Here is a 288,358-nt window from a genome sequence, read left to right as displayed (position 1 = left end):
GCAGGCACCTAGGTGGGTGGACACCTATAGTTGAAATGTATGTCAATGACCAGCATGCTGAATTTCGGGAAATGCAAGCGACACACTGACTGATAGAGACCGGCAACAAAAGATGAAGTGGATATTGGGGTTTCCGTTTTTAAGACAAATAAATAAAACCTGAAAAATAATGAGAGGTGAGAGATTGTATAAAAGTGTCCATAAGTGGCCAAAACAGCCCTGAGGTAGATGCCCCGACACGAAATGCCCCAGAGACTGCAACATTACTAAGCTGAGAGTTGAAGGTATTTAGTGAAGTATGACATAAGTTACATACCACTCACAAAAGGCATGAGACTGAATTAAGGGTAACTCCAAACAGGTCTTGCAAAATGACTTTCTATAGTATAGAGTTGTCAGGGGTTACAAAGATTTTCTATTGAACTGAGAATAATAATTGCACACCTTTCACACTTACAACTAAAAAATAGTAAAGGTCAGACCACCAGGGAGTGCTGAAGAAGATGGCTGCGTGAGAGTGGAGCTCCACGCTTGGCCTTGACAAATGGTTAAAAGAAACACCCAGATGAGCAAGTGAGGAAGCCTGGAGGGTCAGCAGAGCACGGGGGGAGACAGACACTTGGCTCCAGGACCCTGAGCGGAGCGCTGGTTGTGAGGGACAGTTTGTGACCCAGACTGCACGAGAAGGACCACACAGCGCTCAGCCGACATAGTTGATGTGAAGGTTGGGATGAGGCTAAAGGAACTTGAACATAGGGACAGGGAGGTGAGGTGCAAGGTGGATGACATTGAGATCAGGGAAAGAAGGAACAATTTGCTCATTTGGGTGTTCCCTGGCAGAGACACGGAAACGCAGCTGATCTAGAGAAGTCCCTTGTGCGGCTGTTGACCCAAGATTTTGGAGGCCTCATCAGAGAGGTAAATCAAATTTGACAGAATGCATAGGGGTGCATGGTCTGGTGAGGGACCGCGCTCAGTGATGGCAAAGTTCCACTACTACGGAGACAAGGAAGAGATCCTCCAACGGGCACGAGAATTGGGCATGGAGAATGGGAAGGAGCCCAGGTGAGGATTTTCCAAGACCTCTTGGTTTACACTCTGGACCAACGCACGCTGTAAATGTAGATCGCTAAAGGGATGGCTGAAATGGGGGTGAGGTATTGTTGGCGCTTTCCTTTCACCCTAGCATTTGAGCTCAAAGGGAGAACTATGTTCTACATCAGGGCGAAGATGCGCACAACCTCCTAAAGTAACTGCAGAGTGAGGAAGTGCAGCCAGAGAGGGAAAGCCAGCACCAACTGCGAGAATGTTTAAAATGTGCATTTGCCAAACCTAAGGGCCACAGGAGAGAGTGGAGCTCAAGACGTGCTAGAAAATCAAGAGTGCGACAGTCACTGCCCACAAAGTGAAGTGACAGGAATAAAGATGGTAACAAAATAACTTGGAGGTTTTGCATCGAGTAAGACTCTTGGCCCTCATGTTGGTTTTTCTCGTCTGAGAAGAGGAGGCAAGGCTGATCGCAAGCCTCCACATGCCCTGGTGACCTGGGGAAACCCAGCTGTCTCTACTTAGTTGGGCTATATGCCCAAAGTGTTTCTGGTTTGGTTATGGGGTTGTTGTTGTGGCTTAGGGTGGTGTCACAACCCTTACCCCAGACCCCCACTGGCAAGTCCACTTGCCAGGTAAGGTCAGGGTTCGGGGCTCCATTAAGGCCTTGGAGGCCTTGCATCCACTCCAAGACTCTCTTGGAGTCAGTCCTGGCGCCTGTGGCGCCAGGCTCATATCATTGTGGAGATCATGTTTGAAGGGGGACTACTTTTCATTGGGCCTGCAGTTAACATGGAGGCATTTGCATAGCTTGGTTCCTAAGAACTAAGCTATGCGGTATAGTGTTTTAGGTGTGGTGGCCTTGGACTACTTTACCTGGACTACTTTGCTGGGAGGCTATTTAAACCACACCCAAGCAACAGAGCACGCTTTGCATTACTTTGCAGATTGCAACGTAACGCTCACTGTGTCCTGTGATACCCGTGAGCATCAGAGCAACAAGCCTGCAGAGGAGACAAAAGGAACATCATTAATAGAATCTTACCTGCAATCTCCATCCTGTCATCCGCTCTCCAGTGAACAGCTTCTTCTGGGCACCGCATACCTGCCGGAACGAAGCGACCTGAAAAGGAAAAGGAGAAAGACGACATTAGAAAAGGCATACTCCGGCATTGCTTAAGCCACGAACATCATAAGAAGCTTACTTGGCTTGTCACCTCCCGGCTGGCATCGTTCTGGAGTTCCACACCCACTGGAGAAGTACAGCGCGACCTGTAAGGAAGAGAGGAGACACAGGTCAGCAAAGGCAAGACAAAGCAGCGCATATTGCATTACTTACCGTATTGCAGTGCATATCTCGCACCATCATTTGCCGGCGGTGCTCAAACCAACCAGCATGCCACGCCGAATCTCCTGCACGCCTAGGGAGAAAGAAAGGACATTATTAATCACAAAAGAAAGGCAGGCAAGAACAAACAGCGCTATACAAAAACTGCTGCAATAAGACCTACCTTAAAGACACTTGAACGGGCACGCGCCGGTGAAGTAGCTTGGTCGCCCACGCCCACTGAAGACTACGCACCCCTGCTAAGAAAGCAGGACGGAGAGCACACCTAATACCACAACAAGGTGAGAAGACGGCCTAAGGGCTGAAGCCAAAGTGGTGGTGGGAGGATACTTTACCTCAGTCGGCCAGTCTTGAACCCAGCCCTCCTGTGTTTTCAGGCTAGACTTCCTCCGAAGACACCATCCGGAAATCGGGGAGAAGGTTCCGGCAACCAACCAGGCTGAGTGGTGAGCGTAACAGGTGGGCAATCAGGGGGGAGATAGGGGAGTGGAGGGGGGACAGTGGGAGGGGATCCTGCACACACAGGGGGAGGCAACGGGGGGCATAAGTACTTGATATAAGGACATTTCCCAGGAAAGGAAATGGGTGAGTTGAAGGCTGCAACACCTCAAGGGACTCAACGCCCCAAACAAAAGGTCATTGACATATAATATGTTCCGATCCCTTCAACTATCCATTTTGTTTTTACAAGAAACACATTTTAAACAGGGGATGGAACGACTGTTATGGAAGGAGATGGTAGGGAAAATGTTCTAGGCCTCTAACAAGGACCAGAAAAAGGAAGGGGTGGGAATTGTGTTGGCAAGATCCTTCCATATGAAAGAGCTTCCGGTCAAGAGGGGATTTGGGGGGAGATTCCTGTCACTTAAGGGTCAGCTGGATGGAGTCATGTTTACCTAAGCTACTGTGTACACACCCAGCGTTGGCCAGCTCCCATTTCTGAGTAGGATATTTGTGGTACTAGAGGAATGGGGGGGGGGACACATGTTAGTAGGGAGGAATTTTAACCTGGTGGTCGTCCCAGGGTTGGACTGGTGGTCAGTGAGAGGAGGTGCGAACCAGCAAATAGGGAAGGAGAATAGAGATTTTGCTAGCCTCCTGGAGGATCAGTTTTGAGTCAACGTTTGGAGGGCATCACACCCTCAAGCAGGTGGTTATACCTTCTTCTCGCCCCCCCACTTAACTTATACTACTAGGATAGACCTTCTATTGATCCCGAGGGAGCAGGCAGATGAGATCACCTCCCCCAAGATAGAGACGGTCACGTGGTCGGATCACAAATTGGTCATAGCTTCTTCGCAATTTATGGCAAAAGGAACGGTTCCCACGGGATGGTGTTGCAATGATGTCTTGCTCAGGGACCCAGTTTTTAGAGACCTCTTGGGAAGGAGATTCGTTCATTTTATTAGGTCAATTATATGGAGGAAGTTCACCCTAAAATTGTATGGGACACAACGAAGGCCGCGATACGGGGCCCACTGACAGCAGAAGGGGCATGGAAAAAGCGTGAGAGAGGGCTAATTGAGAACAGGCTATGAGAGGAAATAAGAGGACTTAGGGCAAAGTTCAACAGGGGAACTGGGGATAGGGTGGGTCTATTACACAACATCCAGGACAAGAGACATGCTCTACATGGCACACTAATAGGTGAGGTAGTAAAAAAAAAAATGGTACAGTAAAAAACATTATTATGAGAAAGGGGATTGAGTGGGGTCGCTGCTTGCTAACAGGATCCGGAGTACTAGAGATTATATGCTCACCCCAGAGGAAATTGCAGTCTTAGAAGCCAATGTTATGGCGGGAGAGATGGTATTGGCCATAGGGAAATTAAACTCGAGGAAAGCCCCAAGGGACGATGGGTACGGTGCCAATTTTTATAAACAGTTCCAACAAAAGCTGGCAGGTCAATTGGCGAGGGTCTTTAATACCATCAGTGACACAGGCGAAGCGCCCCCTTCCTTCCTGGAGGTGAGAATAGTAGTGATACCAAAGCCAGGGAAATACCCCACACAGTGTCAGGCATATAGGCCTATCTCGCTCCTCCTTATTGTTGATGCCAAGCCCTTTGCACGGGTATTAGCAAACAGATTGGAAAGATATCTTCCAAAACTTATCCAACCTGATCAGACGGGTTTCATTAGGAATAGGCAGGGGGCAGACAACCTCCGAAAAAAACCCATGTGCTACACTCCCCACGGCCAAAGAACAAGGGGCTCTGATCCTATCACTCAATGCCGAAAAGGCCTTTGACTGTGTCAGTTGGTTGTTTCTGCAGGAAGTTCTGGCGTTGGTGGGAATGGGAGAGAAATGGCTGAGCTGGGTATCAGCCCTGTACTCGAGACCCAGGGCAAAAGTGGTAGTAAATGGGGAGGAGTCACAACCGTTTGGGCTAGAAAGGGGAAACAGGCAGGGCCACTCCTTCTCACCACTCCTGTACGCACTGGTGATGGAGTGTCTATCGTTAGGAAACAAAGCCACTGAAACACTTTTTCTGTATTATTGAGTGTATTGATGACACTCAACTGACCTAAAATTAGAAACACAAGTGGGAGCAAAAACATTTTTTATGTCAACTTAGTAGTGTTGAGTACTTCTTAGTAGCCGTAAATCTACGAAGAAGTACTCAACACTACTTTTCTTGCATATTAGACTATCTCAGCTTTGATAAAAAAGATTATTTGCTTTAGTGATATTGTGTGTTTTTCTCCTTCTTAACGGAATTTTTAGATTGGTTTTAGTATGATGAAAAATAAAATTAGTTTTGTTATTATTTAGTGGTTGTTCTTCTAGTTTGTTTTTTCAAATGGTTTTCAAAAAATGTTTTTGCTCCAATTTGTGTTTCTAATTTTAGATCAGTTGAGTGTCATCAATACACTCAATAATACAGAAAAAGTGTTTCAGTGGCTTTGTTTCCTAACGATAGACACACCATTCACCTAACTGTGGCTTTAAGAAACAGGGTCACCACCCCCTCTTTTGTTGCTCTCTTTACTTCTCTGTGATCCCTGAGGGCGGTGCTCTGTGATCCATAAATTGGATCTCTCCTAATGTTAAAATACGCACTGGTGATGGAGCCATGGGCGATACACATTAGGGCAGACGACCAAATCCAGGGGGTCTGGGTAGGTGAAGGGAAGTACAAATTGAGCCCGTTTGCGGGTGATGCCGTTTTATACATAAGACAACCTCAGGTATCCTTCCTGTGACTACTGGATAGATTGGAAAGGTACGGACAACTATCAGGATTTAAGGTGAACTTAGGTAAAACATTGGCTTACCCGGTGGGACCAGATAGAGGTCAGATTGAAGATTATTTGAAGGTGCTAGGTTTTAGCGTCCGTAATGACGGGATCCGCTACCTAAGGGGTAGACATCCCGATAGATCTTAGTAATCTGTTTAGCAAACCCCCCCCAATATGGGAAAAAGTTAAGGTGGACCTAGACCATTGGACCAGACTTAACCTGTCCTGAATGGCCCGACTCAACTGTGTTAAAATGGTGATCCTCCCTAAATCTTTATTTTTATTCCAGATGCACCCGGTGATAGTGCCCTCTGCCTTCTTAGAGATGGTCAAATGTAAGTTTCTGAACTTTCTGTGGGCTGGGAAGAGGCCCAGAATAGCATACAGGGCTCTCACACTGTCAAGAGATTGATGGGGGGAAGGGGTTAGGGCTCCCAGGCCTAGAGACCTATTACAAGGCGGCCCAGCTATGCGTGTTAATAGCTCACTCAGAGCCGCAATCTGAAAACCAATGGGAGGCAATGGACAACTCAATCCTACACCCGGTCCCTCTGGATGAATAGCTATGGGTGCCCCAGAAGGAGATCCCCGCAGGGCTTTACAACACCCGCTGCTAGAAGGGTTATGGAGGATCTAGAGAGAAGGGGGTAGTATGCGGTGGATAACAACCTGGCCCTCACCCCTGAGCTGTATCTGGGCCCCTAGTTGAGGAACCTAATTGCAGAACCCCTTCGGTTTCAGGAATGGTATGAGGCGGGTCTGAGTAGAGCAGGGCAGATGTGGGACAAGGGGGAATTTCTACCCATTGAAGCTTTGGAGGAATGCCTCCATATTGGTCAGCTCTCCCTACTTCCATATCTGCATCTGAAGGAGCTCTCAACGATTTGCAATGGAGAAACAATCTATGAAGAGACCTTACGCCTTTTTGAATCCTTGCTTTTGCAGTGTAGAGTCATGAAGGGCCGAATAGTGAGTCTTTATAAGGCACTCTTGAGGTCAGAGCCCCCCAGGGTCCAAAGGCTAGGGAGCGATGCGCTAAGGACCTGCAGTGGAAAATATTGGATGACTTATGGTTCACAGTGTGTAAAAGGGTCACACACTCCACGGCCTCCCTTTAATATAGAATGCAGGCGATCAAGCTCCTACATTGCTGGCATCATGCCCCTTCCCCCCGCCGTTCTAGCCAAAATTTACCCAGAGGTTGACTCAAGATGCTGTAGATTAATACCACAAGTGGTGGGGATATACCCATATACAGTTTATTGGGGAGATGTCCTTTCGTGGATTAAGGGGATTGATGGAATTTCACGTGGTCAATCTCCCTTGGGCCTGTTGTTTCGAGGTATGGGAGGAGGATGAGGGGGAAGACCAGGGAAATCACATGGCCCGCACCCTGTTGGTCGTGGCAAGGTGTTGCGTGGCACCATTTTGGAAAAGGGGCAAAACCCCTACACGGAGAGGGAATGGTTACAGAAAGTCAGCGGGTTATATGAAATGGAATATATGACACATATACTTAATAAGTCCAAGGTGAGGCTGGGTACCTCACCCTGTGGGTACCTTCTTTCACCAAGTATGGCACTTAACTGGGGTTCTGGGAAGAGCCTGAAGAGGGAGGGGAAGGGACATGTAGCTGCCTCTGAGTTAACTGTTATATATTGTATTAAATGCTGCGTGCTGGAGAGGGAGGGGTAGGAGTTGGGGGGTTGGTAGAAGGAAGGCATTTGTGGTCAAGGCAACTGGCCTGCTGTGAAATGTGTTTATTCTCGATGATGCTCTTCTCAGTGTTATACATAAAATGCTAATAAAATTTGATTTTCAAAATAAAATAGTAAAGGTTATTCACTGTGTAGTGACTACTGTACTCATAGCACTTTTCCTTGAGACATGTGGAACATTGTATTTTACAGGGACAGGACTGGGGCGTTTTTACAGCCAATGCAAATCCATGCAATTGCACAGCCACAACTCACCTCCCCACACACTGCCCTCAAGTCCTTTTCCAACTGCCCAGTTAATTACAAGACTATGGCTACAGTATTTCTGAAGAGAAGCTGGAAGGCATATGGAGGAAATGAGTATGAGCTAGACGTATAGTAGTCACTATGGGGAAGTCATTTTCTTCTACATTTTGTCTCCCTTCCACTTGTGGGAGATTCCCAAGTACCATCATAGCAAGGAAATGGCCCTGGTAGTAATTGAGCAGAATAAGTTTGTGTTAGGACAGACTGTCCAAACTGAGCATGTGCCCTGGTGATCCTATCTAGACAGTAATGCCTAGAGAAGGCGAGAAGGAGTCACCCAGGTTACTGCCTTGGCAATACAGTACAATGGAACATGTTGCTTAAACATAACCAAAGCTTTTCTAGCTCTTACCAGATTGGCGTGAAACACCTTAGGAAGAGAGAAGCCTTGAATAGAATAACTCTCTGCTTTACTGGAGACTGTCCATCTAACGATGGAAGCCTAAAAAGCCTGCATACCTATGTTAGAACCTTACATGATAACAGTCTTCCCAAGGACCTTAACTGCTTGGTCTTGTCTATATCAGATTTGAGCACCCTTTTCACATCTAGACAATGAAGGTCCCTTTCCATATCCGTAGAAGGGTTTGTGAAAAACAGCAAGACAGATCGCCTGATTACTTTTGGAACAAAGGAGGGGTGAGTTATAAGAATGACCTTATAGTTCTGGAACACAGTGAAGGGTCCCCCGGCCAAGACCATCTAGATCTACACCAATATGCCTTGCGAAGGTGATGACCACAAAAAAGTTTTTCGGGAATTCAATGAAATATCAGCGGTCACCACTGGCTCAAATGTAGGCAAGTAGCGGTCAATACTATGTTGAGGTCCCATTGGGGATAGACAGAAGGACTAAGGTTTTGGATCTTGTTGCCACTTGTTTACTTAAAACATTGGCAGCAAATTGTCAGCCTGGATTCAAATAGTTTTGTTTCCAATGCTGGGCAAAAGAGCCTGAAGAGCGAAAAGATAGCCCTCTGTTTCAGAACATTAATGTGATTCTTGCAGTCCTGGTAGACCCAAAAAACTGCACCAGGTGGCTCCCCGCCACCGCAAGGAGTCTGGTGTAAATGTCACCTGAGGTAGTGGATCAGCCTAGACCACTAGATTCAATGCGACCACGTTTATTCTCGAATTGTAAGAGTCATTGAGATTGAAAAGAGATGCATCATCCTCATTTTCTCTTGAGGGACCAACCACAAGGACATAATAAGCCATGAGGGCCAACAGCCACCAAGATCCAGAGAGGTTGAACTGTGGGAGACAGCATCTGGAGAGACTGCCACTTACTCTCTCCTCTATGAGGAAGATCCAGGCACAGTGTTCCAGTGGAAGCCTCTAATGCTCTGATCCTGAGAAAAAAGATTTTCCAAAACTCACTGAGGGGCCAAGGTCCAAAAAAAGCTCATGCACTGTTTGGAGATGTTTCTTGGCTGCTTGATGAGGCTAAGCTCTCAGCAGCCCTGGAGACAAAGGAACCACTGCCATGGTCTTGGTAAACATGGACAGTGCTAAATGTAGGCCCAAGGAAAGAACCCTGTACTGGAAATGGAAGTTCCCCACCTACATGCAGGTGTCCTTAACATCCACCGTGTAGATTCAATCTTAGGACAGAACAAATCTGCACAGGGGTAATCTCAATCTTTTCTGTGAGAAGGTGCATGCTACAAAACAGAAATGGGTTCTATAACCCCCAGCCCCACAATCTGGAGAATCTTCTCGATGTTAGGGGACCATAAGCGAATCTACAGCAAGGGAAGGAGCTAGGGGGCATAGAGGGAGAACATGGGATTAGAAAGTCCCGAACTGCAACTGTTCGGACCCAAGGTTCTGATGTTATGGTCCTCAAAGCTCCAATATGTAGACACCACCCCATCAGAGTGTTGTGGGACCTGACACAACGATAACTTGGTCGGTCTTTCCGTTCCGCTGCTCCATAACTGGTGCTGGCTACTGAAGCGCGAGAAAAGTCCTCTAGTTCCCAAACACTGTTGCTTCCTCCTGTGAAGACCAGGTGACTCATCAAACAGACCTATGATCCTCCAGATCATCCCACAGGGCGGGTGGGATTGGAGGCATTGCCTCGGGCAAAGATGGGAGGGGTTAATACCTAAAGGAGCCCTTTCCTAGCATACTCTGAGGAGGCAGGAAGATGAGGTGGCATGTATGGTGGGCAAGGGCTGCCAGCACCTCCATAGTGGAACCAGGGAGTTTGTTGGGGTTCAGTCAGTAGGAGCACTTTAATGAGGTCCTAAAAGTAGGTTTTCATAGGGGCGGTGCATTAACATATGCTTTCTTTTCTTTTTTTCTTTTTTTTTTTATAAAGGGTGTTCAACCCTGCCTTGTTTCAACATGGAGTCTGTGGACAGAGGTGGAGCCTGGGTGGCAGGCTGTGGCTGCACATGTACCTGGCTTTGTGAAAAAACGACATTACATTTATTTTTGGTGCTGGAAAAAAGCTAGTAATGTACTGTAGGACAGTGTCCCACAGGTATGGAGATAAGATGACAGGACAGAAGAGTATGTAAAGTAACCATATAATCGGTTACTGTTCTCTGTTCATTTCAATGCCCAAATTGAGGGTGGAAAATAAAAAAATGAAAAATGTATGTGGCATTTCAGAAATCCCTTAAAATGTGCATCCTTTGCCATCACCACTGCAGATTTCTCGTAATCTGCCCAATTTCAAAAATGGTAATTACTGCATGCAGGAACAGTAATTACCACAAGCATTAACCTAATTGAAAAAGTTCAAAGGCACAATGAAGGCCTTAGATAGTGTAATATCAGAGTTCTCTCCTTTAATGTGCTAGGTCTGGGTCTAGCCACATATTAAAATGTGTTTCATATTTTTTGGGGAACCGTCTGAGAAGGATTACTGAAGTGTGTGTTCCTTTATCATGCCTGATTTCATAGTTTCTATTCAAAGTATGGCCTAAACAAGTTCTTAACAGTGACTAGAGAGTCGTTTTTTATATAACCAAGTAGCTCGAAGAACTTAGACATATGGATGGACCAAGTCACGCAGGCAATCTTAAACATGGTGGTAGTTTCATTGTGGGAGCCAGTGGAGAATAATTGTGATGGAAGCAAACACTGGCGATCAGGTGGGCTGGTGGTACCTTTTTTTGATATCCAACATTTTTCATTGTTTTCATCAAAAAAGACAGCAAAAAAGAAAAAAAAAACACAACAAACATAAGCCATCATTGCTTGGCACAACAGCATAGACAAACTGACAAAATGAAATTGCTGGGCATTTTGCGTAAATCCAGCAAGATTCTCAGTCACAATAATTCCGGCATCAAAACCTGACCACAGAACGTCCCTTATCCCCAGCACACAAGCAACCCTTCTCCCATTTACCCCAAACCTTTGTGAACTTTGTAGGACACCTCCTAGCATTCTATGCACGTCTTTCCAGGGACAAGCACAGGTGCATCTTGGCCAACCAGCGAGTCATCTGAGGGTGGTCCGTGGACCCTCACAACACGCAATAACTTTCTTTATTAGCCCTAAGGCGACCGCCCGAAATATCTTCTCGTACTTAGAGTCCTTCCTCCCCCCATATTCCCAGTATAACACATTTCGGTTACCTAGGGATCTCTACATTCAGAACACTTGACAACTTGCGTATACATTCCCCCTCCCCAACAATTGAACCTGCGGACAGTCCCAAATGGTTGATAAAATGAGCTTCCTAGCGTCCCCAATCGTAAGCAACAATCTCTTTCGGCCCACCCCGACATCTGTGTGCTGGAATACTAAACTTGATGCTGAATTTTATACTGTATGAGGCCGAGTCTGGCAGACATGCTTATCTCTCGAACAAACATCAACGCCTCCACCCATTCCTGTGGTTCTAAGTGGTCTATATCCCTTCCCCACTTATCCTTGAGGCGGTACAATTCGTGGGCCCCGTATGCAGATATTACTTGACACAACGTTGACGTAACCTTCGTCTCGATTCGTACTGGGAATAGGTTCACCTAGGGGAATAGGGGAGCACTGAGGGATCTCACTCTGGACAGGAAACTGGACTCTCAGAGCATGCAATAACTGCGTATACATAATTCATTCACCGCCTCCAAGGACAAACCTCTCCTGCAACGACTCAAAGGGAAGGAGCCTGTCCCCAGCATCACATCCGCTAGGTTCGAAATCCCCTAACTCCCAGTGTCTAAAGTGACCCATCTTAAGGAGCTCAGGGAGATGTGCATTACCCCACAAGGGTTGACTTAAGGTTGGCTTCCCCTTCTAACCAAGGTGCACGTGCGCCGCATCCCATACCTGCTGCACATGTTTCGACATAACTGGGAGCGCGCCCCTCCTCTCTTTCTCTTTCCATACAAGACCTGCACCAGGGTTTTCCCCCACCCACCCATCCAGCCCTGCTCAGAGGCAATATGAGGCAACCCAGGGTCCCCATGCAGCCAGGCGTTCATGACTCCCAACTGCGCCGCCCATTCTTAGTGCTGCAAACAGAGTAGTCTGATCCCCACTCCGAAACCTACTGTTGGAGAGTCCTGAGAGAGATGCAAGCCCGCTTACCCCCTCCGCCCCCAAAATCTCCCCAACAATCCCCTCAATCCCTCTGAAGACCCCCTTGTATATAGGAAGTGGGGCGTTCTGTAGTGCATACAGAAACTTGTGTAGAGATATCATTTTGTAAAGGGCCGCCTTGCCCATTAGGCCCAGTGGAAGGTACTGCCACATCCAGCTTGAATTTGTCGATGATCGGGTTGAGATTTAAGTCAAGAAACTTCGATAGATGTTTGCCCATTTGAATACTGAGATACCAGAAGCCTGTAGGAGATACCTGATACGGGCAATCCTGTGGGAGCGCTGCATCCCCACCCTGTATAGGGAAGAGGACTGATTTCTGCCAGTTGACCTTGAGGCCATTGGCACCCTGATATTCGTCTAATATCTTCATCACCGCTTGACAGGAGACAGACAGATTCCCCATATAAATCAGTAGATCATCCGCATACAAGGATATCCTCTCACCTCCCAGGGCCACTTAAAACCCACCCACTCGAAGCTGGACCTCAGCCATATAGCCAGTGGGTCCACAGCTAAGGTGAAGAGCAAGTGTGAGATGGGGCAACCCAGGCTCATTCCCCAGGGGAAAGTATTAGAGCAAAACCCATTGACCCGTACTTCAGCTACTGCTGATTTATATAATAGGCTTCCCCCAGTCTCTTCCAGACTTCCACTGGGAAGCCATTCATACCCGGGGAATTCCCAGACTGCAATTGCGAGATGGCCGCCGTCATTTCTTCTTCTGATATGTCCGCTACTAGCCCCTCCCTTTGCTGCACTGACAACTGAGGGAGAGCCACCGGATCCACTGCGCCTAACCCTCCACTCCTCAGTCAGCCTGGCTGAGCACTATATATGGACTCATGCACAATGTCAGTATCCCTCATCAACATTTCACCAGTCTCACGCTGCAGGGCTCCTATGTACCCATTTTCCCGTTCCCTTCTCTCCAACCACGCAAGCATCTTTCCTGCCGTATTCCCAACTTTGTGAATCTGACTGCATTTGAGCCAGTGCGTCTGTTCCACGCTGTCTAATGCTGCATTCTGAAGGGTCTCCTGGGCTGCCCTTAACTTATGCTGTGCCTCTGGAGACCCAGAGACAAGCAAGTCCACCTCACTCTCTCCGAGGCCGCCTCCTCCACCAGCAGCACATGTTGCTTCTGCCGTGCCACAACCAGAGAGATTGTCTCCCCCCTGAGAGCCGTTTTGTATCTCCCCAGACTGTGACCAAACTATCCACAGAACCCTCATTCACCGAGAAGTATTCCTTTGTGGTGCATTCTAATGCCTCAGTAAACTCAGGAAGCCGAGGTAGTACAAATTCAACCTCCATGTAGGTGAAGGTGACTCATGCCCACTCTTGAGCAAGACAAAAAGTGTAGAATGGTCAGGAATCCCCCAGACACAAAATGGTGCCAAGAGCAGCCTATGGCTATCACCCAACAGGATGAAAAGGTAGTCCAATCTGGAGAAGGAGGAGTGCGCCCCAGAGAAAAAAAAGAGTACCCCCCTGGCATGCAAGCATCTACAAGTATCTGTGGGATATATTGATCCACTCAACAGTATTTCTTCATATCACCAAGCTGCATTTGCAAATTTACAGCAAAATGGCTGCAATGGCTCCTGTGAGCACCATGGCCTCAAAACTGCTTTTGGGTCACGGGCAGGAGAGACCGATTGCCATTGACATCAAGGACCTGCAGATTGTGCAAAATTAATAAGGTACCTGAGACTGCAAGACATGTCCTGACCCAATGTAGAAGTATGACTAATACAATACATTATCATATGGGAAAATATATACACGATTTTGCTACAATCCCTAAGGCATTATTTTGGCATCACTGCATAAATGCTGAAAATATTCACATTTTTACTGCTTTATATAATACCTGGCTGGTCATAGAGGGAAAGCTGGGTATTAGGATTTGAATTAGCGGTATTTCCGTCTTAGTACGGAGATTGGATCCATATCTCCGGTTCATTGTTAATATTGCCAATTATGGTGAAGCTATGATGCGATTCCCAATAGGGTTGTTGCAGGATGACCTTGGTCGTTTTATAGATCCTTTAGGATATTGGGTTTTTGGGTATGTGTGTCTGGATTAACTATGAGGTATTAGAATGATTGACTGTGCTTAGTCTAGATAGATAGATAGACTTAATAATTCATCATCTATGTATTTATTTATTCACTTATAGATATTTATATTTATAGATATTTTATTTTATTAAGAATGTTAAATTTTAGCTGTGTAACGTTAATCTTATTAATGAATTCTATTGCTATTCATGTGTAAAGTTTATTAGTTAAACTGTAACGCATTAAATAAATAAATAAATAAAACTGCTTTTTGCAGCAACAACAAAAAATGGCTGCATCGTCCTGCCAAGCACACATTAGGCAGGATGGAACCAGGGAACACACAGAGAGCGTGCCCTTGTGTTCTGACATTTACAAAAGGAAGAAAGTGAAAAATCAGCGTTGCTTGGCTGCAAACCCCAAAATCCCCATTGAAAAGGAAGCTTGTTCACCTTTAGAAAATTCTGGTTTGACACTAATTCCATCTGTTCATTCTTAAACCACCATGACTAATAAGGCCCTGCCATGCACATTCATATCCCCATTGTGCTTAGGCAAAACCAACATGACCCCTGAATGACGGGCTCTGATAAGCCAAACCTGAAAAAAAGGCCTAAGAAACTTCACTTTCTGCCGTGCACAGGAAACGCTTTATTTTGTGCTACTAAGTGTCAAAGGAACGAACCCTGCAAAAGAAATCATAGCTCTGTGCACATGTCCATTCCAGGAGACATTTGCTTTGTACAGACTGTTGTGTACAAGAAACTATGGCTGCAAGACAATATTGGGAATTCAGATGGCAAAATCGAATTTGAAAGGAAATGCTAGCAGTTTTCACCACATGTGTAAAATGGGCCTTGCAAACCAAAGAAAAATAAATGCTTGTTTTAAAGGAAAAGTAATTTGTGGAATGAAAGCTTGTCTGTGCCTAGCAATGTGAAGGTGTTGGCTGCTGGGAAACACATATGGGCTATTTTAACAAATATAAGAAAATAAAGGTTTTAACCGCCTGGGCTGAATTTTCAAGCTCTCAAAAACAAGTTATTCCAGTTGACAGAGCTAAGGCTTCCCCCAAGGAAGGGAGCCACCATAAACTTCCAGGACACGAAAGTGATAATTGCTAGGTTGGAAAACTGTGACTGACCAGGACAAAGAAACTTCACATACTAATCAGACTTCAATCTGGGCATGGACCTCTTTCAATAGACATTCTGGGACACCAAAGTGTGAATTGGATAAGGGGCAATACACCTTCAATCAAGCTGGAAAAACCCATCCTCCCTTTGGGGGAAGTGACAGTTGGTGGTAGCTGAAAAAGAAAAAAAATGGTCCAGTGCAGGACAAAGGACTGCTGTAGAGGAGGTCCCAAATATGGCCTGCACTCCAGTCACTCATGTCGAAATGACTGAAGCATACTTGCCAAGATATGTAACATATAAGGAGCAAATAAATCAACAGAGAGCCACGGTGGGGCTCTGTCCGGTACCCATGAGAGGGACATGTATACCATTGAAGCACCAATAACCAGACAACTGTGGGCTGCAAGGTATCCTCTGAGACAACCATACCAGCCGATGACACGACACGATACGAAGACTACTTACAGACTGTCCCCGAAGAGGCCCACAGAACATTAATGGAAGGCAATTGGTGACGATATAAGAGCCTAGACGTGATGTACAGACAACCATAAAACGACAAGCAAAAGAAAGTACACAAGGACGAACTGTAAAAGAATAATGATGTGACAAACGTATAAGAAGATACAACGTTGCAGCACAAAGAACGTACCCAGGATCGAATCGTGCAACGGACTGAATGCATGTAAATAGGCTTAGAACGCAAAAAGCTAGGTAAACGACACTGCTTGCAATGCTTAGTAGAAGAATAGAGCGGCATGCGCCAATTATATCTCTACCTCAAAGAAGGACGCTATATGAGTGCGACTCCATTTTGTAAAGCAGAACTAAGCCCAGGCTGCAAGGGGGCCACCAAGGCCGAGATGCATATTCCAGCTAAAGCCAGAAGGGAAGAACGGAATCGAAACTCAGCAAGAAGTAGCTCATTTTTGGGAATTCGAGGTCAACTCCAGGAAGGGAGGAGAGCGGCTACTCTGAAGACTCAAAACGTCAGAGCATGACTGCCAGCCAGTGAAGGTCGAGATAAGAGGCCCCAGGCAGGTGGCTGGGCTGAACAAAGAATCAAATATACGAAAAGAAGGAAAAAATAAGCAGATTCACGGTGAACAGACATGTGACCAGCCAAAGGCAAAGAGGTACCAACGTCTGATGTCACCCAGAACCTGAGGATGCCATAACTTTTCCTGATAAGAACTACAGTTTCGAGGCCATCCTCAGCCAACTAATTGACACAGCCCTAAAGGTACTGATTGATGGAAGGGAGGCAGGGTGAATCTTGGGGCACTCCGCATCTGGGTGTCTATTCTGCATGCTGGTAATTAAAGTGGAGATTTATGTCTAGGGGTGTAACCCACCCAATCACAATGTACCTAATAATCTAGGGTCCTATAGCTTGTAGAACCAATAAGACGTCATAGTTGTAGTGACGTCTATCACGAGTGATGTAGTGGGATGGGCGTAAACGCCCACTCGATAAGAATTATCCAATCCGCATGCTCTGTTACCATATACAGATATAGCACCTATACTTAAGTTACCTTTCCGACTAATAGAAATTGCATGACAAACTTATGAGTTTTGCATGTCAAATGATGACGAATTTTGCCCATAAAAGTTGCTGTCTGAATGAAGAAGTTGGGAGTTGAAGCAAGACAGGCGATCGCACCATTGATGATTACCATTTGTTTCCCCATTTTTTGTACTTGTCATTAAACGGACTTCCCTTTGCCAAACCTTTGAGTTGGCCTTATTGAAGTGTGTTGGAGTACATTAATACTGCACCCTAACCTCCAAAAGGTGCAGCTATCTTGTCTTACAGGTACTAGAGGGTGAGTTCTGACCTATGGGCCCGTCAGAGGATGCGCTGCCCTCCTGTACACTGCCATTTGCTTCCAAAGACTATTTTATAAATAAACGTTAAAGACTTTGTAAAAAAGGTAAAAATGTTGCAGTTTAAAAAATGTTGCAGTTTAAAAGTGATTTTATTGTTTTATAATTTGAGACATTTTAGAAGTCACTGACACCGTGTGAATAGAAATGGCAAAGTATTGGGGATTATAAGAAAAGTATCAATGATACCAATGCAAATGTTTATGCTTACATCTCTTATGATAAACCACACGTGTATAAAGTTATGGAATTTTAGGCTGAATCTTTCATACTCAAAATTACCAAAATGTATCAGAGGGGCGAAACAATGTCTCACAGAGTTCAGAGCTGGAGTGTAATGATCTGCATAAAATATGTAACCTGCTCATGTCATTTGGTAATATGCCACAACTGTACAAATGTGTAAATTCTGTTATGACTGATTTTTGGCAAAAAGGTCTGTGGGAAGTCTTTTCACCTTATAAAAGTACAACCCCTAAACTGAGTCACATCCTAGGGGAGGCAGCCAACATTGATTGCCCAATGCAATTGGTAGTGGTGTGTTTATCAGACCCTGCTCAGCCATATACTTCGATGATGTCACTATTCATTATAAATAAGAGTCCCTGACAAGACTCTGGACAGACACGCTTCCTGAAGTTCCTGTGCTGCGTTCCTGTTCCATTCATCATCCAGACACCAGACCCCACTACAAGGCCAAAGCATTGCTGACCCTACTCCAGGGCCCACTATAAAACTCAAGCAGTGCTGATCCAATTCCCAGCAAGGCCTCAATTCTGAAAACCCAGTAATCTCCCATGAAAAAGGGGAGAGCTGTGGTCCTTTTGCATTCTGAACCAGCCTGGCTTGCTGCCCACTAACTGCATGCCCGCTGCCATCCTGCTATCCTGCAATCCAGCTGACCTTTAGCATCCAATGACCAGAATTGGCAGTCCAGAAGTGCCATCCGGTGACCAGAACTGCCCAGCTGTTTGCCAGGCGCGCCGCCGTGTAGTGACCAGACCCTATTGACGGTCCAAAAATCCCAAAACTAAAAGTGGACTGTGAGTATAAATCACCACCCAATAGAAATCCATAGTATATCTTGTCTTGCCTTTGTTCTTATCCCACTCTCTAAGCCATCTTATCCTTATCCTAATAACTTGTTAAAAACTGTTAGAATTATCTGTGCACCCTGCCCGTGACTTTCTAAAGTGCTAGCTCCATTTCTTTTCAATTTTGTCTTGTGTAATCCTTAGCCATTAGTCCTATTTCGAGTGATCGGACTGGTTTCCACCAGGGTTGGGCGCTGGGTGACAGGGTTGAAGTCGCAAACCAACCTTGGATCTTACTGTGTCCATCTTTGGTGGTCTAGCCTGAATACTCTAGTTTAAAGTAAAACTGTTCTTGTCACAACTGATTTCCTTTCCTAGTTCACGGCTTTATTGTACTCAAAGCGCAACCTTTTATATCTTGTATAACCCCTCCAATTTACCAGCTAGAGACTTACTTTCACTTCCATATTGTCCCTGTGAGATACCTCTATCCCCCACTCCAAATCAGTGTATTTCACCCATTTTTATAAAAAACCGTTTGGGTAATTTAAGGCGGGAATTGAAAAAATTCAACTTTTACACATGCCATTTTGCTGCAATCTGTTTTTAACTTTCCACTCATTTTCGAACTGTATGCTTTGGTAATCCATTCTTTGTGATTGTTAGTGTCTTTGCATTGTTGCTTTAGTGGGGAATTAGATTTGCTTCAAGGTTTTTAACACACATTCATTATTTATTTGTCCATTTCCAAGTGTCATTTCATAACATTGCAAGGGGTTTAAAATCCGTTTTTCTCTCTTATTTGGGGACGGAAGGTTTCCGTTTCCTGTTTCTCATTCCTGATTACCTGCTGCTTCTGTTTATCAGAATTGATTATTTGTTGGTTGAGGGAAGATTGCAGAAGGAAATCCTAACTTGGGTGCTATCTTTCCTAAACCAAAACGTGCTCCTATTCCGCTGTGCTGCATATATGTTCCGCTAGAAGGTTAAACGCGGTGCATCCTCACATTCTCATTGTAATTATCACCCCATTGGTGATTGCTGCCCCATATTAAAAATTGTACGATTTCTTTTGAATTTTAAAATAAATAAATAAATAAATATTGCATTTTACCAACCAGCCTGGTTCATGGTCCATTGTGACCCGGGGTATTTGAAAAGGGGGTGTGATATGAGTGGTGTACCATCTTAAAATTGAATCTGCATAAAATAAGGAGAAAAGCATCTCAATTGTGAGCTACATACTATGCCGAGACCAAGGTGTGTGTGTCACTTGATTGAAATCCTTAACATATGCATAGCCAACCAGCCCATCGAATTTGCAAAGGCACCCAGTTCAGTGGGCAGCTCTGGCTTCCTGCTGTCCTTGTGAGACCTATCTAGGCCCGTGCCACATCAAGTCATTAAAAGCCCCTTCCAGGATTCGTGTTTCCGCCTCACACAGCACTATAAGCTTCTGGAGATCATTAAGCAGGGCCTGTGGGGGGGGGGAGGCACATACACCATTACAATACCCCATGCGGCACCCCATAATCCCCCCCAGATCAAACCTTCCCATAGGGTCGGTGTGCGCCTCTATGAGCAAGAACGGTACCCTTTTGTGTATAAGGATCATGGTACCTCTAGTCCCACTGGCAAAACCGTCATGAAAGGCCACTCTGTAATTATGGTGCATTAAAAACCTACAGTACGACCCCACCAGGTGGGTTTCGGTGAGGAGGGCAAAATCTGGCGAGTGTCTATTAAGAAACTGCAGTATTAGTCTACGTTTGATGCCAGAGCACATCCCATTTACATTCCGTTCCCCTCATCATCAGCCATCTCCCACTAGGTGCCATTTACCGGGCCGGTGCCCTCTGGGGTTCCACTGCTCTCCCCTATTCCCACGTGAGGGGCAACACAAGGGCTACTGCGTGAACATCCACCAGCCCCCGCCACGCAATGTGAAACCAACTACATTGTAAAACATCCCCAACTCCCCCCACCCTGCACTTCTACCCAACCAAAGCACTTGTCACCCAAGGCCCATGCGAACTGTGCATGAACCAATAACTCACCCATGAGCGGGGCAGCTGTTAGCACAGCAAAACCCAATCGGCCGTGCCTATCCCCTCGCCTCCAGCGATGCAGAGGCACTACTGTAAGGTTGCTTGAATATGAGAATGAAACTTGTCCAGCTAGGCTGGTGTCCGGCACCACCCCTCGCCCCAAGTTCATCCATCCTCCCCTCGGTCCAGGGCCCCACCAATATCTTCTGGGGACATCTGATCCTGCGAGTAGAGTGGAGCTGACGAAGGCACCAGCTCTGATTCTATGCCAGCTGCTGCATCCCCCTCTGCATCGTGCAGGGCACTGTATGCTGGATGTTAGTTTCATACCATTCCCACGCATCTCGCAGTGTGTTAAAGAGGAGTGCCTTCGACCCATGGAACATTTTTAGTTGTGAAGGGAAAAAGAGGGCATACTTAATGCTGCTGGAGAGAAGCTTTCCTTTGATGGTATCAAAGGATTGTCGCGCCCGCTGCAACTCCCTTGTATAATTGGGGAAGAGTCTGATGCGGGCGCCATTATTATTTTTTAAACGTTTTATTTACCGCGCATGGCAACAGTACATCTTAACAGTATTGAGCACCAAGAGTTTGTTAACATGGCATGACACTTTACATGTGGACAGGCTGGACCTTGCACAGCTCACACAGAGCTATCTCCCACACTCTTGCGAGCAAGAAACGATCGAAAGTACACCCACGTATCTTTAGGATGACTCGTGGGCACCTGAAGGTTTATGTATATTTCTTCCATGTCATTGGCCCATATCATGTCCTGGATCCAGTTTTGCAATGAAGGCGCCTCTTTCCATGTCCATCGCATTAGGACAGCTCATTTAGCTAGTACAGGACCCAAAGTGACAAATTTACGCTACAGCAGGTTGCATTTTTTAGTATAGCCCAATACGTAGTCTGTCCATGTTAGAGGTTGACCTATTAATCGTCAAGCGCATAACATATTGCTTCTCAATATTCAATCAATGCAGGGCAGTTCCACAACATATGCAATATATCAGCACCCAGACCATCACATCTGGGGCGACGCCCCTCTGAGGTGGGTAAGAGCTTCTTAAGACCTGCAGACGTATAGTACGTTCTATTAAGGACTTTGAAAAGTATGAATCTGTACCTTGAATTGAGGGATGCCTGTTTCGTAAGTCTTCATATGTGTCCAGTTTGCCCCTGATATCAACAGCCTGCAGTGTATGGGATGTTTGTGCAATTTTATATAGCAACAATATGGATTTCTTCCCCGTGTTCTGTGACATTATGTAATTAAGACATGGGTCTGATGTGGGTTCTGACGGGAATGACGGCCATGCCACAGCTATAGCAGAGCGGACCCGGTGATAGTGAAACCGCTGGAAAGGCGTATCACCTATATATATGCCTTAATCATGTCCCATGTAATAAAGTCGCCTTCTTTAAACAGATCCCCCAGTATTTGAATACCTCCCTCACACCAATGTGTTGCTAATGACTTATCTTGTGTGGAGTTCAAGGCTGATAGGCCCCAGATAGGCACTGCTTTATTATACAACACTGTTTTCTGAGGGCAATGTGTTAGCTTTGTCTATGCTTCATGCATGGCGCCTACCTGGTCAAGCTGGTGTGTTCTTTGATATCTGTTGCCTACAATATACCTCTCCAATTTTACGTGCGGTGGCCCTGGGTCTTGTTCCAACCAGTATGTTGCAAAGTGTGCTTGTGCTGTCAAGTAATATAATTCAAAGTCAGGATCTGAGAGTCCAGCAGTGTCATACGGTTGAGTGAGGCATTGCCATTTTGCTCTAACCTGTCCGTTCCACACAAAAGAGGAGCACAGTCTGGCTATTGCATTAAAAACAATATCCCAGGCCACAATGATGTTGCTGAAGAGGTACAAAAATGTGGGCAAAATAATAATTTTTACTAGCGCAAATCGGCCCGCAAGTGATATGGGAAGGTGCTTCCACCTTTCCAATTTTGTGGCAATTTTTTCGTTTGGGTGTCGTAGTTGAGAGTTCTGTTCAGGGCAGGGGTACGTGCTATTTCAATCCCTAGGTATCTACTGCTCATGGGTGACCAGTGTAAACCAAAGGTGTTCCTGGATGCCCGGGTGTCTCCCGTTAATGGAAATATTTCCGACTTACTACTATTTAGGTGCAGGCCTGAGTATTTACCAAAGTCCTGCACCACTTTTAGTATTTTTTGAAAATAGTGTTCTTGATCCCCTGCATGCATATAACTTTATATCATCTGCATATAGCGTGATGAGTTCAGACCGGCACTTTATATGAATGCCAGTGTGACTGAATCGGGCACGCATCAGGTCTTCTAGTGGCTCTATGACTAACGCAAATAACAGTGGTGAAAGTGGGCACCCCTGTCTAGTGCCCCCCTCCAGCATTACCGTGGAGGAGAGTACGCTGTTGGTGTATACTCTAGCATAGGGTTGGGAATACAACACTTTCACACACTTTATAAAGTTAGGTCCAAAACCGTAGTTCAATATCCTGAATAGGAAGGGTCAGGATACTGTGTCGAATGCCTTCTGCATATCTAGTGACACCGCAACGCCCTGGCTGTCTTGTGGTATCTGTGAGATAATGTTATACATCTGGTGCAAGTTCAAAGCTGTTGACCTCCCTGGTATAAAGCCAGCCTGATCCTCATGTATCATGTGTGGCATCAGAGGGGTCAACCGGGATGCTAGGATTTTCATAAATATTTTGGCATCAATGTTTACCAATGACAGTTCCGGGTATGACCCTCAATCGTTTAGAGCTTTGGCAGGCTTGAGTAATAGGATAATTATGGCTTCGCGCATCGACTCCAGTAGGATCCCAGTGTTCTGGGCTTCAGACCAAACCAGTATTAGGCGGGGGCTAGCTCATCAGCAAACTCTTTGTAAAATTCTGCTCCCAGCCCATTGGACCCCAGTGTTTTCCCTTTCGAGAAATCTTTAATGGCTTTTTTAACCTCTGTTATACTAATGGGCGCTTAAAGTGAATTTCGCGCCTCAGCTGATAGAAGTGTTGTCGGAATCCCTGCCAGGGACTCATCGATTTCTGTGGCTGTAGCTTCCCCTTTCAGGGTGTATAGTGCAGCATAAAAATCATGAAAAAACGTATTTACATCAGTTTCTAGGTTATCCATGGAGCCGTCAGGTTGAATTATACAAGGGATATTTGGGCAACCCTTATCAGATCGAACTGTGTGCTAGTAACTTCCCCGGTCTATCCGCTTCACCATAGCACTGTGCCGCTGCTGGCCTATCAAAATAACACAGTTCCCGGTTTACTATATCACGGTACTTGTCCAGAGTTATTTTAATGTCAAGTCTGGTTGCTGGGGATGGGCCTTTTGTGTATTTTTGCTGTAATAGTAGTAATGCGGCCTCACAGCTCTTCAATTCACCTCTAATTTCCTGTAAAACCCCATGTTCTGTGCAAATAGCTATGGTTTATAGTCATAATGTCGACAGTCAAAATGTCGACAGTCAAAATGTCGAAAATAAAATGTCGAAAAATAAAATGTCGACTTTTTTTTTCAATGCATTTTTTTTATAGGGGGGGTTCCCCCCCCCCCCCATCTCCCCTTTTTTAATTTTTTTTTTTAATTTTTCCCTTTTTTTTTAGCTCCCAAACCCCTAAAATAAATATATAATTAAAAAAGGAGCAAGTCGCCATTTTTTTTTTCGACATTTTTTTGTCGACATTTTTGTCTGTCGACATTTTTTTTTCGACATTATGACTGCACACCAATAGCTATGACTCTAATATAAGGCTTGAATGCCTGCCAATGTATAGCCTGTGTAGTGACTGATCCTTCATTATTTGCAAAGTAGCTAGCAATATGCTCTTTTAAATTTAATCTAAATACCAAGTCCTCCAGGGCCGCAGGTGTAAAACACCATTGCGTACTTATTTGACCGTGTCCATGAATATGTAAAGATAGTAAAATCGGGGAGTGGTTTGACAGCGTTCTGGGAATTATCTGGCCATCCAGTACCCAATTTAGTACCTATGAGTAACTAGCCACAAGTAAAGGCGTGAGTGCATAAAATGTGTATTCACGTGGAGTCGTATTCAACGCTCGCCATACATCTTTAAGCACCAGATCTTCAGTTTGAACCCAAATAATGCAGGCTGCATGAGTCGGAGATCTAGCCGATGTAGAAGTGTGGTCTAGTTGCTGATCCAAAATGGTGTTAAAGTCCTCCCCACAAATAACAAGTGCTGTGGGGTATTTGGCACATTCCTGAAACATTAGGGCTGTATACATTGAACAAAAGAACCTTGTGATTCCCCTAAGTACCATGTACAAAAACGAGCCTTCCTTGTTCGTCACTTACAGTTGTGTGATGAAAAAACAGAAGGGATCAATCTATTAGTATCATAATCCCGCATGCCCTAGTAAAGTATGATGTGTAATATTTTTGGTCGCCCCAACCTGGAGCCAACCTGTGGACCTGATGACCTAACATCTGGGTTTCTCGGAGGTATAAAATCTTAACACCTAGCATATTAGCATATGAGATAACTTTCTGTGTCTTTATTTGTGACCCCAGGCCCGCACGTTCCAGCTTAGCATCTCTACATTGGTGGCCCCTTTCCCAGTCATTCTCATCCTGTGCACAATATCATAAACATTCTTGACAGTGTGTCCTTCCATATAATCACAAAGTTTGACCTTTTCACCATTTGTATTTTGTAACATTTACTCTGCAACTCTTCCCTTGTCCCCTCACCCCAGCCCTCATAGTACCCCGAACTTCGACTATGTTTCTTCCCTACTCACAACTCAACCTAACCTAACCCAACAATAATATGCACTCACATGGGAGGCAACAGTCATAACTACGCGTCAAAGACCTTATAGGTGCCCGGGTCCGGGCATTACACATATAGCATGTGGACAGTGCTGGATCATTGCCATTAACACATCCTTACTGAATCAAAGCGGGTGGATGTTACAGAACAGTGTATCAGGTCTCCTCAGGCCCACGCCCCAATGGTAGTGGGATATGAGTTCCTATGAAGGCTGTGACCTCTTCAGGGAGCATTAAAAAGTTGATTTTATTTTTGTACTGAATGCGCAGCCTAGCAGGGTAAAGCATGGCGTATAAAATCTTGCATTCCCTAAGACGCTTTTTAACTCCAGTAAATGTGCATCTTTCCTGTTGCACAGCCACAGTGTAGTCCGTGAAAATGCAGACAATGTTAGATCCCAGCTTTAGTTCCTGTTTCCCGCGAGCAGCACGCAGTGCCAGGACCCTGTCACGAGAGTTCATCAGGCAGGCTATTATTGGTCTTGGGTAGCCTCCAGGCCTAGGTTTAGCCATCAGTGCCCTGTGCGCACGTTCTATTACAAAGAGTGGGGACCACACAGGATCGCCAAGAAGTTCTCTTAGCAGCTCTTCTACTGCTTTCTCCATTGTGTATGTGAGTATATCCTCCGGCACCCCTATAATGTGCATGTTATTCCGCTGAGATCTCGCTTCTAGGTCCTCACACCTAGCCTTCACAATGCTCATATCTTTAGCTAAGGTCGTCACGTTGCCCTGTAGTGCTGTAACAGCATCTTCGGTGGAACGTCCAATGTTACATTAATCTGCAGTCAATTGGAAAAAGCGACCCAACACATGACAGAAGCGTTGTTATGCGTTGGGTTGCTTTTTCCAATTGAGTGTGTATTAACATAACATTGGACGTTATACCACCCAGTTTATCATTTATTGCTGCATTGAGGCCATAATGAGAACGTCCTGTAGATCAATGGGTGGTGAGGCCTGGACCTGCTCTCTTAGTGCCAGGCCACTCAGACCCTCTCCCGCAATTTCTGTAGGTTAAGGGGGGGTTTTGTAAATATGACAATTGTGCCAATTTTCTTGTGTCCACCCCCTTTTGTCATGGCGCCTACAGCACCTGCTTATGGTGTCTTATGCCACAAACCTATAGGCTGCGCTGATCTTGTAGGTTCTGCTTGAGGTTGGAGAATGTACATCTTCTCCGACCTGGTGTGGGCCCGTATTTAATCGTATGAGCAGAATAGTCTGTTGTAAAAGGTGAGGTAACCCGGGCTACGTTGGGTCAGTGTCACTGTAGAGTTCTTTAGCTAGCAAGACCAATCAATGGTCAATACCCAGAATGCACTATTGAACTGCGGGTCCACATACCACACCGCAAGCAGTTTAAGGTGGTGACCGCATAGTGAGGTCCATATCACCGAAGTTACATCATGCGGAGGAGCCGAGGTAGGAGCTTTCCTCCTATTAATGTAGTGAGTGGTCCATGCATACTGGGTTCCCAGGATGGTGTCTGTGGGGAAGGAGAGGAGGCCCGGCGTCCAAGTAATGCCTGGCGCCAGCACATGCATCCGCCCCCTTGCACTCTTATGTCAAGAACCTCCTCGTTATGCCGCACTTACTTCTGCTATCTGCTCCATTGCCGGAGAAAGTGGGTCGGGTGAGCATCTATCCGTGTCTGATATGTTGTGACTCTCAAGGAACTACAGCTACGGTTTCCTGCTGCAGGCCTATGATTGCTCCCTTCCCCGTCGTCTCGGGTTGTAGTTGGGCAGGCCTTCGGCATAGGGCCGACTTCAAGCTCGCATATACAGGCAGCTCAACTGGACGGTGTAAATCTCAGCTCTCAGAGTGCCGATTCATTCAAAGCTTGCACCGAGTGTGCACCCACTGAGGATCTGTCAAATCCAAATTTTTCAGCTCTTTTTGTCCACGCTGACAGCACAGTAAATAACACAAGTCCTCCACACGATGCAGAGCTTAAGCATGGTGCACCATCTTGGCTCGCCATGCAACAGCACCCCCTGTGGTGCCATAAGTGATTGGGCCGGTCACCATAGCCATCGGTAACAGGCCGTCCCTGTCTCTGAAATTCAGAAGCCTTGCAATGACAGTGTGTGGGTGAGCCCCTGGGACTGGCCTGCCCGTGGGCAATTTATGGGCCTGCTCCACTGAAAAGACGTCAGAGAGTTTCTTTGGCGCCATTAGATCTGCGAGCCACTGTTCGAGGAAATGTTCCGTGCTGCTTCCCTCTGCTCTTTCCGGCAGGCCCAGGATACAGAGGTTTGTATTTATTTGTATTTATTAGGCTTATATAGCGCTTTAGACCAAAGCGCTGCACATATAACAACAACAGGATACAATTAACGTAATAACAGTAACAATAGAAGCATTACTAACATGAATCAGTCAACAAAACAGTATGTAGAGCAATTAGATGGAGGGAAGGGTAGAGAAGTGGAGTAGATCTATGTGAAGGAGGGAGGTTATTACGTCGTGACCTCCCTTCAATGTCCTACACCGTGCTCTCCAGGACTTTGAGCTTCTGGAAAACCACTGTTAATCATCGTTCCATCCTATTCACAGTGTCTTCGATGTCTGATATCCACTGCTCTGCCTCTCCTACCCTGGAAGACCGCTTACAGATGTCCTGCCGCAGTAAGGAAACCTCTGAAGCCAGCCTATCAATATGGTCCTCCACCGAGGATCGAGACTCAGCAATGGCCCCCATGATGTCACTAGGCACGATGGGCGATTTCTGAGATGGATTTTCCATGCTAGAAGTGCTCTTTGTGGCAAGTTGCACTGTGGTAGGATTGTTGAGCGCAAATTGGTCAATCTTGCTCTGCTGCATAGCCTTCTTGTGTTTCTCTTTTGCCATCTTGAAACGGGGGGGGCCTTCCCCACCCTCCTGCAGCAGTCCTCCTGGCACCCGGTTACCTGTGTGGGTCCCTGTGTGCCACTCGACCCACACTGCGATCCCCACCGCCTCTGGGAGGCCACAGTCGACTTGTCAGCACCTCTCTCCCCTGCCATCAAGGCTCCATTTCCAGGTCTCCCTTCCTTGCCCGCAGTCTGGACCAAATGAACACTCCCCACGGGTGCCTTCCACGGCCCCCTTGTTGACTTCCAGGGGGTCCTTTCTAGTGTTGCCTCTGCCTTCTGCACCAGGGCCCACTGCCCCACACCTCCACTCAGCAGCTCACGGGCAACTTCCCAGGGGTCCTCGGTCTACAAGGAAGTTGCCTCTACGCAGTGTGATGCACCTGTAAGCGGGCCACCTCAGCTGTCAAGCCTACCAAACATGCAGTGGGCCAGTCTCATTTGTTGGTCCCCAGTGGCCGAGTGTCTGTTCCACCAAACCCTGTTATCACAGGGGAGCCCCCTCCCCTGCCTCGGCACACCCCACTGTCTGTAGTCAGCCTCTCGCACAGTCACTCTGGACACTGAGCACCGGACTCACACTCCCTCCTCCTCTGTGCCACCTGTGAATTTTTGCTTCCTGCAGGCGAGTCTACTCTAGCCTGGGCACCCCACCCGCTTTTTACTGGGGAGGAACTCATTGTTGCAACGCCGCTCTCCAAGCAGCTGGCACGGCCGGCTTGCCGTTCACTGTATGCCACAGTTGTCAGGTCTCCCTTGGCATGGGAGCCTGACTTGTACATGAATTGGAGGGAGGAATCCTCCCCCAGGCTCGGCGCTGCTCTTCACGCGACTGACTTGCCACTCGCTTGGAGCCCAAAGGGCTCCTCCCCGCATTCGAGGCACTCTGCAATGTCAATGCCGCCTGTGACGCAGTAACTTTCCACCAGGCTCCGGGCACATCTCCCTGCTGCCTGCAGCTCCTGTCTCTGCTGGCACTCCCAGCTGCCTTGCAGCCACCGGCCCACCTCCTCACCAGTGTATGCTCTGAGAAGGGCTCTCTCCTGCAGAGCTCCCAGTCATACGGCAGCATGGTGGTATGGCGGCCACAGCCCCAGGGCCGCTGCCGACCGCAGCCTCTGTCACCTTGTGCCCCCACTTTGCCCCGGGAGTGATCCAGGCGGTTGCCGACACCTTCCGCTGTTTTATTTTGAAGTTTGAAACTTCTGCAAGCAACTTTAACACGGCTATATTCCAGGATAAATTCAGACTCACAGAGCGCCGAAGCCCTACGTCTTTTCAGCTACCAGCACCCCCCCCCCTATCCCTCCAACCCCCCCCCCCCCACCCCCGCCTCCTCCTGGCTGGTGGTACCTTTAAAATGGTTTAAGAATGTCTAATGGTGCTGCATTTCAATAGATGATTTTGGACAGCAGTAGCGTTTGAACCATTACGTGGCAGTGCCTTAACTGGGTCCTTTTATTTCTGTTACAGTGAAGATTGTGGCTTGGATTGTGCTTCTATCACAATATTGTTAATAAGGAGATATACTTTAATTTAATGTACAGCAGTAAACCTCAGACTTTGCATTAATTACCAGGATATGGGTCGGGGGATCAAGGATAATCTAGATTGCTTGCTTGGGTTGCTGTTAAAACTACTGTATTTGGGCCAGAACATTTGTACTTTGGCAGCTAGATATTAGGTTACTTCAATATCTATAATAATTTGTAGTTTTTAAGACTTTTTGTCATCATCTGGTACTGCAGTGGGTCTTTGGCAGCTTACTGCGCTCGGGTGCCCAATAAATAAAGCATAGTTTAAATAGTTTGGTGGAGAATAAAAACATTGGCGCGCTACAAGGCATTAAGCCATTGGTGGACCTGAATTCTACTTTGACTAAGCAGTTGATCACAGATTGAGGAGTTTTTTTTCTATGTGCATTTTTGGATTACAGATCTTGCCAATATTTACTCCAGGAAGCATAAGATCAGACTTCTGGAAAATGATCCCTGTTGCTCAAGCTGTCTTTGACTTTACTTTAGGAAAGAAATTAAGCTATTCAGAAAAAGCCTTCCTCCTCCAATTGAACCCTACTTGTAAAGAGCCTTACTTCAAACACCTACATTGGTCTTTGTATTTCTTTTCCCAATTCAATTTATAAAGTTTTTTTCTTTAAACCATGAACATCACAACATAAAAGGAAAAAACATCACTGAAACAGTACAAATTTCGAGAAATACTTTTTATCCTTCTTTGTATTTTTTTATAATTGGTGCATATCTTGTTCTATGTATTTCATAATTATGCCATGCCTTGCACTATATCAACCTTATTCTCAACTCTCCTCCTCTAATATCTCCACTGCACCTTCTCCCACTGATCACTATTGTCTTTGCCTCAATCTCCACTCCGGCTTCTTCCTCACGCTATTCCTTTGCTATAACTATTACTAAGAACACATTTCCCTCCTCCAAACTCACAGTTCTGTTTATGCTCCCTTCTCCCCTCACTATCCTCTTAATACACTCACTCCTAAATCCTCCCATCCATGGCCATGGATTATACCTCTCATCCACATCCCGAAAACCACAATGTAGAAAAAGCTGCACACTTGGCAAAGGTCAAGACGCGTCTCTGATCTTCAACTCTCTCACTGCTCTACAAACCTATTCCTCTACTCTTGACTCTGCCAAACGTAACTTTTTTTTATTGTGTGAATTCATTTATGTATAAAACTTAACACACATATACATCAAACAATATAGAACCATGCAGTTAGCAAAGCACAGGAAGGAACAGCAGTTTCGAGACGGCAGCTGAACGAGGGAAGAAAGACGGCAAACCAAGAAGGGTTTGCAAGGAAGGAGATACCCGACAGCAAGCTGTTACTTTCTAGAAACCTTCAGATTAAAAAGCATGAGGCCAGGGACCCAGGCTGGAAAATCCTGCATTGTGTGTCAGGGGTACCCCGGGGCCATCCTGCACAGCTGAACGAGTCTGGGAGAAGCAGCAGCCGCTGTGGTACTGTCCTTGGATCCAAGATCAAAGAAAGAACACCACAGCCAGTGAGTTGGGGACACCGATGCAAGACCGGTCTGTGTTGAAGTCAAGGTTGCAAGACCGGTCTGTGTTGAAGTCAAGGTTGAAAGTGCCAACATTGTATAAAGAACGAAAAGATAGAGATTGATAATGCGTGTGATGAAAGATGCGAGGAAAGCCTAATGGCTGATGGATGTTTGAACTGTAGCAAAGAAGATACAATATTTGTGACAGAGTGGTCCGGCACAGTGAGTGTGCTCAATCGAAAGTCTCTGTGAGGTATTCAACTGTTAGGGAGAATTCTCAGAAGTGTGCGGATTCCCTCCACCTTAGAGACCCTCAGAAACTTTGCTGGATTTTGAGAACTTGATTTTTTAACCTGGAGAGAGTGAGACCCTTTTTCCCCACTCTCTCATGTATTTTAATATGAATTTTACCTCTGTGTTTCTTTTGGTTATGGAGTCTGACAAACTCCATAGGCATCATCTTTTACACTGTGTCACACAGCACCTTCAGTACAGCGGCACAGGGAAGTCTTCCAGATTTCCCCACGGTTTAAATACCTTTCTCTGGGATAAACTACTGTTTCCCAGGGCAGTAAAGTGAAATTGACTTTACTTACCATTGTAACTTTCTAGACCCAGCACACCCTATCTTCCAATAGAGTGCTGGAGGAGTTACTTAGCATCCTCTTTATCTAGCTTCTTATGTAACATGTTTTATGTTACCCTTTCCTCAGGAGTGAAGCCTGCCTCTAGCTCAAGAGTGTCTGGAGTAGGCAGGAAGTGAGGGAGGTGCCCGAAACTCCCTGTGCTTAGTCTCCTAGGAGACCCGTATGCACTCTGTGGTGATTGGCTGACTGACTGTCCGGCAAAGACAGCCACCCTGCTGGGTGATTTACAGCTAGGCTGGAATGAATGGGAGAGAACTGAATAAAAGGCAAGTCTTTTGGCTTGGAAGGCAGTGTCGACCACCGGACGAAGGAACCGAAGAAGAGCTTGAAGAGGATGCCTGCTGCAACTACTGGACCGTTGATGTGCCCAGTGAAGCCCTGCTGCAATGCCGAAATGCCAAGTTCGCATCGACAGAGAAGCCCCTGCAAGGACGACTTCTCCCTTTGAGTTGGTGGGACCAATCAACTCCAAGGTTAGCCACCTGGACATCCATTTCGGAGCTGGTTGAATTTCCACAGAGTTGCTGCTGGAAACCGAAGAGCCAGGGAGAACACCACCAGATTGTGTGCATTGCTTTTAAGCTGGCTTAAAGCTTTTGGAAGATCCTCTTGACTCCCAAGAAGCAGAACTGACCAAGCCTGAGCGCCCCCCCCGCCCCGCCCCACCTCCCCATCCCCATCCCCAGCCCCACCTCCCCATCCCCATCCCCAGCCCCACCCCACCCCCCCCACCAACCCCAAACCCCCCACCCCCGCCATCCCCCTGCCCCCCCGCAGACCCCCCCCACCCCGGCCTACCCACCCCCAACACCCCACCCCCCTCCAGCCCCACCTGGCTGCTCAACCCGCTACCAAAACTGTGTAATACAAGCTTATACCAAAAGTTGCGCTGCCTATACCTGTAGTCAGAGTTGCTTGTGTTCCCAGAGGATACTGCATTCAAACTTTGCCTAAGATCAGCCAACAAGTGGCAGAAGTGAAAGTAAAACACAAAGAATGTGAAATGGAATGAATCAAAGTGGTCCTGCGACGATTTAAGCAAAACCCATTGCACAATCGAAAGTCTTCGTTTTTTTTATACAAAGGGGTCCGAGCCCAAATGAGGGAGACCCATTGTGATACAAAGAGGTCTGAGCTCAAACGAAGGAGAGCCGTGGTCTGAGCACAAACAGAGACCAATTGCGAACCTGTGAATGTGAGAATCCAGATGAGAAAGGAACTTTGGTGTTCGATACGTCGGGCCCTCTGCAATAAGAGAATGTCATTGGGAGAGAGACTTTGGCTGATACCTGTGTTTTGAACAGTTTCCTCATGGCCAAGAAGCTAGAGTGTATGAGAAGCTCAAACGTGCCACCTTGTCCTGTGCTGAAAACATGGGTAAGGGAAGCCGACTGCTCAACTATCCTGACATATTATTTCTTGAACACTTATCTTTTGCCTACATTGCTGTCCCACACCATTTGTATTTAGAAGTAAGGATTGGCAATAGGTTTATTAGTATAGTCCCTTTAACGTTGACAGACTCCACTAGGAATGCGTTATTATAATTTGATAGTCACAGCTTGCTCCTATCTTTAGATTTAGGATTAGATAGGCTATCAATCAATCCATTGAAGTTCAATAAACACCCTTGAACTGTGATCATTTGTGTTTGTCTTCACTGTTTGATACCATGCCTTCCACAGCAGTCAGGGATGATACAGGAGGAAGAGGTGGGAGCTTGAAGAGAGTTGTGTGTCATCTGCGTAACATTGAAAATGAGTAGAGAAGTGATCAGGTGAGCAAGAGGTGCAAGGTAGATGTTAAAAAGCAAGTTGAGACGATAGAGCCCCGGGAAACACCACATGTGGGTGGAGGAGCCCAGGATAGTGACCTTTTGAAGGATGACCGTATAGTGCAAACTCTAACACTAGTTCCCTGTGACACCAGAGAAGCTCCACAGGTACATTTCAAAATCAATGATTATTAAAATGTTCAACTACCCAACTATAAACAGTGGTGTTTGGATAAGTTGTTGAAATTCAACAATCATACAAGGTAACTTATCAAGATGTAGTCTTTGTTATCAAATAAGTTAACAGTACATTGTCTAATTAGACACCCGTGTTTATTGCATGTTCAAGGAGTCAAATACTGAAGTGGTGGAGATGGAAGAGACACATGAGCCAAAGGTATACAAATAATACTGATAGTAATAATTTATCATTCATTGCACTCTTAAAGTTCCGTTCATTGTGTGTAAAGTGTTTTTCAAAGTGAAATAGTATACTTGTAAATGTATTTATGTTTCTTGCCACAAAAGATAGTTACGATTTTGTAAACCTTTTTGTGAATGTTCTGTTAAAGTTGGTGGTTGAACTAGGCCCATCAAGATTGACCGTATCAAAAAGATCTCTGAAAACCTGGGTAAATACGATCCAGGCTTTTACGTTTTTTGCCAAGTGGTGATTTGAAATTTCTTTCATTTGTTTTAGATTGTAAGATTGAAATTCATATGTTCTCTATGTGTGAAAGAAATAATGCTTGCTGTTTTAATGTATTAGAGGCCTAGGAAGACAACAAGCAGGAAATCTCAGACCACACCACTAACAAAGGATGTTGCTTGCCAAACCAATGTCACTTGGAAGCAACTAAAGTTTAAGGTTGCGAATTCTCGTCCCAAGGTTCAGAATCAGGATGTTGATGTGCAGTTGCCAGGATTTGAACTGAATTTTACCAGCGAGCCATGGAAAGTACCGATGGATCACCTCCACTGACCAAAAACACAGAAGATTCTTCATCATTACTTGCCAATCCTCAGACCCAATACACACCTTCGAAGCAATTTCTGTCAAAGAAGGAGTGTTCCCCGTTTCCCTAATACATTTTGAAAATCTTGAAATATCAGATTGAAATATGGTTTCATTAAATCCATTGAACTTTGCAATCTCCTTGATTGCAGAATAGAATTAATTGCTATGCCAACGTGCCCGTCAGTGGCTCAGGTTATACAAGAGCAGTTCCTGCACATAATGCATCAATTTGATGTATGGCACATCCCAAAATCAATATCCCAATTAAATTACAGCTGCTGGTTAAATAAATAAAAAAAATAAGAGGGGGAGGGTTCAGAAGAAAATTGAAAATTGTCACAGTACAGCAGCAACCATCTTTGTTGGTGTTCAAAGACTTGAGGGTTACGTCCAGATTCTGGTTGAAAGTGGCGTTCAATGCACCATCATAGTTCCAACATATGCTCATGGGAGGTTAACAAGCATTTTCATGAGTGTATATATGGACCTTTCAGTGAAGAGCACGAACTTAAGAAAAAGTGGTTGGTGCAAGGCTCCCCCCTCACATAGCTCTACAAAAGACTGTGTACGACAAAAAGCTTACCAACAATTTCAAGGGCCTAACATAATTTTGCCACACTGGTGATTTGGAAGTTTTCCATAATATTTGCCTAAAGTACAGGCCTAAAAGGTTGTTTTTCAGCATAGACAGTATGGAGGCCAGAACAAGGTTGGCTGTACTTGCTCACAATGAGAACATTGGTGGGGAACAAGAAAGGACAGGGGGGTGCTTTTGGCATGTTTCGCTACACCATGGCCTTTGTAAAAAGAAAAAGCAATGGTGGCTAAACCAATATTACAGTAGATGAAATGGGACTTTGGTGAAACATCTGACTGCGCTGGCCATGCAAATGCACAGACTGACAACAGATTATGTTTCCTGGGGTCAGTCAATGCCACAGAACAATGCTAATGTTTTTCGTCCTCCAAAAGTTGAAATTGTTGGAAAGTTGACTTCAAGATTCAAATGAAGTGGTGTTGTCTAAGTACTCTTCCTATACAATATTTTTTATTTTTGTCGAATGCAATCAAATAAAATATATATTTTTTAAATGTTTAACAGTACATATGTTGTTGTGGGGTGTGGCTAGCAGCCGGTGAATGCAGACGTGAAAATCTGCTGCTCCGCCAGGGCTGCTGAAATCCTGGAAAATATCCTGTTTTTCGTGCTACATAATTGCTGCAAAGGCAGTTGGGTGAAGAGACAATCACCCCTGCATTCCGCCGCTGAAATATGGACAAAAATATGGGCCTTTTCAGCCCCACCGCAGTGTTTCACGCTGCGCAGGAAAAGCTGAGAGGTGGCGGCCAGTGGGACGCGAGCCGCAGCCCAAGGAGCGGCCCAGCACAAGCGGGGCACTTTAGGGATCCAACCCACTCAAAGAGCCGCACCCGAGCTGAGAGGAGCACATCCACGGGTGATCTTGCAGCGAGCAACGGAAGCGGAACAGGGGACGCATAGACCTTAGGCGCACCTGGACCAGATAGAGAGGGTGATGGAGGCCCAGCTCACAGACGGCTGTCCCAGACCGCCGGAATGGAATTCTGCCCGAGAGGTACATCAGAATGAGCACAACTACCTGCATCAAGCGGCGAAGACCAGAGGAGGACTTGCCAGCAACTGTTGCTCAGGTGGGTGTCACCCGCTCCACCCCCAGGAGCCCCTGAGTGTATATAAGATGGGAGGGGGGAGCCCTGGAGACCTCAGGACAAGCACAACACAATGGCCACACTCACAACGGTCACACTGAAATAAGGGCCCACCGAGCCCCCGGGGGTGTGGACGGCCCCACGGGGGAGTTAGGGGTGAACTCCCCTCACCCCCCGAGTCAGCTTGTGGAACCTGCTTGTTACCTGGTGACCACGCCTCCTCACACAGAGCAGATTGCGGCCGCAATGCGGAGCCCCAACACAGCTCCAAAATCCCAAGGGACAGAAGTACTTACGGGCACTGCTTTTGCACAGAAGGCTCTGCCTGACAATGCCGGGGGGGGGGGTGACCCCCCCCCCCCCACTGAACTGTGGAGGTGGCAAAAGGGGTCAAGCCAGCTCAGGACAGAGCATGATACTGGACAGTTCAGGGACTAATCTGTGTGCGCCGCATAAGAGCAGCGAATACTAGAACCTTGCAGGCAAGAAAGACACTACCCCATAGGGACTCCTGACGTGGGGGGAGAGAGACAATCACTCCCTGGCCTCTAATTAACGTTGCTGGTGCACCCCGGGACGTTACCAAGACCCCCAGGGCTTGGGTGGATTCCTCCCCCCGCCTCACTCTAGAGGGAGAGGAGCTGGTCGACAGCCTGCCTTGAAGACCTATGCATACTCCAGTTACCTGCCTGGGCTCCATCACTGCCCCAGGGGCAGGTGCACTTTGGGAATATATTGACCCACTGAACAGTATCTCATCACATCACCAAGCTGCCTGTCTGCAGAAAACAGCAAATGGCTGCGCTGGCTCCGGTGCACACCATGACCGCAAAACTGCGTTTTTGAGCAACAAAAAAGATGGCTGCACCATCCTGCCAAGCACACTTCAGGTAGGATGGAACAAGGGGAGACACTGAAGGAGCGTGCCGGTGTTCTGAAACATAAATGGAATAAAGTGAAAAGGCAGCATTGCTGTGCTGAAAACCCAAAATTCCCCTGCAAAATGAAACTTTTTCACCCTTTAGAAAATTCTGCTTTGACACCAGTTCCATCCGTTGTGTCTTAAACTACTGTGATCAATAAGGCCCTGCCATGCCCAATACATTTCATTGTGCCTCAGCAAAACCAGGCATAATTCCTGAATGACAGGCCCTGTAAAACCAACTCAGAAATTAACAAGGAACTCCACTTTTACTCGCACAGGAACACCAAAGCTCAACAATTCAAAGAGACCAACTCTCTGAGCCAGTCAGTTTCAATGTATCTGTGCTTCAGACAAAACTCCTGCTTTCAAGAAAATGACGGACTATGGCTGCAAAGACAGTGTGGAATCTGATGGAGCTGCCAAACCGAATTTAAAGAAAGAAATGCTAGCTTTTCACCACACATGTAAAAATGGGCTTTTGCAAACTAAAGGAAAAAAATGGCCATTTAAAAAAGGAAATTGTTGAATGAAAGCTTGCCTTATTTAGCAATGTAAAGGGGTTGTGTTGTTGTTGGTGATGATACACACAGGGGCTATTTTAATTCCACAGGTTTGTTTTAATTCAGGAACCAAAATAAGAAAATAAAGATTTTAAAACACGTGGGCTGAATTTGCAAGCTCTCAAAAACCAGTTATTCCAGATGGCAGAGCCCTGAAACTTCCCCCTAAGGAAGGGAGCCACACCATAAACTCTCAGCAGAAACTAACACCTAAATGATAATTACTAGGTTGGAAAGAATCTAGGCTAACCCATTGACAATGGAACTCCCAGGACAAGGAAGTTTGAAGTGTGAAGGGGCAATAAAACCTTCAATTAAACTGAGAAACCCCAACCTTGCTTTGAACGAAATTACAGTTGGTAGCAATTTAAGGAAGAAAAAAAATTATCCAGTGACAAAGGACTGCCATTAGTTTCCAAACCCTATTTCATAAATAAACTTTAAAGAATCATCTCTGCAGCAAGACTTTGTAAAAATGTAGAATTTTCGCAGTGTAAAAGTGAATTTTTGGGCTTTCTTTTAAGACTTGGTAGAATTAATTGACGCCTTGGGGACAGAAATGGCAAAGTCCGGCGGATTCTAAGAAAAGCATCCATGTTGCAAATGTGAATTTGAACATGCATCCCTTATGATCATCCATACCCATGTATAAAGTTGTGGAATTTTGAGTAGTATAAATCCCATTAAAAAGCGCTAAAAACTGGTAGAAGGGCGTAACAAGTTCTCACGGACTGCATGATTGGACTGCAATGTGCTGCACAAAATATGTAACCTGTGTATATAATTTGCTAAGAGCTTGCAATTGTATAAATGTAGGTTTGTGGCAAAATCGGATTTTAGTTAAAGTAACTGTGGGAGGTTTTTGGACATTGTAAAACTCGTATCATAAATCTGACATTTTCCTGAAATCCAACCAGCTGAGCGCAAGGCGGAGACTATCACCCTTGTCCAATCCCGTGGTTAGAAGCGTGTTTAGTTAAGCCTGCCCCAGTCATATTCTTTGATGACATCACTAGGCATTATAAATAAGAGTCACTGGCAAGAGTCTAGACAAAGTCCTCCTGATAGTCCTGCGCTGCGTTCCTGTTCCATCCATCCAGACTCCAGATCCCAACTACAAGGCCAAAGCATTGCTGACCCTACTCCAGGGCCCACTGCAAAAGCCAAGCACTGCTGATCCTATTCCCAGCAAGGCCTCAATTCTGACAACCCACCAAAATCCCCAAATAATCAAAGGGGAAATCTGTGGTGTTTTTGGGAAGCATCCTGATACCCTAAACTGCATGCATCCTGAAAACCTGCCATCCAGCTGACCTTTAGTATCCAGTGACCAGAATTGCTACTCCAGTCCAGTGCCATCCGGTGACCAGAACCGCTGTTTGCCAGGCGCTGCCGTGTAGTGACCAGAACTGTTGACTGTCCAAAATCCCAAACTAAAAGTGGACTGAGTATTTCGCCACCTACTCTAAACCCATAGCTAACTTGTCTTTGTCCTTTTCCCACTCTCCAAGTCATCCTATCCTTATCCTGATAACTTGTTCAAACTATAAAGAATCAATCTTGCAATCCTGCCCATGATTTCTAGTGCTAGCGCCATCTCTTTAGTAATTTTGTCTTGTGTAATCCTAAGCCATTAGTCCTATTTCAAGTGATCGGACTGGTTCCGCCAAGGTTGGGCGCTGGGGTGAGAGGGTTGAACTCACAAATCAACCCTGGAGCTTACTGTCTCTCTTTGGTGGCCTAACCTGAATACTCCAGTGTAAAGTAAAGCTGTTTTTGTCACAACTGATTTCCTTTCCTATTTAAATCACTCCATTTTACTCAAAGCGCTCCTTTTTATATCTTGCATAACTTACCCAATTTACCAGCTAGAGACTTAATTTCACTTCCACATTGTACCTGTGATATATGGCTATCCCCAAACCAAAGTGCAAAAGTGCAAAGTTTCCAACGTGTCCTTTTGCTGCAACCTGTTTTAAACATTCCAATCATTTTCGAACTGTATGCTTTTGGTAATCCATTCTTTGTGATTATTAGTGTCTTTGCATTGTTGCTTTAATGAGGAATTATATTTGCTTCACGGTTTTTAACACACATTCATTATTTATTTGTCCGTTTCCGAGTGCCATTTCATCACAGTGCAAGGGGATTCAAATCCGGTTTACTCTCTTATTTGGGGAGGGAAGGTCAGATTTGGATTCTTGCCCATTAGTCCTGATTACCTGATGTGTCTTTCTGTCCCTTCAGAATTCATTTTGTGCGTTGAGGGAACATTGCCGAGGGAAATTCTAACTTGGGTGCTATCTTTCCTAAATCAAAAAGTGCTCCTATTCCACTGTGCTGTGTATATGTTCCACTAGAAGGTTAAACCCAGTGTATTGCTCACATGTGCAAATGTTGCAAATGTGAATTTGAACATGCATCCCTTATGATCATCCATACCCATGTATAAAGTTGTGGAATTTTGAGTAGTATAAATCCCATTAAAAAGCGCTAAAAACTGGTAGAAGGGCGTAACAAGTTCTCACGGACTGCATGATTGGACTGCAATGTGCTGCACAAAATATGTAACCTGTGTATATAATTTGCTAAGAGCTTGCAATTGTATAAATGTAGGTTTGTGGCAAAATCGGATTTTAGTTAAACTGTGGGAGGTTTTTGGACATTGTAAAACTCGTATCATAAATCTGACATTTTCCTGAAATCCAACCATCACCACCCCATTGGTGATTGCTGCCCCATATTAAAAGTGTGTGCTTTTTCAAACTTTTAAAATAAATATTGTATTTTACCAACCAGTCTGGTTCATGGTCCATTGTGACCCGGGGTATTTGAAAAGGGGGTGTGGTGTATCATCTCAATATTGAATCAATATAAAAAGCTAAGCATTTCAGTCATGCGCTGCATACTAGGCCGAGACCAAGGTGTGTGTCGCCTGATTGAAATCCTGAACAGCACGAAGGACTGCAACTCCTGAAGAACCACAGCAAATCTAAACTATGGTCAAAGACATGCCCCGCAAAAGGTCTGGCTCAGCCCAAAATGGACCGATAGACAACATGTACCCCAGCGAAGGCCCCTGGGAATGCAGACAACCCAGGAGAGGAAGTAGAGAATGGGGGAGTGGGTCAGTTACCATCACTCACAGACATTATGGTGGCCATTGGAGAATCCAGGACATCAGCTGAGACAAAAATAGACGGTCTGGCCTCTGAAGTCTCCTTTCTGAGGCAGGACCTGCGAAATCGGACAACCCGGGTGGGGGGAACCGAACAAAGCATATCAAATAGCAAAGACACTATCAAGAAAATGGAATAACGCCTCAGACAGATGGCACAGAAGCTCACCACCCTAGAGACCTGCGCAGAACATGGCGAAGGTAAATTCCGCCGGAACAACTTGTGTAGAATAGGCCTCCCAGAAAAGGAAGGAGGACCCTCAATGGAGCTTTTCTTGTAGAGTTGGTTCTTGGACCTTATGGCACCCAAAACGCTCTAGAACATTTTCTCTATAGAACAGGTACACAGAGTCCCTACCGGCAGGCCAATACCTGGTGCCCCTCCACGTATGGTGGTTGCCGACTCTTGAATGACAGACTGGGATACACTCCTCCATATGGCAAGAGCAATGGCCCTGATCACGTAGAACAGCAACTGCATTGGTTTCTTCCCAAACTACACGAGGGAAGTGCAAAAGTCCTGCCAATCTCCCGACTCAGTGAAGAAGAAAAAAAAACTCATCCCTCGATATCAAGTATGCGCTGTTTTTCCCAGCTATCCTCAAGCTCTACCACAACAGTTCGTCAACGTGTTCCACTATCCAAGAGAGGTCTGGGACTTGCTGGAAACGCAGGTCCTCTCTGGTATGCGAACACCGTCAGACCGTACACCTAGGAGGGACTCCAGCAAAGGGAGCCAGACTCAAGCAGAAACTGTCGCCACACCAAGACAAGAGGGGAGGTTCCCCAAGACAAGCGGAAAACAACTGAGGGGCACCGACGCATGATGATCTCATAGGGGGGTCTTGATGTCCACAATGGATGACTCCCACCTTCTCCAAAGCTCCAAACGCTCAGCTTTTCGAATCCTAAGACTGGCAACCCCGGCCAGGGGTGCAGGGAGTGAGTCGGACTTGCTCCCGGGGACTGCCCTGAATTTGTTTTTACAAGTTCAGAGTTTCATGTGTTTGGGCGACATGTACTTCTAGTTGGGAGAAGTGCAGGGTGGGGGTGTTTATGGGGTATTGTTTGTAGGACCAGGGAGGAAGATGTATGGTGGTCATACAGCTTTTGTCACTACAGCCTTTTGTAGTAACAAAAGGCTGTAGAAAGCCTGTACTCTGCACCTGGCCCGGCAGCGGGGGGAAGTTCTGTGGTCCTGGCATGTTTATTGTTCACGATTTAAGTTACAAAACAGCAGCAAGGTCGGAAATGTGCTACCATGACAGGCAGTGGGAGAGCAAGGAGACAGGTCTCAGACAGCCCAGACATCAGGATGGGGAGTTTTTGCTTCATGACACCCCCTGCAGACCCAGCAGGACACCATATAACTATAGATGGAACGTGATTGGCATGTATCCCTAATGATGTGAAACGTCAATGGCTAGGCTCTAGCATTAAAAGAAAGCTAGTGCTTCAATTTCTCATGGAAACCCACTTACTGGGCACAGAATGTGGCTTTAAGAGGACCAATAACTCACAGGCGTACCACGCTGGATTCTCAAGAAGGGCCAGGAGCACCATGGCTCTCATTCACAAGCAAGTGCCCTTCCAACTGAGAAAAGTATGTGCTGACCCTTGAGCCCGGTTTGTGGTCTTGCTGGGCGACATATGGAGGTGAATGGGGCCGAATTGCAGCCTATGCCCCTCCTCCACATACAATGGAGCTCCTGAATGAGCTGAAGTCAGTGTTGCTGGTGGAACAGGCAGACTCGTGGGTCCTGGGAGGGGACTTTAATGAAGTCATGGAGGTTGGCAGAGATCAGTCACACTGTGCTAGTAGGAACTGGAATACTCTGATGAAACTATACACCTTTGTGGAGGCCTTGGGGATGGTGGACACCTGGATGGCACTACATCCCAGTCATGCTGGGATTTCATTTTACTCCACATTCACAAGTCACTCTCGAGGATAGATGTCCTGGTCCCCCGAAGCATGTCCCACCAGCTACTATCCATGGTAGTCCATGCAAGAGGGGGTCTCCGACCACTCCCCCTTACTGATAACACTTAAAAGCAGACAAGATAAGCCAGATCCGGCCTTGCGTTTTAACACATTACCTGAGCATACCTGAAATCGCAGGGGCTCTCACTCAGAATACTTTGAGTTGAATGCAGAGCCAGCGACCTGTCCAATCACGTTGTGGGAAGCCTATAAGATAGTCCTGCGCGGGGAGGCCATCTCCTTGGCGTCAGCTCACCGCAAGCAACACACTCAGGAGATCGCAGAGGCAGAAAAAGTGCAGGTAGTTAGAAAGGAAGAACAGCTTCTAGAGTCAGGGACCCAGGCTGCACAAGAGGCCCTGGTGACGGCTTAGGAGCTCTTCAGAAATATTCCCTTAGATAATGCTCGAGCCGCCCACTGGTCGATCCAGAGTCAAAGATACAAGACAGGGGACAAGACGTGTAGAACTCTAGCTTGGCTGGAAAGGCGCAAAAGCAGCAAGGGGCAAGTACGGACCATTCTCTCGAGGGAAAGGGAAATGCTAACTGCGGGCCGACATAGCGGAATGTTTCACTGCTTTTTATGAATTATACTTTCGCTCCCCCCCAATCAAGAGACCAAGATAGGCCGCCCACAATTCCTAGATTCCATCACACTCCCTCAGCTATCTGAACAACAGACTGGGAATCTCGAATCCGAGATCAAGGAGGAGGAAGTTCAGATTGCTCTATCGCAGCTCCAATCAGGGAAAGCTCCCAGTCCCAGCGGCTTCCCGGTAGAAACCTGGCAACGACAAGGCAGTAACATAACAGGGCATATACACTGCATGTTCCTGCGAAGTAAGGAATGGGGATGGCTCCCATTGGACCTCAGGAGGACATGTATAGTGGTGATTCCCAAACCAGGGAAGTCCCCCAGAACAGTGCGCCTCCTACAGACCAATATCACTGATAAAACAGAGAAGCTGAAATTCTTGCGTGAACCCTATAATAGACCGATACCGGTGATAGAATCCCTTATCCACCCAGACCAATGTGGATTCATGCCAGGCAAATCCACCCGTATGAACCTAAGGAGGGTCCAGCTAGCTATTGACTATGCCACTGCAATCTCAGATCCACTAGCACTCCTGGAAGTGGCTTTTGAGAAAGTATGTGATTCGGTGGGGTGGGAGGCCCTGTGGGAAGTTATGGGGCAGATGGGATTTGGGCACGGATTCACGTCCTGGGTTAAGCTGCTCTATGATTCCCCAAAAGCAGTTGCGAAGGTGAACGGCGGGTCCTCCAGGGCATTCCATGGCAAAAAAATGTCTTCAACAGGTTGGGTCAACAAAGAACCATTATACTGTCCCGAGGCATCTTCAAGGCTGATGCTATTATATGTGGAGTACTCAAAATGTGATACAAAGCTGTCCAGGCTAGCCGATAAATTATAGTGCTGTAAACCGGGTCAGTAGGGCAACAAGAATTTCACAGCAAATTCAAGCACAATTTGAGCAGGTAACCATTGTCAATCACTGGGGATCCAGAGAAGAGGCTCTTTTCACATTGCCTGTTACCCACCATGGGGCCTGGAATCAAACCCGCATTGTCCACGATAATGTCCCCTGGAGGTGGCGGGGGGACAACCCAGTTGTCAAAGAAGCTCACACCTTTGAGATGCGTAGTGGCCACCTGCCCTTTTTTCTCTTTTTTTTAGTTTTTGGCTTGCTGTTCGAGCCCGTTGGACCATGAGATGGGCTCCGGGTGAGTTTAATCGAGGCAGCAGACATACTCATTAGCCCATATTTCGAGTTCGTATTTGATTTCATTTTGAAAGTCAGTCAAAAAAAGCACACTGTGGCACAGGGCTGCAAAACAGTGCTTAGTCCTATGAAAAATTCCTCTACCGTGAGAAGGAATGCTGCACAGGCCCTAGTAAGTAAACTGCTTCCCCCAGCAGGCAGTACAAGGACTCAGTCCGTTCTGCGTATCTTGCAGAATCCATACCACCTAAGATAACAGCCACAGCACGTGGCACTGCAGAAAACCAGAGTTTACAGTCAGTGTCCCATAAGCTTACCCTCACCAAGTCTGCCAGGCTGTGTGCTCACTCCTGCATCTAACTCTGCAGCGAACTCCGCTGCGCTCCGTATCTCGTGTTTCTGTATGCCGCCGCTCCTCCTCTGTCAATAGGCACCAAGGAAAACCAGTTTCTCCCCAAGACTGCATTGGATTTTATTTTTTGCATTTGTTACACGCCCAAACCCAAGGGCGTCACGGTGTAGGTTACTTAGAAATCTTCACTTGGTACAATCAAAAAGATATGGTTACATACATAGGTTTCAAGAAACATAGTAGAGGTAAAGAAATGGCAAATACTTAAATAATTACAGTCCAAGGTCCCGGTTACAGACCTACCTAAGAAAATAAGAAGTCTTACAGTTAGGCTACTTGCAGTACTTTCAAAGTCCGTAAATTACAGAGTTCGACACGCTTTATTAGTCGAATGTGTTGAAGAACCAAGTCTTGAGCGCTTTCTTAAAGCCCTGGTGGGACTGCTCATTTCTGATGTGGGCCGGTAGCGTGTTCCACATTGATCGTGCAGCTACTGTGAAGCTAAAGCCTCCCACCCTTTTGCTCTTGTAGCAAGGGACATTCAAGGTGGTGCTAGTGCATGATCTAAGGGCGTGGGTGGACACCTTTTCGGTTACACTATTATTCAGGTAGATGGGAGCCTCATTGAGGATACATTTATGGGCAGTAGTCTGGGCCTTAAAAAGGATTCTTGCTTTGATGGGAAGCCAGTGAGCTTCTTTTCTGATGTGGTCATTCCATTTTAGGCCAAATGATGCATGCAGGGCTTTATTTTGAATTAGCTGTAGTTTGGCAATGTTCGTAGTCGTGGTGCCCAATAGCAGAACGTTAAAGTAGTATTGTTGCGAGAGGATGAGGGCTTGCGCTAGGGTGAGGCAGTTCTGAGGAGTGAGAAATTGTCGACTGAGTGAAATGAGTTTTGTGATATAGGCGGTGGATGAGGATTGGTCAGGTTAGCATCTAGGTAGAAGCCTAATGTTTTAACTTTTTTCAAGATAGGGATGGTGGTGCCTCCAATGTTTATGGCTGAATAGCCATCGTCCAGAGATTTTAGGCAAACGGTAGAACCTACAATGAGGATCTCCGTTTTCTCATCATTTGAGCACAGGCTATGTATGGCCATCCAATTTTGGATGATTGCATAGATGTGGATTGTGGTTGTGTCTTGTTTATGTCATATACAATATACTCAATGCCTTAAATACAAAGTTCCATCATATAAAACAACAATTCAATAATACAGCTGTGTAAAAAGGAGAAAAAAAGAGACATTACTGCATCAACATCAATGTACCGATATTCATTTAGTCACATAAGTTAAAATTGGGTTTCAGCTGCACAAGTCCACATATGTCTGACAAAAATCTAACTACAATAATCTTGAGCCCGACAGAAGTACCATTTCCCACCACGCAGAATCCAGGTAAACTCACCCCTGGTTCCAGAACAAATTTCACAAAGCTTGCTATGAGGAGAGCCGATTCAAATACATTCTAATAGAGGTTTGAGAGTTTTTCACTTTATCACTCTTGCAAAACCTACACAGATAACATCCACCGTTTGCCAGCTCTGACCTCCATTATTACCCCAGTTAATGAAACATTAAAACGGAAATTCATATGCGTTCTGCCATATTAGGTCCGGAAAATTTACTAAATAGGATTCCTGAGAATGAAACACAAAATGGCTATAATTTTGGTCTTGGCTACAAGTTCCATGGTTTCTGCCCAATCTGAATATTGCATTAGTTATTTCACACACATTGGATTTTGTACAAGGAGTAGCCTTGTTCATACTCCCAAAGACATTGACATTTTCCACTCAAATCAGATTTTCCACTCAAATCAGAAATAAAGTCTGCCTCTTGATTGCCAGATCTTAGCCTAGTGCCCAATTTAGTATACATGATGTTCTCAGTTTCCAATGTGAGTTTCCTATATAGAGACATTATTTTCCAGTTCACCAAACTGGCTAAAGATTGCAAACCCAACTCATATCTTAAGGCTGCTAACAGAACATACTTTGCATACCAGAACAGCTTGCCAAATGTTTGCCTCAATCATGTTCATTTCAATCTGCGTACTGACAGGATATAACCTCTAGGCCATGAAGTTTCAGGATCACCTTTAACTTGTAGAAATGTATAAGTGGAGTCAAACAATACTTCCAATATTTCCCAGCAACTTTCCTCATTTGTGATATGAGACTACCAGCCTTCTCCAATATATAACCGATAATTGCATTTCCTGGGGTTCTCAAAGACTGGGAAACCCAGGTATCGCATTGAGGAGTGAATTGCAAGTTTAACTTTGTTCAAGAACCAGCTTTTAGATGTGTGTTTTTTTTCTGGTAATAAAGCATAATCACAGACTTCCCCATATTCATCACAAGGCCGATTGAACTCATGTAATTGGAGAAGGCCGTTAAGAGATGCTGGAGGCATAGCAGTCTACAGTCCATTAACAGAAAGTCATCGGCATAGGCACACCAACATATTTTCATACCCTCTGTTTTTGGAGAGATAAACGCAGTGTTATCTAGGGTTACACCAACATCTGAGATGTAAAGAATGAACAGGGCCAGGGCAAATATACATCCTTGACGCAATCCATTTAAGGCTTCAATCGGACAGGATCGGAGTCCCTCTCTATTGAGGTGAACTTATATTTGGGAACCTTTTTTGTAACTATCAAAATAGAAGGCATTTCACTCAGTAATCCCCAAGATGATAGTTTGGACCATAACAATGAGTCTTCGACCAAGGTCCATTGCTGCAATGTAAATCGGAGTGGCATTTTTAGTCCATGAAGGGATTGTGTCCTCCGACGTATTCCACATCTAAGACATGTAATGTCTACATTTGTGCACTTCGGAACCTTTTCGGCAGAGGGCGCTAATGTCGATGGCGTCGAGTCGATGTCCTGAGGGCCTCCGTTTGGGGTCGAGATATATAAATAATGCACAGCCCCCGTTACCTCAGTTCTGTTTTTTCCGACAGCGATTGTGTATAGCTTTGTGAAACTCGGCATGCCTCGTGTACATCATCCTTCATGATGTCCATTTCTTCATCCTCCTCCGACTCTAAGGTCCAGGTTTAAGACTTGCCGGGACTGCATGTCCAAGATGTCATTGACCGACCTGCACCATATTTGTTTATGGTGTCTGGGTGAGTCGCACGACACAGAAGACTGCTCGAAATGCCAGTCTCTAACCGCCATGGCCTTGCATGCAAGGAAGGGGAAGCTCAAGATAGGTAGGGGGCCCTCGAAGTCCGGATCAAAGTTTAGGGTTTCCACCAACGACTCAAGGGGCAACTCTCCGCGTCGGGAGGAGGCTCTCGATCCCGGTGTGGTTTCTGACATTCCTCGTCCTCGCGGCACTCTCGGAAGCGCCGGCACTGGTCGCCTTCCCTGTCCTCAGAGGATGGGGCCGTGCGTAAGGTAGCCTGTCCCACAAACTCCTCGACTCGGAGGAGAGGGCTGCTTTTAAAGAACAAATGATGGTGATTTTCCAGTCGCAAGGCACGGTTCCTGTTGCGCCTTCTCACGAAGCTGGCAGAGAACAATCTCGAACCACGGCTCGCACGCCTTCGGGCTCAGGCTGCGACTTGCATAGGGAGCCCTCCAGGTCCCGTGCGGACAAGAGCAGTCGCAAAAGACGTGCATCGAGGTCTCAGTCCTCATCCCCAGCGAGACCATTGCTGCCTGTGGAGGTATTGACACCAGCATCGACCCATTCGGGCCAGTCGGACTCAGACAACACTTTGCCGTCCTATCAGCCTACGCCTGTAGTGGCGTTGACAGCGAAGGTCTCGGCGTCGAGGACCTTGCAATTTTTTGGGTGTGATGTGTCTGGGGAGTTACCTGAAGCGGTGGGTCGGCCCAGGAAGGCTACCTCTAAGTCTGGGAGGCCTGTATTGGGCCCCAGGCCCTCTTCTGTCCCTTTGGCTGGGTTTTCCAGACCTTTGGCTGACATTTGTGAAGAGGAGGAAAGGTCAGACCTTGAAGAGCCCGTTTCTCATGATGAGGCTCCGGGATTGTTGGCAGACCCTCCATGATGCCACTGGCCTGGATACTTCTCCAGAGGTAGTGTTTGGTAGGTCTGAGCCGGGGGCTCATGCAGACTCTTCCTACAGGCAGCTCATGTCTAGGGTCTCCGAATACCTGGGTTGGTCCAGTCCTCCTGAGGATTTTATTCAGGATGACCTTACTGACATCTTGGACCAAGGTCCAACCTCTGACCCGGTATTGCCATTTCATCTTACGTTTCAAAAAAGGGTGTCATCGGCTTGGCAGAGCCCAGAATCTCTTCCGGCGGTCAATAAGAATGTCAAAAAAGTACCACCCATCTATTAGCGACCCCAGCTATTTGTCTACTCACCCCACTCCTGAGAGTTTGGTGGTTCAGGCAGCTACGGCCACCTCGAGGCAGCAGGCATACCCTACCATCCCTCTGGATAGGGAAAAACGTTTCGACGGATGGGCTCGGAAGGTCTTTGCCTCAGGGAGCATGGCACTGAAAGCTGTCAACTCCACATGTGCCTTGGCAAGGTTTACACACTCTGTGGAACTGTGCATCCTTGGCGGCTGAGCCTATTCCCGAGGGGGGAGGAAAGGGATGGCTTCCAAGCCCTCGTGCAAGACGGCAAGGATGCTATGTGTGAAACCCTTCAGTCGGGTTTGGACACGGCAGACTGTCAGCCGGTCCATGGCTGCGAGCACCGTACTACGCAGGTTTGCGTGGTTGCGGAAGTCAGGGTTTGCCCCTGATGTGCAAGCTGTCTTCTGAACATGCCCTTTGATGGTTTTGGCAGCAAGGCTGACGAGAGACTTGAGAGGTTGCAGACCTCCAAAGCTGCAGCGAAGTCTGAGTGCTGCAGTAGGTCAACCTCTACCTTTTCATCCTAGGGGACAGCAATGGAGGGAAGGTTCCTTTTGTTTCTACTCCTTTGGTAGATGGAGGGGCTGCCAGTCAAAGGGGCCAACAAAAGGAGTACCCGTGGTCGAGGAACTCGAGATGCCAAAGCCACTCGGGCTGTTGCCTCTGCCTTGAAGCACTGCCGCAGCCACTCCACATCAATCATGAGGCCATGTCCCATGGTTCGTCGGTTGGGGGCAGACTTGCGCAGCATCTTGGAGAATGGCGTGCCATTACTTCAGATGCGTGGATTCTGGATATCAGCCCACGGCTCCTGCCTTTCCGTCCTTCAGTGGACGCACGACAAACCACCGCGGAAGCTCTTTGCAGTCCACATTCTCACTATAAATCGTTCGGATCCACTCCTCGCGCAGGAAATACTGTCCCTGCTTGAGAAAGGCACCATAGAACTGGTGTCTGTAGCCGAGAGGGACAAGGGATGGTATTCCCCTTAATTTTGATCCCAAAGAAAGGCGGGTGTTTGGGACCCATCATGGACTTGCGTTGGTTGAACAAGCTCCTCAGGAAAGACAAGTTCAAGATGGTCACTCTTTCTCAAGTGCTCCAGGCCCTTCAACTACAGGATTGGTTGGTGTCTCTGGACCTCAATGATGCTTACTTTTATGTGCAGATTCATCCCAAGCACAGGAAGTACCCGAGGTTCGCGGCTGGCGACTCGCACTTTGTTTCGGGTGCCGTCATTCAGATTGATCTCCGCCCAAGGGTCTTCACCAAGCTGATGGTGGTTGTGGCAGCTTACCTGGACGATCTCCCGAGCAAGCCCTGGATCATCTCAACATCACCTGCCATTCCCTTCACAAGCTGGGCTTCTCCCTGAATTTAAAGAAGTCGCATTTGACACTTTTCCAGCGGCTCCAATACATCGGAGCAGTGCTCGACACGTCCCTGGAGCAGTGTTCGCCTCCCCAGGTGAGGGCTCATCACATTCTGCAGATGGTGGAAAAGTTTCAACGTGCCCAGAGACTCCCGGCTTTCGAATTCTTAAGGTTGCTCTGCCTCATGGCATCCTGCATTCTTCTGGTGCCAGAGGCCAGACTGCGGATGAGATCCCTGCAGTGGGCTCAAGATGCAGTGGTCGCAGTTCTCCGGCAAGATGTCCGATACAGTTTTGATTCCGCTCTCGGTCGCCCAGGATCTTCTATGGTGGGCTGATGAAGGAAATCTGATGGGGGAACCCTTTTGGCATCCATGGCCAGAGGTAACGATCGTGACGGATGCTTCCCACACAGGATGGGTTGCTCATGCCAACGAGTTCACAGGCAGCGGCTGTTGGTCTCCGTCAGAGTCCAGACTCCACATCAATCTGGTCCTGATCAGGCTGGCCATGAAGGCTTTTCTGCCGTCGGTGCGGGGGAAGACTCTCCAGATTATGATGGAGAACATAGTGGCCATGCATTACCTCAACAAAACAGGGGGGGCAGGGTCACTCCCGTTGTGCAGAGAGGCGATGCAGCTCTGGTTCTGGGCCATCCAACAGGAAATCTCAATCTCGGCAATTCATCTGGCCGGAGACAAACACGCGGCGGACGCTCTGAGCAGGCAGAGCACGGTCTCACGAGAGGGAGTTAGCTTAAGCAGTCCTTTTGGAGATCTTCGCCCTTTGGGGAACCCCTCAAGTAGATCTCTTTGCCACCAGTGTCACAGGAAGTGCGAGAGATTGTGCGCATGGGAATTTCTCTCACCCCCCCCTCCGTGGTACCTGGACCTTCGACATGTCCATCTGACCTCCACGCAGTCTTCCCTACCGAGATGATCTGCTCTCAGAGGGGAGGGGGGCGGGGAGGCTCAGGTTCTCCATCCAGAGGTCAGGTCTCTCAACCTTCATGCTTGGTATCTGAAAGGTTGAGATGAACAAGTTACTTTACCTGGTAACGTTCTTTCGATGGGATGGTCCGACAACGTATTCCATATCTATGACATGTAAGCAGCACAGCTGTGGTGATTACATGTCATAGATATGGAATACGTCAGAGAACCCAATCCCCTCGAAACAAGGATTGGGACCTTCCGAATGACATGGAGGTGTTGCTTTTGGCCAGGTGGCCCGCAACAAAATCCCTGTACCGTTGCCAGAAGTTCTGCAACTGGTGCAGGGTACAGAATGTGGATCCTTTCCAATGTTCCATTCCCCTGGTGTCTTTTCTGCTTTCTTTAGCCCACAAGGGCCTTCAAGTGGATACCATGAAGTGTTACCTGGCGGCGCTGTCCATATTTATGCGCTCATCTGAAGAGTGTTTAAGATTCCTTTGATGTCACAATTTCTGAAAGGACCAACTAATTGCGTTTCCACCGTCCCCTTTCCAGGTGCTGGGTTCGGATTTGAATTTGGTTTTAAAGTTTCTGATAGGAGCTCCGTTGAGCCCTTACACTCTGGTCCTTTGAGACTGTTGTCATTCAAGACTGTTTTAGGTGCGGTTACTTCCCGCACGCAGAGTGAGTGAATTTTAGGCACTTTCTGCCAAGCCACCCTTTACTGTTTTCCATAAGGACTGGATTGTCCTGCGGGTGTGACCTTTTCTTCCGAAGGTTGTGCCTGAATTTAATTTGAGAAGGTAATTCTTCCGGCATTTTATCCTCCTCCGCATCCTGGTAAGGGCGAGGAGAGTCTCCATAGGTTGGATCCTAGGAGAGCTTGGTGCTTTCATTTTTCACGGATGCCCCAGGTCAGAGTGGATGCCCATCTCTTTGTAGATTATGCTGGACACCGCTTAAGGTCAGGCTGTTTCCAAACAGACCTTGTCCAGATGGATTATCCCAACTATCACAAAGTGCTATAGTTTGGCGGGGAAGGACACTACGGTAGGCTTACGGGCTCACTCCACTGAGGGTGCGTCTACCTCCAGTGCTCTGCAAAGGGGAGTTCCTATTCAAAATATTTGTGAAGCAGCCACATGGGCTTCTGTCCATACTTTTGTTAAACACTATTTCCTGGATTCCATCCATGGGCAGGATTTGGCCTTTGGTAAGGCAGTCCTCTATTCAGCCATTTGATTGGGTACTCTAAATTTCACATTATAAATTCTTTCCCTCCATAGTCTGGTACTGCTTTGGGAGTCTGTCCTAGATGTGGACCATGTCGGAGGACACAATCCCTTTGAAGAAAAAGGGACTTACCAAACTTTTAACGTTGTTTTGGTGGGATGTTCCTCCGACGTATTCCACATCGCCTTCTGAGCCTGCGCCGCTGGAGAGTTCTCCGATTGCAGCTTCCATTTCTGCAAGGCTGTAGGCGGTTATACTGGCAGGAGACTGATGCCACACATTCCGAGGGAAAACAACTAAACTGAGGCAACCGGTGCCGTGCATCCTATATATAATATCCAGTGACGTCGATCCTCGACGGAGGGCCTCGAGGGACATTGGCTCAACACCATCGACGCAAGACACCCTTTGCCGAAAAGTTTCCGAAGTGCACAGCTGTGGACATTACATGTCATAGATGTAGAATATGTCAGAGGAACATCCCATCGAAAGAAAGTTACCAGTTTGGTAACTAACATGTTCTCTTGCATTAGAGAAATAATCAGACCTCCTGCCTCTGTCCCTACAGCTTTACGAAATCCCAGATTGCTTAATATGTAGTTTGCTTCTGCCTACTCGTTGAGTTTGGCCAACACAAGCCAAGCAAACATTTTAGAATCTACATCTAATAATGCAATGGCCCAATAGTTTAGTGAAGACCCATCTCCCTTTTTGTATACAGGGACAATGTACGAAAGATGCCATGTGTGCGGGATACATCTAGAGCTTATAATATACAAGAATAACAGCCAATGATTTTGGCCAGATTTCAGGGTTCTCCTTTAATGTTACATTTGCCAGAGTATTAAGTTGATCATGGTTGTGTCTTGTTTATAATCTCCAGTGATATGGGGGGAGGGGGATCAGAATCTGGGTGTCAGCAAAGGTTAGTATAGAGGACTACGATGGCAGGTACCTTGTTGGGTGGGGGGGGGGGGGGGGGTGGGGGAGAAACACCTAAGGTATTGATGGTTGCCACCTCAGGGACTGTCTTGCTCCCTTTTGATCTCTGTGCTTATGGTAGTCAGTGAGAAGTATTTATTAATGTTCACTCTATCCGGTAAGACACTGGCAATTTGTTAAAATGATCTTTATCCGCATTAGATTGTATTCTTTTGCCAACCCTTTATCGCATGCAAAGCTGATCATTTTTATTCTTAGAGGGCATGGTTCTACTAGGCAGAGGGGGCAATAGACGGTCACCAATTCAATGAGAAATGCAACAATGTAGACAGATGAATAATCATGACAGACTTACCAACTCTAGTAAATAGCGTCTCAGTCAGCAGCCAGACTACTGGACTGCACTTCCGGATGCACGCAACTTCTGTTTTTGTAGGATTCCTCAGAAGATGGATGGGGCCAGCCACAAAGTTCAATTCACTGATCATTAGGCAAGAACTGTTGCAGCACCTTCCCTCTGCTCGACTGCACTTAAAATGCACTTCCCAAATGCAAAATGAGTACAGCCATTTAATTCAGCTATTTTCAATAAGGAGGCATCTTTTTTTTATACTGTACCAACGTGTCTTGGTTAATATGTTAGGAATTACAGGTTAGGCTACTTAATACCCTTAAGATCAAATCTTTACGAGACTAGGCCTGGCTAACGTTGGAGGTGGTCCTTTGTTATAAAGTAGGCTTTTTGAATTGAGGTAAAAATCAGATTTCATCGATTTCTGCCCCTGGAAATGGAGTTCCCTTCTAGGGGGTTATCCAAATAGGACAAAAAAATGTCCACTAGTTAGCAGTCCTGATCTCGCTACATATGAATGCCTCTAGAAAATTAAAAGCACTGCCATCTAGTGAACATTTTCATACCAGAATGTGATGCAAAACGAAATGGATTTATTAAATGTCCTTGCCACCAAACTCTGGAACGCTTTGCCCCCTGACATTTGCTCCTCCCATTCACTCCATATCTTCTGCTCCCATTGAAAGTCCTACCTTTTGCATGAAAGCACTCGATACCTTTGAAAATACAAATATATTGCCCTTCATAATTTTTATGCAACCTGCATTTTAAAAAGTAGCACTTTTGAGTTAATCATTGGAGTCCCAAAGCTACAGGGCTGAAAAACTACCGCTTGTCAGCAAATATCTGTCTAAATTTTTTTTTAATTTTATTTGTGTGTTTGACTCTCTTAGCAAGTAAGAGAGACTTTACAAAGAAGATATAATAAAAAAGGGCATTACAGCAAATGCCTACAAACGTGAAGACTTACAATGCATAGACCTAAAAAGACATCATACAAGTAAAAGTTTAAAAGGCATTAATTCCTATAACATAATGAAAAACACATAAAAAACAAAAGAATACACCATGGGGTTATCTATACGCTCAAATGTACATACATCCTCAAATTCATACTAATTTACAAGGGGGAAGAGAGTTAAAATAAGTGATTCAAGAGATATTCATGTAACAGTCTTTTTCCAATTCTCTTGCAATCACTTTACATAATTTCGTTACAGCATATATCAACGGCTTATGGTTACCTCGCATCATTCTGTCCCAAAGAAAAGGTAGGCAGTCAATAAAATTAATGTTTACAAATTCCATCAATAATAACGATCTTTGATTCCTAAAATGGGGACAATTTAAAACCAGATGTTTTAATGTTTCAGTGGGTTCGGTACACATGGGAAATCTGCAGTGCGGACTGGAGGCATACAGCTTGTGACCGATCCATTTTACAACTCTTTCTTTAGTATGAAACAAATTGAGTTTGAACCAGAGATACGTCCTCCGCGTGGAGTTACAAGGAAAAAGCACAATGTAGTCGTGTCTAGGGATACGTTTACGTGCAAATAATTGGTATTCCTTGTAAAGATAGTACGATCCCATTTTATCAAGGGTTGTGCACCAATCAAGTTCAAAAAGTTTTTTTTTTTAGCATAGCCCGGTCTATGATAGACATCGCCCACGGTAATGTTAGCCGTCTTGAGTATACCAGCCATTTTTGACACAGAGAGCCATGGAAGACGTAGGTGACCGCGTAATGGTAGGATTCAACTCGGCATATAGGGAGTTCGCTGTGGGATGCCTGATCTTAGCAAAATTGGTTAGGAGTCACCATTTCCAACGGGTAGACAGTGCTACTAGACCCAATTCATGCCTCAAGATCGCATTGGGGAGGGACATCGGAAGCGACATGGCACGTTTCAGGGCAGTACCCTGCAGTTGGTCCAAAATTGGGCCCATTTCACCCATACATATGTCAAGAGAATACAGGATTACGCTTTCAATTTTCAAAGTAAAGAACTCGATAAGGGGAATTAATGAAAATTTGCAGTATTTTGCATAGATTACTTTGGATTGTGATATCAAGGGTCTGATCTTTTTACTGAGAACATCATGCCACATTGAGATGGAATTTTTCTCTGTTAAGTAGTATCCCAAGTAGATCGTTTCTCTAATGACTGAGATGGGGATCTGCATGAGATGCCACTGTGATTTGCCAGTTCGTTTCTGTACACCAAATTGCATTACTGCTGTTTTAGCAGGATTAGGCATCAGGTTGTGTGCTAGTGCAAATTCTTCAAATAGACGTAGTTTAAGTTGGAGGCCTGACGGGGTGGGATCAAATAAGATGATATCGTCTGCAAAGGCGAGCCACTTAAGGTGGATCAAGCCGATTTTAGCAGAGAAGAGATTTTTTTCATCCCAACCTTTATCAAGATCAGAGAGGTATAGGTTAAAGAAGGTAGCAGCAAGATTGCAACCTTGCTTCAAACCCACCTCTGTACTGATATCTTTAGAAACGTGTCCCTCTGAAGTAAGCTTGATTCTGTAAGAAGTGTTAGTGTGTAAGGCTTTAAACTAATAAATGAGAATAGACGGAATTCCCATGTTGGTCAACTTAGTCCATAATATGTTACGGATCACTGTGTCGAAAGCTGAGGACATGTCGATAAGAGCGATGTAGACCGGGTTAGATGTTGGTTTTTTGGCTTCTGCGATCGTGAATGCCATTACCATAGCATTTAACGCAGTGGGCATGCCTTTTCTAAATCCAGTTTGGTATTTGGAATATAGTCCTAGTGCCCCAATGTACTTTTCCAAGTCATGAAGAAAGAGGCGAATAGTTTCGCCGCAGTGTCAATTAAGGCAATGGGACGGTAATTCTGTGGCAGCGCAGCATCTCCTTTCTTAAAAATCGGAATGATGTTGGCAGTTAGCCATGAAGCTGGAATAATTCCTGTGTTAAAAATGGACTGAAACTTGGTATTGAGAATACAGGCCCACAGGTCCGGATCTTCTTTATAGAGGCATGGAGGTAGGCCGTCGGGACCGGATGATTTAGAGTAACTGAGTTTGGAAATCGCCCATTTAATGTCAGCGATGGACCAGCCCAACCGCGGCAGATCTTGGTATCTTATTAGCGGTGTCGAGATATTCGCAAATTGCACCGGAATCCGGAATTTGTGCCAGATATACTTATACCAGGTAGGTTCCGATATGACATTCGGCATAGAAAGTGATACTTGCGAAGAATTGCTCTTAATCGTTCGCCATATAATACGGGTATCATGAACAGAGATGGCTCTGATGAGTTTACAATTTATTTCGTTATGCCTTATGAGCCTTAACTGCTTCAAGCTATGTTTGTAATTCGACAGAATGGATTTGCGCCGCGAAAGATATTGTTCCTGCGACAGATCTGGAAGTTTTTTCAGGGCCCTAAGAGCCTTGTTTTTTTCCCGCTTCTGTACTTTACACAGCGGATCAAAAGAATGACAGTCTTTGATATCTGTATTTTTCTTTTTGTTGAAGTATGTTAGTGCTATGTGCGTTATTTCAACATATCGCTGCTCAAGGGCATCCATAGGCATACAATCCAAGTTATGCCAAGGCGCAATGGCTGACTTTATAAATTGGATAAATTGCTTGCAGAGAGCCGTAGACCATCTGATAGAGGTCATAGGCCGATCTACTTCACATAATGCAGTAGCATGGTCAACTCCGGTAATAGAAAAATCAAGTTTCAAATTACCTAGTAACGCAGCATGGTCACTAAAAGGCAACATGGAGATTCTTAGAGGAGAAGATCGTAGAAGCAAGTTATGACTAACAAATATAAAGTCAAGAGTTGACATTTTACCATCTCTTGACCATGTGGTCCAGTTCAACAGGTCGGCGGGTGGAATAAGATCTAGGTCCCAGTCTTTCAGAAAGGACCTCCATATATTGCCTCTATTTTTAGAGAGAAGGTTTCTAGGGGGATCTCCGGTTTCATTGATGGTTCTGCAATCACAATTAAAGTCACCGCCTAGAATGATTTCAGTCTTTTCATATTCATGAGTGACATATTCCAGACAGTTCTCAACTATCTCAATCATCTCATCAATCTCAAGGGTGGACGGATTCCAATACATAGTCATAATAATTAAATGGGGATAGTTCTGGATGTTCGTTTCCAGTAGAACTGCTAGTAAGTTATTAGCGTGCCACACGATTTTTGAATTGAACATAAGAGCATTGTCTATGGCTATCATAATTCCGCCCGAAGGACGACCAACCGGAGCACGTGTGGCAGGAATGTGATGCGTTACATAATCAGGCAAAAGAAAGGAGGAGGTTTTCATGGTCTCCTGGAACATTAATATTGATGGACGACTCAGACGGTCGAGAGTTGAGTGCCATTTCATAAGATTAAGGTATCCACATGAGTTCCACGATTGGAAAGAAAGGCGGTCTTTGAAAGATGGCTATGAAGAGGAGAAACCGTCCGTAGTTTTTGAGAGGGAATTAAGCATAGGGGCAAGCCAAGGCAAGTTGTAAGAAATGCCTATTTTGAGCAAAAGTTCAGAGATTGCATCATTAGCGGCCGGATGGTTGATAGCTTGTAGTGGAACAAGCAATTCGGGGCTCATAGCCTGGGGACACTTAAATTGGATAAATTTGTTGGCCTCTTGTTCATTTTCCAATGAAGTTAGGATGAGGCCTTCTTCATAAATGCCATCCCTGTTAGACCATAAGTATTTCTTTACGGTCTCTGACGCTAAGTAAATTGCGGCACGGTAGTTATTATCCGTAGCTAATGACACTCTTAGAATGTCGGCCGATTTGAACATCCGTAGTTGGGGGATGCGACCAAATAGTGCCAAAAGAAAGGCGCGATTAATTCGATGTCTGCCGAGTAGATCACTTTTCCCCTCAAATCCTATTAAATGGTGTTTTTCCGGAATAATTGGTGCATTCGTAACAGATAGTTGGTCGAATGCTTTTGAGTGGGGATCAGGGGCAATTTCGCAGAACGGAACCTGGTGGGAGATCGTGGAAGCCGCATGATGGGAGATTACATTAGGAAGGTTCGATTTCGATGATCTTTCATCAAGTTCCTTCCTCAGGATGTCCAGAATTGCATGATGGGATAGCATGGTAGTAGCTTGGGGATCAAGGGTGCAGCCACCCGTTGGAAGGCTCTGGTCAGAGGTGCAATACGGAGCAAGAGGGGGGGATATGATGTTAGGAGGAGGAATGGAGGGTACCATGGTGGATTCAGGGGCCCATAGTGCTACCTTTCCTAGTCCGTTACCAGACCTCACAGAGCTAATACAATTAGTAAAGTCGGCATTGCTGTGCAAGGCAGTACAACAATTGGGATCATTGATCAGATGAGGAAGAGCACATGATGAGCCCATAATGTTACTGGATTGCACGTCAGTCGAACGTGGAAGTGCTAAAAGCACAGAGGGCAAGCAAGGTGGTATCAGTGCATTGGCTTGGTCCCAGGCAGCGTTCATTGTATTGCTAGTATTAGCATTTAGATTGTTTCCAGGGGGTGGGGTACATATTTCAGTACCGGTTCTGGGGAGGGAATTGGCTGGGGGATCGGGCCCTACCATTTCGGCAAGCCGGGTGGTACGGTTTCTCCCACAGACCGGAAAATAGGTAATCAGATTTGATTTGGTTCCTGTCAAAAGTGATGGTGCTTGTCCGTTTGAGGATGGGTTGGTTGGAGTTGCATTAGTGTTTTTTGTTTTTCGTTTTAAGGTGTGTGTTTCAGTGAGGTCAGCTTGTTGTTTCTCGACTCGAGTGATATCCAAAATGGTCAAACTAGAGTCAATAGTTGGAAGTATAGCTGCGTGGGGCCCAGTAATTTTACAGGGGCGAACTGCTGCATCACTTTCAGGCAGATCTAGTATTATGGATGGAGTTAAGACATCTTGGCTTTCTTTCGAGAGTTGATTAAGGTCAATATGATCCTCATCTATTGGTGTGTTGTCGTTGATCCTAATAATCGAGCCAGGTGAGGTATTGAAGTCTTTTGGGACGATATTCTTCTTTCTTTTAGCATTTCTTTTTACAGCTCTTTGGTGGAGTTTCTTAGCCTTCCGCGACATGAAGCCAGTATAATTACCACCGGAATCAGGAACCGGAGGTGCAGATTGCATATGTTCAAGAGCTGTAAGAAGAACAGTAGGGCTATCGGGGCCAATCATAGGGGGCGGAATTGCCGGGGGGTATAAAGCTAGTAATGTGTTCATTTTTTCAATGGCGGATTTCAAATCGCAAGCGGGATGGTAATATTTGCACGGGGTAGAGTCTATAGGCTTTACTGAATGAATGGCAGGCAATTCTGGGGTCAGGTCCAAGCAGCACTGTATACTTTTATTTTTCATGGGCTGGATGGGGGCAGATTGATGAACCGTAGGGCCTACATTTTTGGAATTTTTTAGCATTTCAGCTGCTATAATGAAACCCTCGATCCGATCCATCTTAGCAGTGATCAGTGACTGCGTTGACTTGATCTCCCTCAGTGCAAGATGGGTCAGATCATGACCTTTATCCAGGAGGTCCAGGATACGGATGATCACTGGAAACGAATTTGGGGAGTATTGGGATTGAGACCCCTCACAAGGGTGCTGGATTTGACATTCATGAGAAGGTGGTACCAAATGTTCCACATTAATAGCTTTGGAAATGGGTTCAGGAGATAACAGTAAATGCGGAAAGGAGAGTTTTTTATTGATGGCATTGGTTGAACTGTCGCTCTTATCCAGAAGAGTTTTGGGATCGTGCAACGCGTGGGCTTGGGTAACCATACGGTTTGATACAGAATTAAAAACTATGGGTGTCAAAGTGCCTATTGAGCGGCAGACCGCCTTGTCCAATGCCTCCATTTTCGCCATGGTTAAATCAAATTGGCATTGATCAGAATCAGTGACCAACGGAGATTCAGAGCAACTTTTGAAGTCATCAATAGCCTTGCGTACTTCAGGACTGATGGAAGGGGAAGAGATTGAAGGCACCGGAGAGGTCGGAGGTGAGGAAAGAAGGGGAAGTAGAGGGTTTTTTGGTGTTTTTATTTGCACAATATGTACTACAGGGCAAGGTGTACACGGCAGGTCCAGGATTGGTAAAGACGCTCGAACATCCGGGGCAGATAATTCAGTGTAAGATGGAGTGCCCGGACATACCAGTGAGTCAATGCTTGTTACTGAGAGCGGGGGAGGGGCGATGAATTTGCCCTTGGCGCTTCTCAAGCCATTTGCCATTTTCACAGAAGCAACCTCGAAAAGGGAGGGAGTGAGAAGAATGTACAGGAAAGGGATGATTTTCTCTTTTATTTTGGGCGAGAGCAGTCGTGAAATCGACTAGGTCCGCTCGAAATAATTTAGCACTTGAGAGTCAGAGGGTATTGAACTGTGTAAATGAGCCGTGAGGCTGATAGAAAACCTATAATCTAAGGAGGAGACCGCACCCCGCAGCCGAGCAGCGAACAGCAAACAGCGCTACTTAGAGCGCGTACTTGATGCGTGCGCGCAGATGCGCGCCGGAAGAGGATCATAAGCACTTCCGGTAGCGGGGGGCGGGGCCAGCTAGAATAATAGAAAAGTAGACATATATAAGTAACATGTACTGATGTTAAGCAATATAGTATCAATGATAGTGCAGGAGAGAGATATACCAAAGTCCAGGCAAAGTCAGGCAGTCCAAGCAGGTCCAAACGGGTCTCGAGCTCGTGTGACAGCGTGGATGGCCAGCAAACAGCGCTACTTAGAGCGCGTACTTGATGCGCGCGCGCAGATGCGCGCCGGAAGAGGATTATAAGCACTTCCGGTAGCGGGGGGCGGGGCCAGCAAAGTCCAGGCAAAGTCAGGCAGTCCAAGCAGGTCCAAACGGGTCTCGAGCTCGTGTGACAGCGTGGATGGCCAGCAAACAGCGCTACTTAGAGCGCGTACTTGATGCGCGCGCGCAGATGCGCGCCGGAAGAGGATTATAAGCACTTCCGGTAGCGGGGGGCGGGGCCAGCAAAGTCCAGGCAAAGTCAGGCAGTCCAAGCAGGTCCAAACGGGTCTCGAGCTCGTGTGAATTACTTGATCAAATAGTAGCCTGAATGCATTGTATTGGAGGATCATCAGAATATACGGTCAATTTGTGAACTGGACCAACAAAATGTCACTTCTATTTCTGTAATGTAAAATTTAAAACAAAATATGGATTATACACTTCAGTTAAAAGAATAGCAATCATGGATGCGATTTGGAATCCTGAACTGCCATGGAATTAAACATCCAGCTCATCTGATGGTTCCAGAAAGTGGCCTATGGCGGATAACTGCAGTGCATAGTATTGTAGTAGATCTGTAGACAGAGACTGGATGGCACTATTGATCACTACTTTGCGTAAACATCAAGTTCACTTTGTGTATTTATTATGCAAGAGGAAGAAAATAAGACTAAGCAGAGTGGATTGTGTAGCAGACAGAACTTGTCAAACTAGGCGTAATGATGTAGTTTGCGGACAACTCACCTTCAGGTTAGCTGGTATAAAGAAACAGGGCGATAATATAGACTGTAAAGCAGTATGGGAGCAGCTCGTGGGTCATGCACCAGTTGCACACATTAATCTGCAGGTCACAGAATTAAGTTTATCAAAAGCATTTGGCTGTGGGATCATGTACATTTTCAAATGTGTTCACTCGTCAATATGATGCATCTTCCAAATAATAAAATATGACACTGAGATCGATAACACTAACCTAAACTTTACTGTAAAGCAGGAACAGCGTGTTTTACACTTGCAATACTGCAATTTTCCATTATGTAATAGCTTACATTTTTAGGAATGGAATAGCATGAAGTTAGAATATTAGTCTTTACCAGACAGGGTATCATGAGTATCATCCCTATTACTTCTGGTTCGCAATTATTTGAAGAAAACGGAAAATCTTGCCCAACAGGCTTTTGGCACTAAGAGTGGACAAGATGATTACAGCTGCACACTCTGGATTAGCTACTTTGAACCTGCAGTGAACAGAGAAAAGAGGGGTGGAGACAGCCATGGCGGGAGGGTGGTTGGGGGGAGGAATGTAAGGCCAACTGTGCTTTCATTGAACAGGGTAACTTCAATAGCTAGCTTTGTGACATAAGTGTCAATTTAATTAGCAAACCTACAGAATTACATAGCAAATTGCTATGAGACACTGCTTATTTTATGCCTGGTTTTCCTTTTACATTATAAATTCAGGCCTTCAAGTTCAAGGACGCAGAGATCACTGCATTACTATAATCGCTTCAAAAGAATTAATGCATGCAGAAGATACATTGTTGTCTACACTGGAAAAAACAGAATGGTCTGCAATTATTTGAGTGTGACAATTGGTATGCATGGTTTGCACTGATGAATACAGAATGAGAAGAAAAATAAAGTTACAAAACCAAGATAAAACTCCTCCAGTTTTGGAACATTGAAAATAGGACACTGTAGTTCTAGGTTTTGCACTGTACCCTTATTAGTCAATGGATGATCCACCAGACGTATGGGACACTGCAGATTCCTGCTTCTACATGTTGTCCCAATATAATTGCCATCTTCCAAGAGAGGGGGTAAACATACCAAGATGTATAGCTAGGAGGAAGGAGGATATGGCAAACGCAACCCAGGCAAATCCAGACGTAGCATTTGGGATAGAGCTACTAAACGCCCTTGCATGCAGCACAGAGCAAACCTAGTCGAAATATAATCAGGGTTTACTGAAGCCCAATCGCCACCTACTCCTACAGTGCCAAAGGTCGCAGCTGTTTGTGGGGTTTGTAACAGTCATTGCTACATTCCATTTGTTGTCATGTCCGAAGGAGCAGGAATTTCGGAAACAAGGGTTACCACTCATCTTTAATGCTTGAAGCTGCAATGCTGGGCGAGTTAATGAATGGGCGAAAGCCATGAATGGTCAGGCCCTTCCCATTCAACAGAAAAGGCTAAGCACATGGAGATTTACATCCTCACACTTAAGGGGTTAAAATATATCATTGCGATTTACCTACCAGTGTCTTAGCTGTACCACTGCAACACTGAACGCTGCACTACTGAAGGCCTCCACCCCCCGCCCGGGTAGGCTTCATTGGGACTATTCAAAGGTTTTGAGACCAGTAGGAGGTTGGTTTCATATACAATTAGACACATCTTGGTTAACCAATGAGGAGAGCAGTCGCCACCCTGCAGTCAGAAATAAGCCAATGCCCAGCTCTTCGGTCCTTGCAGTTGATCCCAAACCAACCGATTCCTAAACTATTTACAGAAACAATGAGCCCACGCATTTGATTACAAAATGTAGCAAATCTTTATTGCCAATTAAAAACAGTGAGAACAGATCCATTTACCAAAATGTCATTTTCATAAAAGCTTAACACAGGAATTCTGGTTTCAGGGCATCGATTTAGCCCAACCTGGTTGCTGGCATGTTCTTTTACTGCATACCTTGCATCTTCAGGTCTTTGGCAGTGAACAGCTTAAGTGACATTAGTACGGACGTCTAACAACTGGCAGTATTTCAGACCTATGTCAACAGAGCAGTTACTCGCCAAATCAACACGCGATTAGATGAGTTTATGACACCATCTGGTCTTGTAGCCACGTGAAACTAGCTTTTTTTAAAAAAAAAAAAAAAAAAAGATTGTGGGTAAAACATAGCATAAGTACTACAGAACCCGAAGAAGCAATTTCAAGTTGGATGAAACTACATACTAAAAGAAAAACGAAAATGGAGTACATTTTGGGTGTGCAATACTTCAATAAAGGCTTTGAAGAAAAAAAAAAAAAAGACAGTATTAGGAGATACTGCAATCGATTAAAAAGTCATGGGCAAAGTAAAAGACATTTAAAAAAAAAAAAAAGAAAGACATGCTTAGTATAAACATACATAGTGAACCATTGGTCCGACTATGCCAAATGCAGTTGGAACGTTTAATGAAGAAACATTCTTCAAAATAAAATATAAATAGGCAGGCAGTCAAGCATCCCATATTACTTGGCAGGTGAAGACACGACTAGCTTTCTATTAAAAATAACCAGATTATAGCCTAGGCCATCGTAGTTCTTTAGTCGACAGCGGCCAAAAGGTGGCTAAAATAACCAAAGTTAAAAGCCCTCCTTCAAAACCAATTTTGTTTAATTGGGAGAAGGGTGGCAACCTTAAAAATGTGTGCTCAAATGACTATCCAGACTAAGTAATTGAAGTTCTTGTAGCAGGATTCACAATGTACTCCCTTACACCTAAATGTCCAGCAAGAGACCATGCATTGTACTTGGTTTTTTTTAGATAGTTGACGGGGATGTCGAAAAAAAAAATCACAAACAATTAAAACATCAAAAAAAAGTATCGGATAACGGAAGTGTTTGAGGCACAAACCGAACGCCGCTTCCTTGGCCAGTGCATTTGAGACAATAAGTCTCTATAGTTTAGAAATGTTTTAAAAAGTTCTCAGGAGGTAATATGGGATTGGTATTCGGTTCGTACACAAGTACTCTAAATTGATGCTTCTAGTATAACAAAGGGTAGAGGTACGAGTGTCCTCAAAACAGAGTGGGTCTCAAGACTTCCAGGTGCATTTGTAATTGCTGACTTCCAGGTGCCGTAAGGCAGACTTGCCAAGTGCAGGTTCCTGGATCATCTGATCCAATGTTTTAGGATGCAATCCACAGGCTGCGAGATCTTTGCCAGAAGACACCTTTGGGATGAAAAACAAGATCCATTATATTAAAGCATCATGCAGTGCAATTCCAGCAAAGCAACTTACAGAAGATCCCTGCATCAACATGTCAGTTCACAGCTCCACAAGAAGCTAATTCACCCCCACATCCGCTGTACATCACATACAGAAACATTTGTAATTACTGTCAGGTAAGCACAGAGTGAATTTATTTATGTTAAGAACAGCAACTAATTCAACCATAAAGATTATTTATGCGCCAACTCATCAACTTGAAGGCAATGTGGCAGGAAAGTAAGTCTATTGTAAAATTAGAGAAGGAAAGAGTAGAAATAGATGCCTTCTTTTATGAGCGACACTTCTGGGTTGGTGGTGAGGGAAACCATGTTACACCTAGTTTTTACTGAGGGAAAAAAACAGGGGCCCTGCCTAAAAGGAGATGAATTAAAGTCAGAGAATACAACAGTGAATACATGTTAGCTTTGGGTGAGGGAGCATTACAAAAAACACAATGAGGAAATAGAATGAACAAGTTTCGGACCAGGCTATGGAACTCACCACTTCACTGCAAAACGAGTCTATGGAAACACATCAATTGAAACCCTAGTGAAAAAAGTCAAAAACCAATGGAAGGCTGATTGAAGCAGAGTGTTCAGGGAGCAAGTAAGTATTCCTTCAGCTGGTGGAATTTGTTTTAAATAAAAAAGGACCCTGCATGAATATGCTTTGGTTTTAATTTTGCATTGCAACCAGCATGCCCTCTTTTAGATGTTTTTCTGACCACCAGCCCAACTGGGCATTACAGAGACATGTGAGGTGTCCTATAACGTGTATTTTTTGTAGCTAGACAAAATTAGTTCTGGGGCAGGGGAGCAAAGGAACAAGTTACTTACCCTGTAACTGTTCTCCAGCATGGGTCTTGCATGGATTCACATGCTCATGAATATTCCCCGTCAGGCTGGGAATCCTTGGTAAAGGGAAAAAAAAAAAGTTTCGTTTCTGAATTGTCTTTCTACTAATAACCAATCACTGGTATCTGGGTCATACTGGCCCCAGCCAATGACTGCCCTCTACGGATTTTTACCGCACAATCAAGTGTTGGAGTCCTTGTGCTTAGCACTCGAGCTTTTACTGCGGGTTGCTTTTTTCCAAAGAGTTTACTCTCATTTTTCGGTCAATTCGAGCCTCAAGCTCCACCTAGTCATCTTCCGATTAACGGGGACCCGTTTTTGGAAATTTCTACACCAGACCCCTGCCCCCACCCATCCCCTCCCAGGGCGATTTTTCGTCTAATTCCACTCCTTGGAGGATTCCGGAAGGTCTTTGAGGCCTACCCAGAGTGGTCATGGCTCAAGACAAAGACTCGATGCCCGTTGGATCCAAGCTGTTTAGGATCTGCCCAGGATGTGGACTACAGAAGGTCTTCAAGGAAGATGAGCCCTCTCGGTGTCTCTACTGCCTGCACTCCTACAAGTCGCATGTGGAGAGGCCTGTGCGTTCTGCAAGAACATGTCCATCCAGACCATGAAGGACAGTCGTAAACGACTCGCTGACTGGCTGGAGGCAGAGCCCGGCAGCAGGTGAGAAGAAGTCTGAGCGGTCTAAGACCTTTGAAGGCGCTCCGGCAACCAGGGGGGGGGGGGGAGGGGGGGGGCAACAAAAGGCAAAGCACCGCAAATCTGCAGGCACCTGGAGCGCCATTGGTTCGGATCCTCGGCTGCCAGGCTGGGCGCAATGTCACCGATTGTCAACCACAAGCCAACGCTCCGACAGATCTCCCATCACCCTCTCCACGGACTTTCCCTCCGGACGAAACTGGCTCATTTCACGCCATGATCACCAGGGCCTCTGAGCTTTTCCAGCTATGCCCCGAACAGCAGAAGGAGGGATTCCTTTATCAACGACGGGAGGCCAAGAGGAAGACTGTACTCAGTCCCCCTGTTGGATAACATTTGGGATGAAGGACTGTCCCTTCTGAAGAACCTGTCCACGGCCCCTGTGAAGAGACCGGCACGAGAAGAAGTAGCGGGTGCCAGACTCCGCTCCTATGTGCCTCAGGGCGCAGCCGTCCCCGGACTCAGTGGTCTCCGCTGAGGTTAAGACAGCAGCTGGGGCGACGGCATAAACTTCCACTTCCCTGCCGGACAGCCAGGGGAAGAGGTTGACGCCATGGGGCGTCGGGTCATCTCGTCGGCAGCAACGACTATCAAGGCAGCCAACGCCCTCGCTATGGCCCGCTATGCTAGGGAGCTGTGGGTTAAAAATCACCCCCCTCCTAAACTTCCTGCCGGACGACAAGAGGGCACAAGCCCTTGAAATCCTACAAGAGGGCGAGGTGGCTTCAGAACACCGCCATCACGGTAGCCAAGGACATCGCAGACACCAGGTTTCGCCACATGGGCAACAGCGCTTGCCTTCGCCGGCGTGATGGGCTCAGGGCCACCGACTTCCATCAGGACATACAGACCAGGGTACTGGACATGCCCTTCGATGGGAACAACCTGTTCCATAAGGCGATGGACGAGTCACTGCAGGCCATCAAGGCGGACACTGAGACAGCCTGTGCCTTGGGCATGCTTCATCAGCGACGGCCGTCCTTTCGGACCTCCGGAGGCACATCTCAGGGTGCCTCCAAAGGATTAGACTGCAGCTCTTAATCGTACCGGCAAGTGGCCCACTCTTCGTCGCAGGAAGCCTACAGAGGCCGCAGCAAGGCCGGTGAACGTAGTCGTTGCCAAGGGGCCCAAAGTGGCAAAGCCTCGGCGAAGCAGGATTGAACCGTTCCGTGATGTCGGGGCCCCCACCCAAGCAGCCCGGTGGGAGGCCGGCTGGCGATCTTAGTCAGCGTGTGGAAATCAATCTCCACTGACCATTGGGTGCCTGATGGGGAATATTCCTGATCATGTGAATCCATGCCAGACACCATGCTGGAGAAACAAGTTTTAAAAGAATAAATATGGGATGTGGCAGCCAATGAAGGAGCCAGCTGGCATCCTTCTTGGTGGTTTGCAGTCAGACACAAATCACTGAATTGATGCATAACGATAGCTCTTCTGGGCACCCTTGATTACACTCAAAACAATGGCAGATCCAGTAATGTCTGAAGATCCGATGCTAGCCACTGCTGAAAATTTTCCAGCGAGAATCCCAAACCCCTCTTCATGCACTTTGCATTGTGCCTTAAAGATGGACCCCGATACATCCTTAGGAAGCCTCATTGACTTGTAGATGAGATGACACAGCACTCGGACTGTCTCTGGGAGCGGGACTTGGGCTCCCGGAGCACTTGCCATATGCGGACATTGTGTAGCAGTGACAACCTGCCGCCGTTTACTTTTGTTGTGTTTTGTTACTTTTATTTTGGTTTGGTTCCTTGTATCCCAACTTGGTTGGGTGAAGGGCACCTGGCCGCCTGTGACAATCTGGGTCTCTCCCGAACGCTGGATTTCCTTTAATTTCATCCACACGCTGGTCTCTTCTCGCTGCCTGACAGAACTACTTGGATTGGCTCATTGCAATACCATGTGTCCTTATAGTCAGCACCTGTTTGAAACGCAGCAGACGGCGATCTCTGCCCGATGAAGTTGCACCAAAGTCAAGCAAGTATGCTTGTCAGTGTATGGAATGGGCCATGGGGCCAGTTCATCCTTCCCCAACCACCAAGGTTTTAAAGGTATCCTGTGATGCCCAAGTCAGCTTTGCGCAGATACAATGCTGTCCACTGCCTTTAGTCCCTGTTCCCTATTGAAGACTCCCATTTAGATGGCCTATTTAAATGCCTTTTGGAAACTGCAGTGTCCCCCGTGCGCACACAGCATCTTGCTATGACAATTTCGGCGTTCAATCTCGATATTCTTTGTGTAACTGAAATTTGGCGCAGGGACTCTTCCGGTCCTGCGTTAGTACAGACCCCTCTGGACGAGTATGACATTATCCATCTGGATCGTACTTCAGTTCATCGTGGTGGTGGTGGGGTGGGATTTGCAGTAATTTACACATCGCACTTTTGATGTCACCAATACCTCAGCCTCAGGATATCAAAATGGAGGCTCTTGTGGTATGCCTTTCCAAGTCAGTTGCCTTCTCTATACATAAGCTAATTGCATATGGCCCACCCCTCCAGCATGGATTCACGGTTGTGCAAGCCGTTTAGAGCTTGCAGCAACTCAAAATATTCTTAAACTTGTTAATTGTGTGAGATTTTAAAGGGACCGATTTATCCTGCAGGCACTCCGTTTGAAGGCATGACTGATCTAGGCACCTCAAACATGTTGGAGCCTACTCATCTTTTGGATAATATTTTAGATCATATTTTTCAGCAGATTCGTTTATCTCAGTTTTCCTAGTCTGATCATTTGGTTGTGCCATTACTAATAGTCCCGGGTGTCTTCCCCCCCCCCCAAACACAGTATTTTTTCGAATGCAGCTGGCACTCAGTAACTACGGACGATACTGCATCTTATATTAGAGACAAATGAATCCGTGCCCAATCTGTTGATCTGCCCGATTTATAACAGACATTAATTTCCCTAGCTGACCATTTTGCTCCTCTGGAGGCGGTTGGGCCTCGTGGGTGGCCCTCTGAACCCTGGTTTACAGTTGACTGGCAAGATCAGCTGCTATTAGGTCAAATCACTAGGCAATACCATCATGTCATACACGCGGTCAAATGTGTCTTCAATAATGCGGAGACTGCTTTTCATTAACTTAAGGAATTATCGCTGGTTCGGTTACTCATCTAATGCTACTACACCAGACACCTGACCGCCCTCCCTCAGTCCCCCCCCCCACACACAGCAGGGAAGGTTCCTTCCTAAAAAAAAAAATGTTGGTACTTCCCAGTCAGATTTTTTGTTTCAAGGATCGCAATAGAATTCAATCATCTGGTGCGAGTACCTCTGCTGTACAGGAGATAAGCCCCCTCATTCCTAGTCTTCTTTTTGTAGGTTTACACCCAAGGCAATATTAGTAGCCACCAGGGGTCTTAAATCTGCTTCTCCTCTTGACCCCCATTCCTCTAGGTGTTCTCAACAGCATTATGCTGGATATTGCCAAATAGGTGAATCAGGCAGTGAATTTTTCATGCTTGTCCAGCTCCATCCCTGTGGTTTTGAAGCAGGTTCTCGTCACCCCCCTCCTTAAAAAAAAAAAAAACAAATTTAAAAAAAAGTATTTTCCCTTGACCCTACTATTCCGGCTAATTTCCACCTGATCTCACTTTCTTATGAAGCTCTTAGAATCTCCAATTTCTCCTCTTCTCAGCTCCTTCTTGGAAACCTCCAACTTTGACCCCTTTCAGTCAGGATTTCTCCCTGGTCGGGGCATGAAAGCGTCCTGGTTTCGGCTGTGGACGATCCCTCTGAAAAGCGCTCCATTATGGATCTGTATTGTTTTATACCTCTGCAAAGCACTCCATTGCTTCTCGAAGCTAGGACCATGCTCAATGAATTCTATAATCTTGCCTGGCTGACCAAGGGGGAGTGGGAGCACTAATTGTATTAGATCTTTCTGATGGTTTGGACATGGTGGCCCCACTCATGTTGGATCGCCTGGCTTTGGCGGGACTCTGGACTGGCGCCATCCTGGTTTACCCCCTTCCTAACTGAGAGGCCAATCACTTTCTCTCCCTCCTTTCCATTCTTATTCCCTTTTTTGTGGGGGGCCCATGGGCTCTGCATTGTCTGCCATGTTATTAAAGGTCTATGTGCAGCCTCTTGTTCAACTCATCCACTCCTATGACCTCTCTGGTTACTCCTATGCAGATAATTGTACAGCTTAATCTCATCCAGCCTGATGCGGGAGTGTAGTTTAGGGACTGCTTGGCAGCTGTAGTTTGTTGTATGAGCATCAATTGGCTTAAATTGAATGGAGATAAGCAGGTACTGGTGGGTTGCCCCCCCGCCCCCTTCTGCTACTCGAATTAGTTTTGGCCTACTGCTCTGGGTTATTTTCCTTTTAAAGATTTAGGCTTTAAGATTTCTGCTTCTCACGCCACGGAGGGACAGATTGTGCCGTTTGTTAAGCTGGCCATTTCCATTTGAAGGTTCTCTGTAAAGGTTTCTCTTTTCTTACTGCAAATCTTCGTGCTCTGGTCTGGCTCAACCGCCATCTTATTTGCCAGCTGCAGCCTCTTCAAAATCCGGCGGCTTGTGTCACATTTCCCCGGTGCTCTGCTCTCTTCATTGGCTTCCAGTTGTGAAACTGATTTAACTCAAGTCCATATGCATAGTTCACCATGCATTTTATGGCCAACGGGCTGAATATTTGCAGGACAAGTTCGTTCCCTAAGTTCCTGGGACCTCCCTTTGCCCTCAGGTTCACACCTTTTTCCTCTCCCCCACTTTCAGCTAACTAGGACTGTGAGGGCCCTTCTGTTGCTGCAGCACAAGTTATAGAACTCTTTGCCACTCTTCGGCAATCGAGAATCACTTTCAAAGAGGGTTGAACCTCGCAATGAGTTCTTCCATTTGAGAGACCAGGTTGACCGAACCAGTTCTCTGAAGTCTGCATCCATATATAAAATGTGGTAGTGCTCTAGAATAGTGAGCAATTATTTCTCAGCTCCTCCCTCCACATACCATATGGCTTTTGGGATCAGCACTTTAGCCCCATATCCATTGACCGCAAAACATTTTGGGGCTCAGTTACTCAAACACCAAAAACATTAAGTGGAGCAGCAGTGCAAGCACGCCCTGTGAAGTGTGACTGGCACGTAGAGTGCCCATGGTAAGCCCTTAATGGCTGGCTTAGGTCAGGCAGCTGAGTAGCTTAGTCTTGAACAGTGGGGAAGCACTAATGCGTACTGAGCTCCAATGTAGCAAGCAAAAAATGCCAGCAAAATCTCACTCAAACCTGAATGCCCTGCGGCATTCTAAGAAGATCCGGAAAAAAAAAGACCTCAACCCAGAGGTAGCACCAATCAATTCTTGCCCAATAGTGCAAACTGAGACACCCTGCAACAAGAATTTTTGCTTGGAGGACCAAACAATTAGCTGATCCATAGAAAAGTTAATTCACGCACAAAAACAGATTTGATTAAGTGCATTGTCAGGCCTTACTCAGCAAATGGAAAGATGCAGACAGTCGGTGTCAGAATAATTTCTGCCGTCACCGCATCCAGCCTCTCAGTGCAGATCTGGATAGGTTTTTGAAGACAGCAAATGACACCCTCCATTAACTAGCAACAGTCCGGAATTTCACCCACATAGCCAATTAAAGAATACCTTCCTCCTGATGTTCTTGCTCATTTCCTCCATTTCAAAACGGAGCAACCCATTTTTTTGCGAAGAAAGCAGTTTTCATAGACCCCCAAAATATAGCTTTCAGGAGGTGTTGGAAAAGATCTGTCTTGTCTGGTGTTTCACTAACTTTTGTAGGGTGCAGGGAGGGACAACACTTTGTAATAATGCAGACATGTAAAAAGGCTGATGGCAGAAGTGTGTAATGGAGGCTTACTGGAGGGTGGGGCAAACAAGCAAGGTTTGGGATGGCTAAAAACAGCCCTGGGTGCATTCCCCTCACACAGTTCAATTGGTTCAGCCTGCTCCAAAGCTTAATGTACTGTTGGGTGGTTTAATTGGTCATTGCGGCTGTGTGACAATATGGGTTTTGTACATGCGCAACACAAGCTTGCTCCAGCTCACTTTTCCAATTAGGCAATTCCTGTAGGAGTGCCAAGACCACAGACTGGAAAGCATACATTTGCAAATGCAGACCCACTATGCGCCTCAGTTTTCTAGTAGGATTACTCCACACCAGCCGTCATGCTACAAATTAAATTGCTCGCCCTTAATGTTCCGGGCTGTTCAGTACGAAAATGTTAGAAAACAGAAAATTGATCCACTGGATTTTAAGATGGCAGGAGTTTCCCCACTTTGCCTTTAAACACAGGAAAATTAAGTATGGCAGACCTCGACTTGAAAAAAGGTAGGGTGGGGAGTCTGGCATTTGACAGAGGTAAATAATAGCTTTCATATCATTTCAGTAGCAGACTTGGCCGAGTCAGTTTGAAAATGTGTCACAATTTGTGGATGAGGCGTTGATCACTTGAGGGCTTGGATTTATTCATGGCAATCCACAAGTGTGGTCTAGGACTAGATACTATCAAACAACGCTGGGTGAGAATGTTTGAGATTATATATACAGACAACCCCACACACACCCACACCATTAAGAAAAAGTCCAATTCCCATCATTGACTTAAAGAAAATATTTTATTTTCTTACGCAAAGGGGCGGGGGGGGGGAAATCACCACTTTATAAAAATATGTTTCTCTGAGAGCAGAGGTGATCATTTTCCTACAGTGCCCAGCATGGACCAGTAAAATTCAGCCATCAATGGAGACTTAAAAAGCTAAGGGAAATTACCTTGTGTGAAAACTCTGTTGCTGTGAAAACTCTGTTGCTGTAGGATTAACATGATTGTTTCTTCCAGAGTACCACAGGTCAAGAGCCACACCAACCAACAGGGTTGAGGCCAAAGTGGCTAGCAGAGATACAGTAAGGAAGTTTAAGCCCAAGTATTTTTCTAAGATAAAGTGACAGGATAGAATCCCGGGTCACGGGACTCATCGGGAAAGCACACAGTGGCGTTTGAGAGCCCCCAAAGCACACAAATCTATTGAAGAACTAGAAAACATACCTACACAGGAGTGTCTCCTAGGGCATATAACACAAGCCCAGAAGACGACCACCAAGTTAATTCTCAAGACTAAATACTTTGATCCACATAGTTGTAAAGAGTATTGAAGCATGGAAAGCGAAATAGGTAGTTTGAAGTACAAGGTATTGTAAGGACGATTGATTCACATAAGAATTTGATTTATTCAGAACACCCAACAGTAAAGGTGGACATGTTACAGGATTCAAACGATAGTCCGTCTACCAAGCCCACAAGAAATAAAGCTTCTGTACTCCACCCGCAACGAAACAGCCACCATCCTTAGTTTTTGAATGCATAAAGCAAGGTCACTGGCAAGTATGAAAAAGCAAGGGGAGCAATTCTGGGCTCCCATTGCAGGGCCTCTCCGTGTCAGATTTAGAAACCACTTTCGAGTGCTTAGAACTCAAGATTTTAAAAAAATAAAGCACATACCACATTTAATGTATCCTCACTTTTGGCACATATGTTGAAAACTGCAGTTGGTTCATGGGTGTATGCCCCAGCAGAAAAAGCTCCTTTTTGTGCAGATTTCAGAAGCATAGTGAAGGAATGCAGTGTATGAGGCATGATGGGGCCGGTGATCTCCAGGCTGAACTGGTCTTTGTACCCAGAATTAACCTGTGTCCTCACATTGACACTTCGAGCCTGGATAAAATAAAAAAATAAATGGTTAGAGTGGTTGTGGAAATAGACGAATACCATTTTTTTCACATAAAAATAAGATTTTAGAAGTACAAACTAGAGATTACAGCAAAATAGCTAAACCATTGGAAAGGCACTGAAATGGCCAAATTGGAGGCTAAAACGTGCAACATAACAATGGCTTCTCATGTGGCCAGCTAGCCGAGGCCTTAAGTTACGGTAAATGTGGAGTAGGAACTAAAATGTATCCTCTGTGGAGCCTGCCTATTGGGAAGGCTGCCTATTGGGAAGGCTGCATTTTGATAGCGAGATCTGTTTAGTAGAAAAGTGCTTGGTTATTGTTACTTGGCTTTTATATAACGCCATGTGTATCATTGGTATGATCTCAAAGCGCTTGTGGGTTGAACACCCATGGGGACCGCAGTCCAGGTCAATCAATGGAGCAGGTTAGAAAACAGTGCTCGAGTGCACTCAATGTGTGCAGCCAGTGTGGAACCATAGACACAACAACCTGCCTGGTGGAAGTCTGCATTAAATTGGAGCTTGTTCCCTTAGGGGAAAACTATGCCGAACCAATGAGTCACCTCATGACCGAAACTTCTAGGTATTTACACAATCAATGAGACAAGAAGCATAGTGAAGCTCCATACCTTAAGTGTCTGCATTGTGGCTCCTCGGAAGGCATTAGGGCACAGCAATGTTGGTGGAAGTCCAGCTTGGGAACCCGAAGCAGCCACTAAACTCTTACAGTTTATCAAGAAGTTCAATAGGGTAAACGTATTGGTCCCTTTCACCATTACAACAGACTCTGGCTTATGATCCAGCTTCACTTCATTCTTTTCTTTAGAACTAAACAAATAATTAAGGAAATAAAAAGTGTACAAACGGGACCAAGAATTTTTGAAGACGTTCAAAGCATGTGCAGGACCCGAAACCAAACAACTACGGCAAAGGGTGATGCACCGACTTCAACCAGTTCAATAAAATAATCAAGAAAATTTGGCAACAATTTTAAAGGATACAGTTTGATAGACATGCAATCTGGCTTCTTGATCTTATCCTGAACTCCCATTTCTTCAAGCCAAGAAAATCCTTCGTCGTCATCACTTTCTTCTCGGCTATGGAAAAAGAAAAACTTCAGTAAGTAAAACATTCCTAAGGCCAGCCATTGCTGCACTGGCGGCTAACTTAAACTAGCAATACTTGCTCCAAGAGCCTAGGGGTGCTTGTAGGAGAAATGGACAAGCAAATGCAATTAAACCAATTAGCCCAGGAAGGTGGTGGGGAAGCACATTGGAATCCTGATAACCCATCAGGATCCAAGGTGTCTGGACAATGTTCGTTAGGGTAGCCATGATTACATTGTTAATTTTGGCATGCTTTGCTCACCCACACTTAGATTCCGACGGCGTTGCCAACCATCCTCTTGCTGTTTAGTCCACTTTCTCCATGGCGCCCCCTGCAGCTCTTCCTCCATGCCCTAGAAATGAAGAACAGGCTTTACTTCCTCCAAGGAAGTTAAGGCTGATCATTTCTAGGTCATGAAGCAGAGCCACACGGGGAGCCAGGTTTATGGTGGACACGTTGGCTCAGATGTCTGTTGCACACCCCACCACAGGTGCAAACAGCATCATGGCTTCCAGCTACTGGGCAATATCCAGATGTCTTTCTTACGGCGAGTCGCATCACTCTGGCCCAGAAGCACATATTTCCTGCAATTGCTGCAAGAACACTTAAATAATTCTTAACACCAAACAGCATTAGGTGATTGAAATAGCAGCAGGCTCCCAGTTTATTTGGTGTGAAAATCATTACCATAGAGAAAGCATTTATCCATCACTAGTTTCTGCAAACAAATGGTGACTCTTCTCACAAGTGGGCTGCAATCGGTATGCAAGGTTCTGTTTGAGGAGGTAATCTGGCACTTACTGCGTCACCCACAAATAGAACAATGAAACCACCCCAACATCCAAGCAATATAGACAAGACTTCATAATTTCAACTCGCTACTAGCCATTGGCAATGGAAAATGTCTTGTCATCTGGGCAAGTACAAACTTGTGTACATGTGGAGAAAATGGCAACTGGCCAGTGCCGTGTACCCCAGTGTGCCTCGTAGCCTGCAGTACAGTCAGTTGCTATTTTTCATGCAAGTCTCATCAGTCCAGACTTGGGCAGGGTTTGAGACGTAAAATGTACTGTAGGATGATAAACTGTTTGAGCCATTGTCTGACAGATGACCAATAAGCACTATCCAGAGTAACCTTGCACCAGACATGTGCCCTACACGGCAGCACGATTCCACAAATTACACCACCTCACCCAGACACGCCTGGAGCTACACTGGCTCCCACCCTTTTCAGAGAGATAGCCTTGTAGATGGTGCAGCAAGATTTGAAGTCCCACAAACAGTTTCTCAGTGAGGCCATCTCCAGAGGCATACGATCCACCAAAGGACATGTGCAGACTAACTCTGCCAGTGCAGGAAGGAAAGAACCATAAGGCAGGCCTTCTCGTCAATGCCACTCCCCCCTTCGCTTCTACATTGTAGAAAGGTGCTCAAGAGTCTCTTCACGAAAGGTCTCCCCCCCAACACGTATGCCCACACTTCCTTCCCAGCATTAGACTAGGTGATCTACAGCCTCCTTTTGTGCCCCTTGTTACTTGTGGATCCCTTGCTGCCAAGTAGTCTGCCCTCCGAGTTAACTCCCTGCTTTACTGACTGACAGTGTATTCGTCAGGCATGCGTTGTCCTACTTTAGTTCTGGTACAGATATCTTACTTTCAAGTTAGGAACAGGGAGGGGTGCATGGTTGAACATACGGGGAGGTAGAGAGAAGGAAGCGTGGCGGTTACTTCGGAAAAGAAAAAGCAACCCTATAACCCCCCCTGCCGGGCTGAATTCAAGTATGCCCACTTTCTAAAGCAAATTCACAGCTGTACTGATTGCACAACTCAACCACAATCTAGGAGACTAAGTTCTAAATGCATGCTATTGAGGTAGCCAATCTGCTAGGTTTATTGTTCAAACACTAGGGTTGGTACACTGATGAAATCTGCACATGACAGTGCCAGCCACCGAAACAAGCAGAAGGAAGTACAGAAATCCAAAGCCCTGAAGAAGCGTACAAATGAAGTGAAACATCGGTGGACTCCGAAGCACAGGATGAAAAAGTCCACAATATTATATGTTGTAAATCTAGGAATGCATTTTATAATGTGCAACAAGACTTGCATTGGTATTATTGCACTACATATTAGTGCCCAAAGGCCGAAAAAAAAAAAAAAACTACCTTGCTTAAAATCTTAAAGTGGCAAGCTGCAGCCCAGTTTTGTCCTTCCAACCTCGAAGAAACAGGAACAATAAATAAACATTTGGCGGCTGTTACTAGGACCATCAGGGCCAGGGATGAGAACAGACAACTTCTGAAAACACTATATAGGATGGTCTGCCAACAAATAAACAAAAGACCATGCAACTGTCCCTGAAGTGCCTCTATAAGAATATATAATTTAACACAAGAAAGCAAAATATGATTTTAAATGCTATGGGGGTAAGGGGTGGGGCAGTAATATGTTTTTAAACCTACTCCTCTTCTGCACAGACTTTTTCCATTTTAGAATCCTTCAAATCTGCGTTGGCAATTTCTGAAACTTTTAATTTCTTGCTGCTGTCCACACTCCCTTCTACCAAAGGCAAAGAAAATTCAATTCCTATGTGATGGAAAAAAAAAAAAAAAAAAAGTTACATGTTGACTACAGAGGGAAAGTCCCCATGTTAAATTTGACATGGTTTTGATGTGCTCCATTAACAAAAATCTCAAAATTGCAGTACCTTCATTACGCATGGCCTCCCTCAATCCTCGGGTTGTAGGAGACAGAATGGCTGTAATCGCATTGCTTCCTGCAAGGCCAGCAGCACGGAAGAGCACAGTAAACTGATAAGTGCAGACATAGAAATACGGACACAGCTTTGCCTTCAGCAGGTTATACAGGGAAGTAAAACTGAGCGCCCTGCAATATAACAGATCATGGTTGGTATCATTTGCACCATTAAGGAGAAATCAAGGCACAAACTGGGAGTCGACACAGTCGATGTACACATTGTGGACAACAAAATGTAAACCTTGTGTTAAAAAAATAAAAATATGGTTTTCAAATGGTTTTGAAAATACACTTAAAAAGTAATGAGTAATAGTAATGTAACATGAGAAGATTCTGTGCCAAAAGCCTAGCTTGCAGAGATGTTCAGAGTGACAGAATTTAAGACTGAAAATTAAAACATGTCTAAGAAAAAGAAAGTCATTTGGCATGACGATTTGTCAAACCACTCTAAACAGAGGCCAAAAATAAGCACAAAGGTTTGCACTATCGGTGGCACGCAATGACCACACTTGCCTTCTCCGATGAAAGCAGACCCAGCATTCCCCAGGTCATGAGGTCACCAATGAAAGAAGAAATGCATCCTTAGTGATTAGGATTTAAAGACGTGGCTACATGAGGGCGCTTGAACAGTTAAGAGCTTTACTTTTGAATAATGTTAGTGAAAATTGTAAATTCAAGGCATTTCCTACCATTCGCTCATGAGCACCTGATGTAGTGCTTCATCCTGTGACCAGGGCGTCGCCTTTCCAGCCATTTTCCGGTCTGCACCAATGCGAGGGAACAGCTCCAGCCACGGGAGAGATGGGTGGAGCCAGTACACGAGGCTCTGCTGAAATGCACACCGCAGATCTGTCGACAACTTTGGTTCCTGCAAAAAAAAAAAAAAAAAAGTAGTTTTCCAGATAGAAATTCAGTTTCAAACTTGGTTTGCTGACCCAACCAGACACTTCCGAAACTAGCTCAGTCTCTAAGTCTTAATTGTGTTAAAGACGAACAAAAACAGTTGACTTTGAATGCCAGAAATCCCTCCAATCAATTTCAAAAGGTTTCCATTTTATCGTGCATAATTATCAAGTATACCATTGGATTTGATCAGTTATCTTCACAAATCTTTGGGTGTGCTCTAGGAGTTGATATTTTTCCCTTTAATTGCCTTAATATTTTGATGGCTCACATTGTCTTTTGCATAAAGAATTTAAAACGTGTATATCTTGAAGGTATATTAAAACCTGCATCCGTTTCTTGCCAAATGGGTTGAAACCGCAGTTAAGCTGGCTGTACTGCTACTCTAACATTCTTCAACCCATGGGATATATTGAAAGAAGATTTATGAATCCATATTTAACAGGAAGTTACTCTATGGGATATAGAGTACACATGAGCACCCTGTAGTGCAATCCCTAGAAGTCAACTGGATCTTCTAACACTGAGATTTCTCTTTTGGGTGCATTTAACAAGTCTACCAAGCAGGAGGTTATGAGCTTATGAGTTGAACCAAAAAAGGGTTCTAGTCCTTAAGTTGGACACTCTCACCCTTTGCTTTCCTAGCATTGCATGCTAGTTCTAGAGGAGGCTTCAACATTCTACTCACTCAATGTTTCTGCTCCCTAAAGTGCATTTGAGACATGGATACTGAACAAGCAATTTCAGCCACAGCAGTTCATTCGCCTGCAATCTTGTCAAAGCATGGGCTGATGTAATAGGAAAGGAGAACAGATACATGCATACCGAGAGGCCATACTGTTCAGCTCACTGTCAAAGACACTCATGCCGAAAGCAGAGTTATATTTCTATTCAGTCACATGCTTTACATAAACCACCATTTACTTGTTGGCCCTGAGTATTACTAGTGGTTCTCTTACAAAGTAAAAGGGCGCCGACAGGGGAGTTCTAGTCAAACTATTGCGTTCAGGTATGATTCTCCACGAGTCAACATTGCCAGATGAGTTTTCTGCTATGGTGCAAGCGGCATAAGCCTGGAAAGCAAGTGCCTGTACTTCGGCTCTACATGTAGGGCGGCAGGATCTGCATACGGACTCTAAACAGGCAATTACTCAGTGACAGTCTGTGGCATGTAACCTTTGCCAGAGTCTTGTGAAACGGTTTAGTCACATGCGTTGCAAAGACTAGCGAGCAGAACCAGAGGATTGTGGCTGAGCTGGTTGAACAGAGCCAAATTAAGGTCTCCGTAAGACATGGTCCACCTGTGAGTCAGCCTGTGCTTTTGCATCCATGCAGTAGTGAGGAGTAAAACTGCACTGAGCTCCAAGTAGCAGCATTGCAAATGGCATCCAAAGGGATATTTGCAATGAGACATGTTGGTCCCTTGTGGAGCGAGATTTAGGAGCAAATGGAAGGTGTTAATGTGCTCATTTATAACATTTCTGAACGCTGCTCCCAATCCACCTTGCAATGCGGTTACCTGGGCACCCCTCCCGCCCTGCTGCTAAAGACAAAAAGAACAGTTGCCAAGGGACGGTTCGGTCCATACAAAACAGGACTGCCCTTCACGTGTATGTAGTGTGCGGTCACCTAGAGCATGAGGGCCCTGAAAAAAAGCAGGCAGCAATAGTTTGTAGGCAATGACATTTTGAAATACATGTCTGACAAACATGGAGGTGTTGCAAGTACCACTTGACATTTATGGATTACAACACAATGCTCATCTACTTGGATGGCTCGACGTTTGCCGATTTGCTGCGTGTGGATTCAAAGGGGACTCGCAGCTTGTGGATTCAGACGAGTTAGCTGCTATTGGGGTTTAACAGATTGTGAATTGGGTGCAATTATATTGGTGGTTGCAGCAACATTTGCCTCCCGAATGGTTTCTCCTAATTAACTGGTGCACTGCCTTGCAAAGGAGGTGGCGGCATTGGCAAATACACCTTAGCAAATATTCCAAAGAGCGCCCGACCTCCCATCAACAAAGTTTCTGCATCGGCCTTCTCCATCCGACTAACACCCTACCCCGTTTTCTTGCAGAGCCATGGACTTCGAGACCAACATTATTTGGCAGAAACTTATTATATAAAATCCCATTTTTCGTTTTAGTTACATTCCCTTTAGTTCTTGATGTGGGAGCCAAATGTTACTCACCGGTCGCAGACTGCCATCTAGTGGATAATATGAGTAACAAGACCGAACAATACATATTCTGCTTCCGAACGAATTTGTTTTACCAGTTAGGTTGGTAACCATACTACATTTGAAATCAATTCTTTGGGGAAAGGGGGGGGTGGGTTTATTATCCACCAACTCTCCCCGCTACCCTCCTTTATAAAAAGTTATTTCTCTAAACATTCAACAGGCCGTTTTTTACAAAAGCTCTGCACTATTCAGAAGGAATCGTTTGCCCTTTTCACTGATAGGACGATATTGCACGGGAGACGGCCATTTTAGGGCCATTACTACCTTTTGGTAACGGACCATTAGAAAGTCCAGTCGCCTGTAGCTTGTGACCACTGCACTGCGAGCTATTCTTGGAGGGGGTTTAAGTCAAGGTGTGCCAATCGAGAAATGCAGGACACCATAATCACTAGGAGTTTCATTACTTTATATTCTAGCATCATGCCAACCTGCCGTTTGTGCAGTATCCAGGGCATTTTTTTTACTTGGGCACTTGTGGAGAGAGTTTAACTTCTTGAACCATTGTGCCAGATTAGAACGGCCCATTGTAGCTGTGGTATTGGCAACATATACAATATAACCTGCTGATGCAGCTAACTTGCGCTCTATGGATGCTCCGAGGCAGAAAGTGAAGTAGCACATCCTTACCAAGCTGCAGACAACCATAGAGTTGGGATACTGCGCAATATAAGCAATGTTTGACGGCGCAGGCTTCTATATCTTTCTAGATCTACAACCACCACCCGTGGAAAGGCTATCTTCTAAAGGGAGGAGGCAACTTCCCTTTTTAGTGAATTCAAGAACCAACTAGAGTGCTTGAAAGGAGGCTGTGTTGTAAAGCCTTTCACTAGACATCAGGATGCATCACTGAAGCACAGACCTGCTGTGGAGTCTAGATTTAGTTCCAGGCAAGGCTTTATTTTACATATGTACATTACTCCAGTGTGTCTCGTATACATGTACAGTCACATATAGACAGTAACATGGATGGGTATAAACATAAAGGAGGGGACCCACCGGCCATCCAGCCATCCAGCCATCCCCAGCTCAGGCTCAGGCTCCCAACTGACTCTCAGAACACAGATCCACCCAACATTCTCCTCAGCTGCATTCAAGCACCAACATTCTTACAGCAAGCACCCAGGCCAGTGACAAGACTACACTACATCTCACTTTCATACCAGAATCACCACATCTCCCTTTCACCAAAACCCTCTGACCACAACACGTTCCATCTGGACCCGCCACATCCAGACACAGAGCCTGCCACTCTGGCACCAACCATACACAATCAAGGGAAATCAATCATACATCCAGGTGGGGAAGGGGGAAAAAGGGGGGACCTCGGATTTGCCCCACCCTGGACCCAGTATCACCATATCCATGACACCCACGGAACTATATAGTCCATACAAGTCCAGCCATCTCACAAACAGAGGTGTTGCCAACCCAAAACATTTGCAGAAGGGGTAACTTTGACCGCACTTCTTCCTCTTTACCACACATCTCATCCAAAAACAAACCACTCCCACTTAACACCCAACAGACATCCCACATATTCAAAGCCTATATGGGGATACATTACTCACTGTAATCATATTTCTGATGCTTGTATCTGCTTAGATTCACATGCTGTGCATAGGCCGACATCTAGGAGGAAGCTGCAGAGTATTTGTTTTTCGAAACTCGAAAATGGGCGTCAACATAGGGCGTGCCAGTAATACTATCCCTAGTGTGACGTCCACTGTACCCATGATCCCTCACAAGCGTAGGACCCTCAGATTGTATTTTTTCTGACATGAGGTAACGTGAGTACAGATTATCCAAGCAGATGGATGAGACTACTAGCATCCATGCACCTTCTCTCAGAGGGGAGGAAGGGTGCGCACATGTGAATCTAAGCAGATACAAGCATCAGAAATACAATTACGGCGAGTAATGTATCCCTTCTGAGGCTTGTGGAATCTGCTTAGATCACATGCTGTGCATAAGTTTGCGAGCAGTGTTAGGAGGTGGGATGTGAGTAGTGTCATGAGCAAACAGATTTCTTAGAACCGCTTTCCCACGTGAGTACCTGTCTTGGAATGTGTGTCAATGCAGTAGTGCTGAGTAAAAGTGTGAATAGAGCTGTGTAGCTGCTTTGCAAATGGTGTCAATGGGTACATTTGCAATGAAAGCCAGAGTGGCCCCAGTGTCTCTTTTGGAGTGGGCTCTTGGCGTAAAAGGCAGAGTCTTTTCAGAAAGGGAGTAAAACAGCTGGATACATTTGACTATCCATTTTGAGATGGCACCTTTAGAGACGCAATCTCCCTCTCTGCCTGTAGCTACGGAGACAAACAGTTGGTCTGTCTTTCTTAGCAGTCTGGTCTTGTCGCACACCTAGAGTGTGAAGTTTCCCCCCAGCAGAGCTTTTGGGTTCTTGGAAGGCGGCCGGTAGCTCAATGGACTGGTTAATGTGGAATTTAAAAATGAACTAGATGAGAACCTAGGATAAGTTCGTAGAACCAGTTTATCCTTATGAACATTAAATAAAGGATCCTGCACAGAGAGCCTGAATTTCACTGACCCTTTTTATGGATGTAATGGCAACTAAGAAGGCAGTTTTATGGGTCAGGTGTTTAAGACTAGCTTTATGCATGGGTTCAAAAGGGGAGGGGGGGGGGCGCCCCATGAGTTTAGCAAGCGCCACATTAAGGTCCCATCCTGGTGGTGGGTTAGAAATTGTAGAGTGGAGTCTCTTAACCCCTTCCATGAATGCTTTAACCACTGGTACTTTCCACCACAACACCTTGTTATGGGAGGTGGTGTATGCAGATAGCGCCGCCATGTGTAAATTGAGTGAATTAAATACTGTGATGCTGGCAATGCATCGGAGGGACAGGGCCTCCGTATCCTTGTCCTTTACGGTTTTTATCATGTGTTCTGTCGTGTTTTCCGCGCAGGAGTTATTGTGGGACTCCTGGCAGTCCAGCTCTTGGTTTGGTGAACAGACCCGTGGGATACCCTTATGGCACCCATGGGTAAGGTGCCAACCTGGTGCCCCTAGTGCATGTTTTTGGGCACCTGTGTGTGACCCCAGAGAGCAGGTTATGGGCTGGTGGCAGCTCCGTGCTGAAATGACTGGTGCCCCCAGCGTCCTCCATTTGGGGTGCCCAGGCCCTGTCACTAGAATTGGTAAATTCCTGACGGAGACAAAATGGCCCCCATGGCCTCTTGTCTTCCATCATCTGTTACCTTGATCTTCCCGAAGTCCTGGGAGGCCCTGCCTCTGTCCCTTCCCCCTGACTGGCTGTTAGGTGGAAGTTCCGTATATGGTAGTGTGGGGAAGTGCCGACCAGACTGGCTGGAGCCTTCTCAACGACCGTATGTTGTGGGTGGGACCTGGGTGAATGGAGTGTGTGACAAATATGCATTCTATGTTGTGGCTGTCTGGTGTTTGTCACAATGGTTGAGACAGCCCTGCCCGAAACCGGTTTGACTGCAGCTTGGAGTGTTGAATGGCTTGGTACTTGTCCCAATACACAACTTGTTGCGAGTGTCTGGAGAGAAGTGAATGGCCTGAATACCTCGTGCGCCTGATTGGCTGCCTGCATGAATGAATGAATGCCCGTAGTCGGGATTGGATGCTAGAGTGTGACCCAGCGGAATGAATGGGAGATCAACAGTATATCTGGGGACCTCTCACTGCTAGGAATTGTGTTTGGAAGCTGAAGTCCACTACGAGTAACTGAAGCTTAACCTTGAGCCCTGTTAGACGAGAAGAATTGCTGTTGCTCTCCTTCACAATCTGAAAGCTGCTGTGCCTCAAGAACTGACCCAGAGAGGACCTGGTAAGGCGCCCTCTTCCCGAGCTACGAAGGACCATCGTGCACAGCTGATCTTTGCCCAAGTTCCCTGGTAGACAGACCTTTGACAGGCTGCCGACCAGATACAGGGATTGCTGCGGAACTCTAAGGAGAAGCGCCCGGACTGTTGTCCGCCACGGTCGCCGACTGGAGCCGCCATGCTCCCGTTGCCTAAGAACTTCATTGATCCAAGGACGCTCTTGTCCGCATCGTAGTCGCTGTATCCTGCCGGAGAAGGCCTGACCGTCGATGCGCCGAGGAGCATCCACCAGTGGGTTTCCCGCCACCCAAAAACCACAGACTCCGACGACTCAACGCCCTTGCTGGGCCACAGTTCCAACTCTTTGCGGTCCAGAACTATTGACATCGAGGTGCCCCGCACGCCTCTTCCTTGCAGGACGTTTACGCTTCCCCCGCCAACGAGCTCCGCTAGGAACGACGCAGCCACTTCACCGTCGTAGCTCGACCTGTTCTCCGTCGGGCATTCGACGACCGGTGACTCCTGCCTTAAAGGGAGGGCACTCAAGGGTTGTCGATTTCCCCCGACGAGGAACACTACAACGCCAGGTACTTAAGGGTTTCAGGACTATTGGACTGTCTAGTGTGGACAATATATGGACTGGGCTTGTATCTTTCTCCTACAGGTGGCCCAGGTGGGGGGGGGGGGGAATCTACACACAACTGTCTAGTGGTAGGGGACAGTATTCTGCCAATTGTTCCACCATCTTGCTTTCCATCCTCTCTCTACTGCTGGTTTCCTCTTTATTTTGATCTGTTTGTCATTCTGACCGTATGTAATGAGATCTAATAGCGTTAGTGGTACCACTTTAGAATTGTACATATTTACCATTGTTGATTTTCGGAGTACAAAGTGAGTTATCATGATATTGTATATACCTTTGAACATTAATTATATAAAGACTGGTGTAACTGATACAGTGTGTGGACATTCCTTTGTGGGCGTTTGGGGACTACACTGTCCTTAAGAACCAGCTCGCATCACCTCCTGAGAAGCTAGGCCTTGATTGCTGGACCACGTACCAATAATAGAAAATCTTGGCAGGGGTCTCTGTGCCTCCCCTCTACCATATAGAGAGCGGAAGTGCAGACCCCCCCCCCTCTGGTCTTTGCAAATACCAACCCTTCGTCTAGCAGGAGGAGCATGTAGGTGACAATATTGGAAGGAGTACAATCAACTGGGCTGATGTGTTTATTCTGGCACAAAATAACATCTTTTCCATTTATCAAAGTAACAGTGTCTTGTGTTTGGTTTCCTAGATTCTCTTAGGATATCCATGCATCTCTGTGGTAGATTGAGATGGCCAAACTGACTTCAGGAGCCATGCTGCCAAGTTAAATCGAGCTTTGAGGATGCGCGGTTTGTCCTCCGTGCTGGGATAGGTTAGGCCCGCACGGGAGTTTGATGGGTTTGCACACTGCCAGTCTGCACAGGTGTGGGAACCACGGTTGTCTCGCCCACATGGGAGCAACTAGGATGAGCATCGATTCCCTGTGCATCTTGTTGACCAACTTCATCAGAGGAGTGGTGGAAAAGCGTAGGCAAACATCCCGGACCAGTTCATCCACAGGGCGTTCCCCTTGGAGCCTGGCTGGGGGAACCCGGATGCGAATACTGGGCATTGTCCGTTTACGCTTGTGGCGATTCGGTCTATAGTGGGGAAACCCCACTGTGAGAAGAGGTCTCCTACAACTTCTTCATGTAGACACCACTCATGTTCTTCTGGGAGGGGATCTCTGCTCAAGGCGTCCGTGAATTGAGATCCCCTGGAACATGTTGAGATGACAGGTAAATGTTCCGTCAGAGTGCTCATTTCCAAATTTTCTGGGCAAGCTTGGACAGATTTAGCGAACAAGTCTGTTGTGCTGTCGGTTAAGATCTGCACTGACAGGTTCAACAGGTGGGGTTCGAACATTTGAAGCGCTCTGAAGACTGCCAGAAGCTCTAGCAGGTTTATGTGATTCTTGGACACTGAGAGACCAGAGACCCTGAGCTGTGTGGTGAAGGAAGTATGCTCCCCACCCCGACAGGGACGCGTCTGTACTGACTACGGCCTGTATCTCTGGGTCGTAAAAGGGTTTCCCCTTTGACAGGTTCTCTCGTCCACCAGTGAAGACTTTGTATTAGTGTTGGCGAAACGACCACTAGATCGTCCCACTTGCCTGAGACCACTGTTTCACCAGCCACTCCTGCAAGGGTCGCAAGGCACGCGTGGGGAACCAGGTAATACATGATGCCATCATGCCTAGCAAACATCGCTTTGCGCACCCTTATCTGGCGACCGGGCTGATAGAGGAATTTGCAGTAGTAGATTCCAAATTCTTTCCTCTAATGGAAAGGCCAATCCTTGAGTGTTTAGGACAGCTCCTAGGAACTGTTTGGAGGTGCTTGGCACCAGGCTTGACTTTCTCGTTGATTGAGGAACCCAATTTGAAGAGGCTGATCGTTCTTTGGATGTTGGAACTGCAAATTACTGGGGTCTCCGTGATGAGCCAGTCGTCCAGGTAAGCGTACACTGGGATTGCCTCCCTGCGTAGGTGTGCCGCCACCACTGCCAGTACCTTGGCGAATACCCTTGGAGCTGAGGCTATACCGAAGGGCAGCACCTTGAACTGGTAGTGCTGACTGTCCACCTTGAAGCGCAAGAATCTCTTGTGTGCTGGGAACATGGAAATATGAAAATGGGCATCTTTCATGTCCAATGTTGCCATGTAATCTCCCTTTTTTAGGAGGGGGGGGGGATTACCTCTTGGAGCATAGTCATGCAAAATTTTTGGGGCTTGATATACTTGTTTGCAGGGCGCAAGTCTAATACTGGGCGCATTGTCAAATTTATTTTTGGCACAAGGAAGTAAGTTCAATACCCTTGTTTACCTGGTTGCCAGGGACGAGTTCTACCGTGTCCTTTGCGAGAGGATTGACTATTTTCTCGAGGAGGATCTTTTGGTGGTCCAGGGAGTGCATTTTGTGTCTTGGAGGGTGGTTGCGGGGCCGCTCCAGCAGTTCGACGCAGTATCCTGTGGACACCGTGGATAGCACCCATCTGTCCGAGGTGATCCCTTCCCATGCTTGGGTGAAGTTGGAAATGCGCCCCCCTACTGGGGATCCATGGGAAGGGACCCTGAGCGGAGTGTCACTGTTTGAAGGGAGGTGTACCACCTCTGCCTGGGCTGACTCTCCCTCTACCCCGGCCCCTTTAGTTAGCTCTCCCACAACTTAGGGTACTTTGTTGGTTGCCACCCGACAATGTACCCTGACCCTGTGAGTAATTGGAACCCCTCTGGGAATTTTGTCTGCGTGAGCGACGAAAATTATTATTCCCTCTTTGGTTCGTGGGTTTGTTCGTCAATTGTCCCAGGGTATCGTATTCATCCTTGGCAGTTTTGAGTGCCTCCTCTACCGCTTTGCCAAACAAGACATTCGGTTCCACCGGCATGTCGATGAGAGAAGCCTGGGTCTCGGGTTTAAACCCCGACTGTCTGAGCCAAGCGTTGTCTTGATGACAGTGCTCTCTGCGATGAGCCGGCCTGCATCATCTGTGGCATCAAAGGTCGCCTTTAGAATGCACCTAGACACCGGTCTACCCTCAGACGCAATCTGGACTGAACCTTTAGTGGTTCAGGTGCGGAGGTGATGAGGGCAGCTACCTGCTCCCACTGGTGGCAATTATAGCTTGCCAGCAGAGTGGTGGTATTGGCAATTCTTGGCTGGTAAGCGGAAGTGGAGGCCACTTTCCTTCCTAACCCATAAATCCTCTTGCTCTCCTTGTCTGGGGGAGCTTTAGATCAAGGTGTCCCCGCTCTTTTCCTGGTGTTAGTGACTACCAAAGAGTCGGGCTTAAGTTGACCCCTTAAATAAAGTGGGTCTGACTGGGCGGCCCTGAACAATTTTTCCATTCTGGGTTGACAGCCCTAGTGAGATTAGGAGTGAGGAGGGAAGGGTCAATTCTGCGTTGATGGACATCAGAATTGGTATGGCTTGGGAGATGGGTTTCTTATCCCCCGCATGATCTCTTCTGCAAAGTCCCTCTCTTCTTGAGCCCCTTGAGTGTTTATGTGAAAGTGCTCTGCGGCTCCAACTAAGACCTCATTCAGTAGAGGCTGATTATCCACAGGTGAGTCAGTGACCGGTGGTTCTTTGTTAACAGGAGAGTCTAGATTATAGCCCTCTGCCTCATCTTCCTCCTCCTGGTCCTCGTTGTCTCCGTAATAATCTACTCCCGTTTGGTCGTCCAGCATTTGTATGTCTGGGTCTTCAGCATACTGGTGGTAAAGTTGTACAGAGAATGGGTCTGAAATCAGTCCCCGAGCTGGAGTTTCATCACATGGTCTTTTACTGGGAGGCTGAGGGTCCTTGGATCCTGAAGGAGTAGAGTTGTCAGGGGTACTCTGATAGCTCAGCAAATCAGGGGTTTTTTTTTCATAGAAATTAGCCAAAGACTACATTCTTCTCATCACCCTGTCGATGTCATCAGAGCTCCATTCCCTGGAACTGAGGCTGACCACCTCCTGCTGAGGTTCCTCTCCTATTCCCATATCCTGTAGAGTAGGAGTTAGCACTTTAGGCTTGGTGACTGGGGTCCTAGATTTAACTTTATCTGAAGACCCATGTTTCTCCTTGTGGACTTGGGGTGCAGAAGTTGTGTGCAACAACTTCCTTCCGTTTGTCCCCTTTACCATTAGTAGAGGAGTGTTTCCCTGATGGTCTGGCCTTCTCTGAATCTTTCGACGCCGAAATTCGGGGGTGTGTAGGCTAGCTTCTATATCCTAGAGAGTGAACGTCTACTCGGGGGCAGACGTGGAACGAGCTGCCGGAGTCGACCCCAAGTGTGCTGCTTGGGGTGGAGGTTGGATTTGTCTTCCGACGACCATACCTCTAACTTTGGGGAGCGAGGCACTCTTGGCAACTGTGGATGGTTGCTGTGTGTCGTGAGGCGATCTCGATCTGGAACGCCCAGAGGACACGGACTCTGGACCACTCTCTATGTGCCTCCTTCCGAGCCCTCAACAAGCATGTCGAATATCGGCTGGGGTTAGTGTGTTTAGGTGTAGTATGGGTAGCGCTCATGTCGGCGGGTGTGTTCCCCATAATTGCCCTGCCGGACAATCCTCTGAGGTCGGGGACTAGCGCTTGGGTGTCTTTCGATGCCCCTGTGCCCTCGCCGTCCGAAACGGCGGCATTGCTGCCATCACTGAAGGATCTCACCGCTTCCATGGCCTCGAGCTGCCTGGCGTGATGGGCGCAACGTTTAGTGGAGCGGTCCTTTAGTGTTTTAGCCTTAAAGAGCTTACATGCTCTGCAGTTAGCCTCGGGGTGGTCCCTTGGCAAACAGATTACAGGTGGTATGTTTGCCAACCCAAGGGAATTTGCGGTTGCACTTGGGGCAAAATTTAAATGGAGTACTCCATATGTCACCTAATGGCAGCGGGCGAGTGTATGTAGGAAATAAAGCGAGTGATTATGTCCACCCGCACCCTCCCTACTTGCAGGGCCGAGGCCTTCAAGGCCAAAAGTCTGTTGTGCAGTCTAGACGGTTGTTCGTTCTTCACACTGGCGTCCATCTCTCGACGTGGGATTGTAAGAACAGGCATTTTTAGATAAATTATGAATAAATGGCTGAAAGCCAGGGAACTCGCAACAATGCTTCTGACAAGTATGGCGGGAAAAAACAATCTGAGGGTCCTACACGCGTGAGGGATCATGGGTACAGTGGACGTCACAAGGAATAGTATTACTAGCACACCCTATGTCAACGCCCATTTTCAAGTTTCGAAAAACAAACTAATACTCTCCAGCTTCCACTAGATGTCGGCCTATGCACAGCATGTGAATCTAAGCAGATTCCACAAGCCTCAGATATATATATCTACCACACAACTTCAAGCAAACTCCAACCAGCCTACAGTGAACACATGCACCACACTTACCACAAGCATCATCTAAACACTACCCGACCCATGGCAAAACACCATAAAACAAATTAAATGCTACGGGTAGCATTAAAAAAATGTACTTTTGAAAAGCATAACTATCATAACTAATAACTATAACAACTCAAAACAATGGGGTACCCTATACAATATAAATATCATGTTAACACTCGGAATACTCCATTTACATTTCCAAAACCATGGTAAATGGCATTAAATCCTCACACCATTTCACTTTACAAGTGCGCAACTCAACGATTGCAGTACCATGCAACCTAAAAATGTTGGATGTCCCCATTAACTTAAAATTTTGCGCAACTCGTAACAATTGCTGCCCCATCCAACCTGAGCAGATGAGGGTTTTACCCCGTTGCTGCGTAGTACCCTTTTCACTTCCGCCCTCAGCAGTACCACATGGCGAGTCTGGCAATTGCACCCCTGTGATCGCCTTCATGTGCCCTAGATCTGTTCCCTAATATATTGGAGCTTTAGGGCATGTCCACCACATGTGGCACAGATCCCCCCCCCCCTCTCTCCAAAACCAGGAGGCAATTTGCATTTATTCTGAGTAGTCTGTGGGAGATAGGTACCATCTATAAATAATTAAATGCAGTCTGAGCCGTACTTTTAGATGTTTGGTGCGCCCTCCAAATCTGCCCCATTCCTCTTCCGTAATTGGTTCCCCAAAATCCTTTTCCCAGCTATCATTGTACAAGAGTTTGTCTCCCATTTGTGATTTATCCAACAATCTATACAATTGTGCTACCCCCTCTAGTTGACGAACCTTCTTGTATAGTCAGTTCTAGTCCTACCGGAGCCCTTGTGCCCACCTCCCTAACCTTCTGCGAGATCCTATGGCGATCCTCCTCACCTATGCCAAATTTCAGTTTGCATTCTTCAAACAGGAGTGCCGACACCCCCCCCCCCCCCCCCAACCCCAAACAATTCCCTTAGGTCGATGAGTCTGTTCCCGTCCAAGCATCCCATATTTTTCTTTTTTGGCCTGGGGTTAAAGCCACATTATGGGCCATCGGGGAGAATGGGTCTAATCCGCGTTGTATTTTCTTAATTGCGAGTGCTTGATCCCACCCCCATAGTGACCTTAGTAGCTTCCAGCAGTTGTCACTCTGCCCCACGGCCCCCTGTCTGAGCATGTAGTGGAATGGATGTGACCACCTGTTCTATCCCCCACCCACCCACCCACCTTTTGGTTTGTCTTGCCCTGCCCATTTCAGCATCGGCGTTATATGTGCCGCTAAACCATCTCTCCATGTCTGGGACCCCCCCCCCACCAGAAGTGCACGGCGCATCAGGATTTTCCTTTGTATCCTCGGTTTCTTTCCGTGCCATATGAAGAATATTGCTGCCTGTAGTTCCTTAATCATTCAGGTTGCCCTCTACTGGGAGGGAGCCCAGCATATAAAGCAATCAGGGAAGCAGGGTCATTTTGACCGCCGCAATTCGAGAGTTCCTGGGCATTGCATCTATGCAGATCGTCCTGCAATTGCTGCCAGAGCTGCATTAGATTCGCTCCATACAGGCCTCTAAATTCCCTAGTCAGTTTTACCCCCCCCCCCTGTCCAAACCCCCTCCCAAAAGGGTTTTTTGCCTATGTTCCATATCTTATATTCTTGGATGATGTATCTGTTTGTTCTGCACCCATATGCCTCCGGGCAAAGTGGTGCACAATACAAGTAAAGTCAACAGTGAACCTAGCTGCAGCCTAAGGGCTGTGTAACCGTGCTGATCTCGTGGGCAGGTTTGTAATTGGGGATTCGTTATTCTCTGGAGGATTCAGTGAAAGACCTCAGGATGATGAGCTGGAGGATCCACCAGTTACTGAGTGAGGTTATCTGGATGTATACAATTGTCTGGGTTCATCCATTGAAGGTGGTTTCCGCTCAAATTTCTACTGTCTTCATGCAGGACTGTAGAATTCCCATAAACACCACATTTTTCCAAGGTGATGCACGTGGCTTGAAATTGAGGCATCCCAATTATCCTCTGGCGTCTCCTCCTCTGAATTCTCAATATGTTCTACCGAGGAGCAACACCGTACCCACTGCTTGTAACGCAATGCAAAGGGACTTCTGGGCCCTTGGAAAAGTGTTGTGGGGGATCCCATTTTCAGCATTACTGTGTGGCATGAATAACCAGAAACCCTTGATAAACATTCAATGTGTGCCCATCATCAGATTTGTGTTCATGCCAGAAATAGGGTTCTATGCAAAATCGTTTTCTACGTCCAGCTCTTGGCACACAATCTTTTTCCATGATTCCTGGTCAGTTTATGGTGAGGTATGCATAGCTTTCCCTTTATTTTACACGCGTTCTACCTGCAGATTATTCTATTCTGACTGATTAGATGGCCACATAAGGGGTCAATCCATCATTATGAGATATTATGTTGCTTCCAGATATGCCCCGAAGGACCAGTGTGCCTGAAATGCATTGCCCACAAACAATATTTAATAAAGTACTAAGACATGATGAGATGTGTGGTTTAATGTATTAACATGCAGTATTTGGTACTACTAAGGTGTACCCAGTACTGGTGCCCCCTCCCCCCACCCCAGTTCTTTAAAGAAATTAGCCAAGCCATTCCACTTGCTGTCTGACAATGCAAGCAAGGAGGAGAACTTGGGAGCCATGCATGGGTTGCTCCCACTGCCTAGCAATGGGTTAACATTTAACAAATCATGCATACTCAGAAGTTGAGCACACCACATTAAGGAAAGATTAACATGCAAGATGTTCCTTCATTTCTGTGTGTGGGGGACGGGGTGCAAGGTTAAAAGAAATTACAGACGCAGAAATTCCATAGCCCCTGCCTGCAGGAAAAGAGTCGTAAAATATTCATGTCAGTTCTACCTCCATGAGCCCCAAAAGGTATGTGCATTTACCGCTCCTCCAGAAACTTCGCAATAGAGAATGGTTCTAGCTTACACAAAAGAGAAATATATCAAAAATGTTGGCAGGACTGAGCTGTGACAGAACAGCAACTTAGCTGTTAAACACAGCTAAAACAAAACTATGCACGTCAACCACTCCAGTGATCTATAAAGGATGCATTTTAGATTTAAAAAGCAAAATGCAACAAACAACTGTTCACCTGTACACAGGGAGGCAAATTGACGGTTGTGGCTCGACAATGCATAACGAGTCCTTGTGATTCTTCCTGCGCCTTCAGGTGATCCGACCAGGTGAACGGCAAAGAAGAGGTGAACAGTAGGCGCGTTTTAACACTCCAGTCCACTGGAAACTCGGCAGCTCCACTGGAAGCTCTAGGAGGGGCCTTCTGGGGGCTCTAGAGAAAGAGTGAACCGTCAGAGAACATAGGCATTTCGCATAGTCTGATCTAGATCCCAATTTCGCTCTCATAAGTTCACCTTTTCTACCCACCTTCCCACTGTGCAACCCTGCATCCCCTTCCTGTGCCTACATGCAACACTTGTGCATCGTGCTTCAGCCAACACGCAAAGTGCTCAAGAGTAAGCACTTAATTCACCGCCTCACAAAAAAGTAAACTTATTGTACAAGAACAGAGTACAAACATAATATTTCAATGATAATTTTGCAACAGTGGCATGACTTAACCTGACTATCGGACACAGGATTAGGCTGCAGGTGATGTGCCCAAAACAAATTTAAGAAAATAAATTTAAGAAAACCAGAAATCCATAATAACCGGATTACAGGTTAAAGGCGTAATGGCACATGTAAAAGCAGCCCCCAGACGCCCCAGATTATGCATGCATAACTAGCAACTAGAAAAAGGTATTCTCAGTTTTGACTGTGGACATGGTTACCATTTGGTTTCGCCATGTTCCAATTCTATTGTGGTGGCGCCCATACTATTATTGCTACAATGTTCATCCCTGATGTTGCATCTCAAATTTATGTTTTAGCAAAGAAATACATAAAGGCTTGGTGAGAGTTTGACCTGGCTTTGCTATTTAGCAACTATAGTGGTTGAGGAGAGGCCAGTTTAGGTGTTGGGGCATGGAGAAAAGAATGGGATTACAAGGAAGCCATTTTAAGGCATGCAGCCTGCCAGTAATGATGCCTGGAAAAAGATGAACAGTTGATGGCAGAGGAAAACAAATAAGGGAGGAGGGCATGGTTTGGCGAATTAAAAGTCAGTCTGTCTTCAACTCACATTACTGGTAGCAGATATACTTCAGGTTTTTGGAAGGCCAGAGGGCAAAAGTTGCAAGAGGCTAGCAAGCCATAAAAAAAGTCACTTGCCACCTCAATTCAACACACTTTCGTACTAGCCATGGGCCAAATATGTCAAGCTAATGGGAGAGTGCATATTTTGCACCCCGACACAGGGGAGTCCACCATTCCTCTTTGCTGTACGTTGCAAAAATCTTAGATCTAACTGGTCATCTAGGTGAGGTGCAGGTCCTTACTCTTACTACAGAAGGAGGAGATTAATTGCCCAAAATGTGGATGTTCTTCGAGCACTTATTTAATTAAGATAAATAAGAGTCCAGGCCCAGATGTCTTCAATTCGGTTTTGCAAGACAGGAATCCCTACTGTTTCCGCACCAGACCATGCCTTTTCACCATTTGCCAATGTGGTCAAACAATCCAGACAATGTAGGCAGGAAGCAAACATTCAAGTTGCAAGCTACTAGCCCACCATAAAGTCACTTGCCTCCTCAATTCTATACATACACACAGCACAGCATTTCTTACACGGCAAGCGTTACCCATCACTAGCCAACGACGAGTGGGTAGTGCACATTTTTTGCACCATAATTGGAGGAATCCCATATTACCAGAACACCCAAGCCAGGCAGAAACAGGCTAGGTTTGTTACAGGCCTATCGCTCTAAAATCTAGGGACAAACATTATTGTGTAACCCTTTTGGACAGCTTCAGACAATTCTTATCGAACGCAAGAAGTCCAAGTTAATTTCTAATAGAAGTGTGGCAGACATAAAGTGAGTATTCCAGAATATAAATAACAGATGCAAAGAGAGGTCAGTCCTTGTGCTCGATGCCGAGAAGCTATTTCACTGGGCAGATTGGGGGTTCCTAATCAGGGCCTTGTCAAATTCTGGTATGGGATTAACTCGATTAAGATTATTCAAGTAAATTAGCTCTTTTAGTGCGAAGGTGGGTTTTAGGTTATTTTCCAAGCCCCGCAATCTTGAGTCAAGCCGTGTCCATTATCGCTGCTTTTAGTTGCGCTTGTCAAGGAGCCTTTCACTATGCACGTTAGGAAACAATCTGAAAACCACGGGGAGAGTTGGGGAACAAAAAAAGCAGTTACTGGTGCTGAAATTGCACTTCCTGTAACTACCGAAGAAATTAGAGGCTTTTAGGTTTCAGAACAGGAACGCTTTAACAGAACAGCATTAAAAGGGTAGATTCAACATATTTCTAGTCAAAACCGGTACATAGGAAACCGCTTCATTAAACAGCAGTCTGTTCAAAGGGGGTGGGAGGGAGTAGGGCAGAGGGGTGTTTATCAGGATAGAGACTGGGCTTGTCCTGAGCAGAAGGTTGTATACGAATTGTTCGTTTTACAACTGCTCGAATGACAATGGATTATATATACACGGTCAATTGTGAAAGGTCAATTGTGACCCTTTAAATTCAGTCAATTGTTCATTCGAACAATTGTAAACGAACAATTTGGGTAATACCGAGCAAGAATACCGGCTACCAGTGCTTTAAGTCAGATACAAAAATCGAGGAGGGCTCTGGAAAGGGGGAGTGGCCAAATTGTGCTGAGAGTGGCCTAAAGGAAGGCCAAGATACTTATGCAAGGGCCACATGCCTCAAAAGTATATTAGGACGCCCTGGAAACATGCACTTTGGCCCACCAAGCATAGTCTCTGTTGGTCCTCTTTGCAACCAGTCTGCATACTGTAAATATAACTTGTTCAGTTTCTAAATAATCTGCTGACTAAACAAACCCCTTTCTGACTCTGGCCCAGGATCTAAGCAATTCAATTGTGGAGTAAATCTCCCTTCTGTAAATGAATGGCCCCAGCCTATTGTGCTTAATAGCTCATTTAGGGTTTCATCTCTTCTGCCTGTTCCATTATAATTTTTAGTTATTAACACCTTAAAAGGAAAAGCTAATAGTATGCACATATTCCCTAGGGAGGTAAAGGTCTTCTCAAACAGTTCAAAACTAACCAAAAGTGGAAATTTGTCCAATGAAAGGCAGGTTCTCCGCTCTCCCCAGTCCCAAGGTTAGTACAGGAGTAGGATACTTCACATAGTTACGACTACCAAAAGTTAATAACCTGTAACTATTGTTCCCCAGAACGCGTTTGGCATGGATTCACATGCTCATCAATATTCCCTGGTAGGCTGGGAATCCTTGGTAAAAGAAAAACAGTTGACTTTCACTTAAAAACTAGTTTTCTCCTCTAAACCAATCACATGCTCATGAATAACGAATACACAGCAGTACAACATTAAAACAACCACGGGTGGTGGCAAGGCTCAGAGGCAAAAATCCTTACCTCTGGGTCTGACTCACCTCAAGCAAACAGGTCACGTAGCACTGCCTGGCCGACTTTGGACACAATAGAACTTTGAATGTGTGCGTGGACCTCCACGTAGCAGTCCTACAGATGTCCAGCAGTGGCACACCAGAAAGGAACGCCGTTGTTGCAGAGATTGCTCTGCTGGGGTGGGTTCTCGGACGGCCAGGCATCAGTCGGTTAGCCAACTGATGAGTGTGTGATGCAGCCGGAGAGCCACCTTGAAATGGAAGCCTTGGACTAGGCCTTACCATGGTTCATAGGACCAAAGTTCAAACAGCTGTCAAGTCTTCCGAAAACGCTTTGTGCCTGCCACATAGAACTCCAGGGCACGAGCAACGTCCAGCTAGTGCAAGGCCCTTTATGCCGGCGATGAAGGTGTCGGGAAATAAAACGGGTAACACCAAAGGCTTGTTGAGGTGGCACTCTGAACTTCAACATGAAAGATGGGTGCATACGCAGCACCACCCTCGATTCGTGGAAAGTCCGGTATGGTTGCTTGCAGGATAGGGTCTAGATCTCATCCACCCTTCTCGCAGAGGAAAAGGCCACAAGGAAAGCAGTTTTCCACGAGAGAAACTTGAGGGGAGCCAGATGCATAGGCTCGAAGGACCCCCGCCCCCCCCCCCCCCCAATGAGCACTGGGGCAAGAACATTCAGCAAGGGGGCGGGGTGGAATTAAAGGAAAAAACCAATTTAAAAAAAACAGAAAAGTCCTTTGAGAAACTCCTTGACGAGTCGGTAGGACCTGGTGTAGCGGGAGATAGCCGCTAGATGCACCTCGATGGAGGCGTACGCCAGTCTGCCCTTGGCCAAAGAGAGCAGGTATGGAAGGATCTGTGGGGCCGTGACCCTCAGAGGGCTAATCTTCTGTGACCAGCACCACACTGCAAAACGCTTCTACTTGTGACAGTAGCACTAAAAGTTAGACGCCTTGGCAAGGACCTCTCTGCGATGGAGTTCTCTACCCCCGCCAGGAGAAGAGGGACGAGGAACATCCCCTGTCCATCGGCCCCGAGCTTGCTTGGAGTGCGCAGGAATGAAGCGCCCCCTGCTTCTAGATGTAAACATTGCAGTGATGTCTGAAGATACTCTCCACCATGCTGTTCAGAGACGGTAGGAATTACTCGAGGGCCCAGAACCCTGCCCGTAGCTCCAGGATGTTGATATGAAGATCCTTCGCCTCCGGCAGCCACAGGCCACTGGCGTGCAGACTTCTGGTGTGCACTCCTCAACCTTCCTGGGAGGGTGCCTTAGGCGATGTTGGAGCGGACGTCCCACGATCCTATCGCCCAACGAACCTCTTCATTGAGAGAATCTGGTCCAAGAAGCTTCCGGACACCTGTATCCACCAGGAGCCCAGGAATTCCGGTAGGGGGGAGGTCGCGTCTGCAACCTGAAGAGACAGACGAGGTAGATGCAGGACGTCGTCATGCCCAGTACGGACTTGATGGCAGTCTTCATCAACAGATGTTGCACCTTACCTTGAATGGATGCTATCCTCTTCTCAGAGGGTGACGCCAGGCATGCCACTGTTGAGATTGGCGGCAAGTAACAGCGCTTTCTGCAATGGTGTTAATCAGGGCTTCAGATAGTTGACGGCGAATCCCAGATCAGTCAATAGTCTGCCGGTTGTCTCCATGTGTTCGCCAGCCAGCTCCTGTGAGCGGGCACGTTATCAGCCAGCCATCCAGATAAGGGTATACGTGTACGCAGACGTAGATGGGCCACCACTGGTGCCAGGGATTTTGTGAACACTCTTGGGGCCGACTTCAAGCTGAATGGTAGGGTCTTTAACTGGTAGTGCTGGGCCATGCACCACGACACGTAGACCTTTCCGACGTTTGTTGTGAATGGGGACATGGAAATAGGAGTCCTCCAGTTCCAACGACTTTTTCCAGTTGCCCGAGCACCTGCTGCAACGTGACCATCCTGAACTTTTGGGACTTAATTTATTCAGACATCGCAGGTCTAGGATTGGACTTCAGCCCACTGTCCAAGTATCTGTAATAGACTCCAAACCTGTTTGAGGGCGTTTGGGGGGAGACTAGTTCCATTGCCCCTTTTCATAGCACAACTCGTTCCAGAAGCTGAGGGGGGGGGGGGGGGTGCTGCTACTTACGGGGAACCGGAGAGATCCGCAGACACCTGTGTTGAAACTCCAGAGAGTTTCCTTGCGCGAGTGATTCCAGCACCCATCCGTCAGTGATCTTCCTCCATTTGCTGATGAGGCACGCGTTCACCCCCACCAGGGGGGAAGCGTGCCTCACCCCCCCCCCAAAATCCGAGTCAGTTCAGGCATGCTTCAGCACCGGCGTTCTGCACTGTGGGCGACGCGGTGCTCCGCTACCATAGGTCTGGGAACGGCCTCTGTAGGCTTCTGGAGAGTGCCCAGGCAGTCTCTGTATCCATCTTGATGGCCTGGAGGGACTGCCTTCCCAAACAGATTCTCCCCGAAGGGAATGTCCAGCACCTTTGCTTGGACCACCTCACGGAAATTAGTGACCTTCATCCATCCCCGTGGACGAAGTCAGAAAGTTCCCCATTTGCCGGAACCCCGCGTTGGCGACAAATGCCACCAATGGCGTGGGCCGACCGATTGCCTCCTTCTCATCAGGGTGGAGCTCCAGGATCAGTCCCAGCTTGTACCACAATTCCCCATCGTACCTGGCCAGGATCGGCAGTGCGTTGGGCCACCTTGATAGTGGAAGCTGAGGTGTAAATCACTTTCTTTTGCATGGTATCCACAGTGCCATCACTGTCCGGGACAGAAAACAGGTTAGCCAGCCGCTGCAGACTCCACCAAATCGGGCGACGACTGTGACCTCAGGCACTTTGGGTGCGGAGTCCGGTACCGTACATTTCTTCAACAGCCTAACCCGTTTGACTGGAGCCATGCAAGGCTCTCCACGAGGGCCAGGCCTTATTCCCAAACATTGTCCAGAAAAGGTACTGCCATGATAGTCCCTCTCCCTTCCTCCCTCCCTCCCTGAACCAGGGACTGGAACGGTTTCACCCCTCTGGTGTGCCTGCAGACTTGGCCAAAGCCACTGGGCAGTGTTACGCCTTGGGGGCAGAGATACTGAGCCATGGGAGCTACCCTCGTAGGATCAGCTGCCGTGGTAGTCGGAGCCACCACTGATGCCTTTGCCAGTTGAGCCTGCACAGCTTTCTTCTCCTCCATCCACAGCTTCTCGATTTCTTACATAGTTTAGCCGGGGTAGATGACTTCTTTGAAGAGGCGCTTGATGGTAGGCTGGCAATGGAGGCAGAATGGGTTAGGAAAGATTACCATTTCAAGTGTAATTTTCCCTCCAGGTGTGTACCCCCCAACTTTTTGCTAATGTTAAACACCATAGTCTGACTTTACCAGAGGAGCCCCAGCCTACTGCTGCACTCCTCTGGGCTTTTCGCTTACTTTTTTATGGGGAAACTGACATGCCCTTACTACAGTCTGTACTGGGCGACTGTTTCCCTTAGTCCTTTCCAATGTTTCAAGTTTTCTGCAACACGTAACAAGTTTACAATGTACCTTCCAGTACAGTACACTTGGGTCTATTAGTCATTTCCAAAGGCCCTAGATTCTCGAAGGATTTTTTTGTTTTTTGGGAGAAGTGCAGCTGTGCCTTGGACAGGGCTGGTGGCAGCTTATCCTCGTACATTTTTAACCCTTTCCTGCCAGGTAAGCCGCGATTTCCGCATTTGGAACAAATAGGTGCATGCATGCATTCTCCCGCGAAACTCCAAGCCGTTGCCGGCTTCCAAATGGATGAGGCGAAAGACAAAAAGGTAAATTAGCTATCCTACTCCTTGACTTATCTGCGGCCTTCGACTTTGTAGACCACCAAATTCTCACCAAGCACCTTAACACAGCCGCAGCATTTTCCACTAATGCGTCTGACTTGGTTAAATCCTTTCTCTCTAATAACAGGACCACCAGAGTCTACTCCCCCTAAACAGACCCCACACCCATACTCTGTGGTGTCCCTCAGGGATCCTGTGTGTCACCCACACTATACAATATATTTAGGAAGCTACTATTCGACTGTCTGGACAACGTGGGTGTCATCTACACCAACTATGCAGATAACACTCAAGTGCTCATCCCCCTCACTGGCTGTTACGACCATGATTCCAAACTACTGAACGATATCCATCTTGAAATCCAAACCTGGATGGCCACTACACAATCTATGCTTCAATGACAACAAGACTGAGTTGATCATGGGTACGATTGAATAAACTTGACACCAGGTATTCATCGTTCGTCATTGACGGTAACATAATCAATGTATCTAAAGAGATAAAAACATTGGGGGGGGGTCTACCTTGACGCAACACTTTCTCTCAATAAACAAGTTAGTAGTGTGGCTTCTTCCACGGCCTACACTAATAAAATTGATTTACGGCTGTAAATCGTACTTATCTACAAGCAGCTGCCCAACGCCAGCTAGAGCACATGCACCATCTAAAATGGACTACTGCAACACTTTTCCTAGGCTCCTGGGAACATAATCTAAACAGACTCCAGGTACTCCAGAAAAACTTAGAGCACCACTTAGTCTTCCCAGATCCTGCCGTATATCCATTCACAGACAACGCCAACTGGTTGCCCATCAGTGACAGAATCACTCTACGCACCTTGGCCATCACGCACAAATGCCTCACAAACTCAGCCCTGAAATATCTGACAAAATTTGCAAACACCAACCCACACACACCACCAGATCTCACTCCCACAACTTGGTGGTACCAAGATTCAACCTAAAAACAGCCAGAGGAGCCAGCTTCCCAGTCCAAGCTGCCAAACAATTGAACTCCACCCCCCCCTTCCCCATCCCACTTAAATAGAAAGCCTCCTTCCTCATCTTCAAAGCCAAAATATAAAAAAAAAAAAAAAAAATTGGTTGAGCAATAAGCCTCCTTACTAAGATGTCACCATTATGTTTAGCTGGCCAATGCCTATTTATGCATTTGTTCACGGTCTCTGGGTTATTTATACTACTGTACACCCATTCACTCTCTACACACGTGATTGTAATGTGCTTTTCATCACCATGTATGTAACCTCTAAGTTTTCCAAGCACACAGTTACCTCAGGGCTTGGCGCGCGATATAAATAACCACCAAATACAAAAAATGCCTTGTGTGTGCGTCACCAGGATGTGGGCTGGAACGTCTGGTTCCAATACACATCCTGGGTGCCAGAGAGTATGGAGTGCTGTGAATGCCTAGGACCACCATGGTCCATGATTAGTTCATGTATGATATGTCTGTATGTGAGCAGATCTCCCATTGGGTCCTCTTCGTTTTGGCGCGAAGGAGATTCTGGATAAGAGAAGGCCCCAAACACCCATACCATGTTGATCTCTGGAGTACTCACTGAACGAAGGATAGGATCCAAGTATTCTGACACTAAGAAGCCGAATCGTGGAACCGCTGGAAGGTTTGGCACCCTGAGGCCGCTGTCCCGTGGGACAGCTCTGCATCTGGTTGTCCTAGAAGGTCTGCGAAGACGCTTCAACACATTGGAATAGCATGACTGACGATTCTCGGTACCTTCATCAAAACCTGCAAGTAAGCCTTCTCAGAAGTCTCCCTGGGCCAACCAGCTTACAGACTCTTTGCACCGATACCGCCACAGTTTCGAGGAGGCCCTCGAAACGTGGTATACCACTAGTTCTGTGTTCACAGTGCCCTCACACCGAATTTCGTACACTTGGCCTTCCCAGGTCTGAATTGAGATGAGTGCGCCAGAACCGCGGAGCAAACGCGGTTACTGTGTCGCCCAGCGTGGTGCAGGTGCACTGCATGTGTGCCCTTCTTGCCCCTGAAGCCTGCTGCAGAGAAACTGGCCTGATCCATCCACCAGGAGCGGAGAAATCGCCACTGTATCTTTGCCGCTGAAAGCCGCAGAGCCATCAAATTGCTGCACTTGAACCTGCAACAGAAGTGGACTTGACTACCGAAGTTTAATCTGGAGTGCGCTAGAGTAATCGCAACCCTAAACGGTGGCACCTAGTGCCTCCATCCATTTTTACCTCCTTTCCACTGCTAGTGCAAACTAGCAAACTATTCCAACTCTTGGAATCGACTCTGCCCTCAAGTGGAGACCCTCCTCCAATAGTGGGAACCTATTCTTCATCACCTCACCCACCTTCCCGAGTTGCCACAGACCCAAAGAGACCCCTGTTTTGCCCATTTGAACTATTGCATGTACATTTGAGCATTAGGCTCCACTCATAGGGATTGGACTGCCTCTTGGTAGTGCGTTTGATGCAGAAGGGACTAAAGACTATTTGCACTGCCCATTTCCTCCCCCTTTTAGGTTGTGGACCCATTTTGTGCATTAACCCTTTAGACCCCAATGGTCTTGTATATATGTATTTCGATAGGATTGTGTTGGCTTAATAAGTATTACTGTGATTTGAGTGTTGAAACTCGAAGGCCTTGAAATACATGTATATGTATTTTTAATATATCTACACATGACTGGGAGTTATTTGCAAGTGTCCTTTACTTTGTGTGCTCATTGAAGTCTTTCAGTCACCCTCGCCCCTACTGAGACCTGGATTGGTCTGGCTTGTTTGAGAAGGTTAGCCTGTTCAAAGAAACTAGGCTGGCCTCCTGAACCTCTGCCCACCAGGTCAGAGTTCAACAGGTAGTAATGTTGATTGCACCCTATCCACTTTTGGAACCCCGGTGGACTCCTGACCTCATCTTGGGCCCACATGGATGAGGCACCCTCAAAGGACTTAGAAGATCGCTCCTCAGAAAGGCTGGTCCTGGGTGAGGAATGACCCTGCCGCCAGCCTACTATTCCTGTGTCGTTTTCTTGCAGAAACTAAAGCTCAAACACATTCGATAGCCCGCATTTGGTGCAGGGCCTGAAGAGGGACCTTCCCTCCTCCTGTCATGGTCAGAGGGCACGTAGTAGGCCCAATGCCTTGTAGAATCTATGGATCTTTGCCCCTTGAGAGGCGCAGAACATCACAGAATGGGTCCCAGCTGTCAGCAGATGGAGCACACCGGCTTCTTTGAAACAAAAAATAGAACTTTTTCCATTGAAAACAAAAAACGTACAACTAGCTCAGAGAGCAAACTCAAGGACTCCCAACACTGAAGCATGCGCTAAAAATCAAAAGATGGCTGCCAAAGGAGGGGCTTAGGGAGAGGACCGTCATTGGATGGGGCATTATGACCCAGAGGGCAGTGATTGGTTTAGAGGAGACATACAGTTCTTAAGTGAGACTTTTTTCTTAAACCAAGGATTCCCAGCCTGACAACAGGGAATATTCATGCACATGTGAATCCATGCCAGACCCCATGATGGAGAAAGACGGAGTTTAGAGACAAAGGGCTTTGCACACAACTATATCTTAGGGGGGAAGGTGGGCAACATAGGAACAGTTTAGTTTGCTTACCATGCCCCATAGCTTTGAATTGCCCCAGGTCACACAATGGACCAATTGTCTGAGGGGCTAGGTAGCATGGTCTTTGAGAACATGTTCTTCTTTGAGTAAGTGGTGCCATGGGGTTGCAGGTTAAAGTGCTTCTTCCGGTCGCGTCAAGATGCAACACCCGATGAAGGACGACTTCCGTGGTGCAGACCCTTCAGGACACTCCACAGGAAGGATGAAGATTCGTTCCAGCGACAGTCACCACTTGCCGGCGGCGACAGGCTATCCTTTCAGGGACATTCACAGAAGCAGCTCCAACTCAGCCTCATTTGATGTTAGGATGGAGACTTACGGCACAAGCTGGTGACCACCAAAGTTCTGGGGCTTGGAGTAGGCATCCAGATTATTTGGTCCCACTAGCCCAATGGCTGCAGCACAGACAATAGTCTTCCGAGATCTTGCAAAGGAGCAGGACTTCCCCAAGCCAGTCACTGGAAAGGATTCTGGTGCCCTACAGAAGTCGCCCTTGGGCTGCTCTTGTCATACGATTCTTTGTTCCAACAGAGCTGAACAACTGCTGCAGAAGTCCTACTCTTGGATAGGTCCAAGCGCACCAATGGAAAGAATCTGCCACATTCAAACAGCCAGTAGTTGTCCAATCAGACAGTCCCAGTTCCCTCCCTGGGACGCACACAGCAGCTTTCTCGGGCAAGTGCATTACCTATGGATTTCCTGATCTGAGAGGAGAGGGCAGGAAGACGACAAAACAATAAGGCAAAAAAACAAACATATATATATATATAAATCAAAGGAAAAGGGAACCGCACTCACAGGCTAGATGGAAAACCAATATCAGTAAAATTAGCACAGCTCACAACAAAGTATTTGGTCAAAAATGTAATGCATCACAAAGAAATATAGGTAAAAAACACGGCCAGGAAGGCAGCAGCAACAGAGCCAGGACGCCCGTAAGCACGACCCACACACAACGTGTTTCACGCTCAACTGAGCGCTTGGTCACGTGAAGAAACAAAGGACCGGAGCACATTAATAGTTGACAAAACGTAGTCCTTTTGCTATTTCAGTGGAACTGGGTAGGTGCCTGGGGAGGTAGATTAGGCGGCAGCCATGATGGAATGGCAAGACACAAGTGGCCAACAATGTGAGCCAGATGACAAATCGGTGCATAGTGCAATTAAATAGTCATAAGAGGTCCAGGCATGTATGGTCGGAACCGGACATTCCATACCAGGCAAGCCCACAGTTACACCAGTATGATTTACAGTTATTAAAAAAACCGATCATAGTACACATACAGTTGAATGAGTGGAGTATTCCACATACAATTGTAAGACTAAGAAAAACCCATCAATGACAGTAAATTAAAACATAAATCCGCCATATCCCGGATCCATGTTAGGATAAAAACATCTCAGATATATGAATCATAACTAGACAGTAATATGGCATTCTGACACCAATGACAGATGGAATAAAGTGCAAGCAATAATAGCAGCATGGTGTGCAACTATGCAAGACCAAGGTGGCGATATCTACACGTGCAAAAATGCAAGAAACAGTAATCGGACACAAATCACAGATGAAGTAAAGTGCAAATGCAAGCAAAAATAACAGTTATGTGCAAATATGCTGGGCCAAAATGGCAGCCTCTACATGTGCCCAAATACATCTACATGAATCTATATGTACAAAAATGTAAAGTACCATTCTCGCTAGAAAAGTACAAAACAGGAGCACAGTGTGCAAACTTGCAGCGTCAAAATAGCAGCATGGACATGTGTACAATGGCAAAGTCCATCATTTTATGCTAAAAGGTATTAAAAAAATACCAATAGTCATGATTCTAACATAGGCTGGGGAAAAATAGACGACAAATATAAGGGGGAAATGGCAGCGACTGTTGATACAAATATACAGAGCAGAGAGGGCAACTGGATGACAGCGTAAAGAAGGGGGTGGAACCAAAAGGATAAAAGCAAAAGGACTACAAAAAATAAGAACCACCAACAAAGACCTAGATCCCAAAAAATCGTGCTACAACAGCTCAAACATTAGACGGAAATAATTCTAAAACAAAAAAACAAACACCAATGAATAAGGTGAAAAATGATAAAAAACAAAACCAGGATAAAATAGAAATAAATGCCAACGAAAAACACGTAAAAGAAAGCAAGAAGCATCAAAGAAAGAAAGCACAGCAAGAAGAACAAGTTACTTTACCTAGTTACGTTCTTTCGATGGGATGGTCCGACGTATTCCATATCTATGACATGTAATCACCACAGCTGTGCTGCTTCGGAAACTTTTTTCTGCGTCCTGCGTCGATGTGCCGTCGTCGAGGACCTCCTCCGACGTCCAACGTCATCCGATGTGATAAGTAGGACGCACGACGCCCGTAGCCTCAGTTGTAGTTTTTTCCACCAGAACGTGTGACATTAGTCAACTGCCAGTCAGACACAAAGCCTTGCGGAACGTAAGCTGCAATCGCAAAAGAAATTCTGCAGCGGGGAAGGCAGGGAGGGAGCGATATGGAATACGTCGTCGGACCATCCCATCGAAAGAACGTTACCAGGTAAGAAAGTAACTTGTTCTTCGAGGGGATTGGGTCCTCCGACGTATTCCATATCTATGACAGACTCCCAAAGCAGTACCAGAGCAAGGAGGAGGGAAAGAATTTAGAATCAAAATTTAGAATTGCCAATCAAATAGCAGAGCAAAGGACTGCCTTGCCAAAGGCCAGATCCTGTCCTCGGATGGAATCGAGGGAATAGTGACATACAAATGTATGTACTGAAGCCCAGGTGGCTACATCACAGATGTTGCGAATAGGAACACCCCTCTCCAGGGCAGTAGATGCAGCTATACCCCTGGTAGAATGGGCCCGCAAGCCAGCGGGTCCTTACCCGCCAAGCGGTAACACTTCGAGATGGCCAAAATAATCCAGCGAGACAAAGTCTGTTTCGTCACAGCTTGCCCCAAACGCTTTCCAGCGTAACCAATAAAGAGTTGATGGTCCACTCTGACCCGGGACATGCGTGAAACATAAAAGCTTAAAGTTCTCCTAGGATCAAGCCTATGGAGCCTCTCCTCTTCCTTACCAGGATGCGGAGGAGGATAGAATGCCAGAAGAACAATCTTCTGGGACAAATGAAATTCCGTCACTACCTTCGGGAGAATAGAAGGACAAACTCTAAGGACAACCCTGTCCTTGTGAAATACAGTAAAGGGTGGCTTAACTGAAAGTGCCTGTAACTCACTCTGCGAGCAGAAGTAACCGCAACTAAAAACACAGTTTTCAGAGTTAACAGCCTCAAAGGGCAAGAATGTAAAGGCTCAAACGGAGCACCCATAAGAAACTTAAGAACAAGGTTTAAATCCCAACCGGGCACCAGGAAAGGTGACGGAGGGAACACATTAGTGAGCCCTTTTAGAAACTGTGAAATTAAAGGGATTTTAAAGTAAGAACACTCGAGCGCTTAAAGATGGACAGCGCCGCCAGGTAACCTTTAATGGTACCCACTTGCAAGCCCCTGTGGGCCAAAGAAAGTAAAAAAAGACAGAACCATGGGGATGTCACATGCAAAAGGATCCACATTCTGAACTCTGCACCAGTCGCAGAATTTACGCCAACGGTACAGAGACTTTGTTGCCGGCCTTTGGGCTGAAAGCAACACCACCATCACGTCTTCAGGGAGGTCCCAATCCTTATACCTCAACCTTTCAGAAGCCAAGCGTGAAGGTTGAGGGATCTGACCTCTGGATGGAGAACCTGACCCCCCTCCCGTGAGAGCAGATCGTCTCGGTGGGGAAGACGACGTGGAGGGCAGATGGACAAGTCGAGAAGGTCCGGGTACCACGTCCTCCGAGCCCACGCCGGAGCAATGAGGATCATCCGGGAACCGAACTTCCATAACCTCCGCAGCACTTGCGGGATGACGGGGACTGGAGGAAACGCGTACAGCAGCGGGAATGACCACTCCACCACGAACGCGTCTCCTAAGGCTCCTTTTGGAGGAAACTCCCGCGAGCAAAACCTTTTGCACTTCCGGTTGACACTGGAGGCGAAGAGATCCATTTGAGGGGGGTCCCCCAAAGGGCGAAGATCTCCAGGAGAATCTCCTGAGCCAACTCCCACTCGTGAGAGATCGTGCTCTGCCTGCTCAGAGCGTCCGCCGTCACGTTTTCGTCTCCGGCCAGATGAACTGCCGAGATCTAAACTTCCAGCTGCATGGCCCAGAACTCGAGCTGCATCGCCTCCCTGCACAGAGGAAGTGACCCTGCCACCCCCTTTTTGTTGAGGTAGTGCATGGCCACTGTGTTGGCCGTCATGATCAGGACACTCTTTCCTCGCACAGTGGGCAGAAAAGCCTTCAGGGCTAGCCTGACGGCCCTCAGGTCCAACAGATTGATAAGGAGTCTGGACTCCGACGGAGACCAACGACCGCTGACTGCCAGCCCGTTGGCATGAGCTCCCCATCCCGTGAGGGATGCATCCGTCACGATCGTCACCTCCGGCCAGGGAAGCCAAAATGGAGCCCCCTTCATCAAGTTGCCTTCGACGGCCCACCACAGAAGGTCCCGGGCGACCGAGGGCGGCACCTGAACCGGGTCCGACATCCTGCCGGAGGACTGCGACCATCGCATCCTGAGTGCCCACTGCAAAGATCTCATCCGCAGGAGAGCCTCTGGCACCAGAAGAATGCAGGATGCCATGAGGCCGAGCAACCTCAAGAACTCGAATGCTGGGAGCGTCTGGGCAAGTTGAAACTTGTGCACCATCTGCTGAATGTGAAGAGCCCTCACCTGGGGAGGAAAACACTGCCCCAGGAAAGTGTCGAGCACTGCTCCGATGTACTGGAGCCACTGTGTTGGCGTCAAATGGGACTTCTTTAAATTGAGGGAGAAGCCCAGCCTGTGAAGGGAGTGGCAGGTGACGGACAGATGATCCAGGACTTGCTCGGGAGAGCTCTCCCTGATCAACCAATCGTCCAGGTAGGGGTAGACGTGAATCCCCTTTCCTGAGATGCGCTACCACCACCATGAGCTTGGTGAAAACCCTCGGGGCGGAAGTCAAACCGAACGGCAGGACCCGAAACTGAAAGTGCGAGTCGCCAACCGCGAACCATAGGTACTTCTTGTGCTTGGGATGGATCGGCACATGGAAGTAAGCATCCTTGAGGTCGAGAGACACCAACCAGTCCTGAAGCTGAAGGGCCTGGAGGACTGGAGAGAGAAACCATCTTGAACTTGTCCTTCCTTAGGAGTTTGGTCAAACCGTGCAAGTCCATGATGGGTCTCAATCCCCCGTCTTTCTTTGAAATCAAAAATTAAGAGGAATACCATCCCTGGTTCCTCTCCGCTACAGGCACCAGCTCTATGGCGCCTTTCTCCAGCAGGGCTTGAATTTCCTGCGCAAGGAGCGGATCCGGACTCTGCAAAGAGAGGTTCCCCGGTGGATTGTCGCGAGGCCTGTGCCGAAAGGAAAGCCTTCCCCCAACCGGCGAACCAGGGGGCATGGCCTCATGACTGAGTAGTAGCGGCTGCGGCGTTACCTGAGGGCAAAGAGGCAACTGCCCGAGCGGCCTTGGCACCACGGGTACCCTGTCGTCCACCTCTGGTACCCCTGCATTGGCCTCTTTGACTGCCAGCTCCTCTCGCTTTACTGAAGGACGAGTAATAGCTAAAAGGAACCACCCCTCCATTGCTGTCCCCTAGGACGAAAAGGCAGAGGTTGGCGAACTGCAGCGCCCAACGACTTCGCTGCAGCTTTTGAGATCTGCAACCTCTCAAGGCTCTCGTCAGCCTTGCTGCCAAAAAGGTGTTCACAGTCAAAGGGCATGTTGAGGAGCCGGGACTGCACATCAGGAGCAAACCCCGAGTTCCGCAACCACGCAAACCTGCGTATCATGTTGCTCGCCGCCATGGACCTGCTGACGCATTCAGCCAAGTCCAAACCCGACTGAACGGACACACATGGCATCCTTACCATCCTGGACCATAGCAAGGAAACCATCCCGTTCGTCCCCTTCGGGAATATGTTCAGCCGCTAACGCAACACAGTTCCACAGAGTGTGTGTGAAACGAGACAAGGCACAAATGGAGTTGGCCGCCTGAAGCGCCATACCACCAGAAGAAAACACTTTCTTCGCCCAGCCATCAAAACGTTTGTCGTCCCTATCAGGAGGGATGGTAGGGTACGACGCCTGCTTTGCCGGGGCCGTGGCCGCCTGCACCACCAAACTCTCCGGAATGGGGTGCCTGGTCAAGTAGCAGGGGTCGTTACTGGCTGGACGGTATTTTCGCGACAAGGACCTGCCCACCGCCGGGAGACTCTCTGCCGCCACCCTTCTCTGTAAAGCCATATGGAACGGCAGTACCGGGTCAGTTGGGGGACCAACATCAAGGATGTCCGTCAGATCATCCTGCACAAACTCCCCTGGGGGAGCAGACCATCCCAAGTACTCAGAAACCCTAGCCATAAGGCATCGGTATGAGGAATCGGCATGAGAGCCAGGCTCAGGCCGACAAAACTCCACCTCCGGAGAGGTGTCCAGTCCACTGGCATCATGCAGTGACTGCCTCAAATCGTCAAACTGACTATGGCCCGAGACAATTTCATCTGGAACCTGACTAGGAACCAGGCCATCAGAATCCTCATCCGCCTCTGAAATATATTCCAGGTGGCGAAAAGAAGGCACCCGAGAGTGCTTGCTCTTAACCAGAGCCTTCCTAGGGGGTTCCCCCGTGCCACGGGGTACCTCCGACACCCCGGCCTCGAAAGGCGTCGAGCGAATCGGCGCCGGGAGAACAGGCGTCGACGTCAGAAGCAGCGCCGCCAGCATCGGCGGCGTCGACGCAGTCCTCGAAGCTGGAGCTCCGAGCGTGTCCTTCGACGACCTGAGCGCCGACGGCTTCGACTTCCTCGGAGCCGGAGCCTTGAGAAAGCCTGTCGACGCCTCAGACGTCGACGTCTTCTTCAAAGACATCACAGGTGCACACGGTCCCGAATGCGTCGAGGACCGGGACCTGGAACGGGTACGTCGAGAACGAGTTCCCTTGTCCGAACGGGACCTCTCCCGTGACTCGTGCCGACCACTCTTGCGAGCGGTGTCTCCCGACCTCTCACGACCAACCCCACTCGGGGGCGCGGACGGCTTACTACCCTGTGACTCAAGAATCGCCAGCATTTTCTTCCCGAAGGAAGCCCATTCCTCCGGAGTCGCAAGGCTGGTGGGGTAAGCGACGTGCCGAGCAGAGTCCTCCGAAGAGGACCTGGAAGACGACCTGTGTCTGCGCTTCCGAGAATGCCTCGAAGAGGCTGAGGAGTGGCGAGACGACTACTAGGAGACCCACGAGACTTCCGACGATGACGCGGAGAGTCTCCTCTCGAATCATCCGGCGAAAGCCCCGCAGACTTCGACTTCCGGGGCTTGGACACCCGACCTACCGACAACTTCTTCTTACGTTCCCGTAAGGCTTTGGACGTGAGTGACTGGCAGACGATAGTCATCCGTGTCTTGGGCCTCCCCGAGGCACCAGAGGCAGGCGCCTTGCGAGTCCGTCACAGACATCTTAGACTCTCACTCCCCGCACTTCTTGAAGCCGGACGCGGGGTCGAAGACGAAGTAGAAGACATCTTCACACGAAGGATTTTCAGAAAAACGAACAGGTTCGAAGAACAGAACTCCAAAGAGTCGAGGCGTTAACCGAGATTCACGAAGCAACATGTTCGCGGAAAAAACAGAACTGAGGCCACGGGCGTCGTGCGTCCTACTTATCACATCGGATGACGTCGGAGGAGGTCCTCGACATCGGCGCAGGAAAAAAGTTTCCGAAGCAGCACAGCTGTGGTGATTACATGTCAGATATGGAATACGTCAGAGCACCCAATCCCCTCGAATTATGCATATGGATAAATTTTAGTTGCCCAAGAACATGTAAAGCTCCTCATCCAATTTATGTCCATTGGGAAACAGTGTCAAAGTCCAAGATAAATCTAGTTTCCAAACGCCTTAGCTTTAAAACACGGTCTCCACCCCTGGGATGAATAGAGATGTGTGCCACTGCAATAAACGTAAGGAAATTCAGATTATTCTCATGTTCTTGCCAAAAGTGCTAAGCCATGGGGTACGCGGGATCTGAATTTTTAATCGCCCTAAGATGCTGCAGAATCCTTAGTTTGAGCTTGCATGTGGTGCTCCCGACGTACCACTTCATGCAGGGACACGAGAGGACATAGACAACAAAGGCAGTGTCACAGTTGAGAGTGCTTAATGGTTTGGTTACATTTAGTGACCGGATGTATGAAAGATTTGCAAGAAGTGGAATGAGTACACGCTTTATTTACATTTAGTACATTTGGTAAAGCCAATGGGGGAGATCGCTAACCAATTAGAAAGAGAGGGACTTTTATGAATGGGTGGCAAAAAGCTAGAGACTAGCTTGTCTGAGAGATGGTACTCTTTTGTACGTAATAGTGGGACGTTTGGAAAGTAAGGGGCATAGATCTTTATCCAAGGTCAAGACACGCCAATGTCGTTCAATGATCCTACGAACATTGTTGGAAGCATTATCAAAAGAGACAATGAGTCTAGGTTCATCATTTGTGGTTGTTTTGTCGGACTTGACACCATATATTACTCGATCCCAAAGGAGTCCACGGGCTTTAATGTAGGCCGTTGTAGTTCTTTTGGTATAGCCTTGTTGCAAAAAGTCAATGGCCACTAGGGCACAGTGATGATCAAACGATGTGAGGTCAGTGCAATTCCTACGGTAACGGATGAATTTGCCGTAAGGAATGCTTCTTTTGCATGACACAGGATGACAACGGGTGGCATGCAGAGGTAGACCGGTATTGGAGGTTTTTTTTACGCAATACTGTGAAAACCATATCTTTCTAGAGTTACCACCACATCAAGATAAATAACCTCAGTGGTACTGTGGCATTCTGTAAAGCGTAAATTGGCCACATTGGTATTAATGCTTTTCACAAACAGTTGCCAGTCAATTTCAGTACCCTTCCAGATAAACACATCGATGTATCGCCACCAAGCGACAATTTGAGTGGGAAAACTAGATGCTAGCAAGTCACGTAAAAATGTAGCCTCCCACCATCCCATCGTCAGATTTGCGTATGAAGGGGCAAAGGTACTGCCCATAGCGGTGCCCCTCACTTGCCGATAAAACGCACCTTCGAACAGAAAAACATTCTTCGTGAGGCAGAAAAACAACATCTCGAGAATCACAGGTTCCCATTGCCACTTGATGATCAATGGATGTGTAGAGGGATACAACATCAAGGGTGGCCAAAATAAGCCCCCCCCCCACCAAGGTGTATTGGTGATGTGTTGCAAAAAGTCCTTAGTGTCCCGTAAATAAGAAGGCAGAACTGAAACAAAAGGAAACAAGGTTTCGTCAATGAATTTTGCTAAATGCTCAAGAAGGTAACCACATAGCATGACAATCGGTCTCCCAGGTCGGTGAGTAAGAGATTTATGTGTCTTAGGTAAAAAAAATGGTAGGTACGGTATAGCAGGAGGGAACAAGGAATTTAACTAGATCCTCTTCAATGAGTCCAGTATCAGCCCACTTGGTACAGAGGCTATTAAGTTCCAACTGTATATCAAGAAAAGGATATAGATTAAAAAAGTGGCACACCTCGAGACATGGCCATTTTAGGGTGCTAGTCGCCATTCGCGGTAAACGTGCAAATGCATGAATAAGTTAAAATAAACTGGTTTTAAAATCTGTAAAAATGTTACTGCCGACACAAGCTTGTCTTTGCAACAAAAGTGACCAACAATCCAAAAGATTAAATGATATAGGGATACCAAGTAGCCCCATTGCACTGCAATGTAAGGTACAGTGTGCAATTACCAAAAAACATTCCAGAGAGCAACAACTTTTCTCAGGACAGTCTGAGGGACCTATCAGTTTCCCCATAACAATGGGCAAAAGGCAAGGGGCATGAAGCTGAAGGCTTTACTTCCCCCCCTTCCAAAGTCAGCAAAAAGAAGAGAATGATATCTCATTGACATCAATGGAGGGAAAGGAGCAAAATAAACACCCCCCCCTTGCTGGACAAAGGAAAACCTCACGGTATTATCCAGAATACGCCATCTTCAGCAAGCCCAGTTTGGTTGTGGATGCAGGGTTCTCATTCCCTCAAAGCACACAGTTACTATTTATTCCAAGATAAATGCAAGCTCTTGGTTTTACTATAATGCGTTGCTATGTCTGCACCTTCTATTACATACAAATTAAAACTACTTTGGTCCCTCCGTCAGCCACAAGGTCTTGGACAGCAGACCAGTGATGATCCTTGCACTAGCAATACTGCCAATAGAGAAGCAGTTCAGCACCCAGAGGTACGCAAGAGCAAATATGAAAAATATGTGCAGCGAAGCAGTCTGCCTTCTCAAGTAGGGCAGCCAGCAGGTGACTCCTCAAAGGACAACTGATGTGTACACATGACTTGTCGTTGGTCCTCACTTTACTAAATGAAACTGGGAGAAAGGCCATTGTGCATAGTGTGCTCAAATGTTGCAGGGTTGAATCATTGTCACAGAGGTCTCACATATAAACATTGGGTTTGTTCAGGATCCCCAAAATACTCAATTTCATGCAATGTGCGAAGTAGTTTACATCAGTCATGACCTTTTTTGTGGTCGTAGTCTCCAAATTACCCAATTAAATACAACACAGGAGCGGAAAGTAGACCTGGAAATGTTATCAGATAACCAGACTAGACCCTCGTTTTGACTGCCATAAAAGCCCAGCCTAAGAACTCCTGCCTCACATACCGTTCTAACCATCCTCATATTGGGCCTAGCAGGACAAAGAACCTCCCAAAGACCTGGTTAAAAACCTACCCTCATTTAAATGTGTCAATATTCCTTCCAGCTTTCCAGTCTATAGAACCTGGCAGACCATAGCCAAGGGGAGTAAAGAGAAGGCCTTTGCCTAATGGGTTTAGTTGGGCATGGTTTCAATATGCCCAGGATCTGCTATGCTGGCCCTGTGCAAGGCTTAGAGGTAGGGCTGCTGCAGAGGCATAAATAGCCCTCAAAAGCTTTGCACAAAACGACACCTGGACTGCTGAGACTATTGTGGTGGCGATTTGGAATTTTATTCATTTTTCATAAGTTGCGAACATGGCAAATTTACATGCCTGGCCTACAACTCTTCTGAAAATTATTAAGAATAAGCTGCCCAGATAACCGTTTCTCTTTCCAATGAGTTGGTTTTGGGACATCTACAATGTTTCAAGCATATTGTCTCCAATTCGGCAGGCAGGCTTAGAGGTCAAGTCATTTGGCTTGCACCCAGAAATCTTCCCCTTCCTGCTCCTCAGTCTTTGGAGGTAACCCAACTGACACAATGTGCTGTAAACAGTCACAACATTTAACATAAAATGAGAGAAGGGAGTCAGTCCTTAACTGGATACAAGACGGACATCTGCAGAATCTCTCACCACCTCCTGTGTGGTCACACATACAAATTCTAGTGTACCAATTTAACCACTGCATTTCAAGGTGAGCATTCTTCAACCCTAAATTTAACTTCCATCACGCTCTCAACAAATGAATGAATTCTCACCTTAATAAGAGATCATCTGCACTTCTTTTTGATGGATTTCTATTCCTAGAGGTTTCATACAGTGAGCCCAGAAAGAATGCTGGCTCCCCCTGGAAACTTCGCCTTACATGTTATATGGAAAGAATCACCCCCCTCCCCCCATGTAGGAGTGCGGTTGATTTAATACAGATCGGTTTGTGGATCTTTACAACTGACCACAGAAGCACCAATTAAGCATAGGTTCTCTGATCCACAGAATTATTGAACATATGTCCTAAGATTTTCAGAATGGGTGCAGTTTCCACGGGGAGCCCAGCATACTTTTCTAAACTAGGTCAGTGTAGTAACACAGATGTCTTTACCACCATAGAAAGGATGAAGTTGCATAAGTGAATTAGATTTCTCTGTTCACACAGATAAATGCATAGAACATTTGATTGATAGGAATAGAAATCCAACAAAAAGAAGTGCGGATGATCTTACATGAAGGTGATAATTCATTCAGTTGTTTAGAGCGTATTAGATGTTAAATTTAGGATTGAATAATGCTCACCTTGATTTGGTTTATCATGGAAATCCAATATAACAATCCATATACGAGATGAAATTGGCCATGTTAGATTTTTTTAAACACATTTTAGATACGCTGATTAATGTGTTTAGGATTTGTAATCACTTTTAACAAGATACATAGCTATGCAGATCAGGCAGTATTATTTATGAATTGATGCATAGTATTGTATAATTTGTATTTAATGATTCTGATCACGATGGGAAAGCAATATTGAATGAATTTCTAAAATTATATTATGTATATTCTCTTGTAGAATTGATTCGAAAATGTAACCCCTGATGAAGAGAAAGATTCTCAAACAGGACTCCTGAATACATGTTATTCTATATGTTAAGTCAATTGCCACAAGACACATTTGTGATATTGAACAAGTAGTTCAATATCACAAATAGTTTTGATTACACGATCCAGACTTATCAGAAATAAGCAACCAGACTTCGTATTTGTTAAATGCTTGGCTCAGTTAACAGAGCCTGTTGTGTGCAGGGGACGGATTTCCCTAACTGGGAGCCTCTTTTTTGTTCCCATCTTACAGGCTGGACCAACTGATCTAATCGCTTCTTACAAATGGCAACCATGCTACCCTGATCTCTGCCTCTCTGCGGCCAGCCTTTCAGGTCAAGTTATACATTAGTTTAAGGCCTTTCTGGGCGATCGATCTCAATCCGTATCCTTGCCCCCCTTCCGTTCTGATGCAGTTCCTTTGTTCTGTGGGGTTCCACAGGGCTCTGCACTCTACTACTTCAGTGTCTCCTGCGTCTTATTCAATCGTACGGGTTCTGTTATTATTCTTACATGGATGATACCCAAATTCTTGTCCGCCTTGACCTCACTCAGACTGAAACAGCTAGTCGTCTCAAAAGATGCCTTGAGGACCTGGGAGCTTGGATGGGAAGTAACCGGTTAAAAATGGACGCCAGTAAGACTGAGGTCTTGGTTGCGAGTACTGCATCCCCCCCCCCCACCTGTTCTGGACCACTCAGTTCTGGCCTTCGTCACTTGGCCCTCTCCTGACCCCTGTTACATCAGTTAAAAAAAAGAAATGGGGGTTAGATTCTCTGCATCCCTTTCTATGATGAGCAAGTGGCAGCGGTATGTAAATCCGGCCATTAAGCTCTGCATTCTTCGTAAGGTTCTTCCTTTTATCCTGCCAGGCACCAGTGGTTGCCGCTTTAGTTTTAATCATGCTGGTCTACAGCAATTCCCTTTATCTGGCCCAGCTATTTCATCAAGCGACTTCCGCTATTGCAGAACACGGTAGCCAGAGCAATCCTACATCCTCCCTTTGGAACACATATGTCTCCTTTACTTAGGAAATTGCTCTGGCTTCTTTCAAGTCTTTGTGTATTGTACACCGGGCTGTCTACGGGAGTGCTGCGGAATATTTGCAAAAGTTCTCGTGCTATGTACCTACTCAAGCCTTGCGCTCTGAATCAACTCTTCTGGTAGCAGTACCCAGTTACCGGCATGCTCGTACCGGACGACGGGCCTTCTCCGTGGCTGCCGCGAAAGCCTGGAATGACCTTCCTTTTGCTCCCCGCAGCACTGATGATCACCTCCTGTTCCGTTGTCTACTGAAAACAACTGTTTAAATAAATCTTTGCCTCTGTTAGAAAATCCTATTTAGCGCCAAAATGTCTTAGGGTGTATGTGCACTCTCCAAGTTCGGTTAACATAACATTACTTTTTGTGGTAAGTTAGGCGGGTCAGGTCAGAGGAACTGGTGGGATGGTCTCTGTATGCCCAGTTAGCATGGAAGAAAAGGCAGTACCATAGAGCTTTAATTTCTAACACTGGCCTGGGGGCTAAGAGGGAGAACGGCAGGGGAGGGGGCCTTAAGTGAGCCTTCTTTAAGCACTGCTATAGCGCCTTGATGCCTGTGGGTTGTAGTGCGCTCTACAATTACAAAAATAAATACAGCCTGCACACAAAGCGTAACTGGCTACCTTTTTAATGCAAAGTGTTCTAAAATGCACATTTGAGTTTAGGCTGTTTGTAATCAGTTATCTAGTCAAGAAACAGACCAGAAGCTTACACCGAAGGGATCCATTTTATCACATTGGTACCGGGATAGCAATGCATACAATCATATAATCGAACAAGACAACACGCAGGTTAATCTACATTTTATCTGCTAAAACAGAATACATTGATATTACTTGCAGGATTGGTGCTGCAGCCAATACCCTGGAAAGGTTATCTTCCAAAACAGCACCATTTCCAACACAATCAAACAACTGCAAAAAAAATTAAAAGAAAATTATTCAACAGGTGCAATCGTAATACTAAGTTAAAGATAACAATAGTAAGGACAATTTAAAAACGACATGGACAGTGGCAGTACAAAAAGACATGTATCCGGTCTCTATATACGTCGTAGCAATGACTGATGAAGTGTAGTAGCACCAACTAATGAGATTAATTTTGCACGTTGGGCCGTTTTTGGTTGGCATCAAGGCAAGCTGTCATTACAGGTCATGGTAAAGGAGGACTGGTGAAAAAGTTTTCCTTTTACTTGGCAGTGACCACATACACCTCTTCATTAGGTCCGAGCGGTATTACTGCACAAGACGCAGGGTAGGTTTTACTGTGACAGAGGGTTATTCAGCCATGAAATGGTTAAATGGGGGTGGTTCCCCAACTCTGAAAACGGTACATTCACTGTGGCCTCAGATCACCAGTACGGAACATGAAAAGGAGCCTCATTGCTGCACTGCTAAGGCATCTATTGGACAAGAGCAAACAAAAATAATTCTGCATTACTTCAAGACGGTTAGCAGGTTTAACCAAAGGTCAGTCCACAAGAAATAAAAAAAAATTAAACTTATTCCGTATACAAACACATAGATATGAATACATATCCATTTCCACAAAAAATTACTGCCAGAAGTGAATATCAAATAGATTAAGACTAAAATATAATCTTCAATTTCACCATCGCTAATGTAGAAAATGAGTTTTAGATAGACGGTATCCCAATAAAAAAAACAAATCATTATGGACAGTGAAAATTACATATTTGTAGATGTGCAATAAGTGAAAAATGCAAAGAGCATGCTCGCAGCCTTGCGAAATGAATATAGACTGGGTTAATTATCTGGCATCATGGGACTAGTAGTACCTTCCAACATCCCACTCGTGAGCCCACCTGTTTCAGGGCCTTCATAATTTGCATCCAGACCCTGTGTATATATAAACGCCAAAGAAACACTTGTCCCCACCACACTCGAATCTAACCAAGCCTCCGGTTCATGAAACTATCAGGTATGGACAGTTGACTGAGCAACACAATCGGGCGTCTATGGCCATTCAGATACTTTAGAAGAGTAAACATCTGAAAAGAGAATGGGTGTAAAATAAAAAAATATAATGTCTACATTTAAAAAAAGAAAAAAAAAAGCACATATCTATCTGCATGAGACGGGAATCAAAATATAATCTATGCATGCCAATCAGCAAGATACTGGAAATTCTATAGGGAGGCAAGTATCAAAACAAATGCAAGAAAAAACGCCTATTACAATTCAAATGAGGTAGTGCAAATAATTAAAAGGAAAAGGACAAGAGGGGGGAAATGGGGAGAAGCGAGATAGCAACAAGTACAACCTTTAAGGCTGAGATCTCAAACAGAAAATCAGAACCAGGAGATTGCAAGTGAAGAGCAGTTAGTGCAAGATCATACAATACAAAAATAAACTACGCCACCCATCCCCCCACAGGGCTCGAAATTGCTGCAAGCTTTTTAGCACCCGCTTGCAGAACATCCTGGTTCTGCAAGGAGCTACTCTTGACTGGCCAGGCCAAATGGTGCTACAAACATACGCATTTCCAAACAGTTTCTCACATGGGTATGAATACATTCAAAGCATGATGGGACACGGGAAAAGTAAGTTTTCACCTCATGACGTGATAAGATTTGCAGCACCCCATGTAACAAAGTGCCTCATTCCTCAAGTTAGTTCATTATGCCTCATCTCATATCGTTATTTAGATACAAATAATACATCTCGAATTTACTATCCCTGTGCACGCACGTATTTGAGAAGGTACAAATGCTGGCCAATGGTCTAATGATTTAGAAATGTCAACTTGCATAACAGAGGAACGAAGCCTAACAATTACTATAATCCACCTCAAACACTGACATTTTAGACTTACTTTACTCACTATGCCCCTCCTCATTAGACCTCCAGAGATTCCAAATACAGCCAAGCCATTTGATACAGAGATGCCGGTTAAAAGTCTGCCATTTCCTGCACAACCCAAAATGGAGCTCAGACAGGGACAACGATAGTCCCTTTAATCCCACTCCTAAAGATTCAGACGATAGTACGGTTGTTACAAAGATGCCATATTCCAGTTACCACAGTTACAGACCTGAAACACACAACCCTAGGATCAGCAAATACACCTTTCTAACTTCCCCCTTCATATGCCCTTGACCAGCACATGATGCTGGTCAACAGGAGAAATTGTAGACGTTCCTAAAAGTATAGACAAGCCCCAGCGTTTGACTATGGATGTTCTGCAACAGCTGTTCTGATCTCTCTAGACTTGAAGAGGCGTTTGTTATACAACCACACAGCGTACCAGAAAATATATATTTTTTTTAAGAATGCATGCATTAGGCCCAATCAGAGCAGATTTTAGAAATATGTAAACAAGGCACGAAGAAGTTGGTCGGAATAGGTTGGAAGCTTAATAGAATGTTTTCTTCATCCCTCAGGCTTGGAACAACCCCTTGAGACAACATGACAGGTGGTCAGCCTTATTTTGGGGTCGGGGGGAGCGGGAGGAGTCTTCACAAGTATGCTGCCGGGTTAAGAACACAGCATAGTAAAACCAAGCCATTGGCTGAGAGATTACCTAAGCCACAGCATTATGAAACAAGGATCAGAAGAGTGCTGTTAAAGGTTAAAGTTCTGTTGATGGTATGGCAAGGTGGTCACTTGTCACAGTGCAAGGGGAGTGGACGACGCTGGGCATGGGAGGGTTATACAATCGGACCACTGCTTGTTGGCCAATGGGTGATTAACCCATTACAGGGGGTGAAGTACCCCGCCCCCCCACCACCAAACAACCAGCACCATCAGGAGTAAACAACTGTTTTGTGACTCAATTTACAAGAGAACATAGGCTAACTAGAAGAAAGAAAAAAAAGAAATGCACGTCTGATGGGGCATATTGGTATACACCAATCCTGGAGGGAAACTACATGTGGAATTTGGCGGTCACCCAATAACCGTTCAGCTGAGACTTGTTGGGGACGTGCAAGGAATAGGAAAGTAGGTCTTCTGAAGTGTGGACTCTATGCCACAGTATCCCTCCCAAGAACCATATAGAATGTTCTTGAACCATCATATTAACATAGGTACACTTCTGGTCAACTGGAATCAATGGACACTTCTGCAACTTACTAATCTTGCTTTCATTTATTTGAACCACAGGATCTTTTGAGCCAAATAGCTCGACCAAAGCTCCTTTACAAGAGTGTGCAAAAGTGACTTGTGTGACGACTATAGATTCCTCAACAAATCCTTGCCTAAAGTCTTCCTTCAGGTGGCCAAGGAAAGCGTTTCCTGATCTGGACCTTGGGAATGGTGCTCTGCGTGAGGATCACTTGGGAGGAAAAAAGGATCAAAGGGGTGAGACAGTAGTTTTTTCCTTTTAAGGAAGAGATGTTACAAATGCCAAAATACCTAATCACTTCCACAATAATATTACTGTTCCACTTGTTTAGCACCCAAGTGCAGAAAAAAGCTAAAGCTCCTGTTTAAAAATAAATGCGTCCAACTCAAAATGGGGGTAATGGAAAGAAGTCTTAAAAAAATAATTGCCAAAAACCTTATTACTCTTTTCAAAACAAAACTGGTGACTGACTATAGAATATTCCTTTAATTAATGTTATAGAAAGCAGACAACCGAACAGAAAACAACCGAACAGAACGTTAGAAAAACGAACTTATGTCAAGGACTATAAGTGCCATAAATCCCTCAGTACTGGGACAAGGAAGAGGGAGCAAGATGAAGATGAAGGGGTGGTCAGCAAATTAGGCAATATGACCCACACCTGAGGGAGATTGAGGAGCTTAAAAGGCTCCCTCAGGTGCAGGTCAGGAGGCAGCGAAAGAAGCAGGACCGGAGAAAGCAGTGCAGACAGTGGGAAGCAAGAGTAGAGGAGTCAAGAGGACGCCGGAACCAGTGCTGGTCCCGAGATGGTCTGTGACTCCAATACGGCAACCTGCAGAGACTGCGCAGTGGGAAGCATGGAAGGGAAATGCATATGCATTCAAGTCGTGTTGTATAGATATTGCGCAGCAGGAAGCAGAAGTAGTGGAAGCAACCAAGAGGTACCAGGTGGCAGGGTTGTACCAGGAACTCTTGGGAGCCAAGACGGCTCCAATTCAATGTGACGGACACAAAGGCACTCTGCGTCCTTTTCTTCCCCTCCCGCTTGTGCTTCTTCTCGTTTCCGCTCCTTTCAAGTTCTTGCCCCCCTATATTGGAACTCCCTACCTCTCATCTGCTCCATCCCCACCTATTCTTCCTTCCGCACCTCCTTGAAATCGCTCCATTCCCCTCCCTGATAACTCCCCCCCCCACCTTTCGCTCCCTCTTTACCGTAGTTCTCTTTACCTTCCCCCTTCACTCCAAGTGCTTCTCTCCCCCTACTGTCACTTTCTCCTTACTCTCTCCCCCTCTTCCTTCCCCAATTCCCTCCTCTCCTCTTCATCTTAGTATGTAAATTGTCCTACTTACTGTTTTAGTGGTTTGATTCATACATATTGTTATTTGCTTCTCCTGTTTCATGTATTCTGTTACACTGTAAAGCGCTTTGGATTAAAACGGTATATAAATAATATACAAAGGCAATCCAAGGAAAGTTTGCCTGAACAGGAGAAGCCACAGGTACAAGGGTCCTGCGAACACCGAAGGGAGCAAAAGAGAACATACCCAATGAGTCTGCAGCACATGAATGACTCCAGGGTGCTGTGATGCAGGCCGCAAGTGTCATGCAGACAGTTCACTTGCAAGCGAGGACCGGGCAGATTCATGTCTAGAGTATCAAAGCCAACACAAATGCCATTTGGTGAAACCAAAAGACTCAAACCGAGAATGCCATCGAAAACCTCCTACAACCTGGTGGAGCAGCCTTATTGAAATCCCAGGTGTGCAACCCATACCCAAGCCAAAAGAGGTTAAAAATCAGGCAAAATAATTCCAAACATTGCCATAGACAAGAGGGGGATTTGGAAAAGACCACGGGTTGTAAAGGATACGGCTAAGATTCTGGGAGGCCAATACCTGTAGTTGATACAAACATACATTGCCAAAGCCAAGACAAAAGAAGTTAGACTGTCTTAAATACTCCTTGGTTGTTGGTGAAAAGGGGAAAGAAAGGTGGCAAACAAGCTGCCCTTCTGGACAAGGTTATGCAGCGGGAGAGTAATTGCCAAGGTGTTTGGAAGAGCACCAACGCGGTTCCTCGTTTCCCCATAGGTTTAAGAAGGCTAACAAGTGGTTTTCTAAAATTGGAAATTACCACTGAAGTCCTTTCCTGTTTGTGCTGTAGAAGTAGATAGGCAGGCGTATATACCCACAGGGTAAGAGGTTATTGCCTCACCAAGTCTGGCAAAGGAAGAAGCCAAATAGTAGTTGGTACAAGTACTAAACTGTGGTTGGTAGAACTCATGTTGATGCCTAAAATTCAAAGATCTGTTAAAGTTTGAAGAAAAATTAGTTCTTCAAGAAGATTTTAGTAAACCATATTGACAGACATTTGTTGTGTCCACAAAGGTGAAACCTGTTCTTACTGCTGGAAGAGTGGAAATTGTTCCGTTTTTCCCTTTCAGAAACCAGAACATTGTGACAATTATCCCAACAAACCTTAGTGTTGTTGCTTGCTTAGAGAAGACAAACGTGAGCCAGTTCTTACTAAAGGAGGAGTGGGAACTTGAGATGATTTTATGAAGCAACAGAACTTTGTGTGGCTGAATATCAAAAGCTTAAGAACTGTTGGAATTGTGCTAAACTGCATTTCCTCGTTTTCTATGACACGTGGGGAAAACCCCTTGGTTTAGATCTGGGAAGGCAAACTGACCCAGGTTATGAGAAGAGACATTGATCCTATTGTCAATCAGATCATACTTTATAGATTGAATTTCGTACAAGTGAGTGTCAGATATCCACTTGTTAGAGTGTTTCCTTTACTTTAGGCAGGGAAATACTTGTAGGGGTAGTGAGGAGTGCAACCTCTTTATTTAATAAAATGCCTAAAGTTGTAGACTCTTTACCAAGTTGTCCGCCTCGCATTTCTGACCAGTCACACTTGCTGTAGACCAGATTTTCACCAACTGTTTAGAATATTCTGCATTATCCAATTGATGTAAAGGTTTGATTTGAAGTGCACCATCAAGTTAATTGATTCACTAACTTCAATTAGGTGTTCAGAGTTTGATCGTTTCAATGCCAGACGGTGCTTGCGATACTAATGTAAAATACAGGAGGGCTGACTTAGTTTAAAAGTAGCAAGGACTTTAGTAAAAAGCAGAAAATAGTACTGATGTTTGTTGCATTCACGCACCAAAACCTTTTTTTGCTGCCCATTTATTAGTCCGAGAATCTGATTCTTTTAATACTATTGTTTAATTGGAAATTCAGGTTTAGTTCTTAACATGCCCACTAGCACGATTTTAGATTGACAGTTTAATCTAAATTATTAACAGAGTTGGACGATTGCCTATTTTAGGAACACAGTGTTGCCTGGGTGAGGGTTGTGTCCAGTGTTTTGATTTGTCAAAGCAAATCGTGCCACGACAATCCTGCCTGCCGTTTCTAGGGATCTTGAAGCGCTACTTCTCGGACCACCTGGCCCAAATCTACATATGCCTTGCCTCAGTGTTACTATCAAATGATGGGTGTTCAGAGCTTGTTCTGACTGACCAGGTCAAAAGGTGTGCTAAAATCTAAGAAAAGGCTGATACTGCTGCTCTTTTCTTATGGCTTTGCTGTTGGAGATCAGATGAAAGTTCAGAAATTGGTTGCCAGTACTTTTTCTTGGAAGGCCAGTTACACGAGCAGATACTCTTATTATTTTCCTTGAATCCTTGCAATAATCAATAGCAGATTATGGGATGGTTAGCAATCAATGAAATCAGTTTATAGCACGGTGGTGAAGCCTTTAAGAATGTAGAGCATTTCTGCTGATTTCCAATAAGGAGGAACATCAAGAGCATACAAAAAAAACCTATCGCCCAAGATGGCTGCATCCATAAGTAGTACCCATTGTGTTTGTAGAAATTTCTTTATATTAACTTTGTCCTTCTACTATTTCTTCGCAGTTTTTATTTGCGTTTCCTTGCCCGGATCCCCAGCGATGAGAACTTCATGAAGTTCCTTATTTAAAATCCCTCTGATAACGTTTGTTTTGGACTGAGTTTCTAGTAAAAGGGATTTGCGAGTATCCCTAGAGCCTGCATCAATGCTTTATTAAGGAAGTATATGCTCCACTATAGCCAATAACGCTCTGAATGTTCTCAATGCCAAACCGGTCTTCATAATTTCATGATGGAGATCGTCCAAGAGGGCTGAATTTCAAAATATGCTGCATTTTAGCCCCTAGTTCCAAGGGGTCTACTCTATCAAAATTAGTTTACAGATGACTGGATTAAGGGGTATCCTCGAGTAGTTTCAGCAGGGCTTTGAGGGTGCGGTGGTCACTTTCAGTACGCTCTGCAGCTTGTACATTGTTTTTACCCAACAATTGTTAATTTAGTAAAGATATAATCTATTAAGAGAGTCGCTGATCGACAACAAAAGTTGAAGCCGCAGGAGTAGTAGCCATATCAGTTCCACAGTGATCGTAAAACATACATAAAAACCCAACTCCATCAACTGCATGTCCTTATCTGGTTTCAACACATTTGTTACCATTCTGAGGACACCACATGTGCCTTACGCCAGTAAGTATTCTTCAGTCATCTTTCAATTTAATTTTTGTGATTTAGTTCATTATGACAATAAGAATATACAGATCAGCAAAGCAAGACATTAACAAACATTGCTGTTAAGCAATTCAAATTAGACAAAACAATTATAAACTAGACGATTAAATGAAATTAAAGAAAGAGCAGTGTAAAAACAAAAGTGACCTAGTTTATTCAGTATTATAATTAGACCACAGGGTCCATAAGATCTATAAAACCAAAACATGCAACAACATTTAGTGTGGGTTTTCTTTTCATAGTGTCATAACGTTCCTGTGTCTCATTCGTTCAAGACCTGTTCCCATTTTGAGAGTGTGGGTATATCTCAAGCCGATGCGAGCCACAAGAACATCGGTCTGCCGTCCCAACCCTCAGTCCTGTCAAACACAGATGCCCATGTGTTTCAGTGCATCAGGGAAATTAATACAGCATCCGCTTGTGTACTCTCGTCAAGGAGTCTGTGTACAGCGATGCCGCAAATCATACAACCCCGACATTGCGATCACTACTTTCAATAAAGGCTTGGCACTCCTTGATGACATTTGCAAAATATAATGACCATGTCAGATAACCAGTAAAGCGTTAACGTTCAGCCAAACCCGGTACAAGGAATTTTGTGAAGAGACGGTGTGCACATTTCAACAGTCCCAGAAGGAGTGATAAAATTGCTTTGTAACTATGACATGGCATTTATAAAACGCCTATACACAAGTGTTTTCAAGGCGCGCCAAGGCAAGGGAGGGGAACAGAGGGAAGACAGACAGCAATCTAACTAGGCCAGGTGACATTGAGATCGCGCAAGTGCAGAGGAGGGGGAAAGTGCGAGGGAAAAGGGAAGTGCAGTGAATAGGATAACAGAAATAAATAAGAATAAGAAGTGCAGCCAGCTGGTGGCAGGTGAAAAGCCAAGTGCAGACATCAGGTGTCGAGTGCTGGTAGGGATACAGAAACAGCCCCAGAGTGCAAGGGTTGCCAGGAGGGCAGTGCAGGTGTGCAACTGGCAGGGAGGGCACCTGGGCCCGAGAACAGGGTAGCCAGGTGACCAGTGCAGTTTCAGTTTGGAGTTCAGCAGGGGAGAAGAGGAGAGGAAGCAGAAGAAAAGAGGAAGGTCTTGAGGTGCTTCCGGAGCCGGAGATGGTTCTCCTCAGTTTTCAGAGAGACTGTTCCAGTGGGAGGCCCCAGCCGAAGAAAGATCTACCACCAACTCGTTGCTTGAAGAAGCAACTGACCCAGGGGGAGTTGAGGCAGATGAGCGAAGAGCTCGAGAAGGAAAATATTTAGGAAGAGTTGAAGGTATTGAGGCCCCAGAAGGCCGTGTGGACAATGCAGAGGGGTTTAACTTAATCCTCGACGGCACTGGGAGCCAGTGCAGAGATTTCAGTCCTGGAGAGATACGATCCTTGGGCTTGAGGCCAAGGAAAAGTCTTGTAGTGCTGTTTTGGAGTTGGAGGGCGGAGAGTAGAGGCAGGCAGATTTAGAAAGAGGCTGTTGCAGTAGTCCAGCCTAAATAGACCAGAGCTCTGGAGACAGTGAGCTTCTGGGGGAAAGAGGAAAGTAAAAATACCACTGAGGGGGGTGCAGCTGGTAGTGACTTCTTAGAGACGTCAGAGTTGTGAGGAGAGAAGGAGTGTGGAGTCGAAGATGACCCTGAGGTTTTTAACCTCACAGGTGGGAGTAGGAATAGGGCCAAGAGAGTCCGGCCAGAGTGACAGGAAAGGAGGGAGCGGGTGTGCCGATGAGCAGAATCTCAGTCTTACTGGCATTAAGGCAGAGATCATTGGCGGCACACACCACTCCTGGATAGCAGACAGTCAGAGAGGAGAGAAGGAGAAGAGGTGGCTGAAGGGAGTCTGAAAATGAGGCGAGTCATCCGCATAGCACTGAAAGTTAGGACAGAGGCAATGTGGTGGGCAAGAAGTGCCAGGTATTGGTTGAAAAGCCAGGGAGAGAGGTTAGACCCCTGGGGAACACCACAAGTTGAGAGAAAGATAGGAGACGAGAGGAAGGACCTAAGTTGGACCTGCGAGTGTTGTTCAGAGAGGAAAGAAGTCAGCCTGGCCAGGGCCTGATCGGTGATACACTGGTTATCATGGAGACCGTTGAGCAGTATGGCATGGTTGACCGTGTCAAAGGCAGAAGAGAGATCAAGTAAGATGAGGATACAAAGGCAGAAGAGAGATCAAGTAAGATGAGGATACAAAGGCAGAAGAGAGATCAAGTAAGATGAGGATACAGGGTGTTGGAATCAAGGTTGGAGAGCAGGTCTTCACAGACGTTCAGGAGAGCAGTTTCCGTGCTTCTGGCAGCTCTGAATCCAGACTGATGCTCATGAAGACAACCAACAGATTCAGTGTGGAGATTAAGCTGGGAGATGGATAGCTTTTCCAGGAGTTTGCCAAGGAAAGGGGTGATGAGGTTTTGCGATAGCAGGACGGGTCGGCAGATGGCTTTTTAAAAAGAGGGTGCACAAGTTGAGTGCTTCAGGGGTTTGGGGGGGGGTGGACTCCAGTGGTGATGGAGTAGTTGCAGAAGTCGGCTAGAGAAGGAGCCAGGGTGTTGTGGTCCTTGATGGTTTGAGGAACACGGGTGAACCTGTTTTGTCAAGACTTTCACAGATCGGACGGGTCTAAAAACCTTGTCTGGGGAGAAAGAGGAAAGGCAGAGAAGGTGGGAGGAGAGGTGGCTGAAGAAGGGCCAGAAGAAGAGCAGGGAGTGTGGGGGGGGGGGGGAGAAGAGAGGAAAGGATGTCCTGAATTTTAGAGATGAAATGAGAAGCCAGAACTGTGCAGAGGGCTTGGGAGGGGACTTGGAGTTAGAGACTGCAACAGGATTGGCGAGTTCCTTGCAGACTTTAAAGAGCTTGGCTGAGTTGTTAGATACCGCAGAGACGTGGGCTTGGATGCAAGCTCTCTTCTTGGTGCAGACAGAGAGCCGGTATTGCCATAGAGCAGGCGGCAGGCCAGTTTGTCAGAGGATGTACCAGAAGCATGCCATTTCCTCTTGCGTTTGAGGGTGACATGGTCAGAGTCGTACCAGGAGTTGCACTTGGCTTTGGGCTTCAGGCGGATCCTCATGACGGGGGCAAGATCATCAAGAGTATCAGAGTGAAGCATGCAAAGTGCTGTGTCAGGGTGTGTCAGCCATAAGTGGAGGGGGGGGGGGTGATAACGTAGCAGCGAAAGGCTCAGCTGACACGCACTTACTGGGTTGGATAACCGAGAAGGTGGGTGGCAGTGCTGGCGGTGGCTTGACCTGAGGGGTGGAGAGGGTGAGCTGAGAGGAAAGGAGAAAGTGATCACTCGAAAGTGTCCAGAGGAAGGACAGAAGCATCCAGGTGGATGTTAAAGTCTCCAAGAAGGAGTTCAGTGGTCGAGGGAAGAGGCGAGGTCAGCCCACAGAGAGGAAGGAGGAGATCTGACCGGGTGGCCGATAGTTGGTAGCCACAGTAAGGGAATGGCCAGGAGAGAGAGCCTGCTGACGAGGCATTCGAAAGGCGAGTAGGCCTGCATAGGAATGACAGAGGCAGGGATCCACTCAGGGAAGATGCAAAGCTGTCAAGGCTGCACATGTAGAGGGCACAATTTAACGCACTGTGTAATCACATGCCTAGCAGTTTGTTTTATCTGTGTCCTCGGCAGTTTGGCCCAGCCGAGATCCTAAAACAGACAATAGATTTGTATGGAGCCTCAACAGAATGGTCTTACTGCAGGGTCTGGGTATAATAGCAGGTAAGGCAGAGTCCTCCTATAGCGATGTACCATATGGAGCACTGCTTTGTATCCCTTTAGCTTTGAGAGGTGGGCAACGTTGTTGCACCAATTCCACTTGTTGAATTGCCCATTGACAGACTCATGTGGATATAAGGAGAATTTGTTCTGAAATCTGGGGTCCAGTTTATCTTTGCAAAGAGTGCTTCATTTAATGCCTTCTAACTGGAAACCCAAGTACATCTTCTGCTCGGACCCAATGCTGCCATTAGTTTGCAGACAGCACCAGATCAGGATTTTAAGTATAGGCACCCTCTAGCCTGTATTGCCATTCCCCCACAGTGAGGTTAGTCCCAATTCTAGGTGCAGATATTCCAAAGAACACGATGGGCCCAAGCCAAAAGCAATACGCCAGAAGAAACCCTCAAGTTTGTTTGGCCAAGAATAATCCTGCAAGAACCTCAAGACCATACAGTATAGAGGGGACAAAGCATTACCTTTAAAACATGATGCCAATTATAGAACATGCGCGGTCTTTAGCAAAAAGAGGCCTGAAGAACCTGTTTTGCTCCCCTGCTTTTGTTATTTATTATGCGACTATAATCGGCCATGTCATTTGTCTAAGCCCAAATAGGGGTAGGACTGTACATATGGTGCCAAACAGTGTCCATCCTTGTCCTATTGACCCTTTTCCTAGTGACCAGTATTATGCTGGTTTTCTCTAGGTTTATAGCCAGGCCATGTTAGCTTTGCTGGGCGTATGCCGATAATTTAGCATGTTCTTTATGCCAGTATTGGGACATTTTCATGTTATACTCAGTAGCAAGATACAAAACAGGCTTTCCCAGATCACTACAGGTTAATTCCTCCATATTTTTCAGAAAGGCATTTAAACATGACAATACGTTTGCTCATTTATTTTTGCTTGTCTTTACTGGCGTATTGTAAACATTAATTACTATTAAATCAGCTACTTTATATTGTATACCATGTATAGATAAAATCACAGTTGGCAATGATATCCCTGAATAACCATTTCAGTTCCATCTATGTGCATAAAGGTGCGACCTGTAATGTTTTGGTTAGCTTTGATGCCCGTTACATGTACAGGATCTAGGTGCCACGACTCTCGAAATGCTACAAAGTTTTGGATTTTTGCACCCATGGTAGCCAATCTTTGCAGCCCTGCAACAGTCTAAGACCTAGTATCCCTCACTTTGATGTTCTATTGGCAAAAATATTTCTTCTAGGAGAATTGGTACAACAAGCCAACATAAGATTTACTCCCCTCCAACTCTTGCCACATCACGCACAATTGTATCATCTGATGTCACATTGGCTATGTTGCTTGTTAATTTAATTAGCACAGATACGAATATTGGTCTTCTCACTTCGAAAAGTGTCCCGTGTTATTTTCGGATTAACATGCCATCTAAAAAGGACAACACATCTAAGCATGTTTTGGAATGTACTGGTACAAATCAATGACCTTTTTTCCCATAGGGACTTGCGTACCAAGAAAGGGCAGTAGGTTATTGGATGGTTCTCCTTGGGCATCGTTTGTTTGTTTATTTTAATGTATATAGCGCACCTGACCCAGGAGTATCTGGGCACTCGTTTTTCACTCTTAAAACCACCAGATATTTCACTAAATTCTGTAAAAAGTATATATACACATTGATTAAATACAGCCGACATTGCTAACCTAAACCTTCCCACCCCATAACGGGCCCCTAGGAGAATTGTGTTCGTATGAGATCTAGTTTGTTCAAAAGTGCTTGAACAAAAGGAAGGAACTCCTTTTAAGAATGCAACAAGAAGCACAGCTGCTGGCAGGAGATATTGTTTGACATATGCCAGTTTTACGCTATAAGGTACTAAATAGGACTTCTGGTTGGGTTAACACTAATTGGCAACTGCCATTTGAGACATTGAAGAGACAACTTACTTTGTAACTAATTAATTAAGCTATAAGCAGTACATCGGTTTCTTCCGGACACCATGGTTATGACTTGATTAGGGTGCGCCAAGTTTCTTTTCCCTTGGTGTGTGAGCCTTCAGCATGTTTGCCAGCAACAAGTGTTCATTAGTTTCTGGCCCAGCATTGGTGTGGGAACAGCTTTGGGCATTGGCTTTCACGTCATCTCCACATTTGTGGAAAAATGTGTCTGCAACTGAATTCCCACCAGTTTCCATTATGTTTTTAGATTGAGAGGGAACATTTGTATTCCTGCCTATTCTCCTAAAATAACCAAGGCAAAAACGAAACCACTGAAACAGAATTCGTTTTATTCTCAGAGACAGGTATTATATAGCTGCTGCTATGTCCACTGTTCCATGTCATTTCATCATCAGGCATTTCAATGACTGCAGTTTAAACGTGTTTTGACAGTTCACTTTTTTTTGTGGGTTTCCCCCCTCCAATACCTATACCCCACCCTCCCAAACCACTTTTCTGCCCTCCCCACCAACACCCACCCCCCCCAAAAATGCAATGAACTGTAAAACACGTTTAAACTTCAGGCTTTGAAATGCCCGACGATGAAAGAAACGTTGTACCATGTCCATATAAATCTGCCATGGGAACCACCTGCCCTTGTGTCTGCTCTCCCCCATTCAAAAATCTGTGTCTGCTCTCCCCCATGCAAAAGAGAGCCTTTATACATTTCACAGCTAGTGTAGTCTTACAAAAGGTCTTTAACACTGGCTAAATTTTCACTCCGGACAGGGCATCAACTGACTCTCACAGCTATTCCTAGGCCATGCAACATACTACAACTTGATCTGCAGGCAAAAGTGGACAACTGAATCCATGCATAGGCATTCACTTGCAAACTAAGGAGTTCTAAAGCAAGATAAGTTTCTCTGAAACAGGAAACTGAACATAGTGTCAAAAACCGGCTTCCAAAGCCTACTACATAGCTCACAATTTGGACCCATCAATATTCAAACCCATAGAGATGGGACCATTAAAGCAAATTGTATTTGGGCATTTATAATGCACCTATACAGCAAATGGTGTTTCAAGGCACAACCTTTCATTCTGGGTGGACTGGATATCATAAGTTGTGGAGGCTTTATGAGAATCGCTGTGCCGATATATCCATGTCCCTACTACTAATCGACGTGATTCATTGATTGAAGTTTAGGCCACATTGACTCGTGCAGATAATTCACCCGTAGAAGGGTTCAATTCTACCAATGTTCGCTATCTTGTTGCTCTTTGTATTCTTTCCATTATTTGCAGCCAGAGGGAGTTTCATTTTTGGTTATAATAGCCACCGCTCTAGATAACAAGTTTGTCAAAGTAAAGGAGAGAAAAGGAGGAGAGAAATATTGTAAGGCTGGGACCCTTCCACGTAGGACAGAACAAGGAGTAACAAGCCTATAGCAATGTGATCACATAGGGCTGGGTGCAAAATGTGCACTTGTCGCTAGCCACTGGCTAGCGATATGGTACTCTTGCCGAGTAACAACTGGTGTGCTGTGTGCTTGTGAATAATTGGTGGCAAGTGACTTTCATGGCTGGATAGTAGCACCTGCAACAAGTAGGTTTGCCCCCCGACGTATGGAAACCAGAACCATATAGTTCAGGACTGGGCTTACACCACCAAGTCTTTAACACTCTACAAGCCCATCTGAAGGAGGTGGGAGTGTTCACCCCAGGTTGCATGCACTGGTTCGAGCGCAGCCCTAAAAAGCCACGCCTACAGCCCCAATGTTGATATTTGACAAAGTTACTCTTTGCCGTTTACGAGTTTTGTACTGTTCGTGATATGGTTGCACACCCCCCTGGCCCTGGTTACTTCTGCAGAGGTGCCTTAACAGGTTGCACTTCCCAGAACATGCATTTTGGCAACCAGATGTTCCATCAATGGCTACTCCTTTGGTCTGGATAACAATTGGACAGTTATGCTACATTAGGAGACTTCGCACATATGCAGGCACGCATGTTCGAAAAAATGCTCTTACATTACTGCCCTTTTGCCATATTGTTGCCCCAGACAATAGCAATCAAGTGCAAAGCCCATTGTTTGCACTGCTCTGATATTTAAGGGCAATGAACGGGTTTACCCAGCAGCAAAAATAGCTGCAGTTTGCGTCTCACATTTCCTACCGCCCCAATTTTCCTCGACCACACCAAACTTTGTTCAAGACCCTATTTCTCTACAGCAGCAGGATTATTAAAATGCACATCAGAATAAACAGGGATGCAGACCAGAACCCATATGATTGAGAAACGAAGCTTGCCATTTGCCCTTGATGACCATGGGGCCGACTAACCTGTGGATCAAGGACCAAGGAGGGGGACTGACCAGAGGGGGAGTGGTTCACTTTTCAAATTAAAAGGCAGGTAAAAAATGAAGTACACTTTAGTCGGTGAAATTCCCATTGCCACCCATGGATGGGCAAGTGAATTGGCACCCACCAAATGCGGTTGAGTTGACAAGTATGAGTCAATACCTTGCTGGTATTACCCCATTTTGGCGCAATACATTTTTTTTTTTTTACCCACCATCTCTTCCAGGTTTTTGCTGTAATGCGATAGTCATAAAAAGATTTAGCTGGGCTGGATTTTACTGGAAAGCCTAAATACTCAACCACCTTCAATGGATGCTGATCCATTTTCCACACAAACCTGCAGGTCTGATTACACTTGTCCCCAATTGGTTTTGGCTTTGTTTATGGTTGGGTGGTTTAGCCCCAAGTAAGATGAGGGCAGTAATTGATCTCTGAAGGCCAAACACAGTGCGATTGATAAGTACCGTATCATGAGCGTGTAGCAGTCACGGCACAGCTTCATTGCCTAAATGGGTCTTGGAAGCATAGCTCAGAGGCAACACAGGTTCGATCCCCAGGTCTAAAACTCTGGGTATTAAAGCGCGTTATAAATAATCAATTATAACCATTATATGCAGAGAAAAATTTTGCACCAAGCCAAGGGAGCTGTCCATGTCAGAAATATAGAGGTTGAATAGCAGATGTGCCAAGACGCACCCTTGCGTCAATCCCCGGTTGGTACTAATCTGTCGGGAGAGAACACCCTCCTGATGCAGGCGGACACTTTAGTCACTATACAAAGACTGTATTAAGTACGGGATTGTAGGATCCAAATCCCAGTTTTCTTTAGCTTGTGCCACAATAATAGACGAGACACTGAATCAAAAGCCTTTGAGTAGTCTATAAAGTATAGATACAGTTTCCCCAGGCAGGTTCCCTGTAGGTTTCAAACAGGTAATGAAGGGCACATAAGCCTCGTCAAACCGGTTCATCCCTGTTCCTCAAACTCTCAAGGACCACATTGATATCCTCGCTCCGGCCCTTGCCGACTTTGCAACCACTCCTTTGCCTCAGGATCCTTCCCCTCCCCTCTTAAGCACTCCCTTCTGCATCCTCTCCTCAAGAAACCCACAGCGGATCCCTCTTGTCCAGCCAACTATCACCCGATTTCCATTACCCCCTTCTTAGGCAAACTCCTTGAAAAGCTGGCCATCTCTCAGCTAATCCTTCATTCTGATTCTGTTGGCTGTCTCCATGACCATCAGTCTGGCTTCAGATCTGGCAGAAGCATGGAAACTGCTCTCCTGGACATCCGTGAAGCTTTCCAACCTTGACTCTAGCATTCCTTCCCTCTGTTCTCATCCTACTTGATCTCTCCTCTGCCTGCAACACGGTCAACCATACCATCCTGCTCAACCGTCTCCGGGATAACTTGGGCATCACCGATCAGGCTCTGGCCTGGCTTACCTTTTTCCTCTCTGATCGACCCTCCCAGGTCCTTCCTATCAACCGTCTTCCTCTCCACCTGTGGTGTTCCCCAGGGGTCCAACCTCTCGCCCTGGCTTTTCAACCAATACCTGGCAACTCTCGCCCGCTGTATTGCCATTTTCTGCTCAAACTTCCAGTGCAACGCAGCCGACAACTCATTTTCAGGCTGCCCTTGGCCACCTCCTCCACCTCTCTCATTACTGATTGCCTTCCAAGATTGGTGTGCCGCCAACGATCTTTGTCTTAATGCCAGCAAAACAGAGATCCTCCTCATTGGCACACCATCACCTTCCTTTCCCCTCACTCTGCCCGGCCTCCCTTGGCCCTCCTCCTAACCCCACCTGCGAGGCCAAGAACCTTGGTGTCACCTTTGATTCCACACTCTCCTTCTCCGCCCACATCGCTGATGTATCAAAAAAGTCAAACCTCCTACTGCACCTCCTCAGAGGTATTCTTCCTTTCCTCTCATTACGCCAGAATTTCACTGTCTCCCAAACTCTGGTTCTCTCCAAGTTGGACTATTGCAACAGCATCTTTCTTAATCTACCTGCCTCTACTCTACGCCCTTTACAACTTATCCAGAAGTGGACTGCAAGGCTTGTCCTTGGCCTCAAGCCCTGGGATCGTATCTCTCCAGCTCTGAAATCTCTCCATTGGCTCCCAGTGGATGCAAGGATTAAATTCAAAACAGTCTGCATTATCCACAAGGCTTCCTGGGGCCTGGGTCCAACATACCTTCAGCTATCCCTCCGCAAATACCTCCCATCTCGAGCACTCCGCTCCTCTACCTCCCTCAGGGTCAGTCGTTTCTCAAAGAAACGAGCTGGAGGTAGATCTCCATCTTCGGCTGGGGCCTCCCTCTGGAACAGCCTCCCTGCCACTCTAAAACTTGAGGAGAACCATCTCCGGTTCTGGAAGCACCTAAAAACCTTCCCCTTTGCTTCTGCCTTCTCCTCCCCTCTCCCCGGTTGATTCTACTCTCCCTCGACACCATGCACCTGGCCACCCTCTGTCCTCTGGGCCCTGGTACCTGCTCATCTTGCCACCCTCACGCACTGCCTGCGGGCCACCCCCTGAACTGGGGTCTGTATCTGTACCCATACAGCCCTCCCTTTTTCTTCCTGCACTTTCAGACCTACATGGCCTGCTGCCATAAACCCAGCACTTGCCACTTGCTGGCTGCACTTCCATTGTTTGCCTTTTTATTTATTTTAGTTTTTTCCTTCTCGCTCCGCACTCTCCTTTTGTTCCCCCTTCCATGCACTTCACCCCCTTCTCCCTCTACACTGCACTTGCACGTTCTCAATGTCACCGGGCCTAGTAAGATCGTTGTTTTTGTTCTCCCTTGTTCCCTTGTCACGCTCTGAAAAACTTGTGTATGAGAGCGATAGAAATAAAAGATCAATCAAGTTGTTTATCGTACTATGGCCCTTCCGGAACTTACTCAGAAGCTGTGTTTTATTCCACCCATTGTGATAGACATGTTGACATTAATATTGATCACATCAATAGAGTTTCTTTTTCATTGGGAATATTCCACAAAACCATGGAACATACCACACAAACCTTGGTTGTACATCAGGGATTACAGCTGAACCAGAGAATTATTTTTAAAACATGATAAATCTCCCAGGGTCTTTTGTAGCTAAGTAACAAACCCCTACTACAAGTGCCAGCATGCAATATGCAAAACCAGGATCATTTGAAAGGGGGGTGCAAATAGGTAGCCATTACCTCTTATGGTGTAAACCTCCATTTGTGTGGCCTGAAAAACATGAAAACATGACCTTACTCAGGCACACCCTGGGACAAGGGTTTAGGTTTTACAAACCTTAGACAAAATCTCCCTCGTTCAAGAGGCACTAGTGGTTTGTTTTCTAGGTGTAGCAAATGCAGCATGAACAATTCCGCTCCAACACTCACTCTCTTCAACATTCTCCCCTCAATGGGACTATTAGCAGCATGAATACATTTTACAGTGGCAAAGCCTTTGTGACGGGAACTATTTTTTACTGTTGCAAGGTACCCAGTTCCAATTAGAGCAGGGGTCTGCAACCTGTGGCTCTGCAACATGTGGCTCTGTAGATGTTTTGGAGTACAACTCCCTTAACCCCAGGATTGACCAAGTCGTCTATAGATGATGGGAGTTGTAGTCCAAAACAACTGAAGCCACAGGTTGCAGATCCTCAACTAGAGTTAACTTTATACCAGAAGTGGCAATTTGACGTAACAATTTTCTAAATATACCAGTCAAAGATATTTCACTTCACACTCCGTTCCCGTCGAGGACATTTGGAAACTGTAGGTCCCCGTTTATGCAACATTCCTTGTTAACTAAACATATATAAAAGTGGCAAATAAAAATAGCCCTAAACATGATTTCATATTTAAAATAGGATGGTACGGGTTTATTTCGTATTTAAAATATGATGGTACTGGTTAATTGATTCTAAAGAAGGATGGGAGCCATGGAACACCACTCCCATAAGAAAAAAACTAGAGTTCAGTTTGTCTTATGATTTTGCACAAATGTATTTCAGACAGCTTCGTAGAAACAGGTAACTGACAAAAGTATTTATCACATTATGCAGTCAGCGTTAATGCACACACATTGTTAAATATTGTTTTCTTTGTGACTATCTCATAGGGAAAACATTTTCCAGTGTGTGAACAATTACTGTCATGATTTTTTCCATTGTATTTGGTTTCTGTGCACGTCCCAATACATTTGAGTTTCACTTGGTTGTGTTCATCATTTAGCTATTTGAACATTAATTCTAGTTTTATATATCAAAATTAGCTATTTAAGAGTATGTGCAGAAAAAAAGATTTTAATTCAGCATATATCCTTTGGACAAGAGTAAGAATTTTCTTTGGGCACAACAAGAGACAGCATTGGCATACATTGTTGAGGTAACTTCCCACAAGTTGCAACTTTCTCAGACATGGGGTCTACTTGATACATGCTGTTCAAACAACCAGAACTAAATGCACTAAGTGTAAATAAAGACTATTACGAACCGCTACCGTGTTCTCTCATATCATGTACAAATGTGTTTTTTGAAATATTATATATAAGCCTTTAAAATGACTAATAAGCTCACCTGCTGCCTCAGGTTCTTGCAAGCGGCTGGTGGAGCCGTTCGTTCCCATGCACGCAGTTCCGGCTTCTCCTCCCTGGGGGGAGTCTTAAGCCCATCCAGGCGCGCCAGCCCACATCCCCTGGCAGGTGAGGAAATGCGTTCACCACACTCCCCTTGGCCGGACAGAGTCCTCCTCTTACCCGGGCTACAAACTGTGTTCTCGAGACTGGCAAAAGGGTTTCTGCGCTTCAGGCTACGGGGAGAGCGCGCTGGGCCCGGGCTGTATGGACGCACGCCGGGAATTGGTGGGTTGTCTACGCTGTTCTGTCCCTGCCGGCTTCGCCGCCTAAGCTTCAAGATATCTGATGGCTTCTTAAAACTTGGGGAATAACCAGGCAGTGTGTCCGACATTGCAAAGGTGGCGGGAAACCGGCTGTTTTGAAACAACGCGCTTGCGCCGAGTTGGCTTTGTGTACTGAAATCATCAACCAATAGAGAGCGCGTGGACTTGTTTTCCGATAGAAACAAAAAGAGGGCCTGAAGGATATCCCGTTTGCATACATCGCGGCCATTTGTAAAATGTTACGTTGGCCCTGTAAAACAGGTTAAAGATAGGGGAGCTTCCCCAATCTGAAAATACTAAGAAGTAATGCAGATTCTATGTCAAAACTCAGAGGCTCTAATTATGCTCTGATCTTCTCTTTACTTCTCGAGCAGCAAATACTAACAAACAATTATGAAAAACTAATAACTAATAAAAACTACAATTCCCAAGAACTGCGGCAAATCTGTAGTCCGTTTTTCATAAATCCATAAAACGATGTGCCTTTCTCAGTCCAATCACATTATATTTCTCCTCATAAACCCACCCCACCCCAAAGTCCTTCCTCTTTCTTTGCTAAGTACCTTTTATTTTTACAGACTATATATACTTACTGTGTGAATGTTTTATGGATGTAAGTTTACTCGTGCAGGAAGAATAGTGTTTTGAAACGCTTAGCGTGTCTAGCGAGACACAGTGGAGCATATCCGCATCAGTGACAGGGGCCCAACGGGACTTTAAGCTCCAGCGTTTCGCATGCCTCGTTAGGAGGCACTTTTCCACAGAAGTTTGTAACAGCACGGCACCAGTACGGTACATAGCTCTCAACTCACCCGCTTTTGGCGGGTGTCACCCGCCTTGAAAGCAGATGAATCACCCGCCAAGTCCTTCATACGCCCATTCACTTTGTACGAACATAGACATGCCAATATGCGGGAGCCCCCGAGAGGGAGATTTCTATCTCAGCAATCGGGAAAATGTATTTTTACCAAAGGATTGCATTGAGGTTCTCATTATTACCGGGAGGGTTGGCATGTATGCGAACATCCATGGGAGAGAGAGTAGGAGGTGAAATGTACGAGCGCCTTCCCAACATTATTTCAACACCAAAGCTCATATAATTATCAGATCCACATTACACATGTTATTATGGTGAAATTCAGATTTTCCACACATTCTACAGAAAGTCATAATTCTATTAAAGACACAGAGGCAAGGATTAGGCTTTCTCTTCATCTTTACTCCCAGCAGCAACGAAAAAACAAATATGTAAATACCATACAAAAACCAAGAAAAAACTACAATAACCATGAGATTTTTCGGATTTTGTAGTCCATCGCTACAGGTCCTCAAACTGACCAGTGTCCAAACAATAACCAATAGAAACTAAGTCCTCCAATAAAAACTCTTGTCCTTTCTCTATTCTCCCTCTTTCTTTGATCCTGCAAGGGTGTGTTCAGTACTCCTTCGAAATTTGTCTTGTCTCAGACCCCGGTTTGCTTGTTATCCGATGTTCCTCCTACAGAAAAATACATTTACCAAAGGTGACTATAGGCTGATATAAGGGTGGGCAATCGTATACATAAACACTATGAACCATATCTTCAAGAAATATTATCAATAGTGCAAATATCTCTTCATAAGCAGAACATAGATCAACATAACATGATAAATATCAATTACACATTTATACGATTGATAGGGCGGGATAATCCTTCGCCTCCGTGTCTTTAATAGAATTATGACTTTCTGTAACGAATGTGTGTAAAATCTGAATTCTATGTCAAGACCGGAGGCTCGGATTATGCTTGTTCAAAGCTTACTTACCACCAACGATGACGCACTTTCCATGGGTTTAAAATAGAAAGTTTTAAATGTCGATTCATTCGACCAATCTGCAGCTCTCATAATATCCTCTACCCTAGCTCCTATGTTATAAGCTTTAGTAGCCATCGCTCCACTCGCTGAATGGGCGCCATACCTCTCAACATCTATGCCCGCTTGAACCATCACCCATCTAAGCCATCTAGCAATAGTGGCCGGTACAATCGCTTCATACGGTTTGCAAATCCCTATCAACAATTGAGACACTCCCGGGGGTCTAACCTCCCTCGTCATCTCCTCGTAAGCCTCTATACACCTGACTGGACACAATTTTCGGTTGGGCCGGAAAAGACTCAGGAAATAGATCTCAAACCAGTTTTGGTCCTTTTTGTTATAAGAAAAGTCACCCCATTCGGAGATACACTCTTCCTATCAACCTCCAACACTCTAACATCAGATGATCTCTTGAATTCTAAGAGACATAAAAGCATAGCTAATTTGCCCGAAATCGCTTTCCGGGACAAATCCTGATTATCCGGCCACGATAAAAACAGTTTCAAAACTTTATCTACATCCCACGACTGATTATATTTAACACTAGGTGGTCTCAACATCTTTATTCCCCTTAACAATCTACAGATCAAAGGGTGTTCTCCAATCGCTAAACCCTCTACTCTAGGGTGTCCCGCAGATATCGCAGACCTGGCTGTGTTGATCGTCCTATATGCTTTTCCCTGCGCTGCCATTTGAGCTAAAAAATTGGCTACATGCACTACATCTGCTCTATTGGGATGAAAACCCCTTTCCATACACCAGCTATACCATTTATCCCATGCTGATCTATAAGCTTTGTGAGTCCCTTGGGCCAATGATTAATTAATGATGTTCTCAGCCTCATTCGATAATCCTGGCCTAGCCCAAGATCTCCTGAAATCGCCCAAGCCACTAACTTGAGTCCTCCTGATCTCACCATTGGATGACTGCCCTCTCTGGGATCTCGAATGATAAATTATGTGTCTGGTAGAAGTACTGAGTTGTGATATGTCATTTCCAATCGACTGGGGAACCATGCCTGTCCCTTCCAGTCCGGCGTGATTAGAATTATGGATGCTTTTTGACGTCTCACCTGCGCTAGCGTCCTCGCTATCATCGAGAAAGGGGAAACACGTAATATTTCTGGTGTTCCCAGGATTGGAGGAAGTCATCTGTCGCCTCCGCCTCAGGATCCGGTCTCCAGCTGAAGAACCGAGGAAGCTGTCTGGTTAGCCTTGAAGCAAACAGATCGACCTGGCAAGGACCCCAACGTGTCATAATTTCCTGGAATACTACCTCGTCCAGCTTCCAATCACTGGCGTCTCTGAGGTATCTCGAGTTCCAATCGGCCACCTCATTCAACTGCCCCGGCAGATACTCTGCCGTCACCGAAACTCTTCTCTCCAGACAGAGTTCCCAAAATTCTTTCGCCAATTCCGCCAATAACTTGGACCTCGTCCCCACCAGTCTGTTGATGTACCTGACTGCAGAGACATTGTCCATCTTTAACAAAACGCAACAATGTGCTTTCTCCTGAGTCCAGCATCTCACTGCAAAGGACCCCGCCAAACAACTCCAGGCAGTTTATGTGGAGTCTCGTCTCCTGGTCCGACCACCTGCCTCCTGTGGCCATGTTCCCACATCGAGCTCCCCAGCCCCATCTGCTGGCGTCGGACCCGATAATGAGGTCCGGGGATGAAACAAATATGGCTCTCCCGTTCCATGCATCCATATGAAAGAGCCACCATTCTAGCTCCTCTCTCACTTCCTGTGAAATATTCACCTTTGATTCGTACGAAACGCCCCTCCTGAGGTGAGATATCTTCAACCTCTGGAGTGCCCTGTAATGCAAAGGGCCTGGAAAAATTGCTTGAATTGATGCCGCTAGTCGGCCCACCAATCTCGCCATGTCCCTCAACGACATTTCTCCTTTCGCTAGAGTATGTCTCAGTTGTTTCTTGATGTCGTTCACCTTGGGAATAGGTAAACTGAGGGTTCCCTGCATCAAGTCCACTATGAAACCCAGAAACTCTATTGACTGAACAGGAACTATACTGGACTTCTCCCAATTTATCAGGAACCCCAGACTCTCTAACACCTCTATTGTTATCTGAATCTGCTCTATCAACATTTCCTTCTCTTGACACATTAGGCATATGTCGTCCAGATAAATTATCAGTCTTATCCCCTGAGCCCTGAGATGAGATACCACGGGTTTCATCATTTTGGTAAAACACCACGGTGCTGATGCCAGGCCGAAGGGTAGACATCGAAATTCCCAGATCGTTCTCTCCCAAAAGAACCTTAGAAATCTGCAGTGCTCTTCTGCGATGGGGATGGTAAGGTATGCATCTTTCAAATCTATTCTGGCCAACCAATCTCCCTGAATAAGGGTATCTCTCAACAGATGTATCCCTTCCATCTTGAAATGTCTGTATACCACATAACCGTTTAGACCTCTCAGATTTATGATCGGTCTCGTCTTGTGTCTTCCTTTTACTATGAACATATTGCTTATGTAACCTCCTACCTGAACTGCAGCGGGTCGAATAGCTCTTTTGCTTTCTAAATCCCTTAACTCCCTTTCCAGTAGAGCCTTGTCTTCTCTGTTCATTTCTAAGCCTCTTGGCGGTTCTCTCTGATAAGGAGTTTCTATAAAATCTATATAAAAACCTTGAGCAGTCTGAATCACCCAGGGATCCCCTGAAATGCTCAACCAATTTTCTAAAAATTGAGCGGTCCTCCCCCCTACATCTGGGGTCACCGGAATTGCATATGGCAATCTCACCTGTGTTATTTTGCTGACGCTCCCCTCGCCAGATTCTGCCTCTTCCTCTACTCCTCGATGGGAAGAAAGGCGTTTGTCTGCGCTCTTCTTGATCGCGCCAATTTGCTCTATCTTGAAAGGATCGGTTGAATTGGTACCGGCCAGCCGAGCGACCCCTGCCTCTGCTGGCCCGTCCAAAAATCTGTCTCCCGAAGACTCTCTTAAAGGATGCTTGCGCCTTATCCAAGGCTGCGTAAGAGTTCACAAAACTGGTGAGTTCCTTGATGAAGGAGTCTCCAAATAACTTTCCTTTAGCTGAAGAGGCTGAATCAGAGGATGCTAATTCACTCAATTTTGGGTCGATCTTGACCAGCAAAGATCTCCTCCTTTCAGTGGTTATAGCATGATTAGCATTACCCAACATGCATATCGCCCTTTGGGCCCATCCTATGAGGATTGCCGGGTCTATCGGCTCCCCTTTTACCTTCGCGTCCTCTCCCATCTGGAGGATCTTTGTGAGGGGCCCCGTCACATCCAGCATCTTATCCTGACAGGATCGCCATGATCTATCAAGGCCTTTCCTCACATCTTTTGTGAATTTACCCATGAAGGTAATCATTTTTTCGTCAATCACTGGCGTATCAGCTGCCCCTTCAGGAAGGAGTGGTCTGGGGCATTCCGCCCTCATTCTGCTTCTAGCCTCTTTGGCTAGCGGCGCCCTCAGGCGTTTCTTTAAATATGACGCAATCCTTTTGGGGGGTTCCCATTCTGATGATCTGGGATGAATCAGTGCTTCTGGGTCAAAATCCTCATCATCCGCACCGTCCCCTCTGTCTCCTCATTTTTCCTTTTCTTTATCGCCTCATGGCTTTCTTCGCCTGAAGAGGATATCGATAGTACCTCCTCCTCATCGGGGTACTCCTCTTCCCACTCCTTCTCACTTTCATCTGAGGTATGAGATGATTCTCGTCCCCTGCTAGGCACCGCTTTACTTTTCCTTTTCCTCTTTCCACCTTTCTTTACTGGTGGAGTGCCCGGGGGGTGTGGGCTTCCTCCGTCCTACGGGCTGCTTTACTGCCCCCTTTGGACTTCATTTGAGCTTTCAGCCCCTTGACCTCCTCCAGGCCCTGAGAAAAACGGAGCCAATCCTCCATCAGCGCTCTCTGCTGAGGATCATGTCCCAAAGAAGCCCCCAGGGCTTTGTGAAGGACATCTGTCATGGCTGTGTGGCTCCTCTTTTGGCTAACACTAGCCCTCCCCTCATCACTGGAGGAACTCATTATTCTCAGGCCCTGGGGAAATATCAAAAACAATAAATATGTGTATACCAGGGATTAAACAACCCTCTCAGTACAGAGAGCCAAATATCTGTCCGAATTAGTAAATTCCCAGGTTCTGAATATATATTAATAGATATAATAATATCCAATGACAGGTTTTACCTGGGACTGTGCCCGTATGACTGCAGTATCACTGATTGCCTGCAGGGGCGCTGTAGTACTCCTGAAAGCAGGACGCTACGATCGTATGAACGATGCGTAACGTTATGTTAAAATAATTGAATTCCTTAACGGATTAAAAGTTCAAAATCACACCGACTCTGTCTGCGACACTCCTTCCAATACGTTCGGCACGGAGGAAATGAGCGCCGGAACTACGCGGTCCCGTCGCGCTCCTTCCTCCGTACCGCAGTGCCCTCTCCGACGGTTCTGAGAAGCTGCGGATATGTTTCGCCTACAGGCACGTTACATTACAGTTCCTGAAGTTCAATACACCATTATAAACACAGATCCAACATTCTATGTAAATAAGAAGAAAAAAGTACTTAACTCGCTGCCGAGCAGCAAAGAAAGAGGGAGAATAGAGAAAGGATAAGAGTTTTTATTGGAGGACTTAGTTTCTATTGGTTATTGTTTGGACACGTGGTCAGTTTGAGGACCTGTAGCGATGGACTACAAAATCCGAAAAATCTCATGGTTATTGTAGTTTTTTCTTGGTATTTGTATGGTATTTACATATTTGTTTGTTCTTTGCTGCTGGGAGTAAAGATGAAGAGAAAGCATAATCCGAGCCTCCGGTCTTGACATAGAATCAACCGGCATGCAGAGCTGAGAGAAGTCAACAGGTGCCACCTGGTGGCCAAGAAGCAGCACCGCAGGCACAATACAGCCACAACTGCAAGTCAGTAAATTTATGGGCACAGTCCCAAGATAAACTGTTATCAGACCCCTCATATCTGCCAAAACCAGGAGGTATAGCACATTAAGGAACATTTAAATATATTAATGAGTATTATAATAATCTCATAAAGACAGGCACAGTCCCAAGCAAAACTGCAGAGTTAGAAAGAGACCCGCCAAGCTACAAAGAAAAGTGAATTCAGATTGACGGGGGCAACCCAAGAAAGCTGCGCTAAATAATTACACGGCACAGCTGCATAATGAGTGGATACTCTGAAGATTCAGAGGGACCACACGTTTATGGTCTACGTATGAGCCAGTAAGTGCAGAGGATGAATAGTGCCAGCAGACCCCTTAGAGAGGAAAGGGGCGTAATGCAAGACCTGGCTGCTTTGTCTCAGAGTATCAAAGACATGAACAAAGCAGCAGGCACAGTGGGGGTAGTAAGAGAAAGACCTGCAGGGCACGTAGCACCCAGACCCCCCCTGGTTCACCGCACAGATACAAATCTGACAAGAGGAAGGCAAGGTCTCGAGATAAGTATGATTTTAGCTCAGATGAGTCATCTGATGAAGACTGCAGGAGCAGTAGTAAATCTGACGAGCATAGTGGGTCAGGAGATCCAACCTCCTCAGAAAGCGAAGGGCGGGAGCCCAGAAACAAAAGAGACAGGAGGGAGGATGAAGAGTCTCAAAGAGACAAATTCGACCCGGATGAGCTGCTGCACCTGAGGTCGAATGAATGGGAGCACCCAGAGAACATAACAGAATACATAAGGAAAAGGCTCAGGACACCGCTGAGCAAAACGGCCAGAAATAACCTGAGGGCTGAATGTCCCAGGCCTAGAGTACCGGACGGAGTAGCAGACACGCCAGAGATTGATGAAAGAATTTTAACGTTCCTGGGGAGGTACGGCAGAGATGTGAAGAAAGGAATAGACAGGTCTTGGAGATCATGCCAAGACAAGGTATTAGACATGCTGGGCCCTATCGCAAGGATATGGCAACTTGCGGAGGAGCCCAAGCTGAAGAAGGAAGCCATTGATCCAGAGATCATTGCTGGATGGGCACAGAGAGCTCTTTGCTTGGTGGGGAATGCTAATACAGCATTAGCGACGGAGAGAAGGCGATCCATTCTGATGAAGATGGACTCCAGACTAGGAGAATTGGCCTCACCGGAGCAAGCGGCGGCAGCTAAAGGGAAACTATTTGGTGATTTGTTCATAAAAGACATGGCCAAATTCACCAATACCTATGCATCCATGGATAAGGCTCAGGCATCACTCTAAAAGGTTTTCGGAAGAAAGGTTTTTGACAGGGCTGGACGAGGAAAGGGCCGCTCGTCCAGCCGGTACCAATATAAAAGGTCCTACAGTGACAGATACCACGGGAAAGAACAGGAGGACCGAAGGGCGCACCCTTTCTTTCCCTTCACAGGAAAAAACAGGGGTAGAGGCTGGAGAGGCAGCGGCAGGCAACAACACCAGAATGCCACAGGTAAGAAAAGACACAGCGCTGGCAAGAGTGGTGGAAACAGACATCCTCCAGTAGGAGGGAGAGTGAGACTGCACATAGAAAAATGGGGGGAGATATCTTCAGATGCATGGGTGATGCAGACGGTGTTAGACAGAATTATATGCAGTACCCTTTGGGAACACCACACACAATTAAGACTACAAGTGACAGTACAATTTCACCTTTGGTACAAGCCTGTACTACACAGTTAAAGTGGTAGCAGTAGCGGAGCAGCCAGACTTATCTCAAGAGTAAGTGAGCAGTATCAAATAGTTACACAAAGGACAGCAATCACTATGATTTAGGCAAACACTCACTCAAGGTTTTCAAGTAAAAGAATATACATTTATTTCACTCTTCAGTTGTATAACATTACACTATTATAAGCAGTTTAAAAATCATTCTCTTAATACACCACACCACTTCCCTTAAATTCCAGACAAGATAAGCTCACAAAATAAAGCGGGAGCAAAATGGCACTCCAGCAATTTAAAAAGGGAGGAAAAGACAACGTTAATAGAAATTAAGTCACATCAACAAGTGAGTACTCAGGGCAATTGAACAAGAGGAACTACAGTGATAGCATCAGATAGAAAAGGTTTAGGGCCAAAGTCAATGGGTCAAAAGTCTTTTGCTCAAGATCACACAGTTCAGGGTAGTTCGCAGTAAAGTTTGTGGCACGGATTCCGGACGAGGTTGGTTGATAGAAGAGTTAGTTCAAAGAGAAGAGAAGGACAAGCCCTCGGTTTGTAGAAAGATTTCAAACACTTCCACCTCAGTTGAACGAAACTGACAACCGGATTTGCACAGTACCTTAAAACGGAGAGGGAGCTGTAGCCGAGGCAGACGTTCCTGGTGGTTCCTGCAGGCTCACGGTTCCTGAAGCGACTGTCAGACTGATATGAAGTAGGAAGACTGGAGGGTCCTGCGCCACCCAGGGAAGAAGCCAGCAGCAGAGCAAAACAACAAATAAAAGGTGCGCTCCTTAAAACCCAAGCAGGGTCCGACCTTTCCTGGCTATCCGGCCCACTGTAGCTCTGTACAGCGAATTCAACCAGAGGAGGGGTCCTGGCTTGTAGTTTGGGAAAACTGGTTGGTCCCACCAGCTCAAGGGTAGAAGTTTCCTGGAGGATCTTCTCTGTCGTCGGATGCTGAAGATTCGGACCTGCAGCAGGGCTTCACCGGACGGTTCAGTCGTTGTAGGGGTCCTCTTCTGCCAGCTCCTCGTTGGTTCTTTCGTTCCAGTGGTGACTCTGCCTTTCCAATCCCAGAGACCTACTTTTTATGCAGTTTTCCCCCATTCAAACAGCCTAGCTGGCAATCACACAGCAGGGTGGCTGTCCTGGCAAGGACAGTCCCCTCAGCCAATCAAACAGGAGTGCGACTTGGGTTACCAAGGGAACCCATGGCAGGGGTCCGAAGATCCCTCCCTCACATCATGCCTACCTAGACTTTCAGGCACCTTAAGGAGGGCTTCTGTGCAGAAGCCCGCGAAAAGACAGCGAACAAAGGAATCATCCCCGGTTTGGCGCGCAAGGAAAAACACGAGAAAGACCCTAACATAAATAAAGAAATGGTGAATAAACCCAGCCGAAGCCAAAATAAAATGTGTTTGGTCAAGCGGGTTTCTGTTCGAGGCTAATATAATAGCCTAAAACAATACCACGTTTATATAAGATAATCGCGGTAGAAAAGTTAGGGTAGTTACCACTGCCACCAGCCAAGTCTTAAAGTAAAGGGAGCAAAACAATGCTCCAAGAGACACAGACAAAAAGGGATAAGAGTTAACCCTTTCCAATACTCCATGTAAGATGGGGTGTACTGGGTCTGTGGTTTAAAGTGACAAAAATAAAGTGAATGGCTTAATGGCAACTTTAACTTCTGAGGGACAGTAGTCAGCCCCAGAAAATGGAGTCAGGGGAAAGTCTTAAAGACAACCCTGTGTCACTGCACTGAAGGTGCTGTGTAACACGCATGAAAAATATGAGGCCATGGAGTAGGTGAGGCTCCGGGGCTCAAGATCACACAAAAAGTGATAACACACACAGTAAAACACATGACATGTGAGAGTGGGAAAAAGGTTCACACTCTTACCAGGTGAGAAAAATAAATCCTAGAAATCCAGCAAACCTGCTGAGGGACTCATTAGATAAGGGAAATCAGCCATTTATGAGAATTCTCCCTAACAGACGGTTCAAGGGTTTCAGTTAGATTTCTGCCAAGAACCGTTACAGGAAGCTATACCCAAACAGATAAGGTTCAGCAAGCAGGACAAAGATCTGTTAGACAAAGAAATAGAGTTGCTGAAAATAAAAAAGGCAATCAGTCCAACCACAGATGGACAGAAAGGTTTTTATAAGCAACCTGTTTTAGTAAAAGGCAAGCACAAAGTAAGACCAGTGATAAACCTCACAGGTCTAAATTATTTTCTCATATACAGACACTTCAAAATAGAAGGGATTCACCTTTTAAGGGACATCCTACAGAGAGGGGATTGGTTAGTGAGAATAGACCTCAGGGACCCCTATCTAACACTTCCGATTCAGCAGGACCAGAGGAGACTACTACAGTTCCTCTGGAAGGGAGAGAAATGGGAATTCACATGCCTACAGTTCGGTCTAGCATCAGCTCCCTGGTGCTTCACCAAACTATTGAAACCAGTGGTAGATCACCTCAGAGATCAGGGAATCAGATTGATTATATACCTGGACGATATCTGCCCGATGTGCTGGACAGAGAGATTATGGGGGAGCGAATTCAGAAAACAACAGATTTACTACAACAGTTGGGATTTTTAATAAACTGGGAAAAATCAAAACTGGAACCAGCCCAGTTGATGGAATTTCTGGGGTTCATCATAGAAACAGTTCAGGGCACACTCGGACTACCTTTGGAGAAGGTGAACTCCATCAAGAAAGAAATAAAGAGCTTGATGACAAGACAGATGATTTCTCTGAGGGAGATAGCGAGATTGGTAGGGCGTCTGTCATCATCGATAAAAGCAATTTTTCCAGGACCTCTACTTTACAGAGCATTGCAGAGCATATCAGGAAATGCCTAGCTTACGAACAGAAAGTGCTCATGTCTCAGGAAGCGAGAACGGATCTAGAATGGTGGTATTACCACATGGAGGCATGGAATGGCAAGGTGATATTTGGCTCCTTCCCAGGTGCTGCGATCAGTTGACCGGGGGGGAGATGGTCAAAAGAGGAATTGGACCTACATATCAATTGCTTCGAACTCCTAGCAGGATCCTTCTCAGTCCGTTGCTGGACACAAGAAGGAGCGATGATGTGCCATATTACTCAAGATGGACAACATTTCAGCAGTCAGGTACCTAAACCGACTGGGTGGGACGAGATCCAAGATGTTGGCAGAGATAGCCAAAGAGTTTTGGCACCTATGTCTCCAGAGAGGAGTACGCATGAAGGCAGAACATCTGCCGGGGAAACACAACCAGGTGGTGGACTGCAATTCGAGACACCTGAGGGACTCCAGCGATTGGCAGCTGGAGGAGACTGTGTTCCAGGAGATCATGCATCGGAGAGGTCTGTGTCAGATGGATATGTTTGCTTCGAGATTGAACAAGAAGATCTCCAGATTTTTCAGCTGGTGACCAGACCCGGAAGTGACGGCAATGGATGCATTTCTCCAGGTATGGGGACCAGCAAAGGAATACGCTTTCCCTCCTTTCGCCATGATAGCACGTACTCTGGCGCAGGTCAGGAGACAGGAAGCAACAGTGATTTTAGTGACACCCGATTGGAGGAGTCAGGCATGGATCCCAGACCTACTAGAGATGTCATACGATTATCCAATTCTATTGCCACACAGACAAGACATAGGGCCTCATTACGACTCGTGCAGAATGTGTTAACGGATTCCGCTAATGGATGCGGACCCGTTAACACCATTCCGCACGATTACGAGGTCCCCTTACCGGGTCCTGCGAGGGGAAGAGGGAGCTAACAACGGGCCGGTCGTAATCGGCCCGTTGTTAGCGCCCTCTCCCATTGAGCCCTATGTGGGCTCAAATGGCAATGGTGAAGGTCCGGGCCCGGGTTCCATGAGGGAGGAATTACCAGCCCGGTAATTCCCTATTCAGGGAACCCGGTAAAGGAGCCCGGTTTGGCGGCAGCTGCCAAACTCGTAATGAGGCCCTTAGTCTTGAGTCCAACGGAAGAGTTGCATCCGCTGGTAAAGGCAGGGAACTTGAAATTGAAGCATGGGCGATTTCAGGAAAGCCTGGGCCAAGCCAGGTCTTTCGGGGACAGCTCAAGAATTTATCTGAGAATCATGGGCCCCTGGGACCGGGAAGGCCTACAGAGTGGCATGGCGAAAATGGACCAATTGGTGTATGGAGAGGGAAGTTAATCCCATACGAATGGATGTAATTCATGTAGTGAATTTCCTAGCAGGAGAAGCAGCACAGGCTAAGGAATACAGGATAATTAACATGTACAGATCAGCGATATCTGCAGGTCACAAGTATGTAGAGGGAAAGCCAATAGGTGAGCATCCATTGATATGCAGATTATTAAAAGGTGTCAGGTGCACGAGACCCCCAACATCTAGGTATTCACGGCTTTGGTATGTGAGTGTAGTCTTAAGGATGTTGAGTCCTGGCCGGACAACAAGGAACTTCCAAGGAAAGCTCTTTGGGCAAAATTAACCACTTTGTTATGTTTCATTTCTTGCAAAAGAGTGTCAGAGGTCAAGGCGTTAGAGACAGACAGGAAGTCATTTTCGCCTACAGGGGTTAGATTCTACATTGGAAAGAGGACAAAGACGGGGATTAAGACTGTAGAATACATGGCATTCCCTGAGAAGCCCAGATTATGTCCAGTAAGGTGTCTAAAAGCTTATGAGATCAGGGCAGATAGAGTGAGACCCACAGGGGAATCTCAGCTGTTGATAGCGATCAGAAAGCCTTTTAAAGCAGTAGCTACTGCCACTTTGACCAGATGGCAGAGGCAGGCATTGACATAGGACAATTTGGAGCTCATTCTACTATAGGTGCTATGGCATCATCAGCCTTTATGCTAGGAGCTCGCCTGTAGGATATTTTGAAGGCGGCAGACTGGTCTAATGAAACAACGTTTAAGAATTTTTATTTTAGACCAGTAGAACAGATAGCGTTGTTGGTGGTACGTAAGCTTTAAACAAGCATAATCAGAGCCTCAGAGTCTTGACATAGAATACAGATTTTCCACACATTCATTACAGAAAGTCATGATTCTATTAAAGGTTCGGAGGCGAAAGATTATTCCACCCAATTCAATCGCTGTAATGTATGAATGATATCAGATATATTCTAAAGAGTGTTATAATTGGAAATGGTACTGTACTGTTGTTATTATGCGATTGCCCACCCGTTCAGGAAGAGATATTTCATGGAGTTTATATTTTTTGACAGGAGCAGAGAATAAAACAGTGGCGTCTTGAAGAGGGCTCAAAATAAAGAATGAAGAAGTCGTCTACCGGTTGGGGCAGAAGTTATTCAGTGTTCGATCAGCAGCAGAAAGAGGAAGGACTTCGGCAGTGGGCAGTGTTTATGTGGAGAAATATAATGTGATTGGACTGTGAAAGGCACATGGTTTTATGTTCTTATGAAAAATGGACTACAGATTCGATGCAGTTCTTGGGAATTGTAGTTTTTATTAGTTATTGGTTTTTCATAATTGTTTGTTTGTATTTGCTGCTTGAGAAGATCAGAGCATAATCCTTCGCCTCTGAGTCTTTATTAGAATCATGACTTTCTGTAACGAATGTGTGGAAAATCTGTATTTTCAATAACAACGTTACAGAAAGTCATAATTCTATGTCAAGACCTGGAGACTCGGATTATGCTTTCTCTCTTCTTAACTTTCTCGAGCAGCAAAACTTCAACAATAATTAATATAACAGTAAAGCATAAAACTACAATCCCCAACATATTTTGAGTGTTTGGTAGTTCATATTACTATTGGTCCATTAAAACATAACCAGTCCCTTAAACCCTGTCCACCATCTTAACTCATCCTCTTTCATTTGCTGGTCCTCTAAAAACCTTTATGCGTCGGAACCGGTAAGCGCGAACTGAACTTAACCTCAAAGCCAATTTTCACGTCCCTGTCGGCTTGCTGTCTATGTTAGAACCTACAGCATAAAATCATATCGCAGACATTTGGTCTATTCAGGTGGGTAATTGTGACACATTATCATTTACATAACAGTATGACATCATAACATCATCATTACATCAGATTATCATTATTCACAATTGTTTTGGGGGATAATCCTTTACCTCTGTGTCTTTAATAGAGTTATGACTTTCTGTAACGGTAGTTCTGAAAATCTGAATTCTATATCAAGGCCCAGAGGCTCGGATTATGCTTGTTCATAGCTTACCTACCACCCACGTTGCAACCTTTTCAAAAGTCTTGAATGTCGAAAGATCCGACCAATCTGCTGCCTTCATAATATCTTCCAATCAAGCTCCTACATTGTAAGCCTTAGAAACCATCGGTCCTCTCACTGAATGGGTGTCATATCAATTATATTAATGACTGCTTGGACCATCACCCATCTTGCCTCGGTTGCCGGAGTTACTGCCCCGAAGGGGCTCCTTATCACAATGAGCAGCTGAGACACCCCCCGGGTTGAAGGTCTTTTGTCATGTTTTCGTATGGCAATAAACATTGTACCGGGCATAATTTAAGATGATCAGGGAAAGATTCATACAATACTGTTCTCAAGTTAGTTGTTCTCTCCGTGATATAAAAGGTTATCACTGAGGGAGATAATGGGCCTCATTACAATAGTGGCGGCAGGTCTTACCTGGTGGGCTATGCAGCACCCGCAAGCAGAACTCGTGATTGCACTGGCACCGTTATCAACGGTGCCGGTGCAACCATGCTCCCCACCCCCAGTGTGCCCTAGGGACAGAATGGGTATCGGGAGCCCACATTATGCCACCCGCAAATGGGCAAATACCAGCCCCTTCATCTCGTAATGGGCTGGTTATTGTCCAATCGCGGGATGCGGTGCCGGTAGCGAGCATGGCGGTAGCTGTGCCTGCCATACAGGCACGGCTACCATGCTCGTAATGAGGCCCAATGATTTTTTGTTAACTTCTAACGCTCTCGCGTCAGAAACTCTTTTGCACGATAAAAGACATACTAGCATTGTCACTTTGGCAGACAAGGCTTCCCTGGGTAGCTCACTGTTGTCAAGCCTGAATGTGAACAGTTTCAAAACCCTATCTACGTCCCACAACTGGGTGTACTTCTCCGGAGGTCTGAGCAACTTAATACCCCTCTGCAATCTGCATATCAATGAGTGTTCTCCAACCGCTAATACTGAGCCGTATTAACAGCCCTATAAGCCTTGCTTTGTGCTGCCATCTGCTCTAAGAAATTAGCTACGTGCACCACATTTGTTCTAGAGGGATGTACATTCCTCTCCATGCACCAGCTATGCCAGTTTGTCCATGCTAATCTGTATGCCTTCCTGGTCCCAGACTCTTTGTTATTTTGTTGAACCTCGCTCGATAATCCTGGCCTGGCCCAGAATCTCCTGAAATTTCACATGCAAAGAGACTGAGGCTGCTGGTTCTCACTAGAGGGTGACTGTCTCCCGGGGCGTCGTGCACGATCAGTTTGTATCTCGGAAGAGCTATCCGATTGTTGTGCGACATCTCCTGAAGATCTGGGAACCACGCTTGGCGCCTCCAATCCAGAGTTATCAGAATCAGCGACACCTGCAGCCTTTTCACTTGGGCCAGTGTCCGCGCTATCATTGAAAATGACAGGAATGCATATTCTGTGTTCGGGCCCCAGGTCTGGAGGAAAGCATCCATCGTCTCCACCTCGGGGTCTAGACTCCAACTGAAAAACCGAGGTAGTTGTTTGTTCAACCTCAAAGCAAACAGGTCTGTGTGACATGGACCCCATTTTGCCATAAGCCTCTGAAATACTCTCTCCTCCAGCTTCTAATCGCTGGCATCTCTGCGGAACCTGAAGTTCCAGTCAGCTACCTTGTTCTGTCGGCCATGACATGAAAACAAGCCTAATTTATGACAGCCTTTCACATCCCATGCAGCCGGTAGTCAGTGAAACAATGACAAATGTAAATGACAGCTGGTTTCACATCTCATGCTGGCCTGCAGCCATTGATAGCCGAAGAATGGTCGTCAAACATACAGCGCACGTTGTACACAGAAGGCTAGAGTGCACGCTTGCTGGAAGAATATTTCTTGGCCTAACCAAAGTCCAAGAAGTGGTGCTTTCCTGTTCTGGCAGATAAGCACATCACAAACGGCAGAGAGCTTCCTGTTTCAGTAGGTGCGAGCGTTGACTTCACACCATTGAGTGTTATATCTGATTAGGATTCAAGGACAGGAAATAGGCAGACACTTATAGAAGCATGGTGCACGTCAGCAAATGCCAAGAAGTTTACAAGTGACCGAACTGTCTTTTCGCAAAGCCAAGGGCCATAGAAAAATACACCTGTGCCTGCACTCCTTTGCGCCAAAATAGGCAGATAACAAATTTGTTATCTGCCTATTTTGGCGCAAAGGAGTGCAGACACAGGTGTATTTTTCTCACAGTTTACAGACAGAGTAGAGGAACACAGTGTCTCCGTGGAGGCCTTCACTTATGCGACAAACAACTGACTAATACAAAAAGAAGCTTAAATACACACAGAAAGAACGGTAATCATAAGGAGCAAAAAAAAATATGTCGCACAGGTACAAACATAGGATATCTTCAAAAAAGTTCCTCAAGTCAGACAAGGGCCATAGAATGCAGTGGAAGCAGTCACTGAATGAGTACAAAACTCTCACTGACAGGTGCAAAGACCCAACTAATGGAGCCTTACATAGGAGACCTAAACTCAGCGAACACAGTGACACGCTCACCTCTAGGCCTTACTCTTCCAGATAGCAGATGTGACGCACGGGCAGGGAAACCATGTTCCTTCATACATATAAGGCCCAAGCAAAAAGGGGAAGAAGCAGCAGACTTGCCTGTCCATCGAGGCCTGCAGGGCTGTGCAGGAGTGCAGAGCAGTGGAGTCTGCAGCAGGAAAGAGACAGCAGGGCCAAGCTAAGCAGAACTCGTAAACCCCAGAAGGCGCTGTTTTATTTGAAGCACATCCTGCTCTAAACATGAGTGAATGGTGGGCACTTGCTGAGTGCATTTAGACTGATGGCTTATAGTATAGTGTAGCACAGCTTCCTGAGACATAAAGGTTACACATGATGTTAAACTAAAACCACCACTTGTTCTATTATTTATCTATTCAAACATGCTCTTTGCACACTTGGCAATCTTGTTCATAGGTGTGATGTTATATTATATCTGCTTTTGTGTTAGCTTGTTTAATGAAAATAAGAGCCCTCAGAAGATAGGGGATCATATGTAATACATTAACATGATAACTCCAGCGTCAAGTGTATAATTCAGAGTAATGTGTCAGAGTGGTATCTTTTTGAGTCCAAGAACTTTACAATTCCTGGCTGCATATGTTTCATGTTGGTAAGTACACAAACCGAGGAAGGCCTTTATTTTAACGCTGAGACACAGCCTACGGTGAATGTCGACATGAAACGACTGATGATCAAGGGTCTATTTTCACAGCCTGAAACGAGGTGGAGATAGGAGGCTCATGATCACGCCTAAATTGTAGGCAATTAAGTCAGCCAGATAGATATTCTGCGATCACTGAAACTTGTCTCTGAAGACATAGGTGCTAAAATTCCCTCACCAGCTCTGCCAACATTCTGGATCTCGTGTCGCCAAGTCTGTTTATATATCGGACTGTGGACACGTTGTCCATCTTGAGGAGTACACAACATTGTGCTCTCTCCTGTGTCCAACATCTCACTGCGAACAGGCCCGCAGGCAGCTCTGGGCTGTTGATGTGTAGGCCCAACCCCTTCTCTGAGCACCTGCCTCCTGTTGACAGATCTGCACATCGGGCACCCCAGCTCCATCTGCTGGCAGCAGACTCTATTATCAGGTCTGGGGATGAGCCACATATTGCTCTCCTGTTCCAGGCATCTATATGTTGTCGCCACCACTCCAGCGCTTCTCTCACTTCCTGCAATAGAGGCACCCTTTGCTAATAAGAAACGCCATCATGAGATGCTTCATTTTTTATCTCTGAAGGGCTCTGTAGTGGACTGGTCCTGGGAAAATCACTTGGATTGATGTCTCCAAGCGCCCCACCAGCCTGGCTATCTCTCGTAAGGACATCATCTCCTTTGTCAGAGTATTCCTATTTTCTTTCTTTATGTCGTTCACTTTGCTCAGAGGTAGACTCAGCGTCCCCTGTGATGTACCTACCATGAAACCCAAAAATTCCACGGTTTGTTCCGGTTGCAGGAGAGATTTCTCCCAGTTTACCAAGAAACCTAATCATAGTAGGAGGTCTATTGTGGAGCCCACCTGTTCCTTGATTAAAACATTGTCCTGACACATTATGCATATGTTGTCCAGGTAAATGATCAGTCGTATTCCCTGCTCTCTCTGATACGTCATCACCGGTTTCACCAGTTTCGTGAAACACCACAGGACTGATGCCAGCCCGAATGGCAGACATGCAAATTCCTCTATCTGTTCCTTCCATCAGAATCTTAGACATTTCTGTTGATCTGCTGCAATGGGCACCGTCAAGTAGGCGTCCTTGAGATCTATCTTGACTAACCAGTCTCCTTGCTGCAAGATGTCTCTTAGGAGGTGTATACCCTCAATCTTGAAGTGCCTGTAAACCACAAAGCTGTTTAACTCCCTCAGATTTATAACTAGCCTCAGTTTGTTTCTCTGTCACATACCCATGCCTTTCGCGCACTCGCCCCTCACCCAGTCTCCCACTTAACTGTCACCATCCTGACCCACGCTGGCATTGGTCCTCCCGACGACGGACACCTCATCCTGGCACTGGGGGCTGGCTCACCATGGGCGCTGCCATTGCCCGCCTATCATGCATGCGTTGGGGCCCGGATCCTGCGTTACGCGAATGCGCGGTATGGTGGCAATGTCGCTGGTTGGCAGAATCTGCCAGTCTCAAGAAAGCCTTGCTTTCGTTGCGCAGGCTTTTTTTAAGCCCGCGGGTACAGCTACACAGCACGTCTTATTGCGCTCCTGCAGGTACCTAGGTTCCTGTAGTTCCTTATCCTAGTTTCCCGGTCCTCCCTTTTCTGCCAGCTGTTCCTGCCTTGTCTGTCCTTCCTCAGCCTCCTTGCCTCACTTCTGCCAGCCTGTGTCCTCTGTCTGTCCTTCCTGCCTCATCCTTCTTCCTGCTGGGCCACAAACTTCCCTTCCTTGGCTATTGAACATCATGTGGCTGCGCCTTTTCTTCACCTTGGCTGCTGACGTCTGGAGTACCTTGTCATCCTGCCATTGGAGCAGCATTACTATCAGCGCCTCCCCTGTCAGTGTTCACACTGTCCTCACACCACGGAAATACAAGGGTGGTCTTACGTGGTGTGGGGAGTTGGGTTGGCAAATCTAGGTACCAGATCCCTGGGGGTTTTGTCAAACCGATTCCCTGCATCGCCAAAGCAACACATCTGGATAGATCACAACGGATCACCACACTAAATCAGGTACGAAACTTTGGCAGGACTCCGCCTTTGACAGAATAAGACGCCCGCAATCACCCGATATGGAAGCCATTCGGGAACTCAGGGATTAGCTACAGAATCTGCGTCTGGAAGTGGTTGCTTTGCGTCAGGAGAACACCGCACTCAAACAAGTGGTCACCCAAGGAGCTGCAGCTTCATATTCGGAAGGATAAGTGGCTCATGGTTCCTCGATGAAGTACGATGGGGATCCCATAAGCTTACTAAGTTTTGCAACCACTGCAGGATACACTTTCTTTACCGTCCTACGCACTTTCAGCAGGACAAAGCTAAGATTGGGTATATCCTGAGTAATCTGACCGGAAACGCCCTCTCCTGGGCCACCCCTTACGTGACCGCCAACATTCCTATGCTGGACAGGTCAAAACAACACATGCCTTCCATTGTTTCACAACCTAAATTATGCTTTCAAAACAAAAAATCTATAGCTGCTCTATTTTGCAAAATAGCTTTCCTAAAGTTTATATTGTCTAACAACAGTTCAATCAAAGCTTGCGATGTCTCATTAAGCCCTTTAACCATCAAACAGGTATTTAATCATGGTTTTTTATCCCCCAGCCGCTATGCCCCAAATCCCAATAATGGAAATAGCTAATGCTAACACTTCAGCTTCTGAGAGCAAATGCACCTCAGAATTGCAGTCAGGAGATAAAGCTGTATATGAAGTAGCACTTATAGAACGTCCGTTAATAGGTTTTAAATGGTACATAATTAAACCAAGACGTGGTAAAGCACATAGGCCACCTGAAATATTAGCAGGGATGTAGAAGTAAGTGAAGTTCCCACAACCAATACCATATTATTTGAAACATCAACAAAAACATTAATAGGTCTTGTACACAATCGTTTCTCAAAATCAGTCCCTTTCTCTTTCACATTCATTTTTAATTGTTGACACTTGCCAATGTCATTTGATAGCAGACCTCAGCAGGAGTGATGTCATGTGTCATGATACGGGTCATGTTTCTCCATTTGTGGATGGTGTCAGCGCAAAATGTATAGTATTCATAAACCGAAAAAGAATTCTGGACATCCGAATGCTTAACCAAGGAATCATTATGCAAGACTCTGAACAACTCTTTTAAAACCGGTGCAGGCGTTGGAATAGCCACAAGGCATGTTGAGATCAGATCCGTGGAGCTATGTACACCAGTCAAGAAGAAATGTTCAAAACCTGCGGGCTAAATAGACCCACACGTTTTAGGGTTGTCTGACAAGCGCTGAATAACCATGATGCGAAAAGGATGTTCAAATTCCAGAATGGGGCAAAAGCAAGACCTTATTTTGCTGCCGCTGCCTTTTCCTCAACGTGCCACAATAGGCTGCAACAGATGCATCCTCTGGCGTAATACTGGTAGGAGTATCAGTCATCCTGCATATCTCCCGTTCCACTTGGAGAATAGAGACATCTGCCACATCCCCTGACATGTACCCGGACCCTCCCGAATGGACTCCAGCGTGCCTCACACAGGCACTCAGCATACACAGGATCTAAAATGTCTGAATTCAAAAACAAGATATCAGTGGAGTACATCACTAACATTTGACAGCAGGAATATGAGTCAATTTCCTTTTCCGTGGTTCCATTACAAGAACCAATTGATCTTCCCCAGCTGAAATCACATCCGACGGAATGGGTGGACCAGTAGGTTTCCCGACCCATACTTTGGCACCCAGGATCATTGTATCTGATGAGTCAAAACCCTTGTCCCCCCGAACGGTTAATATTGTGGGTGGCTCTCCTTTCTTAACCATGGATAGCTACACAGGAACTAATATCAATTGGGCCACACAATCTCGTTTCTAAATCGGCAGCATATTCTCACCACTGTTGATGAGAATCACTTTAATCACACCTTGATAATTAGCATCCACAATCCCACCCAAAACCTGAATGCCTTTCAAGGCTAAAGCTGATCTCGGGGCAATTAAACCCATATGTGCAAGTGGAATTTGTACTCCAATTCCTGTATCAATGACAGCAATACATCTTGGTTCAAGCCGAATTTCTTCCCTTCCATGCAAATCCACCACAGCAGACTCAGGAGTGGCATGATAAGGGGCCAACGCACCATGGGATACTTCCCAATACATCAGAGTTTCCATAGCTCGATCTGGTTTAATTTGTAAGGCTGGCGTTAACATAAGCATCAATGGAGTCTCACCATTCGCAAATGGGGCGGTTATTTAGAATTTAAACACTTTCATTTATATGTTCTCACCAACCCTTCAAAGTACCATCCCCTCTTTTGCGCAGTTGTTTTTTCAACAATCCATTCATTCTCTCAATTAATCCAGATGCTTTCGGGTGATAAGGGACATGAAAAATCCATTCAATTCCCTTTTCTTGACAATAATCCAGGACCATTTTCCCTTTAAAGTGGGTCCCATTATCACTTTGAATTTGCAAAGGGATACCATAATATACAGCCACCTGGTCCAATAATTTAATTGTATTCAATTGAGTAGCTCTTTTACATGGCAAAACCATCAGATAACCAGAATACGTGTCCACAATAGTGCACGCATATTGACATCCTTTACTAGTGGGCATAGGACCAATACAATCTGCCAAATCTGTCCAGATTATGTGTGGAATAGATCGATGTTTCTGATGTTGACACGTAGGACATTGTAAGATTATTGTTTTCACAATCTCTAATGGAATGCTAATTCCTCTGTCTTGTGCCCACCTGATAGTAGCCTTCTCTACGAGATGTCCACTCTTCTGGTGGGCCCATTTGGCAATTCCCTCCAAATCATGCCCTTCAGCCCTCGCGTCCATGACTGCTATCTTTGCATATTCGTCTGCAACAGAATTGAACCACCATTCTAATGAGTCTGTTGCACAATGTGCATCTATGTGATATGCAGCTAAAGTAGTATGCATCAGCATCTCGGCAATATTTTGCCACACTTCTTTCCCCCACACTTCCTTTGCATGAATTTTCCATCCATTATTTTTCCAAGTCGGCAGCCAGACAAGTAACCCATTCGCAACAGACCATTAATCAGTATAAATAGGACAACTTTAAGGTGTTTCCTGCTTCAATGCTTGATACACAGCATATCATTCCACAAACTGGCTAGTCTTCCCTTTTCCTGAGGTGATCAGCACCTTTTAAAATGTTGGATTGTATGCCACCGCTTTCCAATGTCGCTCAATTCCCACATATTTAGCGGTGTCATCAGTAAACCGTGCATGTTCAACCTTTTCATTAGATAATTCTCCACATGGGATCCCCCATTGAACTGGAGGTTCTTCAACAACCCTCTCACCCTCCGGTTCAATGTCTATCAGCTGGACTCGCGCCACTTGTTCATGTAATTTTGCCCCACCACCCTTACCGGGTTTGGCACGATCATGAATGTACCATTTCCATTTAATGATACTAGCCTCTTGTGCATGAGCAATTTGGTGTGTTTTAGGGGAGCTCAGTACCCATTACATAATTGGTATTCAGGTTGAATCAATATATCATGGCTCACCATCATTTGTTCTGTATCTTTGAGCGCTCAGTAACACGCTAGTAATTGTTTTTCAAAGGGAGTATATCTGTCACCCATATCGGGCAACTTTCTGTTCCAGAATCCCAAGGGGTCTCGTTTCCTGTCCTGCTTCTGCCATAGGCTTCAATTGGCATAGGCATCTTATGTGGACACACTCAACTCCACCTCACCATCCCTCAATGGCCATAAATCAAGCACTTTTTGAATGGTGTATTTGGCTGATTGGAACGCTGTTTCTTGTCCCTCATCCCATTCAAAATTAAACTTCTTATGCATCACTTTGTAAAGGGGTTCCAAAATCTGCCCCAAATATGGAATATGCTGTCTCCAAAATCCAAACAGCCCAATGAACTGTTGTTTTTGTTTCTTGGTTAAAAACTCGAGAATCGTCTGTTTAGTTTTAGGCACCATTGCACGTTGCCCATTATACCATTGTATCCCCAAGAAAATCACTGTTTCTGCCGAAGCCTGGGTTTTAGCATCATTGAGCTCCCATCCCTCCTTGCCCAAGCCTTCTCTAATGAGATCCAAGTGTATTTGCACACTTTGCTCATTTTTGCCTTGAATCAAAATGTCATCAATGTAATGTACAATTTGTACGTCTGGTTTGCAAGGAATTTTATCTAAATGTTCTGCTACCAGCCGGTGACAGATTGTTGGACTATGCATGTAGCCCATTGGCAAACGATTGAAAGTATACTGTCTCCCATTCCACGAAAATGCAAACTACTCTTGCCATTAATCCGCAATCGGTACGGTGAGGAAGGCGTTAGCCAAATCTATCACTGCATACCATGGTCCCTCAAATTTCCGTACATTTTCCACCAAAGTTGCTGCATACGGTACTGCTGGTACTAGCGGAGGAGTATATTTAATCAACTGTCATTCTGAAGCTACTGTCTGGTTTTTTAATAGGCCAGATCGGATTGTTCCACGCTGTTGCTATAGAATGCAACAAACCTGCTTCAACATACCCTGTAATGGTTTCTTCCGGGAATTCAATATTGTTTCATGGACACTCTTTTCGTGGCTATTGGAACCTGCACCGGATGCATTTTTTATTGGCCAACCACTACAGGTTTACAAGTGAATGCGCTCACCCCAAATTGATAAATGTTACCCCTCTAATCCTAGGGTCAATCCTTCCAAAATATCAAAGCCAATAATATATTCAGCAAGGGGAACAATAAATACCTGATAAGTGTCTCTTTTCAATTGCACACTTTTCATGTCAATTTCTGTTTGGACTGCTGAGGTTTGTTTACCCCCTATTCCTGTAATCATAAAATGTTTTCCCTTAAATCTGGAGGGGTTTCCGTGTATCAAAGAGGATTCCACCCCTGTATCAATTAAGGCACAAACCTCCTGTGTATTTCCTGAATGCCAAAACAATTTTACTTTTACATGAGGTTGTCTGTCCACATTAACATGGGCCGAAATTACTGGAGTTTGACCCTCATTCTATTCGTATTTAGAGTGTGTGTGCTTAGATTCTCTTTCCACCAATTCACTCACCATGTTCCTTAAATCAGCATAAGTTGGTTGGGAAGGCACCGATCTGTCGGAAGACTCATCGTCTCCCCCCTCTGGAGGTGGTCCAAAAGGATCCACCTCCTTTTTCGGCTTATGTACGTCTTGTCTTTTCACTTGTTTGTAACGCTCCTTACCATCTAGTCCCTGTTTTTTATACAACAAGTACATTTCCCGCGTTTCAATCCCATCAATGTCTTGCTGCGGCTCACCATCCTTCAATAAAGCTAGAAATATGTCTTTTCTAGACACACGAGAATCTCGGCTGTCAAACCTCTTCCCAGGAGTGCATTTTTCATTTTGCCCCTCCCTCTCCCTAGATCGTTCCTCGGGTTTGTCCCATTCTCCAAGATCTGCCAGTTGTCGAATAACATCGACCACTTCATCAGTTATTTTACCCGTCAGACCCACCAGCAGGGTCATCATGACATTTCTATATGCAGGAAGGGATGTCCGAACTATGGTGTTTCTAGCAGAAACAGATAGGTTTACCAACCCAATATGCTTCGGGGTTTCCAAATGAATGGCCTCCTTCATAGCATTTTCCCTAACCCTCTGAATAGCTTCTTTAACGTGTACCATTTCTTATCCTCCGTCAGCCAACCCAACCTAATCAGGTATTTATGATTACATCCCTCTGCTGCTAACTGCAAAAGAGACATTTGTCCTTTGTCACCATTATCATCACAATGAGGGCCTGCCCGCAGGGCCTCCTGTATTTGAACATCATATGACAAGGGCAAAAACCTAGCAGAATCTGTTGCATCCACTAAGAGACCTGCCGCCTCTCCATCCAAAAGTCTAACCATCCATGGTAGCAGAGATTCACCAGTCCTTTGTTGCAATCTAGTAATTATCTCACCGACTTCCTTCTGTGAATAATCCCCAAGAGCTGTCATATCCACCACACCTCCTCCCAGATAATCAGATGATGACCCATCTTTCTGCGTATTACAGGCTTAACCGTCACCTCTTTACATGCTGGTTCCGGCTTGGATACAACTTCCGGTTCGGAAAAACTATCTGTAGTAGTACTATCAAACACATCCCCTTCCCACTGATCGGGGTCCCAATTAACACCTGCGGAAGCAATCACAGTTGCCACTTTACGAGAATTAACCCTACCTCTTCTCTTCCGATACTTATAGCGAACCACCCTTACCGCAGCTCGTTCAGCAACTGCTTGATATTTGTGTGCCTTATCATGATATAATTTCATTTGGAGCTGCTGCATTAACACAATTTGTTTTTCAGCATTCAGTTCCTTTTCCAGTTTTTCAACACTCGATTGCAATTCCATATTCTGTAAATGCATTTTTCAAAAAGCATGCAATAGAATCCAACTCCTTCTCCCTAGAACCTAAGATTCTATTCCCTTGTTGTTGCAAGCCTATAATCACTTTGGCTGGACTCGCTTCTCCTATACTTGTATCCCAGGTCTCACTAAATCCTGCACCACATAGGCCCAAGTTTGTGCGGTTTTATCATATGGACCCTTAGTCCACCCTGGGATAGTCACCTCAGAACAGTCTCCACCCGCGTATCTACCTTTTTTTCTAAATAGGGAACTCATCGTATCAAATGGATGTTTCACCTCCCTATTGTTAATACCTCAACACATGCAAACTCATATATTTGTTTTTCTTTATATATTTTTTTTCTTCCAACACCGCGGGGAAAAAAGAAAAAAAATATTTTTTTATTTTTTATTTTTTCGTCTCTCTTATTCACCCTTCCAAGTCCAAAACTTTAAATTCAATTTATTAGCAGGATCCTTTGGCATCAATATCAGCACAAAGACCCTGTTCACAGCGCCAAAATGTTTTGCTTTTGCTTGGCCAAATGAGCAGAACCCTTATACGTTTCCCCTGCCCCTGGCAAAAACCCGTTATTGGACTCAGATAGGCACAAAATCACACTTAGACTAATCGTTATAATAAACTATAAAAATGGCTTGTTATAAAAGATATATATATATATTACAAGGCCCACGGTAGCGGCCGTGTAGTTATGGTTAAGTTGCTAAACTCATAGGAAGAGCACTTATTCGGCGGCTTATAACTCGCTCCCCCTGGACAAATCCTCACCAAACTTTGCAAAAGAAGTATGTGGCCGGCTCTGAATTTTTGTTGGGTGAGGTTTCGTGCAGGTGGGGTGAAGTTATAGGGGGGGAACCCAAATGTCTTTTTTTTTCTCCATAGACTGAATGGGCAAAAACCTTGCGCACGGCTACAGCCCGAACGGCTGGACGGATTTTCACCAAATTTGCAGAAGGAGCGGGGGCTAGGGCCAGAAAGCATGCTTTTGTGTGTTTTGGTAGGAATCCGACCAGTACTTTTGTTGCAAAGAACTGAAATGTACTTCCCAAAAAATTAGTGATATCTGGTTCAGCTGCACGGATCCATTTCCATGTTTGCTCCGCAGACCGAAGTTTCATTGGCCTGCAGTACGCCGTGATACCGGCAAACATTGGACACGGCCGGTGGTTGGCTGGAGGGAAGCGTGCTGTGCGTCAAAGGTATTGGGAAACGCTGCCATGGTGTATCGGAGGATATTGTTGTTGTGTGTGTGGCAAGGCTGTAAGCCATTGTGTGCATGGCTGGGACTCTTGTACGTAGCAGTGTGAGCACTAAAATTAGTCATATCTGGCTCCGCTGCGGCATCACATTTCCCTGTCCGCTGCGCGGTCAAAATGTTTATTGCACTGCAGTGTGCAGTGACGGGATGTGTGTCAAAAGTGTTCGTATGACAGCGGGATGTTGTATCGGAGGACAATGCAGCGGCATCTGGTGGTGGGAAGAAGGGATGGAAAGAGTGCGGGAGTGAAATGTGCTTCATGTGATATATCTCATTATACAAGAAGACGGTGGTCTGCCTGCGCTATCCGTGAATGCTCTGCCAATGCGTGGCTACCTAAACCGGCAACAATCTTGTGTGGTCATTGCAGGCAGAATTCGTTATGGCATGCGAGCTGCAGCAGTGATGCCTTTCTGTGATGAGTGGCGGCAGGCACATTTGCAGAAGGGGAGTGCATTCCATGACACATGAGGATTTAACCATAGCGTGTACTATGGCGTGCTTTGAGAGGTAAGTCTGTATCCCCTTTGATGCATGGCTGCAGCCCTAGCACAGAAAAGTATGTCCACTGGTTGAAAAGGTATGTCCACTGGTTGAAAGTAGGTGCCACATCGTTGCTTATTGTGTGCGGTTTGGCTGCAGTGCACACAATATTGATTGCATGGGTGTGGTGATTGGTAGAACAACCTACATTTGTCAGTGTATGGGTGGAGATGTTACAGTGACCAGTCGTGCAGTGTGTCCAATGGGTGCACTAACAGAATAGTGTACATATGGAAGGGGTGCCGGTGCAATATGTGCTTGCTTAGTGCACATTGCGCAGATTAGTAAGTGTTGCAGTGCACTACGCATTATTGGTTCTATGCATGTACTAGAGTGTTGGGAGCAGGGCCAATGTTGTGAAGATTGTCTTGTTTGGTTGGCATGCTTATAATGCTTTGTGATTGGAAGTGGATAGCGGTGCCAAACACAGCGATATGTTTCTGCATTACGGTAAGTGGAACACGTGTCCTTGCCTCCCTGCTTTATGGTGCAGCGGTTGGGTGGAAGTGATGGTGCGTATGTTGCCTTTGTGATTTCTGGCACTTTGGTACATGGTCGCCTGCATGGCTCTGTTATGTTGTGCTGAGTGTGGCCATAGGCCATCCACCCAACAGTCTAGGCCTTCATCACAGCCACCACAATATAATGCAGCGATGCAGTTGTCACTCTGAATGCATTTGAACTCGGTGAGTAGCACACAATCGTTGCAGCGGACATTGTTCACCTGGTGGAATAGCAGAAGTGAACTGCTATGCGTACATTAGCGTATAGTGTTCATCATTGCCCCTGTTGCACAATAGGGAGCCACAGGTCACCATTTACATTTGCTATGGTTAGGCCCTTATAAGACCCTTGCTTGAGAAAGTGTTTGAACACATTGCGCCATGAAAGAAAGTAATCAGAATCAGAAAGTTGCAATATGGACAATGTACACAGCCACTCACGTACCGTTCAGCACAGGCAACACAACGTCATGGACCCATGCATGTAAAGATGTGGGTAGGGTGAAAGTTGGCAGGTGCAATTGTAGATGTGGAGTGCATTACACATGTCATGACAATTAAAACATGGGTTGTACTAGGGTGTGCTGTGTGTGGTGAGGCCCTAGCGGTCAGTGATGGTAGAGCAATGGCAGAAGGGGAGTACAATGGAGACCACATGAAACTTGAAACGTACACTGCAGTACGGTGTGTTGCGTGTGCTAAGCCATAGCCCCTGCGATGAATGGGTGGCCAACTTGCACCGTCAAATATATGCCCTGGGGTGAAGTAGGTTTTACAATGTTGATTTGGTGTGCGGTTTGTGATCATTGCATAAAATGTGGCTTTCATGGTTGCAAGGAATGGTTGCAATTCTTACACTGTGTAGTACATGCCTGGACCTGATGGAGTGACAACTCCTCTGCTGTGTCTTGTGGGTGCAGTGGTGAAGTAGTGGGTGCTTAGAAGTGGATAGGGGTGGCCTGCATGTACCTGGCCACTTGTTCAACTGCATAACTCTGTTATGTTAAGCTGGGTGTGGCCAAAGCCTACACTGTTGGGTGTATGGCAAAAGGCCGTAGCCCATAGGCTAGGCACCGAAGAGCCTAGGCCTTCACCATAGCACACCACCATAACGCAGACATGCAGTTTTAAGTATGCATGTCTCCGATGGTGGTGACGTTCAAAAAATTGTTCTGCAGGACCTTGTAGACGTGGTAGAACAGCACAAGTGACAGGATATGCGTCCGGTACTATATGGTGTAAATTATGCCACCACCTTGGACATTAGGGAGGCACATGGCACTATTTGCGTTTTGTACGAGTTGTCCTTTGCACCACCCATCATATGTTACATTTGTGGATTGTGATATGTGGCAAATGTTCCCCTTCATGAGGCCATTATGTTGTGCTTGGTGTAGGCAAGGCCTACACTATTGGGTACATGGCCAAGGGCCGTAGGGCATTGGTCATGCACCCAAGAGCATATCCCTTGACGACAGCCAGCACACCATACTGCAGCCATGCAGAGTTGACTCTGCATCTCTCTGAGGATAGTGACCTTTGAATAATGGGTGCAGAGATCATTTTACACTTGGTAGAACAACCAAAGTGAGGTGCTATGCGTTCCCAAGCACATGGTGTAGGTCATTGCATGTGTTGCACATTAGGGGGCCATATGTTAGCATTTCCGTTTGCTATGGGATGGCCTTTACAAGACCCTTGCTTGAGGAAGTGTTTTAACATATTGAGCCATGAAAGGAAGTCAGCAGCATCTGAAAGTGTCAATATGGACAATGTACAGAGCCACTCACACACCGTTCAGTACAGCCAACACAACGTCATGGAGCCATGCATGCAAAGATGTGGCCAGGGTGAAAGGTGGCAGGCGCTATTGCAGATGGGGAATGCATTACACATGATATGAGGAGTACAACGTGCGGTGCACTAGGGTGTGCTGTGTGTGGTGAGTGGCTAGTGTCTTGGATGCATGGCTGGAAACCTTAGATGAACAGCTATGTGGGTTGTTTGCAACTACTCCTCAGATTGTTGCATTTCGTGTGTGGTTTGTGCGTTGTGCATGCATTGTTGATTCCATGGGTGTGGTCATTGTTCGCACATGGTACATTTTCCAGTGCATGGCAGGAGCTTATGGAGTGAACAGTTCTGCAGTGTGTCCACTGAGTGCTGTGGTGACAAAGTGGGTGTGTACCAGTGCATAGGTTTCAACTGCATAGTGTATGTGTTTGAGTAGTGTGCATTGTGCAGGTTACTAACTACTGTGCTGCACTTTGAAGTATTTTATTATTGGAGTTGGTGGAGTGCTGGAAGGCAAAAATCTATGGCTACCTGCAGTTTTTGGTGCTGGGTGCCACTCAGGGTGAATGTGGACACTGAAAGGGTGCATCAGTTTGGAGAGATGTTACTTGGAGATGCTTTCACATGACACAAAACCTGTACTGTGAATGTGTAAAGGTACGTGTGCAGTGCAGTGCAGATATGATAGTGTTCAATGCAGAGGTCTTGGATGTGAACGGTACATGCATGTGCGACTATTGAATACTACCTAATGTGGCAGTGTTGCATATACAATAGTGGAAATGGACTAAGGAGTGCCTGTGCTTTACTGGGCTGTGACCCTCGCTGTAGCTGTGAAGGCGCATGTGCTACAATCTGCCCTTCTGAGCATGGTTCTTTGCAAATGGAACTGTGGGGATTATCCCTTCAGTTGTCAAGGGTGTGGTTTACAGGAAGGGGCAGTGATATATTTCCCCAAACCTCGATGCACTGATCATCGTGGGTGATACCTTTGTGCAAGATCTGCACAGGTAGGCCGTGGAAAGAGGCTTTGCTACTAACTTTCAGTTGGAAGGAGTGGAGACTTTTTGGGCACAATGTATGAGTGGGGTTTCGCAGGTATGGTTCTCCTTTGTACATGTGAGGCCTTTGTCCGTAGTGTGGATGTTGTGGTCGTGCATTATGGAGCACTAGATTTGGGGTACATGTCATGATCACGTGTGCTCGGTCACCTCAAAAAGTTGATGACAGCAGTATGCAGATTTTTCCCACTGCCAAGGTGATTATTTCCTCCATACCACCAAGAGGTGCATGGGACCCTGCCGGTGTAATTTGCCCAAAGCCAGAGGGCGGGAGGTGTTTCATAAACAGAAGCATGTGTGACTTTATGTGCAGTGCTGGGATGTTCTGCACCGACTATGACAGCATTAACGAGCAAGATTTGCAGTGGTTCCAAGGAAATTTAATTTTTGTCACCTCCATTGGCAATGCTGTTTTGTTTCCTGTAGAATTGTAAGAGAAGTATTGACGTTCAGTCCATACAAATGACAGGAGGAGAAGCAAACAGAAACTCATCGAAAGAGATTAAAAAAAAAAATTTCAATGTAAGCACGTACATAAGAAAAACAAGAAAAAATAAAAAAAGAAAAACCTTTTGTTTTCGCAGACAGTACTACAGACACAAACCCATCCTGTTTTACATTTACCATCCCACCCCCAGCCCACCCCCAACCACCCTCTCCCTCCCTAGCACATAAACTCTGCAGTTTACGCTGTACTTTCACGCTTCAACGTGCCACATCCAGCCATTTTCTGGATGGGAGCCATGGAAAGGAAACTGTGGAGCGAAAGACACTGTTTACAAGGTTGGTGGGTCTGGTGTGTACGCAAACACTGTGCCAGAAGGTCTCTTTGCACAAAGAAGTGCAGAAGGCTATGGTGGAAGTGAGCAAGGTAAGGAGTAGGCATCCTGGGTGTACGCATGAACTGTATGTATTTGTTTGCAGTTAGTAACATGCAAGCTGTGCCGCGTGTGTGCAATATTCTTTGAAAAGTGTGCAGTAACTGGGGAACTGCGGAAAACAAAACAAAAAACGTTGCAGTCTACAGGTAAGTGGCATGCATCCTACTGTTTTGCATGCATTGTGTGTATGATATCATATGATGTGCAATTGTATACTACGGCATTCGTAATGCGCTTACACACACGTCTAGCAAAGCACAACGAGGTAAGGGAGGGGGAACAGAGGGAAGACAGACAACGACCCTACTAGGCCAGGTGTAACTTAGATCCCCAAGTGCATGGGTGGAGGGAGGGTAAGGTACAGTACATGAGAAAAAGAACAATTGACAATAAGTAAATATACGGGCCAGTTGTGCCAAGTGCACGGATAAGTGCACAAAAGAGGTGGTGGATGCACTGTTAGGCATACCGAAAACAGTCCTCAAGTGCAGGGTTTGCTAGAAAGCCAGTGTAGAGGTTCGCCTGGTGGGGGGAGGTGTGTTAGGAACGATTTCATAATTGTATGTAATTTTCTCTCCATGTGTACACCCCCAAACTTTCTGCTGCTGTTTAGACACCATAGACTGACTTTGCCAGAGAAGCACAGCCTTCAGCTGCACTCCCCTGGGCTTTCGCTCACCTTTTATGGGGAAACTGACATGCCCTTAAGCCAGTCAGTACTGGGAGACTTTGTTTCCCTCAGTCCTTTTCCCATGTTGCAACTTTTCTGCAACATGTAACAAGTATACAATGTAACTTCCAGTACAGTGCACTTGGGTCTGTAGTCATTTTCCAAAGGCCGTAGATACTCCGATGGACTTTTTGTGCGATGTGCAGATGTGTAATGGACAGGGCTGGTGGCAGCTATCTTTTCGCATTATTTTTAACCCTTTTCTGCCATGTTAACTGCGTTAACCGCGTTTGGCACGAATAGGTGGCCTGGCTTCATAATGGCCATGCCACAAGGTTCTTTGTCCTGTCCTTTGGCCATCTTGCCCCTTCACATTCCCCAGGTCGAGTCGACCCGGTGCAGTCCTTATTTGGGCATGCAGTTTCCCGCAAAACGCCAAGCTTTTGCGGGGCTCCTGCATGCCTTGTGTGCGTGCCTCCAGGATGTGGGCTGGGGTGTCTGTCCCCAATACACATCCTGGGTGCCAGAGAGTCTGGAATGCTGTGAATGACTGGGACCACCGTGGTCCATGATTGGTCCACGTATGGAGTGTATGTTTGTGAGCAGATCTCCCATTGGGTCCTCTCCGTTTTGGCACGAAGGGAACTTTGGATAAGAGGAGGCTGAAAATACCCATACCATGTCGATCTCTGGAGTTCTCACTGAACGAAGGATAGGATTCAAGTATCCTGAAACTACGAAGCTGAGTCGAGGAACTGCTGGTGACCCGCTGGAAGGTTTGGCACTCTGAGCCCGTTGTCGTCCAGTGGGACCCCTCTGCATCTGGTCGTCCTAGAAGGTCTGCAAAGACACTTCGACCCATTGGAATATTGGGCCCAACCATTCTCTGCACCTTCATCAAAACCTGCAAGTAAGCTTTCTCGGAAGTGTCCCTGGGCCAACCAGTGGAATTACCAGCTTACCCAGTTGCTTTGCTCTGTCACCGCCATCGTTTCGAGGAGGCCCTTCAAACTTGGTATACTGCTAGCTTTGTGTCCACAGCACCCTCACACCAAATTTCATATACTTCGCATTCCCAGGTCTGAAGTGAGACAAGTGCGCCAGGACAGGAGCATATGCGGTTACCGTGTTGCCCTGCAGTGGCAATAACCTTTGCAAATGTGCTGCATTTGGGACCCTCTTGCCCCAAAGCCTGCTGAAGTGAAACCAGGTCAATCCATCGACCCAGAGTGGAGAAATCGCCACTGTCCCATTTGGGAATCCTCACTGTATCTCAGGAACTGCAAGCCGCAGGGACGTCCTTTTTGTCACGTTTGAACCTGCAAGCGAAGTGAACTGAACTGGTGAAGTTTGGGTCCAAGAGCACCTGGGACCAGTGAGTACTTCAAACACTAACCAGTGACCCCTAGCGCCAGGCCCCCTTTTTACGCACGAGTTTCCACTGCTAGTGCAAATTAGCGACTCCATCTCGCACTCTGGAACTGCTTCTGCCTTCAAGTGGAGGTCCTCCCTGAATAGTAGGAACTTATTCTTCATCGCCTCATCCACCTTCCTGAGCTTCTAGAGACCCCTGAAGAGACCCCGTTCTGCCCATTGGAACAACCGCATGCGCTTGCATTGGATGTACTATTGAGCACAAGGCTCCTCTCTTCTTAGGGCTTGGACTGCCTCTTACTTAGGTGTGTTGCTGATGTCGAAGGGGCCTAAAGACTACCTGCACTGCTTGTTTCCTTCCCATCTAGGTTGTCGACATATTTCGTGCATTTAACCCTTTAGACCCCAATGGTCTTGTATATACATTGTATTGATAGTGTTGTGTTGATCTACTTAGTATTGCTGTGATTCTTTTGCTATGGTCTGAGTTACAAAGGCCTTGTAATAAATGTGTCTATATTTTTGATATAACACCTGTCTGGGAGTAATTTGTAAATGTCCTTACTTTGTGTGCTCATTGAGGTCTTTCAGTCACCCTCACCCCTCCTGAGACTTAGGCCCTCATTACAACCCTGGCGTTAAGGGGTTAACGGCGGCGTAAAAGGTGGCGGCGCCGTTAACCCCTTAACGCCTGATTACGAGGTCCCTTTGCGGGTTGGCGATTTTAACGCCTGCTTTTTGCAGGCGTTTAAAACCAACCCGCAAAGGGACCTTGGTGCTAAGTACAGTGCCGCAATTTGCGGCACCGTACTTAGCGCCTTCCCCATTCCCATTGAGCCCTATGGGGCAAAAATGGGAATGGGGAAGGGCCATGGCGGCATGGGGAATTACCGCCCCGCCAACCTCGGAATGGGGCGGCAATTCCCCATTCCGCCATGGCGGAGTCGGTAAGTTACCGGCATGGACCATGGTGCTATTAGCACCATGGTCCAACGCCAGGGTGGTAATGAGGGCCTTAGTCTTGACCGCCTGCCATAGCTACCTTGATTGCTCTGGCTTGTCCAGATGTTACCCTGTTCCAAGAAACTAGGCTGACCTTCTGAACCTCTGCCCACCAGGTCAGAGTTCAGAAATCGATCTTAACAAATTGGTGTACAGCGGTGGCATAGGACTGAAGGTATCCAGTGTTGGACACTAGTGAAGGCATTTCAAGTTATTTCTACCCAGGAAACATAGTGAATTGTTGTAGCATAACTGAAAAAGGCCATAGACCTATCTAACAGTATGGAAACAAGTACCTTGTTAACCTTAAATGCTTCTAAATCTGAAACATTAAGAAAGATGTGTGCTGAGAGGGGTTTACCTTCTCAAGGCATAAAAATGGAAATGAGTCAAAGAATCATGGAATGGCAAGAATCACAACTCAGTGCCATAGCTCCTGAGGAAAGTGCAGAAGGTGGTGGGGCTGCTCTCACTGGCAGAACTGACAAGTCTGGCGCTGCACTTATCAATGGGACCCATGAGGATTTAGATTATGTGATGTCCAATGTTTCCTCTGCCAGTGCTGATGCTGAGGCCATGCTTGAATTCAAGAAGCAAGAACTACTGTTTATGAAGAAGGAGCTTGAATTTAACATGGCCAAGCTGAAGATAGAGCAGGCAGAAAAACAGGACAGGAATCACCAGTTGGAACTGGCCAAGCGTCAGGTTTCCAATTGATCTAAGGATCCTGGACATGGGTCTGGGTCCTCCTCTCATCCTCGGTTTCCTAAAGATCTGCTCAGTGTGTATGATGAAAAAATTACATTATGGACTGGCTGAATACTTTTGAGTGTGCATGTGAAGTTCACCAGGTTGACAATGCTGATAACATTGCCTGGTTACTTATCAGACTGCCCCATTCTGGCTGCAGTGCCATTATGGAAATGTCAAAAGCTGAGAGAGCAGATTTTGCAATGTTGAAGCAAACTCTCATCTTAAAGTTTGGAAAGACTCCTGCCCAATACTTAAAAAGATTCAGAGAGTACAAAAAGAAAGAAGGTGGTACTTGGGTGTCTTAAGTAACTGAATCCTTAAAAAACTTGACTGGCTGGGTTGAAGGTTATAACGTTTCCACTTTTGAAGGTATGATATATCTTGCCATGCTTGAACATATTTTTGCATCTTGTTCCCCTGAGTTTAAGCAGCATTTGACAGATTCAAAGGAGATAGAGGCTAAGAAACTTGCCATAGCAGCAGATTTGTGGGTGTCACATAGAGTGTCCTATAAGGACAAGACTCATCCTGGTAAGCAGGAGGAGGGGAAAAAGTCCAAAGATAAGGATTGGGGAATCTGAAAAAATTCCTCCCAGAAGGGCCACAAAAAGAAAAATAAGGGTAAGTCACAAGAGAACTCACAGGGTAGTGGAGGTCAGCCTTCAAAACAGAACTCTGGTTAAAATAAGCCTCCCTATGTAAACAGACCCAGTGGATCTTGTTTTGCTTGTGGAGCAACTGACCATGTGTAGGGGAACCCCAGATGTAAGGTCAAAACTTTGGGGGTCCACTCTGCTAATCTGGCCTTCTCCTCCTATGAGGAGGAAGAGATTACTGGGGCATTCTTCTCTTCAGATTCCTTCCCCAGTGGGATAGATTCTGAGGTCGTTTTAGTTTCCCTGGGTTCCTGGGAGCCTAAAGTCTCAGAGGCTTATGCTAGGATTCCAGATAATACCAAGCACTACTTTAAGGACAGTATGCTGATCAATGGGGTAGATACTCCCGATCTTAGGGATAGTGGGTTTAGTCGAACTTTAGTGGATTCTACCTTGGTAGACCCAGAGGAAGTTGCCAGAGCTACTCTGTTACCCACTAAATTGGCTCATGGCCCACCTCTCATGTTCCCAGTAATACCTGTAACTCTTACTTTGAATAGTACAGCAGTTAGGATTCCAGTGAGCATCCAAGAGAAAGTCCTAGGAAAGGTCTTGCTGGGAAATAATTTCAGAGCTTTAGGGCTTGTGGGAGATACAGCTGAAAGACCCTGCATACGGTCTCAAAAAAGGGCAGCACTGGCCAAGACCACTGCAATGCCCCAGCCAAAGGGGAACCCAAGGCTAAAGTCAGAAAATCCAAAAGAGGGAAAGAGAATATTCCTCCTAACTCACCTACCTACCTACCACTGAGGTAGAAGTATTTGGTCAAACACCAGCACCTGATGAGGTAGAGGTGCTGCCTGAATTATTTGATCCAAATGACCATCCTGAACTAAAAGACTTGTTAGTGGAAGGTGGTCCTGACACAGAAAAATTAAGTAAAGGCCAACGTGAGTGCCCATCTCTGGAAGGCCTAAGGAGACAGGCCTGCTCCCAGCTTGAGGGTGAACCTTCTGGGAAGCATAGGATTTATTGGGAAGGTGGGCTCCTGCATAGTGAGCCTACAGAGTCTACAGAAGGAGACCATAGGAGGTTGGCGGTTCCCCTTGCTGTAAGACCCTTCCTCCTGCAGATTGGAATCAAGAGAACCAAGCAAAGGTTATCCATGCACTTCTACTGGCCCAAGATGGGGGTGCAAGTAGAAAGTCACTGCAGGAGTTGTGCCACCTGCACGTTATCTGGTAAAAGTACCTCAACAATCCAAGCTCCATTGGTACCACTCCCTGTGGTGGGTGTACCATTTGAGAGGGTAGGGATCGACATAGTTGGTCCCCTTGACCCCCAAACATCCTCAGGCAATTGGTTTATCATGGTGCTGGTCGACCATGTCACCAGGTATCCTGAGGCCATCCCATTGAAGACTGTGACTGCCAAGTCAGTTGCAAAAGCTTTACTTGGCATATTTACTAGGGTTGGCTTCCCTAAAGAAGTTGTGTCTGATAGGGGCAGCAACTTTATGTCAAAGTATATGCAGGCCATGTGGAGGGAATGTGGTGTCACCTATAAGTTTTCAACCGCATACCACCCACAGACAAATGGTCTTGTGGAAAGGTTTGGTTCCTATGTGGCTTGGTGCAATCCTTTGTGGTAAAAAGAATTTGGCGTTTAAATTTAGAGGTATTAGAGGGGTGCAAGGGAGAAAAAACCAACCCTGACACTAGGAGGTCATTCAGAAAGTAAATAACAGCAGATGTCCACAGTCTTGTAGAGCACTCCCGTCCCTCGCACACCCTGGGGTGTTGAATAAACAACCAAAAGTTTTACAGACAATTCAATGAAAACAATTAATCTCACTTGTTACTTGTACATTATTGACATTTTATATGCATATTCAAAAAGGCAACCAATTTGTATTGACACTAATTATTAATTGGATAATTCTCCAAAAAATTAAGTCTTTCGATGATATCAGTTTTGTTGAAAAACAGTCATAAATTCCATACAATTAATAACATTTTTTTTAACTCATAAAAAATTCCAAATATAATGATGACATGTGTTAATTAATTCTGCTCGAGGCGTTTCGGGAATATCTCCCTTTTGTCAATAATGTACAAGTAACAAGTGAGATGAATTGTTTTCATATGAATTGTCTGTAAAAACTTTGGTTGTTTATTCAACATCCCAGGGTGTGCGAGGGACGGAAGTGCTCCACAAGACTGTGGACATCTGCTGTTATTTACTTGTGGAAAGGTTTAACAGAACCTTGAAGAGCATGATTGGGGCTCTGGAAGAACCCCAAAGAAGAAAATGGGATCTTCTGTTACCATGCTTATTGTTTGCCTACAGAGAGGTACCACAAGAGGCTGTTGGCTTCAGCCCCTTTGAACCTCTGTTTGGTCACCCTGTAAGGGGACCGTTGGCCATTGTCAATGAGGGATGGGAGATGCAAACTCCCCCTATTACTACCAACGTAGTGGACTATGTGCTAGCGCTCAGATAAAGGATGGTACTCCTGATGGGTCTGGCTAGTAAGAAGCTGAAGGCAGGGCAAGCACTGGTGAAACATTGGTATGACCAGAAAGCTTCCCTCATCACTTTCACACCTGGTCAGAAAGTGCTGATCATGAATCCTATAAGGCCTCGAGCTTTGCAGGACAAATGGTCAGGCCCTTACACAGTGGTGGAGTCACTGGGTGAGGTCAACTATTTAGTGGACCTTAGAAGGGTTGGCCAGGCTCCAAAAGTGTTCCATGTGAATAAACTGACGGCTTTCATCCCAAGAGTTGAATTCACTGCACTGCTGCTGGCTTCAGATGTTGAGGAAGAGGAGTCAGAACCTCTCCCTTACCTGTTCCAAAGAGGTCCTTCAGACAGCTCCATTGAAGGTGTCCATGTGGCCCCTCACCTGACCTCTGATCAACAAGCAGAGGTGAAAAGTTTGCTTAGACAGTTTTCCCCCTTGTTTTCACAGTCCCCTGGTTTGACACCTTGGTGCAAACATGACATTGACACAGGAGACAGTGTACCTACCAAACATAGGGGATACAGAATGTCAGACAAAGTAAGGTCTTACATTAAGACAGCGGTGAACAAAATGTTGGATCATGGAGTGATTGAATCCTCTAGCAGTCCTTGGTCCAGCCCAGTGGTATTAGTTCCAAGAGCAGGTACTTCTGAGTTGAGATTATGTGTGGATTACAGGGCTCTGAATGCTGTCACCAAGACAGATGCACACCCCTTGCCTAGAACAGATGAGCTGGTGGATAGTTTGGGTGCCTACAAATACCTCAGCTCATTTCACCTCACTTCAGGCTATTGGCAAATAGCTCTTGCAGAACATGCCAAGGAGAAGACAGCTTTCTCAACACCAGAGGGTCTTTACAAGTTCAGGGTAATGCCTTTTGGGTTAAAGAATGCACCTGCCACTTTCCAGAGGCTTGTGAATCATGTGTTGAATGAGTTGGATGAATTCTGTCTTGCATATCTGGATGATATAGCAGTTTTCAGTGCCACCTGGAAAGACCATGTGAAACACCTTAGGATTGTATTACAGGCTCTTCAGAAGGCCCACTTCACCATAAAGGCCAGTAAGTGCCAGATTGGACAAATTGCATGGGTCTACCTAGGACATGAAGTAGGTGGAGGGAGGATACAGCCTCTACCCAGTAAGGTACAAGCAGTACAAGAGTGGCATACCCCCACTACCGAGACCCAAGTGAGAGCCTTTTTAGGACTCACTGGGTACTACAGAAATTTCATGGCAGACTATGGCACCATAGCAGCCCCTCTGACTGCTCTCACAACTCCAAAGAAACCCAAGATGGTAACCTGGTCTGAAGAGTGTGAGAAGGCATTCAATGGTTTACAAGACGCCTGATGCCAGGCCCCTGTCCTCAGAGCCCCTGATTACCAAAGACCTTTTGGTAATCAGGGGTTGACAGACAGATAAGATGCCTCTGACACTGGGAAAGGGGCTGTACTATCACAAGTAGATGAGAAGGGTAAGGAACACCCTATCGGCTGCAGCTTAAGGACAGAGAGCTCAGATGGTCCACAGCGGAGAAATAATCTTTCTCTGTTGTGTGGGCCCTATGGAAGCTGAGGCCCTACCTCTATGGGACCCACTTCACTGTGAAAACTGACCATAAGCACTTAAAGTGGCTAATGCACATGAAGAGAGAGAATCCAAAGTTGCTTAAGTGATCTATAAGTTTGCAAGGGCTTGACTTCACCATTGAGCATAGGCCAGGTGTCCAACATAGCAATGCTGATGGGTTGTCCAGAATGTTTAACTGACCTGAACAAGAAACTCATCCAGGGGTGGATTAGTTCCCCCTGTCCTTAGTCTGGGAGGGGCGAGTGTTAGGAAAGATTTCATAATTGTATGTCATTTTCCCTCCATGTGCAACTTTTTGCTGCTGTTTAGACACCATAGACTGACTTTGCCAGAGAAGCACAGCCTTCAGCTGCACTCTTCTGGGCTTTCGCTCACTTTTTATGGGGAAACTGACATGCCCTTAAGACAGTCAGTACTGGGAGACTTTGTTTCCCTTAGTCCTTTTCCCATGTTGCAACTTTTCTGCAACATGTAACAAGTACACAATGTACCTTCCAGTACAGTGTACTTGGGTCTGTAGTCATTTTCCAAAGGCTCTAGGTAATCCCGATGGACTTTTTGTGAGATGTGCAGAAGTGTCATGGACAGGGCTGGTGGCAGCTATCTTTTCGCATTATTGTTAACCCTTTTCTGCCATGTTAACCGCGTTAACCACGGTTAGCACAAATAGGTGGTTTAGCTCCAAAATAGCCATGCCACACGGTTCTTTGTCCTGTCCTTCCTTTGTCCATCTTGCCCCTTCACCTTCCCCAGGTCGAGCTGACCGGGGCAGTCCTTATTTGGACATGCAGTTTCCCATGAAACACCAAGCTTTCGCGGGCTCCTGCATGTCTTGTGTGTGCCTCCAGGATGTGGGCTGGGGTGTCTGTCCCCAATACACATCCTGGGAGCCAGAGAGTCTGGAGTTTGGCACCCTGAGCCCGTTGTCGTCCAGTGGGACCCCTCTGCATCTGGTCGTCCTAGAAGGTCTGCAAAGACACTTCGACCCATTGGAATATTGGGCCCAACCATTCTCTGCACCTTCATCAAAACCTGCAAGTAAGCTTTCTCAGAAGTGTCCCTGGGCCAACCAGTGGAATTACCAGCTTACCCAGTTGCTTTGCTCTGTCACCGCCATCGTTTCGAGGAGGCCCTTCAAACTTGGTATACTGCTAGCTCTGTGTCCACAGCACCCTCACACCAAATTTCATACACTTCGCATTCCCAGGTCTGAAGTGAGACAAGTGCGCCAGTACAGGAGCATATGCGGTTACCGTGCTGCCCTGCAGTGGCAATAACCTTTGCAAATGTGCTGCATTTGGGACCCTCTTGCCCCAAAGCCTGCTGAAGTGAAACCAGGTCGATCCATCGACCCAGAGTGGAGAAATCGCCACTGTCCCATTTGGGAATCCTCACTGTATCTCAGGAACTGAAAGCCGCAGGGACGTCCTTTTTGTCACGTTCGAACCTGCAAGCGAAGTGAACTGAACTGGTGAAGTTTGGGTCCAAGAGCGCCTGGGACCAGTGAGTACTTCAAACACTAACCAGTGACCCCTAGCGCCAGGCCCCCTTTTTACGCACGAGTAGCCCCTGAGGGTTCCTCTTCTTTCCACTGCTAGTGCAAACTAGCGACTCCATCTCACACTCTGGAACTGCTTCTGCCTTCAAGTGGAGGTCCTCCCTGAATAGTAGGAACTTATTCTTCATCGCCTCATCCACCTTCCTGAGCTTCTAGATACCCCTGAAGAGACCTCGTTCTGCCCATTGGAACAACCGCATGCGCTTGCATTGGATGTACTATTGAGCACAAGGCTCCTCTCTTCTTAGGGCTTGGACTGCCTCTTACTTAGGTGTGTTCCTGATGTCGAAGGGGCCTAAAGACTACCTGCACTGCTTGTTTCCTTCCCATCTAGGTTGTCGACATATTTCGTGCATTTAACCCTTTAGACCCCAATGGTCTTGTATATACATTGTATTGATAGTGTTGTGTTGATCTACTTAGTATTGCTGTGATTCTTTTGCTATGGTCTGAGTTACAAAGGCCTTGTAATAAATGTGTCTATATTTTTGATATAACACCTGTCTGGGAGTAATTTGTAAGTGTCCTTACTTTGTGTGCTCATTGAGGTCTTTCAGTCACCCTCACCCCTCCTGAGACTTAGGCCCTCATTACAACCCTGGCGTTAAGGGGTTAACGGCGGCGTACAAGGTGGCGGCGCCGTTAACCCCTTAACGCCTGATTACGAGGTCCCTTTGCGGGTTGGCGATTTTAACGCCTGCTTTTTGCAGGCGTTTAAAACCAACCCGCAAAGGGACCTTGGTGCTAAGTACAGTGCCGCAGTTTGCGGCACCGTACTTAGCGCCTTCCCCATTCCCATTGAGCCCTATGGGGCAAAAATGGGAATGGGGAAGGGCCATGGCGGCATGGGGAATTACCGCCCCGCCAACCTCGGAATGGGGCGGCAATTCCCCATTCCGCCATGGCGGAGTCGGTAAGTTACCGGCATGGACCATGGTGCTATTAGCACCATGGTCCAACGCCAGGGTGGTAATGAGGGCCTTAGTCTTGACCGCCTGCCATAGCTACCTTGATTGCTCTGGCTTGTCCAGATGTTACCCTGTTCCAAGAAACTAGGCTGACCTTCTGAACCTCTGCCCACCAGGTCAGAGTTCAGAAATCGATCTTAACAAATTGGTGTACAGCGGTGGGATAGGACTGAAGGTATCCAGTGTTGGACACTAGTGAAGGCATTTCAAGTTATTTCTACCCAGGAAACATAGTGAATTGTTGTAGCATAACTGAAAAAGGCCATAGACCTATCTAACAGTATGGAAACAAGTACCTTGTTAACCTTAAATGCTTCTAAATCTGAAACATTAAGAAAGATGTGTGCTGAGAGGGGTTTACCTGCTCAATGCATAAAAATGGAAATGAGTCAAAGAATCATGGAATGGCAAGAATCACAACTCAGTGCCATAGCTCCTGAGGAAAGTGCAGAGGGTGGTGGGGCTGCTCTCACTGGCAGAACTGACAAGTCTGGCGCTGCACTTATCAATGGGACCCATGAGGATTTAGATGATGTGATGTCCAATGTTTCCTCTGCCAGTGCTGATGCTGAGGCCATGCTTGAATTCAAGAAGCAAGAACTACTGTTTATGCAGAAGGAGCTTGAATTTAACATGGCCAAGCTGAAGATAGAGCAGGCAGAAAAAACAGGACAGGAATCACCAGTTGGAACTGGCCAAGCGTCAGGTTTCCAATGGATCTAAGGATCCTGGACATGGGTCTGGGTCCTCCTCTCATCCTCGGTTTCCTAAAGATCTGCTCAGTGTGTATGATGAAAAGAATTACATTATGGACTGGCTGAATACTTTTGAGTGTGCATGTGAAGTTCACCAGGTTGACAATGCTGATAACATTGCCTGGTTACTTATCAGACTGCCCCATTCTGGCTGCAGTGCCATTATGGAAATGTCAAAAGCTGAGAGAGCAGATTTTGCAATGTTGAAGCAAACTCTCATCTTAAAGTTTGGAAAGACTCCTGCCCAATACTTAAAAAGATTCAGAGAGTACAAAAAGAAAGAAGGTGGTACTTGGGTGTCTTAAGTAACTGAATCCTTAAAAAACTTGACTGGCTGGGTTGAAGGTTATAACGTTTCCACTTTTGAAGGTCTGATATATCTTGCCATGCTTGAACATATTTTTGCATCTTGTTCCCCTGAGTTTAAGCAGCATTTGACAGATTCAAAGGAGATAGATCCTAAGAAACTTGCCATAGCAGCAGATTTGTGGGTGTCACATAGAGTGTCCTATAAGGACAAGACTCATCCTGGTAAGCAGGAGGAGGGGAAAAAGTCCAAAGATAAGGATTGGGGAATCTGAAAAAAATTCCTCCCAGAAGGGCCACAAAAAGAAAAATAAGGGTAAGTCACAAGAGAACTCACAGGGTAGTGGAGGTCAGCCTTCAAAACAGAACTCTGGTTATAATAAGCCTCCCTATGTAAACAGACCCAGTGGATCTTGTTTTGCTTGTGGAGCAACTGACCATGTGTAGGGGAACCCCAGATGTAAGGTCAAAACTTTGGGGGTCCACTCTGCTAATCTGGCCTTCTCCTCCTATGAGGAAGAAGAGATTACTGGGGCATTCTTCTCTTCAGATTCCTTCCCCAGTGGGATAGATTCTGAGGTAGTTTTAGTTTCCCTGGGTTCCTGGGAGCCTAAAGTCTCAGAGGCTTATGCTAGGATTCCAGATAATACCAAGCACTACTTTAAGGACAGTATGCTGATCAATGGGGTAGATAATCCCGATCTTAGGGATAGTGGGTTTAGTCGAACTTTAGTGGATTCTACCTTGGTAGACCCAGAGGAAGTTGCCAGAGCTACTCTGTTACCCACTAAATTGGCTCATGGCCCACCTCTCATGTTCCCAGTAATACCTGTAACTCTTACTTTGAATAGTACAGCAGTTAGGATTCCAGTGAGCATCCAAGAGAAAGTCCTAGGAAAGGTCTTGCTGGGAAATAATTTCAGAGCTTTAGGGCTTGTGGGAGATACAGCTGAAAGACCCTGCACACGGTCTCAAACAAGGGCAGCACTGGCCAAGACCACTGCAATGCCCCAGCCAAAGGGGAACCCAAGGCTAAAGTCAGAAAATCCAAAAGAGGGAAAGAGATTATTCCTCCTAACTCACCTACCTACCTACCACTGAGGTAGAAGTATTTGGTCAAACACCAGCACCTGATGAGGTAGAGGTGCTGCCTGAATTATTTGATCCAAATGACCATCCTGAACTAAAAGACTTGTTAGTGGAAGGTGGTCCTGACACAGAAAAATTAAGTAAAGGCCAACGTGAGTGCCCATCTCTGGAAGGCCTAAGGAGACAGGCCTGCTCCCAGCTTGAGGGTGAACCTTCTGGGAAGCATAGGATTTATTGGGAAGGTGGGCTCCTGCATAGTGAGCCTACAGAGTCTACAGAAGGAGACCATAGGAGGTTGGCGGTTCCCCTTGCTGTAAGACCCTTCCTCCTGCAGATTGGAATCAAGAGAACCAAGCAAAGGTTATCCATGCACTTCTACTGGCCCAAGATGGGGGTGCAAGCAGAAAGTCACTGCAGGAGTTGTGCCACCTGCACGTTATCTGGTAAAAGTACCTCAACAATCCAAGCTCCATTGGTACCACTCCCTGTGGTGGGTGTACCATTTGAGAGGGTAGGGATCGACATAGTTGGTCCCCTTGACCCCCAAACATCCTCAGGCAATTGGTTTATCATGGTGCTGGTCGACCATGTCACCAGGTATCCTGAGGCCATCCCATTGAAGACTGTGACTGCCAAGTCAGTTGCAAAAGCTTTACTTGGCATATTTACTAGGGTTGGCTTCCCTAAAGAAGTTGTGTCTGATAGGGGCAGCAACTTTATGTCAAAGTATATGCAGGCCATGTGGAGGGAATGTGGTGTCACCTATAAGTTTTCAACCGCATACCACCCACAGACAAATGGTCTTGTGGAAAGGTTTGGTTCCTATGTGGCTTGGTGCACACCTTTGTGGTAAAAAGAATTTGGCGTTTAAATTTAGAGGTATTAGAGGGGTGCAAGGGAGAAAAAACCAACCCTGACACTAGGAGGTCATACAGAAAGTAAATAACAGCAGATGTCCACAGTCTTGTAGAGCACTCCCGTCCCTCGCACACCCTGGGGTGTTGAATAAACAACCAAAAGCTTTACAGACAATTCAATGAAAACAATTGATTTCACTTGTTACTTGTACATTATTGACATTTTATATGCATCTTCAAAAAGGCAACCAATTTTTATTGACACTAATTATTAATTGGATAATTCTCCAAAAAATTAAGTCTTTCGATGATATCAGTTTTGTTGAAAAACAGTCATAAATTCCATACAATTAATAACATTTTTTTTAACTCATAAAAAATTCCAAATATAATGATGACATGTGTTAATTAATTCTGCTCGAGGCGTTTCGGGAAGATCTCCCTTTTGTCAATAATGTACAAGTAACAAGTGAGATGAATTGTTTTCATATGAATTGTCTGTAAAAACTATGGTTGTTTATTCAACATCCCAGGGTGTGCGAGGGACGGGAGTGCTCCACAAGACTGTAGACATCTGCTGTTATTTACTTGTGGAAAGGTTTAACAGAACCTTGAAGATCATGATTGGGGCTGTGGAAGAACCCCAAAGAAGAAAATGGGATCTTCTGTTACCATGCTTATTGTTTGCCTACAGAGAGGTACCACAAGAGGATGTTGGCTTCAGCCCCTTTGAACCTCTGTTTGGTCACCCTGTAAGGGGACCCTTGGCCATTGTCAATGAGGGATGGGAGATGCAAACTCCCCCTATTACTACCAACGTAGTGGACTATGTGCTAGCGCTCAGATAAAGGATGGTACTCCTGATGGGTCTGGTTAGTAAGAAGCTGAAGGCAGGGCAAGCACTGGTGAAACATTGGTATGACCAGAAAGCTTCCCTCATCACTTTCACACCTGGTCAGAAAGTGCTGATCATGAATCCTATAAGGCCTCGAGCTTTGCAGGACAAATGGTCAGGCCCTTACACAGTGGTGGAGTCACTGGGTGAGGTCAACTATTTAGTGGACCTTAGAAGGGCTGGACAGGCTCCAAAAGTGTTCCATGTGAATAAACTGAAGGCTTTCATCCCAAGAGTTGAATTCACTGCACTGCTGCTGGCTTCAGATGTTGAGGAAGAGGAGTCAGAACCTCTCCCTTACCTGTTCCAAAGAGGTCCTTCAGACAGCTCCATTGAAGGTGTCCATGTGGCCCCTCACCTGACTTCTGATCAACAAGCAGAGGTGAAAAGTTTGCTTAGGCAGTTTTCCCCCTTGTTTTCACAGTCCCCTGGTTTGACACCTTGGTGCAAACATGACATTGACACAGGAGACAGTGTACCTACCAAACATAGGGGATACAGAATGTCAGACAAAGTAAGGTGTTACATTAAGACAGCGGTCAACAAAATGTTGGATCATGGAGTGATTGAATCCTCTAGCAGTCCTTGGTCCAGCCCAGTGGTATTAGATCCAAAAGCAGGTACTTCTGAGTTGAGATTATGTGTGGATTACAGGGCTCTGAATGCTGTCACCAAGACAGATGCACACCCCTTGCCTAGAACAGATGAGCTGGTGGATAGTTTGGCTGCCTACAAATACCTCAGCACATTTCACCTCACTGCAGGCTATTGGCAAATAGCTCTTACAGAACATGCCAAGGAGAAGACAGCTTTCTCAACACCAGAGGGTCTTTACAAGTTCAGGGTAATGCCGTTTGGGTTAAAGAATGCACCTGCCACTTTCCAGAGGCTTTTGAATCATGTGTTGAATGAGTTGGATGAATTCTGTCTTGCATATCTGGATGATATAGCAGTTTTCAGTGCCACCTGGAAAGACCATGTGAAACACTTTAGGATTGTATTACAGGCTCTTCAGAAGGCCCACTTCACCATAAAGGCCAGTAAGTGCCAGATTGGACAAATTGCATGGGTCTACCTAGGACATGAAGTAGGTGGAGGGAGGATACAGCCTCTACCCAGTAAGGTACAAGCAGTACAAGAGTGGCATACCCCCACTACCGAGACCCAAGTGAGAGCCTTTTTAGGACTCACTGGGTACTACAGAAATTTCATGGCAGACTATGGCACCATAGCAGCCCCTCTGACTGCTCTCACAACTCCAAAGAAACCCAAGATGGTAACTTAGTCTGAAGAGTGTGAGAAGGCATTCAATGTTTACAAGACTCCTGATGCCAGGCCTCTGTCCTCAGAGCCCCTGATTACCAAAGACCTTTTGGTAATCAGGGGTTGACAGACAGATAAGATGCCTCTGACACTGGGAAAGGGGCTGTACTATCACAAGTAGATGAGAAGGGTAAGGAACACCCTATCGGCTGCAGCTTAAGGACAGAGAGCTCAGATGGTCCACAGCGGAGAAATAATCTTTCTCTGTTGTGTGGGCCCTATGGAAGCTGAGGCTCTACCTCTATGGGACCCACTTCACTGTGAAAACTGACCATAAGCCCTTAAAGTGGCTAATGCACATGAAGAGAGAGAATCAAAAGTTGCTTAAGTGATCTATAAGTCTGCAAGGGCTTGACTTCACCATTGAGCATAGGCCAGGTGTCCAACATAGCAATGCTGATGGGTTGTCCAGAATGTTTAACTGACCTAAACAAGAAACTCATCCAGGGGTGGATTAGTTCCCCCTGTCCTTAGTCTGGGAGGGGCGAGTGTTAGGGAAGATTTCATAATTGTATGTAATTTACCCTCCATGTGTAACTTTTTGCTGCTGTTTAGACACCATAGACTGACTTTGCCAGAGAAGCACAGCCTTCAGCTGCACTCTTCTGGGCTTTCGCTCACTTTTTATGGGGAAACTGACATGCCCTTAAGACAGTCAGTACTGGGAGACTTTGTTTCCCTTAGTCCTTTTCCCATGTTGCAACTTTTCTGCAACATGTAACAAGTACACAATGTACCTTCCAGTACAGTGTACTTGGGTCTGTAGTCATTTTCCAAAGGCTCTAGGTAATCCCGATGGACTTTTTGTGAGATGTGCAGAAGTGTCATGGACAGGGCTGGTGGCAGCTATCTTTTCGCATTATTGTTAACCCTTTTCTGCCATGTTAACCGCGTTAACCACGTTTAGCACGAATAGGTGGTTTGGCTCCAAAATAGCCATGCCACACGGTTCTTTGTCCTGTCCTTCCTTTGTCCATCTTGCCCCTTCACCTTCCCCAGGCCGAGCTGACCGGGGCAGTCCTTATTTGGACATGCAGTTTCCCATGAAACACCAAGCTTTCGCGGGCTCCTGCATGTCTTGTGTGTGCCTCCAGGATGTGGGCTGGGGTGTCTGTCCCCAATACACATCCTGGGAGCCAGAGAGTCTGGAGTGCTGTGAATGACTGGGACCATCGTGGTCCATGATTGGTCCACGTATGGAGTGTGTGTTTGTGAGCAGATCTCCCATTGGGCCCTCTCTGTTTTGGCACAAAGGGAACTTTGGATAAGAGGAGGTTGAAAACACCCATACCATGTTGATCTCTGGAGTTCTCTGTTACGCTCACCTGGACCCCACAGGGGTGTCGATCGGACCCGGACAGCTGCGGTCTCCGTCAACGTGATGCGTAGTGCAGAGATGACTGTCTCGACTGGCCCGCCTAGTCTTGTCTGCTGGACCCGAAGAAGTATTTTCCTGCAAGTGGAGACAGGGATTAGCCACCTGTGGGTTTTAGTGATGGCCTCCCAACTGTTCTCGCTCTCCCCCACTAATCATCTCCGATATCCCCTTAGTAACCTCACCTTATGTTTGCAAAAGCTGAGCTCTCCATCCTGCGTGTCTTGCAGGGGAGCGTAGATACCAGTTACTTCACTGGTTTGAAGGCATTGGGAGAGTTCCAGTAAGCATTGACTCTGAAGTCCCAGGCGGGATTGGTAAGTATCAAGTTCAAAGAGTTCAATGTGCCCGATGTTCACTCTTGTCCCCTTCTTTCCTTAAGTTGCAATTGGTTTCTTGAGAAGAAGGTCTCGTAGCTGCTGCTGGCATTCAGGTTAGAGTCTGTGTTACCCAATGCTGTCCGGTAACTATTGCATGCGTTAACCTTTTGTTTTTCTCCCTCTTTACAGATGCGGCATATGAAGATATGGAGAATAATACTGCTGGTGGTAAATCAGGTAAGTCTATGGTGGTAAGAGGTATTTGTTGATTCCCTTGGCTCACCTTGTTATTCTTGTGCCCCTAGGTTCCAGAGTACGGCGGCGAAGAAATGATGGAGACAGTGCCGGATCGAAAGATGCTGTGAGAACTGGCGAGTGTGGCGCCGTGCTGGAGCTGGCAAAGCGACGTGTGCAGGACTGATGTACTTTCCAGGTCGGGAGATGAAATGGATCTGGAATCAGGTGAGGAATTTGAAATAAGTTTGTTTTTCAACCTTGTCCTTTTCTTCCTCTTTATTCTAGGAGCTCCTGATTCGAGGCGGGCGTGGCAGAAGACTGGATGCTGGCTGCAGGCACGCGGGCGTGGCAGAAGACTGGATGCTGGCTGCAGGCACGGTGAGAGTCACACTGCTGGATGCAGAATAACATGAAGCATGTGCTGCTGTTCGGGCGTGGTTTAAATAGCCTCCAAAGTAGTCCCAGGAAAGAAGTTCCCCAGGACCACACCCGAGTACAAAATAGTCCCTGTAGTAAAATAGTCCCATCCAGGCCTCACGTTGGCTTGGATTTATTTGCAGCATGGTCTGCATGAGGTAAGTAATGTCTATGAGCCTGGCGCCTATGGCACCAGGACTGATTTTTATTATGAGCCTGCTGCCTACGGCGCCAGGACTGAACCCAGACAGCCCCTAGCCCAGACAGCCCCTAGCTGGGGCTGCTGGGGTTTTTGTAAATGTCTGGAGGCCTGCTCCCGGGGCTGATCGGCTTGATCCGGATGCCCGGGGGTAGGCATCATGACAGCACTCCCCCCCAAGGCCCCTCCTAAAGTTGTTCTTCCCCATGGCCCTGGTTTGTCCGGGAAGTTCCGATGGAATTTCTTCACATACCGAGGTGCATGAACGTGGTCACTAGGCTCCCATGACCTTTCCTGTGGTCCGTAACCTTTCCAGTCGATTAAATAAAAAAAGTCTTGATTTAACCAACTTGGAGTCCAGGATATTCTTTACCTCGAGTTCAGGTTCTCCATCTATTAGGATGGGGTCAGGTGGTTTGGCAAGTCTTGTCCCGGGTTGAACTGGTTTCAGAAGTGAAACATGAAAGACAGGATGGATCTGCATATTAGAGGGTAATTCCAACTTGACGGCCACCCGGTTGATAATGGCCTTAATAGTGTAAGGTCCCAAATACCTAGGATTAAAAGTCCGAGTTCATTTTAGAGGTATGTGTTTTGTAGCCAGCCAAGCTTGATCCCCAATCTGATATCGTGGAGCATCGCTTCTATGTTCATCAGCATTTTTCTTATATATCTCTTTCGCTTTTTTCAAATGTTCTGTTGCCTCTTTAAAGGCTTGTGTAATAATAGAGTGTAAATGACTAACTGCAGGCATTTCTAAGTGCTGAGGCGAATCGAGTTCTGAGGTTCGAGGGTGATGTCCGTATATGGTATAGAAGGGGCCTTGTCCGGTTCCAGAATGTACTGAGTTATTGTATGCATATTCGGAAATCCATAAAATATCCTTCCAATTGCTTTCGGTCTGGTGCAGCATGCAACGTAGGTACTGTTCAAGGGTCTGGTTGGTCCTCTCCATCTGACCATCGGTCTGGGGATGGTGACTGGTTGATAACCTCACGTCGATTTGCACCAATTGACAACATTTCTTCCAAAATTGTGAAATGAATTGACTGCCTCGGTCAGAGACCAATACGGAAGGAAATCTGTGTATTCGAACAATGTTTTCGAGGAACTCCTTGGCCAAAATTGAAGCGGAAGGTAATCCTTTTAAAGGAATAAAGTGGGCCATCTTGGAAAAAAGATCCACAATAACTAGGATGGTGTTAAATCCATTACATGGAGGTAGATCTGTAATAAAGTCTAAAGACAAGGTGTGCCATGGTGTAGGTGGAATATCCAAAGGTTGTAAAAGGCCAGCGGGTTTTTTCTTCTGGCTTTTGTTTTGGGCGCAAATGCCACAAGACATCACAAATTACTTTACGTCTTTTCGCCAGGTGGGCCACAAGAACTGTCTCTTAATTTTTGCTTCAGTTTTTGCGATACCTGGGTGCCCTTCCATCAGGGTGTCATGGTAATTGGAGATTACTAGTTCTTGTATTTTCTTGTGTGGTAGAAATAGTTGTCCTTTATAGTAAGGTAGGTCATTGACGACTGAGTAGTCCGGGCCTTTCTTTACCCAGTCCTGCAGGGTTGCTGGATCGAAGAGTTGTTGGATTTTTGAATGAATATTTTCTAGTGTCTGTTGAGTAGTTATGCCAAGAATTCTTTGCTCTGCAATTATTGGCACTGGTTCCGGGTTTGCATATGCTTCTCCCATCCCTATTCGGGATAAGGCATCTGCTTTGCCATTTTTGCGGCCTGGTCGATAAGTGATCACGAAATCGAATTCGGCAAAGAACAATGCCCATCGAAGTTGTCGCGATGATTGGGCTTTGGCTGTTTTTAAATACTGCAGGTTCCGGTGATCAGTGATTACGGTAATGGTATGCCTGGCACCAAGAAGGTAGTGCCGCCAAGCCTTAAAGGCAGATTTGGTAGCTAATAGCTCTTTATCAGTAATCGCATAGTTTAACTTAGGTGCTGAGAACTTTCTGGACCAAAACGCTACTGGATGAAGTTGACCGGTTTCAGGATGCTTCTGGGACAGGACAGCTCCCATGGCTAAACTGGATGCATCAGTTTCTACTATGTATGGAAGCTCAGGGCGTGGATGCTTTAAGACAGGTGCTGATGTGAATTTCGCTTTCAGCTCTTGGAAGGCCTTTTCAGCCTCTTCGGTCCACAAGAAGCGTTTGTTTTTTCGCAAAAGTGCTGTGATGGGGTGTACAACATGGGAGAAGTCCGGAATGAATCTGCGGTAGAAATGAGCAAATCCGAGCATGCTTTGTACCCCTTTGACTGAACGGGGCGATGGCCACTTGAGAATTGCGTCCACCTTTCGAGAGTCCATTCGGACTCCCTTTGGAGTCAGGATAAATCCAAGAAATTCAACTTCCGTAGCATGAAAAACACATTTTTCCAATTTTGCATATAACTTGTGCTGGCGTAGTTTCTCAAGGACTGCACGCATGTGCTTAACATGGTCTGATTCTGAGGAGGAGTACACTAGAATACCATCTATGTATACGACGACACAGATGTCAATGAGTTCACGAAGGACATCGTTCATAAAATACTGGAAGGCTGCTGGTGCATTGCACAACCCGAAGGGCATCACCTGATATTCGAATAATCCGTACTTGGTGCGAAAGGCAGTCTTCCATTCGTCACCTTTCTTGACACGTACCAGATGATATGCCCCTCGGAGATCTAACTTAGTGTAGATACAAGCAGCCTTTACTTGGTCTAGTAATTTGGGGATCAGAGGCAATGGGTATCGTTTTTTTACCGTAATCGGATTTAATGCGCGGTAATCTATGCACATTCTAAGGTCACCTTCCTTTTTTGGCACGAAGAATAAAGCTGAAGATGCAGGAGACTTGGAAGGAAGAATAAAGCCATTAGCAAGGTATTGGTCCAAGTATTGCCATAGGTGAAGATTTTCAGGTTCCGTGAGGGCGTAGATTCTACTGCATGGGGGTTGTGCACCGGGTAGGAGGTCGATTTGACAATCGTATGATCTGTGACGAGGTAATGTATTGGCTTGTTCTTTTTGAAAAACATCCTGAAATTCTTGGTATTCCTGAGGTAACTGCACGATTGGGTTTACGACTGTAGACAGGCCTTTGTTCAAAGTTTTCTCCGGGTAACAGCTGTGTGCACAATCCGGGAAGGTTATTCTCTTCTCTCGCCATTCTATACAAGGATTATGTGTTTCCAACCATGGCATCCCCAGTATTATCAGGAACTGTGGGGCTTTGATTAGATCAAAGACAATACTCTCTCGATGCCCATCTTGACTCAACAGTGTCATCTCTGTAGTGGAATGAGTTACAGGCCGGAGGCAATCTCAGTTCCATCAACTGTGGTGATGACATCCGAAGTGGTCTTTTTGCAAAGAGGTAGATTCATCCTTGACACCAATTTGTGGTTGTTATAATTTCCTACGGCCCGCTATCTATGTATGCCCTTACTGCGTGCATACGTGATGGCTGCCTGGGATCAAGTAGGACCATTGGGATGATCAGATGCGAAGGTCTGAGTGTCCTTCTTTAAGCTCAGAAAGCGGACCTCTACGCTTGTCGGGCGTGGTCGTTTCCCGAATCAGGCTCTATGTGGCTTTTATCAGCAACTCCTACCACCTTCTTGGGTGGTTTTGTAGGGCAATCCCATAGAAAATGTCCTGAGGTTCCACTGCATCTGTCGTCTTCTTTCTCTTTCCTTTTGAGTTATGGGTCCTTTATCCCCCCCGATCTGCATAGGTTCAGATGCATCTGTTCCTTTGGGGGCAACGTTGGGTTTAACCAATACCCGATTCTCGAACTTAGCTCGATCAGTCTTTCGGTTCTGAAGTCGGTGGTCTAGCTGGACCACTAAGTCTATAAATTCTGTGCAATCCTGAGGTGGGTTCACAACTTGAGCCAAGACGTCTTTGAGTTCTCCCCGAAGTCCACGATGAAACAATGTAATTCGTTTTTCCTCCGGCCACCCGGTTTCCACCACCAACCTATTGAAGGTTGCAATATAGGTTAGCAGATCCTGGTTACCCTGTCGTAAGAATAACAGTTTGTTGTCCAGGGCTTGACCCTGTGAGTGTCTGGCGAATAGTTTTTCCATGCTCCTTTGAAAACCCTGAAAATCCCAGAGAAGAGGATCATCCTGGTTGACTAACGGAATGGACCAATCCTCTGCGCTGCCACTAAGATATGACAATACAAAGGCTACTTTGGCTTGGTCATTTGGAAAGGCTCCTGGTCCCCATAAAAAGTGCAAGTGGCATTGGTTCATAAACACAGCGAACCTTTTGGGGTCCCCAGCAAAGCGTTCGGGTGGAGCTAACGGAATGTTTCCTGGTAAAACCACTTGCACAGGATTGCTTGATGAAACGGGGGTTGGTTTTCCCCCATATCCAGGTAGGGGCGTTTGCCCAGCTTGGTTTTGCAGTAGTTGACTAGCCAGATCATCAGTGCGCTCCTTTGAGACAATCAATTCCCTCCTGAGGGCATTAGTCTCTTGGTGAGCGGCATGTACTTCCGCCCTAAGTTCCCCCAATAATTGGGCCAGTTGGTCGGTTTCCGAGGTTTCCATAACACTCGGCTGGGTATTTTTAGAAAGGCTTTGTGTTCTGTTACGCTCACCTGGACCCCACAGGGGTGTCGATCGGATCCGGACAGCTGCGGTCTCCGTCAACGTGATGCGCAGTGCAGAGATGACTGTCTTGTCTGCTGGACCCGAAGAAGTATTTTCCTGCAAGTGGAGACAGGGATTAGCCACCTGTGGGTTTTAGTGATGGCCTTCCAACTGTTCTCGCTCTCCCCCACTAATCACCTCCGATATCCCCTTAGTAACCTCACCTTATGTTTGTAAAAGATGAGCTCTCATGAAGTCCCAGGCGGGATTGGTAAGTATCAAGTTCAAAGAGTTCAATGTGCCCGATGTTCACTCTTGTCCCCTTCCTTCCTTAAGTTGCAATTGAGTTCGTGAGAAGAAGGTCTCGTAGCTGCTGCTGGCGTTCAGGTTAGAGTCTGTGTTACCCAATGATGTCCGGTAACTATTGCATGCGTTAACATGTTGTTTTTCTCCCTCTTTACAGATGCGGCATATGAAGATATGGAGAATAATACCGCCGGTGGTAAATCAGGTAAGTCTATGGTGGTAAGAGGTATTTGTTGATTCCCTTGGCTCACCTTGTTATTCTTGTGCCCCTTGGTGCCGGAGTACGGTGAAGAAATGATGGAGACAGTGCAGGATCGAAAGATGCTGTGAGAACTGGTGAGTATGGCGCCGTGCTGGAGCTGGCGAAGCGACGCGTGCAGGACTGATGTACTTTCCAGGTTGGGAGATGAAATGGATCCGGAATCAGGTGAGGAATTTGAAATAAGTTCGTTTTCCAACCTTGTCCTTTTCTTCCTCTTTATTCTAGGAGCTCCGGATTCGAGGCGGGAGTGGCAGAAGACTGGATGCTGGCTGCAGGCAGGCGGGCATGGCAGAAGACTGGATGCTGGCTGCAGGCACGGTGAGAGTCACGCTGCTGGATGCAGAATAACATGAAGCATGTGCTGCTGTTCGGGCGTGGTTTAAATAGCCTCCAAAGTAGTCCCGGGAAAGAAGTTGCGCAGGACCACACCCGAGTACAAAATAGTCCCTGTAGTAAAATAGTCCCATCCAGGCCTCACGTTGGCTTGGATTTATTTGCAGCATGGTCTGCATGAGGTAAGTAATGTCTATGAGCCTGGCGCCTATGGCACCAGGACTGATTTTTATTATGAGCCTGGTGCCTACGGCGCCAGGACTGAACCCAGACAGCCCCTAGCTGGAGCTGCTGGGGTTTTTGTAAATGTCTGGATGCCTGCTCCCGGGGCTGATGGGCTTGATCCGGATGCCCGGGGGTAGACATCATGACATTCTCACTGAACGAAGGATAGGATCCAAGTATCCTGAAACTACGAATCTGAGTCGAGGAACCGCTGGTGACCCGCTGGAAGGTTTAGCACCCTGAGCCGGCTGTCGTCCCGTGAGACCCCTCTGCATCTGGTTGTCCTAGAAGGTCTGCAAAGACACTTCGACCCATTGGAATAGTGGGAACCACTATTCTCTGCACCTTCATCAAAACCTGCAAGTAAGCTTTCTCGGAAGTGTCCCTGGGCCAACCAGTGGACTGACCAGCTTACCCAGTTGCTTTGCTCTGTCACCACCGCCGTTTTGAGCAGGCCATCGAAACTTGGTATACTGCTAGCTCTGTGTCCACGGCACCGTCACACCAAATTTCGTACACTTGGCATTCCCAGGTCTGAAGTGAGATGAGTGCACCAAGACCGGAGCATATGCGGTTACCGTGTTGCCCTGCTGTGGCAAAAACCTTTGCAAGTATTTGTGACCCTCTTGCCCCTGAAGCCTGCTGCAGTGAAACCAGGTCGATCCATCCACCCGGAGTGGAGAAATCGCCACTGTCCCATTTGGGAATCCTCACTGTATCTCAGGAACTGAAAGTTGCAGAGACGTCCTTTTTGTCGCGTTCGAACCTGCGAGCGAAGTGGACTGACCTGGCGAAGTTTGGGTCCGAGAGCACCTGGGACCGGTGAGTACTTCCAACACTAACCGGTGACCCCTAGTGCCAGGGCCCCTTTTTATGCACGAGTGGCCCCTGAGGCTCCTTCTCCTTTCCACTGCTAGTGCGAACTAGCGACTCCATCCCGCACTCTGGAACTGCCTCTACCTTCAAGTGGAGGTCCTCCCTGAATAGTGGGAACTTATTCTTCATCACCTAATCCACCTTTCTGAGCTGATAGAGACCCCTGAAGAGACCCCGTTTTGCCCATTGGAACAACCGTGTGCACTTGCATTGCATGTACTATTGAGCACAAGGCTCCTCTCTTCATAGGGCTTGGACTGCCTCTTAGTTAGGTGTGTTGCTGATGTCGAAGGGGCCTAAAGACTACCTGCACTGCCTGTTTCCTTCCCATCTAGGTTGTCAACATATTTTGTGCATTTAACCCTTTACACCCCAATGGTCTTGTCTATACATTTTATTGATAGTGTTGTGTTGATCCACTTAGTATTGCTGTGATTATTTTTCTATGTCTGAGTTACAAAGGCCTTGTAATAAATGTGTCTATATTTGTGATATAACACCTGTCTGGGAGTAATTTGTAAGTGTCCTTACTTTGAGTGCTCATTGAGGTCTTTCAGTTACCCTCACCCCTCCTGACACTTAGTCTTGACAGCCTGCCATAGCTACCTTGATTGGTCTGGCTTGTCCAGAGGTTACCCTGTTCCAAGAAACTAGGCGGGCCTTCTTAACTTCTGCCCACCAGGTCAGAGTTCAGAAATCCATCTTAACAAGGTGAGATGGGTCTGACATCACAGAGCTGCCAGGTAAGTAGTGCAGAATCAGTTAACGTCAGGCAGTTAGCCGGGGAGAGGAGCAGAAACAGCAGACGCTAAGAGAAAAGCTTTGAAGTGCTTCCAGAACTGGCAATGGTTCCCCTCAAGTGTCAGAGAGGCAGGTAGGCTGTTGCAGAGGGAGGCCCCAGGCGAGAAAGCACATCTACCACCAACTGTTTTTTTGCAGAACCGCCTGACCCTGAGGTACTTGGAAACGGATGAGGTAAGAGCTTGCGCACGCAGATAAATAGGGAGTTAGAGTTAAAGGCAGAAGGCCTTCTGCATAATGCAAAGACTTCTCACTTTACTCCTCTCAGCCACTGGGAGCTATTGGCGACATTTTAGTGCAGGAGAGATACCATCCCAAGTTACGCACTCCTCTTCTGGAGGAGTCCCCGAGGGCGGAGAGTAGAGGGGGCAGATTTAAAAAGAACCTGTTGCAATAGTGCAGCCTACACAGAAGTACAGCTGTGCATACAATTATCTTTTAGAAAGTTGCTTTTGCTTGGTACGATACATGCAATGCTGCTATTGATGGCATTTTTCTTATGATTTATGTAGGAGGTGGGTTATTGGGGAAAACATTTCATAGCATTGTTGGAAGCAAAGCAGGGGATTCCTGTGTCAATATTACACTGTATGATATGGGTAAATGAGAACGTTGCAAGCACATTATCACTGAAGTGCCACTTCATGGTAGGGGATGGGAAAAAAAACAATATGCTATTAAACAACATAATGGCCGCTCAGTGGCAGATACTGTGCGTAGAGGCACTTATAACACAGGCATACACATAGTGCAAAAAAAGTTCTGTACCTCCATTTTGTGGTGCTGGGTGCGCAAGTGGATGAATATGGATGCACAAATCTTGCAATCTTTTATTGAACTTTCTACTGGATGTGCTGTCAAGTGATAGTACACTAGGAGGCTGAATTTGTAACGGTATCTATGAATTCTACCAATGCCATCAAAGACATTACCATCTAACACTGTGGGCAGTGTTAGATGGTAATGTCTTTGATGGCATTGGTAGAATCGTGTGTGCCAATTTACCCATACCCAATGAGGTTGTGCTGGACAAACGGTAGTGGAAAGGAAAGAAGGACTGCTCCTGCTTTACTGGGATGCAGCCCTCGCGGTACTTTGGGCACCGCACGTGCCACAATTTGCGCTTCTCACGTTGCTGTCCAATGGACATGGGACTTTCGGGATTATCCAATCAGGTACTGTGGGTGTGGTTCACAGGAAGGGGCGGTCAAACTTCTGTACATTATACTCTGCGTAGTGAGGCTGGCTGACAATGGCGAAACCCATTGTGTTGCCTACAGGTGATGCCTTTCTACTAGATCTGCACAAGTATGCCCTGGAAAGAAACCAATATTCTCCATTACTGCAATGACTAACACCCATGACCTCAAAGATGGCATTAATAATGTCATTGATGACATCACTGATGCCATCACATGTGCCTTTAGTTTTAATTACAAACCTTCAAAAGGGATTGTCAATATAATGTTGCCACAAAACTGTCAGAGGTCATTGGGAGAACTATCATGAGATAAATAATTCAGTACACAATCCATTGCTTTAAACACCATTGCATTACAGATTTCTTTCCAGTATAGCAACCACCTCATACAGAAATGTAAGCACTGTCTGCAGCATGCACAATAGAGGTCCCATATTCAAATCATTGCTATATTACAAAGTGTAATGATGAATGCTTTATTTTCATAGTTTCCCGTACTGTGATACATGTAATAAGTAGCAAATACCCCCTCACTTACTACATATTTGTACTACTACACACAAACCATAAAGAGACCACAACGCACACAAATATGCCCATATACTGGGAAAGTAAAGTAAGCAAAAAGCAGCAGTATTACCAGAATGTGTTCATAACCTAACTGATTATCTTCATGCACAGAAATGTTTGCTGTGTTTCAGGCCTGCTTCTTCCCCTATGTACATGTATCACATGATGTGACTGACCCCTTACGAAAAGAGTGTAAGGACATATGAGAAGGGTATGGTCTACACATATAGTACCTTCTGAATGTTCACTTCCTGCCTGGCAGTGAAGAAATTAGTGATGTCATCTTTGAGGTCATGGGTGTTAGTCCTTGCAGTGCGCAGTGGTAGCACGAGTTATGGTTGCTTAGCTTACCATAACTGGCGAATTTCTGTTTTTTTTTGGTTTTACCTGTAACAATAACATCCCTGTAATAACATTTGTCCATTGAATTGCATAGGGTTTTACAAGTGCAACTTAACCATAACGTTCTTTTAACAATGGTGTCACACTACCAGCTGCACCTCCTCAGAGGTATTCTTCCTTTCCTCTCCTTCCCCCAGAAGCTCACTGTCTCCAGGGCTCTGGTTCCCTCTAGGCTGGTCTATTGCAATAGCCTCTTTCTAAATATGCCTGCTTCTACTCTACGCCATCTGCAACTCATCCAGAACAGAACTGCAAGACTTGTCCTTGGCCTCCAGCCCAGGGACCGTATCTCTCCAGGAATGAAATCTCTGCACTGGCTCCCAGTGGCTGTGAGGATTAAGTTCAAAACCCTCTGCATCATCCACAAGGCCTTCTGGGGCCTGGGACCTCAATACCTTAAACTCTCTCTTCCTAAATATCTTCCCTCTCGAGCTCTTCACTCATCTGCCACCAACTCCCTCATGGTCAGTCTCTTCTTCAAGCAACAAGTTTGTGGTAGATCTCTCTCTTCGGCTGGGGCCTCCCTCTGGAACAGCCTCCCTGCCTCCCTAAACTTGAGGAGAACCAGCTTTGGTTCCGGAAGCACCTTAAAACCTCCCTCTTTGTTTCTGCTTTCTCTCCCCCTCTCCCATGCTGAAGTCCTGGCTGATACTGAGACTGCACCGGTTCTCTGGCCACCCATCTGATTTCGGGCCCTAGCCCTGCCAGTTGCAGGCCTACACTGCGCTCCTGGCAACCCCTGCACCTGGGGACTGTTTTCTGTATCCCTACAGTCCCCCCACCAGCACTTATGTCTGGCCGTTCTTTTATTTATCTTGTTATTTATTATCCCATGTACTGCACTTTCCCCTCCCCCTACCCCTGCACTTTTCTTTTCCCCCTTCCCTTGCACTTGCACGATCTGAATGACACCTGGCCTAGTAAGATCGTTGTCTGTCTTCCCTCTGTTCCTCCTCCCTTACCTCGTCGCGACTTGAAACACTTGGGTATAGGCGCGTTATAAATGCCATATCATATCATATCATATCAATGTTTTTTGTCAGTGAATATTACACAGCCCGCGCTAGCGGGCGTGTAGTTATGGTTAAGTTGCTAACCTCATAGGAAAAGCACATTTTCGGCAGCTTATAATTTCGCTCCCCCTGGACGAATCCTCCCCAAACTTTGCAAAAAAAGTGTATGGCTGGCTCTGAATTATTTCGCCAAGCTGGGTCAGGTTTCGTGCAGGGGGGGCAAAGTTATAGGGGGGGAACCAAAAAGTTTTTTTTCTCCATAGACAGAATGGCAAAAACTTTGCGCACAGCTACAGTCCGAAAGGCTGGACGGATTTTCACCAAATTTGCAGCAGGAGCGGGGGCTTAGGTCAGAAAGCGTACTTTTGTGTGTTTGGTGGGAATCCGACCAGTACTTTTGTTGCAAAGAACTGAAATGTAGGTCCCCATTTCCATGATGTCGGCGAACATTGGACGTGGCCGATGGTTGGCTGGAGGGCAGCATGCTGTGCGTCAAAGGTTTTGGGAAATGCTGCCATGGTGTATCGGAGGATAGTTTTGCGGTGTGTGTGGCAAGGCTTTAAGCCATTGTGTGCATGGCTGGGACTCTTGCACATAGCAGTGTTCGCACTAAAATTTGTCATATCTGGCTCCGCTCCGGCATCCCATTTCCCTGTTCGCTGTGTGGTCACATTTTTTATTGCACTGCAGTGTGCAGTGACGGGATGTGTGTCAAGAGTTTTCGTATGACGACGGTATGTTGTATCGGAGGACAATGCGGCAGTGAAAGGGCCTTAAAAACATATTGTACGGCATCTGGTGGTGGGAAGAAGGGATGGAAAGGGTGCGGGAGTGAGAAGTGCTTCATGTGATATATCTCATTATACAAGAAGACAGTGGTCTGCCTGCGCTATCTGTGCATGCTCCGCCAATGCGCGGATACCTCAACCGGCAACAATCTTGTGTGGTCATTGCAGGCAGACTTTGTTATGGCATGCGAGCTGCAGCAGTGATGTCTTTCTGTGATGAGTGGTGGCAGGCACATTTGCCGAAGGGCACTGCATTCCACGACACATGAGGATTTAAACATAGCGTTCACTATGGGGTGCTGTGAGAGGTAAGTCCATAGCCCCTTCAATGCATGGCTGCAGCCCTAGCATAGAAAAGTATTTCCACTGTTTTTAGGGAGAATTCTCTTATAAGGCTAATTTCCCACACCTAGTGAGTGCCCCAGCAGCTTTGCTGGATTTTTGAGGTTTGTTTTTTTCTCCTGCTAAGAGTGAGACACTTTCCTTCCCACTCTTGGGCATGATTTGAGGCATGCCTTTGACTTGGTATGTGCTTCTGGGCTATGTGGTCTTTTACTCCATAGGGTATCATCTGTTTTGGTATATGTGTTACACAGCACCCTCCGTGCAGTAACACAGGGGTGTCATAGTGACCCCCAAATATAGACTCCATACCCTGGGACTGACTACTGTCTCCCAGGGCATGTAAAGTCACCATTGGCTTTATTAGTCCAAAATAGTGAACAGAACCAGTACTAACCATCATATTGTGGAAGTACTGGAAGGGGTTAATTAGATTACCCCTGGGTCTGTTTCCAAGGGGGCACTGTCCAGTCTCCCCTTGTCGAGTTTCTGGCTGGTGGCAGTGGTTACCATGCAAAATATTCCACCAGAATATTTCTTATGGGATTTTCCCATTCATTTTAAACACACCACCTTTTTGGTGCATTGTAAAGATACCGCCGGTTTATTTAATTAATATAAAATCACCGGTTGGTCTTTTCGCCAGAACTCTTTTGCAAAATGGCGTATGTCTCCGTCTCTGTAACTCCAACCAAGGTCGGGCCCTTTGTTCACTTTTTGGCGGGCTTCTCCACAGAAGCCCTCCAACTGGTGCCACTCTGTCTGGGATTCACAGGATGTGTGGGTGGGAGAATTGGCACCCTGGACTGCGTTGCCTTAGCAACCCAAGTCGCACTCTGTTCTGGTTGGCCCAGTGGTGAACCACCCGGCTCACCACTTAGCATGTATGAGTGACAGCTAGGCTGCTGAATGGGGGTTTTTCTGCATAAAAGCAGGGCTTTTGGGACTGGAACTTCAGAAGTGGCCACTGCACCTAAGAAATCCAAGGAGGGGAGAAGCTGAGCCATCTGCAACGACGACACCACCGGTGGAACCCTGCTGCAACAACCTCACCACTTCCCAGACGACAAGAGAAGATCTTCTGCTGTAAGAGTCTTCTCCCCCTGAGATGGTGGGATCAACCAGTTCGACATTTGCCTTCAAGGACGCCCCTTGGTCGAATCACCAGTGCCAAGCACCCGGCGGCCGGATAACCAACTTCAGTCCACGGGAACCGCGAATAAAAGGAACGCACCTTTTAACCGAACGAACTCTGCGGCTGGTTTCATCCCTGGGCAGTGCAACGACTCCAAGTTTCCTCCTCGACGAGATCTTTTGCTTCCCTGGTCGAAACCACAAACTGCACCCGCTGCCAGGAACAACTGCCACCGCTGGAGCTTCCTCACTTTTAATGGTACTGTGTTCCGCCTGGCCTCCCTTTCTACGGATTGTTAAAGGTGACCCTTAAATCCTTGGCTTTCCAACTGGGTTGGCCCCCAGACCTTCTAACTTTATCTTTCGCATCAAACCAACCTCTTTTGAACATTTTTTGCAAAGACTTAAGTGCATTTTTAAACTGTGTGATCTGGGCACATTTCGCCTTGCTCCATTTAAAGTGGTCCTGGCCTATGAACTTTGACTCTACAGTAGACTCTGCCTTCACTAGCTTGCTCTGGTCTTAGAAAAGTGTTGGGAACTGTTTTATTTTCATGACCTGTCTTTTTCTCTCCCTCTAACTTAATTATTGGAGTGCCATCTAAGTTAAGCGCTCGCATCTGTTTTTACAAATAATGGTGTTTTGACCTAGACTTGTCTAAATAATTATTAAGGGAGGTGTGTATACTTTTTCTGATTGTGTTTGAACTTGCTTTGATCTATAGTGCTTAGTGTATTTCCTAAAGTGTGTTTTAAATAAATAATGATATACATTTGATACCAAGCTCTGGTCAGTGTTTGTTTGCTCCACCGTGTTTTTGCCCCTATTGTGGATGCTCTGTATACTGCCCTACTCATCTTGAGAGAAGTCTGACTGCTCAGCCACAACTACCAGGTAAATCTGGATGGTACAGTCTGCTACCAATTGGGTTTACTGCTTACTCCTGTAGTCTTAATCTTTTTGCAGTGTTCCCCAAGGGAACTGCACAGGATTCTGCCTAATACTGGTGTACAGCGGTGGGATTTGTATTGAGTATACATTGTAGAGTGCTTCAGATACTTTGGTGCAACTAACCACAAAGCTTAGCACTAAAAAGTTAATTTTCTAACAAGTCAATTATGGAAAGTTACAGCTAGGAGTCCCTTTCTGCAAATACAGCTGATTGTTTAAGAGCCCTTTGTAGACATAAGAGTCTTTCTGTAAAAGACAAGAAAATAGAATTGATTGAAAGATTGTTAGAAAACCAAAGTCTGGGTAGTGGTTCAGAGGAGCCTACCTCTCCAGCAAATGTAGCCAACAGTAATGAGGTTAATATGAATCAAAGTGTTTATAGTATTGTTGTAGATTCAGAAGAGGAAGGTGAGACTAATGTAACTGTCCCCACTGGCCCTCTGCCTGCTCTACCACCTCAAGCTTTGCCTACTGGACCCTTATCAGGGCCCACACTCAGTCCTGAATTCATAGAACTAGAAAACATGAGGCTTGAATTAGAGTTCAAAAGAATTAGTGCCCAATCTGAACAAAAGCACAAAGAACTAAGGCTCAGAGAAATGGAGCCCAAGCATGAGCTAGAGGTGAAGAAATTGTCTGTGGAAAATGCTTCTCTCCCCGGATCCTCTAGGAGTTCCAGTCCCAAAAGACCCCGGATGCCTAAAGAGATTGTTGGTATGTATGAACCTAATCTGGATGTGTTAGATTGGCTGGCTATGTTTCAGTATAATCATGGGCTCCAGGACATCACAGGGAATCAGTTGCTTCCTTGGTTGTTCTCTAGGCTCCCCCCTGTTGCATCTGATGTGGTAATGGAGTTGGGGGAGGTGGATAGGATGGACTATGAATGTGTGAAGCCAGCTTTAATAGCTAGATTTGGGAAGACCCCTTCCCAGTACCTTAAGAGGTTTAGGAACCTCAAAAAGCAGGATGGTACCCCTTGGGCTACCTGGGTGAGTAAAGTTTGAAGAACCTAGAGGGATGGATTAAGGGTTACAGAGTGAACACTTATGAGGGAATGCGAAATCTTGTTATGTTGGAGTCAATTTATGATGCCTGCTCTCCTGAGCTCAGACAGCACTTGGCTGATTCAAAGGAAATAGATCCCAAGAAGCTAGCTAAGGCTGCTGACTTGTGGGTTGCCAACAGGGCTACTCACAAGGATTCTGGGGCAACTCAGAAAAAGGATGAGGGGAAACAGCCTAAAAAGGATTCCAAAGAGAACCACGAGAATTCTAATACCTTCCATACCAAAGAGGGCACAAAAACAACAAAATAACCAGGGTAAGCCCCAAGGGAAACCAAATAGGGCTAGTGAGTCCTCTGGTGTTCAACCAGAAAGAGGTCAGCAGAAGCCCCCCGTCCAGAGAGCATTTGGAACATGCTATGTCTGTGGGGCAACTGACCATATCAAAGGAGATCCCAGATGTAAGGGTAAACCTGCAGGGATCAGCACAGTCTCCTTAGCCTTCACTCCTGAGGAGGAAATACAAGTGGCTAGTGCTCACTTTGAATTCTTTTCTGAAGAACCCGTGGGTCTTCAAGCAACTGCATCCTTAGAGTCCATGGGTCTGGTTAGCAAACAGAATAGGGGGTGTATGACTCCCTACCATGGACAGTGTTCTTGTCAATGGCCAGGATACTCCTGCCAGGAGAGACACTGGGGCCAGCAGAACAGTAGTGGATGAAGGCTTTTTCAAACCTGAGGATGTTGCTAAGGCACCCAAAGGTCCCACTAAATTTTCTGGAGGCCCTGTCCAGATGGTTCCTATTCTACCAGCCCTCATTCAGTGTAATAACATGACAGTGAGGATTCCTGTCATTGTTCAGACTGAGGTGCCTGGGAGAGTCATGTTGGGGAATGATCTAAAAACTCTTGGAGTAGTATCCAGTACCCCCAGGCCTCCCAGTATGGAGAAGCAGAACCAAACCAAATTGGCTAGAGAGGCCACCTTAAGGAACCACTCTAAGCCTGTTGGAACCTCTACAGAGAACCCCACTACAAGCCCTGGTGTTAGTAAGTTGATCTGTTTGATCTTGTTCTAGTACGCTCATTGACCGTGAGATATAACCGTTGCTTAATGATTAAAATTTAATCACACAGTACAAAAACAAAAGGCTGAATAGACCTTTACCCTAACCTAGCGTATACAGAATTACGGGATACTCAGGCAGAAGTGATTAACCGTTTTTAACCCTCAGTGACATGGCAAATAGTTAGGCTGATATGACTAACTAGGTATGACACGAAACGACTAAAAATAAGAGAGGTTCGAGTGAGATTTTGATGTTTGGAGTATAAGCAATATAACGGAGTGGGCTCCTATGCCCCCGGCAGTGGTAGGTTTTTACTACAACATAATACAGAGCTAGTCCCTAGGTGCACATCTCAAAAGAACTCTCCTAAACAAATAAGAAGCGAACAACTCAACTATGGCACTTGAGAAGTGCATAAGTTACGATGACAAATATGTCATAGAACTACTAGAAAAAGCCTCCTTTTAGGAGGATCGGCGGAGGCCACTACTAACATCACTAACTGGGACGACTTAAGCAACATGAAGAAAAGACTTATTAGAACTGAGCTGCATGGCTCTATCATGCTTGAATATTTGAGGAAAGGGACACTACCCCAAGGTTTGGTGGTACGAAATGAGCCAAGGCTCTTTCTGGATAACCCTAAATTCATATTACAATGGAGTTATGTTGGAAACAAGCATGGTCGGGACTGGTTGATCTTAATCATCGATACGGCAACAGAGATGACAGAAAAAATCTTGATTGACCTCAAAAAACTCAAGGAGGAAATACAAAAAGCAGTACCCTTAGAGTTATATAAAAAGAGACTGGATGACCTGCTTATTGAAATGAACCTCTTTAAGGAAGACACTCTGCGAGAATGAGTAAGAAGGATGAACAAAGACCTTACTAACAACAGCCATGACAAAGCTTTTCCTTATACACAAGAAAACTACTTCACTCAAGAAGTGTCTGACGACACTTCCATCCAGGGCGGACAGGGAAAGAAAAAAGTGTCCTTCAGGAACACCTCTTTCAGCTCCAGTGACGGCAGCTCGTTCGGAGATACTGGGGCGTTCTGGGGTAGATCTAACTGACGGAACACAAGAAGAGGTAACAATTCCCGTGGCCGGAGAGGCAACAGAGGAAGGGGCAACCAAGGAGGCAGACCTAACGATCAACAACATTTTTTAGAGAAGGGTCCGGAAGCATGTGACCTGGAGCCCCGAGTTACCTGAAGCATGCGAGCCTTGTGGTAAACCTCTCTGATTACCAACCCACCGTGCTAGAGATGCAGGTTCTGGAAAAAGGAATAGGCTTTGTGCCCACTAATTTACACAGTTCCTTTACTTTCAGGCAGGAATTTAACCAGTTTATGAGGAAAGTTCACCTACAACAATTGTTTGGGGATAAGACTCCAGAACAAGAAACCTCGGACTCAGGCCTCAGTAACAAATCAATGTTTTGTGTACCACAAGCAGCCCAGAGTCCGGAGGCTTTGGTCTTTCAGAAAAGAGTGCTTAAAGAGGTAAAAATACTGGAACAACAGGAGAAAGGCAAGAAGATTTACCATAATATCAGCCGAGATGAACCCTTAGCACTTAGACAATTATCTAGCAACCAGGCTATTGTGATACGTAAGGCAGAAAAAGGAGGGGCGACAGTAATATTGAACCACACAGATTATGTAAGAGAGTGTAATCGACAATTGCTCGTCCTAGCGTACTACCAACCATTGACGGAAGACCCTACTTCACGCTTACTGAAAATGGTTACCGTCAAAGTTAAGAAAGCCAAGGAAAGAGGCTGGATCAGCCACAAAGAATGTGATTTCTTGATTAAGGATAAACCCCAGATTCCACAATTTTACATCCTCCCTAAAATACACAAGGCCATGGTTGATCCACCAGGGAGGCCAATGGTTTCAGGGGTGAACTCCGTTTTGGAGCCCCTATCGCGTTTTGCGGACAAATTTCTTCAACCTATGGTGAAGAAAATGGCTTCTTTTGTATTAGATACCACTCAAATTATTTCAGAAGTGGAAGGTTTGAACTTTGACCCGACGAACAAGATCTTGGTAGGCCTCGATGCGGTAGCCTTATACACAAGTATTCCCCAACAAGCTTCTCTAGATGTGCTGGAAGAGAAATTATTAAGAGATCACATTGTAAGTTACACTCCAGTATCCTTTATTCTGTGGTGCGCAGAAATGGCGCTAGTGGAGAGCTATTTTCACTTTAACAGAGAATTCTTTAAACAGGTGCAAGGCACGGCTATGGGGGCCACTCTGGCCTCGAGTGTAGCCAATCTATATATGGAAAGCTTCGAGACTAACATCATCATGGATGCTACCAACCCATCAATTTGCCACATTAGTAAACGGCGGCGTTATATAGATGATATTTTTCTCATCTGGACAGGGGATGAACAAACACTTGAACTATTCCTTGATTCGATTAACCTGCAGAATAGATTCCTTCGTTTCACGCATCAACACAGCGTGGTCTCCCTTGACTTCTTAGACATCAGCATTTCAGTTGACTGTGACACAAAAAAATTGTATGTTAAACCGTTTAATAAACCAACAGATAGAAACTCTTTGTTACATTACTCTAGTTTTCACCCGCACCACGTACGCAACAATTTACCACTGGGACAGTTTTTTAGACTTAAAAGGAACAGCACCAACACAAGAGATTTCAAACTGGAAGCAGACAAAATGAAAAACAAACTGGATGGAAGAGGCTACCCTAAAAACATTACTGTGAAGGCACTAAAACGGGCAGCTAACAACAACAGAGGGGCACTTCTGGAATATAGGGACCAACATACGATGAAAGATAAAACCAAACAAATTGTGTTTGTAAACACATTTAGCCATCTGTCGAATGGTATAAAGAAAATCAACTGGCACCTCCTGGAGAATAGTGATTCACCTATTGCGAGACCTATCATAGCCTTTAAAAGGAGTCGGAATGTGAAAGAACACCTCACAAGAAATGATGTGATCCGAAAACCGACAAGACAGAAAACTCTACCCCAGCAAGGGGGGCTCCAAGAAATGCCCAATGTGGCAGGTGCACATGTTGCCCCTCTACGTTTAGGAGCACAGCGGTCGACATCGGCCTCACTACACCCTGGTAACAAAAGAACTTTACGAATTGCAACTCCAACATGGTGGTGTATGCAGTGTGGTGTCCATGTAAGAAAATCTATGTGGGAAAAGCAGACAGGAAGATTAAAATCCGTATTGGAGAACATAAAAGCTGCATCAGATACAAAACCCACAAGGCCCCCTTGGTAGACCATTGGATTGAACAACAACAATCCGTGGATGACCTCAATTGGACCGTCTTATATAAACAAAGGCCTGCTATAGACAGCAATAAAGATAAAAGGAAATTGCTGCTAAAAGAACAACAACTAATTTTTCTCACCAATAGTATGGTCACATGCCTTAATGAAAAAATCTACTGGTGGGCATAACAACGGAAGATAGTCGATTAACAGCTAACCTTGGACTGGGGGAATTTAACAATTCATTACTTTTTCACAACGATGCAGCTACGTTGTCACTCATCATAGCATAAGGGATCTACAGTGCGAAAAGCGAGGAAACACAGTGAGGTGTGCAATCGCGTAACCATGTATCCTTTGATCAGCGATCCACACACTATAAAGTTTAAAACATGATAGCCACCATCCGATACTTGAAGTCAAGATTACATCGATGGGCGGACGCTCAAGAACGGATAGTGCGCAGGCGCGAGTTTGGAATGCACAATTTCAAATACCAGGTTATGTCCGTATTATCCACAGCGAGAAATGCGAGCAACCCACAGGGTGGAAGACAACCGTGTAAATGTATTTCTTTTGACCAGTGTGTCATACACGATGAAATTGAACACATGTTAGTTACCTCCCGATACCCTAATTCAACAATATCGTGATGGACGAATGTCGAAGAACGGACAATGCGCATGCGCAAGTGTGGAATGCACATATTTAAACTCCTGGATATGCTCGGCTTGAACGAAGGTCATGCCGGAAGTGATCGGTGCAGGAAGACATCAGAGGAGTTATCGCTCTGAAAGAAGTGGAACCCGGATCCTGATACAAACGGTGAGAACAATGGGGGGTTAGTTCACTGTTAGAGTTTCGAGATGGGACTTTGCCCGTTTGGTCTACTGTGCTATTGGGCTTGGATAAGTAAGGAAGCGGGTTTAGCTTAACGAATACATACTGGCCGTCTGTTAGATGCCCGTAACGGTGAAGCCTATCCCTGACTTATTAGTGAATACGTCGGATTTTAACGTTCTCTGCTTCCCATTTAGAGACCCCTTCAGTCGGTGATAAAAACCCAGGAATAAGAGCCTGGGAAACAATAGCACCGGAAGAGATTTGACCTCTGCTCCCGAGACAGCCATGTCTCCTCCATCCTCATAGGAAAAGAAAGGAGATAATACAAAGGACGTAGGTTATAGACCATATAAGATCTACATTGATCAGCTCCTTTGATCTATTCAATGGCCCTGCGACATAGACAGATGCTTAACTGGATTTTCTAATTATCTCCCCAGCGATCCACGGTTTCCCGCGAGGGCTGAACCAAAGCTCGACAAGAACACACGGGGAAGGAAGCCCAAGGCAACAGAAAGTGATGCCATGTAAACAGTACCTAAGATAAAAGAACACTAATTGACAAGGTAAGCCTAAAAAGGCTAGCCAGTTGAACAGCTGAGTTAACTTGTGAAAATATCACTAATGGACCATTTCTTGGGTTTCTCCGGAAATCTTTCCTTGACTTTCTCTGATTTACAGGGATCTTTTCTTGAACATGTCTAGAGACGGTCTGCAAGAATCTTCGCTCGAACGACACACAGCTTAGAGACTCTGCCTTTACGATCAAGTCGTGACTCACCGTATTGACAGTGAGCGATTTGACCTTGATACCTTTTTGCCCGCATGTGAGTTCATAAAACAATGTTAATACCACTGAGGTTAGGTATTCCCTCAACCAAGCGTGATACCTAGGTATAGCGGTCACTGCACATGATGCAGGAAGATGATGCTTTTTGTAGCTAGGATGTGATTGGATTCTTGTATCGAGATTACTGTTATTAACTAACAGTTGTCACGAAATTAAGTCGCACATATAGGTTATTGATTATCCTTTTTGTATTGCTCCTTGATAGGGGGCGATTACCTTCCGGGTCGGTTGACCAACAAGGGGAACTATACCCCATGGAGTCAGAATAACACTGCAACTCCAACAAGAACGCTACAAAGGAATTTTTCTTGATTGAACTTTCGCTTTGTTTTTTGTAATGTTGAGTTATATTGTAATATGTTGCATGTCCTACTAAACCCGCACACAAGCCCCTGAAGAATTTCTGGGTATTCAACATGAGATACACCTTGTACCGAAAGAAAAATGTCGGGCACTTTTTATGGTTGTGGAATGAAATTTTGAAATTGAATGAAGGTAGAATGAATGGAATGTGATTGAGTGAGTTGTGAGTAATGAGGTATGGCCTAGTGCAATTAGCAGCACAGCACAAGACACTTTAACGGTTAAGTATCCTAACCACCATACTTACCGCTTTAAGGAGGTCAACACATGCAGAGACAATAACACACGAGTTTTCCTCCATTTTATTTTGGTAGAAGACCACACAGGTATTTCAACATTGTGAGTTTTAACTTTTTGTATGTATTTGACAAATAAAATATGTATATTTTTTGATAATTCGGTTGTCACGCAAATGTTCTTTGTAGTACTATTAGTGAAAATAGCTAGATAATGGAATCCACCTAGACAAGGTAGCAGTTACAAACCACAAGCTCTGTGTTTCAATTTATCAAGGGTTAATCCCTTTAGTTTAAGGGTTCGCTTGTGGTTGTTGTCCCTTAATCTCTCTCTGTTTGATCTTGTTAGTAAATTGACCTCTAATCCAGGCAAATTTCAGGCTAGTATGTTAGGGAAATGGGAGCCCCTACCAAGCTCCATCATTGTTCCCCCAGTTTTAGAGTGTCTGATGCCCCCTGCTTCTGAGGAAGAGGTGGATAGGCCAACTGGGCCTCTATCTAGGTCTAAGAGAACTGGTAATTCTCAGTGCTGGTGGAAAACCAGAAAGGAAAAGTCTAATGCCAAAAACCTTCAGACTGTTGGACCTTCTACTGAAGACTCCAACTCAAATCCTAGTATTGGGTGGGAAACTCCTAAAATAGGTAAGGTTAGACCTAAGAGGAATGGGAAGCAGGTACACTGCCTACCCCCATCCCCTCCACCCAAGAGGCCTGAGACCCAACCTGATCCCAACAGAGAGGTGGTGAGGAACCCTGGAGGCCCCTCTAGATCTAAGGGAATCCTTTATAAGGACCATTGGGACTGGTCAACCAGATCCCCTATAGATTTAAAAAGAAAGATGTTCCTCAAAGGATTTGTAGGTCATATAGCTTACAAAGGAAAACCTTTGATTTTACCATTGAGCACAGGTCAGGTGTCACCACCAAAATGCTGATGGTCTCTCTAGGATGTTTGCAATCGACTAGAGGTATGAGATTCATCCAGGAGTGGATTCAATCCTCCTGTCCCTTAGTCTGGGGGGGCGAGTGTTAGGGAGAATTCTCTTATAAGGCTAATTTCCCAAACCTAGTGAGTCCCCCAGCAGCTTTGCTGGATTTTTGGGGTTTGTTTTTTTCTCCTGCTAAGAGTGAGACTCTTTCCTTCCCACTCTTAGGCATGATTTGAGGTATGGCTTTGACTTGGTTTGTGCTTCTGCAGTAACACAGGGGTGACTACTGTCTCCCAGGGCATGTAAAGTCACCATTGGCTTTATTAGTCCAAAATTGTGAACAGAACCAGTACAAACCATCATACTGTGGAAGTACTGGAAGGGGTTAATTAGATTACCCCTGGGTCTGTTTCCAAGGGGGCACTGTCCAGTCCCCCCTTGTCGAGTTTCTGGCTGGTGACAGTGGTTACCACGCAAAATATTCCACTGGAATATTTCCTATGGGATTTTCCCATTCATTTTAAACGCACCACTTTTTTGGTGCATTGTAAAGATACTGCCGGTTTATTTAATTAATATAAAATCACTGGTTGTGTCTTTTTCGTCAGAACTCTTTTGCAAAATGGCGTATGTGTCCGTCTCTGTAACTCCAACCAAGGTCGGGCCCTTTGTTCCACATTTTGGCAGGCTTCTCCACAGAAGCCCTCCAACTGGTGCCACTCTGTTTGGGATTCACAGGATGTGTGGGTGGGGGAATTGGCACTCTGGACTGTGTTGCTTAGCAACCCAAGTCACACTCAGTTCTGATTGGCCCAGTGGTGAACCGCCTGGCTCACCACTTAGCATGTATGAGTGACAGCTAGGCTGTTGAATGGGGGCTTTTCTGCATAAAAGCAGGGCTTTTGGGACTGGAATTTCAGAAGTCGCCACTGGACCTGAGAAATCCGAAGAGGGGAGAAGCTGAGCCATCTGCAACGACGACACCACCGGTGGAGCCCTGCTGCAACGACCTCACTACTTCCCAGACGACAAGAGAAGATCTTCTGCTGTAAGAGTCTTCTCCCTCTGAGCTGGTGGGATCAACCAGTTCGACATTCGCCTTCCAGGACGCCCCTTGGTCGAATCGCCAGTGCCAAGCACCTGGCGGCCGGATAGCCAAGCTTCAGTCCACGAGAAATGCGAATAAAAGGAACGCACCTTTTAACCGAACGAACTCCGTGGCTGGTTTCATCCCTGCGCAGTGCAACGACTCCAAGTTTCCTCCTTAACGAGATCTTCTTCCCTGGTCGAAACCACGAACTGCACCCGCTGCCAGAACAACTGCCACTGCTGGAGCTTCTTCACTTTTAACCGCACTGACTTCTGCAGGTATTTTTCAGGATATGCTTTATCACCCCAGAGGACAAGCCATTTCTTATTAACAGCTGTCTCTATCTTTCAGCCCCTCTCACACGCCACCTTTCATTTTCTCTTGCCTCCCCTGTATAGTGTTCCAGGGTGCTCGTCACAAACCTTACCAAATCGGTCGAGTTTGGATGACCTCCTTGCCAGCTTTCACTTTAACTACCCACATCGCTGAGCTCTGCAAATACCCCCATGTAAAACTCAGCACTTTGTATTAGGCTGCTGCTTCTTTTTTCACAGCCCGCCGTATTTATCTTTATACTTTTTATACCTAACCATTAATATACCAACGCTGACATATATTTATATTTTCTCACATGCGTTTTAGACCCGCCGGAACCAGATTATCATTTGTTCCTGGGCCCTATATCTATACTGTCCGTACCTACATCTCATGGCCCCCCTGCACCACCTATTTAAGCCCCAAGCGGCCACCTCTTCTGCCCATACGGACCAATGAAGAAACCTCTCTGATTCATCCACAGCAATTTCTGCGGTGAGTGTTCACTTTATTTCTGGAACTATATTGTTTTTGCTGACGATAGCAGCTACTCTTCTATGACCCTTTCTCATATCCAGTAGCCATTTTTTAAAAACTCCAATCCTTATTCTATCTATCTTTCTCAAATACAGAGTTCTCTGACCATCTTAGCCCCAGAAGAAGGCGTTGACTTGCTTTGCCGAAACGTCAGCAGCACACAGACCCAGAACCTGCATGGACTGTTTCTCATGCTGCATCTATACCTCTAACATCCCACCTAGCCGTAGGTCACCTGAGACACATGCCTAATGTCTTTTCCAAGTGTATTTGGGCACCTGAGACCTATGCCTAATGTTTTTTCCAACTGAATTTCCACCACCGTGTGTTGATGCATTGGCATAATTTTATTGAACAACAAGTTGCCTGTTGTAAATACAAATTGTTTATGTTTGTTGTAACACTTTGTCCTTAAAAAGTATTGGGCACTAGAGACATATGCCCAATATCTCTTCTAACTGTGTTTCTATCTCAGTGTTTTGACGCATTGACACGTTTTATTAAATAACAAGTTGCTTGTTGAAAATACAAATGACGTATGTTTTTTCAAATACCTTTACTAAAAAATATTTTGAATTAAACCTAAGCTGAAAACTTTATATATGAGTAAGCAATATGTGTCTTTCACCTACATGATTGTTGTTTCTAACAATGGCTGCCCCAACTGCAAGGGCACCCAAAAGGGTTTAAATACCAGTTTGCACCTAAATCATTGATGCATGTTTTGAACCTTAGAGGGAAGGACAACCCCCCAGTCACTGTGTTTTACCTGGCCTCCCTTTCTACGGATTGCTAAAGGTGACCTTTAAATCCTTGGCTTTCCAACTGGGTTGGCCCCCAGACCTTCTACCTTTATCTTTTGCATCAAACCAACCTCTTTTGAACTTTAATTGCAAAGACTTGAGTGCATCTTTAAACTGTGTGATCTGGGCACATTTCGCCTTGCTCCATTTAAAGTTGCCCTGGCCTATGAACTTTGGGTCTACAGTCAACTCTGCCTTCACTAGCTTGCTCTGGTCTTAGAAAAGTGTTGGGAACTGTTTTATTTTAATGACCTGTCTTTTTCTCTCCCTCTAACTTAATTATTGGAGTGCCATCTAAGTTAAGCGCTCGCATCTGTTTTTACAAATAATGGTGTTTTGACCTGGACTTGTCTAAATAATTATTAAGGGGGGGGGTGTATACTTTTTCTGATTGTGTTTGAACTTGCTTTGATTTATAGTGTTTAGTGTATTTCCTAAAGTGTGTTTTAAATAAATAATTATATACTTTTTATACCAAGCTCTAGTCAGTGTTTGTTTGCTCCACTGTGTTTTTGGCCCTAATGTGTATGCTCTGTATACTGACCTACTCATCTTGAGAGAAGTCTAACTGCTCAGCCACAGCTACCAGGTAAATCTGGGTGGTACAGACTGCTACCAATTGGATTTACTGCTTACTCCTGTAGTCTTAATCTTTTTGCAGTGTTCCCCAAGGGAACTGCACAGGATTCTTCCTAACAACTGGTTGAAAAGGTATGTCCACTGGTTGAAAGTAGGTGCCACATTGTTGCTTATTGTGTGCGTTTTGGCTGCAGTGCACACAATGTTGATTGCATGGGTGTGGTGATTGGTAGAAAAACCTACATTTGTCAGTGTATGGGTGGAGATGGTGCAGTGACCAGTCGTGCAGTGTGTCCACTGGGTGCACTATTGGAAAAGTGTACATATGGAAGAGGTGCTGGTGCAACTGGTTCTTATATGTGCTTGCGTAGTATGCATTGCGCAGATTAGTAAGTGTTGCAGTGCACTAAGGACCATTGGTTCTATGCACGTACTAAAGTGTTGGGAGCAGGGCCAATGTGAAGATTGTCTTGTTTGGTTGGCATACTTATAATGCTTTGTGATTGGAAGTGGGTAGCGGTGCCAAACACAGCGATATGTTTCTGCATTACGGTAAGTGGAACACGTGTCCTTGCCTCCCTGTTTTATGGTGCAACGGTTGGGTGGAAGTGCTGGTGCGTATGTTGCCTTTGTGATTTCTGGCACATGCGTCCATGGTCGCATGCATGGCTCTGTCATGTTGTGGTGAGTGTGGCCTAGGTTTAGACTATTGGGTACATGGCCAAGGGGTGTTGGCCGTTGGTCATGCACCCAAGAGTCTATTCCTTGACGACAGCCAGCACACCATACTGCAGCCATACAGAGTTGGCTATGCATCTATCTGAGGATGGTGACCTTTGAATAATGGGTGCAGAGAGCATTTTACACTTGGTGGAACAACCAAAGTGAGGTGCTATGCGTTCACAAGCACATGGTGTAGGTCATTGCACGTGTTGCACATTAGGGGGCCATATGTTAGCATTTCCGTTTGCTATGGGATGGCCTTTACAAGACCCTTGCTTAAGGAAGTATTTTAACATATTGCACCATGAAAGAAATTCAGCAGCATCGGAAAGTTGCAATATGGATAATGTACAGACCCACTCACATACCGTTCAGCACAGCCAACGCAACGTCATGGAGCCATGCATGCAAAGATGTGGCCAGGGCGGAAGTTGGCAGGCGCTATTGCAGATTGGGAATGCATTACACATGACATGAGGAGTACAACGTGGGGTGCACTTGTGTGAGAACATATATGGAATAAAGACACAATAACCATATACCAAATGACACACCAGTCGTGAGGTTCAATTTCCAAACAAGTCTGGTGTGTTCCCAGACACCGTGAGATGAGAGAGAGTGAGCAGTGCTCAAGCAGTCATATATATATACATAACACGTCATCATTCTATAATGCTATTCGGCCCGCCCTTATACATGACATACAAGCTAGGGTTCGGTAATTGACAATTATGACAAGTCTTCATTCAGTGTAAACATTAGTATTCTAGCAGAGGCTGCTGAGACAGTTTTCTGTTATGGGGAACACGGGCTACTGGCCCAGGGGAAGATATCATGTTCTAGCAGGGAGACATTCCAACCAACGTTATCTTGTTTGCTGCGGCTCATTGTTATGAATCACTACAGGCGTTGGTCTATTTGGCATCGGAATAGATCCTGTTATGCTACTTTTTTTACACTTCCTAAAATGGCTGCTAAACGAGCCCGTCACAGTTTGGCTGCTTCGACAGACTCTGCCTGCTATGTACCTCTGCGTTCAAGTGGTCATGTGACTGTATTTAGAAGCCGGAACTTGAGAACACAACACGTCGCTACTCTTCTGAGAGACGCTCCGTAAGTTCGACTCTAGGTTCTTACTGTCCCTAACAACTCGTATTCTTCTGAAAACCTTCCTGCTGTAGATTTCTTTTCTTACCTGTTGTGTGTATGTTAGATCCTTTTCTACAGATCCGCCCTTTGCCTTTCCTTCGCCTGACCAGATTCAGACCCGTTTGGGGAAACTCCTCCTCTCATCCGCCGCAGTTCTTCCTACGCGAGCCGCTGGTTGGATCTCCTGCATTTCCTCGCCCTTCGGATCATTCTCTGTAGTTGGCAGGTTGTTCTATCTTAATTGCAGATCAGGTAGGGAGTCTAGGACGTTCCGGCACACAATCCTTTCTCTTCTGGTACGAGTAAAGTTACTTAAGAGAAGCCATTCACTTTGTTCACCGTTCCCTTTAGAAAGTTTCAAGTCCGGAGTTTTATTCTCGCCTACAAAATGTTCAAGACCTTTCAATACCGTCTCGAGTAGGTACTTGTATCCGTGTCATTTCTGAATCTCTCCCTTCTGGTTGTATCTCATACTTACTATTCTTTCCATTACGCACTATAGCACTTTACAAGATTTCTTTGATCCAGCACCAGAAACAGTGACTCTTCTATGAGAAGTACAAAAACATTTCTTTCTCTGAATGAATGGTTGCATTCCGTTTCTATATACTTATCTATCTATGTATTTCTCTTTGGTCTGCTGTTAAGGAGGATTAATTCCCTGCTTCTACCAAGATTCATCTGACAAGATTCGAGGGATAGAAGTTTCAAACAAACTTCACACTCACCCTATTCCTGTCCAAGGGCTTTCTTCCCCAGAGGGTTTCCCTGGGAGTTGTGCTTTCCTCCGCTCTTTACAACATCAGGTGGTGGGCTGCAGGACTTCTCATTGTCATAAACTTGCTGTCATCTGGTCAGGTTAGTGGTGTTCTGTGATTTTTGTATTCATATTTCAACAGTGATAATACTCATGAGCTAAGGGTCAGACAGTTCTGAGGCAGAGAAAATACCATCCTTCGTGAAGGAGCACCATTATCTGTCTTTTACAACAGGGCTTACAAGACAAACCGGCACCTGGGCTACTGATTAGGGACGGCTCTTGCACAGCTTCAAGGCATCAGTGAGAGGAAAACAATGTATTTCTGCATGGCTCTACATTCCTATGTTAGCATTCAGAGTTCAAGATGTGGCCTTGCACCTTGTGTGGATCTGAAGCTTGGATACAAATAAGAAAATGGCAGGCATCTACAAAATGGACTCCCAATGGTCACATTCAGGTTTCACGCTTTTATTTCTCTGGATGAATGGTTGCATTCTGTTTCCATATACTTATCTATCTATGTATTTCTCTTTGGTCTACTGTTAAGGAGGATTAATTTCCTGCTTCTACCAAGATTCATCTGACAAGATTCGAGGGATAGAAGTTCCAAAGAAACATCACACCCTATTCCTGTCCAAGGGTTTTCTTCCCCAGAGGGTTTCCCTGCGAGTTGTGCTTTCCTTCGCTCTGTACAACATCAGGTGGCGGGCTGCAGGACTTTCAGGGGGATTTCTCATTGTCATAAACTTGCTGTCATCTGATTAGGTTAGTGGTGTTCTGTGATTTTGGTATTCATATTTCACCAGTGATAATAGTTAGCGACGCCAGTTTATTCAGACACCATGGAACAGCAGATGCAGCAGCTTATGGCAGCCATACAGTCTCTATCCTATGAGGTTCAGAACCTCAAACAAGAAAATGCACAACTTAGACAACAAGTCTTTCGTATCACTACCGACCTTCCTCCCTCATCCCTGCCCACTGGCAATTATGACGGTAGTCCCCATAAACCTAAGGGATTCTTAGACAGTTGTACAGTACAATTCACCTTTAAACCTCACTATTTCCCAACCGACAAAGATAAGGTAGGATATTTGGTCACTCATCTAGCTGGGGCTGCTTTAGCATGGGCCACTCCACTAGTTACAATTGGGAACCCCATCTTAGAGTCTTAACCAGCATTTGTTAATAGTTTAAAATCCAAGTTTAGGCGACAGGAAATTTCTATTGCCTCTCAAGAAAGGCTTTTAGACCTCAAACAAGGCTTGCAAGATCTTATGTCCTACATCACTCAATTCAAACAGCTGTCCGCGGAAACATCCTGGGCTGATGGTGCCTTGTTAACATTGTTCAGGTGTGGTTTGACAGAAGAACTAAAAGACGAAATATTCAGAGTTCCCAGACCTGCCAATTTGGCAGACATGATTACTATTACCATGCAGATGGAATACCGTCTACAAGAGCGGCTCTTAGAATGAAAGAAGGGACAAGCTAGCTGGCCCAGACCGAAGGGCTTTTGTCATCTCGCCCTATATCCACAGAAGAACCCATGCAATTGGGAGCTGCAAGAGGTCCTCTGACTGGGGAAGAGAGAGACCCCCGACGTACACAAGGATTGTGTATGTATTGCGGTTCACCCAGTCCTCTGCTTCGAGACTGTCCTATAGCTCCACACAGACGCCCTGAACCTAAGAAGTCGGGAAACTTCAAGACCCAACCGTAAGGGAAACGGCGGTTCGGGTGAGTCAAGAGGGTTCCCCCAAGATTCCAGCAGAATGTCAATCTTAAGGAAAATCCAATGGTTGCAATTTCTCTCAGTCTAATCTGTCAAGATCAAGAAATCCATAACATTCCAGCATTAGTAGATTGCGGAGCAGCGGGTAATTTTATGGACGACCAATGGGCCAGTAAAAGAGGTATCCCACATCTAGCAAAGATGGTTATCACTCCTATTCAAGGAGTGGACGGAAGTCCCTTAAGTTTTGGACCAATGAAAGAACAAACCGGTCCGATCTCTTGTCGCATTTCCACACACAAAGAGATTCTTTATTTCGATCTAATACAGGCTGCCCATTTCCCTATCATTCTTGGTCTTCCTTGGTTACGACTCCATAACCTGTATATAAACTGGACGGCCGGTACATTGTTTCTTGGCTCTGAACATTGTGTGTTGTATTGCCTTTCTCACAATTCAGTCGGTATCCATGTATCCCCTTCAAACCCTTGCACTGAGAACATTTCTACGGTCAATCACGTGGGAGGAATACCAGAGTGTTATGACCGTTTTTCTTCGGTATTCACTTATCCTCAATTCGCCAAACTGCCTCGCCATCGGCGAGATGATTGCCACATTGAGCTCCTGCCCGACCAACCAATCCCTTTTGGACGAATGTATATGCTCTCAGAAAAAGAGAAGTTGGTATTGAAGGAGTACTTACAAACTAATCTCCAGAATGGTCTCATCACCGAATCAAACTCCCCTGCTGGAGCCTCATTATTTTTAATTCCTAAGAAAGACACCAGAGAATTAAAGCCATGCATAAATTACCAGGGCCTAAATACGATAACAGTGGCAGACAAATATCCTATGCCTCCAATTCCTGATATTTTAGAGGCTGTACGGGGGGCAACTATCTATTCCAAACTTGATCTTAAGGGAGCCTACCATCTTATTCGGATGGCCAAGGGGGACGAATGTAAAACAGCATTTAGAACTCCATTCGGACACTATGGGGGTCATTCCGAGGTTGGAGGTAAGGGAAAAAAATGCCGTTAAAGGATTACCGGCATTGCTTACCACTCCGGGCTATTCCAACCAGCCCACCTGCTATTAGCAGTACCATAAATAACGGTGCCTCTAATAGGGGTATGGGCGCGGGCACACGGCCCATTATACCGGCAATAGCGGTATTCCGTAAACTGGAGGACATCACAAGTCAAGCGGACATGCAAATACCGGCATCATGAAGGCGCTAAAAGTGGATACTGGCATGCCGTAAATACCGGCATCGCTGACCAACCGTAAAATGCCATGTGCCGTGTTCCCAACTGCCACAGGTTCACATCATCAGCACAGGTAGAGGCAATGGAGCCTGGGCCTGAACAAAAGGAGCACACCCACACACCACACCCCTTTCCACACCAAGATCCATCCAATAGTAGCATCAACACTTCAGCAGGAGGACATGCATGCATTGCAACACCAGCAACAACAACAACACCAACAGCAGGCACCACAGAGGAGATGCAGCAGGAGAAGGAGGGTGAGACAGGCCCAGCATGCCCCACCAGTGCAGTCAGCGTAACCACGCATGCAGCCCCCAATCCTAAACATCAGAACCAGTCCCTCCAACCCAACCCCGGAGCACAACCACACCCTGTACCGTCTGGACCGGGACACCATCAACACCATCGTGGACATGATACACAATTGTCTGCCTCATTGAAATACGCACCGCCATCCCCCCTCTACTGAAGGTAGTGTCGGTGCTCCACTTCCTTTCCACAGCCACCTACCAGCACACAGTGGGGCACATGCATCGCATATCACCACACTTATTCACTCGCATCCTGAAGAAAGTGCTGGATGCCCTCCTCAAGCACACAACGGAATACATATCCCTACCACTGACTACCCAGGATATTTCTTGAAACAAAAGGTGGTCTCCATGCCATGGAGGTGGTTTACCGCAATCACAAGCAATACCACTCCAAACAGGTGCAGATGGAAGGCGACGCAAGCAAGATCATCACACATTGTTGTGCCCGATATCCCGGATCAACCACAGAAATACTGCATGTAACCATGGCAAAAATCAGTGCAGAATGCCTAACATTGCAGAGCCTACTGCCAACGCTCCCCATTAGAAAATCCTACAGAACACAACACATCACTAAATTGACACAAACACAGCTGTATGCGTACACAATGCATGAGCTACAAGACGGCAGAGCACACTGTGTATCATCTTGAAGATGCAACCCGCACCATTATTCCATAGCACAGGACACATTGAGGGCCTAAAAATGGCGTACATACAACCAGGGACATGTGCATGTGACTAATGATAATCTGCCAGCATGTGTGACTAGTACAGCTGTCCATCATCAATCGACTGACATATAGCTTTTTATGCCTCCCATCCAGGTGATAGTGGATATCCCTTCATGCCGGGGCTCATCACCCCTGTCCGAAACACACAGAACAGGCATGAGGAGGACTACAATCGATCCCACACCCGCTGAAGGCATGGTTTCGCTGCCTTAGCCCGTCAGGTGGGGCACTCCTCTACAGGCATGAGAAGGTGGCCAAGATCATCATGGCATGTGTCATGCTGCACAACATGTGTATCCGACGCAACGTGCCCCTGCCCCCTCACATTGAACTGCAACCACCTGGTGATGATGAAGGGGATGAAGAAGAAGTGGCTGCACATCATTGCGGTGCCGATGCACAGGAGGGACGTGCTGTGCGTCAGTCAATGATTGCATAATATCACTGACACACATGGCTGCAGAGTGTGACATGATATTTTGACAGAGGCCACTGGGTGTATGGGTACATGCACACTATGCACTGTATATGAATAAATGACACATGCGCAATGATGAATGCCCACTCAGGTCTTGCTTTTGACACAATGGGTGTATTAAATTTAACAATGAAACCCTCCACCACCCTCCCCCCTCCGCTTCCCCCACAACTCCCCTACACACCCTCCCCCCTCCCCCCTCCTCAACACACCCTCCCCCCTGCCCTCCCCTCACAACTCCCCCAAACACCCTCACCCCCCACCTCCTCCCCCCACAACTCCCCCACACATGTCCCATCAAGTCTCTAATGCCTACATCAGGCTGTCCAGAATATTAATTAGCACTCCATGGACCAGGTAGTGGCATATCTGGCCGGCGCAGGGTGCCTGATGACCTGCGGAGCGGGCTCATCTGGGTAGAGCTAGACGAGGATGGTGTCGCCGCCTAGTCTAATTGGGTTGCCGGACGCCCTGACTCCATGGCATCGGCTATGCGGCTTAGTACCTGGCGCAGGGCGGATACCTCCCCGCAGAGGCGGCTATTGTTTTCCGCAGATATTTTGCCCATGGAGGCAGTGTTGTCCGAGATGGTCCTGCCTAGAGAGGCGATGTTCTCCTGCCACTCCTGCCTAGCCTGTGCGTTGTCCTCAACGAACTGTCGCACAAGGGCAGTTAGCTGCTCTGCATGCTGTGGCTCTGCGGTGCACCTGTGGAGGTGGACGGTTCCTGTGTGTCTTGCTCGGCCTCACTACTCGCCACTATCGGACTTAAGTGCCCTTCAATTGGCTCCCGCCTAGACTGCTCCAGGGTGGTGGCGTGGTCTGTCTCAAGGGATGAGATTTCGGGGGATGCCTGTGGACTGGGCATGCAGGGCAGTTCTGATGAATCGTCCTCCATGGGCGCCCATAACTCATCCTGTGCCTCCTCCACAGCCAAACTTGACTCCTCCGAGTGTGGTGCCTTGGCTGATTCCTCTGGCTGTGCTATAGGTGTTGGCACTTCCGCCGGTACAGCCCTTGGCAGCACTGGTGCACTGGCAACCTGGGGTGTTTTGACTGGTGGTGCACGGCGGCCCCTGGGTTGGCCCTTCGAGGTGTAAGGGTGGTTGGCATCATCCCGGGACCTCTTCCGGGGTGTGGTTTTTGCAGGGGTTGAGTCCTCACCATCGATGTCATGGTCAGAGCCTGTGGGGGTCGAAGAGAGGGACAGCATGAGTGATGTTTTGATAGGCATCATACATACATTTGGACAATTGATCATCCACACAATCGAGGGTAATAGGCATTTGAGTTTGGATGATCACGTTGTTTGATACATGGGTGGGTTATGCAGGCATACGTCGGGGTCACTCATGTTGGCCAATGTTAGGGAGAATTCTCATTTCCTGGCTAATTTCCCTTACCTAGTGAGTCCCTCAGCAGCTTTGCTGGATCTCTGGAGTTGTTTCCTTTCCACTTGGTAAGAGTGTGAACTTTTCACCACTATTACTTGTATTTTGCTATGTGTTTTTACCTGTTTTTGGGATTGTGGGCCCTGGAGTACACCACTTCAGTAGCCTCCTTCTTTGTGTGTGTCACACAGCACCTTCAGTGCCGTGGCACAGGGTTGTCTTTGAGACTTCCCAACGACTCCATTTCTGAGGTGACTACTGTCCCCCAGAAAAGGGTAAAGTTACCATTAACTTTACTTAGTCAATCTACCGCAGATCCAGTACACCCAATCTTCCATGGAGTACTGGAAAGGGTTCATTTGTATCCCTTTTTATCTGTACCTCCTAGAGCATTGTTTCGCTCTTTTAACATTTAGACTTGGCTGGTGGCAGTGGTATCTACCCTAACTTTTCTACCGCGATTATACTAGATAAACGTGGTATTGTTCTTGGCTATTATATTATCCTCGAACATAAAACCCGCTTGACCAAACCGTCTTTCTTTTGGCTCCGGTTGGGTTTATTCACCATTTCTTTTTGTTAAAGTCCTTCTTGTGTTTTACTTTGAGCGGCAAACTAGGTTCGCCTTCTTTGTTCACTGTCTTTTGGTGGGCTTCTTCTCAGAAGCCCTCCTCAAGGCTCCTGGGTGTCTAGGTGGGCTGAATGTGAGGGAGGGGTGTAGTCACCCCCTGCACAGGGTATCCTAGGAAACCCAAGTCGCACTTTGTCATGATTGGCCAGGGTAGTTGTCCGGGCTGGACAACCCCCCTGCTGGGTGATTGACAGCCAGGCTGTGTGAATGGGTGTTTTTCGCATAAAAGGCAGATCTCTTGGGCTAGAAGTCAGAGAGTTGCCACTGGAACTACAAGGAACCGAAGAGAAGCAGAGAGAACAACGTCTGCTGCAACTACCCAGTCCTGGTGAAGCCCTGCTGCAATCCTGAGCTATCTGCCCTTCAACGACTAAGAAGAGATCCAGTCCGGAGTCTTCTTCCCTTGAGCCTGGTGGGGATAACCAGCTCGTCTTCCACAGCCAGAGTATCCTCTTCCTTGGTCGAAATTGCTGCACACAGCTGTAGTGGTCCGGATAGCCATTTGAAGAGCAGCTCCTGTGTTTTTAAGGAGCGCACCTTTTATTCGTTGTCGCTGCTGCTGACTTCATCCCTGTGTGGTGCAGACCCCCTTCAGACGTCCTCCTTCACAACAAAGCTCCAGGAATCGTGGGTCTGCGGGAAACCAACAGGAACAACTGCCAGGGCACCAGCTGCACCATTGGAATAAGGTACTGTGTTCTGCTTGGGGAAACTGGGTGAACCCCTTTTCTTCATTTCCAAGGCTTGCCCTCGTCTTCCCTCCTTCTTATAACTTTTGCTTCCGAACATTGACAATATCGAAGTACTCTTGGCTACGTTGAATCGTGAACTATCTGACTGTGTGATCTTGGGCACCAGGCCCCGGTGTCACTTGACCCTGGCTCCGGCCCTTTGACTTTTGAACTCTTGTCTATGAGTGTTTCTCGATTCTGTCTGCCTAACCTAAATATTGCCTATGATTTTTGCCTCCAACTCCCTCTGAGTATCTCAGGTGCTAAGTGTGTTTTTGCCCCGGTAGCATTTCATGTCACAGATACGCGTTTAGTAGACCGAACTGTCAAAAAGTTATCACAATTGTATTCACGGTAACGTGTTTTGTGCATGACACTGGTTCATTCAAACACAGGGTACTTACCTTGAGACATACTGTACAAAGTGAATTGGTTAGTTGTAGTATATTTAACATGTGGTTTTTGTTTAAGCTTAATAGAAGTGTTGTGTTTATGATGAATGGTTTAAAAATAAATGTACTTATATTTTTCTACCTGAAACCTTGCGTCAGTGTTTGCTTGAGTCACAGTAATTATGGTCCCTTTGTGTAATCTCTGCTACTGCTCATATACTCTTGAGATAAGCCTGGCTGCTCCGCCACTGCTACCACTCTGACAGAGTAGTAGAGGCTTGTACCAAAGGTCAAACTTGTATTGCCACCTGTAGTCTTAATTGTGTGTAGTGGTCCCTAAGGGCACTGCACAGATTCTGCCTAACAGCCAAGACCTATGCTATGTGACATGCATATTTGTTGGGGCCTGCATGCTGTGTGACTTATGGCATTTAAATTTTGTGTGGTATGTGTCAGGTACGGCATTGCCTTGCTGCAGGCATCTGCATGTGTCTGTGATGCGTCCCCCTACGTTGCTGGGAGTGTGTGTGTGTTGGACCATGGCTTGCCTCTTTGGACAGACATATTGGTTGACTTTCATCAGACTCTGCATTGCAGTATTTTCTTAGGACACTCACCTCCATCGGCCGATGTTATGGCGCCACACTCCATGTCGCCGACACCTTCTATCCCCTCCATGCCAATCATGCTGGCGCAGATGTTCACCCATGGAGTCAGCTTGATTGGGGAGCTGGAACCTCCTCCTGTTGCCATTGCCTGGCTCCTGTTGACAGAGAGTATGTTCCTTACTCTGAGCCGCAAGTCGTCCCACCGCTTACGGCAGTCTTTTGTGGTGCGTGGGGTGTTTCCGACTGCACTCACTTTCTGTGCCACAAGTGCCCAGATCTCTTTTTTCTTCATGATGGCCTCCCTCTTCATGCTGTTGGCGAACACAATCCCAGCATGTTCCTGCAGTGTCCTGGCTAGCATCTCCAACTTGTCTTTGTTGAAGCGCTCCTTGCGCTGGCGGGCAGCTCCCTTTTTAAGGGCCTTGGACATTGTGTTGTGTTGGATGAATGTTTTCAAACAAACAGCAGAGTCTCACAGGTCCTGTGTGCTGAGGATGGCAATGGATTGTGTTTTTAAAGATGGCCGCCGTGCTCCTTCCGTTCCTGTGCGATGACGCTACTTCCGGTTCAGCTTATTTACAGTGACCGCTAATGCTGCATTGGTTCATGCCTGTTGTGCTATCTGCGCTATGCATGATGCAGCTAAGGTCATTTTTCGTGCCTTTAACGGCATGGCAGTAATGCCCTTACCAGCATGGCGCAAAGCTCATGCCCGCAAAGTCAGAATAGCCCTCTATTAGCGGGCTATTGACTAGACGGACACACTATTTGCGCCATGCCGGTAAGGACCCTTACTTACCTCCATTCGCTGAATGACCCCCTATGAATACCATGTGATGCCATTCGGACCTTCCAATGTGCCCACAGTGTTTCTGAGATTTATGGACCATTTATTTGCAGATGTATTGCTTCACTTCGTGATCATTTATTTGGATGATATTCTTGTTTTCTCATCAAATGAATTGGATCACATCCGCCATGTATCTCTGGTTTTGGATTGTTTACAGGCAAATCAATTGTATTGTAAGGCGGAGAAATGTGAGTTTCATCGGTCTTCTATCACCTATTTAGGATTTGTTCTGTCTGAACAAGGAGTTTCTATGGACCCTCGAAAAAAGTATCTGCTGTAGTTGAATGGCCACCACTCTTCAATGTAAAAGAAATCCAACGATTTGTGGGATTCACAAATTTCTATAGGAAATTCATCCCTTGTTTTTCAGAGATTATTCTTCCCCGGACTCGACTTTTCATGAAAAGAGTAAGGTTTGTGTGGGATTCTGTAGCTCAATCCTCTTTTGATAAATTGAAAGAATTATTCACTTCCGCCCCTATATTGGTCAATTCTGATCAAGGTAAAAGATTCATCCTAGAAACTGATGCATCCCATTATGCACTTGGAGCTGTGTTACTCCAAGAAAACTCAGAGGGGATAGAATCACCAGTAGCTTACCTGTCCAAGACCTTTAATCCATCAGAACTGAATTATTCCGTCTTGGAAAAAGAACTCCAAGCAATTAAAAGAAGCTTTGAGGAATGGAGACACTTGTTATTGGGATCTTCGCACACCATTGAAGTCAGAACAGACCATCAAAACCTGAAAGTGCTCCAATATGCTCAAACAACTAATAGACGACAAGCCAGATGGGCTAATTTATTTTCCCCCTACAAGATTACGTTCACCTTCTTACCAAGACAACAAAATCTCAGGGCTGACGCCTTATCTCGTAAAGACCAATCTACTATCAAATTCCGAAAGGAAACTATATTTCCCAATGCAACTTTTTTGTCCATCATTACCGATTAAGTTCAACATATCAGGCATGCACCTGAACGAATGTTTAAGAATATCTCAAACTCAAACTTTTACAGGAAAGAGGTCTATTCTTTCAAGGACATCAGATCTTTGTGCCCTCTGAAGATTTACAGAAGGAGGTTCTACAGATGTGCCATGATTCCCGTGCAGCCAGTCATCGAGGGGTAGGAGCCACACTCGAGCTGATCGAGAGACATTTTTGGTGGCCTTGTTTATGTACTGATGTTCGGGATTATGTCACTGCCTGCTCCAAGTGTTTGCAATCCAAAACTCCTCGCCAGTTCCCTATGGGATTGCTGTCTCGGATGCCTATTCTGGACAAACCTTGGCAAATTATCTATACTGACTTTATAGTCTATCTTCCTGTCTCCACACGTCAGTCCGTCATAATGGTCACTGTAGGTTATTTCTCTAAAATGGCACATTTTACCCCGTTACCTGGGGTTCCTACGGCTGATCAAATGTCGCGTATTTTCATTGCCGAAATATTTTCCCGACACGGCCTACTGGACACCATAGTTTCTGATAGAGGGTCTCAATACACCTCTAACTTCTGGAAGACACTGTGTACCCTCATGAACATCCGACGTGCCCTGAGTTTGGGATATCATCCCCAAACCAATGGTCAGACTGAGCGTCTGAACCAGACTCTAGAGACTTACCTATGTTGCTTTGTCTCGGCAGCCCAGGACGATTGGGTGGAGCTTTTACCGCTGGCTGAGTTTGCCTACAACAACGCCCCTTATGCGGCCCTGAAAACCAGTCCTTTCTACTGTATCTACGGTTATCATCCATCTTTCTTACCTTCTGTTGTCCCTTCTTTCACAAAGTTCCCAGGAGTGGACTGTTTGCTCACCGACTTACGCAAGGGTCATCAATCTGCTCGTATGGCTTTGCTGGAGGCACAGGACCGTGCCAAGCGGTTTGCAGATATACACTGCAGACCTGCTCCGTTGCTGGCTGTGGGTGATTCCGTTTGGTTGGCATCTCGCTTTCTTCCTCGACACCTGGTTCCCTCCAAATTGTCTCCACGTTTTTATGGTCCCTTTCGTGTGGTGCAATTAGTGGGTGCTGCTGCTGTCTGTCTTTTGTTTCCTCCTTCATGGTCCAGAATTCATCCGGTGTTTCACTTGTCTCAGGGCAAGTTGGATGTCCCTGACCATTTTCAACGTACCCCTGCCATTCTTCCACCTCCGATCGATACATCTTTGGGGCCTGAATACGAGGTGGCGGGGATTTGCGACTCTCAGTATCGTAGAGGTTGTCTCCAGTTCTTTGTGGACTGGAAGGGTTATTCCCCTGCGGACCGATCATGGGAGCCGGCTTTTGGAGTTCATGCACCTGGGTTGGTTCGCCGTTTTTGTCGGCTTCACCCCGGTAAGCCGGGGTTCCCGCCTCTGAGAGGGGGCATACTTTATGAATCACTACAGGCGTTGGTCTATTTGGCATCGGAATAGATCCTGTTATGCTACTTTTTTACCCTTCCTAAGATGGCCGCCAAATGAGCCCGTCCCAGTTTGGCTGCTTCGACAGACACTGCCTGCTCTGGACTTCTGCGTTCAAGTGGTCATGTGACTGTATTTAGAAGCCGGAACGTGAGAACACAATGCATCGCTACTCTTCTGAGAGACGCTCCGTAAGTTCGACTCTAGGTTCTTACTGTCCCTAACAACTCGTATTCTTCTGAAAACCTACCTGCTGTGGATTTCTTTTCTTACCTGTTGTGTGTATGTGTAACGCTCACCTGATTCCCATGGAGGCGCAGGTCTGGCTTCGAGTGCTGATGCCTCTTCAATGGTGAAGCGCAGGACTCTGAAGATGGACAGGAAGGGCCCTCTACTCTGGCTTCTCCGGCTCGCAGGAATATTCCCCTGTGCGTGAAAAGGGAGTATTACCTACTGATTGAGTTATGCTCAAGCCTCCCACTCTCTTCCAACCCTCCACGATACCCTTCCACGATTCCATGTGAAGTCTCACCTTAGGGTCAGGAAGGATGAGCGCTCCATCCTGCTTCTGATGAAGGGGCGCGTTGAAACCCAGTTACTTCACTGGATTGAGGATTGATGGGAGTTCAGGTAAGCTTGACTATTCAGGTAAGGCTCTGTAAAAGTTCTGTTGCAAGTTCAAAAGTCCAAGCTTAATAATAATGTTCATTGTCTTTTTGCAGCAAGCGCTAATGCTTATGTCTTTTTTCCCCTTAGGGGCCGGGGTTCGGAATGCCGGAGATATGGCACCGACCCGAAGTGAAACTTGCAGTTCCAGTTCCAGTAAATGGCAGGTTAGTTCTGGATGAGCGCTCGGGAACTGTCTTTGCATACGCTCATTCAATGTCTTTATCTTTTTTCCCCATAGGGCCGGGGTCCGGAAAATGTTGGAAGCGGCAAGACCCAAAATGAAATGGGAATGACCCAACAGGTAAGTCTTATTCCCTTCCTTCTCTCACCTCTTATTCTTGTCTTTTTCTCTAGGCTCTGGGAAGTGGCTGTGTATCCGGATGATCGCTGCTGAAGATGGAGGAACCCAGGAAAGGTGAGTGAAATGCAGCGCTGCAGCGATCGTAACGAAATGCTTTTAAAAATAATGTCTTCCCTTTCAGGATCGTCGGTGATGTCTCCGTGGTGCAGATTTAGCAGGTAAGGTCTCTTGTCTCCCTTTGCAGGTGACCCAGGATGCTGACAGGCGTGGCTGAAGTCCAGATGCAGGAGCTGACACAGTGAGCGTCCAGCTGCGAGGAGCAGAACAACGTGAAGCGTGAGTTGCTGATCGGGTGTGGTTTAAATAGCTTTGGAAGAAATCCCAAGTGTGTATCCTTCCTCCGATCAGGTATGTATCCTTCCCCGACCACACCCGGGTGGAAAGTAGTTCCACAGGTAAAGTAGTTCCATTCAGGCCTCAAGAGGGCCTGGATGTGGAAGAATGGTCTGCATCAGGTAAGTGCACATTAAAACTCTTGAACACATGTCTAGCTTTATGTGCCTGGCGCCTAAGGTGCCAGGACAGAGGTCCAACATGAGCCTGGCGCCTAAGGCGCCAGGACTGCGTCCAAAGGGCCCCAGCTTGGGCCCGCTGGCACTCCCCTGGGGAAAATGATGCCTGCCTCTGGGGTCGCTGGGTTGGACTTGGCTCCTTGGAGGTAGGCATCATGACAGTACCCCCCCTCAAGGCCCCTCCCAAGGTTCTTCCCTCCGGGGGTTTGGGCTTGTTCGGAAATCTCCGGTGAAACCTTTGTACTAATCGAGGTGCGTGGACATGGTTACTAGGCTCCCATGATCTCTCCTGAGGTCCATATCCCTTCCAGTCAACAAGATAGAAGAGTTTCGACTTTACCACCTTGGAGTCTAAAATGCCTTTAACTTCGAATTCTAATTCCTCTTCAATTTGAACTGGATCTGGAGGCTTGGACAATCGGGTTCCTGGTTGTACTGGCTTCAAAAGTGAAGCATGAAAAACTGGATGAATACGGATGTTGGACGGTAGATCCAGTTTAAAGGCCACTGGGTTGATTATAGCTTTGATGGGATAAGGTCCTATGAATCTGGGATTGAAGGTTCGCGGGCCCTTGAGGGGTAAATGTTTAGTTGCTAGCCATACCTGGTCTCCTACTTGGTAAGGAGGAGTTTTACTTCGGTGCAAATCAGCGTTTTCTTTATACTTTTTCTTGGCTTGCTGTAAATGAGTTGCAGCTTCTTTGAAGGCTCGGGTTATTGTGGAATGCAGATGATTTACTGCAGGCATTTCCAGGGTCAGAGGTGGATCTAGGTCAGAGGTCTGAGGTTGGTGACCATACAAAGTATAAAAGGGGGTTTGTCCGGTTCCAGAATGCACTGAATTGTTGTATGCATATTCTGCGATCCAAAGGATGTCTTTCCAATTTAACTCGGATTGGTGTAACATGCACCAAAGATATTGCTCGAGAGTCTGATTGGTTCTCTCGGTTTGTCCGTCGGTCTGGGGGTGGTGGCTGGTGGATAACCGCACATCTATTTGTGCTAGTTGGCAACACTTCTTCCAAAAATGTGAGATAAATTGACTTCCACGATCCGAGACTAATATGGAAGGGAAACCATGTATGCGAACTATATTCTCCAGGAATTCCTTGGCCAAGGTGGAAGCTGAAGGCAAACCCTTTAAAGGGATAAAGTGGGCCATTTTGGAGAATAGGTCCACAATTACAAGGATTGTGTTGTAACCAGCACAAGGAGGCAGATCTGTTATAAAGTCCATTGACAGGGTGTGCCATGGCGCCGGTGGAATATCCAAGGGTTGAAGTAGGCCGGCTGGCCTTTTCTTTTGAGCCTTGTTTTGGGCGCAAATTCCACAAGACAGTACAAAAGACTTTATGTCTTTTCTCCAAGAAGGCCACCAGAAGTGGCGTTTAATTCTTTCCTCCGTTTTAGCGATACCAGGGTGTCCTTCCATTAAAGATTCATGATGATGGGCAATAACAAGTTCTTGCAATTCTTTACTTGGCAGAAACAACCGCTCCTGGAAGTAGGGTAGGTCATCCTTAACGGTGTAATGAGGACCCTTTTGACTCCATTACAGTAAGGTTGAAGAGTCTAGAAGTTGTTTTACTTGCGTTTGGATATCCTCAATAGTTTGCAATGAAGTTAAGACTAAGATTCTTTGCTCAGGTATGATGGGCACAGGTTCTAAGCTCGAATTAGGTTCTTCCATGCCAATCCGGGATAAGGCGTCCGCTTTTCCATTCTTGCAGCCAGGGCGATAGATAATTACAAAATCAAATTCCGCAAAGAATAGAGCCCATCGGAGTTGTCGTGAAGATTGAGCTTTGGCCGTTTTTAAATACTGTAAGTTTCTGTGGTCTGTAATTACGGTGATGGTGTGTCTTGCCCCGAGAAGGTAGTGACGCCAAGCCTTGAAAGCAGATTTGATGGCCAGTAACTCTTTATCGGTAATTGCGTAGTTGATTTCAGGAGGAGAACATTTTCTGGACCAAAAGGCCACTGGGTGTAGTTGGTTAGTTTTTGGGTCTCTTTGCGACAGGACAGCTCCCATGGCCGAACTGGATGCATCGGTTTCCACTATGTACGGGAGATCTGGGTGCGGGTGCTTCAATACAGGTGCAGAGGTGAATTTGGTTTTCAGGTCCTGAAAGGCTTGTTCAGCCTCAAGAGTCCATTCAAAGTGTTTGTTTTTCTTTAGGAGAGCGGTGATGGGTTGGACTGTTCGGGAAAATTCTGGGATGAATCTTCGATAGAAATTGGCAAAGCCGAGCATGCTCTGAACTCCCTTCACCGAACTTGGAGATGGCCATTTGAGGATGGCATCCACCTTTCGCGAGTCCATTCGGACTCCTTGAGGTGTCAGGATGAATCAGAGAAACTCAACTTCTGTGGTATGAAAAACGCATTTTTCGAGTTTTGCAAATAATCTGTGCTGGCGCAGTTTCTCAAGAACTGCCCTAACATGTTTTCTGTGATAAGATTCTGAAGAAGAGTACACCAGGATGTCGTCAATGTAAACAATGACACAGACATCGTTAAGTTCCCGAAGAACATCATTCATAAAGTACTGAAAGGCGGCAGGTGCATTGCACAAACCGAAGGGCATCACCTGATATTCGAAGAGCCCAAACATGGTGCGGAATGCAGTCTTCCATTCGTCGCCTTCTTTTATGCGCACCAGGTGATAAGCTCCTTGGAGATCTAATTTGGTGTACACACAAGCGTCTTTCACCTGGTCGATAAGCTCAGGGATCAAGGGCATTCTTAATCGTTATTTGATTTAGGGCGCAATAGTCTATAGACGTTCTAAGGTCGCCTTCTTTTTTCGGCACGAAGAACAGAGCTGAAGAGACAGGAGACTTGGACGGGCAAATAAAACCATTGGCTAGGTACTGATCTAAATACTGACGCAAATGCAGGTTCTCAGGTTCCATAAGAGCATAAATCCTACTACAAGGTAGTTGAGCATTGGGTACCAGATCGATTTGGCAATCATAAAACCGATGGGGAGGTAACGTGTTAGCCTGTTCTTTCTGAAAAACGTCTTGGAATTCTCGGTATTCTGACGGTAGCTGTACAGGGGTGGAAGTTGCTGAGGCTAGACCCATAGCTGGATTTCTTGGATAACAAGTTGGATCACAATCAGGAAAACATATCTTCTTTGCTCGCCAGTCAATTCTGGGATTATGTGTTTCTAACCAAGGAATTCCAAGAATTACTTGAAATTGTGAGGCCTTGATCACATCAAACACGATTGCTTCCCGATGTCCATCCTGACCCACCAGTGTCACTTCAACAGTGGAATGCGTTACAGGCCCTGAGGCTATTTCGGTTCCATCTACTGTAGTAATGACATCTTGGGTTACTTTCGGGCGGAGTGGAAGCTTAATCCTGGAAGCCAATTCACGGTCTATGTAATTTCCAATAGCTCCACTGTCGATGTATGCTTTTATAGCATGCAACTGCTGAGGCTGTTTTGGGTCCACGAGCACCATTGGCATGACAAAATGCGAGGTCAAAGAGTTAGTTTTCAACCTCGGCAAGCGGACCCCTACGCTTGCCGGGCTAGGTCGTTTCCCGAATCAGGTGTCACTAATTCGTTATCAGTAGCTCCAACCACCTTCTTAAGTGGTTTAACTGGACAATTTCAAAGAAAGTGACCGGAAGTCCCGCAATACAGACAAAGTTGCATTTGCCGCCTTCTCTCTCGTTCTTTCTGCGTTAATGGTCCTTTAACACCACCGATTTGCATAGGTTCAGATACGTCGGTACTCTTGGAGTTAAGGTGGGTTTTGATCGGTGCTTGGTTTTCATATTTGAACCGATCTGCTTTTCTATTTTGAAGTCTGTGATCAAGTTGAACCACCAAGTCAATGTAGTCTGCACAGAGCTGGGGTGGGTTTACTATCTGAGCTAGAACATCCTTAAGCTCTCTGCGCAGGCCTCGATGAAACAATGTGATCCTTTTGCTTTCTGGCCATCCAGTTTCCACAACCAGTCTGTTAAAGGTGGCTATGTAGGACAGAAGATCCTGATTACCTTGTCGTTAGGATAGCAGTTCGTTATCAAGGGCCTGTCCTTGAGAGTGTCGAGCGAACAATCTTTCCATGCTGGCCTGGAAGCCCTGAAAATTCTGGAGAATGGGATCATCCTGATTTACCAATGGAATAGACCAATCGGCAGCACTGCCACTGAGGTAAGATAGTATAAAGGCTACCTTGGTCTGGTCGTTAGGGAAGGCTCCGGGTCTGCATAGAAAGTGTAAACGACATTGGTTCATAAAGACGGCATATTTCTTGGGATCCCCCGCAAAACGTTCAGGCGGGGCCAAAGGCATGTGTTCAGGTAGATTTATTTGTACCGGGTTACTCAAACCCATTGATGTGGAAATGTCTCCGGAATTATGTAAAGGAGTGTGGCCTGCCTGGGTCTGTAATAACCTTTTGGCTAGGTCATCTGTTCTTTCCTTGGATAAGATCAGTTCTCTTTTGAGAGCGTTAGTCTCCTGGCGGGCTGAGTGCACCTCTGCCCGTAATTCCCCCAAAAGCTGGGCCAGCTGGTCAGTCTCGGAAGACTCCATAGCGCCCGGGTGGGAAATTGTGGGTTGTCTTCGCGTTCTGTAACGCTCACCTGATTCCCACGGAGGCGCAGGTCTGGCTTCGAGTGCTGATGCCTCTTCAATGGTGAAGCGCAGGTCTCTGAAGATGGACAGGAAGGGCCCTCTAGTCTGGCTTCTCCGGCTCGCAGGAATATTCCCCTGTGCGTGAAAAGGGAGTATTACCTACTGACTGAGTTATGCTCAAGCCTCCCACTCTCTTCCAACCCTCCACGATAACCTTCCACGATTCCCTGTGAAGTCTCACCTTAGAGTCAGGAAGGATGAGCTCTCCATCCTGCTTCTGATGCAGGGGCGCGTTGAAACCCAGTTACTTCACTGGATTGAGGATTGATGGGAGTTCAGGTAAGCTTGACTTTTCAGGTAAGGCTCTGTAAAAGTTCTGTTGCAAGTTCAAAAGTCCAAGCTTAATAATAATGTTCATTGTCTTTTTGCAGCAAGCGCTAATGCTTATGTCTTTTTTCCCCTTAGGGGCCGGGGTTCGGAATGCCGGAGATATGGCACCGACCCGAAGTGAAACGTGCAGTTCCAGTTCCAGTAAATGGCAGGTTAGTTCTGGATGAGCGCTCGGGAACTGTCTTTGCATACGCTCATTCAATGTCTTTGTCTTTTTCCCTATAGGGGCCGGGGTCCGGAAAATGCCTGGAAGCGGCAAGACCCGAAATGAAATGGGAATGACCCAACAGGTAAGTCTTATTCCCTTCCTTCTCTCACCTCTTATTCTTGTCTTTTTCTCTACGCTCTGGGAAGTGGCTGTGTTGTATCCGGATGATCGCTGCTGAAGATGGAGGAACCCAGGAAAGGTGAGTGAAATGCAGCGCTGCAGCGATCGTAACGAAATGCTTTTAAAAATAATGTCTTCCCTTTCAGGATCGTCGGTGATGTCTCCGTGGTGCAGATTTAGCAGGTAAGGTCTCTTGTCTCCCTTTGCAGGTGACCCAGGATGCTGACAGGCGTGGCTGAAGTCCAGATGCAGGAGCTGACACGGTGAGCGTCCAGCTGCGAGGAGCAGAACAACGCGAAGCGTGAGTTGCTGATCGGGTGTGGTTTAAATAGCTTTGGAAGAAGTCCCAAGTGTGTATCCTTCCTCCGATCAGGTATGTATCCTTCCCCGACCACACCCGGGTGGAAAGTAGTCCCACAGGTAAAGTAGTTCCATTCAGGCCTCAAGAGGGCCTGGATGTGGCAGCATGGTCTGCATCAGGTAAGTGCACATTAAAACACTTGAACACATGTCTAGCTTTATGAGCCTGGCGCCTAAGGCGCCAGGACAGAGGTCCAACATGAGCCTGGCGCCTAAGGCGCCAGGACTGCGTCTAAAGGGCCCCAGCTTGGGCCCGCTGGAACTCCCCTGGGGAAAATGATGCCTGCCTCTGGGGTCGCTGGGTCGGACCTGGCTCCTTGGAGGTAGGCATCATGACTGTATGTTAGATCCTTTTCTACAGATCCGGCCTTCGCCTGACCAGATTCAGACCCGTTGGGGAAATTACTCCTCGCATCCACCGCGGTTCTTCCTACGCGAGCCGCCGGTTGGATCTCCTGCATTTCCTCGCCCTTCGGATCATTCTCTGTAGTTGGCGGGTTGTTCTATCTTAACTGCAGATCAGGTAGGGAGTCTAGGACGTTCCGACACACAATCCTTTCTCTTCTGGTACGAGTAAAGTTACTTATGAGAAGCCATTCACTTTGTTCACCGTTACTTATAGAAAGTTTCACGTCTGGAGTTTCATCCTCACCTACGAAATGTTCAAGACCTTTCAATACCGTCTCAAGTAGGTACTTGTATCCGTGTCATTTCTGAATCTCTCCCTTCTGGTTGTATCTCATACTTACTATTCTTTCCATTACGCACTATAGCACTTTACAAGATTTCTTTGATCCAGCACCAGAAACAGTGACTCTTCTATAAGAAGTACAAAAACATTTCTTTCTCTGAATGAATGTTTGCATTCCGTTTCCATATACTTATCTATCTATGTATTTCTCTTTGGTCTGCTGTTAAGGAGGATTAATTCCCTGCTTCTACCAAGATTCATCTGACAAGATTCGAGGGATAGAAGTTCCAAACAAACATCGCTCCCTATTCCTGTCCAAGGGTTTTCTTCCCCAGAGGGTTTCCCTGGGAGTTGTGCTTTCCTCCGCTCTGTACGACATCAGGTGGTGGGCTGCAGGACTTCTCATTGTCATAAACTTGCTGTCATCTGATCAGGTTAGTGGTGTTCTGTGATTTTTGTATTCATATTTCAACAGTGATAATACTCATGAGCTAAGGGTCAGACAGTTCTGAGGCAGAGAAAATACCATCCTTCGTGAAGGAGCACCATTATCTGCGTTTTACAACAGGGCTTGCAAGACAAACCGGCACCTGGGCTACTGATTAGGGACGGCTCTTGCACAGCTTCAAGGCATCAGTGAGAGGAAAACAATGTATTTCTGCACGGCTCTACATTCCTGTCTATGTTAGCATTCAGAGTTCAAGATGTGGCCTTGCACCTTGTGTGGATCTGAAGCTTGGAATATATTTTCGAAGCGTTACAAACAAGAAAATGGCAGGCATCTACAAAATGGACTCCCAATGGTCACATTCAGGTTTCACGGTTTGCAATGTTTGTCACATGATGCAAGGTGCTTTTGGCCAACATACTATTGATATCATTCGGGCTATGCATTTGCATTTACGATCTAACAAACCCTCCTTTTGGCCTTAAGCTAATAGCATCATCATCCAAACATTGCGTCCTCATCAGACCATGTGCCACTTTCCGAACTACCCATGTCACTATCACCATCATCATTAGAAATATTGATTGACATCATTTCTTTGATTATTTCATTTTCATGTTTGAGACCACCATTTATCATATGAGGTATGGGCTTCACCATCTTTGTTCTAATTGTCTGTACACATTCACTTGTAATTGTGGAGCAAATGGCTGGCAAACATTGTATGCAGCAACAGCAGAATATGAGGATACCGAATATCATAACAACAATTGCAATTAGATTCCATCCCCAGGATTGTAACAGTTCCCAGAACCATGAACTTAAGGTTAGATTCCAGCCACCTGTGGGAACATGAATTTCAGAACTTAGGAGGTGTAATTTCTTAATTGCTTCAAATATTGTAGGGGAGGAGTCACTTACAAATGCACAGCAGGCTGATCCCGCTAATTTGCATACAACTCCACGGTCAGCCAAAATAATGTCAAGAACCATTGTATTCTGAAGTGCAACTAGCCTCTTTGCTTTTTGTTCTAGTGTCATGTTGTAAAGTATGTCAGAGGTTCCATTAATTGTTTTTTTCTAACACCCTGGACAGTTTTCTGATATTCCATGAGTTTATTGCCTGTCCCCAGAAAGGTATAAAGGATTTTGCTATGTCTCAAAATATTGGCCCAGCAGTATCATCTCGTCGTGACCGAGATCTAGATATTTTTGCTATTTCAGAAGTTTTGGCGAGGAATACACCAGGTAATAATATCCCCAAGTAACAGGTACCTTCCCAGTTTCTAGGTAACCATGGATAAGCTTGATCTCCACACACAAAATAGACAGAACCTCCTATATATAATGGTTACTCATCGTGCTCAAGTACAACAGTATTCATGCATTTAGTAAATGTTCCCACCGAGTGGGAACCTTTTTTCCGTAAGCAAAATGGAACAGAATGTGGACTATGGTTAATAGTATAGGAGGGGGGCATGGCATCTTTGCTACCAACTGGAGCCATTTTGAAAGTAATTAGGGACTGGTAAGGCCTAGAGAGTCTATCAATGGGACTGGTCGATACAGTGTTAATTTTACTTCTATTTGTAAACACGGAACAACCCAGCGGTGTTAATACAAATCTTTCAAATTCATTTATGTTCGTTCCGTCAAAGTTTCCAGTGGCACTATCATTCCATCTTCCAAAAAATAGAGCTCTTAATGATGCATAACAGGCAGTACTAGGGGTAGAGGATGTATATACCAACCAATTCCTCTTTCCCCGTGCTGGGGTAAATGCGAACACACCCAGCAATTGGATCTATTCAAGATAGCATGGGTCATATTCATAATCAATAATAGTGTATTGTTATCATAAACATTTCTGTGTTTCACATCTCGTGACGAAGTGTGTAAGAAAGCACATAAGCTGGGGTATTCATAGTGGGATCATTGACAGTTGGCAATAGGGTGTTCATGGGATGCATAGTTTCCAAGTACCAAAACATTGGAATTAGTGTAGATACGATACAGATAGATATAACGATCAGGAGCAGGCTAGTCTTTGTAGACCAAGTCTTTCTTGGAGCAGATTCATGTCAGTGTCTATGGTTCTACCAACGGCAGCATCAGTGCAGACGGCAGCAGGAGCGAATACAGGCACGATCTATAAAGCTTATTTCAAGAAAAGTTCTCAGCGTCCGTCAGAAAAGTTTTCCACAGCAACACACGTATAGTCAGCAAAGTTCAAACAAGCTCAGTTCAGCCTGCGTAAAATGGCAGCAAGCTGATGTTTACCTCAACAGCTCCAAAAAGGCAGGAGCAATTATTAATATCAATTATTAATAGTGTTGGTACCTTTTGCCCCCGCTTGTTCACACTAGATTGCAAAGCCCTTCCCTTTCAATGATAGCACCGGGAAATCACATGTCAGAGCTCTCATCCGATAAAGCTCATACGCTCCCTTCCCCATGGCCTCTGTTTCCAGCTTTGTCCATGAGCTAGAAACAAAGGCTGCTGATTACTTCCGATTTCGTGAACGCAGTTTGTACCTCAAAGCTCCAGGTACAGTGTGATTGATGAACAATGCACTGTCGTTGTTTGCAGCAGATTCACAAACAGTGCCAACCGGTGATGCAATCAGTGATGATGATTCAGCAGACTAGCAAAGTTGAGGTAAACCTGATGTTTCAATTTTTGTTGCAATCTCCCCAGGCCCCTTTTCGGGCTTAGGAAGTAGTTCCGGCTGAATTGCGGCGATGTCTTTGTGATCAATCACAGCTGGTTTACTCTTGACATCAGGACTATCGGTCTCTTTCTCATGTGGCAAAGGAAACAGGATTCTTTTTGTGTGCGTTGCGTGGATCCAATGCTTTTGACCGTTCACTCGAACTACAGTCTGCGTGGCCAGAAGCACCTGGTACGGTCCCTTTCAACGCAGTGCAAGCGAAGATTTTCTTTCAAAGTTTTTCACAAGGGCCCAATCTCCCGGTTGCAGACAATGTCCTGGGCCCGTATATCTGACAGGAAGAGCCTCCTGCACGTGCTAATGAATCAAACGCAAGTTTTGAGTCAAATGTCTACAATAGTCAGTGAGTAACGGGTATTCAACATCCTTCAATTTTCTCGGACGTGGCACATTCCAGACATTGGATGGTCTCCCCATAACTATTTTGTATGGTGAGAGACCAGTCCTTGCCTGCACAGACGTGCGCATACACAACAAAACTGGTGGTAATGCATGGGGCCATTTCAAATTGCTTTCGGCAGATATCTTGGCTAACTTATTTTTCAAGATACTGTTTTGGCGTTATACCAGACCGGCACTCATCGGGTGTCTAGCTGAATGTAATCATTTATCGATTCAGAGGCCTGCACAAATCTGTAATATCACGCCCGCTATAAAATGTGGGCCATTGTCTGACCACATTACACAGGATAGCGCAAACCTGGGAAAACATTCCTTTAACATCGATTTCGCTGTTGACATAGCTTAACAATCTTTCAGGGGGTAGGCCTCCACCCATTTACTAAATGCACAGACCACTACAAGGACACATTTATAGTTGTGGCATCTCTCTATTTCTATGAAGTCAAAATGGATGACCTCAAATGGCATAGAGGGAGGACCAAAACGTCCTACTGGTGTCACTGTCCCTTTTCCAATGTTATGTTGTAAGCAAGTCATGCAATTCTGAACCAATCTCTCGTCAGTTTTCTTAATGTTGCCATTTTACCATACAGAATCAAGGTGCTGAGACATCTTTTTCGCGCATATATGTTTTGGACTATGGGCCATGCTAACCATTGCCACAACATATGCATTTGGCAACATCCATCTATTATTTTCTTTGTCTACCCAACAACCCTCGGGCTCTATTCTGTTGGACCCTCAGACCATTGTTTTATGTCCTCAGGAGTGGCTTCTGCTTGTATCTCTTTAACTGTCTTAATTCCATCCTCTATCATGCAGGACACTCTCTCTGTTGTTTCAACATACATTTTTGTGTACAAATCAGTGGCAGTTTGTTTCACGATTCGGTCTGCAAATGCGTTTCCCTTTCCTATGTTACTCGTTATTTTTTTATGTGCGTCGCATTTCATTATTGCTAAAAGCTTGGGAAGCGCAAGTGTTGACAACAGTCTCACTATCAAAGTGCCATGTTGAATCTTAGTTCGATGTGACGTCAGAAAGCCCCTTTCAGCCCATAATCGACCAAAACTGTGGACCACCCCAAAAGCATATTGGCTATCAGTGTATATATTCACACTAAGGTTTTCAGAAATTTCACATGCTTTGTCTAATGCTATTATTTCCGCAGCTTGTGCTGAGTTACATGGGATTAGTTGGCTCTCTACAATAGTCTTCAGTGTTGTAATGGCATAAGCAGCAGTTGATATACCATTTGGCAATTTAAAACAAGAGCCGTCACAAAATAACTCTCCATCTGGCTCTTTCAGCGGTGTACCAGTTAAATCAATTCTTCCTTTTGTCTCTTGCTCAGTAATAATTAAGCAATCATGTGATTGTAACGCTCACCTGGTTCCCACAGAGGCGCGGCGTCGAAGGCGCAGAACTCTGAAGATGGACAGGAAGGGCCCCTCTATTCTGGCTTCCCTGGCTCGTTGGATACCCTCCTGTGCGTGAAAAGGGAGTATTACCAACTGTGGAACAATGCTCAAGCCTCCCACTCCCTTCCAACCCTCCACGATACCTCCTCCACGATTCCCCGTGAAGCCTCACCTTAGGGTTTGGAAGGATGAGCTCTCCATCCTGCTTCTGATGCAGGGGCGCGTTGAAACCCAGTTACTTCACTGGATTGAGGATTGATGGGAGTTCAGGTAAGCTTGACTGTTCAGGTAAGGCGCTGTAAAAGTTCTGTTCAAAAGTTCAAGCTTAATAATAATGTTTGTTGTCTAATTGCAGCAAGCGCTAATGCTTATGTCTTTTTCCCCTTAGGGGCCGGGGTTCGGAGTGCCGGAGATATGGCGCCGACCCGAAGTGAAACAGTTCTGGATGAGCGCTCAGGCAATGTCTTTGCATTCGCTCATTCAATGTCTTTGTCTTTTTTCCCCATAGGGGCCGGGGTCCGGAGATGCCAGGAAGCGGCAGGACCCGAAATGCAGTGGGAATAATCCAACAGGTAAGACTTAAAAGGAAACTGAGCTTTCCTTATTCCTTTTCTCCCTCTCACCTTTGTTCTTGTCTTTTTTCCTCTAGGCGCCGGGGCGTAGCTGAATCCGGAAGATCGCTGCTGAAGATGGAAGCGCCTTGCAAAGGTGAGTAAAATGCAGCGCTGCAGCGATCGAAACAAAATGCCTTTAAAATGATGTCTTCCTTTTCAGGGCCGTTGGAGAAATGACTCCGGGATGCAGATTTAGCAGGTAAGGGCTTTTCTTCTCCTATTCTCTTCCTTTCTCCCCTTGCAGGTGTTCCAGGGTGCTGGCAGGCGTGGCTGAAGTCAGGATGCAGGAGCTGACACGGTGAGCGTCCAGCTGCTAGGTGCAGAACAACGCGAAGCATGTGTGGCTGTTCGGGTGGGGTTTAAATAGCCTTGGAAGAAGTTCCTGGTATGTATCCTTCCATCAATCAGGTATGTATCCTTCCCCGACCACATCCGGGTGGTGAAGTAGTCCTACAGGTAAAGTAGTCCCATTCAGGCCTCAAGAGGGCCTGGATGAAGCAGCAAGGTCTGCATCAGGTAAGTGTGCACCCAAGCACTTAAAAACATATCCTCTTCTATGAGCCTGGCGCCTAAGGCGCCAGGACTGGGGTCCGCTATGAGCCTGGCGCCTAAGGCGCCAGGACTGAGTCCAAAGGGCCCCGACTTGGGCCCGCTGAGACTTCCCTGGGGAAAATGATGTCTGCCTCTGGGGTTGCTGGGCCCGGCCTGGCTCCTTGGAGGTAGGCATCATGACAGTACCCCCCCTCAAGGCCCCTCCCAAGGTCTTTTCCTCCGGGGGTTTTGGTTTGTGCGGGAATCTTCGATGGAATCGTCGAATTAATCGTGGTGCGTGAACATAGTTACTGGGTTCCCAAGATCTTTCCTGAGGTCCATATCCTTTCCAATCAACAAGATAGAAGAGTTTCGACTTAACTATCTTGGAATCTAAAATGTCTTTCACTTCGAATTCTAATTCTCCATCAATTTGGACAGGGCCTGGGGGCTCAGACAGTCTGGTTCCAGGTTGTACTGGTTTTAGAAGAGATGCGTGAAAAACGGGATGAATCCGCATGTTGGATGGTAAATCGAGTTTAAAGGCCACTGGGTTGATAATAGCTTTGATGGGGTAAGGCCCAATGAATCTGGGATTAAAAGTTCGCTGACCCTTGAGGGTTAGATGTTTAGTTGCTAGCCATACCTGATCTCCTACTTGGTAAGGAGGAGTTTTACTTCGGTGCAAATCAGCGTTTTCTTTATACTTTTTCTTGGCTTGCTGTAAGTGGGTTGTAGCTTCTTTGAAGGCTTGGGTTATTGTGGAATGTAGGTGATTTACTGCAGGCATCTCCAGGGTCAGAGGTGGATCTAGGTCAGAGGTCCGAGGATGGTGACCATACAGGGTATAAAAAGGAGTCTGTCCGGTTCCAGAATGCACTGAATTGTTGTATGCATATTCTGCAATCCAAAGGATGTCTTTTCAATTTAACTCGGATTGGTGTAACATGCACCGCAGATATTGCTCGAGAGTCTGATTGGTTCTCTCGGTTTGTCCGTCGGTCTGGGGGTGGTGGCTGGTGGATAACCGCACGTCTATTTGTGCTAGTTGGCAACAATTCTTCCAAAAGTGGGAGATAAATTGACTTCCACGGTCTGAGACTAATATGGAAGGGAAACCATGTAACCGCACTATATTTTCCATAAATTCCTTGGCCAAGGTGGAAGCTGACGGCAATCCTTTTAAAGGGATAAAATGGGCCATTTTGGAGAATAGATCCACTATTACGAGAATCGTGTTGTAACCACCACAAGGAGGCAGGTCAGTTATAAAGTCCATTGACAAGGTGTACCAAGGTGCTGGTGGAATGTCCAAAGGTTGAAGTAGGCCGGCTGGCCTTTTCTTTTGACTCTTATTTTGGGCACAGATTCCGCAAGACAACACAAATGACTTTATGTCTTTTCTCCAAGAAGGCCACCAGAAGTGGCGTTTGATCTTTTCTTCTGTTTTCGCGATACCGGGGTGCCCTTCCATTATGATTCATGATGACGGGTAATGACAAGTTCCTGCAATTCTTTACTTGGCAGAAATAACCGCTCTTGGAAGTAGGGTAAATCATCCTTAACGGTGTAGTGAGGACCCTTTTGACTCCATTCCAGTAAGGCAGAAGAGTCAAAAAGCTGTTTTACTTGAGCTTGGATGTCCTCAATGGTTTGCAATGAAGTCAAGCCCAGAATTCTTTGTTCCGGTATGATTGGCACAGGTTCTAAACTCAAATTGGGTTCTTCCATGCCTATCCGGGATAAGGCATCTGCCTTACCATTCTTGCAGCCAGGGCGATAGGTAATTACAAAATCAAATTCCGCAAAGAATAAAGCCCATCGGAGTTGTCGCGAAGATTGAGCTTTGGCCGTCTTTAAATACTGCAAATTTCTGTGGTCCGTAATTACGGTGATGGTGTGTCTTGCACCGGGAAGATAGTGACGCCAAGCTTTGAAAGCTGATTTAATAGCCAGTAGTTCTTTGTCGGTAATTGCGTAATTGAGTTCAGGTGGAGAGAATTTTCTGGACCAAAAGGCTACAGGGTGTAGTTGGTTAGTTTCTGGGTCTCTTTGCGACAGGACAGCTCCCATGGCCGAACTGGATGCATCGGTTGCCACGATGTAAGGGAGATCTGGGCGCGGGTGCTTCAATACAGGTGCAGAGGTGAATTTGGTTTTCAGGTCCTGAAAGGCTTGTTCAGCCTCAAGAGTCCATTCAAAGCGTTTATTTTTCTTTAGGAGAGCTGTGATGGGTTGAACAGTTCGAGAAAATTCCGGGATGAACCTTCGATAGAAATTGGCAAAGCCAAGCATGCTTTGCACTCCCTTCACAGAGCTAGGAGATGGCCATTTGAGAATGGCGTCCACTTTCCGCAAGTCCATTCGGATTCCTTGAGGTGTCAGGATGAATCCGAGAAACTCCACTTCTGTGGTATGAAAAACGCATTTTTCGAGCTTGGCAAATAATTTGTGCTGGCGCAATTTCTCAAGAACTGCCCTAACATGGTTTCTGTGATCAGATTCTGAGGAGGAATACACCAGGATGTCGTCAATATAAACGATGACACAAACATCGATAAGTTCCTGAAGAACATCATTCATGAAGTACTGAAAGGCGGCAGGTGCGTTGCACAAACCAAAGGGCATTACTTGATATTCTAAGAGCCCAAATTTGGTGCGGAATGCAGTCTTCCACTCGTCGCCCTCTTTTATATGTACCAGGTGGTAAGCTCCTCGGAGATCTAGCTTGGTGTACACACGAGCATCTTTTACTTGGTCGATAAGCTCAGGTATCAGGGGCAAAGGGTAACGATTCTTAATCGTTATCTGATTTAGGGCGCGGTAGTCAATACAGGCCCTAAGGTCTCCTTCCTTTTTAGGTACGAAGTACAAAGCGGAAGAGACTGGTGACTTTGATGGGCGAATGAAGCCATTGGCCAGGTATTGATCCAAATACTGGCGCAAATGCAGGTTCTCAGGTTCAGTAAGAGCATAAATCCTACTACAAGGTAGTTGTGCATTGGGTACCAAGTCGATTTGGCAATCGTAAGATCGATGGGGAGGTAAGGTGTTAGCCTGCTCTTTCTGAAAAACGTCTTGGAATTCTTGGTATTCAGATGGTAGCTGTACAGGGGTGGAAGTTACAGAGGCTAGACCCATAGCTGGATTCCTTGGGTAACAGGTTGGTTCACAATCAGGAAAAGTTATCTTCTTTGCTCGCCAGTCTATTCTCGGATTATATGTTTCTAACCAAGGGATACCAAGAAGTACTTGAAATTGTGGGGCCTTGATCACATCAAACACGATTGCTTCCCGATGTCCGTCCTGACCCACCAGAGTGATTTCAACTGTGGAATGCGTTACAGGCCCTGAGGCTATTTCGGTTCCATCAACTGTAGTAATTACATCTTGGGTTACTTTCGGGCAGAGAGGAAGCTTAATCCTGGAAGCCAATTCACGGTCTATGTAATTTCCAATAGCTCCACTGTCTATGTATGCTTTTATAGCATGCAACTGCTGAGGCTGTTTTGGGTTCACAAGCACCATTGGCATGACAAAATGCGAGGTCAAAGAGTTTGTTTTCAAGCTCGGCAAGCGGACCCCTACGCTTGTCGGGCTAGGTCGTTTCCCGAACCAGGTGTCAATAACTCGTTATCAGTGGCTCCAACCACCTTCTTGGGTGGTTTAACTGGACAACTTTGAAGAAAGTGACCGGCAGTTCCGCAATACAGACAAAGTTGCATTTGTCGCCTTCTCTCTCGTTCCTTCTGCGTTAATGGTCCTTTAACACTGCCAATTTGCATAGGTTCGGAAATGTCAGTACTCTTGGAGTTAATGTGGGTCTTGATAGGTACTCTGGTTTCATACTTGAGCCGATCTGCTTTTCTATTTTGAAGTCTGTGATCAAGTTGAACCACTAAGTCTATGTAGTCTGCGCAGGCCTGGGGTGGATCTACTATCTGAGCTATAACATCTTTAAGCTCTCCGCGCAGGCCTCGATGAAACAATGTGATCCTTTTATTTTCAGGCCATCCGGTTTCCACAACTAGTCTATTAAAGGTGGTGATATAGGACAAAAGATCCTGATTACCTTGTCGTAAGGATAGCAGTTCGTTGTCAAGGGCCTGTCCCTGCGAGTGTCGAGCGAACAATCTTTCCATGCTGGCCTGGAAGCCCTGGAAATCCCGGAGAATGGGATCATCCTGATTTACCAATGGAATAGACCAATCGGCAGCACAGCCACTGAGGTAAGATAGTACAAAGGCTACTTTGGTCTGGTCGTTGGGGAAGGCCCCGGGCCTGCATAAAAAAGTGTAAACGGCATTGGTTCATAAAAACGGCATATTTCTTGGGATCCCCCGCAAAACGTTCCGGCGGGGCCAAAGGCATGTGTCCAGGTAGATTGATTTGTACCGGGTTATTCGAACCCATTGTTGTAGAAATATCTCCGGAAACAGGTAAAGGAGTGTGCTCTGCCTGGCCCTGCAATAACCTTTTGGCCAGATCATCAGTTCTTTCCTTGGATAGGATTAGTTCCCATTAGTCTCCTGGCGGGCTGAGTGCACTTCTGCCCGTAATTCCCCTAAAAGATGGGCCAGCTGATCTGTCTCGGAAGTCTCCATAGCGCCCAGGTGGGAAATTGTGGTAAGGCTTCGCGTTCTGTAACGCTCACCTGGTTCCCACGGAGGCGCGGCGTCGAAGGCGCAGAACTCTGAAGATGGACAGGAAGGGCCCCTCTATTCTGGCTTCCCTGGCTCGTTGGATACCCTCCTGTGCGTGAAAAGGGAGTATTACCAACTGTGGAACAATGCTCAAGCCTCCCACTCCCTTCCAACCCTCCACGATACCTCCTCCACGATTCCCCGCGAAGCCTCACCTTAGGGTTTGGAAGGATGAGCTCTCCATCCTGCTTCTGATGCAGGGGCGCGTTGAAACCCAGTTACTTCACTGGATTGAGGATTGATGGGAGTTCAGGTAAGCTTGACTGTTCAGGTAAGGCGCTGTAAAAGTTCTGTTCAAAAGTTCAAGCTTAATAATAATGTTCGTTGTCTAATTGCAGCAAGCGCTAATGCTTATGTCTTTTTCCCCTTAGAGGCCGGGGTTCGGAGTGCCGGAGATATGGCGCCGACCCGAAGTGAAACAGTTCTGGATGAGCGCTCAGGTAATGTCTTTGCATTCGCTCATTCAATGTCTTTTTCTTTTTTCCCCATAGGGGCCGGGGTCCGGAGATGCCAGGAAGCGGCAGGACCCGAAATGCAGTGGGAATAATCCAACAGGTAAGACTTAAAAGGAAACTGAGCTTTCCTTATTCCTTTTCTCCCTCTCACCTTTGTTCTTGTCTTTTTTCCTCTAGGCGCCGGGGCATAGCTGAATCCGGAAGATCGCTGCTGAAGATGGAAGCGCCTTGCAAAGGTGAGTAAAATGTAGCGCTGCAGCGATCGAAACAAAATGCCTTTAAAATGATGTCTTCCTTTTCAGGGCCGTTGGAGAAATGACTCCGGGATGCAGATTTAGCAGGTAAGGGCTTTTCTTCTCCTATTCTCTTCCTTTCTCCCCTTGCAGGTGTTCCAGGGTGCTGGCAGGCGTGGCTGAAGACAGGATGCGGGAGCTGACACGGTGAGCGTCCAGCTGCTAGGTGCAGAACAACGCGAAGCATGTGTGGCTGTTCGGGTGGGGTTTAAATAGCCTTGGAAGAAGTTCCTGGTATGTATCCTTCCATCAATCAGGTATGTATCCTTCCCCGACCACACCCGGGTGGTGAAGTAGTCCTACAGGTAAAGTAGTCCCATTCAGGCCTCAATGGATGAAGCAGCAAGGTCTGCATCAGGTAAGTGTGCACCCAAGCACTTAAACACATATCCTCTTCTATGAGCCTGGCGCCTAAGGCGCCAGGACTGGGGTCCGCTATGAGCCTGGCGCCTAAGGCGCCAGGACTGAGTCCAAAGGGCCCCGACTTGGGCCCGATGAGACTTCCCTGGGGAAAATGATGTCTTCCTCTGGGGTTGCTGGGCCCGGCCTGGCTCCTTGGAGGTAGGCATCATGACAGTGATAAACATTTCTCACTCCCTTTCTCACTGGGAGGAGGCAATAACTCAGCCGGATTTAAAGCGCAACATCTCTTAGTTTGAATATGCGATGCAAATAGGATGATTTCATACCTCGTTAGTCGGGCGGATGTGAAATGTGAAATGTTGCGTTTGCGTTCTATTTAGAAGAACGTCTACTGAATGGGGTACCATCACAGTTAAAGAGTGACCTTAAACCATCCCCTCGGTTTGTTTTACTGACGCGGCAGCTGCAGCAACAGCTCGCACGCAACGTGGCAAAGCACATGCAACAGGATCCAACGTGGAAGAGAAATAACCGCATGTTCTGTTTCTGCCCCCGTGTTCCTGAGTCAAAACAGCCAAAGCACATCCATCATTTTCATGTACAAATAACATAAAACACTTCTCATAATTTGACATGCCCAAAACCGGAGCAGAACATAACGCAGCTCTGAACAGGTTAAAAGCTTTTTGACCCTCCTTGTTCCATGGCCAAGGTAATGTAACATCCTTCCTTGTCAATGCCGCTATGGGTTTCACAATCATAGAAAAATTAGCAATCCACTGCCTACAATATGAAGCCATGCCAATTAAAGCCCTGGCTTCCTTCTGCGTGTTTGGAATAGGCATATCAGAGATGCTTTCTATGCGTTCTGGTGTCAATCTTTTTCCCTCCTTCGATAGGAGGTAGCCCAAATAGGCTACCTCCTCTCGACAATACTGGAATTTCTTCAATGATGCCTTGTGACCGTGTGCCTCTAAATGTGTCAATAATAAGACAGTGCTCCCGTCGCAGCTACCATGTTTGCCTGGACACGCATTCTAGGCCCATCTGATGGGATCTCCCCGTACTACAAGTGGCTGCCCGCATGGGCCTGTCCCGGGCTAGAGCCCACGCTTGACGCTGCCTTGGCCCGCCACTGGGAGGCTCTGGGGTATAGGGCACTGTCGGACTTCTATCCAGACGGTAAATTCATAGACCCCCAGACTTGGAGGCCGGGTCACACTAGATCCCCCTTAGAAACTCTTCAGTACTACAGACTCCACGCTGCGTTCCGCTCTAGGTGGCCCTCTTTCCCTGATGAGCCCCCTGATAACCCGGCAATAGCTTACATTGCTAACTCGGGCGGTGCACGAGGCGTCATCTCATCACTATATCACATCCTGCAAGACGCCCCCTCTATTCCGGTCCTCGGAGCGCGCAACAAATGGGCAGACGAACTGGGCCTAGAAATAACTGATGAGCTATGGGAGAGCATGTGTCTCCACACCCAAAAAGTTTCTCTCAACTTCCGCTTTCCGGCCATGCAATATAAGCTCATTAATAGGCTGTATTATACACCGGGTTTGCTCGCTTGGAGGTGCGCCTCTGCCCACGGTGTGGGGCCGCGGACGCTGATCATCTACATATGTTCTGGACCTGTCAGAACTTGTTCAATTTTTGGGACGGGGTCCTAAAGACACTTAGTGCAGTAATTGAGACCACTATTGATCCCGATCCTCTGGCAGTCCTATTTGGGATTTGGAGCACTGAGGAAACTAAACGCCTGAAAAAGTTTTTAAATATAAGTTGTATGATTGCCAAGAAGTGTATACTCCAGAGTTGGAGGTGCCCCTCTCCCCCGACCCCGCAGAGATGGTTGGGCCTGCTTACTTGGTCATGGAACTGCGAGGAGGACTACTTGACTATGCTACCGGCCCAGTCCCGTCCCAAGAACATTTGGAATGAATTCAACACATATCTCAATATTCAGTCCGAGGCTGGGTCGGAGACCTGTCTGTCCCCGGCCACCACTCCTGCTTCATGATCTCCTCAGCTCTCCTCCCCCATTCGCAAAACATTGTAGTCACTGCTGTAATGTTGATAAGGTGGCCTGTAAGCACCTCCATGTTGTATATGATTCATATGCTTGTTGCCTTGACGTCTGTACTTTGTGAACCTCTGCCGATAAAAATAAAAGTTTAAAAAAAAAAAATAATAAGACAGTGCTTTCTTTGCAAATGTCCTCTGAATCTGCTGCTATAAGCAGATCGTCAAAGTACTGCAACAATTTACACCTTGATGGTAATTCTAGCATATCTAGTTGTTCCTTCAATGCTCTACTGTAAATACTTGGACTCTCAGTGTAACCTTGTGGAACACGTGTGAATGTGAATGAGCGCCCTCCTAATGTAAATGCAAACAAATATCTGCTATCTGGATGAACGGGAATACTAAAGAACGCGCTTTTCAAGTCAATTACACTAAAGTGTGATGCAGAAGCTGGAATCATAGTCAAAATCATGGTCACGTCAGGGAATAATGGGAATTGGGGATCTACTACTTTGTTCACCGCATGTAAATCAATTATAAAACAGTAAGGGATTTCATTCCCACCTTTCTTGTAAACATGAAGAATCGGGCTGTTGCAAATACTACCAACAATCTCTTCAATTACATTTCTAGCAATTAAATCTGACACAATGTAGTTGAACACTCTTTCACCTTCACTCAATATTTTGTATTGCGGAATACGCGGTAATGTAATTCCTTCCTTCAAAATAATTTTTACTGGTTCTACTTTCAAACATCCTATATCATTATCGTTCACTGGCCATAAACAAGTCGGCACTTCACTCAATTCAGTCGGTATGACTGAGATACAAGTTGTGATACAGGAGTTTGTTGTGGCGAAATCGTCAAGTATACTCCATCAGGAGAACAATAAATTACTGCATTCAATTTCTTCAATTGATTTAATCCCAGATCGTTTTTGCCACAATTCGTCATCAAAAGAAACGGACAAGATTCAGTAAATGGAGTCAGTGTGATTGGCACTGGTTGTGAAACTGGACTAATTACTGGCGTACCTGAGAACCCTCCTGAGACATTTCTATCCCCTGACAGTGGTATATCTGAAACCCACTGATGGTCGATCGAACATTTCTGTGCACCTGTGTCCACTAGAAAAATGTGCTCCCTATTCCCAACCTTCATTTCTACACAGAGCCCTTTCTGATCAACGGGAATAGGCACTGATTCCAAACCCTGTTTCGGGCTGTCCTAGGAGAACAGTACATCATCAGATGTAAAGTCTCCAGAGTAATATGCATTGGAGGAATTATCAAAAACATTTCCACCATGCATGGCGTTCTGTTGTTGATTCTGATTAACCTGATTATCCTGAAATTGTGGCTGCATCTGATTTCTATTCTGGCCGCTATTCCTGGACGACCTCTAAACGGTCTTCTCGAAATAGTCCCATTTCTATTCTGTAATTGCGGGCACTGTGCTCGCCAATGGCCTTCTTGACTGCAATAGGCACATTGATTTATACCCATTGGGCACCCTTGCATGTTGGATGATAATACAAATTGGATTCTAGACAGTGCGTTCCTGCCACCTCTATTATTATTGGCTACCTGCTGCAGTAACACTCTTGTTTTTAAATCTCCTTTCTTCCTTATTTCCTTATCCTTTTCTGAATTTACTCGGTCCTCATAATATTGGGACATATGTAATACTTCGCTTTGTTATTTTGCTTGCCATGCACTTTCAGATGTCATTATTAATGTCTGAATTTCCGGTAACAATCCTCGCACAAACTTATCAACTAATAATCTCTTTCCAGGTTCGGTACTTAGATCTAGACCACTAAAATCTGCAAATACATCTTCAAATCGGTTAAAAAAATCTGTCACTCCTTCCGATTTGCCTTGTAGACAAGCAGTCAATTTATCCCAAACTATTCTCTTCTCAGGCACTAAAGTTTTCAATTTCTCTACTATTCGTGGAGGCAAAGTTAAAATTACTTGCAGAGGTTTTTCCCCAGCCTCTCTCTCACTATCAACTCTGATCAAAGTTTTGCATGTATCGCCTAAGATCGGCACATCATTTATACTTCTAATCTGCTTCCATATGTCCGCAGGAAGAATCACAGAGAACAATAAATCAATGTCACTCAGTGTGAAAACAGATGAATTTAAAACAGATTCAATTTCCTTATAGAAACCTGCAGGATTTTTCCTAATGTCAGGGACCGTCTGCTTTATAGTGTTCACTTCTTGCGTAGAAAAGGGAACATGTACAAACCTCGATAAAAAGGGCTTCTATCGTTCGCGCTGAAATCACTCCATCAGCAGCAAACTCTACTTTCGGGACAAACGTGGGAGGCACCTCCCTCATAGGTAATTGCAAAGTAGGGGATTCTACACCTGTTCGTCTATTAAGCAACAAAGCCAAATCAAGAGAAAAAGCAGTCGTTCCAGTGTCAGGCGAAAATGCTCTTTTATAAATCATCATCAAATCAGCAGGACAACAAACCTTCTTCTTCATGCATTCATCCTGTAAATACTCAACCAAAACCTGTAACACCTTTCTCTGCATTTCTGGTGTATATTGACTAAATGTATCATGCACTTCTATCGGGGAAATGGCGGAATCCATAATCCATCTAAGCGTATCTCGCGTACGAATTCGCATCTCTTCACTGACAGGTTTCAACGGTGGGTGGAAGAAATCGTTTCTGGACATATGACATATGCGGTTCACATTTACTCACTATCTCTTTATGCAACCGATCAAGTTCTCGCTTAAACACAAATATTTGCCCTACATGTTCTCGTATTTTTAATGCATTATCTTGCAAATTGGAAAGAACAATCAAATCACGCAACTCTTGCGGTACCACTGTATTAGTCAAATCACTCCATATTTTAACAAGGTAATCTCCCATACATTCAAACAATACCTGCTGTTCATCAAGACCTCTATGATCAGATATGGAACTTTGCACAGCCACTTCATTGCCATCATCAATATATGTCTCAGCCCACTGTTTCAGTTCGTCTTTCCGTTCCTTGCTAATTGTACTACAAGTCAGTCTAATACTTCCTCTTTCAGGCCCCATTGATGCAGAACTGCCAGCTAAAGCGTATAACTCATGCTCTGAAGGTGTTGGAGGGAATAATGTCATGGGTGCAGATGGGACGGCCACTGCAGGTGCAGATGGAATCGTGGGAATAGCAACAGGAGGAGATACATAGGGAGGCGGTGCAACTGGGTCTGTGCTTGGATGATCATTTCTTCGCTCATTTAGTATCTTATTTATCAGTTTGTCTGATGTATGCAAATCTTGTGAAGGATATATTTTCTGTATGTCTAATTGGAAGGCCCTATCCATGTTCCTAATGGCTTCTGTCTGCTTCTGCTGATCATGCTCTAGCGCTTTCTCGATGGTTGATTTATGTCTACGTGCATGTTTCTCTCTACTTTTCAAGCGTTGATTCGCTTCTTTTCTCCAGTCCCTTACAACGTCGAACGCTGCAGGTCTGGCCTTTTTCGTACAAAACTGATTCTAAATGTTCTATATGTGCTAGTTCGAAGCTCCCATTATTCGGCCACTGAAGGTCTGATGCACGTCTGGTCTACCTATGCCAAACCGCATTAAACACTATTGCCCCTATTCCGTATTTAATGTTCATATCATGTGCTGGCGACCCCTCGGGTGGCGCGGCCAGGCCAGTTTCCAAAGATTGTCTACTGAAAAAAACTCACTAGACAGGAAGTCAATTTCCCAGGCATGGTTAACTCTTACCTCTGCTTACCCTGGGCGTTTTGTACTTACAAGTGCAACACTCAACACTTAACCAATATCAGGACGTTTAAGAATCAGGGCACGACTCACCTGATCAATCAATTAGTCTCTCAGGGTGCAATGCACCTGTATACAGGCGCAACCAAGAATCGTCACGACTGTGTGTCTGGCACAACTTGCCTCGCTTCTAGGACCCTCGCCTCGATGCTCTCTAGCTGCCGCTCGTTGATCAGGGATTGGCTGTGTACAGATCTGCAGAGGAGTCTCTAATCACTTCTTCAGGGGCGCCATCACAGTTAAAGACACCTTCAGATCCCGCTCTGACAGCTTCGTCCTCGACTCATCCTTGCCTTCAACGTATGAGATGGAGCATCACAGGGAGGATCCCAGTTCAGGCGGCATCTTTGTTAGACCATTTATGGAATAAAGGCACAATAACCATATACTAAATGACACGCCAGTCGTGAGGTTCGATTTCCAAACAGGCCTGGTTTATTCATAAAGTATCTCAGTCGGGCGACTGGGCTCAACGCCTTATAATGTGTGTTCCCAGACACCGTGAGATGAGAGAGAGCGGGCAGCACTCAAGCAGTCATATATATACATAACACATCATCATTCTATAATGCTATTCGGCCCGCCCTTATACATGACATACAAGCTAGGGTTCGGTAATTGACAGTTATGACAAGTCTTCATTCAGTCTAAACATTAGTATTGTAGCAGAGGCTGCAGAGATAGTTTTCTGTTATGTGGAACACGGGGTACTGGCCCAGGGGAAGATGTCATGTTCTAGCAGGGAGACATTCCAACCAACGTTATCTTGTTCGCTGCGGCTCATGAGCAAGGGTCAGACAGTTCTAAGGCAGAGAAAATACCATCCTTCGTGAAGGCGCACTGTTAGTTGCATATAATTCACATTTAACTGCCTTTTACAACAGCGCTGGCAAGACAAACCAGCACCTGGATTACTGATTAGGCGCGCCTCTTGCACAGCTTCAAGGCCTCAGTGAGTCAAAAACAATGTATTTCTGCACGGCTATACATTCCTGTCTACGTTAGCATTCAGAGTTCAAGCTGTGGCCTCGCACCGTGTGTGGAACTGAAGCATAGAATATATTTGCAAAGCGGTACAAACAGGAAAATGGCCGGCATCTACAAAATGTACTCCCAATGGTCACATTCAGGTTTCACGGTTTGCAATGTTTGTCACATGATGAGAGGTGCTTCTGGCCAACATACTATTCATATCATTTGGGCTATGCTTTTGCATTTACGGTCTAACACTAGGGTGTGCTGTGTGTGGTGAGGGGTTAGTGTCTTGGATGCATGGCTGGAAGCCTTAGACGAACAGCTAAGTGGGTTGCTTGCAACTACTCCTCAGATTGTTGCGTTTCGTGTGTGGTTTGTGTTGTGCATGCATTGTTGATTCCTTGTGTGTGGTCATTGTTCGCACATGGTACATTTTCCAGTGCATGTCAGGAGCTTATGGAGTGAACAGTTCTGCAGTGTGTCCACTGAGTGCTGTGGTGAGAAAGTGTGTGGGTACCGGTGCAAAGGGTTCAACTGCATAGTGTATGTGCGTGAGTAGTGTGCATTGCGTAGGTTACTAACTACTGTACTGCACTTTGAAGTATTTTATCATTGGAGTTGGTGGAATGCTGGGAGGCAAAAAACTATGGCTACCTGCAGTTCGTGCTGCTGAGTGCCGCTCTGGATGAATGTGGACACTGAAAACGTGTATTGGTTTGGGGAGCTGTTACTTGGAGATGCTTTCACATGACACAAGACCTGTACTGTCAGTGAGTAAAGGTACGTCTGCAGTGCAGTGCAGAAATGATAGTGTTCGATGCAGAGGTCTTGGATGTGAACGGTACATGCATGTGCGACTATTGAATAGTACCTAATGCGGGAGTGTTGCATATACAATAGTGGAAACAAACTAAGGAGTGCCTGTGCTTTACTGGAGTTTGGCCCTCGCTGTAGCTGGGAATGCGCACGTGCTACAATCTGCCCTTCTAAGCATGGTGTCTTTGAAAATGGAACTGTGGGGATTATCCATTCAGTTGTCAAGTGTGTGGTTTACAGGAAGGGGCGGTGATATATTTCCCCAAACCTCGATGCAGTGAGGTCGACAGAGATGGACAGACACAGAGTGCTCATCGTGGGTGATATCTTTGTGCAAGATATGCACCGGTATGCCGTAGAAAGAGGCTTTGATACTAACCTTCAGTTGGAAGGAGTGGAAGCTTTTTGGGGAACAATCTATGAGTGGGGTTTCGGAGCCATGGTTTTCCTTTGAACATGGGTGTCCTCTGTCGGTAGTGTGGATGTTGTGGTTGTGCATTATGGAGCACTACATTTGGAGTACATATCGTGCTCACGTGTGCTCCGTCACCTCAAAAAGTTGATGACAGCAGTGATGAAGATTTTTTCCACTGCCAAGGTGATTCTTTCCTCCGTACCACCAAGAGGTGCATGGGACCATGCAGGTGTAATTTGACCACAACCAGAGGTCGGGAGGTGTTTCATGAACAGAAGCATGTGTGACTTTATGTGCAGTGCTGGGATGTTCTGCACCGACAGCATTAACGAGCAAGATTTGCAGTGGTTCCAAGGAAATAAAAAAAATGTTCACCTCCATTGGCAATGCTGTTTTGGTTGCCACTCTGCACACAGCGTTGCATACAATCCTGTAGAACTGTAAGAGAAGCATTGATGTTCAGTCCGTACAAGTCCGTACAAGAAGCAAACAGAAACTCATTGAAAGAGATTTAAAAAAAATATTTCTATGCAAGCATGTACATAACAAAAACAGGAAAAAAAACATTTGTTTTCTGAGACAGTACTACAGACCCAAACCCCTATCATGTTTTATATTTACAGCTCCAACCCACCCCACACCCCGTCCCTCCATAGCACAAAAACTCAGCGGATTACGCTGTACTTTCACGCTTTGCCACACACAGCCATTTTCTGGATGGGAGCCATCGAAAGGAAACTGTGGAGCAAAAGACACTATAAGGTTGGTGGGTCTGGTGTGTACGCAAACACTGTGCCAGAAGGTCTCTTTGCACAAAGAAGTGCAGAAGGCTATGGTGGAAGTGAGCAAGGTAAGTGACAGGCATCCTGGATGTATGCATGAATTGTATGCATTTGTTTGCAGTTAGTATAATGCAAGCTGTGCTGCGTGTGTTCAATATTTTTTGAAAAGTGTGCAGTAAGTGGGGTACTGCGGAAAACAAAAAACAACTTTGCAGTGTACACAGTAAGTGGAAGGCATCATACTGTTGTGCATGCATTGTGTGTATGATATATTATGTGCAATTGTATGCTATGGCATTCTTAATGCGCCTACACACACGTCTAGCAAAGCACAAGAAGGCAAGGAGGGGAACAGAGGGGAGACAGAGACAACAACCCTACTAGGCCAGGTGTGACTTAGATCGCTCAAGTGCATGGGTGGAGGAAGGGGAAGGTACAGTACATGGGAAGAAGAACAAATGACAATAAGTAAAAATACGGGCCAATTGTGCCAAGTGCACGGATAAGTGCACACAAGAGGTGGGGGATGCACTGTTAGACATACAGAAAACAGTCCTCAAGTGCGGGGTTTGCTAGAAAGCCAGTGTAGGGGTTCGCCTGGCGGGGGGAGGTGACATGGGTCTGACATCACAGAGTCGCCAGGTAAGTAGTGCAGAATCAGTTAACGTCAGGCAGTTAGCCCTTGAGAGGAGCAGAAATAGCAGACGCTGAGAAAGGCTTTGAGGTGCTTCCGGAACTGGCGATGATTCCCCTCAAGTGTCAGGGAGGCAGGGAGGCTGTTGCAGAGGGAGGCCCCAGGCGAATAAGCACCTCTACCACCAACTGTTTTTTTGCAGAAGCGCCTGACCCTGAGGGAGTTGGAGACGGATGAGGGAAGATCTTGCGCACGCATATATATAGGGAGTTAGAGTTGAAGGTATTGAGGTGCCGGGGCCAGAAGCCCTTCTGCATAATGCAAAGTCTTCTAACTTCATTCCTCGCAGCCACTGCAAGCTATTGGTGACATTTCAGTGCAGGAGAGATACCATCCCAAGTCAAGCACTCCTCTTCTGGATGAGTTCCACAGAGTAGAAGGGGGCAGATTTAAAAAGAGCCTGTTGCAATAGTGCATCCTACACAGAAGTACAGCTGTGCATACAATGATCTTTCGGAAAGTTGCTTTCACTTGGTACGATACATGCAATGCTGCTATTGATGGCATTTTTTTTACGATTTATGTAGGAGGTGGGTTAGTGGGGAAAACATTTTGTAGCATTGTCGGAAGCAAAGCAGGGAATTCCTGTGTCGATATTACACTGTATGATATGGGTAAATGAGAACGTTGCAAGCACATATCACTGAAGTGCCACTTCATGGTAGAGGATGAGAAAAAACCCAGTATGCTTTTAAAGAACATAATGGCCACTCAGTGGCAGATACCGCGCATAGAGGCACTTATAACACAGTCATACACATAGTGCAAAAACATTTCTGTACCTCCATTTTGTGGTGATGGGTGTGCAAGTGGATGAATGGGGATGCACAAATCTTGCAATCTTTTACTGAACTTTCTACTGGAGGTGCTGTCAAGTGATAGTACACTAGGAGGCTGAATTTGTAACGCTACCTAAGAAGTATTGTGCCAAACTCACAGTGTTAGATGTAATGTCTTGGATGGCATTGGTGGAATCGTGTGTGCCCATTTACCCATACCCAATGAGGTTAATCTAGCAAAAGGTGGTGGAAAGGAAAGAAGGACTGCTCCTGCTTTACTGGGGTGCGGCCCTCGCGGTACTTTGGGCACCGCACGTGCCACAATATGCGCTTTGTACGTTGCTGTCCAATGGACATGGGACTTTTGGGTTTATCCAATCAGGTACTATGGGTGTGGTTAACAGGAAGGGGCGGTTAAACTGCTGTACATTATACTCTGCGTAGTGAGACTGGCTGACATGCCGAAACCCATTGTGTTGCCTATAGGTGATGCCTTTCTACTAGATCTGCACAAGTATGCCCTGGAACGAAACTTTGATGGCAATTTCGGTTTGGAAGGAGTGGTCGCATTGTGGAACGGTGTCTACGAGCGCATTTTCGCCGGATGCACTTTGGAAAGACCAGGCCACTTTTTGTTAGAGCCTATGTTATCATCATTCACTACAGCGGCATGCATATGGGTTACATGTCTTGTTTAGGCTTGTTCATAGGAAGGTGTCTCATCAACAGAAGCATATATACTTTTTTGTCCGCTGCTGGCATGTTCTTCTGCAACAATGACCTCATTAGTTGTGGAAATGCAGAATTTTTCCAAGCAAATGGCATTTCTTTGTCGCCCATTGGTAATGCTGTTTTGTTTGCTCGTCTGCAAGATGTGGTGAAGAGTTTACTGTAACAATGTCGCACAAGAAAACAGAAAATCAAATAAAAAGTGAAAAAAGGTGTTCCTCTAGAAGCATCCTAAAAAAGTCTCTCTTAAGAGCCGCCCCTTACATCGAACTCCCCCTACTCTGGTTGCAAGTTATCCCCCCACGTTTGCATGCAGCAGGAAAGCTACATCCAGGGATTTTCATAATGGCGGCGATGGAAATGGGACTGTGGAGCCACAGGGATTGTGCAATAACGTTTCGGGGTGGGTTGTGTACGCAGAGGACTGTTGTATGGAACTGATACTGGTACATGGAGAGCTCTTCAATGCCATTGGTGGAAGCGTGTGGAACTTCTTAACAGTACGCAATGACTGCGTGCTGCAAAGAAGAAACTGGAAAGAGAAGAAGGAATGTTTCTGCCTCACTGGGACACGCCCTCGCCGTCCTTGGGGAAACGCAGGTACGCATACTGCACATACTCCCCTTTGCCGCTAGCTACCCATGACATTGGGACAATGGGGACTATCGCAGCTGCGGGTGTGGGTCACAGCAAGGTCCGTTCATAATTTTCTCCATTACTGTGCATACTCAGCTGGACTGACATTGTTGCTATTAGTTGTAGACACACTTTAGCACAGCAGATTTGATGCGCCATTACTTACAGGGCAAATTTATGTGGCCTGCTATTCTGTTTTGCAAAGCTGCAAACAGATTGCACAGCACCTCTGGGGTGTGCCCATTTGTAGATTTGCTATGTACAACTTTCACCCGGAAAGCAGGCCTACATTGTTCCAATACATACATACATGTGCAGCTGCACATTGTGGTGTGTTTGTAAGCGTGTACTTTCTAAAAAACACTCCGTACATTGCTGAACCCTGCACTTTCCCGCTGTTCAAGGGTCCGGCTCCTGTCCCCGAAATAAGGGCTCACGCGCAGCGTGGGTGCGGTCGCATGGTGACGTCATCACTAATTAAAGTTCCTTTGCATATGCTGCACAGTGGCGATGTCCCTAGGACACAGAGGAACAGATACACATGCGTGTACTTGCACTACGCACAAACGTCCGGTCCCAAACGCATTGATATGTGGTGGACAACATGCAGACATGCAGAGCCTTCTGGCAGCGTACGGATACCTCCATTGTCATTGTGGATAGGTCAGACAGCTGCAGTGTCTGTAGGACACCTACCTTTTTCTTACTTGTGGTCATTGCAACAAGAACTGTGTGCCGCTGAGTTAGAACCCCATTTCAGGTAAAAAAAGAATACCACACAAACACTCAGCAACATTCACATTATTACTGTTTCCTTGTACACATGCATAAACCCCATTTGGAAAGGAAGGGGTAGCAGAAGTACTTATTGTGGGGAAATGGGGATTTGCAGAACTTGGTTGTGAGGGGAGGAAGAGATTGATGTATTACCGTAACATCTCCCATGAAACGGTTTTTGAGGTAATGGCGGGCTCCGACATGGGGAAGGAGTACACATGCAGGTGTGCCAGTGCTGTGTATTTTTGTCCAAATCATATCCTTTTACGCAACCTTTAAAGCGGCACAACTATTCACCAATTTCTCCACTTTGACTTCAACGTTGTCCTTTTCCCTATGCACAGAGTTTCTTTCCTTTCCTATGCCCGTATGCTGTTGTGGAAGGGTTGCCGCTTGTGCTGCCTTGCTTTCCTTTCCAATATGTTCTCTTACCGAAAAGAGAATGGCCCTCATTACGACCCTGGCGGAAAGCAACTGACCTGACCGCCATAGCGTAAATAGCGTTTCCGCCATGGCACGACAGAGTAAAGTGCGACTAATTCTGACCCATCGGGCACGAGCACTACGCCTTGGCGGAAGTGCAAAGTCCGCGATGGCGGAAAAGTCCCCAAAACGCCCCTCACCGCCGTCGTGCGGCGACCTAGGTGCAATTCCGCCACCGGACATAGCGGTCACCGTAAAGAGCGGCAATCGGAAAATACGGTGACCGTAAATATACGGAAACGGAAGCAAAAACATGGTCCCGGAACGGGAAACAGCACGCCGTACACCTATAAAACCAGAACATTCACACAACCATTAAAAACACTACCCTGAGAGACATCCCAACCCGTCATCCACCCTAGTGAAACCAAAACAATGGGAAAAGTAGCGAAAAAAGCGTGCGACCGCAAGCGGCAGGTCCACTTCTCACGTGAGGAACTCACGGTGCTCACAGAGACCCTCCAGGAGAATGCTGCCGTCGTCTTCTCGACGCAAATGACCAGGACGGCACTTGCGAACAAGAAGGCCATATGGGCCCTTGTGGCACAGCGGGTAAGTGCGGTGGGGACCGCACCCCGCAACCCACAGCAATGCAGAAAGCGATGGGACGACTTGCGGATACGCGTACGGAGCATACTATCCGCCAACCGTAACATTGCCACAGCTACCGGGGGAGGATCGGAATCACCCATCAAGCTGACCCCCTGGGAAGAAATCTGTGCCTCCACCATTGGAATGGAGACCATAGAGGGAGTCGGAGGGATGGAGAAAGGAGTGCAGACATCCGAAGAATCAGGTAGGTGGCCCAAATAAAACTATGCTAAAACCACAATGTTCAATCATGTGAAGTACCATGTGTCCACATAGTGCAACAGAAACACATGTCCAGGAGAACGTCCACTCACATTGGCCTGACAGCGGTCATTAAAAGTCAAATTAAATAAATAAATAATTAAAATTCCTAAAAACACCCTCTACACGTGCAGCAGGCACCCCCTAACTGCAGGCTGCAATACAACTGCACCCTCAATCCACACAAAAATGAAACCACCTCCAAGGCCCTGACCCAAATCACCCTCAGGTACCACCCCAATGCATGTGATACATTGCCATTCCAATTTCCACAGACCCATTAATAACGCTCGCCCTCCTTTACTCCACCACAGGGTCCGATTCAAACGACGAGCTCCAGGACACCCCTACCAGCACACCTGCAAAGAGGGCCAAGACCAACGGGCAAAGACCCTCCACCTCAGCTGCACGCATCAAGACACGGCAGCAGCACAAATCAAGTGGCAGCACACAGGAGGGGACTTCAACAGGCACCCCAGCAGCCAGCATGGCCACAACACCACCACCACCACAGGCCCCCCCAATGGATGCCACAGAAGGCACTGCTTCTGGTGGCAGCAGCACCATAGGTGACACTGCATTAATGGCAGCATGCTCCGACACAGAAAACGGTGATGTCGATGTACGATCCATCCATGACCTGTCTCAATCCCCCTGTTTGTTTCATCCCGTACAACATGAGGATACCACGCAGGGGCACTCACAAGACGACGACTGGCCATCCCCCACAAGCCCTGTGTCAAGGCAACATGAGGTAATCAGCCCCTCTGTGACACCACCGCAAATGGCCATGGCCCAGCAGAGGCAACAGTCCCTCGACCAGGTGATCGTGCAACAGCAGCAACTGGCCACGCTCCTCAAGGACCATGCTGATGAATGTGGGGGTACCAAGGCAGCCATAGAAACATGTACAGAGACACTAAGGGCAGAAATGGAGAGAAGCACCGAGAGCCTGAGAGAACAAATGGAGAGAAGCACCGAGAGCCTGAGAGAACAAATGGAGAGAAGCACCGAGAGCCTGAGAGTACAAATGGAGAGAAGCTGTCAGAGAATTCTTCCTCTGCTTGTGAAGAGTCTGATCCCCTGTCCTCCCCTTCCTCCTCACCTCTGATCTTTCGATGTGAAGCAAGCTTCGGATTGTCTTGTGTGCGATTCTTTCCCTTTTTTTTTTGCAGGGAAGGACGACCGTGAAAGGACGCCACAGTGACACCCAGTGGGTGAACTGTGGCTACCCTCCTCAGCCGTAATACGGTGGGGAAAAAGCCAGCGGCATAAAAAACCCCAGAAAGGAATGCTTCAACTGAAGAGATGAGTGAACTCGGAATATCCGGATTAACCAGGGTAGGTCCAGTAGTAGTAAGTTTGGATCGCCACAACAATGTACAGGAAAAGGCAGGCAGTCCGTAGGCAAGCAGGAGTCGGTGCACAGGAAGAACAACAAAGTCACTGGGATCAGGCAAGGCAGTCCGTTACACAGAATGTGGTCGATACACGGGAAGTAAACTCGTAGGTAAGACTGGAAGGAGGAAATGGAGGGAGGTAAGGCTGAAGTAAAGGAACACCAGACGGGAGGACGGGACAGGAGGAAGAAGGGAGCGGAAGGTAGAAGGATAAGGGTAAGGAACGGAGGCGAAGAGAAATGGTGGAAATACAAAGAGCAAGGACGGGAGGAAAGCGAGGCGAGAAAGAGAGGGCAAAACTCTGAAGAGCGAGTACAAGGAGTACGAAAGCGCAGGTGATCAGGAAAACTGTTCGTTGCAACGCATCCGACCCCGGAAGTGAGCGGCTTATAAACGGGCGTCGGAATGCGTTAAAAAGACTAGACTCGTACTCTGCGTTTCGTTGTACGTAAAGGAACCAGTAATGGAGGACGCAGCTTCCATTTAGTCCACAGCCGCCAGGTTCCTTGAGGTATGACAGTATGCCCCCTCCTAAGGTCCACGCCTCCTGGCTTGCTCGGATTATTGCGATGGAACTTGAACAACAGCAAGGGGGTATTCAAATGTGATCTAGGTTCCCAGGTGTTTTCTGAAATAGGGTATCCTTTCCAACGGATCAAGTATTCTAAGCGTCCTCTATGATACCGGGAGTCACATATCTGGGCCACCTCATAGATATCATTAGAAGGGTCGTTGGGTACCGAGTTGCGGCTTGTCTTTCGGGTCCATCTATCTTCAACAAAAGATTTTAGTTGAGAAGTGTGAAATACCGGATGAACGCGGCGTAAGCTTGATGGTAGCTGAAGACGAAAGGCCACAGGGTTTATAACCCGAGAGATTTTGTAGGGCCCAATATATCTCGGGGATAGTTTTGAAGGATGTACCCAACGTGGTAGGAATTTGGTTGACAGGAGTACTTTAGAACCAACACCCCATTCTGGAACTGGTCTGCGGCGTTTATCTGCTTGGGTCCTGTTTCTTTCTTGGGCCTTCCTCAATCCCAGCCTAGCTTGGTTATGTGCCTCTCGGATAGTTGCCAATGAGACCTCGGCCGAAGGAACAGAACCCTCTATGTCAACTAATGGAAGTAAGGTGCGGGGATGGTAACCATAAGTGCAGAAAAAAGGGCTGATTCCGAGGGCAGAGTGTTTGGCGTGATTATAGGAAAATTCTGCCATAGGAAGTATCTGGACCCAATTGTCTTGTTGTTGGTTAACGAAACACCGGAGATACTGTTCTAATGTCCCGTTAAGGCGTTCCGTCTGTCCGTTGGATTGTGGATGGAATCCCGAGGTGAGGGCCCTCTCTATACCCAAACCTTTACAGAGAGCGGACCAGAAATGGGATGTATACTGGCTGCCTCTGTCCGAAATGATCTTAGTGGGTAGACCGTGTAACCTGAATATGTCCTTCAGGAATATTTCCGCCATACTGGAGGCAGAAGGTACTTTGGGCAAGGGTGAGAAATGTGCCAACTTTGTGAAAGAATCAATCACCACCATGATACAGGTACAACCTTGTGACTCTGGTAAGTCAACGATGAAATCAGTAGATATAGTGGACCAAGGACCCGTAGGAATGGCACAGGGTTCCAATAATCCCAGGGGTCGTTGCGTGGTGGATTTGTTCCGAAGGCAGGTGGTACAAGATTGTACATATTGTTTGGTATCTTCTCTCATGTTGGGCCAGAAGAAGTGTCGTATTAGAAAATCCTGTGTACAACGAATACCACGATGTCCGGCAAACTTTGAGTCATGACACCAGGATAACGCCGTCTTCCTTAATGCTGGCGTGGGTACGTACAATTTATCTTTTACCAGATAAAGTCTGTCTTTAATGACATACTCCGACCGGTTGTCATGCATTTCATCCTCGAATCTTCCTCTTGAATTGTCCCTGACACGTTGTAAAAAGGTAGAAACAACTCCAATTCTTTGTGTTCTAGGAAACATCAACTCCTTTGTGGATTCCGATTCAGACAGATAATCACTGCGCCGGGACAGGGCATCAGCTACCAGGTTTTGTTCACCTGGGATATAGGTGATCTCGAAGTCAAACTGGGCAAAGAAATGTGCCCATCTTGCCTGCCTAGTGTTATAGCACTCAAATTGACGTAACACTTGCAGATTTTTGTGATCAGTCCGAAGGGTAAAAGGATGTTCCCCACCTTGGAGGAGGTGACGCCATTCAGCACAGGCTAGTTTCATTGCGAGTAACTCTCGCTCTATAACTGAGTAATTCCGTTGACTGATGTTCAGGGTTTTGGAGAAATAGGACACCGGGTGTTCCTTACCATGGTGTTCTTGTAGCAAGACCGCTCCTACAGCGGCTGAAGAGGCGTCAGTTTCCACGATGAAAGGACTGTGCTGATCGGGTTGTCTCAGGACAGGAGCTGAACAAAAGGTCTGTTTTAGTTGTTGAAAACTCCTCTCCGCCTGAGGAGACCATTGAAATGGAGAGGAGGATTTCTTCAGAAGAGTGGTCATAGGAAGTACCTGTAGAGAGAAATTTGGGATGAATTTTCGATAGAAGTTAGAAAGGCCAAGAAATCTCTGAATGTCCTTAACCGTCTTAGGGGATGGCCAGTCAAGGATGGAATTGACTTTTTGAGGGTCCATTGCAATGCCCTCTGAGGAAAGGATGTAACCTAAGTAGGAAATGGATTTAGCCGAAAAGACACATTTTTCAAGTTTAACTGAAAGATGGTTTTTTTGCAACCTGTGGAATACCTCCAGGACGTGGGCAACATGTTCTTCTTGTGTGCGAGAGAAAACAAGGATATCATCTAGGTAGATGAGTACTGAATGACCCAAGAGATCAGAAAAAAGTCTGTCCATGAAGCGTTGGAAAATGGAAGGGGCATTGACAAGGCCAAATGGCATTACTTGATATTCATAAAGTCCAAAGGGGGTCCTAAACGCAGTCTTCCACTCATCTCCAGAGTGAATACGAAGCAAATGATATGCTTTCCGTAAATCTAGTTTAGTAAATATCGTGGCCGACTGAACGGCGTGAATGATTTCTGAGATGAGAGGCATGGGATACCTGTCTTTTGTAGTTACCTTGTTTAGTCCCCTGTAATCAATACACGGACGCAGTTCTAGTGTGTCTTTCTTGGGAATAAAAAATAAAGAGGCACCAGCAGGAGATCTAGAAGGCCTGATCAGGTCATTGGCCAGATTCTTATCAAGGTATTCTCGCAGATATCTTCTTTCTTGGAGTGTCAAAGAAAACATACGACAAAAAGGGACCAAAGCCCCCGGATGCAGATCAATTTTGCAATCTTCAGGTCTGTGAGGAGGAAGCTCAAGAGGTATCTTCTCTGTAACTACATCAGTGTATTCATTGAGAAAGGAAGGTAAACAATGTATTGTCTTTGATTCTGTACCGTTGGTGGTTTGGATAGTAGTAAAGGTAGGTTTGGGCAGACAGTTCTTTTTACAGAAGGTGGAGTGAAAACTTAAAAGGTTTCTGGTCCAATCTATAGAAGGGTTGTGTCGACGGAGCCAACCTATGCCCAGAATGAGAGGGAAGTGTGCTGCTCGGATAATGTCAAAGGATAGACGTTCAGAATGTTCCATGATGCACACAGTGAGGATCTCTGTGGAATGAGTAATCAGGCCTGAGCTTAAAGGTTCTCCATCAACACCTTCCACTTTCTGATCTTCGGTCTTGGCTACTCGGATGAGTCCGTGGCTTTCTGCCCACTGAGTGTCTATGAAATTGCCAGCGGCCCCACAATCCAGAAGAGCCTGGGTCTGAATGGAGGTCTTGCCGATAAGTAGGGTAACTGCCATCACCATGAGTCGGTCATCATTACTTCCTTCCAATGTAGTGATTGAAAGGGTCACAAAGGGACTAGGACTCATCCCTCGGTAGTGAGTCCCCAAACTTACCGAGGGTGCTCGTTTCCCGAGCGTCTCGGGGGTACATCTGGGCAGTCTCGAAGTAAATGCGTCGAAGACCCACAGTACATACACAGACTTCCTTCCCGTCTTCTTCTGCGTTCTTCAACCGTGAGAGGGGCACGAGTCGTGCCTATCTGCATAGGTTCTTCTCGCGTGGAGCGTGTCGAGGAAGGTGATGTCAGAGGGAGGGAAACAGGAGGTATAGGGATCCCCATCTTTGTCTTTCGACGCTCTGCTCGTCGTTCGGTTAATCGGAAATCAATTCGCAATGTAGCTGTGATGAGATCTGTAAAGGTGAGAGGTCTTTCTATGCGTGCTAGTTCGTCTTTGAGTTCTTCTCGCAGACCTCTCCGGAATATGGCGTATTGTGCCTGTTCTTGCCAGCCCGCCTCAGCGGCTATTTGTTTGAACAACGTGATGTAGGACATTAAGTCGGAGTTCCCTTGTCTAATGTCCAACAGGTCCTCCGAGGCCAAATACGTACTTTCAGTACGTAGGAAGGTCTGCTTCATCAATGTCTTGAATACTTCATAGTCTTGTAACACGGGATCTGCTCTGTTGACCAGTGGGGTAGCCCAGGCCAGAGCATTGCCTGACATGTGAGTAATCATGAATCTGACCTTAGCGTGTCCGGAAGCAAATGCATGGGAACGGAATGAAAAATGTAAGTTACAAGCATCCAAGAACTCCTTCAAATTCTTGGGCGTCCCTTCAAACTTCCCCGAGACTAAGGGCAAGGGAGGAAGATCCGAGGAAGGTGGGTCCCGTTCCGCCATCCTCTGCTGTAAGGCGGCATTAGCGCCCTTAAGATTTTGAACTTCTAAGTTCAGGCTCTGGACCGCTGCCACTAACTCCTGCACCTGTTGTGGAGTAGCCATAGGGATTTGCGGGCGTTGCAATCTGTCAGAGAATTCTTCCTCTGCTTGTGAAGAGTCTGATCCCCTGTCCTCCCCTTCCTCCTCACCTCTGATCTTTCGATGTGAAGCAAGCTTCGGATTGTCTTGTGTGCGATTCTTTCCCTTTTTTTTTGCAGGGAAGGACGACCGTGAAAGGACGCCACAGTGACACCCAGTGGGTGAACTGTGGCTACCCTCCTCAGCCGTAATACGGTGGGGAAAAAGCCGGCGACATAAAAAACCCCAGAAAGGAATGCTTCAACTGAAGAGATGAGTGAACTCGGAATATCCGGATTAACCAGGGTAGGTCCAGTAGTAGTAAGTTTGGATCGCCACAACAATGTACAGGAAAAGGCAGGCAGTCCGTAGGCAAGCAGGAGTCGGTGCACAGGAAGAACAACAAAGTCACTGGGATCAGGCAAGGCAGTCCGTTACACAGAATGTGGTCGATACACGGGAAGTAAACTCGTAGGTAAGACTGGAAGGAGGAAATGGAGGGAGGTAAGGCTGAAGTAAAGGAACACCAGACGGGAGGACGGGACAGGAGGAAGAAGGGAGCGGAAGGTAGAAGGATAAGGGTAAGGAACGGAGGCGAAGAGAAATGGTGGAAATACAAAGAGCAAGGACGGGAGGAAAGCGAGGCGAGAAAGAGAGGGCAAAACTCTGAAGAGCGAGTACAAGGAGTACGAAAGCGCAGGCGATCAGGAAAACTGTTCGTTGCAACGCATCCGACCCCGGAAGTGAGCGGCTTATAAACGGGCGTCGGAATGCGTTAAAAAGACTAGACTCGTACTCTGCGTTTCGTTGTACGTAAAGGAACCAGTAATGGAGGACGCAGCTTCCATTTAGTCCACAGCCGCCAGGTTCCTTGAGGTATGACAGAAGCACCGAGAGCCTGAGGGGGGAACTGCATGCAACGTCCAAAGACGTATGTGCTGAACTTGCCGCTGTGCGCCGTGTGCTCACTGAGCTCTCACAAACCCTTAGGGACATGCATGGACGTGAGCAGGCAGAGACATCATCCGTTGCAAGTTCCGTCCAGGGCAGCCCCCAACGTAGATCTGGGAGGAACCTGCGCTCCACAGGCAGGGGTGCCCCTGATACCCAGAGAGGGGGCTTGCAATAGCGTCTGCCCACTGACAATGAGCATCCTTGGACACTGGTGTTCGGGGGGGAGGTAGGAGGGTGGAGGGGGTGTGTTGGGCTTACTTGGGTGGCGGGTCGATGGGGTGTGTAACACAATTTCACATTTGCTATAAACATTTCACAATCATCCAATGAGATGTGTGGACATTGATCTTTGTGTATGAGGCCATCATAGGCGTACAGTTCATATTGTGCATGTTCCAGACACACACAGTGCCACAACTCCCGTGTCCATGTATCAACCACCAGGCGTGAGTGCTAGAAGCATGAATCTATGATAATCTGACGAATTTCACGGCCCTCCTGTGCCTCGCGGACTCCTTGAGGTTCTGCCACATCCCCACCCACATCATGACCATATTCTGGTGCTTGCAGTTCTGCGTCAGGGGGCATGGGCACATTTCTACGTATGCACATGTTGTGTAGCATGACACATGCCATGACCATCTTAGCAACCTTCTCATGGCGGTACAGGAGTGCCCCGCCAGACCTGCTGAGGCAGCGGAAACGACCCTTCAGTAGGCCGAATGCCTGTTCTATGACTACACGGGTACGTGAGTGGGCATGGTTGTAGTCCTCCTCATGCTGGTCCTGTGGGTTCCGGAGTGGTGTAAGGAGCCATCTCTTCAGTGGATACCCGGCATCACCTGTATGTGGACAATAAAGGATGTTTGAGGAATGACATAGCTACGTAAGCACCCCCCCCCTTCCTGGCAGGTCATTGCCGCATCACATACCCCACATTATCATGCATGAAATGAGACTCACCGAGTAGCCAGGATCTGTTCCCTGCATGTCGCTCCATGTAGCGTGGTATTGTAGAGTTCCGTAAGACCATGGAATCATGGGTTGATCCAGGAAATCGGGCACAACAATGTGTAATGATCCTGTTTGAGTCACACACCATTTGTACATTGAGAGAATGATATTGTTTTCGGTTGCGGTACTGGGCCTCCATGGCATGTGGGACAACCAATTCCACATGGGTGCAGTCGATGGCACCAATGCAACCCGGTATGCCGGCAAGTGCATGGAATCCCACTTTTGTGTTCGTAATTTCCTGCTCCGAGCGTAGTAGAGAGATGTAGTCGTCTGCGTGCTTCAGGAGGGCATCGAGCACTTGCAATAGTGTCCGTGACAACAGTGGCTGTGAAATGCCATGCAACTGTCCGACTGTGTGCTGGTAGGTGCCTGTGGCCAGGAAGTGGAGTACAGACACCACCTTCAGTAGGGGTGGGATGGCGGTTGGGCTATCTATCATGCTGACAAGGTCAGCGTGTGTCATGTCCACAATGGCGGTTATGGTGTCCCGGTCCAAACGGTAGAGGGTGTGGATCTGCTCATCAGTGAGGTTGAACGGATGTGCTCGGAGGCGTGGGATTGCGGGCTGCCTGCGTGGTGGTAGTGGCTGTGCTGGTGGGCCTTGCTGGCCCTGCCTTGCCCTCCTCCTCCTCCTGCGTCTCCTCTGTGCGGCCGGTTGTTGTAGTAGTTGGTGTTCGTCTTCTTCTTGTAGTTGGAGTACTTGCAGTGCTATCAGGTCCCCCAGGGCCAACACCGCAAGTCCGGCCGGTAGCATTTTGGAGTGAGTGTGGTTGTGGGAGGGGGTTGGGTGTGCATTTTATGTGTTTCCAAGCTGTATAGCCCCCACCTGTGGTGATTCATTCCACCTGTGCAAGCTGCAATCCCCTTTGGGCGAGCACGTCCCGCACACAACGCTGCAAATCGACGCATGGCATCTTGCTATTACAATCATGTATTTCATCCCGATGGCAGTGAGATCTTGCTTCATATGTTAAATCTGCTATGCTCCCATTGTTTCACATACTATCTTTGCAGTCGGGAACATACTTGTGAAGGGTCCGTGGAATGTAGTACTCGATTAACGGTAGACCCTCATGCAGCGCTGTACCGCGGTTCACCGACGGGCGGGGCGTCCCATTTGTGAGTGTAGCCAGTTGCCATTTTCACACACTGCCGCACTAAATGGATGGATTTGTGATTTCAAGCGGTCACAGATGCCTTTTCGACGTGATGTTGCAAATGAGGAATTCGAAGGACAGCGCTTTCGGTTTCCAGCTAGCGGCGAGGAGACGCCCACAGGTCTGACTGCAGATAGAAAGTTCTATTGTTTAATGTCCTTGGGACAGGGGCCAGGCCGAGAATGCAATGATTGATATGAATAGTATGGGATGCGCAATAGCGTAGTGGAGGATAAGGCAGGACGTTCCCAAATACATGTTACTTCACAACACTAGAATTCCGGCCTGGAGCACAGTGGATTTTGCAGACTGCATTTAGCACAGAATCAATGGAAATTTCTAATGTTATGTGAGTAAATAATCAGGCGTTTTTATACCGGGATGAGGGAATGATGTATGGATGCATGGACAGATGATTTTATAGAGAGTCTGCCATGTACATGGCTTTTTGGAATCTATCAACTTCCTCTGCGCTATGTGATGCAGGGCTGCCATAGTGGGACCATCGTCTATCTGTCCTTGTTGAACCCTCCCTGTCTCGACGCGCCTTCAAACACTTGTGTCTATGCACGTTACTAATCCCATCTAATGGATTCTGTTTTAACAGACGCATGCACACAAACACTCGTTTGTAATAGTGTTTTCACCTCGATTTATATGGTTATGATTCGCAAGTGAATATTGGGTGCGAATAATCCTTTTGAGTGGGCTAGCATGCATATGGCTGTGGATTTAGTGTGATCTTTGAAGTGAGTAATTCAAATGGAGTTCAGATGCCCATACTATTCTTTTTCGTTTCATTTGGGTGACAGGTATCTCCTCCCCTTTTGCCGCTGCCATCTGTATGCCACTCCTGCAGATGGCTTTTACTCCCGACACCTGCTGCTTCGTGTTAATCAGTGGAGCACCATTACGATCTTATGGGACGATCGCCAATGGCCCACATGCCCTTACGCAGTACTAGTGGCTAGGAGCAACATTTCGAGCTTTCAGCTGGACTAGTGGCTACCTAATGGGACGGCCCTGCGGTTCTAGGCGCTTCCATGTTGCCTTTTTGAACGTGGATGTAGCCCCTGTGTACCATGGAGGAACAGGGCGTCACACAAGAAGAAGCTGGTCATTTATTGCGGATGCAGCCCACAATTATGAGATATGATTTGGAGTTCATGACCTAATAGCTGTATGGCCCGGGTGATTTGGTTGTGCATTAAATTTTGATTATGATATTGACCTTGTAGCGTTATTCTTTGCAAGTTATGTAGCATATTCCTATTTGTGGAGCGATGTATTGTGAGGAGATCTGCTTTGGGTTCGGCCTTCTGAGCATAGTTGCGTGGTACTGTACTGGGCGCGTTTGCCTACGAAGGCCAGTAAGGTCAGGGATAGGGGCTGCCATTATGACTGTTTTAATGATGTCATGCTCATGGGAGGGGGATTGGCTTTTGTGTAACAGATGCCGGTCAGCCAGGTGGATTGGTGGAATGATGTGATTTTCAGAATATGGCTGGTCACAGGTGCCTGTGTTTGCGTGCGTTTCTTTGAGGGAGACTGAGGTCATGTCCATTGGAATGGCTTCTGTATTCGTGCCATCTGTGCCCTGCTGCTCCCATTGGCCCCTCTTGAGATGTGCCTGGCTGCTCAGTCACTCTGCCAACTTGTGTGGTACATGCTTATGCTGCTGGTTGGTTTGTTTACTGGCAGGAGTACAGGGCTGGTGCAGTCTCACTCAGGATACTGCTTTGTATGTTGCCTTGCACCGGTGTCAAGCGATGGGGGGCCTGTTTTTGTTTGTCTCAGTTTTCAGTTCATGTTGCTGTACTTGGAGCTTCACATGCCTGTGCTGCATCAGTACGGCAATGGTGCCATGGCTAATATGGATGGCCACTCACAGGGCACTTGGAGCCCCTACATTCATTTGTTCGTTGGCATGCATGGGTGACTTGTACATTTCACTGGTTGCATTGTTTGACTTCATTGCACCTACGTGGAGTTGTGCAATGTGGCCAGGGAGTGGTGTACAGGCACTCAGTAAGGCCTTTTACGGTTGGTTTGCGATGCCGTACTTCTCACCATGGCGGAATGGTACTTTCCGCCATGCTTGATGGCGTTAGGTACATGTCCGCTAGGGTCAGAATTCCCGTACCGTTGCGCCATGGTGGTAATTACGGTTTCGCAGTGCGCGCGTGCGTGTACTTGGTGCAGTTAGCGTTGGCGTTCACTACGGTGTCGCTAATGGCATCGTACTTTACGGTGACGGGTCATAATCGCAACGGGCGGTATTCGATGGCGGTATTGCATTTCCGCCATCGTTTTTCGATTTCCGCCAGGGTCGTAATGAGGGCCAATGTGTTTGGTGTACATGCAGCAATATATATTCCATAATTTACGGTTTACAGCACTGTGCGTACCAATGGGGTTACAATAGAAAATCATTGCATCATGAGGGAAATGTTCTTTCTGCCACTCTTAGGTGCTTGCCGTTGCTGCGTTACACCAAGACACGTTGTGCTTCCGTACTATTGCATACTGCAGCACTGGTGCAATTATTTTACACAGTTTAGAGTCCTTACTACATTGTATTGACGTTCAGGTTTTAGCACTTTCCAGACGTTACTCTGGCCATTCGTTCTTTGTTCCCCTTTACAGTAGCAGTGCGGTAAGATTGGTGAAGGCAGACGTCACTTCTGTTGTTGATGCCTTCCATTATGGTGTACTCCCTATGCCTTTGTCCTGTTTGGTACATAAGTGCACAATTTTCAAACCTACTCTATTTGCCCTGGCAATTCTTGCACATGGTGCTGTTTGCCTATGTTCTTTACGTTTGGTGAATGGTACCGCTATGTAAGAGAGCACCTGCCTTCCTCAGCAGGTTAGATGCCACACAATCTCTGCAAAAAGACGCATAGTCCGCGACTGCTGTCCGCATTAACATGGTGCCAGCAGTTGAACTATGTTGCACAGTTCCTCTTTACAAACTAAGGGTATCTTGCTAAAAACCAATGAAATTCACTGATAAAAAAACCTTGTTAAAGGGACATTATGGTTAAGTTGCACTAGTAAAAACCTATGCAATTCAATGGACAAACGTGGGAGAACGCTCTGCCTCAGACCCCGTTAGTACGAGTGATCTCTTTGCCTATCTGCTCTGGAACTAAGCAGTGTTGAATTGGCCAATATGAAGGTGCCTTCTATTTCCTTACTAATGGTGATGCCATCTTTTTTTATATGTTTTCATATATCTGATTATATGTTTGTTTATGTATGCTAAGTATATATATATCAATGGACAAATGTTGTTACAGGGACGTTATGGTTAATGGTAAAACCGAAAAACTCCAGAAATTCGCCAGTTATGGTAAGCTAAGCAACCATAACTTGCACTACCACTGTACACTGCAAGGACTAAAACCCATGACCTCAAAGATGACATCACTAATGTCATTGATAACATCACTGATGCCATCACATGTCTGGCTCCCTCTTTTTTTGTTCACTGACATATGTAGGGCAGGTGGTTTTCTTCACTGACAGGCAGGAAGTGAACATTCAAAAGGTACTATATGTGTAGATCTTACCCTTCTCATATGTCCTTACACTCTTTTCGTAAGGGGTCAGTCACATCATGTGATACATGTACATAGGGGAAGAAGCAGGCCTGAAACACAGCAAACATTTCTGTGCATTAAGATAATTAGTTAGGTTATGAACACGTTCTGGTAATACTACTGCTATTTTGCTTACTTTATTTTCCCGGTATATGGGCATATTTGTGATCTCTTTATGGTTTGTGTGTAGTAGTACAAACATGTAGTAAGTGAGGGGGTATTTATACTTATTACATGTTTCACAGTACGGGAAACTCTGAAAATAAAGCATTCATCATTATACTATGTAACATGGAAAAATGTGAATATGGGACCTATATTGTGCATGCTGCAGACAATGCCTATATTTCTGCATGAGGTGGTTGGTATACTGGAAAGAAGTCTGTAGTGCAATGGTGTTTATAGCGATGGATTGTGTACTGAATTATGTATCTCATTCTAGTTCACACAATGACCGCTGATAGTTTTGTGGCAACGGCAACATTATATTGACAATCCCTTGTGGAGGCTTGTTATTAAAACTTAAGGCACATGTGATGGCACCAGTGATGTCATCAATGACATTAGTGATGTCATATTTGAGGTCATGGGTGTTAGTCCTTGCAGTGCATAGTGGTATCGAGATTTAAGGTTGCTTAGCTTACCATAACTGGAGAATTTCTGGGGGTTTTCGGTTTTACCTGTAACCATAACGTCCCTGTAACGTTTGTCCATTGATATATATATATATACTTAGCATACATAAACAAACATATAATTAGATATATGAAAACACATACAAAAGATGCCATCACCGTTAGTAAGGCAATAGAAGACACCTTCATCTTGGCCAATTCAACACTGCTTAGTCCTAGAGCAGGTAGGCAAAGAGATCACTTGTACTAACGGGGTCTGAGGCAGAGCGCTCTCCCTCTCAGCGAGACTTCATCACCCGGCGGTCCAAATTCTAACTGCTTGCCACAGAATGCCGTCTTCTCTTTATTGGGGCATGTTCCCACCCTTCTCAGTTGTGTCTACCCTCAGCTGAAGAGCAGATCACAAGTGGGAGGAGCAGAGAGTGGAAAAATCCAGTCAGAAGTGGAAAAACCCAGCGCCCCTCTCCTTGCATTCATTCCCAGAACCCCTTATTATGCACCTGCAGGTGTCATGATGCCTACCCCCGGAGCACCAGGCCAGGCCCAGCACTCCCGGGAGCAGGCATCAAGCCCCCAGGTAAAAGCCCAGCGGCCCTTTATAGGGGCTCTTTGGACTCTGTACTGGCGCCGTTGGCGCCAGGCTCATGTTGGACATCAGTCCTGGTACCATAGGCGCCAGGCTCATAAGGGGAAGTGTTTGGTGCACTTCCCTGAAGCAGACCATGCTGCACACTCACCTGATGCAGACCATGCTGCATGAAGAACCAAGACAAATGAGGCTTAGGAGGGACTATTTTTCTGAAGGAACTATTTTGTTACTTGGGTGGGAGTGTGGAAGAATACTCACCTGGAACTTCTTCCAAAGCTATTTAAGCCATGCCCGGACAGCCACACATGCTTCGCGTTGTTCTGCATCCCAGCAGCTGAACGCTCACCGTGTCTGCTCCTGCACTTGGACTCCAGCCACGCCCGCCTCGAACCCGGAACACCTGTAAGGGAATAAGAGAAGAGAAAGGTGAAAACCAAGAACTTATTCAACCTTCTTACCTGCATCCGGAATCTTCACGCCAGCATTCCTGAAGGAAGATTTCCATTTAAAAGCACCGCGTTGCTGGCTGCAGCGCCACGCTTCACTCACCTGTTCCCGAGATGCCGCCCGGCTCCATCGCGGCTCTCAGCACCGGTCGCCACATCTCTGCACCTAGGGGAGAGAAGAAGAGACAAAAGGTGAGCAAGGGAACACAAGAGGAAAGCCGAATTTTCAGCCATATTACTTACCGGCTTTTCTTGGTGAACCATTCCACATCTCGGGTCGGCGCCGCATCTTTGGCAGGTACCGCACCCCGGCCCCTATGGGGAAAGGACATTTTCAGCCATATTACTTACCGGCTTTTCTTGGTGAACCATTCCACATCTCGGGTCGGCGCCGCATCTTTGGCAGGTACCGCACCCCAGCCCCTATGGGGAAAGGACAAAAGACATTACTGGGGAATTATAAAGACATTTAGAGGGGTCGCCCTCATCACTAACTCACCTGATTTTACCACCGGCAATTTAACCCCTCAACGCATCGCCTTTGTTCTGCACCTGAAATAAAGGACAGAAAAAACATAAAAGGAGGCTCACACTTGAACTTTTGCATCTTCATACTTACAGCGTATCGCTCAGAAAAGTCAAGTGGATGTACCAGCGCCATTCTGAAAACCAGTGAAGTAACTGGACGAACACGCGCCCCTGCACCAGAAGCAGGATGGAGAGTTCATCCTTCCAAACCATAAGGTGAGCTTAAACCGGGGGTTTTGGAGGAATCAGAGAAGAACGAAGGGGGGAAGAGGGGAGCAAGCACACTATTCAGCAGACACTTAATCCCCTTTCTCATCTGCAGAAGGATATTCCTACGGGCCCGACAAGCAAGATTTGGGGGTCCTGTTCAATCGGTGGTCCGAATTCTGCGCATCACGCTTGAAGAGGCCACAGCAACCCAGACCAGACCAGCGCCTCCGTGGGAGCCAGGTGAGGGTTACAGAACGCGAAGCCCTCCTACAAATTCCCACCCAGGCGCTATGGAAACTTCTGAGACTGACCAGTTGGCCCAACTACTGGGGGAATTACGGGCCGAAGTACACGCCGCTCGTCAAGAGACTAATGCTCTCAGGAAGGAAGTGATTGTAACAAAGGAAAGAGCTGATGACCTGGCTAGACAGCTTTTGCAAGGTCAAGCTGGACAAACCCCTTTACCCGGTTCCGGAGGGAACTCCGCTCCTGTGCTTTCCAGTAACCCGGTGCAGATTAATCTACCTGGAAACATGCTGCTGGCCCCACCCGAACGCTTTGCTGGGGACCCCAAACGATTCTCCGTATTCATGAATCAGTGTCGTTTGCATTTCCTGTGCAGACCTGGGGCCTTCCCTAATGACCAGACCAAGGTAGCCTTTGTATTGTCATATCTCAGCGGCACTGCTGCCGATTGGTCAGTTCCACTGGTAACTCAAGATGACCCGATTCTTCGTGATTTTCAAGGATTTCAAGCAAGCATGGAAAGGTTATTTGCTCATCACTCCCAGGGGCAGGCTCTAGATGACGAACTTCTATCTCTGCGACAGGGCAATCAAGACCTCCTTTCCTACATTGCAACCTTTAATAGACTAATTGTGGAAACTGGGTGGCCAGAGGATAAAAGAATCATGTTATTTTATCGAGGTCTACGCGGAGAACTTAAAGATGTCCTGGCCCAAGTTGTAAATCCGCCCCAAGAATGCTCAGAATATATAGACTTAGTGGTCCAATTGGATCACAGACTGCAAAACAGAAAAGCTGATCGGTCCAAGTTTGAGACCCGGGTGTTAGTCAAGACCCACGCTAACCTCAAGGGGGCGGAAGCCTCTGAGCCAATGCAAATCGGAGGAGTTAAAGGACCTTTAACGCAAAAGGAACGTGAAAGAAGGCGGCAGATGCACTTATGTCTTTATTGTGGATCCTCTGGACACTTTCTACGAGATTGCCCGGCAAGGCCGCCCAGGAAGGTGGTAGGAGCCGCTGATAAAATCCATGAAACCTCTGTATCGGGAAACGACCCCGCCCGACAAGCGTAGGGGTCCGCTTGCCGAGCTTGAAAACAAACTCTCAGACCTCGCATTTCACTGTGCCAATGGTCCTCGTAGATCCGGAACAGCCTAAGCGGTTGCATGCAATAAAGGCATACATCGATAGTGGGGCTATAGGAAACTACGTGGATCGTGAATTGGTCTCCAGGATTAACCTTCCCCTGCATCTTAAAACCAGCAAAGATGTCATAACCACAGTTGATGGAACCGAAATTGCCTCGGGACCGGTAACACATTCCACAGCTGAGGTGACACTTGTAGGTCCGGACGGCCATCGGGAGGCAGTTGTGTTGGATGTAATCAAGGCTCCACAGTTTCAGGTTATTCTCGGAATCCCCTGGTTAGAGACACATAATCCTCGAATTGATTGGCGAGCGAAGAGAATAACCTTTCCAGAGTGTGCACGAACCTGCTACCTAGAAAATCTGAAGATCAGTCTAGCATCAGTAACCTCTGTCTCCATGCAACTACCTCCGGAATACCAAGACTTTCAGGACGTCTTCCAAAAGGAACAGGTCAACACGTTACCTCCTCACAGATCGTACGTTTGCCAAATCGATCTGGTGCCCGGTGCACAACCCCCTTGTAGCAGGATTTATGCCCTTACTGAGCCGAAGAATCTGCATTTGAAACAATATTTAGACCAATACCTAGCCAATGGTTTCATTCGCCCGTCAAAGTCTCCAGCATCCTCGGCTTTGTTCTTCGTGCCAAAAAAAGAAGGCGACCTTAGAACTTGTATCGATTACCGCGCAATGAACCAGATAACTGTTAAAAATCGTTACCCTCTGCCTTTGATCCCTGAACTCCTTGACCAGGTGAAGGACGCTTGCATATACACCAAGTTAGATCTCCGGGGGGGCTTATCATCTGGTACGAGTAAAAGAAGGCGACAAATGGAAAACGGCCTTCTGTACAAAATATGGACTATTCGAATGCCAGGTGATGCCTTTCGGGTTGTGCAACGCGCCTGCTGCCTTCCAATTCTTCATGAATGATGTCCTTCGGGAACTCATCGATGTCTGTGTTGTCGTGTATATCGATGACATTCTTGTGTACTCCTCTTCAGAATCTGATCACAGAAAACACGTCAGGGACGTCCTTGAGAAATTGCGCCAGCACAAACTGTTTGCAAAGCTGGAAAAATGCGTTTTCCATACCACCGAGGTTGAGTTTCTTGGATTCATCCTGACACCTAAAGGGGTCCAAATGGACTCACGGAAAGTGGATGCCATCCTCAAATGGCCATCACCTAGTTCGGTGAAAGGTGTCCAAAGCATGCTTGGTTTTGCCAATTTTTATCGCAGGTTTATCCCGGAATTTTCACGGGTGGTGCAACCCATCACTGCACTCTTGCGGAAGAATAAACGTTTTGAAAGGACCGAGGAAGCTGAACAGGCCTTTCAGGAATTAAAATCTAAATTTACATCCGCACCTATTTTGAAACACCCGCGTACTGATCTCCCATATATAGTCGAAACCGACGCATCCAGCTTAGCCATGGGAGCTGTCCTGTCTCAGAGAGACCCCGAAACCAACCAACTGCACCCCCGTAGCATTTTGGTCCAGAAAGTTCTCGCCGCCGGAGATAAATTATGCAATAACCGATAAGGAATTATTAGCCATTAAATCCGCCTTTAAGGCTTGGCGGCATTATCTTCTTGGCTCCAGGCATACCATCACCGTGATCACTGATCACCGAAATTTACAATATTTAAAAACTGCCAAGGCTCAGTCTTCACGACAGCTCCGATGGGCTTTATTCTTTGCTGAGTTCGATTTTGTAATCACCTACCGTCCAGGCTGTAAGAATGGCAAAGCGGACGCGCCATTTCGAATTGGAATGGGAGAAATGGACACAAACTCAGAACCTGTGCCGATAATTCCAGAACAAAGAATCTTGGGGATAACCACTTTACAAACCCTTGAAGACATTCAAGCACGGGTAAAACTATTCCTGGACTCTTCAGCCTTGCAGGATTGGAACAAAAGGGGATCTGCCTTTTCAATCAACGATGGCTTACCTTACTTCCAAGGACGTTTATTTTTGCCAGAAAAGGAATTGCAAGAACTGGTTATTTCCCGTCATCACGATACTCTGATGGAAGGACATCCTGGCATTGCCAAAACAGAGGAAAAAAATTAAACGACAATTCTGGTGGCCGTCCTGGCGAAAGGATATTCAATCTTTCGTGATGTCCTGTGGAGTTTGCGCCCAAAACAAAGGGAAAAAAACAAAACCCGCCGGTCTTCTTCAACCCTTAGACATTCCACCAGCACCTTGGCACACCTTGTCACTAGATTTTATCACGGACCTGCCCGCTTGTAATGGATACAATACTATTCTGGTTGTGGTGGATTTATTTTCCAAGATGGCCCATTTTATTCCGTTGAAAGGATTACCTTCAGCTTTTGTTCTTGCCAAGGAATTCCTCGAAAATATTATCTGTCTGCATGGATTCCCGTCCATACTAATCTCCGATCGGGGAAGCCAGTTTATTTCTCATTTTTGGAAAAAGTGTTGTCAACTGGCACAAATCGACGTAAGACTCTCAACCAGCCACCACCCACAGACCGATGGTCAAACGGAGAGAACGAACCAGAACCTTGAACAATATCTACGATGTATGTTGCACCAATCGGAGGGTAATTGGAAGGATATTTTATGGGTGGCTGAATATGCATACAATAACTCGATACACTCTGGAACTGGTCAGAGCCCCTTTTATACCCTATATGGACATCACCCTCGTACTTCAGACTTGGACTCACCTTTGAGCCTCGAAATGCCCGCAGTGGACCATTTGCAATCTACGATTACTCAAGCCTTCAAGGATGCTACTGCACACTTACAACATGCGAAAGGGAAATACAAAACGAATGCAGATCTGCATCGAACGGAGGCGCCTCCATACCAAATAGGGGATCAAGTATGGTTGGCTACCAAACACTTATCGCTCAAGGGACCTCAGACTTTTAATCCAAGGTATTTAGGCCCTTACTCGATCAGACTTGGACTCACCTTTGAGCCTCGAAATGCCCGCAGTGGACCATTTGCATTCTACGATTACTCAAGCCTTCAAGGATGCTACTGCACACTTACAACATGCGAAAGGGAAATACAAAAAGAATGCAGATCTGCATCGAAAGGAGGCGCCTCCATACCAAATAGGGGATCAAGTATGGTTGGCTACCAAACACTTATCGCTCAAGGGACCTCAGACTTTTAATCCAAGGTATTTAGGCCCTTACTCGATCAAAGCTATAATCAACCCAGTGGCAGTCAAGCTAGATCTACCAGCTACATGCGGATTCACCCCGTTTTTCATGTGTCGCTTTTGAAACCAGTGCAACCAGGAACCAGATTAATAAAGCCACCAGAACCAATCCAGATAGATGGGGAGCCTGAATTCGAGGTGAAGAACATTTTGGACTCTAAGATCTCAAAATCAAAACTTTTCTATCTAATTGATTGGAAGGGGTACGGGCCTCAGGAAAGATCTTGGGAACCCAGCGACCACGTACATGCACCTCGGCTAGTAAAAAGGTTCCATCGGAATTTCCCGAACAAACTGAAACCTCCTGGGGAAAAGACCTTGGGAGAGTCCTTGGGGGGGAAGTGCTGTCATGATGCCTACCCCCGGAGCACCAGGCCAGGCCCAGCTCCCCCGGGAGCAGGCATCACGCCCCCGGATAAAAGCCTAGCGGCCCTTTATAGGGGCTCTTTGGACTCTGCCCTGGCGCCGTTGGCGCCAGGCTCATGTTGGACATCAGTCCTGGCGCCATAGGCGCCAGGCTCATAAGGGGAAGTGTTTGGTGCACTTCCCTGAAGCAGGCCATGCTGCACACTCACCTGATGCAGACCATGCTGCATGAAGAACAAAGCTAAATGAGGCTTAGGAGGGACTATTTTTCTGAAGGAACTATTTTGTTACTTGGGTGGGGCTGTGGAAGAATACTCACCTGGAACTTCTTCCAAAGCTATTTAAGCCACGCCCGGACAGCCACACGTGCTTCGCGTTGTTCTGCATCCCAGCAGCTGAACGCTCACCGTGTCTGCTCCTGCACCTGGACTCCAGCCACGCCCGCCTCGAACCCGGAACACCTGTAAGGGAATAAGAGAAGAGAAAGGTGAAAACCAAGAACTTATTTAACCTTCTTACCTGCATCCGGAATCTTCACGCCAGCATTCCTGAAGGAAGACTTCCATTTAAAAGCACTGCGTTGCTCGCTGCAGCGCCGCGCTTCACTCATCTGTTCCCGAGACGCCGCCCGGCTCCATCGCGGCTCTCAGCACCGGTCGCCACATCTCTTTACATAGGGGAGAGAAGAAGAGACAAAAGGTGAGCAAGGGAACACAAGAGGAAAGCCGAATTTTCAGCCATATTACTTACCAGCTTTTCTTGGTGAACCATTCCACATCTCGGGTCGGCGCCGCATCTTTGGCAGGTACCGCACCCCGGCCCCTATGGGGAAAGGACATTTTCAGCCATATTACTTACCGGCTTTTCTTGGTGAACCATTCCACATCTCGGGTCGGCGCCGCATCTTTGGCAGGTACCGCACCCCAGCCCCTATGGGGAAAGGACAAAAGACATTACTGGGGAATTATAAAGACATTTAGAGGGGTCGCCCTCATCACTAACTCACCTGATTTTACCACCGGCAATTTAACCCCTCAACGCATCGCCTTTGTTCTGCACCTGAAATAAAGGACAGAAAAGACAACATAAAAGGAGGCTCACACTTGAACTTTTGCATCTTCATACTTACGGCGTATCGCTCAGAAAAGTCAAGTGGATGTGCCAGCGCCATTCTGAAAACCAGTGAAGTAACTGGACGAACGTGCGCCCCTGCACCAGAAGCAGGATGGAGAGTTCATTCTTCCAAACCATAAGGTGAGCTTAAACCGGGGGTTTTGGAGGAATCAGAGAAGAACGAAGGGGGGAAGGGGGGAGCAAGCACACTATTCAGCAGACAGTTAATCCCCTTTCTCATCTGCAGAAGGATATTCCTACGGGCCCGACAAGCAAGATTTGGGGGTCCTGTTCAATCGGTGGCTCGAATTCTGCGCATCACGCTTGAAGAGGCCACAGCAACCCAGACCAGACCAGCGCCTCCGTGGGAGCCAGGTGAGCGTTACATCAGGGCAATCCGACGCTCTCCCCGTATTTGTCCTTCAGTGGATAATACAATAACTATTCTCCGCATTAAGTCCACTCAGCAACAATATTCATATGGCTATGTGACCTTGTTCTGCGTTCGTTACTGAAATGCTCATTTATATTCCAAGGCCCGCAGAAACGCAGGCTTTTACTACAGTGATGGGAGATGAGTGTCCAAAATGGCCGCGCACCGACACCATGCTGATTTAGCTCGCATTTCGCACAAGCATTACAACTGGCCATTTCCTTGGGAATTGTCCTCTGAGACCTCCGAAACCGGCTGAAAACTAGGTGGCCTGTTGTCTACTGAGAGGGTGTCAACAGGCCCGCTTGTCATCAATCCCTCCAGAAAAAGGGACTCATGCCGACTGCTCCTCTATTTGTCTTGAGAATACTCCTGACATAGAATTCCAAATCCTTTCCCACAGAAGCACTTGTAGACTGCGGGCCGTCCAGGAACTACATCAACCAAAAAATGGCTGTAGGAGTAGGTATACCAATCAATGATAAAAACATTACCACACCTGTGGAAGTTATCGACAGAACACCACTGGTTTCAGGGCCCATCAAACAACATACCCAGCCGATACAATTACATATTGCAGAGCATCAGGAACTTGTTTCTTTGGACATAATTAAATCCTTGTCCTATCCAGTGGTACTGCGTCTGCCTTGTTCAACCAGACACATCCACTACATAAATTGAGAAACACGCACACTCATCTTTTGCTCCAATCTGTGTACGACAGCCTGTTCCAAACCGCCAATGATCAAGTCCACGCCCCTTCTGAGGAATCCCATTCCATGAGGTCCATGCGCATCTGTTCACTTTCCTTCATTCC

At 46.3% G+C, this 288,358-nt stretch overlaps 1 protein-coding gene across 3 annotated transcripts; it reads right to left on the bottom strand.

Moving 5' to 3' along the window:
* Positions 1-64,484: 64,484 nt before the first annotated feature.
* Positions 64,485-260,415, bottom strand: DONSON (DNA replication fork stabilization factor DONSON). Of its 3 annotated transcripts, none has more exons than XM_069636235.1 (10): positions 140,631-141,080; positions 120,224-120,301; positions 95,093-95,287; positions 79,750-79,928; positions 79,011-79,189; positions 78,766-78,889; positions 76,199-76,294; positions 75,827-76,025; positions 74,967-75,179; positions 64,485-65,890 (listed from the first exon to the last, which is right to left on the bottom strand). In XM_069636235.1, the coding sequence occupies exons 1-10, from the start codon at positions 141,018-141,020 to the stop codon at positions 65,753-65,755; spliced, it is 1,791 nt and encodes a 596-aa protein (XP_069492336.1). In that variant the 5' UTR covers positions 141,021-141,080; the 3' UTR covers positions 64,485-65,752. The 3 variants fall into 3 exon arrangements, with proteins under 3 accessions (XP_069492336.1, XP_069492338.1, XP_069492339.1); XM_069636238.1 differs by lacking the exon at positions 140,631-141,080 and adding an exon at positions 260,283-260,415 and having other exon boundaries at positions 65,612-65,890; XM_069636237.1 differs by lacking the exon at positions 95,093-95,287.
* Between the last annotated feature and the right edge of the window lie 27,943 nt (positions 260,416-288,358).

This window comes from Ambystoma mexicanum, chromosome 7p (genome assembly GCF_040938575.1).
Source record: "Ambystoma mexicanum isolate Mex_15411 chromosome 7p, UKY_AmexF1_1, whole genome shotgun sequence".
Lineage (NCBI taxonomy): Eukaryota > Metazoa > Chordata > Amphibia > Caudata > Ambystomatidae > Ambystoma > Ambystoma mexicanum.
The sequence above is the reverse complement of the archived record's forward strand: the minus strand, read 5'-3'. Positions and strand labels throughout refer to the sequence as shown.

Excerpts from the sequence above, each read along its gene's own strand:
- DONSON (XM_069636235.1), bottom strand. The coding sequence starts at position 141,020 with ATGTCGGACACACTGCCTGGTTATTCCCCAAGTTTTAAGAAGCCATCA. Across the intron at positions 120,302-140,630 it reads GCAAGAACCTGAGGCAGCAG|TTGTTTGATTGTGTTGGAAA; the intron begins GTGAGCTTATTA and ends TTTTTTTTGCAG. Across the intron at positions 65,891-74,966 it reads GTGAGGATACATTAAATGTG|GTGTCTTCTGGCAAAGATCT; the intron begins GTATGTGCTTTA and ends TTCATCCCAAAG.